This window comes from Delphinus delphis, chromosome 1 (genome assembly GCF_949987515.2).
Source record: "Delphinus delphis chromosome 1, mDelDel1.2, whole genome shotgun sequence".
NCBI lineage: Eukaryota > Metazoa > Chordata > Mammalia > Artiodactyla > Delphinidae > Delphinus > Delphinus delphis.
In genome coordinates this window covers 183,283,334-183,527,126 of record NC_082683.1, presented here as the reverse complement: position 1 = coordinate 183,527,126, position 243,793 = coordinate 183,283,334, and the positions used below count along the sequence as shown (strand labels likewise).

The window sequence follows — 243,793 nt, the reverse complement described above, 5'->3', positions numbered from 1 at the left end:
ACTGTACCGGTCCGCAGGTTTAGGAGGATCGGCCGCCCCTCCCGCGGCCGGAGCAGGAGGCGAGGGTGGGTGAGGCCTCCGGCCGGCAGTGCAGTCCAAACACGACGAACACTCCTCGCGCGGAAAGCCAGGGCCGCCGGGCCGCGCGCCCCAAGTCGGAACCCGGCTCGAACCCCCAGCCCCTCAGATTCCGTTGAATTGCCGGAGCGCCCTCCGCGGGTATGACTGTCCTGGAGCGGCAACCCCTCCGCGTGAAAGACCTTGACCGCAGCCCCTTCTCCAGATCAGATTCTCCCGGTTCCTCCTACCACGCCCATCGCTCGGACAGACGGAGCCAGTCCCGAGCCAGTTCCCGCGCGCCGCGCCCCTGTTCAAAGCGCGTGGGCGTGGCCCACTCGGAGCCTAGCCAATCGGAGTCCGCACTCCTCCCGGGAGGCGCTCCGGACCAATCACACCCTCGCGGGCGGGAGGCGGGGCGACGCAACTGTCGAGCTCGCGCAGGCGTGGTGCAGGCTGGTCGGCGCCTCTGCACTGCGAGGGGCGTCAGCGCAGGTGAGACAGCGGGTGCTCCGGCTCTTCTGCCGAGAGGCCGCCCGTGGGGGTCTGCGGGGTGGGGGTGGGGGGCGGCTTTCTGCCTGTCGGGGGACCTTCCTCTTCTCCGACTATCGGCTGTGGAACGGAGGCTCTGGATGTCTTGACAGCCGTGGAGGGCGCGCGCCGCCGGCCTGTCACCCTGTCCTCCGGCCGCCCCAGCCATCTCGCTGCCACCACCACGCCCCAGCGGCCGCCCCCTCCCAGCCCCCGGGCCTCCCCCATCCCTTCCAGGCATGCCCCTCCCCCCGGCCGTCCCGCCCCCTCCTCCCTCTCCCGTAGACAATCTCCCTGCCGGCCCCCCACCCCCGCCTCCTCCCTGCTCCCTCAGACGTACCCCTGCCCCCCCCCACACGCTGTGACTTTTGCATATTTGTTTTATTGTCATTGAATCCCAGTGTCTACTCACTGAGAAAAAGTGGTAAGGATTAGTATATAAAAATAGTGGTTAATTACCTAGTAAAGTAACTGGTTCCAGAGATGATGGTCTTAAAGGTGTGGCTGAGGAAATTTAGAATAATTTACATGAATGACTGTTGTAGTGTAATTGATTCTATTTAACATATTAATTTGCCTGTAGTATTACTAATTCTGTTTAAATATTTCTGAGTGTGTCAATTGTGGAGGAGCAACAGCCCTGGAGATTAGAAGAACCAAAGAATGCTTTGTCTTTGCACCCCAGTTCAGGAGAGTACCTTGACCCAACCAATACACAAACTTAGTCACCTTTAAACATATGGTTAAGATAGATGCCTCAGTTTAAGTTTATGATTATCATAAGTTGCTATCGTCCTCCTAACTACAATCTATGACCACCGGGTAATCTTCTGATTATAATTAGTTTTCCAAGTAGGAATAACTTAGGGAGAGAATATGTGGAGTTAAAAATTTTACTGTAGTTTTACAAATTAATAAATTGACCTTTTAATTAATGTTTAAGTCTTTGTGAGTGAGCTTGGCATGAATTAGTACATCTAAGCCCTATCAAATCTAGGTTTACTGCCAAGTTGAAGTTTTAGACTACAAAACTGAGAACCAGATCCTGAAATGTGACCTTTTCCACATATAAGTGAGTGAGGTCATACAGTATTTGTCTTTGACTCATTTCACTTAGTATAATGCCTTCAAGGTCCATTCATCTTGCTGCAAATGGTAGGATTTCCTCTTTTTTATGGCTGAATAGTATTCTATTGTGTATACATACCACAACTTTAGCTGTTCATCCATTGATGGATGTTGTTTCTGAGTCTTGGCTATTGTTAATAACACTTAGAACATGAGGATGCAGATATCTTTTCAAGTTAGAGTTGTTTCCTTTGGATGTATTCCCAGAAGTGGAATTGGTGAATCACTTTCTTTCTTTTCATTGCAGAATGATATTCCATTGTATGGACATTCCCCATTTTGTTTATCCATTCTTCAGTTGACAGAGGTTTGGATTGTTTCCATTTTTTGGCTATTATGAATAATGCTCCTGTGACCATTCATGTACAGATTTTTAAGTAGATACGTTTTCAGTTCTCTTGATTATATACCTAGGAGTAGAATTACAGGGTTATAAGTTACTCCTTGTTAACTGTTTTGAGGAACTGGCAGACTGTTTTCCAAAGCAGCTCCATCGTTTTGCATTTCCACCAGCAACATATGAGGATTTGTGTCTCCATATCCCTCACCAACACTTAGATGCTGTCTTTTTGGTTATAGTTATCTTAGTGGCTGTGAAGTTACAGCTTGTTGTGGTTTTGATTTGCATTTCCCTAGTGACTAATGATGTTGGGCATCTTTTCACGTGCTTATTGAATTATTTGTGTATCTTCTTTGGAGAAATATCTATTCAGATCCTTTGTCCATTTTTTAATCAGGTTGTCTTTTCATTATTTATATGTTCTGGATACAAATAAGTTCCTTATCAAGTGTATGATTTGTAAATGTTTTCTCTCCTACTGTGTATCGTTTTCTCACTTTCTTTTTCTGGCTGTGCTGGGTCTTTGTTGCTGCACGGGCTTTCTCTAGTTGCGGAGAGCAGGGGCTACTCTTTGTTGCCTTGCGTGGGCTTCTCATTGCAGTGGCTTCTCTTGTTGCGGTGTGCATGAGCTTCAGTAGTTGTGGCGCACAGGCTTAGTTGCTCCACAGCATGTGGGATCTTCCCAGACCAGGGTTCGAACCCACGTCCCCTGCATTCTTAACCACTGCGCCACCAGGGAAGTCCCTCACTTTCTTCCTTCATGATGTTCTTGAAGCACAAAAGCTTTTAAGTTTGATGAAATTCAGTTTATTTTTTCTTTTGTCTTTTGTGCTCTTGGTGTCATATGAAAGAAGACTTTGCACAACGCAAGGTCGCAAAGATTTACTCTTATGTTTAATTATTTTTCCATTTTATCTCCTTAATTTTTGCCAGATATAGAATTCTAAGTCAACAGTTTTCTCTTTCCATATTTTAAAGATGTGGTTCCACTGTCCTCTGGCATGCATTGTCTCTGAGGAGACATTTGCTGCCTTTTTACATTTGTTCCTCTGTACATAATATGACTTTTTTTTCCTCCTCATGCTTTTTAAACTTTTTATCACTGGTTTTCTGCAGTTTAATAAGGCTGTGTCTTGGTGTTTTCTTCATGTTTCTTATGCTTGTGGCTCCATGAGCATTCTGAATTAGAAATCAATAGTAAATACAACTCTGAAGCTCTTCATGTTTGAAAACTGAGAAATCTGTTTCTAAATAAATTAAAGAAACTGTAATGGAAATTAGAAAATTTGAGAATAGAGGAATAAACATTCTACATATCAAAACTTTGTAATGCACTGGTACTTAGGAAGCAATGTATAGCATTATATGTCAGAATTGAAAAGATAACTCTATACAAATAAATGTAAAACAATGCAATAGATAAATTTGTAGAAAAACTTAACTTGCCAAAATTGACTCAAGAAGAAATACAAAGCTTAAATAATGCTGTAATATTTAAAGAAATTGGATTTGTAGTTTAAAATCTTCTCACATTGAAAACGCCATTACCAGGTATCATTCTGTCAGACATCTTAGAAACAGATAATCGCCCAGACTCTTCTATAGGATGTCAAACTAACTCATTTCAGGAGGCCAGCTTAACTTTGATAACTGATGACGAAATTAGGAAGGAAAATTATAGGCCAGTTTTACCCATAAGCAATAGTGTTGAAAGTTTTTCCTCTAAGGTTAGGAATAGGATAAGAATACCAGCTGTCAGCTCTTTTCTTCAGCATTGTACTGGAAGTTATAGCCAGAACAGAAGACAGGAAAAAGGTTAGAAGGGAAGAACTGATTATTCATGGATGATATATGTAGAATTACCAACCGCAGACCGCCTCCCAAATAGATTCATCATTAGCATTAGTAAGTTTTGGTTTAAAATCTACTGTATTTACATATATCAATAAGAAGTGGGGAGAAAATAGAGTTTTAAAAAAGATAAAAATATAAAGTACTTAGGAATGAATCTAACAAAAGGTAAACTCTTTATAGAGAAAATTATAAAACTATTGAAGAGTGTCCAGAAAGACCTGAACACAGCATGCTCGTGAATTGTAGGCTCACTGCCATAAAGACGTCAGTTCTCCCAGAATTGATCTATGCAGTCAGCGGAATTCCAGTCCAAATCACAGCAGCTTTCTGTGTGTGTGTGTGTGTATTTGTAGACTTTTTAAACTGTTCTAAAATTCATATGGGAGAGCAGAGGACTAAGAAATAACCAAGGCCTTCCTGAAAATAAAGAACAAGGGGGAAGAACTCACCTTCCCATATACCAGGTCTTACTAATAATAAGCTACAATTAAAGCAGTGGGGTATTGGCTGAAAGAGAATACAGTTGACCAATGAAACAAGTTCGATAATCCCAAAACAGGGCCATCCGTACATGCATGGAAATTTATGCCAGCATCAGCAGGGAGGGGATGGACTTTTCAATAAGTGGGACTAGGACACTTGGCTTTTCACATGAGGGAAATAATTCAGACTTGGACCCCTACTCACACTATACACACAAACTGATTGCTAGTGGATCAAAGACTTAAATGTGAAAGTATCTAAGTTTGGGGGTAAGGAAAATTTTAATACACAAAAGTGTAAATATTAATGTAATTGATTACATTAATATTATGTATTTGTCAGAAATGTCATGAATGAAGTGTAGAGACGGCAGCAGACGGGGAGGTGGTGTTTGACTCACCTGTGTAGCCAGAGGTAGCCAGAGGGGGGAGTAGGGCTGAGAAGTGGGGAGGGGCTTGTTTTCGATGAGAGAGATGTTGAGCATGTTTGAATGTTGATGGGAAGAAGGAAGGAAGATTGGAAATACTAAAGAAAGATGAAATTGACGGAGTGGACTCTGAAGGGTTGAGAAATACGTGGATTCCAAACTACGTGGAGAAAACCCCAGACCTTGAAGCATTAGTTTATAAACCTCTCGTTGGAGTGATGACTGTCCCCCGTCACTGCCCTTGCTCTCCCCCCACAGCTAGTACTTGACCGTCCATTTCTCTGCTGGGCACCTCAGGACGCAGTGGTGAGCAAAGCTAGACCCAGGCTCTGCCTCAGTAGTTAATTATTATCAGTGGAGACAGACGTTAATATAAAGCATCTAGAGTTTTTGTAGAAATTTTTGCATTGTTTTATACTTTATTTTTTTAGATGTGTTTGCTTGAATAGATAACTAGAAGGAAATAGAAAAAACTCAGACTTCCTTCTCAGAATAGAGATTAACATGAGGAGTTTGTCCTTCAGTGAATTGCAACCGTGTGCTAAAAACTGGGGTCACTGTTACTGACCCTTTCGTGGGTGCCCCTTTTCTCCACAGGGATCCCAGCCAGCGTTGAGTGCGGCGCCGGGAACCGTGTGTGGGTGATTCTCGCTGGGGTCATGCAGAGAGCATCCCGTCTGAAGAGAGAGCTGAGCCTGCTGGCCGCGGAGCCGCCCCCGGGTATCACATGCTGGCAGGATGGGGACCGAATGGAAGATCTGCGAGCTCGTAGGTGTCGCACAAGGCGTGACGGGTCACGACCCTGTCAAAGGTCGTGCTGAAGTTTGAACACCTGTGTGTTCTAAAGTAGGGGACAATTGCAAGGTCAAAGTGCCCGGCCATCTTTCTACCTAATTTGTTTACATTTATAAAAGGTTTCCATGACATTTTTTCTTTGGCCTTTGATTCCATCTTTTACTGATTTGTAAGCCAAGATCTGGGTATCAGCTTTGAAGCAGTGTTAGTACCAAAGCTCACCTTCTCAAATATCTGTGAGGCCAGATGGGAAACATAAGTGTTCAGAATGCTGCGTTCCAGCCAGAGCAGAACTGCAGGTTGTATGTGATCTGAGGCCAGCGTTGTCCACCTTCTGTTTCGATCTCCTGTGTATTCTTTGATTGACACCAACTTTGGGTACACTGGTACATTGCATGGGGACTTGTTAAGCCCTGAGAGAGTTTCTGTCCCAGACCCAGCTGTTCCGTTAGGACCAGACTTCATTAGGTCCATGGGGTGTGGTAATTTAGATCATCTGATTACCTCTTGACGTTTTGTTCTTTTTTTTTTTTAAAGAGATATTAGGTGGAGCAGACACACCTTATGAAAAAGGTGTTTTCAAGCTGGAAGTTAACATTCCTGAGAGGTCAGTGTGAAAACTATATCCTAAATTTCCAGGGTAAAGCGCAGTTACTGGAAGACAGAGCAGTGTCGCAGAGTGTTGAATGCAGGAGTTCAAGTACCTGGATTTTAATCCTCGTCCTACCATGACTTAATGTGACCTTGGGCAAGGTATTTCATGTCTCTGGAGTTCGATTTCTTTTTCTTAACACGGAGCTGGACCACATCTAGGCCTCACCCCCACCCCACCCCCTGCCCGTCACTGTAGTAAACTATACATAAAATTGACCGTCTAAACCGTTTTTAAGCACACGGTTCAGTGGCGTTAAATGCACTCACACTGTCATCCAGCCGTCCCCCTCATGCATCTCCAGAACTTCTTCGTCTTCCCAGCCTGAACCCCCGCATCCATTAAACACTGGCTCCCACGGCACCTGGCAGCCACCCTTCTCTCTGCCTCTGTGTTAAGGCCCCTTTTAATCCAGGTCTCCTGTAAGGCTGTCATCAGGGGAGTGGTAGCTGTAGTGTAGTTTGTGATTTGTAGATACCTGTTCACCAGGCCAGGCTTGTTACAGGTCCTGAGAGAAGCAGCTCAGTAATCACGGGGGGCGTCAGTTCTGAGACCGATGGGGATTTTCCAAATGCAGTGTATAAATCAAAATTGGATCCTGTTTTTCAACACCCATCTGTTTAAAAAAAAAAAAAAAAGGGAAAATTGAGGAAATCTGAGTAGTAGATGATACTGGAAAATAATTTTTATATTTTATTCATAGGTATACTGATAGTTTTGCAGCTCTATAGGAGAGGGACCTTATTCTTAGGAGAGACATGCTGAAGTATTTAGAGGGTGAAGGGGCTTGATCCAGGTGGTGGGTATAAGAGGGTTCTCAGTACTATTATTTCAACTTTTCTACTGTTCATAAATTTTTGTAATAAAAATTTGGCAAGAGCAAAGGTTTGCCTCTCAAAGGCTGTCGTCCTAATTAGTCACCAGCAGCTGTTTATAATGTAAGAAGCAGTATTTCAGTAAAATTTCCATAGTCTCCTGTGCTTTCAAAGGTACCCATTCGAACCTCCTCAGATCCGATTTCTGACTCCCATCTACCATCCCAACATCGATTCCGCTGGAAGGATTTGTTTAGATGTTCTCAAGTTGCCGCCAAAAGTGAGTGGTGGGAGCAGGGCCAGCCCTCTTGCCTGCCGTGGCCCTCGGCTCTAAAACTTGTGTTAGAGAAGCACGTTCTTAGGGCCGCTGTCTGTCTGCCTGTCTGCCTAGGGCGCCTGGAGACCGTCCCTCAACATCGCGACCCTGCTGACTTCTGTTCAGCAGCTCATGGCCGAGCCCAACCCCGATGACCCGCTCATGGCCGACATCGTAAGCGCCCCCGGCATCCCGCTCGCGGCCTGCTTTCCCCACGCCCTGCTCTCCGTTGGGGAGGCTCGCGTAGCGCCTGCAGCTTGGTTACCAAGTCCCTCCTCTCTCCACTGACTCTCTGCTTCCATCTCAGTCCTCAGAGTTTAAATACAACAAGCCCGTCTTCCTCAGGAATGCCAGGCAGTGGACAGAGAAGCACGCGAGACAGAAGGTGGGGTGTCTGTACAGCTCTGATTGCACTCCTGTTGTTGCTCTGTTAAGCGTGAGTGTGTCCCTGTGTGTGTAAGTGTCTATTAGACTTGCCAGGTTCGTACTGGACACTAGGATGGCCGGTTGATCTTCTCCTACCGCAGCCTTCTACATAATTATTCAGCAGATAGCTCAACCGGCTGGAGGGTTTCCCAGCACCCACGACACCACAGGGCAGCCGAGGTCTCCTGTTTAGGCCAGAAGGAGCTCTTTGCAGGAGAGGGGAGGGGCGGGAGGAGAAATGGACGTGGAGGAAGGGAGAAGGAGAGACGTCCCCGTTTTACGTCCATAGTTCCCTCATTTAACAGAAGGCGGAGTTCAGGAGCAGGGATGAGCACACGGGGGTTTCGCTGGGCTGCCCCGCACTTCAGACTGAGCCACGAAGCGGTTAGTGTCACTTGTGAGAAGAAGTAAAAATTAAACAGTACAGAGGATTGGGGAAGCTGGTTTCGGAGAGAATGTCCTATCCAGGGGGCAGCAGAGAAGGACCTGGGAGAACAGTCGGTGTGAACCTTGTGCTCTGCCCCGCCTGCTCCTTTCTAGGCTGATGAAGAAGAGAGGCCTGATAACCCCCCGGAGGCGGGTGACTCAGAAGGGCACAGCGAAGCACAGAAGAGGAAAGCCAGGCCCCTGGGCGGCGTAGAAAAGAAATTCTGCCCTGACGTTTAGGGTGGGGTTTGTCCTGGCCCGTCTCAGTTAATAGGTTCTTTGCCAGCATGGTCCAATTTGCTTCCGTTTCTGGAATGTTTTTCTTTGTATTTGATGACATTATCGTTTTTATATCCTGTGAAACAGACCTTGTGTATTTATATGTTCTGCTCTACATTGATTCTCTGAGTGCAGTTTGTTTTATTTAGCTCATACATATGTGTCCCCAAACTTGTAAACCTGGAAAATAAATAATCATCTAGTGTTGAGTGTGTGTTTATCCTGAATGTGTGCCTGGGAGCAGACCGGCCAGAGAGCGATACAGTAAGAATGTGAAAGTATCTGGAATTGTCGCCCTTCATTTTGCCCACTCACCAGCATCACTCGGGGCACTGGACGATGGACGTGGGGGTCAAATAGCCTCAGAGACAGTGCGGTGGCCGTCACGCTTCCGGGATTCTAGGTGTTCAGAAGTCCTAAACACAGTGTGGGGATAAGGTGATTACCCTTCTGTTAACGTTTCTCGCAGTGTGCACTTTCTGTGACTTAACTTACGTGGCTGTGGTATAACTTTCGTTTGTTCAACAAATAGCGACTGAACACTTGCTGTGTGCCGAGTGTTTTAGAATAATATAATGGTGAGAAAATCAGGCATGGGGTTAACCAGATAATCGTACAGATTTACATGGATTTTCACAGTCCTTTCTGTCTCTAGCTTTATTTCACGGCAAGTGCTAAGGTGCAAGCTCGAATCCCTGCTCGTGACTTAACGGTACACTTGGGCCTGTGCTTATTCCGTTTAGATGACGGAGAAAACAGATTTGGGCAGAAGTCGGCTGAAGTGGAACGAGGTGCCGAGCGAGAGCAGACGTTGGGGCCGCCTAGGCAGAGAAGGAGACTGTCACGTCCCACCTGTATCCCAGGCTGGTGGTCCTGTGCCAGGCTGGGCACCGTGCACGCAGAGTGCATGCAGTGAGCAAGCAGTTTCCCTTCATCCGCTGCGGAACCGCCCTGCGCTCGGCAGTGGCCTGCCTTAGAGCACAAGTGGTAGCGACAGACGACAGCGTCAACCGAAAATGTAAATTTCCTCTGTGTCCCCCCCACCCCACTTCATAAATTTCCAACTTCTACATAATTCTTGAACCCATTTCTCAAAATCAGCTACTGTTCTCTTGTTAAAGCCTAGGAATTAATTTTGTTCCAGGCTTGTCTCCTATACTTGGGCACATTTAAGTCAGATTTGGGGTTTCTAAATGCAATTAGTGTATCAGCCAGGATGCTTGCAGCTGTGAGATCCAACTGGCTGGTGATAATACCCGGGAAGTTCTCTGCCCTATTTACCGGGAGTTGGGGCCAGGGCGGGTGTCTGGACCGGTGGTTCAGAGGCTGTGTCTCTCGCACCTGCCATGCGTCCTCACTGTCCCCTCCTTCAGCTTCTTCCCCTCCTGGAGTGACCACCAGCAGCCCTCAGGGTCGTGTGTTTCTTGTTCACATCCAGCGGCAGTGGAAAAGCCAGCCACTGTGGCAGGGAGACACCAAGTGCTGATGGTGTCGATGGGGGTACAGGCCAGGTGTGAAGCGGGATGGCCTTAGGGGTCGTTGTGGGAAAGGACAAGCCCCCTCGACAGCTGGCCACCACCAGGTCTCTCACCTGCACTGCCATCACAGCCGGTACCTTGTCCCCTGGCCTCCAGCCTGGACCCTCTGCGGTCCATGCTCCTCACAGCAGCAAGAACAAATTCAGATGATGAAAGAGCCAGACTGCATCTCCTCCTAAAACCCTCCAGTGCCTTCCCTCAGCCTCCCCTCCCCGCACACCCTCCGCTCTGTACACCACACTGAGCCGCACTGGCCCCCTCCAGTCTCAGCACGCCAGCCCCTCCGGCCTGTGCCGTCCCCGACTCTACCTGACTACCTGGATGGTCTCAGCCCACACAGCTGCCTTGGGATGCCCTTGTCCGGCCCCTCGGAAGGAGCCATGGCCATTACCTGGTGTACCTCATGGCCCTGTACCCGTCTGCCAGTGTGTCCACTCCAAGTGCTGGGACATAGTGGCCACAAGGGCCTTGGCACTGATTGCAAGAAATACCAAAGCCAGGAGTCATTAATTAGAAGCCATCCCTCCATCTCTGGGTTAACAAGTACACGGGACTTGGGCAGAGAAGAGAAGTGAGAAGAGGGAGATGAGGAAGCCCAGCCCCGCCCGCAGCCCAGGGAAGGATGGAAAAGCATCAAAAGCGTGAACACAGGTCCAGGAGACCCTGGCCGGCCCAGGCCCCCAGAGCCCTGCTCTCCACGCTTCGGTTTTGTCCTGTAGAAGCGGGGGACAGTTGTGGGGGCTGACCGGGGTGCTGCACCCAGAGCGCCGAGCACGGGGCCGACCCCGCGAGCTTAGCAGGGGCTGGGGGCGGGGACGACGGGCCAGCCACATAAGGCCTCAAAGCGCTGCTTGCCGGGACAGGCAAGCTACGCCGTTCCCCCGAGTCGTAGAGGAGATGACGTGACTGATCCCAGAGACACTGCGGATTCCAAGTATCCTCTCCTGCTGCCCCCGCGGCTCCCCAAAATCTAAGTAAGAACAGATTTACCACCCACCATGCAGGCTGAGACTAGGTCTTTACCCTTCGGCTGCGGCGGGAATTCGGCACAGACAAAGCTCCTTTCCCAGCCAAGTTATTTTTCCATCAGCCAGCAGCTCCCGAGGTTGCCCTGTTTAGGTTGGGGCAGCCTGGGGGAGGGAAGGACAGGGGCGCGCTGCCCCCGGGCTGACTGGCCGCTGGGAGGCTTGGATCCCACACAGGGAGCCCGGACAGCTGTGACAGGTGGGGTGGTGGGCGCAGGTCTCTGTGCCCAGAAGCTACGCCTGCACTTTCTCCTTCTGTCCAGTCAGCATGGCTCCTGCCGGGGCCACCGAGCGCCCATCCGCCCCAGCTCTCAGCCTCCATCAGGTGACAGGTCCCCTCGGTTTCTCCCCCTCGTGGGCTTGCCTCTCCCCCGACCCCACTTCCCACTGGGCCGGACCTCCGTCCTCCCACCCATCGCTGCCTCCCTTTAAGCAGGACCTTGCAGCTCGGCTTTGGAGAAAGGCCTGCTGAGCCGCTTTCCCCCAGACCCCCCCCAGCAGAGGCAGCTGCCCTGGGGGTGAGCTTTAGCCTTGGGGTTCTCCCCAGACCCGGAGGTATGTTTGAGACCCCCTGCACACGTCCTCTCTGGGGAGCCCCCAGCTTCCCCCTGCCGACAGCTCACCAGCCACCTTGGCCCGTGCCAGGGGACACTCCTCTCTCATGGCCCAGGGTCCCCGGCACAGTCACCCGTGGACCCCTGCGAACCCACAGCCTTCCTGCCGGGCTCCAAGCCCAGGTTGCCAGCCTTCTTCTTAGGAGCGGCTCCTCCGGGGACCCTTCCTCTTCCGTGTCAAGTGTGCTCAAGGCTGAGCCGGAAGACAGCTCAGAGCCCCAGTTTCTCGTTGCTTTTTGGATTAAGTAATAACATCTAACATCTCTCAAGTACTTACTAGGTGTCATGAACTAAGCTAAGCTCTTTACATGAAAAATCTCCTTTAATCCTTTCAATAACCTTCAGAGCTTAGGTACCGTTGTCATTTCCATGTTTCTGATAATGAGACAGAGAAGTCAAGTAAAACTCAGGACTGCGGGCTGTCAACGGAAGGTCTGGGAGTTGAACCCAGGCTGGACCAACTCCACGACCTCACGTACCAACTACACAGACACTGTTCTGCCTTTTGTGCCTCTGCCCCTCGGCCCCGGGCAGTGCTGCCACCTGATGGTCCTGTGATTCTGTAGCCTCCTGTGAGCTCCCAGGGGAGAGCCTGCAGGGGTCAGGTTCAGGGAGGAAGCCAGGAGGCTGGTCTCCTGCCCCTCCGCCCTCACCCTCCTCCACCCCTCCCCCTCTGCCCCGCGGACCCCCTCCCAGCACCACTCTCCCCACCTGACAGCCCACCCCGCCCACCCTCCTTGCCTGTCCAAAGCCCATTCACGGCTGCCCTCTTCCCCCAGGGGTTGCTAAGAGGTGAGTGGGTTTACTCCAGGCTTTGGGCGGGGGGTGTTGAGAGAGGGGTCTCCTCTAGCCGAGCGACAGATCGCACACTCGCACCCGAGCAAAGGAGTCATCGCTTCACAAACCGAGGGGTCCAGTCACGCTTTCCCCAGGTCCCTGGGAGCCCCGGAGATGGGAGCCCGTCCTCGGACCCAACGCGGTGGCAGAGAGAGAATAAGCCGAGAAGCCGGAGTCACGGCCACCACTGGACCCGGAGCCGAGACCCCTGCAAGCCGCATGCATTAGGGGGCGGTGGGAGCAGTTGCTGAAGTGGAAGCAATGTTCCCAGAAGGAGGAAAGCGGCCACTGGGCCAGAGCAACAGGCATCCCAGGCACAGGCCCACCCCAAGGAGAAAGAAGCCACAGGGCGGAACTTCAGCCACTGTGGTCCCCCGGAGGGCTGCTCCCCAGACAGAGGGGCGGGCACGCGGTGGCCCTCGGTCTCACCGCTGAGGCGTCTGCGGCTCTGCCTCCTCCTGACGAGGCTGTGACAACAGACCCGAGGCTGAGTGTCAGGGTGGCCCTTTTCAGGGACGGGCTGGCTTAGCTCCCATCCCCCTGCCAGGCGGCCCCTTGAGAGTAGGGTCTGCTTACATGTACTCGTTTATTTTGATTCATTTATTCTTTTATATATGAGATACTTTACTGGGTTTTTTTTTGTTCTTTTTTTTTTTGCGGTACGCGGGCCTCTCACCGCTGTGGCCTCTCCCGTTGCGGCTCCGGACGCGCAGGCTCAGCAGCCACGGCTCACGGGCCCAACGGCTCCGCAGCATGTGGGATCTTCCCGGACCGGGGCACGAACTCGTGTCCCCTGCATCGGCAGGCGGACTCTCAACCACAGCACCACCAGGGAAGCCCCACCTTTTTTAAAAAAAATCTTTTGGCTGTGCCCAGCGGCATGTGGGATCTTAGTTCCCCGACCAGGGATCGAACCCGGCCCCCTGCGGCGGAAGCTCACTGTCTTAACCACTGGACCGCCAGGGATGTCCCGGCACTTTTTATAAATTATTTTAAAATTCTTTTAACAGTGTTTGAGTTGGAGATTATTATTCCAACTTTCTACATGGGGAAGATGATTAACCTGACAAAATTCAGTCAACTAGTAGGTGGTTTAGCTGGGATTAAACTCTAGCAGGGCCCCCCAGACACATCAGTCCACACACTGCCCTTCAGGGGACCAGGGTAGGGGCCTGGCCTGAGTGGTCAACCTATGATTTGGCCTGGTGGAGAGAAGGATACCCGGCTAGTCGGATTCTCACTCAACCTCTCAGGACGTTGCCTCGGAAACCCCAAGAGAAAACAAGGCCACCAGCCCAGGAGCTGAAGCGAGGGATGCAGGGTGGGGCCTCGAGGGAGAGCAGGGCTCACAGGGAGGCCCCTGGAAGCAGAATTTATGAATAACACAGACTATTCCTCAAAAGGAGCTACGAGGTCAAGAGAAGATGTCGTGACTTGTAAGTGGCCTTTGACCCCACAGTTCCACTTCTGGGAAGGTACCTCACGGGTCTACGACAAGTGCAGTGAAGGACACACCATCCCAGTCTGAAGAGAGGGTGGGGGAGAAGATTCCCAGGGCAGAAAGCAGGCTGAGACGGTCAGCCAAGGACAGAAGGGTTCGCAGTGTCAGGAAGGGTCCAGGGTGCTCAGAGTCTGAGGATAGAAACCCCATGGCTCGGGCGTTCTCTCTAACCCAGTGCCAGGTGCACAAAGGCACTTAAATCTGGGTGGGCAGGGTGACCCCCCCTAGGCTGTGCCCCGACGCCCCAGAGCCCAGGGCACAGGGCACCCTCCTCTCTCAGAACAGCCCCCACCCCATGCCCACAGACCCACCAAAGAGAAGAGGAGAGGGGCCGGGGACCCGGGGGCTTCACTTCACTGGTGCTTTTTTTTTTTTTTTTTGCTGTATGTGGGCCTCTCACTGTTATGGCCTCTCCTGTTGCGGAGCACAGGCTCCGGACGCACAGCTCAGCGGCCACGGCTCACGGACCCAGCCGCTCCGCGGCATGCGGGATCTTCCCAGACCAGGGCACGAACCCGCGTCCCCTGCATCGGCAGGCGGACTCTCAACCACTGCGCCACCAGGGAAGCCCACTGGTGCTTCTTTATCAGAAGGATCCGATCAATATTCACAGCTCGGCGAGCCCGGGGCCCACCCGGGCGGGGTGCACCAGCACAGAGGCCAGAATGGGTCAGGGGTCCCACGGCCAGCGCCGTCCTCACCTACTCGGGCCTGCGGGGAACCGTCGTCAGTCATCCCCACTCCCCAACCCTGGACGGGCAAAGCTGGGAAGGAGGCTCGAAGCTCGAGGTGGAGGGGGCACGGCAAAGGGAAGGCCCCGCCTGAGGCTCTGTAACCGCGGCCTCACACCCAGCCCTGAGCTGGGTTTCCTCACGGTGTGGACAGAGCCGCTCAGGACCCTCTGCTGCAGGTGGTCCGGGGAGGCGGGTGGGCACCGTGGGTGTTCCACAGCAGCACTGTCAGAGGCCAGGGCGGCGGGAACCAGCATCTTCACCACCACGGCCCCGGGACGGACTCTTCCCCGTGGGCACCATCTTGGAATATGTCATCAATCCAAGACAAAGGCATCTACATGCATTGAATTATTTGGCTTTTGATGTTGAGTTTAATCGATGATATACCTATCTTCATAATCTTCTACTGATCACAGCGGAGAGAACCAAGGATTGACGCAGACTTGCAGGAAAGCCAGGCGAACACGAAGAGACTTTACTTCGCCTCTCGTGTTGGGTGAATGTACAACATCTACGAGGCTTTTGAATAGTAAAAAGAGTTCCAGGCAAACACCTCTCCTCCAACCAAAAGGTGGAGCCCTGGCCAATGCCCAGCTGGTTAGGAACAGAACACAGACAGCGGTGGGGCTGCCCTCGAGCTTGCAGCCCTGAAGCCCCAGCCCCTCCTCGTGGGAGAGGCCAATGCAGGTACGGGTCCCACGACTCCTGGGCTCCAACACAGGGCCGTCCTCCCCCTGGCCCACCCAGCAACAGCTCTGACTCCGAGGGGACGGTGGCCACACAGGGAGGGGCCTGGACGACCTCCCAGAAGTCGAGGCTCCCGAAATCACACCCCCTTTGCTGTCCATCCCTGGGGCGTCTCGGAGAACTCCTTTCTCACATAAGAGTCACTGCTTCTCAGCACCAGAGCAGAGCAACCTGCTTCCACGAGAGGCCCCTGATCAACCCCGGGAGGTGCAGGGACCGGGGTTCTCACGTCACCAGCTGACAAATGAATCCACCACCACCGAGCGCCTGCCGGGGCTGGCCCTGTGCCTGGGCCCTGGGGCTCTTCTGTGGCACCAGGGCAGCACGTCTGGTTTCAGAGCCTGGCCTCTGACTTAGAATGAGATTGAAAATGTGCCGGTTCCACCGTGGTCCCCACCTCATCCCTCCACCCCACCTGGTGGCTTTGGCGACTCCTGTGAGAATTTCCACTTCGGGGGGAGGGCAGGGAGACAGACACTGGGCCGCAGGCCATGTAACTATCAATAGAAGGACCTTCCCAGGTCGTCCTAGGAGCGGAGGCCCTAGGGGGCTGGCTCAGGACCACGACAGCACTCGGGGAGTGCTGGGTCCTGCTGGGTCCCGGATTCCGACTCCCATCCCGACGTGGCAGACATCGGGGTGCCCTGGACAGGTCTCACCCTCTCCCGAGCCCTGGCTCTCACTCCTCATCCTGTATTTGGGGGCAGGGAGGGGTGCCCTGGTAAAAAGTAAGGGAGGGAGGCCACGGCGGGAAAGGCAGAAGGTCCCAGCCAATCTGGGGCACCCAGGAGTCCCAGGCCTGGGTGACGCTTCCTGCAACCCAACATGCAACACAAACATCCCCCCAGGCGCTGGCCAGGGGCTCCCTGTGCCCCCTAGAGGGCAGGGCCTGGGGGCACACAGGGAGGGGCCAGGCTTGGGGCAGAAGATGGCAGATGGCGAACCACAGGAACCACAGGAAGGCAGCCGGCAGCCAGGGACCCTCCGTCGTATGAGGGCGGAAGCTTCTCTGGTGGCTGGGAGCCCTTCCACCTGCCCGGTGCCGGGGTCTGAGGCTGGAACACAGGGCAGCAGCCCGCTCCCCACTCTTTTCAGGGCAGGACAACAGAGACAAGAAGGCCACATCTGGTTGACAGGGTCCAGCTCCCAGGACCGGGCTTTTAAGACTGGTGGCCTCTTGTGATGTCACCAGGTGGTGCAAAAGGGGGCCCCTGGGAGAGACGAGGGCTGGTCTGTGAGGTGCTAGTAGATATTCCACGAAAACCCAACCGGCAAACCAAAACCTATTATTCAATAGTTTGGGGAACTGGCTTAAAGCAAGTTCAACAGATCTCACTGCTGTGGGATTCTCCTGCCTCTTTGCCACACTGACGTGCACCCTGAATCTCTAAGAAACGGGCACAATGTCCTATTTTCAGAAACTTGTTTTCACGGGAGTCTTTTGAGCGGCATATTCAGGACCAGCGGGGCACAGAGCACGTGTGCATCCAGTCCCGGAGCAAGGGGAGAAGCCCTGGCGGCCCCTCCTTGGCCCCTGTGCGGTCCCCTGCCCGTCGCACCTGATCCTGGGCCACTCGGGCCCCCGCCCCCGTCACTGTCCTCTGCTCCCCTCATTTACCTTAAGCAGACAAACGTCCAGACCTCTGGTCCTCAGCCTCAGACGCGACAGGGAAGAGGCCAGAGCAGGGCCGAGGGGAACCCAGGCCAAGTACACACGGTGGTGGCCTGGGAGAGCGCGGGCCGGGGGCGGGGCCATCTGGTGGGGTTTATTTTACAAGCAGCGTCCTTCACGGAGGGGGCGGGAGGGGAGGGGCGTAGGGGAACGGAGAGGACGTTTACAAGTGTGAGGCCGAGGCAGAGCCAGACGCCTGGAAGGCCCCCGCCCCCGCCCGGCCCGCCCCCGCTGGCACGGCCCCCTCGGCCCCCCGCGGCTGTCCGCCGTCCACGGCGGGTGGCCGGTTCCCAAAGCGGGTTCCCTCTGGCTCCACAAAGTGGCTGCCCTCCGGCCGGGAGCCCCCGGGCTGCTGGCAAGGGGCGAGGGTCACGGAGGTGAAGCCGTAGGTCTCCAGCCCGGGGGGCCGGCCCGCCTCGGAGGCCTCCAGGATGAGCTCCACGTCCGAGAAGGCCACCAGGGCCTGGGTGGAGTCGCAGGAGCTCGGCTCCAGCTGGCCGGCGGCCGCCAGGGCAAGAGGCCCCGGGACCCCCAGGCAGGGCCGGAGCCGCCGCAGGTCCTCCCGGAAGTGGGGGCTGAAGAGCAGGTAGAGCAGGGGGTTGAGGCAGGCGGGCAGGGGCAGCGCCAGAAGCAGCACGGACTTGACGGCCTCGGGGGTGACGGGGACGAGGCCCAGCGCGGACGCCAGGCTCAGGAAGGCCACGGGGCAGTAGAGGAGCCCGTCAGCGAAGGTGAGACGGGCCACGTGGCGCACGGCGGCGCAGTCCCACACGGCCTCCAGCTCGGCCCCGGGCAGCTCGCAGGACAGCCTGACGTAGGCTGCGGCCACTGCCAGGAAGCAGGAGGCGTTCAGCATCGCCAGCGCCGCGGCGAAGCCCAGGGCGGCCGGCCGGCCATCGGGCGGGGCGTACGGCAGGCAGAGCGGGGAGGCCCCGTACTCACCCACGGAGGCCAGTGGCAGGGCGGCCGCCAGCCCCGCCAGCGCCAGGCAGCCCAGGGCCCCCGCGTGCAAGCTGCCCGGGGCCGGCGCCTTCCCACGGGCCCGCACGCAGGCCACAGCCACGCTGCAGTGCACGGCGGCCAGGGTCAGCAGCAGCATGGAGGCCTCGGAGCCCAGCACGGCCAGGAAGCCCACGGCCCGGCAGCCCGGGCCCGACTCCCAGCGGGCGCCGTACTCCGCGAACCGGCCGAAGGTCAGCGCGTCCACCGAGGCGAGAAGGCCGCAGGAGAGGCCGGTCAGGGTGTTGGCCCCTGCGATGGCGCCCACCACGAACTTGAATGGGGGCAGGGGGCCGGGCCCGGCCGCGGACAGGCTCAGCAGCACCAGCCCGTTGCAGAGCACGGAGAGCAGCACAGCGGCCCACACGGCCAGGCGGACGCCCCAGCTCTCGAAGAGGTGCTCGCATGGCTTGAAGGGGCCTGCGGGAGAGAGGACCACACTCTAGCCTGGGGCCGCAGGGCGGACACGGCCTCATCCATCTGCAGGGCAGCCCTGCAGGCCACCAGGAGTCTCAGGGCTCCTGGTGGGTCTGGGAGAGGAGCAGAGGGGACACAGAAGGAGGGCTTCCTCCACGAGCTGCAGGGGGTGGACGCCAGCCCAGGACACGGAGGCAGAGACACGTGAGAAACGCACACGTGGTACAGACTAAGGCAGCACGGACCAGCCTTGGGGAAACATCAGGCAGAGCAGCCCTCCCCACGGAGCAGAGTCCAGAGCAAGGAAAAGACAGGCTGGCCTGGAGGAGCGGCCAGGGCAGCAGCCCTAGGGACAGGCTGGGGCCAACCCGCAGAGCGGCACCCAGGACCCTGCCACGAGGAGCCTGGCCAGGTGGGCTCTCCCTGGTTCCTCGGCCACATTTAATGCTCACGACTGGGTCAGTGTTGGGGGCAAAGCCTACTGAGAACATCAGAGGGCAGGTGGCCCCTGGGGTTTTCCCGTCTGGTTCTGCACTGGATGGCGGACAGCCTGGCGCTGTCCATCTCTCTCCCCAGGCCCTGTCCTCAAACCACCTTGTAACTTTGGACCTTTGTTCCTTCATCTGTCCTGACCTGGACTCCTGTTCTTCCATGTGCGGCTAGGCGGCCTGGGCACTGGAGAGGATTTGTGACAGCTCTTTTTTAAACACTTTTTTTTCTGATTACCAAATAATAGATGTCAATGGTAGAAAAATTGGAAAATGTAACGTGGATTGAAACTGCTTATGATTGCTCCTCAGAGAAACTCATCATTTTGCTGTTTTCTATCAGTTTTAAGAAATACATATATCCACATAGATTTTTTTTAACTAAATTGGGACTTTACTGTAGATAGTTCTCATTCTCTCTCTTTTAAAAAATCTATTTATTTGGCTGCGTTGGGTCTTCGTTGTGGTGCGCGAGCTTCTCATTGCGGTGGCTTCTCTTGTTGCGGAGCACGGGCTCTCGGTGTGCAGGTTTCAGTAGTTGTGGCTCGTGGGCTCTAGAGCGCAGGCTCAGTAGTTGCAGCGCACGGGCTTAGTTGCTCCGCGGCATGTGGGATCTTCCCGGACGAGGGACTGAACCCTTGTCGCCTGCATTGGCAGGTGGATTCTTAACCACTGCACCACAGGGAAGTCCCATAGTTTCTTATTCTCTTTTATAAGTTAAAGTTTTATCATGCACGCGTTCCCATATTGTTACATGACTGAAAAACACGTTTTAGGTGTCTGTGCAGTGAATATGGGCACACCGGAACTTATTTGGCCATTTGTATGTGCTATTGTAAAAGTGAGTGCAAGTTGGATTTTGTCTTTTGGAGCTTCCCCTTTTACGTCATCGCTGCTGATCACCGGTTTTCAGAGGCCGCGTGAACACGCACCTGTGCCTCCAGGTGCGCTGGTGCGCTTGTCGCTGCGGGCACTAGAGGGCGCGCTACAGCCGCGAAGCGCGGGGCGCGTGTGCTGCGGCGCCTGGGCGGGGCTGGAGAGCCGGTGAGAGGGACGCTATCCGCTGCCTTCCACTCATCCGACGCTTCCCGGCCCGGCTCCCGTGGCCGCTGCTGCCTCCGGGGTGGCCTGGGGCTTCACGCTAAACACAGAGGCTGGGCTGGACCAAAGGGGAATTTTCTTTGTTTCCTGACAGCAAGATGGATTTAGCGGAGACTGAAGGAGGCTTCCTCAGCCGTTAAGGAGCGGACAGTGCTGGAAGGAGCCCCCAGGGACACCTGGTGTTTTATGCCCGGGAGAGCTTTACCTACGAGAGGCGGCACCCCTCCTGGGATGGAGTGGGGAGGGATGCAGAAGGGGGCCTTGCAGGGTGCTGCCCTGCTCGAACTCTGCGGGTCTCAGACGAGCCAGCCCCGCACCCGCCGCCTGAGCAGTGGGGTCTCTTCGCTGAGAGAAAGTTCCTCCTGGCTGTATCACCTCTGGCGACTCGTAAATGTCGCTTTGACTCCCCTCCCCTCCCCCCCCCCCGCTCCCGCTGCCCCCAAGCAGCCACCGAAGGGGGGCGACAGCCCCTTCCCCGGGAATGACAGAAGAGGCTGAACTCGCGGAAGAGCGGGGGCTCCTGCAGCGGAGCAGGACGCTGTGGTCCTCCCCACACCCATGTCCTCCGCCTGCCTCTTGTCGCTTTTAACCAAAGAGTAAGTTTAATTAGAGAAGTGAGAAAATGCAGAAGCAAAGGAAAGAGTCAAAGGACTAAATAATAATAGTCATTGAGCAAAGTCAAGGGCCTTCAGTCCGTCCTCAGGGCTGTAGATAATATTCTGAGCCACGTCCTTTGAGCTGTTTTATAGATGCTGAAACCCGCCCCCGCCAGCTGGAAGAAGTTAACTACATGATGACCAGGCTGTAGCCATGACCTAAGCTGCCACAGTTCTGAGAACCGGCCTGAAGAAATGGGAACAAACCGACCCTGGAACTGAAGCCTAACTGTACTTAAAACAATCAAGATGACGCTGATCAGACCACCGATGACCAGTTTCAAGATGACCGTCAGAGCTGACTGTGCTGTCTCTGCATGTAGCCCCCTCCCTCTGCCTGTACATCCCTGAAACTCCCCCGTAAAAGCTCTTGGCCACTGATTGTCGGTGGGGGGAGTCGGCCGTTGGACATGAGTCCACCCTCCCCCTCCCAGGTTGCCAGCCTCCAAAGTAAAGCAAACTTTCCTTTCCACCGACCTTGTCTCTCGAGTATTGGCTTTCAAAAGGCGAGCAGCTGGACCCCACTTTCCGTAACGCTCCTTCCCCAGTCCCTGCCCTCCCCACCCCGAGGCACCCCTCTCACCTGGAACAGGGCTGCACTGGACAGTGGGGTGTGGCCTGGGGTCCTCCACCTCCAGCTGGAGCTCGTCTGGGTCCACATCATCTGAGGGGAGACCAGAAACCGGCTCAGACCCTGGTCTTGGTGTGGGTCAAGCCCCACCTTTCTCCAAAACCCCACCCCTCTGAGATGTTGTCCCGACTCGTCTGCTGGGGACGGGGCCTCCCCGCGGCCCTGCACAGGTGTGTCTACCCTCGGGGGCAAACCTCTGGTCAGCTCCCTGTTATCCGCCTGTGGCCCTCAGACACCGAGTGCCCCCATGTCCTCCCGGGCAGCTGCACAGAGTCAGGGGAGGCTGCCCTGCTGGTGGGGGCCCTCCACATGGGCCAGCCCACCGCTGTGACCCCATGTCCGGCTGGGAGCCCTGCACACTGCAAAGGACAGAACAGCGAGCGGGATGCGCTCGGAGGAGGTGGACCAGGAATGGTGACGACAGCCGAGCTGCTGGGGGTGTTGGACTCGGAAAAGGCAGGGTGAGGGGAGGAAGGCCGTCCTCAAAGAGCTGCCGGCCTGCAGGCATCACTACACCCCGACGTGCTGATGGTCCCAGGCAGCAGAACCAGCATCAACAGACGCGTCACAGAAGGAGGCAAATCATGATCCAGAGGGAGAAGTTCTGGTTCTTCCTACACAAAGAAGCTCCCACCATCAGAGGTCACGTGTGCTGACCACAGAACCCTGTTGCTGGGCGTTGGGCACAGGCGGGGGGGCATGTGGGGTGGACGAGACGCGGCCCTGCTGTCGAGGAGCCGCGGGCACGCACGCTGCCCCCACGAGGAGGTCACCTGGCGCCAGGGCTGGGGCTCCCCCAGCTCTCATCCTCCAGGCCCCGCGCCTACGGAGTCCTCACCGACCCTCCCCACAGCTGCAGGAGGCAGGCAGCCCCGGGCATCATCGGACACGTGAGGAAAGCGAAGACCTCGCCTTGGGTCTCACAGCCAGTGAGCGACAGAGCGGAAGTCAGACTGAGACTCGCTGGGCCGCAGAGCCAAGGTGGGGGGACGGGGAGACGGTTGGGGGAGCTTTACAGATGCACACGGTGTGCGTAACTGGAGAGACTGGAGCAGGAAGTCTCCAGTGTGAGAAGGCGCTTCTCTACTGCGTTAGCAGGTGGACTAGATCATCTTTAACCACCCTTCCAATTCTAAGTCTAGGCTCTGCGATTCTGTTCGTCTGAGAAAGGCAAATCCCTTGTTAAAGAAACTCCAAAACATGATTGAATCAAATGGCATTATTTTCCTTATTCGCTCTTGTGCTGTTCCTTAAACCAGGGCCTGCAATCTCCACGGGGGTGGACATCTCAGGGCCCAGAAATTCTTTAAGGATATTGAAATGATAAATGATAACTAAACCAGTTTATAGTTTATAAAGACGAAACTCTCTTTTGCAGCGATAATTCATCATTGGAAGATCCCCCTCGAGGTTTGCGGGATCTTAGTTCCCCGACCAGGGATTGAACCCCGGCAGTGAGAGTGCAAAGTCCTAACCACGGGACCGCCAGGGAGTTCCTGGAAAGTTTCTGGAGTTGGGTTGGGGTAAGCGGGTAGTTTCTGGAGTTGGGTTGGGGTAGGCGGGGGAAACTGCCTCTCCTGGAAGGTTAGGGAGCCGGGCCAGTGGGCTCTCCACCGTGTACAGGCCAGGCCCAGGCAGGCGACCGTTTGTCACACTTGTCCCCGCCTTCAGCTCACATGTCTGCTTCCTGCGTGGAGCCTTCCTCCCACTTAAAGGGTAAACGGTTCAGTTGGGAGCTTTCCCTGGAGGCAGGGAGGCCCTGTGGAGCTGCCCATGGCCTGGGCACTGCTGGGTGGACAGGGGGCCGGGCTGTGCCCACAGCCTAGCATTCCATCCCTCGTCACCTTTCCTGCTCTGTAGAACGGAGCTCAGCAGTGCTTGGAAGTCAAAATGCACGGATGAGATGCAAGAGCTGAGGCCCGTGGACTCCGTGTGAGGCCGTAAGGTCACAGCCAAAGTGCTGAGGACCGCTCTTCACCGAGGGGGATGTGGGATATGGCTGTAGCCGCGGCCCTGGCCCCCTCCTACGCTCAGCAGCTCCTCAGGAAGTGGGGCCCGGCCCTGGTGCCGTTACGGCAATGGCCGCCCACCAGCCCGATGCCCTGTGGTTCTCCCAGACTCTGGCCTGGTGGAGTTTCACTTTCAGGAAGGAAGGTTTCCACTCCTTCCATCCCTGCGGAGTGGACAGCAGACACCCAGACCGCCCCAGGGAAGCTGCTGCCCCTGCCGGGCCTCATACTCTCCCGGGAGGGCTCCAGTCCCCTTCGCCTGCCCACGGTGGCCTCCTGGGCTCCCAGCTATACTCCTGCGTGTCCGGCCAGAGGCCCCTCCCTGAGTAGCCACCGTGGACGGAGGGCACACGCGTCTGTCTGCGGGATCTTCAATGCTCCCGACGGCCTGTGGGGCGCGAACGCCGCTCCCAGCTTACGGATAAGAAACGGAGGCTCCGCAAGGCCTTGTCCGCGGTGACCCGACCCGTGAGTGGTCTGGAGGAGTTAGAACCTGGGTCCGTCTACACTGGCGTGAATGTTCTTACGTGTTTAGATCTGATCTTTCTGTTTAGCTTCTGCACTGACACATTGTGAAGAGAGAGTTAGAGACTGAAGGGAAACCCCCGAGTCGGGGCCCTTTCCCCTCCCTCCTAATTCTGCTTGTGCTCTGCAACAGGGGGCAGGCCATGAAGACCTTCTCTCTGCCCTTCACCAGAGACCCCAGCCCGTAGGTGTTCCCTCTGGCCTCCCTGAGAGGCCCCCGGGCGCCAGGGCCTCTGAAGCCCCTGGTGAGACAGCAGGGCAGACAGTGGGGGCAGCAGTGACCCCCCAGCTGCTCCTTTTGGCTCTGAGACACAGCGTGAAAGGACTCTTTTCCAGAAGCAGGTTTAATTGATTTAGCCTGACCCCGCCTGGCTCGGGCTGATTGGAAAGCGCTGTCTGCTCTGAGGACGCCCGCTGCAGGGCTCGCGTGGCGGGGCGGGGGGCGCCGTGGAGGAGCTGCGGCCCACGAGGCCCACCAGGACAGGGCTGTCACGTGAGCCACGGCCTGGGGCGCGCCCTGGGGGCCACAGAGGGCTTGGCAGGTGGGAGGCGTGCCTGCCGTCAAGGTCAGCGCCGCCCTTGTGTCCGCGGGGCCTGGGGGACAGGCGTGAACAGGGGCCGCCCCTCCCTGGGCCCCCAGCAGCCCCTGCCGGCTCCCCTCAGGGTCCTGCGCCTCCTCCCTCCCAGCCCCCCCACGGCCCCCCGGGTCACTCACAGTGGCTCTCGGCGGCGTCGGCAGGGAGGCCCAGGGGCCTTTTGGGAGCGTCGTGGTCGTCAGGGTGAGGGCCCTGGGGCGCCCGTCGGCCCAAGGCCTTGAAGACGCCGCGGCACATGCCGTAGGAACAGCACTGGTAGGCGTAGGGCACCTCCAGGGCCCTGGGCGGGGGAGGGGGGGGCGGGACACAGCCACCTTAGCCACGGCCGGGGCTCCGGCAGCCCGCAGCCGCCCGCTGCCCCCGAGCGCCCTGCTGGTGGCCTCCCAGGCTTCTTCCTCAGGCCCGCAGCCGCCCGCTGCCCCCGAGCGCTCTGAGTGCCGTCCAGCCTCGTCCTCCCCCATCTACAGGCCTGAGCCAGGCTCCGACGGGGAGCAGCTGGGCCACGCAGCCTGAGAGCTCCGCCCCTCCGGGCGGCCCTCCTCTTCCGCTAGCGAGGAGACAGGGCTCTCCTGGCCCGTCTTCACCCTCGCTCTCCGCGAGGCCTGCGCCCCGTGCCTCTGGGCACGTCAGAGCTGGGTCGGCGCCCCATTGCTTTGCAGCAGAGCGTGGGCCACACGGGCCGAAGGAGGCCTGGGGTCCTCGGCACCAGCAAGGGCTGAACGGCTGTTTTCTACTCATCAGCACCCTGGGCTCGGCCCTGATTCCAGGCCCGGAAGCTGCCCAAGCAGGGGGGGGGCCTTCCCACCATCTTAGCTCTGTCCTCGCCGGGGTCCCCCAGGGCTGGGACTGGAGAGGGAAACGCTACGCGGGGATGAGAGGGAAGGGGCCCTCCCCACTCAGGCTGGCCAGACCCTGGGCCTCCAGGCTTTTCTCGGGGTGAGGCCCTGGGCTCTCTCCTGTCCCTCCCGGCCTGGCCACCGCCCTGAGGCAGACCTCTGTAGGTGTGCGGACGGGAAGCCTCACCTCAGTCTGGGGAAGCTGTCCTTGGGGAAGGCCTGGGACAGAGCCCAGTTCCCTTTGAGCTTCAGATGCACCAGGCCCCCAAGCCCGGCCAGGGGCAGTGTGGTCAGCTGGTTGTCCGTCAGGTCCCTAGGACAATAGGTGGTCAGGGTCACTGGCAGTCAGGGGGTGGCAGGAGGCAGACTGTGCTGAAGGCGTGGCCAGTGTGCCCGGGATGGGAGCCAGAGGAGAGGAGGGAAGGAAGGCTCGGAGGAAGGAGCACGGATGCCGGGCAGAGGCGGCAGGGTTGCCAGAGCTCCGTCGTCCCCCACTCGTGGGACCTTGGGGGCCGACTACACGGGGCTGTTGGAGGTGACGCCACGCCGTCCCAGCTCCTGGGTAACACAGCCGCTCGCCCACAGCTGCTGGGCCCCGTCTGAGTCCCACCGGAGTCCCTGTCCAGCCCACCAGGGCATCCGCCTGCTGTGCCGGCCCCTGGCCCCCTGCTCTTCTGAGGACGCGGGGGCCAGAGCTGGGACTGAACAGCGCGGCTGTCTGGCCGCACGCAGGGGTTCGGTCGCCCGTTCTGTTTCAGGGCCAGCTTAGTAGCCAGAGGTGAAGATGTGCATGGCTCCCCCTGGAGAAATATCAGAAGAAGCCAGGCCTCCAAACCAGACAGTGCGGCCACAGACCGGCAGCGTGGAAACGGCCTGGGCTGGACGTCAGGGAACCGGGCCCCGTCACCAGCTCCCCGTGAAGCCGAGGCGTGTCGCAGGTCTGCCCGAGCCTCAGCGGCCTCATCTTTCAAAGGGATAAAAATACCCATCCGACCGCTGTGGCGGGAGCAGAGCGAACAGGCGGGAAGCAGCGGTGAGAGTGTGGCCTGAGCCCAGAGAGCAGGGCTGTGAGCGCCGGGGTCCCGGCCCCTTGAGTGAGCACCACCTCCGCAGGCCGGGGAGCACCTAGGAGGCGAGGGGCAGGGCTGCAGGGCCTCCGGCAGACGAGCCTTCAGGACACAGTGGAGAACACGCACCCCTGTGCGCGGCGGCCCCACACGCTCCCCGTTCCCGCCCCGGTGGCTTCGGGGCCTGGCTGCCCGGGGGCTGAGGCTGCGCGTGGCGCCGCAGAGCTCGTAGGGGTGGCTCCGGCTCATCAGGTCCCACGTCTGTCCAGGGGGCTGGGAACGCGGTTAGGCTGGAGCCACGTCCCCAGCACGTGTGGCCGACACCCACGCGTGTCCCACCCCAGGCCGGGCCCTCCTGCCCCCGCTGGGCAGCCCACAGGCCCACGGTGCTCCAGCACCCAGGAGGAGAGGGCAGTGGACACTCACAGCTTGACCAGGGAGCGCAGGGTCGCGAAGGCCTCGGGGTGGATGGACCGGATGGCGTTCCAGCTCAGGTCCCTATGGGCAGAGGACGTGACAGGAGGGTACAGTGACACATGAAGGACCCGTCGTTCTTACCCTGGGTCACCGACACATGTGCCATGGTGTGGGCATGCAGGGAGGCTGCCCGCTGGGGGTCCTCACGGGGTGCAGGCGTGCAGGGAGGGGCCCCACTGGGGGTCCTCATGGGGCGCAGGCGTGCAGGGAGGGCCCCCCGGGTGCTGGGGTTCCCTACGGGGTGCAGGCGTGCAGGGAGGGCCCCCCGGGTGCTAGGGTTCCCCATGGGGTGCAGGCGTGCAGGGAGGGCCCCCCCAGGTGCAAGGTCCTCACGGGGCGCAGGCGTGCAGGGAGGGCCCCCCCGGGTGCTGGGGGTCCTTACAGGGCGCAGGCGTGCAGGGAGGGCCTCCCAGGTGCTGGGGGCCCCCACGGGGCGCAGGCGTGCAGGGAGGGCCCCCCCCCGGGTGCTGGGGGTCCTCACGGGGTGCAGGCGTGCAGGGAGGACCCCCCGGGTGCTGGGGGTCCCCACGGGGTGCAGGCGTGCACGGAGGGCCCCCCGGGTGCTGGGGGTCCCCACGGGGCGCAGGCGTGCAGGGAGGGCCCCCCGGGTGCTGGGGGTCCCCACAGGGCGCAGGCGTGCAGGGAGGGCCCCCCGGGTGCTGGGGGTCCCCACGGGGCGCAGGCGTGCAGGGAGGGCCCCCCCGGGTGCTGGGGGTCCCCACGGGGCGCAGGCGTGCAGGGAGGGCCCCCCGGGTGCTGGGGATCCCCACGGGGCGCAGGCGTGCAGGGAGGGCCCCCCCGGGTGCTGGGGTTCCCTATGGGGCGCAGGCGTGCAGGGAGGGCCCCCCGGGTGCTGGGGGTCCCCACGGGGTGCAGGCGTGCAGGGAGGGCCCCCCCGGGTGCTGGGGGTCCTCACGGGGCACAGGCGTGCAGGGAGGGCCCCCCTACCCTAGGTACTCACAGGGCCTGCAGGGAGGTCAGCTGGTGGAAGGTGTCAGCTCTGATTTCCCAGATGCGGTTGTGCTGGAGGCCACTAGGGCAGCGAGAGAGGCTGGATGAGCCCAGAGGCCCAGACACTGCCCCCAACCCCGACCCCACCACGGGGAGGAAGAAAGGACCCAGCCCGCAGAATCACCAGAATTAAAGGGAGCATGGGGGATGTGGCTGCCTTGGGTAAGTGGTCAGGAGACAAAGCTACAAAGCCGTCCCTTGGCCCCAAAGGGAGTGAGCTTCCAGGGTTCCCACTGGCCCTGGCTCCCAGCCCAGCTGGCCTCACTCCTCGGGCCCTCCAGACCCTAGTCCAGCAGCAGAATGCAGCCCAGCCCCTGGCGGCCCCAGACGGGCCCAAGCTGGGAGGCAGAGCTCAACAGACTGGCGTCTGAGTGGGAGATGGACCCTGGGCCTCGGCAAAGGTGCAGACCCTCCTTCCTTCAGTGTCAAGGCACCAGGACAGGCCCTCACGTCCCCGACCCTGCCTGGTCCCGGGGCCCAGACACGGAGGGCCAGAGGTCCTGTCACTTGGGGAAGCAGGAGCTGGGTGAAGGGAGCTCGGAGAATCTGTGAAGTGGTTTCGGTCCCCGTGGAACCTGCAGCCCAGGTTTCCCTCCCGGACACGACTGTGCACATGCGTGTGTGCTTATGGAAACCGAGAGCCTGGGCACTTCCAGTCCCCCATGGCCACCCCATGTCCAGCCCACCTGCCCCTCCGCTGGCCCTAATCACTGTCACGTCTCCTGCTGCCTTGACCCCCAAGGAGCCGCCTCGAGACCCCTTTTGGGCACCATCTCCTGGGCTGTCACTGCGAGTCATGGCCTGTCCCGGCCTCTGCCGAGCTCCCAGCCCTGACCTCAGGGTCAGCAAGCCCAGGGCGGGGAAGGTCAGAGTGCTTGCTGACCCCGCCCTCAGGCCCAGTGCCCCACACTCACATTTCCTCCAGCTTCTGACACCCGTGCAGGCTGGGCAGCCCCTCGATCTGGTTGTGAGACAGCTCCCTGGGGAGAGGGGGCCGGGCTGGTGAGGGGAGCTGGGCCTCAGGGACACGGCTGTGGACCTCCTCACCCCGGGCACTTCCCTCAAGCTCCCCGCTGGGCCCCTCCTCTCTGCGGGGCCCGAATGGGGCTGCCTCATCCATGTGAAGGCCCAGGGGACCCTGGGAGGGCCCCGGGGGTCAGGAAGCAGGAGGTGAGAGGCGCACAACTGGGCCACACTGGGACGAGCCAGCTGGCCGAGGCTACCCAGGCGGTACCACTGTCACAGTACGGAGCCGACGCCCCTAGGGATCCCCCGGCCCAAGCCCCCATCCAGCTGAGGCACAGAGGGGACAGGACCTGCCCACGGACACACAGCCTGTCGGTGGCAGGCTAGACACCCGTCCAGGGCTGGTCGTGCACATCTTGAGCCAGGGGCTGTGGTCCGTGGTGAGCACCTCAGACCCGAGTGAGACTCAGGGGAGAGGAAACTCCCTGCTCCTCACGGGACACGTAAGATCCTCTGTGGGCCCTGTGTAGACTCGGGTAGCCTATTAGAGCCACTCTGGGGGGACCTACGACGTGCCGGGCGCTTCCAACCCTCCTAAATGAGCCCACATTTTGCAGATGAGACACCGGAGCTCAGAGACACAAAGCGGGAGCTGGGGTCCACTGGCCGGAAGTGGCAGAGCTCGGCCTCAGCCCCGGCCCTGACTTCGAAGACCGAGGCTTTTCCCCGAATGGGAGAGGGCAGCCCAGTCCCTCTCGGGCAGGTCTCAGCCCAGGCTGCCTCTCTACAGGAAGAGAGTGGCCAGGGGACGGAGGCCAGAGGGGCCTTGCCGGCGGGAGGGCGCGGGAGGCACTCACAGGACACGGAGCCCGGGCAGCTGCTGGCACATCCCCGGGGGCAGCCGCCGGAGGCCCGCACGGGTCAGGGTCCTGCGGGGAGAACGGAACGGGGCTGGCACCGACCCGGGCCCTGCCGTCCCCGGCCCCTCCCCGTGCCTCCCCTCTGGCCTGACGCTGACGTGGGAGCACAGAGCTGACAAAAGAGAAGTGGGGGGCACGGGGCAGGGGACTGCGGGGAGAGAGGAGGAGGTGGGTTGGGGTGGACAGAGGGGCACGGCCGGGCACCGCCTGGCAGGCGGTCCTGCAGCCAGCCCCTCCCGCCCTCCCCTTTGTGTCCCCCCACGTCTCCTGGTGTCACCAGCAACACAGGGGCCGGACCCTGTTCTGCTCCCTGTAGGGGAGGGGGCCATGCGCAGGCCGTGGATGGAAACTCCAGCCCCACTGGGGCCCTGGGAACCAAGCCCAGAGCCCATGCCCTGTGCCTGGGGCAGAGAGGATGCCGGGGCGTCCGGGGCGGGGCAGTGGGATGCGAGCAGGCTGCAGGGCGGCGGCCTCGGGACAGGGTGCTCTGGGGAGGGCGTGAGGCCGAGGTTACCCTCGGGGAACTACTACTTCCCTCGTGGAAGATCTTCCAGCTCTGGGTGTTCGCGGGACCCTTCTGTTCACTCTCTTACGGTGAATCGAGGGCCTGCTACGCTCTCCCCCCCCCCCAGGACAAAGTGGCAACCAGGAGGCACAGGAGGTGGCTGTCACAGCCCTCCTGCCGCTCCCGGGTCCTCCGTGCACCTCAGCTTGTGGCTAGGATCGCCGAGAAACCCCAGGCTGGGAAAGTGGGGGAGAGCAGCACCCCCCCCGAACCACCTGCCAGCCCGGTGGGAGCGGCCATGGGCCCCTCGGGGCCAGGCTAGAAGGCCAGATAACGGGGACCAGACTCTGGGGGCTCTGGGGGGTGACGGGGGATTGGGGGGCCAGTGTCCACTCACAGGACCTCCAGACTGGTGGTGCCTTTGAGATCTGGGAACCCCTGGATGTCCGTGGCACCATTCAGAGATCTGGAGATAGAGCACCAGGTGCTGAAGGGGGTTCAGCCCTCAGGGACCCCCCCACACAGGGACCCCATCTTCTGGGGACACCGTCCTTCCCCGACCTCCCTCCGGTGATCCCAGTTGCTCAGGCCCTGGTGGGGGCTGGACGCCTAGCAGGGTCCAAGCTGCCATTTCCTAGGTCAGCTCCACCCAGCCTGGCCCGGACAGAGCCGGTCACCTGGCCCCCAGCCACCTGGCCACCCAGCCACCCAGGCCCAGTGCGCACAAAACACAGGCAGGGACCGTGGGACTCGCCCCGTTTGAAAGGCAACGGCTTGAGTGCTTCCGGAAAGGTGTTTGTCTGCTGGGGTTGCTCGTTGGAGCCGGGAAGCGGGTCTCCCCTAAGTGTCACCTGCCGGGGCTTCCCCCAGTGGTCACCCCACCTCGGGGGACCACGCGGGCCTGCACGCGACAGGAGCCCAGCAGGATGGGTGCCGCCGGATCCTGAGGACGACCCTGGGCTCGGGCCTGAGCGGGAGAGCCTGGGGTCCAGCGATGAAACATACGCATGGCGCCAGCCTCAGGGGTGAGAGTGGAGCGCACAGGAAGGTGGAGCTTGCGCCCCAAAAGACTCAGGGGCGTCCCTGTGCTGCTGCGTGTAGAGCGCCACCTGCAGGAGGCTTTCTGAAGACGTTGCACTTGGGATGGGAATTGACAGAGCAGGAGCGACGAGGATGCCTTTGGGTGGCCAAGAGTCCCAGGGTGTGGCTCCGGGGGCCCCGGAGAACCAGAACCTTGTCGGGTTGTTGCTCCTTCAGCTATGTGAGCAGGACCCTGACTTGGCGGGACTGGCGGGCGGGGGTGGTGCCAGGGGGCAGGGGGAGGCACCAACTCACAGGGTGTGCAGCCTGGGCAGGTACTGGAACGCCGACCTCCCCACGAACTGGATCGGGTTGTCATAAAAGTGTCTGCAGGAAAGACACCGAAGCCCTTCATTCTCCCTCCCGGCTGCACCGAGGCAGGTGTCTGCTCTCCCCTCTCCGCGGAGACCAGCACGCAGGGAGCCCCTCTCCAGTTCCGCCTGCCAACCCCGTCCTCCCCCAACATGCGTCAGGAGCAAGGACTCACATCGTCTGCAGCAGAGGGTTCCCCAGGAAGGCCTTCTCGGGGATGGCCTTGATGTTGTTGTTATGGAAACCCCTGGGGGATGACATGGGCGTCAGAAGGATGCAGAGAGCCCGTGGACGGGGACAGGGGACCCCAGGACGCTCTCCAACAGCCGGACAGGAAGGCCATGGGCCCAAAGGGACATGAGCCTGGGGACCCCGGTTCCACATCTGCCTGTGACTTTCCCTCTTTGCTCAATGACCCGTGGAAAGGAGAGAGGGTGAGCCTGGGCTGAGGGCACTGTGAGAGCCACTCAGGGGAACAGGCTGGGCCCACACCCCAAGGAGGGCAGAACCCTGGAGGCCCCTAGGGGGGAGCTGAGGCTGCATGGGAGGAGGGAGCGCAGAAACAGGGGCCCCTGGAGGAGAAGTGGTCCCCAGATGGAGCCAGGCTTGGCCTCAAGGCCCTGAACTGAGGAGCGGAGCCCCAGGGGGGAGTAGGGGGGCGCAGGGGGGACGCCCGTGACCGTGGAGGAGAAAAGGGGGCGAGGCCCCCCCGGGCGTCCAGGCTCTAGAAGGGGAGGACAGTTCCAAGTAAATGCTGGACCAGAAGGCACAATCCACGCTGAGCAGCCCCCTCTGCCGTCCTTTCTTCACCAGAGACCCCTGGTTTCTGAGTGTCTTCCTGGCCTCTGGGACCCGTCCTCCCTCCTCTCGTCACTTCCACGCTCATTCACGAAATTCACCTGCAGCCGACGCCCACCCAGCCTGCTTCGTTCGGTCAATGTTCCTGTGTGAGTTTGCTCGTGGCACATGTCTGATCACTGGCTTCGTGGCCGGGGTTGAGCTGAGCTCCGAGGGATTCAGAAGTTTACGAGACAGGAGCCTCTGTCCTCAAGCTGCTTCTCCCAATAGACGTGGACAGACACGCCCCACGCGTGTGCCTTCCTGCTGCTGCTACCCCAGGGCTCTGCTCTCTCCCCCCAGCTTACATCTCCTGCTCCCAGGCCTCTGCACGCCCTGCTCCGGCCACGCCCTACAGACCCAGCAAATCTTCTCCCCACCTTCCCCCCCCCACACCCCACTCCAGGGGAAAGGCAGGCCTTGGTGATTCGCTGGCAGTGGGGGGCGTGCAGCCGCTCCTCATGCGGACCCTCCCCTGCGCGGGTCCAGCTCCCCACCCGCTTCGCTTCCCGGTGTTCACACTGTCAGCCGGCTGGACCAGGCGAGGGGGAGGCATGGGGTTGGTGCTGAAGGCCCCGGTGGCCGTGAGAACAGATGCAGTGCTGCCTGGAGGTTTGGGCTCTGGTCGTAAACTTCCACTGCCTTAACTGGTCCCGCTCAGCACCGCGCAGAGCCCATCCTGCTACACGGCGGCCCCTCCTCCCCGAAGGCTGTCTCCCCACTGGCTCAGCGCCCCTCTGCGTACTCACTGGCCCGCCGGGTCCTCATCTCCACTGGTCCTCCTCCCCCACTGTCGCCTAAGGCCCGTCCACCCTCTAAGGCTGACCTCAGACACGAGAGCCCACAGCGCTCTTCCTGTGCTCTCTGGACACCCAGACCGTTTCAGCTAAGATGACATGATCTAGGGTCGGAGTTACATGCCGACCCTGAGCTGCTCTGTCCTGCCCCTGTACGCTGCATCCTCGACAGGCCTGAAGCCCTAGGGGACGGCTGGTGTCTGTCTCACCCCTGGTTTGCATTTTAGAATAAAACGAGCAGTGGCCGTCGGGGGGTGGGGCAGAGCCAGCTCCGAGGCCTGTGACTGCTGACCCGGGAGGTCGGGACCTCGGGAGGTGAGGGTGTGGGGTGCCCTTGGGCATAGGGGACTCCCCAAACCCCACAGAGGAGCTTACAGTTCCTGCAGGCGGCCCAGCGTCCGGATGGCCACGGGGAACTCGTGCAGCTGGTTGTAATTCAGGTCTCTGGAAAGAAGGCAGGACAGTCGCTGGAGGGCAGTCCCCAGGGCGCGTCAGAGGCTCCGGGAAACGGACGCTGGCTCTGGGCTGGCTGGAGAGAGGGGCTGGCAGCCTGCTGGGCCCAGGGCCAACGTCCGGAACACACTTTGGGCTGTTCCTCTCCCATCGCTGCCCCCAGAACTCGGCGGGGGCCTTCCCGGCCACAGACCTGTTTTGAGGGGACACTTAGGGGTGGATAATGGAACCAACTCTCTCCAAACAGCCCCCTGGGCTGAGGAGAGCATCTCAAGCCTTTGGAGACACCAGTGGATGGGGAGGGGGCCTGGGGAGGAGGGGACAATTTTTAACACCGTGTCACCGCCACAAGGGATTCTGGAAGCTTCCTCAGGTGACCATCTTGGCTATCTGAGGCCTCTGCTCTCTTCTTTTGCAAAAATGGACAGGACATCTTACCTTCTGGTGGTGGCGTGACAGCTAATCTTTATTTTCTCTCACCCTTTTCTGCATTTCCCCCTTTTATTTAAACAGTGAACATATATCACGTGTATAATCAGAAAACATTGGAGGGACTTCCCTGGTGGTCCAGTGGTTAAGACTCCGCACTCCCAATGCAGAGGGCCCGGGTTCGATTCCTGGTCAGGGAACTAGATCCCACGTGCATGCCGCAACTTAGGAGCCCGCCTGCCGCGACTAAGACCCGGCGCAACCAAAGAAAGAAAGCAAGAGAGAGAGAGAGAGAAAGAAAACATTGGAAATGATGTTGAAAAGCGATAGCAACCCAGGTTGTCGAGGGGAGGGGGAAACAGCGTTCCAATAAACCCTCAGTGGGCATTTAAACGTGCACAACCTTTTAGGCAAAATTTGACAGAATCTTTTCAAATGAGAAGGTTCACACTGAGTCACTCCACTTCCACGAATTCAACCCACAGAAAAGTCTGCAGCCAGGGGTGCAGATGTCTGTAAAAGGAGGCTTGTGGCAGCAGTGCCAGGCGTTGTGCCCTTCACGGCGATGCGGCTAAGGGCGGGAGGAGACATGCAAGCGACCAAGAGCAAAGCTGATCGTCCTCGAGGAGACTGAGAACCCAGCTCCCACACGGCGGGGAAGCCCCGCCGGAAGAGGGGTGCGCATTTTGAGGAGTGGAGACTGGGGGGGGCGAGCGCGACAGGGACTTTTAGAGGATGTCCCCCCGCCCCACCAAGAGACTTCAGGACGGATGTCGGCTTTCAAAGCTGTAAAGCTGGCTTCTGTCTCACTCGGTAGCCAGTGCCTCGGCCCTACGTAGGATGCGCCCTGATCTGGGGATGCCATCCTGGCACCTCTACAAGCCGGTGGCTGTGAGCCAGGCTGGGACCTGGGCCCCTTTGCTGCAGTGCTGGCACCTGGACACATCTCTCCTCGAGCCACAAAATACAAAGAAACTGTGTGGGACTAAAATTAACCGTGTGCGTGCACAGCTGGGGCAAATCCTCGACAAAAGATACGAAGAGACCAAAAAACCCAAGTGCCACCTCTGAAGAGCCTGGAGCAGAAGCAGAGGGTCGGGAGCAGAGCAGGGGACTGCGCCTGCCCCCGGCACACACACCACCTAAGGGGCGGGCACCCCTCTGGCCTGACCTCGGTACTCACCCCTAGCCTCACCCCACAAAAGGAGGAAGCTCGCCCCCCTTTCAGAGAGCGGGCCAGCAAGGGAACCTGTTGTTTGTTCTCGATCCCCCCTGCTGCAGCAGGGGCCCCAGTAAAGCCTGGCCTCAGTTTCTTGTCTGGCCTCTGATCAATTTCTATTGATAAAGGAGGCCAAGAACCCTGGTCGGTAACAGCTGGAGCACAGGGCCCCCGCTCTGGCAGGGGAGGGATGCCTCTGGAGCCCCCAGGATGACCCCAGCCCACCTTTTCGGACTTTGAAAGCCACCCTTGCCCTGACAGCGTTCACGAGGCCATCCAGCGCCAGGACAGGGCCACGGGGAGGCCCTTTAATCAGTGACTTGCAGGTTTTGTGGTAAGTACAGGTCAACACAGAGACGATGACAGATTCCTCTACACGGCAGGGTCGTGACACCTAACAGTCCACAGGGAGAGACAGGCGCCTGGCCCAGGGGCCAGAGGGGCAGTGACCGTCGAGCTGGGTAATTGGCCCCTGACACACACACACACAGACACAACTCCCGGGGTCCGCTCAGACTTCCCTGGTGACCTCGGGTAACCCCTGGTCTGCTCTGCTCTGCCCTGTCCTTTAGGCAACCAGACACCTTCCCCTCCTGTGTGCACACCTGGACTCGCTCAGAGAGGCCCCCGGGGCCGCATGAGGGGAAGGTGAGCCGAGGGCAGGGGGTTTGCAACGCACCTTCCTGAGGCCAGAGGTGCTGCAGGAGTTTGCAGATTCCTGGGGTTCTACAAGGAGCGGCAGAAGGCGCCTGGAAAATCAGGCCGAGAGGGCTGGGGATGGAGGCAGCGGCGGGGTAGGTGAATTGTTTTTCTGACCTTTGATTGTGCAAACGATTCACCCTCCCGTCTCAACGTCTCCAAATCCAGAGCCCCCTTCAACCTGGCTCAGTCCATTCAGGAACACTCCTCTGCTGCCCCAGGAGAACTAGACTTCCCACAAGTAACATGGGAGCGTCTTCCCTCAGAAGTCTTACTACTGCAGCCTCATCTTCAATGCAAAGGCCCACCGGGTCTGGCCCCAGAGCTCTTGCTCACAATTTCATCTGCCTGGGACACTCCAGGCGTCGGCACAGCTACTCCCTCCCTTCCCTCAGGCCTCTTCAGGAGGCCCCCCCTGACCCGCTGGGCGCCGTTCCCTTGCCCTGTGTGGTCGATCGGAGGTGGCCCCGGGTCCCATCATTTGGCAGCATAAGTGAATCAAATCTTCACATCGCACACCTTCAACTTACACAACGTCGTCTGGTCGATGACAGCTCAATCAGGCTGCCCGGAAACGTGGCCCGAGTCCCCTGCAGCCTCGCCATCCCGGCTCCTGGGCAGAACGGGGTGGAAGTGACGTGGGGCCGCCCCGTCCTGAGTCACAAGAGCCCTCACAGCCTCCGCCTCCTCTGGGAGGGCCCTCCGCACATGTGAGAGCCCGGCTGGCCTCCCACAGGACGAGGGCCGCGTGGAGAGGGCGGGTGGCCGGCACCGAGGCCCCACGCGCCCCGGCGGAGCCCCGGCGGAAGGCAGCTTTGTGACGGACCCGCGGGACAGCTCGGCAGAAGAGCGACCCGCACACAGGTTCACGAGAAATCGCAAATGTTGTTTTCAGCCACTGAGCTTGAAGGTGACCGCTATGCGGCGATAACAACGAGATACCCTGCTTGCTTTGTCCTCATGGAACACATTGACATCCGACAGATATCTGTTTACTTTCTTCCCACCAAACTGGCATGAAAGTTCCTTGAAAATAGAAACTTTGCTGTTTTCTAATTGAAACCCCACAAGGGTCCTGGCACAGAGCAGCCGCTCAGCGAACACTGTTGTCTGAGTAAGCGAGTCAGTGAAAGGTCTAGACAAGTTGATTAATGAGAAACATCAATGGACTCTTACAGGAATCTGGAGTATTTGCGGGGACAGCCTTAAGATGCTGAGGCTGATGTCGAGAGGCATCAGACAGTCCTGAGCGGTACCCTCAGGGTTGCCCGGGGCCAGAGAGCCTGGGACAGGTCCCCTGGGACCTCGCCGTCGTCGAGCCCTTATGTACTTCACTGGACTCACATCCAGCAGCCAAACCGACTGGTTCCAGCCCTCCTCGACAGTTTCTGGTCAGGAATCTTACCAGGGACAGCCTGACAGACAGTGGGCATGTGAACTAAAAGGCTATTCTTGTAGAAAAATGTGGGAGAATAAAAATGGTGCAAATGTCAAGATGAATGCTGCAAACCACATGCTAAAGAGGTAGCCTGATTTTTTCCAACTGGAGTTCTACACAGATTCAAGGGTAACCGCCGCGCCCTGCTTCACCCGGGCCGCGTAGATGCCACCTCTGTGCCACCTCCGGTCTAACGGCCCAGGAGCATCCCCGGGCCACGTAGATGTCACCTCTGTGTCACCTCCGGTCTAACGGCCCAGGAGCGCCCCCCGCAACCCTCTCTGCCCCCGAGGAATTCAGTTCAGGGCGACGGGGGTTTGTTGCTGCCCCCAAACACACAGAGAATTCCACTGGGTGGAGCGGGCGGTGCAGAGACGCATGGGAGACACCCCGTCTGGACGGCGGGAAGAGCGGCTGCGCAGGATGTGGCGGGTCCCACAAACCCAACACTAGGGCCTGTGGAGACGGAGATGCACGTGGCTGAGACAGGGCTCCACGGGGATGCGGCCCCTGGACCAGGTGCAGGCAGCAGGAGGGATATCAGGGCAGAGAGCATGGTCTGCGGGAGGCGAGGGGTGGGCTTTGGAGAACAAGCAACGCAGTCGGGTTGAGCAGAGGGCACTGTTTCCAGGTGAGGCGGGGGGCAGGGGCCGTGCGCTCCCCGGCCTGAGCCCTGGCTCCAGGTCGTCCCTGGGACAACCTCTGCGGCACCCAGCATCCACCCCAACGACCTCTTGTCCTGCAGCTGCCTCGCCGGGAGCTGCTCCCGTTACACCCTTGTCACAGTCGAGGGAAGTGAGCACAGGAATTAAGGAAGGTTCCTGACCGCACCCAGCCGTTAACTGGCCAAGGCGGAGAGCACCGTGTCCCCCAAACCCACCCTCTTCTCTCTCTGCAGCCACGCTGCCCGTGCCACAGCCCCTAGCCCTGTCGGCCACGTAAATGTGTGACACGTGAGAAAAAGTAAAAGTTCAGCTACCCCGGCCACACTTCAGCTGCTTGGTCACGACGTGCGGCTAGTGGCTGAGGTGTCAGAAGCACAGATGGAACCTTCCCACCATCCGGAAGTGCGGCCCTCTGTAACGGGGCACAGCCAGGTGCGGCATCTTCCCGGCTCCCTGCGGTAGGCCTGGCCACGGCACTGGTCCTCAGAAGACGGGCAGCGGTAACGCCTGCCACCTCGAGAGCAGGGCCTACAAGGCAGCCAGACTGCCCCCTCCACGGCCTCGTCGCCCTTCTGCCAGCTAGATGCCAAGCACAATGAGGCCCTGGGGATGGAAGGACCCCAAGACGCCAGATCCCTGAGTCACCACACGGAGGAGGGCCACCTGCCGAGGAAAAGCACCTCCTGGGGCTGCTACACGATCCAGAAACCTGCGCTACGGTTCATGCTTTGGTCTACTGGGGACAGCAATTTAGATATCATTCCACTGACCTGGCATCACACCCGGCCTCGAACCGGAGTCTGAAGCCCCCACTCAGCTACTACACACCTGCCAGAAAGATGCTTCTAAAATGCAAAGCTGACGCTGTCATCCTTCGGAACCCTCAGAAAAGGCTTCTCACGGCTCACAGAACAGCGTTTGGGTGCCTTCCTGGGCTCCAACGCCTTGGGCGATCTTTCAGCTCCACCTGCCGTCTCACCCGCGTGGAGCCTCACCCCCTCCTGCGTTTAGCTGTGGCTCTTCTGCCCTCAGCCCGATGCCCTCTCCCCACATCCTCAGCTGTCAAAGCCCTAGTCATCCTTTGAATCCCACCCAGTCCCTGCGGTCAGGACGACTTACTCGCTCTTCCAGAACCGTCCTGGTGTTTTCTCCAGAAACGGGGTCAGGGTGAGACGGGTGACGACGCTGGTGGTGGCGACAATAACGATGATGACAGTAATAGTAATCACTGTGTAACAGTCACGTCCTAGATGACTTACTATCGTCATTCATCTCATTCCCACGCCAGCCCTTTGAGGCGGGTACTGTTATCACCTCCATTCTGCAGGAGATCAACTGAGGCACAGAGGGAGACCATCCCCGGACCACGATTCTAGGAAAGGAGTCGCCAGGATTGTAGCCCCAGCTGTTGGCGTCCAGAACGGGGTGGTCCGGGTACATACTGTCTCCCACGTGAGACGGGAAGCCTGTTGGCACCAGGAAGCAAATGGATCCCCTTGTGGATTTCCCCGAACCCAGGCACCGGCCACGTGCATGAAGGTCCACTGTCAGGATGATGGTCTGAGCACCCTGCGGCTGGCCACGTGGGGCTGCGTCTCGGCCCTCGGGTCAGGCTCTGACCTGCAGGCTTCTGGGGACGGCAGGGAAGGCCTCCCCTGGCACGAGTCTGATTCTTCCGTCGCAGGTGATTTACGATGCCCTAAACTTCAACTGGAAAACGCATCCGTGGCTGTAGAGCCTATTATGTTTAATGACCCAGAATCAGCCGGAAGCCCAGGAAGAGTGAATTGTTCTGTCTGCAGCTGGGAAGGGCTGAGGTTAAAGAGAACCCGTTCCCAGCTCCAGCCAGAACTCGCTCTGGAAGCGCAGTTGTCTGTGGCTAATCCTCCCCGTCGTCTGCTCAGCTGTCCCAGCCACATCCAGCCGGGACCGATGGCGTCGTCAGCAAATGTAGCTAGGAAGGCGCCCCCAGCTCTGTGATGCTCCAGGACCCGCAGCCCCGGTTTCTCCTTCCATCGGGCTGTGAGGAAAACAGCCACTCCTGGGAACCCCGGGAGCCTCGCTGTGTATTCGGAGCACAGAGCTGGCAGGATTTTACTGTCTTCTCGTCCAGCCCCGTCTTTCTATTGATCGGGAAACTGAGGCTCGGAGAGAAGTGGCAGATCTCTGCCCGTCAGAGCCAGGCCCTGAAGCCAATCCTGCTGGCTCCCGGGCTAACATGGGCTCCGTGCTATGCAGAGCGAGTCCCACTGGGCTCCAGGTAGCAGGGCCAAGGGCAAGGTTTTGGGGAGACTGGGAGAGACGGTGAGTGGAGGGGGAGTCAGGTTTCCCCGGACGCTCACAGGCAGGTCGAGGCAGGTGACTCTGAGCTGGAGGCTGGGGTCTTCTGTGAGTTCTCTGCTTTGGAGTGAGCGGAAGAGCTCCTGCCGTCTGGGACCAGCAGCGTCACCCTGGACCAGTCACTGAACTTTGCTGTTTGCTCCCTCACCTGTAACTCGGACGCCCACCGCACAAGGCACTCTGTTCACCTGGTCCAGAGCCCGCACGGGGGGTGCTCACACGACGCGATCCTCTCCGTCTTCCTTTTCCTGGACACGAGGCGCAGAACAGACGGCGCACCCACAAGCTGGCCTCTGCTTCCCACAGCCGTCAAGGAAGATTACTGTCATTAACTGGGTTTCCACTTCCACTTCTATTCTCAAGGCTCATGTCTGTGTTTATCACCAGATCACAGGGAAAGGCATGTGGAGGAATGCGGGGGCCCAGCTCCCACGCGAAACACAAACCCCAGACGGTCGGAGCCACTTTTACCTACCCAGGCTGGTAGGGAAGGCGGCTAAGCGCGGTGAGCACACTACCAGTCCTAACTGCTGAGCCCGGGCCCCAAGGCTGACTCCGCACACTCGGGGCAGATGTCCTGGTGAGCCAGGAGCCAACAAAACTCATAGCACTGCTGTACTGTCTAAACAGCCTGCCGACCAGGCCACCCATTAACGAATGCAGCCATTAGTAAAGCTGTCCTCAGTTTCTTTGGAGAGACAGGCATGCCCTCCTTCCCCTTCCCTCTACCCACACCCTCTTCTTTGCCGGAAAGAAGCCCCAGAAAGTCCCTGATGCAGCAGCGTGGCTGATTTTAACGCAGCTGCTGGTCCTGACACTGAGACTACAAGCTGCCTGCCCTCAGGAGGCGCCGGGGATCGGAGAACCCTGGACTGGGAGGGAAGTGAGAGGGAAAGTCCAACCCGCCCGGGGTCATCCCTGGCGTCCCGGTGGCCAGGGCTCTGCCTCTGCCTCGATCCCCTTGCACTGGCAGCCGCTGTCGGGCTGCCCTGAGAATGAAGTTGCCGTCCTCATCCTGGGCTAGAGCATCCCCTTCGCTTCCCGCTTGGCCCCCACCCCATCCGCCAGACGACCACCCATGTGTAACCTAAGTCACGCTCCGCCTCCGGTCCTCCCAAGTTCTTTGGGTCGCGGTTTGTAGACATTTCACATTCTCACCACCCTGCCCAGAAAAGCCTGTCACTCTAAGATATGATACTCAGAGCAGGACCGGGTCCTGTAGAAGTGGGTGGGTGCCCGTGGGCAGCACCGCCTCACCTGGACAACCTGGATGCTGGGCCCATCCATGCAGGACACCGGAGGCTCTGAGGCGCTCCTGGTCACAGCAGAATGCAGCTGGCCTAAAGGCGGGACCCCGAGGTCCGGACCACAGGGCTTGTGGGAAGGGGACCTCGCGTCAGGCAGGGATGAGGGACGTGGGCATTTCTCCACGTTAGAGAGCTTGGGGCACCTGGGCTACCTCCTGGGCTGTCTGATTCGGCGAGAGGTCTGGGTACGGGTGACCAGAGCTGAGAAGGACCTTGTGGATGAGATGGTCCCTCGCTCCCACAGCTCAGAGGGAGAAGCTGAAGCTCAGAGAAATGGATTTTCCAGGGGCCACAAGCCCATTCGTCTGTTCACCAAATACCTGCCAGGCGTCCTCCCTGTGCCAGGAGCTGTGCCAGGCGCTGCAGGTACAAGAGTGGACAGAGCGGGGGACAGACCACGGATGACGTCGATCAACGAATAACGAAGACTCAGACTGTGGAGAAAACTAAACAGGAAAAGGAGAATGCCGGGAAGGAGTTGCAAAACGGTGGTGGAGGAGGACCTCCCTAGAGAGGTGACATCTGAGCAAAGTCTTGCAGGAGGCAGATCACTGTGGAAGGAACATTCCAGACACAGGAGGCAGCCAGGGTAGGCCTTGGGAGGCGGGACATACCCGGCGTCGGCAAGGGCGAGGCCGGTGGGAGCGGGGCTCGTCACCCGAGGCCAGAGTCGGACGGGGAGACACTGAGCGTTTGGACAGAAGAGTAACAGGATCGGATTTGTGTTTCAAGTCCCGGTGGCTGTCGCGCGGGACGCAGACTGCAGAGTGACGAGGATGAGACCATGGCAACAACTGGGGACAGACTCGGGCGGCCTGGGGACGGGGGCGGGCGTCAAGCGCTCAGACCGTCCCAGTGAGCTGAAGACGGAGCTTGGATGCGGGACGTGACAGGAGAGCACTTGCGTCACGCAAAGTCCAGCAAAGCTGCCTCCGCAGAGCTGGGGACACTTCTGGTGGGGGGGCTCCATGGGCGACTCTGCTGGCATGTCAGTCAGCACCCAAGTGAGCGTGGCAGGAAGGCCTGTGGACGTGGAAGTCTGGGGTCCAGAAGCCATAACCTCCGTGCTGGAGGCATCGGCAAATCCACGGGACGGAAGAGAGTGGGGCCTGCGGAGGATGCAGAGGGACAGGAGCTGAGCCTTGGGGTCACCGGGGTCAGGAGTTAGGGTGCTGGGGGCAGACACGCCGGAATTAGTGGTAAGTTAAGAGGCGCTCGGGACTCCCGGCCTGGAGCCCCGTAGTCTCTGTGATGAGGGCTACGTCTTTCTTGTTCATAAATGTTCCCCCGGAGCCCACAGTGGGGGCCTGGCACATACTGGACACCCAGTAATATTCATGGAACCGGTGAACTAAAGAAACAGAATAAGGAGGGTGGCTACCCTCGATGCCTGCCGGTGCCTTCTGCCCACGGGCCCTGGGGGCCAGACCTCAACTTCCTAGTTTCCTCTCCACGGCATCCACCCGGGAACCTGCTGCCCCGTGGTTCCGGGCCCTCCACCCGCATTGCACACCAGCTGGCCCGGAGGCTGGGGGAGCAGGACCTTCAGAGCCAGCGGGGAGCAGTGATAAGCGCAGTGACCTTGACTGCCCAGAGAGAGGTTGCAGGGGGATCTGCCCTGTTGGGGACGACTATAACAGCCGTCCTGGTTAGGACGCAGAGCAGACCCATCCGGAGCTCAGTTTTCTGCCTGTTAGAAGTCATTAATGGTTCTGCGGGAAAAGCCAGAAAAAAAAGTTCTATATGGAATAATAAATTCTTCCATAAGCCACAAACCCCCACTAATTTGCAGTTAATAAACCCACAAATGTAAGAGGATTAAAAACTGGCGAGGAAAGAGTTCCTCAACTCCTACAAGGTTGGCCTCAAGCGGCCGCGGGCCTGACGGGCTGACGTCGGGCCAGAGGCAGGAAACCCTGGGCGCCGGCCAGCGGGCAGCTGGAGCGGATCGACCTGCAGCCCCACACAGACACGTCCGAGTCCTGACCCCGGGAATCTATGAACGTGACCTCGTTTGGAAGAAGGGTCTCTGCGGATATAATTAAGTTGAGGATCTTCTCAAGATGGTTGGTTTACTGGGGTCGGCCGTGGAGCCAGTGGCAAGATCCTTATAAGAAGAGGATGCTCGGAGAAGCCGTGTGGAGCAGAGGCAGAGACTGGAGGAAGCACTGACCGGCCCAGGGACACCAGGGGCCTCGGCAGCCACCAGACGGCAAGAGGGGCACCAGGCAGGTTCCACCACAGCCGCTCAGAAGGAACCAACCCCTCCCACACCTTGCCTCTGGGCTCCCGGCCTCCAGAGTTATGGGAGAATACATTTCTGTTTTGTTTTGTTTTGTTTTTTTAAAGCCCCAAAGTCTGTGGTAACTCGTGATGGCAGCCACGGGAAACTGATACAGTGGCTGTGCCCTGACTGCCGGGAATTCCTGTCCACCCTGCAGAGGAGGTGATCACAGCTCGGGCCACCGTGAGATGACACCCGCGGACAACACTCTCCCTGCTGCCTTCTGACACGGCGCCGTGGAAAAGAAGGGAATGAGGGAGAGAGGGAGGAAGGAAAAGAACATTAATTACCTAAGGGGGAGGAAAGGCACATTGCTGTCTGCCCATCATGAAATGGGACGACAGGCTGGAGAGGCCAACGTAAGTTAAGCACCCACAGGGCTCCAGGGCTGTGAATTTCACTCCACGAACTGTAAAATATCGCCCCCATTTTCCACGTGTGGAAACTGAGGCTCCTGAGAGCTCAGGTGACTTGCACGTGTCACACGCCTGTGGCAGAGCCGGGGTCTGAATCCAGGTCCACCAACTCAAGTCCAGTCCCTGGAAGGACCTCCGTGGAAAGCTGCCTGGTTGTCCATCCCTGGCCTAAAGCTGACCGTCGGGCCCAGGACTGGGAGGTGGCTGGATGCTTTCGGGACCCAGTCAAAGCCGGTTTAGAGCAGAATCTGTTGGCCTGGGTGGTTTCAGTGAGGCGGAGACAGAGGGACACGCTGCAGCCTTGGCTGCCGGTGAAGTAAAAATGTTCCGCAGAAGCAGACCCCTGGGGTGTCTGCACCAGAGGAGGTATTACATGGAATGTGCAGTTTGGGATCATAAGGCCGAATCTTCTAACACCCGTCCCGTCCTGCAGGCCTCCCAGACCTCTGCTGGATGCTGGTCCTGATCTAGCGAGGGAGCTATAGCCTGGAGGTTTCTGTTCCTGCCGGGGCCCCAGGCTCCCCTCTGAAGCGGGGAGGTCCTGCCAGCCCGGGGGCTCGGTCAGTCTGATTTGTTTAATGAGGTTATAATGTGGCCCAGAAGCCATCACCCAGGCCGGAGGGAGGTAAGGCGCTGTGTCCCCAGACGCCTCCTAGCCCAGCCCCTCTGTTCTAGCTGAATTGCAAACCCCAAATCCCCAGATCTGGGGGGCTGGTACGGGGCGGTGCTCAGGCTGTAATTATGTTTGTTGGGCCTTTTCTTTTCTTTTTGCACAATTTTATTCGCAACTGTAGCTGGGTCTTCCAGGACCATCCGTGACAGTTTTGAACAGCATCCCGTGGTCTCCAAGCGTGATTTCCAAACACTGACCTCAGGGCCCGGGGCGCCTGGCTGGATCCCTGAGACCTCCCCGGAGAAACCTCCCAGGGTTGCTCTGGGTCACGCTTTCTCTTATTTCTCAGCCCAGGTACCTGGGAAGTCCTGTAACTGGTCTGAGTTCACGGGAGCTGGCACTAAATGAGCCATGTATCAGGAGGCCAGAGGCTTGGGTTCCACCATCACTTACAAACTGTAGAAACTTGGGCATCTCACCCCAAATCTCTGGATTTGGTCTGATCTGGAAGGTGGAGGAAACAGTACTTGGCAGGCAGGGCGCTGGCCCACCTCTGATTCCAAATTTCCCGCAGGGGCTGGGCATCCTCATTGTGGGAGCAGAAAGGAGGTGTGGGTACAGGATAGAGGCTGTCCTGTCTGCCTCCAGCTGGGCTTTCCTGCAGGGTCTGAACTGGTGAGGGCAGCGCGGTGGGGGGTGGGGGGGGACAGCAGCCGAGTTCCCACAAGCCTCTCCCAGCGGGAGGCCTGCACCCACCCACCGCCGGGAGCCTGCGTGCTTTGCTCTGCTCAGCGGGAGGGCGGGACAGCAGCCCGAGCCCCGGCCCCGCCCCTGTCCTGATCACCTGGGTGTGTGGGCTGTTTGGGAGTAAAAGAGCGACGCACATGCACGTTCACCTCAGTTACTCCTCCTGCAGGTGAGGGGGTGAAGCTTCCGGCTGTGGTTGACCCAGCTGGCACGTGCTGGCACGTGTAGAACCGGGCGTGGGACCCAGGCAGCCCAGCCTTCAGAGCAGAGGTCACAACAGAAGCCGCGTGGCCATGGGTGTCCCCATGCTATGCTGCGGCCCCGCGTGACCCTGTGTGTGTGCGCCTGCACCTGGCCCCTCCTCCCCAGGTGGAAGGGTCAGGCCACAGATGGAGCCAAACCACAGCTCGGGCAGGAGGGTTTGATGAGAAGAGTCTAAGTGCAGAGATGCCGTCCCAGGGAGACTTGCCCTTCCAGAGAGACGCGCACACAAAGCTCCAGGGTAACCGCGGGGCTGCAGAGCAGGCCAGTTATGCAACAAGTCAAGGTTGGGCTACCTAACCTTCCCCCTTTCGTTCTCCCATTTCGTTCTCCCAGCCACTCCCCCCTCTGCATGTGGCTGCCCCTCCGGCCCCCCCAGTGAGCTCTGGGCGATCGAGGATAAGAATGCACTCTCCCCCTTTTCACTGGGAGATCCAAAGTTGGAAGAAGAACTCAGCCCTCAGGGGTGGGGCGGGAGGGTGCTGAGATCAAGGCCCCGGAGGAGGAGGGGGTGGGGCGCGGCTGGTCCCCATGGGGTGCCGTCTCCGGGAGAGCTCTGCACAGGGCTCTCCTTTAATCCAGCGTCACCGAGGGTGGGGAATTGCACATTGGGTCCCGTGGCGGGGAGACTGGGTGTTACTGCCCCCAGGTGGCTGAGGCCGGGCTGCAGGCTTTGTCCCCCACCCCCACCCCACCCCGCGGTGCAGGTCTCTCAGCCTTGGCCTTCCCGGCTGTAAAGTGGATGCAGGCCCTGGGCTTTGTGCAGTGAGCCAAGCACTGCCGCGGAGGAAAGGTGAGTGGGCGCCAGCGGCTCCAGCTCTGAAGCTCAGCCAGTGCCAGCCGAGCCCAACGCCCTGCGCTGCCACCCAGGGCTCCCTGAGGAAAAATCAAGCAGCGCACCCCAACCGTGAAGAAACAGCGCTGGTCGAGGTGCCAACCCACACCCAGCATGTGCCCCCTCCCCAGCCGACTTCCCGACAGAGCTAACAGCCCCACCCGGCCCCGGGCAGCTGCACTGGCCTCCCTGCTGCTCTCTGGGCGCCAGGCAGCTCCAAACCTGCCCCAGCGCTCCGTATCCCCCAGGGAGGGCGGCTGCAGCCCGGGCCTCGAGGGGGTGCTGGCCACCCCCACATCCGGGGCCCCAGGCACCCAGCACACGGCAGGCTTGCACAGGTCACATGTGGCACAGAGACTGGGCACTGGCTGGGGGTTCGGTGGGTTTTCTCAGTTAACCCCCCAGGTGTGCTCTGTCCCCACGGAGGGTAACTCCGGGCAGCCCCGCCAGCTCCCCAGACATCCATTTCCCAGCATGTGACCGAGCCGCCTAGACTGTCCCGTTTAACTGTCTGGCTGCCCGTGACAGCTGGCGGGGGGCGAGGGGGCACGCAGCCCAAGCCACGTGCAGTGGCAAGGAGATGCCCAGCTTTCCTGACCCCAGGCTGGGCCCCCCAGCCCACCGGGCATCGGGTTGAAGGTGGAGTGGCTGAAAGATCTGTGCCCCATCCAGAGAGCCCAGGACAGCCCGGAGCTGTGGTCCCCACCTCCTGTCCGCTTCCCTCTGTGGCCACAAAGGCAGACAGCCCGGCCCCCGGCGCAGAGGCCCCAGCCCAGCCCCCCTTCTCAGGTCACAGCTTGTCTCCCACATTTTCTCCTCTGCCGCTTCAGATGCTTGCAAACCCCTCCCCTCAGGAATGCCACTTCGTGTGCTGGGGGGAGGCGAGAGGCCAGCACCGTGCGTCGGGGGCTCACCCTTGCTGGCCTGGGGTCCTGCTCTGCCCCATGCCCTCCCAGGCCTGCAGCCGGCGCTAAGGTGCGGCCCCTCCCCTCCCGTGGGCCGGCTGTTGGCTCCAGGGGGGTGCATCCCGCCCGCTCTGCGGGGGCCGCGGGACCGCAGAGGAGGTGCTGAGGGCCTGGGTGCCTTCGGACCGCAGCTGAATTCCAGGATGATGGTGGGTAAATAATGTGGCTTTTCCAGAGTCCACAGCTTGGGCACTGAACGGGCGCCTCCTGCCAGGCTTTCCGCGAGTTAGAGCAGCCGGAGACCCTCCCCCCCCCCCCCCCGTCAGCAGCCGCTCTCCCACGGTGGGGGGGGCTGGGGGTCACTGCTGCCAAGCCAGCCCCACCCCACCCCGAGCCCTCCACTTCCAGGCTTAGTATCCTCACTCTCCCCGCAGTTCCATCTCTGTCTAAGATCTCATTGCCTTGGTCTCTCTGCGGGCAGGGCCACCCTGAACTCCCAGGGGGCACAGCCCACGCCCTGAAGGAGGGCGGAACCCACTGCGAGCGACACTCCAGAGAAAGGCCACGCCCCGGCACCCCAGTCCTGCCGCTTCCCCTCCGCCACCCCATGCCAGGACTGCCGTCCCCAGCAGGAGAGACTCCCCCCACCCCGGCACTCACAGAGTCTCCAGGTTGTGCAGCCCCTCGAAGCTGTGGGTCCCCAGATGCTCGATGTGGTTGTTATGGAGATGCCTGTGTGGGAGGAGAGGCGGGTCAGAACAGGTGCGCGCCGCATCGGGCTGGGGCGGGGAAGCAGACGCGCTTGTGGGGGAGGCATGGACAGTGACCCCAGAGGGTCAGCCTTTGTCTCCAGGGACAAACCGACGGGCCAAGATGGACTTCGGAAGCCACAGTCTCCAAGGCTGGAGTGGCCAGGGGCTACGCCGTTCAGACTTCCGATCGAAGGAGAAAACCGGAGGCATTCCACAGGCCGAGGTGAAGCAGGCTCCCACCAGGCTCCCACCAGGCTTGGGGGGAGAGGCCCGATGTTGGGGCCCCAGTTGGGGCTTCCTCTACGGGACCCACAGCCGCCTGGGTCAGGGGCCAGACACAACTGGGGGAGCCGGCAGCAAACCACTGCAGACAGCGTGTCACTAAAGGGGAGCTTTCCGTTACAGCCGGAGTGAGCTGTGGGCCAGCTCGGAGATGGAGACGGGTGACAGAATATTCTTCTCCCAATTCCTAGTGAGATGAGCAAAAACAGCAGAGACAGGCCCCCTGCCCCACCCCAAATACTACCAGCAGCAGCAGAGCAAGGGCAGAGACATAACGTAAATAAACAGCAAAGACCGTGGCCAAGGAAGCGTCCTCATCAGAAACTGAACTGGTGAGAAAACAGGATCCTGAGGATTCTCCCTGCAGCCCCCAAATCTGAAGAGAGGCGGCTGTGGATGTCCTTTTCCCTCCCCACTGCTGGCTTCCCAGGGAAGAGGGGAAGGGAAAGTAAAATGAAGGCTCCGGGCTCCTCATGCATTGAGGAAATGACCTGAAGCCCAAGGGAATTCCCGCGTGGAGGGAGCGAACTCCTGCATTTACCACAACCTGACCCTGCTGAGGGACCACCCTACCTGCACCGGCGCACCTGGGCACCCACAGGCGGGTGGGCCCTCATTTACCCACCGCTCCGGCCCACAAACTACAGCCTTGGGGCAGAGCCGAGGGGGCCGAGGTGATGCAGCTGTCCCAGCAGAAGCCAGAAAGTGAAATCACATGGCAATTGTGCAAACATACAACAGGAAGAGCAGAAGAGAGATGCCGGGGCCCGGTGAAGTCCCAAGCCTAGAAGAAAACGTAACGGATGCACGAGCAGCAAGACATTATCAGAGCTGCCTTCTGCTGCAAAACCACCCAGCAAAACATTTCAAACGCAGCGTTTCTAAGTGAAAGCAAAAATGACATTGTAGAGAAAGGAAATGAATTGAGGACCAAAAATACATCAGTAAAAAACCAGTCAGTAGGGCTTCCCTGCTGGCGCAGTGGTCAAGAATCCGCCTGCCAATGCAGGGGCCACAGGTGGGCTCAGCGACCGGATCCCAACTGGTTCCCAGATCCCTGGTCCAGGAAGATCCCACATGCCGTGGAGCAATGAAGCCCACATGCCACATCTACTGATTCTGTGCTCTAGAGCCCACGAGCCAAAACTACCGAGCCCGTGCACCACAACTACTGAGCCCACGTGCCACAACTACTGAAGCCCACGCGCCTAGAGCCCGTGCTCCGCAACAAGAGAAGCCGCCGCAATGAGAAGCCCACGCACAGCAACAAAGAGTAGCTCCCGCTCGCCGCAACTAGAAAAAGCCCGCGCCCAGCAACAAAAACCCAACACGGCCAAAAATAAATAAATAAATAAATAATAATAATGAAAACCTACTCAATAAGTTTGAGACAAGGAACAGTATAGACACTGCTGGCAGTGGAATGGGTGTCAGAGAAAAAGCCTGAGCTAAAATGGTGAGCTTGGCTGCATGAGAGCGAAAGGCTAAAACAGCTGGAAACTAATCGATGTGAGTTAACACTGGGCTATTGATGTCTCTGAGGGCCAGGATCCAGACGTGAGACAAAGCCGTATTCAAAACGCAACACAAAAGAAAACTCTCTACAATGAAGAATGAAATCCCGCAGGTCAAAGCATACATTGTTTCAGGAAAACTGGAGGCAGAAAATTCCACACTGTGTCATATTCTAGTGAAGCTATTAAAGTTCAAGGATTAGAAGACATCTTCAGGTAGGAAAAGGAAATCACGTACATGGGGAAGAAATCAGACTGGCCTCCAAGACGTTCAGATGGCAACAGGCAGACCCCATCCTACATGGTGCGCAGGGCCGGGGGTCCTGAGAGAAGGGGGTCCTTCCCCACCTGCTCCATGCCCAGGAGGCAGACAGACCCACCACAGGGGCTTGGGTTTGAAGAGAGAACACAGCCCCGGCCTCTGGGAACGAGCCCCTCCCCCGCATGCTTCCTTCGCTGTCACCAAACTCCCCTTTCCCGCACCTTCCGCTGAAGCTCATCTCCGTCCCCACCCCATCCCCCAGCCCCGCCAGCGCCTCTGGTCCACAGCGTCTCAGCTTCTGACCGTGCAGCCCAGGCCTACAGACGACGACTGGGTCACCCCAGGCGTCCCGAGCGCCATCTGCAGGCCAGCCTGTTGGGGCTTATGGTCCAGAGGAAGAGATGAGACCCCACACAGGACAGCACTGCTGTCCAGTTCAGCGCCCCTCGGTCCCCGCAGGGCCGCGCAGAGCAGCCTGACCAAGGCCCAGAGTTCGAGATGAAACGAAGGCCCTCTCCACCCGCTGGTTGCCTCACGCCTCCGGCCACACCCCCGTCCACCCACCTTCTTGACTCTGCCCCTGCGCTTTCCTGCAGCTCAGCCCTAGGTCCTGGACGGCTTTCTCCAGCCCACTCTGCCCTGCAAGGTCACCGGCCACGGCAGCCTATGTCCCCCGTCCCAGGGCCAGAGGACCTGAAGGGCAGGGGCAATGCTTCTGGGCCTTCTCCTCTCTCAGCATCGTGGGCCCCTGGGCCCCTCCCCTCCTGTGCCCTGTGGGACCCCCGGCCCCTCCTGGATCCGCGGTAGCCGAACTCCCCCACTCGCGCCCCCGACCTTGGCCTCCCACCCTGTGAAAACCTCAAGTCGGATGGATTCTTCCTTCGCAACGTCCCTCAGGGCCACGCCTGATTCCTCCCTAAGCTGGACTTTGCCTCCTAGATCCAGTCTCCCCTGTTCCCGCCCGTTCTTCAAACCAGACTCCCAACCCCCTTCTCGCCTCCAGCCTCCCCTGCCCCATGCAGGCCACAGCCGGACTCCTGCTCTGACTCTGCGCCCGCAGACGCACCTGCCCGGCCTTCTCTCCGGCCTCACTGGCACGCTCGCCTCAGCCAGCAGCCCGACGCCCCCGGGTCTTTGCTGACACCTGCTTGGAGCCCCTGCTCTTCACCTGCCTACTCTAAGCCAACTTTCCGGCCCAGCAGGCCCCCACTTCCCTCCTCCAGCTGCTTTGGCCGCCCTGAGCCCCGAGACGAGCCTGACTCAGCGTCCGGTCCCCTCGGCCTGAGTTAAGGACTCAGCGCTGCTGTCCTTCCCACCAGCACCCTGCTACTGGGACTGGCCCGCCAGCCTCTGAGGCAGCGGCCGGCTCTCCACCCCTGCACTCTGCAGGGCCCCCACGGGGCTCCGTACACCCCCCGCTGCTCGCTCGTCGGGGGCCCATCGTGAGGCCCGCGTTTTTCCAGTAGTCTTGTCTCTCAGAGACCTGACGCCGTTTATTCCCAGGGACCATCACGATGTCACGGGGCATCACCAAAGCTGCAATCAGCCGCCCCGTTCTGTTCCGCCGCAGTCAGTACCCCTCACTGGCGCCCACAAGGAGGACCGTGTGGCCGTGCTGACAGCGGATGTGGTTCAGGAAGATGCTGGTCCCGCTTCTCCAGTCTCCCAGGACAGAGAAGTAGACAAACTCATGCCTCGTCCGCTCCCTGGTTTGGAAAATCATACCAGATTTCCAAGAGCAGGGGAGGCCTTACGTCCCCACGGCAATTAGGATGTGACCCAAAGCAATTACACGTGACCTCCAAGCCCTTGGCAATTACCCTGTGAACTTTGCACTCCAAAGTTCCCCGGGGGGATGGTGGGGGGAGGACAGAGTTAACCCCGGGCTCCAGTTCCTGCCAGAGACGCTACCTCCCAGGGAATTACCCGTCGGGGCTCTGCTGTCTAATTACAGCGCTGGCTTCTCTCTCCTTCTCCAGGCCTGGGGATGAGGTGAGCTTATCCCACCCCTGTGCCAAAGCACAAGGCTGCATCCACCCATTGCCCGACTGTCAAACATGGTGGAAATCATTCAGGAGATTCTGGGCATGCATTCCCATTAGTGCGGTATAGTTACAATATTTGCACATAATAGCAGAGGGAATCGCGGCTTAATTCCTCTCTTCCAGCCTCTCAGAGCACTTCTTCTGTCGCCTGGCCTCACAATGGCCCCACAGGGTCAACAGGAGATGGTCATCCTCACGTCAGGAGGGGAAACGCAGACCAGAAGGTTCGGAAACCTCAGGGACACAGCCAAGAGCGAAGCCGTGCGGGTGGGGGGAGGGGCAGCACTCACAGCACCACGAGGCTGGACAGGTTCCGGAAGGCGTAGTCGGGGATGTGGCCTATTCGGTTCAGGGCCAGGGTCACGGCCTGCAGGGCGCGGAGATTGCCGAGGGCCCTGACGGGGATCTCGGTGAGCGCGTTGTCGTCCAGCCACAGGTGGCGGAGGGAGGACAGCCCCTCGAAGCTCCTGTCCGGGACCAGGGAGATGAGGTTGGCATCGAGGCGCCTGGTGGAGAGAGGGGAGGGTCAGTGCTGGGCCAGTGCAGCCTCCGAGGTGCCTGGGAATAAGGGACCCCGGGGTTCACCTCGGCTCCAAGCCGCAGCTCTTGGCCCTTTCCGCCCTGCATTCCCGTCGGTGACGCAAGACTGGACCCACAGCCCGGTTGTGGACAACAGCGTTCCCCCTGCCACGCTCAAGTTCCTCATCTGTGCTGCGGCTCCCTGCTCTGGGGACGCTGTTCTCCCCAGCCCCGTCCACTCTGAGGCCGGATAACAGAGATGTTCCCACCACGGACACGGGGACAGCTCCTCCCTGCGTGGCCAAAGGAAACGCTTCCTCAAAACCACAGGCCGCTCCCTACTGCTCGGCCCTGGAGACCCTGCTCCCCGGCTCAGGGGCCCGGGTGTTGGACGGGGCTCCCTTCTTGGCTGATGGCCTACGGGAGGCTCCTGGATGTCAGAACAGGCAGACGGGTGGTGGACGGTCCAGTCTGTCCACAGCCAGAGGGTCCACGGTGGCAGAGGACTTCTGGTGTGAGGTCTCGACACTCTTGGCGGCCAGCAGGACAAGGAGACAGCCCGCGCCAGCTTTTCACAGCCGTGCCCCAGCCACGATGTCCCTGACCAATGCGCCTCCTGGTCCAGGGCTCGGGCTGAAGCCCCATCACCCCATGCAGCTGGTCCCACAGGGACGAGACAAGCTGGCCTGTGGCCGTGGATCTGCCCCTGGACTTTGTTGTCTTGAGGGGCTTTGCACTGAGGCCTGGTCCTCCGTGCGGGCAGATGGCACCTACGTCACGGAAACGCCAGCCCTCAACCACACAGGCCCGAAGGCCCCGTCACGCTGACCCTAAGGAAGACTGGGCGGTGGCGGAGGTGCCTTTCTTCCGTCCCAGCAGCACGAGCCCACGTGTCGACAGCCGGCAGTGCTTCTGTCTGTTCCCTGAGCCGTTTCACCAGTGTCCCTCCCAGCCCTGGGAGAAACCCCCAGGCTCACCAGCAGGGGAGCTGTGGGTGAACAGGCAGACACAGGAGCCTTGGATGGGAGAGCAAACCGACCAGGACAGGCCCCGAAAGCTGCAACTAGGAAAGATCTCCACCCACATCAGACCTGACCTGACGGCCACAGACCCTTCGGTGAGTGCCTGTCACTCGGTCACTGTCGTCAGACCCTCGATGGTCTGACTGTGCTGGTGACCTGGGGACCACAGGTGGGAACAGGCTCCAGGAGCCTTCCCAGGATGGCCTGGCTCGGAAGGCCAGGGTGGGGCCTGGAATCTCTTTCTAAAGAGTGCCCTAGATGTCTCTATGTACAGACAGTTTGCAAAGTGCTGGATAAGCATCGGCTACGAAGAGGACGAAGAGGACGGTGTCCCCGCCCTTCACAGCTCAGTGGGAAGGTCGGAAGACGTTCCAGCGCAGTGTGATGGCTGGGGAGGCGTTGGGAGTGGCCTCCAGGTGGAGGTGATGTTACGTGGAGACCTGGCCGAAGAGGAGGAATCAGCCAGTGGAGGAGGGCGGTGTGTGGGAAAGAGAGCATCTTGCAGGGGACCCAAGCAGCCAGGCCCAGGCGGGGCTTCAGGAAGGGCAAGGGGAAGCCGGAGGGAGCAGGGCAGGTGCAGCCGGCGAGGCAGGCAGGGCTGGAGCTTGAGGGCCCTGCCAGCGATTCTGTGTTGTGTCAGGGAAACGGGGAGCCAGGGAGGGTCGTAAACAAAGAAGGACGTGGCCAGGTTTCTGGTGTTGAGGAGGGGCCAGCCTGGAGGCGGGCAGATGGGCGAAAAGACAGGTGCTCTGCACAAGCACCTCGCCCAGAGAAGGACAGGCACGTCCGTGGGAGCTCGAGGGGTGAAAGGACCACTGCAGGGTCCAGACCCCAAAGGGTCCTCTCCTGAAGGAGCCCCTGCTGCCCTGACCGGGGATGTCACGGTGCCGGCCTGGCAAGCCCCCTGGCACGGGGACCGCCCCCGGCAGTTCTAGGAGCCTTTAGCATGCCCAGCAAAGTGCCCCGCACGGGACGCCCCTTCACCTCACGCCCCTGCCCAGCGCGCCACCACAGACCGTCGGAGGCGGCGCCTGAAGCGTCATCCTCATACAGTCGGAGGCCCCGTTCACCAAGCGTGCACTTGCTATGTTCCGGGGCACTGTATGTATCAAGTCATTTAATTTCACAGCCTGTGAGGTTCACATTTTGCAAATGAGAACAGTGAGGCACAGAGGGGTTAAGTTACTTGCGCCAGGTCACACGTCTAGGAAGCGGTGAAGCTGGGATTCAGGCTCAGGCAATCCAGCTGCAGACAACACACCTCTAACCGTCATGCCGTACCGCCAGCACGCTCCCGCGTCCACACGCCTCGCCGATCCCTGTACCAACCTGGAGCTCCTCCCTCTGCCCCATCCACCGTCTCCCGCACCCCGCACTCACACACCGCCTCTCCACCCCATCGAGCAGGCTTGGCCACACCGGCTCCGTCATCGCCCCCCCCCCCGCAGCGCCCGCCCCTGGCCCCGGGCATCAGTGGTGCAGCAGATCGTCCTCTGGCAGTGTGGTCCACAGACCCTAAGCTCAGCACCACCGAGGAGCTGGTCGGAAAGGCAGAGTCTGAGGCCCCGTCCCAGACTTTCTGCGTCAGAACCTGAATTCCAACCTGACTCCCAGGTCATCGGTTGGGTCATAAGCACATTAATGTCTCCCAAGCACCGAGCCAGGCCTTCCAGAGCTTCTGACGCTCTGGTCGGCAGCAGGGACAGCTGGACGGGAGAGGGAGCCTGAAAGGGGAGCCAGACGTTTCGTCCTGTGGTCAGTGCTCGGCTGGCCCTGGGGCCTTGCTCTGCGGTTCAGTCACCCATCACTCCAGGCCCCGGGCTCCAGCACCTGCTCCTGGGTACGTCATCTCCCACACCCTCCACGACACACCGTTCACAGACAGCAGTGTCCTCAAATAAACAGGGGAGCGACTCCCCAGCCTGGGGTTGGCCAAGGGGACCCGGACAGACCTTCCTACCGGGCGTGGTCTTGCTCTGACACCCGTTCCACCGTGGTGAGGCTCTCACCCTCACCTCGCTCCCATCCACAGAGACCCCAGCAGATGCCCGGAGGCTCTTCATGGGCCTGGGGAGACCCCCAGTGGGGCAGCACCTTGGTCCCAGCTTTCCCAGAGACCATGGGCAGGAAGCTGAGCCCTGAGTCCCACTTAGACCACATAGACCGCAGCTGCACAAACGGCCTTAAGGAAGGTAGGATTTAGGCCCGGACAGTGGCGGGCGGGGCTCATGAATGAGGGCCTCAGGCAGGGGACACAGGGCCAGTGTGGATGCGAAGCGGGCACGGACTTCATCCTCCCTTAGGAGGTCAAATCCATAAGCCCCCCTCCCCGTGGGACATGGGGGGTCGCGCAGGGCTGCAGCCTGGCTCTCGGCTGCTGCCTTTCCAGGGAGCCTGGGTCCCCGAGGCAGGGGTGCTCCCCCTCCAGGGACAACCATGACCCCGCAGCGTCATTGCTCTCACTTACGAGCCCTCGTCCTAGGCCAGGTCGGTACCAGGCGTGTGATCTGCATCCTGGCAGCAATGCCATGAGGGGCTCTGAGCGTGCGTTTCACAGAGGGACCAAGGTCGCTAGAGAGCTGGGGTTCCACCCAGGTGTCTGAGCCCAAATCCACGTGCCTCACCCCCCACGACACCAGTCCTGGCGGCAGGAGGAGGGTGAGGACCTGAGCGCCCGGGGAAGTGTCCCGCTGAAGGACAGAGGACAGAGGCGGGTAGCGGGACGCGAGCCGGGACTGGGGCCGGGCAGGGGGGCGGCCTTCACTCGGTGAGCTTGGCGTCCGGGGGCTGCCTCTGTGCGCGTACGTGTGAGCACACACGTGTGCCCTCACACACGCCTGTGCCCGCTTTCACAGGTCACCACGGCCCTGATTAGTCCTGCTGCTGCGCTGGGTGCAGCCCAGGGGCAGGAGGGCTGAGAAGGGCCACCTCTCCCTGGTCGGCCCTCCCATTCGCAGGGAAGGGCTGGGCTGGACCAAGGAGAACACCCCGCCTCCGTCCACAGCTCACAAGCTTCAGGCCGTAGGCAGGGGGGGCGGGGGGGCAGTGGGGGCTGGGGTAGGCTGAGGGCAGAGGAAGTGTCTGCAGCACCTCCCACCCTGCCCCGATGCTTGGGGACAGGGACGTGCCGAAGGGGGAATCCAGCAAACTGGCAAGTGTTGGAGCTGGGACAGTCGCGGGCGAGGTCGGTCAGGCCTGAGCCTGCGTCTGGGCGGGCCTGGCACAGGTGGGCTCGGTGTGGGCCGCGGACCCAAGGCAGCAGGGCTGGATTTCCCACACAGTAATCCATGTTGCCCACTTAGAGTTGCATTTCGGGTAAATAACAAATCGTGTTTTGTATAAGCAGGTCCCATGCAGTATTTGGGACAATGCCCGGTTAAATCTGAATTTCCAGTAAACAGGAATAACTTTGTAGAGTAAGTAGGTCCTGTGCAGTGTCTGTACCTTATGCGGCAGCTCTCACCCTGGGGGTCCTGTGAGCAGGGACTTGGCTAGCAGCCGGGTCTCCTCACAAATCCCTCATTTAACCTGTTGGGCTGGTCTCCTCAGCCGTACACGCTGACTCCCCGCCCATCCGAGACCACTCGGAGGTGAAATGCACACAAAACGCAGGCTCAGAGGCTGCCCCCAGCTGCCTCTCTAACAAGGAGGCTGTGCAGAGGGGCTGGGGGGCCCAGGGAGGAGCTCGGCACCTGGCGACCTCAGGTCCTCCTGAGGTCAGAGCCCCCTTGGAGGAGGGTCCCCAAGGCGCCCAGAGAGGAGTGCGGAGGGGCCGAGAGGAAACCGAGCGGCACCGGCTTCCACTCCCCCTCCCCTCTCCTGTGTGGGGCGGCCCCCTGCCCCCAGCAACCTCTAGCCTCTAGGAACCCTCCTGCGGACCCTGCCCAGCCCCTGGCAGGCCAGGTGTCCTCCAAGCAGCCCCCACCCCTCAGCCTGGGTTCCGGCTCCCGGGTCCCGTGCTCGAGGGTGGGCGGGGCGCCCCCTGCTCTGGGGAGGGGTCAGCTGAGGAGCTGGTCCAGCTCTCTGGCAGGGAGGAAGACGGCAGTTAGGCCACGGAGCCCTGGAGTAAAGCCAACAGCCCGAGCTCCCACGGGGGCTGGGCTCCGCTCCCCGGGAGGCTGCCGGCCAGCAGGCACCTCACCGGCCAGTCCGGGCCTGCCTGGGCTCTGGGGAAGCCGCGGAGCCTCTCCAGAGCCAAGCGGCTCCCCGTGCTCCCCCAGGAGGCCAGGAGGGAGGGCTGGGCCCCTGCTCTCCAAGCCCTGCAGGCGCAGGCAGAGGCCTGGTCCCGCTGACAGAAGGGGAGGGAGGAGAGACCCCAGCTGGGAGCCCGTGGCAGCAGAAGAGATGGAGCTGGGACCCTGCTCACCGACAGTGACAGAGACCGGAAGAGCGGGGGTGCAGACGCAGACCCTGTTCCCTAGGGGCTTGAAGGAGCCTCCCGCCCCACTCAGCTCACCAGAAGGGCCAGGAGCCCAGAGAAGGAGGGGGAAATGCCCGAAGCGGGGAATCGGCAGGGCTGGACTCAAGCGTAGGGCTTCTTTCCAGCAGCCTGGGTCCCTATAAGGACGGCACCTCTCTGAGCTGCAGAAGGCACACTCCCATTTGGAGACCAAGGTCGCTTACAGCCCGCAGAGCACTAGGGTGACCAAACAGACCCTCCTTGCAAGTTCTTTCTCTAACCCTTCCTATGTCCTACCAGATCTTAGTCAAACTCAAGACAGAGGGACAGATTCGCGGCTCCTAGTGGGCCATCAGCTGATCCACTTGTTGTCACCAGGTATCCATTCAAAAGGCATCAGGCAGGGTACCTGCTCTCTGAGCGCAGTCCCCAGGGAGGGTCCCCTGGTCTGTTCTGCTCCAGTGGCTGCAGGGTCTCTCCAACTTTGAGCCACGCCACGTGGAGGTCCAGCGGTTGTAGGACACAGCCCTTAGGAGCGGAGAGGGACTGACACCCCTGAGGCCCAGCGGGCCCAGCAGAAAAGACGAAAAAGTGAAAGAAGGTGAAAATAGAAAGAAAGCAGCCACTTTGGACCCAGTGACCCTGTGCACGAGGCAGCCGTTGACACCGGGGGGCCACCGTGAAGGTGAGGGCTCGGGGACAGACTGGCACCTGCTGAGCCGCAAGGACGTGCCTGGGCCTCCCGCAGGCAGTGGGCCCCAGTCTCCCACGTCAACACCGCTGCCAGTGCCGGCCTCCAGCCTCCAGCCTCAGAGGGAGGGCATGGGGCTCCCAGGGGGCAGGCTTGCCAGAAGGGCTCCACCACCTGGGCACCAAGCAGACACGACCGGCTGTCGCCCAGGTATCTCTACACATGGACACTCTCACCGCTCCCTGGGAGACCGCAGCCTGCACGCCTCCCCCCACCAGAGAAGGCCTGTGCGCTCTCCGAGGGCTCTCACAAAGCCACTACCGCAGCCCCCCAACCACCAGGCTCCCAGATGCCCCTCATCGCAGGAGTCTCAGTTCAGCCAGTATCAGTCCTTAGCCCTCGATTCCATCGGAGTGGATGAACTTCAATCCCGATGGACTGAGACCTTCCATCCCATGGAGTGCACGGAACACACCAAGCGCTCATCAGCGCCGACGGCTAGGCAGCCCTGGGCTCGGCTTTGGGTTCCATCGTGAGCTGCACACAGCCCCTCTCTGGAGAAGCTCTTAGACTACTTATTATTTAATGAAGCAACACCAAAACGTCAGCCAGCGTCTCCTGAGAGCTAGTCGCCACCAGGCGCGCTAGCGTTTCACATACACTTGCACGTTGAATCTCCACCCCAGCCCTGTGGAGCTGGAAGCTCGTACTTGAACCTTGCCTGCAGGAAAGTGGGCTCAGAGGTGAAACCGTGGGTCTGACTCCAAAGCCTGTGGCTCCAAACCCACGGCTGGTACTTGGTCAAGTGAGCCCATGGAAAACACTCTGCAGCTGGGACCCGCCCTCTGCCTGTGGGAAATCCAGTCAGGCCTCACAGAGGAGGTGACATTTGAGCTGGTTCCCAGGGGAGGAGTTTTCTGAAGGGCGAGGGGGCGGGGCCTCTGGTCCCCTCTGAGACAGCACTTCCGGATGATGCCGGCTGCCGCCTCCTGCCTCCGGGGCACCTGCGGCTCTTGACCACCTGAAGGGAGGCTGGTGCCCCTGAGGAACGGAGCCTGTATGTTTATTTCATTTTAATTGACACACATGCCTAGCGTTCAGTAGAGGCTTCAGGCAGCCAACCCCACCCCCGTGGCCCACAAGCATTTCAGGACGATTAGAATTTTACCACTTGGACACAATTCCTTTTTTAAAGAATGGAAGTTGCCGATAGTGTTTTTAGAAATCTGGCAGACATTATTAGGTAGCCTTTTAATTTCAATGGCGATTATAGCTTTCTGAGAGAAACTTCTGGGACTGGGACACAGACTTGGAATGGAGGGAGCTTTGGGCAGAAGGATGGGAAGGATGCTCAGTGTAGGTGGGAGGAAGGCCAAGGCCAGCTCTGGACTTTTGACCATTACCACGCTTTTCTCTGATCAGACGGGAAGACCCCTGGGGGCATGGGCTGTGTCCTCTCCCTGCAACTTGCCAAGTGGGCATTCAATCTGTGTGGCTTTTGTTTGTTTTGACAGAGTTTTGAGCGCTTCCGGCACTGTTCATAGGACTGCCTACCGAGAAGAGACCAGTCACAGGGTGAGAGCTGAAAGGGACCCCCGCAACCAAGGAGGAAAGGGGTCAAGGACGGTCAAGGTCACAGAGCAAAGGGAGGGCAGAGCCAAAGAAGGCGGTGGGCCTGGAGCCAGTTTCCCTTCCCTCCTGCCCTGGTCCACTGGGGAGTACACGGCACTCACCCTTCTCTGCCCCACAGTCAGGGCCCGGTTTAGCCTCCCAGAGACCCCAAGGGGGACGGCCACTCCTGCCCCGCGTCATGGCCAAGGTCTCGTGAAGAGCTGGGGTCCCACTGCTCGGCCTCCCAGGGTGTGCACGACACTGAGTCCAGAAATGAAAACTCTTGGGGGTTGGAACCCCGAGCACCCCAGCGGGAGGAAGCGTCCTAAAGTGACAGACAGCGTCGGGGGGGCAGAGCGGACGCTGATGTCTAGGCCCCCAGAAGCTTAAAGTCGAGCTTTGCTGCAGGGGCGGGGGTGGGCGTACAGGAGACGGAGCCTTAATTAATCTCTGTGTCCCCCCTCAGCAGAGGGGAGGGTTAGGGCAACACCGCTCACCGCCTCTCCCCACACAGGAAAGTCTGCGTCTGTCCGAGGACCGTGGTTTCATTAGCTCTGATTTATGTCACCTAATGAGATCCTTCCCCTCTCGCTGTCAGCCTCTCAGCAGATCAAAGGGAGGATATTAAGACAAAGCCGATTCCAACCGGTCCTCTGAGCTCTGCTCATGCCCGAGCCACCCTTCCCCTCCACCCACCAGGAGAGTGATGGATGGGTGAGAACCCCAGGAGCAGAGAGAGCTTCCTTTGTGCACATCAAAGGTGACACCTGAGCCTTCCTCCAGGCTATTCCGCGTGTTTAATTGGCAGCAACACATAAGAATAATTACCTGCCCTCCGTGGGGGAGGCAGGGAGGAGCCTCTGTGAGCAGCCTTTACCAGCTTCCCGAGGACACAGAAGGCCAGCCCTGTGGGTGACAGCCCCAGAATCCAGGGTGGGGACTCCGAAAGGCACCCATCCACGCCCCCGCCTCCCGCCGCCGGATTCCAGACAGCAGGCTGGCTTCCGTGGGCCTTCCTGGGCCGTCTGAGGCGTGGCTGCCTGGGGCCAGGGCGCCTGCCCTCGGCAAGGAGCGCTATGGCTGCTGGGGGAGGAGGCAGACGACCCGTCCAGGGAGGTGCAGAGATGTCCGAGGTTCCGGGAACACGTGCAACACCCCAGTGTCCTAAAGGCCATCCCACCAGACTCTGCAGCAGCAGGTGCCGCGGAAAAGCGTGCCGTGGGGGATGGAGAGAAGACGCCGGTTCTGCGCCCCTAACCCAGGGTCCGGTCGTCCCTCCTGCCGAGGGCCCCTGGCTCCCCGTGGACCAGTGTGGGAGCCGGGAGGCCACAGCTGCGGGGGGTCAGTCCTTTCCCCCCAGCCCCTACCTCCCGCCCCTCCACCGACCCCTGTCCGTCCACCCATCCACTCAGAACCACCCCCACGTTCTGGGCTCGTCCGTCTTCCTCCTGCTCCGTCACCTACGGCTTCCGGCCAACCCCCAACTCTTTAGCTTGGGCTTCAAGAGCCCGTCCCCGGAATGACTCTCGCATCAGCCTCGTTTCTCAGAAGGGCCCCCCGTTCTCCACCTCATCTGGGAAGTATGACTCTCTCTCTCCCCCCACTTCCTGTCCCGAGTTCATGGTTTATTCACCTCTGCACCTCCGTAAAGGTCGGTGCCCTTCCTTGCACTAGGCCCCCCTCCTCCCCCTCGGGGGCCCCCGACGCCCGTCACCTGCTCGGGCCTCACGGATTGACCCGTGAGCACCCTGCACCTCCACCCGCGCTGAAGCCCTCGACACGGGAGACTAGCCATAGGCCTCTCCCCTGGCCCAGGAGACAGGTCAGACACTCCAGTAGTTCCCAGTTAAAACAGGAAAATGTAACCACCTTCCCACTACGACACCTATGGAGACACTGAAAAAGACGAAACCTTAGACCTTGACCAGAAGCAACACTTAACTAGAATCTGACATCTCTGCTGGCCCTGAGGCCAGTGGAACTGAGGAAAACAGTCAGGAATGAGTGGTTTTCATCTGTTTTGCTCTGTGAAACAGAGGAGCCCCCAGCCTTAGACGGAAGGCGGAAGGCACGTCCCCCCTTCCCCGTTTCTTCGGAATCGCGTTCCAGAAAACTGCACAGCCGCCTCCCCTGACTGTGTGAGTGACGCGTTTCCAGGCAGCCAGGGCTCCAGCCCCGCCCCCGGTGCCCCAATCCCCACCCCTGTGTCCACTCAGAGACCCCGATTCCCGAAAACAACACGGCAGGAGGGAGGGGCGGGGGCGGGTGGCACCTGCATCCTGGGAGGCCAGGGCCACCGCGCAGGAAGACAGCCTGAGTCAGGCATCTTGAGACAAAGCAGTTCTGGCCGTGGCTCCACTGTGGCATCCCTTGCGGAGCCGGTAAACCTCTGGTGCGTGGGCCGGACCCAGAACCCCTGAGTCGTCGGTTCAGGGTGGAGCCTAAGCATAGCATCGTTTAACAGTTCCTCTGGTGCGTCTAAGGTTCAGCCCGGGAGCAAACCTTCACACCATGCAGTCCTCGGTGCAGTGAATCAGAGAACCACCCGCTGGGTGAGGTGGAGGCTTCCACGCGGGACACCAGAGCTACGAGCCCCTGATTGGGTGTTGAGAACGGCCTGGGGGTCACACACACCGACCTGCTTCCCATCCGTGTATCTGAGAAGCTGACTGAAACAGCCCTGGACGATGGAGAGCCAAACCGTGGGGAATCCACATTGCCTCCTGGTGACAAACACCACGTGTACATACACACAGTGGACTGTTATTCAGCCCTTAGAAGGAAGGAGATTCTGACACCTGCCACCACGTGGATGAACCTGGAGGACACGATGCTGAGTGAAACAAGCCAGACACCAAAGGACAAATACTGCGCGATTCCACTCACATGAGGTCCCTAGAGTAACAAATTCACAGAGACAGAAAGAGGAAGGGTGGGGGCCAGGGGCTGGGTGGGGGGCTGGGAGTGAGCGCTTAGCAGGTGCAGAGTTTCAGTTTTGCAGGACGGACGGAGGTCTGGGGATGGATGGGGGGCACGGTGACACAGTGACGTGATGCACTTAATGCCACTCAACTGCACACTTGACTATGGTTAAGACGGAACATGTTATGTTATATAGGTTTAACCACGATTTTTTATTTTTTGTTTTAAATATTTATTGGCGTATAGCTGATTTACAATGTTGTGTTCCTTTCAGGTGTACAGCAAAGTGCATCAGTTATACGTATACATACCTCCACTCTTTTGTAGATTCTTTTCCCATATAGGTCATTACAGAGTATTGAGTAGAGTTCCCTGTGCTACACAGCAGGTCCTTGTTAGTTACCTATTTTATATATAGTAGTGTGTATATGTCGATCCCAATCTCCCAATTTATCCCCCCCTTACCCCCCGGTATCCATAAGTTTGTTTTCTACATCTGTGACTCTATTTCTGTTTTGTAAATAAGTTCATTTGTACCACAGTATTGATAGTTTGTGTATAACCACATCTTTTTAAATAAAATTTTTTTAAAGAGAAAGGAAGAAGTTTAAAGCAACAATTTTTTTAAATTCTGAAGAACATGAACATGTAATAGCATCCGGAAACCCAGGAAAAGATCAAATCTCTAAAAATAACTTATTACTAGACTGAGAATAAAAACATTCTCAATAAGGTACAGGAAATGATGACGTCGGTGAACAGGAACAGACACGCATAGGAGAGAAAAGGCGGAGGCGCAGAACAACAGCACAAAACGGGGAAAAGGAAGGTAAACTTCAAAGGCGAACTGAAATGTGAGTGGAGCTGGGTGGGCAGGGAAGGTGCAGGAAGGGCAAGTTGAAAGAGCAAAATTGGAACACGCGTCCCAGGTGAGAGTGAGCGGAGCCAGCACCGCAGAGAGTTAAGCGGCCGTGAGAACAGGATGGGACGCTGCCCCTGACGTCGAACACAGGTCAGAACAACGAGACCAAAGTCGTGAAAACAGAGATCAGCCGAGCAGGAGAGAGGATTAAATCTGAACTTGAGAACTGCAGGTATTCAGAAGATTAACCCACAGTGCACGGAGCAGAAGCACAGCACAGCTATGATTTTTAAAAATTCTTTGAAGCTGAAGAGAATGTATTTTATAAATGTTTATTGTGTGCCAGGCAAACTGAAGGAAAAGTGATTCCTACCCAGACACATTCTGGCTAAACTTTAAATTGTAAAGATAAAGGGGAAAACTTCCATAAGCATTCATAAGGAAGACACACGCTCTTCTCTGAGGAGAAAGCGATGAGGACAACCTCCGAAGTTTCTGGCACACCACATGCCGCGGGAAAAACTGAGCTACATCGACAGGATTCTGAGAAAAATACATAATGATCCATGAATCTTATATCCAGTTATTTTGACAATTATATGTGAAGTCCACAAAAATATATTCTCAAATATGTAAGGGATCAGAAAATGCACTGAATGGGATTTTTTTTGGGGCCGGAGTTAGGTGTAGCCTCATAAAATAAAACTAAAGGCCATGTTATAAAACAAATAGATGAGCAAAATATAACAGAAAAATGGACGGGAACTTTCCTTATCAAACATTAAAATACCAAAAAAGAAAAAACAAAACAAAACCCCAAACATTAAAATACCTAATTAAACAACCATGTGAGCTTATAAATAAGTACAGCAAGATTGTAGGATTCAAGATCAATACACAAAAATCAACTGTACTTCTACACACCTGCAGTGACCAATCCCAAAGTGAAATTGAGAAAACAATTCATCTTTAGCAAGTGGTGTTGGGAAAGCTGGACAGCCGCATGTAAATCAGTGAAGTTAGAACTCTCCCTTACACCATACACAAAAATAAACTCAAAATGGCTTAAAGACTTAAATCTAAGACATGATACCATAAAACTCCTAGAAGAGAACACAGGCAAAACATTCTCTGACATACACCGGACCAATGTTTGCTTAGGCCAATCTCCCAAGGTAATTGAAATAAAAGCAAAAATAAACAAATGGGACCTAATCACACGCACAAGCTGTTGCACAGTGAAGGAAACCATGAACAAAACAAAAGGACAATTTACAGACTGGGAGAGAACATTTGCAAACGATGCAGTCCACAGGGGCTTAAATTCCAAAATATACAAAGAGCTCATACAACTCCATAACAAAACAACAAACAACCCAATCAAAAAATGGGCAGACATTTCTCCAAAGAAGGCATACAGATGGCCAACAGGACGTGAAAAGATGCTCAACATCGCTAATTATTAGAGCAGCAGTTCCCAACATTTTTGGCACCAGCGACCAGTTTCATGGAAGACAATTTTTCCACGGATGGGGGGATGGTCCAGGTGGTAATATGAGCGATGGGGAGCAGTGGGCAGCGGCAGATGAAGTTTCACTCACTCGCCCACCGCTCACCTCCTACTGTGCGGTCCAGTTCCTAACAGGCCACAGACCGGTACTGGTCCGTGGCCCTGGGGGTCGGGGACCCCTGTATTAGAGAAATGCAAATCAAAACTACAATGACGTATCACCTCACACCGGTCAGAATGGCCATCATTAAAACGTCTGCAAACAATAAATGCTGGAGAGGGTGTGGAGAAAAGGGAGCCCTCCTACACTGTTGGTGGGAATGTAAATTGGTACAGCCACTGTGGAGAACAGTATGGAGGTTCCTCAAAAAACTAAAAATAGATCTACCATATGATCCAGCAATCCCACTCCTGGGTATATACCTGGACAAAACCCTAATTCGAAAAGATACATGCGCCCCTATGTTCACAGCAGCACTATTCACAATAGCCAAGACATGGAAGCAACCTAAGTGTCCATCAACAGATGAATGGATAGAGAAGATGTGGTACATATACACAAGGGAATATTACTCAGCCATAAAAAAGAACGAAATAATGCCATTTGCAGCAACATGGATGGACCCAGAGATTATCATACTAAGTGAAGTAAGTCAGAGACAAATATCATATGATATCACTTATATGTGGAATCTAAAATATGATACAAATGAACTTATTTACAAAACAGAAACAGACTCACAGACATAGAAAACAAACTTATGGTTACCAACGGGGAAAGGAGCTGGGGATAAATTAGGAGTTTGGGATTAACATATACACACTACTATATATAAAATAGATACACAATAAGGACCTACTGTATAGCACAGGGAACTATATTCAATAGCTTGTAATCTATTATGAAAAAGAATACATATACGCATATATATAACAATCATTTGCTGTACACAAGAAACTAATACAACATTGTAAATCAACTATATTTCAATAAAAAAGAAAACAATTCAATTTTCAATAACATCAACGCAAATAGGAATAAATTTAATAAAAAGTACAAAGTCTATACTTTGAAAACCATAAAACATTGTTGAAAGAAATTAAAGAATATCTAAATAAATGGAAAGACATATTCATGGACTGTTAAAATGGCAACCCTCCCCAAACCGATCTATAGATTCAACACAACTGCTATCAAACTCCCAGTGGCCCCCTTTTTCTTTTCAGAAATTGCCAAGCAAATCCTAAAAATCCATGTGGAAATGCAAGGGAGACAGAATAGTTAAAACAATCATGAAACAGAAAAACAAAGTTGGATGACTCCCACTTTCTGATTTCAAAACTTACTACAAAACTACAGTCATCAAAACTGGACGGTGTAGGGACTTCCCTGGTGGCGCAGTGGTTAAGACTCCGACCTCCAGGGGCCTGGGCTCAATCCCTGGTCAGGGAACTAGATCTCACATGCATGCCGGAACCAAGGAGCACGACTGCCGCAACTAAGACCCGGTGTAACCAAAAAATAAATTAATTAATTAATAAAAAAAAAAGAAAAAGACTGGATGGTCTATAAGGATAGACGTATAGGTCAACTGAATAGAACTGAGAATCCAGAAATACATTCATACATTTATGGAAAACTGATTACAAACAAGGATGCTAAGACAATTCAATGGGTGAAAGAACAGTCTTTTCAAAAAACAGCCTTTGGGGTGATGAAATGGTTTGTTGAACTCTCCATCTGCGTGCAGAAGAATGAAATTGGACCTCTATCTCACACCTTATACCAAATGGACTCAAAACAGATCAAGGGCCCAAAACTATAAAACTCTTAGAGGAAAACGTAGCTATAAATCTGCCTGACCTTGGATTAGGCAACAGTTTCTTCAACAAAACAACAAAAGAACGAAGAAAAAAAAAAAGAAAGAAAACACAGATAAATTGGACTTCATCAAAATTAAAACTTTTGTTCTTTAAAGGACACTATCAAGAAAATGAAAAGACAAGACTCAGAATGGGAGAGAAGATATTTGCACATCATACATCCGGTAAGGGACTTGTATCTGGAATATTTAAAGAACTGTTACAAATCAACAACAGAAAAAGACAATCCAGTTTTAAAATAGGCAAAGGATCAGAACAGAGATTTCTCCAAACAAGATAAACAAATGGCCAATAAGCACATGAGAAGATGCTCAACACCATTAGTCGCTAGCATGTGTAAATCAAAAGCACGACGAGACACCACTTCACACCCACGAGGAAACTATAATTACAAAGACAGTAAGTACCAAGTGTGGACACGGACATAGGGACATTGCTGGCGGGAAGGTGAGATGCTGCAGCCACCTTGGAAGATAGTTTGACAGGTCTCCAAACAGCCGTCCATAGAGTTACCATGTGACCCAGCAATTTCACTCCTGGTTATACACCCGAGAGAACTGAAAACACATCCACACAAATGTTCACAGCAGCATTACTCACAATAACCAAAAAGTGAAAACAACCTAACATCTACCAACTGGTAACAGGTAAACAGATCGTGGTCTATCCACACAGTGGAATATTATTCAGCCATCAAAAGGAGTGAAGTACCGATAGATCCGCGAATACACACCTGGGCAAATGTTGACAACATGCTAAGTGAAAGAAGCCAGACACAAAAAGCTACGTTTTGTACGATTCCATTTATAGGAAATGTCCGGAACAGGCAAAGGCAGAGAGACAGAAGGTAGATTAGAGGTCTCAGGGGCTGGGGTGTGGGGAGCGGAGATGGGGAGTGACAGCTCATGGGGATGGGTTTCTTTTGGGGAGATGAGAATGTGCTGGACTTAGAGAGTGCTAATGGCTGCACAAGTCTGTAAACATGCTAAAAACACTCAACTGTCTACTTTTAAAGGGTGAATCTTACGCTGTGAGTTACATCTCAAATTTTAAAAGTACTTAAAGCTAAAACAATGACCCCAGTGCTAGGTTACTACAGTCTCGAAGGAACAATAAAACAGGCCCCAACACAATTTGTAAAGATTTAACATATCATGAAGGAAGCGTGTGTTTGTGAGGGTATGTGGTTTCAGAGAGAAATGCAGACATGTTAACAAGCATCGTGTCTGGGAGGTAGAACTGTGGGTGATTTCTATTTTCTTTTTATTTTCTGTATTTTCTAAATTCTCTACAATGAGTCAGAACAAAAACAAACATGTTTTTTAAAAACAAACTGTGTCAGTGTATAATTAAGTCCCAGGCTCTGTTGCGCTCGGCTGGGGATGGCGCCTGTGTGGGGTGGGGCTCGGGGAGGGGAGGATTGGGGGGGAGCAGGAGAAGCCTCATTCTCTGCGGCCACTGCTGGGGTCCAGGCTCTGCCCTGCATGGCCTCCTCCAGGCTGCCAGCCAGGCCTGCACCAAGGCTGCCTCCTCCAGGTCCAGCGCTGCCCCCAGCCCCCCAGTTCACAGTCACTTCTCTGCCCAGCCTGCTCCCCTCCCGGCAGGGCTGCCCTTTTCTCTCTGCTGCTCACCTTTCATTCTACCTTCGAAGCCCAGCTCGGGTGCTTCTCCTTGTGGGGCTCTGCTGCTCCTCCAGCCAGGAGGGACCCTGGCATCGTGAAGGTCCTGCTCATCTCAGAAGCCGGCTGCCAGGCCCCCGAGAGCAGCAGCTCTGTGACTCAGTGTATCCTAACGGCCACAGTTAGACCCAGAGGCCAGGGGTTCTCTAAAGCCCTAAAAGCTTTGGGCATTGATTGCGAGGCGTTTTATGTGCAATGACAGTGTGTCCTTTGGGCCCTTGCTCTTGGTTCCAGGTAGATTCATGGCTACGCTGCCAGCCCAGCGATGCCCCTTTTGACTTTGGACCAAACCAAAGGCCGTGTTGTCTGGAAACTATGACAAGATTGATGCAGAAAAGCTCCCGGTTCCCATTTTATGAAGACCTTAGTTTGGACCAACTGGAGATTATCGTGGCCGCGGAGGATGAATTTGGGTTTGCAAGTCCTGATACGGATGTGGAAAAGTTAACATGACCACAAGAAGCTGCAGGTCACACTGCAGATCAGAAAGATGTACACGAACAAAGTATCAGACCTCTTCTCCGCTGAGAGAGGACAGAGGGTCCTGGGAGCGTCTGGACACGAGAACACATTGGTATTTAAATTCCCCAGGTGTTTTGCCCTTTAAAAGTAAAGCTATGAAAAAGGAGAGACAAAAAGAGAAGAAACTAGCCATCAAACTCCTCACCTATGCAGAAGACTGGAAGGACCTGCACTTCAGATGAGCTCAGATTCAAACCCCAGCTTGTATGCTCGTGGCTGCACGGACCTGCTGTGACCATGTCCTAACCTCCCCCTGACGGTCACTTGCTGAAGCTGGTGTCTGACTGGCCTGGTGCGCGTGCTGACCGCCATGGAGGGAAAGCGGTGAGGGCCTCACACTCACTCCGCAAAGGGGCGACTGGCCCCTCAGGAGGACCCCACCTGGTTCTGCAGCAAAGCCTGATGGGGGTGAAGGCCCACCGCTCCAGCCCCCACGGTCCCAGGGTCCCTCACGTGGAGTCTGCCGGCCCCATGGGTCAGTCTAATAATAAGCCTCATCACAGCAACGCCCTGCGCGTGCACTTGGGACCCTCCCGGCAGAACACGGAGCATCTCAGGAAGCTTCAGAGCAGTCATTTTATCATCCCCGGTTCGCAGCTTACAGAACCACGGCTCAGGATGTGCAGACAACTTTCACCTAAAAAGAGGTGGAACTGGCTTCCAAAGACAAGCAGCAGCGATTTCAGAGAAAGACCCTGGAATCACACACACCCCTCACAGCTGAAAGGACACGGAGCCTGCGGGAGCCCCCAGCCCAGCCCACCCAGGGTCAGCAGATACGTGAGGTCTGGCCACTGGCCACGCCCCCCGAGCTTCACCTCCCTTCTCCCTCTGACTCCCAGACTCCAAGTGGCTGGGGCAGTCAGATCCAGGACACCGGTGAGGTCTCACCAGGGAGAGATGGGCCAAGAAGGGTCCCGTCTGCCTGGGTTGGCATGGACCAACCTTTCTCAGAACTCTCCAGACTTGCCATAAGGTCACCACTTAGCATCCCATCCCCACCACATGCCGCCCTGACCCCCACTCTGAAACAGATCTGTAGATAATACCTAAAGGGCATTTACTATGTCTGCACCCACACCCTGCCCTCCCCACCGATCTTAATTCTGATTATGTTCTCCTCCAGCCCCGGCAGTCAGTAGCAGTTGGCAGGCTCCAGGTCAGCACCAGCAAAGACAAGAGAGCTCTGCCTGGATCCTTCCTGCTCTGCTCTGCTCGGGCCAGGGCCTCCCCTCCTGCCGTCCTGGTTGTGAGAACTGAGGATGCCTGGTTCTGGTACTCAGTGTACTCAGCAGGCTCAGAGTCAGATGGAATCAGTCTAGGAGGACTTCCTGGAGGAGGTGTGTTGCATTGATTCAAGCAGTAGAGAGGCAAATCCTGGCAGAAAGGAAGAGGAAAAGCATCCTAGCCTGAGGAACAGCTCCAGCCAAGGCTTGGAGGTAGGCGAGGACAGGTTTGGGGAGCTAGGGACACGATGGGGTAAGTGACCTGGCAGGAGTGGGTAGAGAGCAGGTATAGGCACACCGACGTGAAAGCAGGTGTAACTCATAGCAAGACTTGTCCTGCTGGCCCTGAGGTCTGTGGTTTCTGGTCAGAGGAGCAATATTATGAAAGTGGTGCTATCCAATGACTTGGGGGAGCCTTGGGCCCACCCTCACCTGGCCCCTCCGACCCATTCAGCCCCAGCAAGCAGCAGGACTAAGAATTGGGGAGACAGCTGGCTTCCAGCACCGCCACGCCCGGCCCCCAGGCATGCTCTCCCCCTCCGTTTCCCCCCACTCCAGATGTTCGGAGGGAGGGTTTTACCGGCAGGCGCAGGTTAGTAGATGTGCAGCTGAGGGGCCGGTTAACAGGGCCAGAGAAGCACGCTGGGGCTGGGGCTGGGGCCGGGGCTGGGGCTGGGGCCGAGGCAGCTGCGGCGGCCCAGAAGGCCTGGGGGCTCCCTGAGAAGGCCTGCAGCCCCAGCTGAGGAGCACGAAGGAAGGGGACTGGGAGAGGGGGTCCAGCCTCCTGGCTCCCGGCTGAGATGCATCGCGTCCAGACTCTTCATCCCCACCCCCGCCCCACCCTGAGCTCCGGAAATTATGACCCTCCTGGCCCAGCCGCTTCATAGAGTAAGGCCCACGTTGCCCACAGGGGCAGGGACCATCCCTAAGTGACAGGTAATCCTAAACAATGTTATTCTTGGCTTTGGAAGGCATTGCATGGCTTTTTTTAAAAAAAAATAACAAGTTTATTACCCACCTCTGTTTTATCTGGGCAGATCCAGGCGCTAACGTGCAGACCCTGACAGCACGCGGCCAGGGCCCGTGGCAGCGTCCACGCCAGCCTGCGACCGTGCTCTGCTGGCTCTGCCCGGGGCTGCTGTCATTCCCTGACTCCCTTCCAAGCTCGGCCTGCCCTCCGCCTCCCCCGACAGGGCCAGTGGAGGGCAGGAAGGCCCCCAGGACGCCCTCCTTCCTCGAATGCCTGGGTGTTCTGAGGAAGCTTCCAGAGGAAGGCGGGAGCAGCAAGTGTTGGCAGAAAGACGGTCCATTTAAGAAGCAGACACACCTGAGTCTAAATTCCAGCTCCCGTTCTTACCCCGGTTCATCGCTGGCCGGGCTGCCTCACCTCTCTGCCCCGTTCTGCATTCATTTGTTTATACGTTTATAAGCAAAGATGCCTGAGCGCGTGCATGGGCCAGGCACGGTACCAGCGGCGGGGAGTCCTGAGTAAAAGGAGGGACAGTGTCCACCCTCATGAAACTCAGAGGGGACGGAGAAAGGAAGAAAGAGGATGAGGCAGGCGAGCGGGACGCTCTGGCAGTGCGGGGTGGCGGGGCCCTGCGGAGTGAATGTCGGGGCAGAAAAGGCTTCCTGCGGGCTGCACGGCCCCCCCGAAGCCCGGGCAGGGGAGCAGGACACACTTGCTCAGTGGGTCTGCCAGCGGTGGCAGGTGGCAGCTCAGCAAGGAGCTTTGTCCTCAGGGTGTCGGGAGCCACGGGGATTTTAAGCGGTGTGTGTGTGTGTGTGTGTGTGTGTGTGACACGATCAGGTTTGTGTTTTAAGGTCCGTCACACTCAGAGTGGGGAAGATCGGGATGAGTCCAGCACGAAGTGGGGGACCGGCTGGGAGGCTGCTGCACCCCGGGCAGGGGCGATGGCGGACAGTGATGGCCGCCAAGTCATGGATCAGGGAAAGTAAGTGACGACACAGAGGCTGGGGCTGGAACGCCCTCAGGAGGGGCATCAGGGGTGTTCAGCTCGAGGTCGGCTTGGCCACCCACGCGAGACTCCACCAGCAGCCCACGCAGCAGCCCAGGCTGCAGGCACGGGCTCGAGAGGGACGAGGAAAGAGCCCCCAGGATTCTGACATCGATAGGGTGGCACGGCTGGGGGCCTGCAGAGAAGACTGAGGAGAGGCCCGTCAGGTAGAGGGAGCTGAGACCCCGTGAGACAAGGGCTGGGCAGGGCCGGCTGGGCTTAGCGAAGATCTGGACCTTGGTGAGAACCACTGCGAGGGACCAGGAGACGCAGAGGCCAGCCTGGAGGTGACAAACGGAACAACGTGCGCACTGTGAAGGGGGATCGGTGGCTGGAGAGGCCTTGGAGCAGAGCGTCCGAGATGGCACCAGAGCCCAGGGCCCTGCAGTCCGCGGAGGCACTGGGTGGTACCATCACCTGGAGATGCTCAGAGTAAGCCCCTTCCCACTTCCCCTCCCTCTGCTCCCGCCCTCTCTCTGCCTCTCCTCCCAGTCTCGGCCCAAACTGCGGTGCCTCGGCTCCGAGGAGCGGGATGGGCCAAGGTCACCTCCAGTCCCAGACAGGTGCTGTGTTCCGGCGCGGGGCATCAGGGTGGGGCGCCCTGAAGAAGTCTCCGGAGGGCGGGCGCGGGAGGAGCCGGGAGCCAGACCTGCCCTTTCTCTTGGGGAGACACGGTTCTGTGAGGGGCTGTCCTCTCCAGGGCTGCCAGGGCCCCTCGAGACTCACCCAGCTGCAGACAGCGCGGCACCCCCGCCCTCCCCACCACCCAGACCCCTCCCGAGGGCCATGGAGTCCTCCAGACCAGGTCCCACCGGAGCGCACGGTGTTATTTCAGGGCAGGCGGGGGGAGGAGTTGGCTCCAAGTCCAAACACGTGTTGCGGCCGGTGAGGGGGCGCCGCCACTTTGGCCAGAGTCCCGGGGGGGCCACATTCCAGAACCACTGATCTTAGTGCCATCTGGCCAGAGAGGTCACAGAGGCTTGTAAAATGATGGTCCCCTTTCAGAAAGGAGCGAAAAAGCATCTGCAGGCCTGCCCCCATCTCGCTGGTGACGCCAGGAGAGTCCCCACCCCTGCCTGGACCCGGTGACCCGCCGCCTCCCCCTGGTACTCTGAGGCCCTGCGCCTGGGCGGGCAGCCTCCACCCTGCGGCCTCTGCGGCGGCCCAAGCAGGAGCCCAGGCACCTGTGGCCTTTTCCGGCTGGTGTGCAGACTCCCACACACCGGCGAGCGGCTGGCCACCACCTGGGCGCCAAAGGCCAGAAACAGGTGGACGATTACTCACAGACTCTCAAAAAAGATCGCCCCTTCCCAGCCCCTGACCAGTCTTCTCTCCTCAGATGGACGGACAGACGGACGGCTGCATGGCCGGGGAGTGAGGGCAGGGGAGCCCCCAGTGGTAGGCTGGCGGCCAGCACACAGACGCTGTCCCCACCTCTTCCTGGCTGGGATCTGGCCACCCCTCACCTCCCTCTGGGCTCTAAGGCTTCAGTGGGATGGAATTCTGAAACGAGGTGGTGAGCTCCCAGCAAACTGTTTACCAATTCTGTGATCAACTCCCTGAACCTTCATTCCTCATCTGTAAAATGGGGACCATGGGACGTCCCACAGAGATGTGTCCCCAGGAATGAGTGAGGTGACATCTGCTGAGCATTAGCCTAGATCCTGGTACCACAGTGGGCGTTCAACAAGCCAGAACCACAAGTGTGATTGTCATTACATACACTGGGCTTCACCATGTCCATCAGCTCTGCTTCACTTGTCTACACTGACTTTACATCACATTCACCTGCCCTGACTTTTCTGTCTCAGAAGCTTAAGTCCATGGTGTATGGGTGGGGATGGGGGTCTAGGTGTGCGATATTCCCACGTCAAAGCACGAGCTGCTGAAAGGCAGGGCCCTTGTTTTACTGTTGAGCTCAGGCATTTCAGGCTTGAATAAGCAAGTGAACAGATGGATGGAAGGATGGACGGAAGGATGGACGGATGGATGGACGGATGCATGGATGGATGGGTGGATGGATAGATGGATGGATGGGTGGAAGGATGGACGGAAGGATGGATGGATGCATGGATGGATGGGTGGACGGATGCATGGATGGATGGGTGGACGGATGCATGGATGGATGGATGGATGGACGGATGGATGGATGGATGGATGGATGGATGGGTGGATGGACGGATGCATGGATGGAAGGATGGATGGATGCATGGATGGAAGGGTGGACGGATGGCTGGATGGATGGGTGGACGGATGCATGGATGGAAGGATGGACGGATGGCTGGATGGATGGATGGGTGGACGGATGCATGGATGGAAGGATGGACGGATGGCTGGATGGATGGGTGGACGGATGCATGGATGGATGGATGGATGGATGGATGGATGGATGGGTGGACGGATGCATGGATGGATGGGTGGACAGATGCATGGATGGATGGGTGGACGGATGCATGGATGGAAGGATGGACGGATGGATGGATGGATGGATGGGTGGACGAATGCATGGATGGATGGGTGGACGGATGCATGGATGGAAGGATGGACGGATGGATGGATGGACGGGTGGACGGATGCATGGATGGAAGGGTGGACGGATGCATGGATGGATGGGTGGACGGATGCATGGATGGAAGGATAGACGGATGGATGGATGGATGGATGGGTGGACGGATGCGTGGATGGATGGATGGATGGATGGATGGGTGGATGCAGGGAGGGAGGAAGGGGAGATGGATGTATGGATGGATGGATGGACGGACAGGTGGACACCAGGGGTTGGAGCTCTTCTGCCCTCCACACATACCCAGAACCCAGGCCAGATCTCCACACTGGCATAAGCTGCTCAAGAAGAGGCACTACTGCAGGAGGGAGGAACCTTGCCTCTGTCATCTCCCCATGGGGGGGTCACCCCACTTCTTGGCTCTGCCCGGGGCCCATGTGCGCCTAATCTCAGTCTGAGTGGCCAGCTCCCACCCCCGCCCTGGGCGCCCCTGCCTCTCCCAGGTCTCTCAGGCCTAGGCCTGTCGGTGGTCCACAGGGCTGAGGAGACCCACAAGGGCCGAGGGCCACGCTGCTCCTTGGTGGGCCAGCTTGGGCCAACTCTCTCCCAGACCAGCATTTATGGCTGAAAGAACGCTCACAGGATCCCAGGGCCCAGCCCACGCGGACACTCTCCTAGTTCTCCGGGAGCCAAATTACCCGTGTTGAGACCTTCGTCACACGCAGGGGGCTGCCCGCGTGCCCGCCCACCCACCCACCTCGAACCAGCCTCTGACCCAGACGCATGTAGTAATCAACTCCCGGAACCTTGGGGAGATCCAAATACAGTAGCATATAATCATGGGGCCCGAAATAGCCGTGCCAGGGAGGCCATGTGCCACCTCGTGGTCCCTGGGGACCCCTCGGTGGGCCCCACAGCACAGCCGGGCTTTGGGCTTTCTCTGGCCAGCAGGCAAGTTGGGCGGCGCTGACCATATCCACTGGATCACCTGAGAGCTCAGGGCAGCTCGGGGGCTTGTCCATGGCAGACCGGGCATCGCCAGGGTCAGAGCCGCCCAGGCCTGGACCATGTCCCACCTCCCGCTGGTGCCGGGCCGTGCTGGGCAGACGCCGCCCCCCTGCCCGGCTGACTCATGGACCGCCACCCTGGCTGAGCCTCTGGTCTCCTTCTGACTCAACGCCCAGCTATCACCCTGCCACTCTCCACGGGACCCTCACCGGCCCTCTGTCCCCCTCACACCCCTGGCTGGGCTGGGTGGTGCCTCCCAAGAAGGTGCGTTGTCATCCTAACCCCCAGAACTTGTGGATGGAAGAACTGCATTTGGAAAAGAGTCTTTGCAGGTGTAACTAAGTTAGGGGTCTCAAGGTGAGATCACCTGGATCATTGGGGTGGCCCTAAAGCCAGTGACAAGTGTACTGTGAGAGACACAAGCAGAGAGGGGCCTCGTGAGGACGGGTGATGTGGCCACGAGGAACGCTGGGAGCTCACAGCCACGGGAGGAGGCTCTGAGGAGGACCCGCCCTGCTGACACCTTTGTCTTGGCCTGCGGCCTCCAGACCGTGCAAGCGTCCGAGTCTGCTATTTGAGGCCGCCCAGGGGGGCTGGGGGGTCCTTTCGTCCATAACTGGCTCTTACTCTTCTACGGGCATCAGAATCCACTGGGGTGGGGGGCTCGTGGAAACGCGATTGCAGGCCGCACCTTCAGAGGTTCTGATTCAGCAGGTGCGGGTGGGGCCTGGGAGGCCACGTCTGACAGGTTCCCAGGAGACGCTGGCGCCGGTGCCCAGGGCCCCCGCCCGGAGAACCACTGCTTGACACGGTCCCTCCAGGCGGTGTGAGCCATTCTCTGCCTGGGCCCCTGCCCCGAAGACACCGTCCTTGGCCCCGTGATGCCCTCCTCCTTCCCCCGGCGCTCAGAGGTCTGAGAAAACGCTTCCCCGAGGGACCCCCTCCCATGCACAGCCGGTTCCGCCTCTACCCCAGTGGGAAGCTGCAGCCAGGCTCCCCCAAGCGCTGTCGGTCAGTGGGCTGTAGTGCACAGGCTGCTCCTCGCATGGCTGGGTCGGAAGCGCTGTTTCTGGCGACAGGGTACTAAGGCTCTTCACGAGTCAATGGTTATCAGGCACAAGCAGCCTCACGGCCTCTCCTGAGGAGCGTCTGGGGGTCTGACCAGCACCAGGGGTCTCTAGGGATCCACGGCGATACCAGAGTGTCAGCAGCCTGGGCTACCCTGGCAACCAACACTGTCCATGTGCCAGGGACCGATCGTCTGTGTCCCCTGAAATTCATATGTCGAAGACCTCACCCTCTTCCATACGATGGAATTAGGAGGCGAGGCATTTGGGAGGAATTAGAGCCCTCACGAGTCAGGAGAAGGTTTCTTTCTGCCCATCTCTGCTCCCCCAACGCGAGGGCACCGTCTGCAGCTCGGAAGAGGCCCTCGCTCACCAGAGCTCCACCACGGCCCCGATCGCAGCCTGCCAGCCTCCAGCTGCTAGAAATAAACAACTCCTGAGCCACCCACCTACGGCACTCTGTTACATCGGCCCAACCGGCCCCACCCAACCCTGGAATCCCAGGGTGCAGACACACGCAGGCCAAACCAGCGTCCGTGGGCATCCTCCAGCGGGGCGTACGCTGCAAGGCCAGCCCTGGGAGGAGATGCACTGGAGACACCATGGTCCCAGAGCCCCCGACGGCCCAGTGCCCAGGGCTCATCGTCTGCCCACGCAGTGCCCTCAGCATGGCCCTGGGGGGTGGCTGAGTGTCACGGTATGTGCGTGGACCCTGGGCCAGGCTGCCTGAGCTTTGACCCCGGCTCTGCTACGTACTGTCTGTGTCCCTTCCACCGAGTCCCTGCACCAGCTGTGCCTCAGTTTGCTCATCTGTGACATGGGGTGACGAGGTTAGCGGTCTAACCATCCCACAGAGCCCCAAGGTGAAGTGAGGTGTGAGTACCAGCGGCTCACACACGGAAGGGGCCATAAGTGCTGGTCATCACTGGTCTGGGGGACAGCTGTGCCTCAGAGGAGGGTCAGAGATACGGAACAAGGGGGATCTGCTCAGAAGCCCCCCAAGAAGACCCGCGATCCCTGTCCTCCAAGAGCCTGTGCGCTGGGTGGCATGGCTGGGCCACTTTCCTCCTCGCCCCACAGGCAGAAGACGCGCGTGTTTGCAGAGGGACCACCCACTGTGCCAGCCCCCAGAGACCAAGCGTGCAGCCGTCACAGGTGACTCGGGCACGGGCGCCCCTCCCCCTCCCTCCCCCAGCACAGGCCCCGGTGTGTCTCAGACGGGGCTGCGCTGCTTCTGACGGGGGTCTCGGGCTAGAGTCCGCACCGCCCTGGACGCGTTTCCCTGGCTCGGCAGAGAGCGGCGGTGTCACGGGGCTGCCCTTGTGGTGACGTGCTCCTCCCAGCGTGTCCAGGATGGGACTGTTTTCTGTTTTCTCCCCTAATTTAATCCTGCCACTGGGCCTTTCTGATTCCTCTCAGGCCCCACCCGGACCAGGCCTGAGGTCTTTCTGGGCTGTTTCTCTGCTCTTCCATGGACTCCCCTGCCACCCCCGGCCCTGCCTCACCCCCACCCAGTTTCTCTTTTCCCCCAGGCTCCTGTGGCTGCCGTGGTTTCTCTTGGCCGTGGCTCTAGCCTGGCGTGACACGTCCGGCACAGCACCCTCGCCCTCCCACAGCGGTCGGGGAGGAAGCAAGTGTATGCAGGGGCCGGGGGGGTGATGGGGGGGCCAAAGAGCCTGGGTGCTACATCGGGCTGCGTGCCTGGGCCCATCCCCTGACCGCTCCCCACACCCAAACCCGCTTCCTGTCCTGTGCACCACGGGACAGAACCTCCATGGACATTCCAGGAATGTCCGTGGGAGTTTGTCCAGGGGAGGTGAGGAACAGCCTTCCCTGGGGACCTGGGTCCCGGGGGCCTGGCTGCCGTGGACCTGCCGCCCCAGGTGCCAGCTCTGACCGCGGGAGGCCCTGAGCCGGTCGGAGCCTCTGTTCCCTCATCTGATGACAGAGACGGCCACTGTCACAGGGGCGCGTGAGGATGGAACCGGATCACGTGGGTGTGACGCCGCACGTGGTGCCGGCACGCAGGGCACTCGACGGAGGCCATTCCCCCCGCTCCGCTCAGCCCGGCAGTCTGGGCCTGCTACTCCTGACCCCTCCTGGAGGGAGGGGCCTGAGTCAGCTGGACAGCGTGTCACTTTGATGTAACACCCACCAAACAGAAGCTTCAGGTAGGGGGACGCCCCCCCCCCCAGCACATGCACACACACGTGCGCACACACACACACAGGCACATGCACACTCTGATGTCCTGCAGGCAGAGTGACCCGCGCTCCAACTTATCCCAGATGCCTGGTCACCCCACCAGGTACCAGGCAGGTACCACAAACCCAACATGTCCAAAGGGGCCTCGGCGTCCCCCTTGCCCTGTGCCCTCCCTGGCGCATCCCCTGGGATTCACGACTCACCACTCGTTCAACACGTTCTCACTAAGTCCCCACCGCGGGCCAGGCTGTAGCTGACCGGCCCCTCTGTCCACCCAGGTGTCCAGGCCAGAGAGCTGGCGGTCAATACGACTCTTCCTGTCCCTGGGCGCCCGCGTCCGGTCAACACCACCATCCCCAGGAGTGACAGTGGTAGCAGTAGCTCCTTTCTGTCCTATCGAGGGACACAGACCCTTTCACCACCTCCCTTTTACTGAAAAACGAGAAGCACACAGGCCAGGCCACTGCAGGCCTTACAGGGAGTGAATGGAGGAGCTGAGATTTGAACCCAGGCAGTCTGAGCCCAGAGCCCTGACAACCAGGCTTCTTGATATTCCCAGAGCCAGTCCGCTGCTCCTTTAGCCACTGCCCCCGCCTTTCCTCCGGCCCCGTCACGTTCCCTTGGCATAGGAGCCCGGCACCAGCTCCCCGCCTCCAGGCTGTCCTCCTTGACTGCCGCCAGGGTGATCTGCGGTGATGCAAACTCCGGCTGAAGGTCCTGTTGATGGCTCCCCAGAGCCCTGAGCATGAAGCCGGGATCCTGGGCAAGGTCCTCCTCATCCCTCGTGGATTCTGGATCTCGTTCGCTCCTGCCCTTCCACCAGCCCCCAGCCCCCCCACAGCCAGCCAAGCTTGCCCCCGTGCACACTCTCCACGGCCCACTCAGCTCCTTCTTCTCTCCCAGTCTCTGCACGTGCTGTTCCCTCTGTCTGGAATGTCCTTTCCTGCCCCTTCACCCGCTTGACACTTACTAATCCTTCAAGAGGCAAAAAACTCGGCTTTTGCCTCCGCAGCAAAGCCTCAAAAACGTGTGAAATGAACGGGCGGGAAACAAGCTAAATGAACTACATAACAGCTGTATCCCGCACGGCACAGCTGCCCCAGGTCCTCCCCACATCCGCTGCGTACTTGCTCTTCGTGAAACCCCCTGAGGTGTCGGGGGCGGGGGGGGGGCAACCGCCCCCCATGGGGAGGCGGGCAGCTGGGCACAGAGACGGTCAGAGACCAGCGGTTCACACCAGAGCCAGCCGGCCCGCCGCCAGCGGTGTCTTCACAGGACTGCAAGAGGCAACGCCCTCTCGGCGGCCTCAGACCCGGGGGGCCCTGGGCCTGTGTCCCCATCCCCACCCTGACCCCCCGGGCAGCAGGGGGCACGGCCACGGAGGGAGCTGGCCGTCTAGTCTCCCGGCCGCAGGGCCTCCGTGTCTCAGAAAGTGCAGGAAGTGCCTGTGTGGCCCAAGCGTGTAAAAGACAAGACCCTCAGAGTCCCCAAGCACGCAGAAGACGCAAGTCACAGGGAAAACATTAACGTCTAAGTAAGTGTGGAGACGTCCAGTGGAAGTCTTTTCCCCCGTGGAAACCTCTTTGATGCTCTGGACGACATCCCTTCTGGACGCCCCTAGTGGACAGGACAGGAACTGCAGCGTTCCATGGAGGGCTGGACGGGTCACGGGGGCCAGTGAGTCTGGGACGCGGGGAGACGTCTGTCTGAGTTCGAACGCTCCCCCGCTACCAAAGCCCCAGGGTCAGAGCAGGTGAGCTCCTTCCTGACAAGACAGACCCTTCCTGACGCTTCTTTAGGGCAGCAACCTCCAATGCCCACCCAGACTCCACGGCAGAAGGCCAGACATCCCAGGACGGCGGCCCCGGGGGCCCCACCCAGGGAGGTCCCATCCCCACAGTCCTCCACAGGATCTGGGTGCCTTCCTGCCCCGAGATACACACGCACTCGTACACATGACATATGACGATGAGAGCCCCCTGAAGAAACAAAAGCCAGGAGCGCACTGTCGGGACGGGGGGTGGGGGGTGCAGGGAGGAAGGGGTGCCCAGGCCCGCCCCCAGCCCCACCTCCGACTCACAGAGACTGCAGGCTCTGCAGTTCCCACAGCGCCTCGGCGGGGATCCCTCCCAGCAGGTTGTTCTGCAGCATCCTGTGAGGGGAAGAGGCGGCTTGAAGGACTCCCACCTGCCCGCCTGCCTGCCCGCCACGCTGGAGCCCAGCCTCAGAGCCCAGAGTCCTGTCCCACCCCTCCCTGGCTGGAGGTCCAGGGCGCTGTGCACGGGGCTGGGAGAGTGCCCTAGAGGGACTTTGGGGAAAAGGCCGGGGAGCGGAACGCGGGATCCTCTGGCCGTCTGCTCTGGAAGGACGTGGGCAAATGCACGATTTCCTCCCCAGGCCTCAGTTTCTCCGTCTGCAGCCGAGAGGCCGGGTTTTCTTCGGGGAAGGGGAGGATGCGCAGGGCCCAGGCAAGTCTGTCCTTGTGGTGTGTGTGTCTATAGAGACAACTTGAGGCCCCCAGATCGGAGTGTCAGCACCATCTGGTGACGCCATGACACATGACCCCACAAAAGCAGGGACATGCCAGCCGGGGGCACGATCCGCTAGGGAGGCTGCCCTCCTGGACCCGTGGGGCAGTGAGTCAGAGAGCGAGAAGGGGAGAAACTGGGGTCTGGGGCCTCCAGGTGGCACTGCTGACCCCAGCGAACCCTGGCCACCAGAGCTGTGCTCAGAAAATTGTGAGGAGGCCACTCCAGGGCCTCGGGGAGTCCCTGAAGCCTCAGGGCCCTGGGCAAGGGTCCTGCTCGCCCGGCCCTAAGGGAGGACCTGGGTGGCCGCTGCCACTGGAACGTCCTTCCCTGCTGGCCTCTGGAGAGGAGGGGGGGCACGTGGGGCGGGCCCTCCAGGGGGTCAGGGAAGAGCCGGGGGCAGGAAAGAAGGAAGTTGCCCCACCCTGACCCGCACACCCGTCGGGCCCTCCTGGGCCACGTACAGCCCCAGGAACAGCACCTATTGCAGGATAGGCTGCTCTGGAACTGGGAGGGACCTCCAGGGAGACCTACTGTGTGCCAGGCATGCCGTCCACCCTCCCTCTAGGCATTACCCCATGCAGGAGCTCTGGCCACATCTGCCCCTCACCTGCCCCGACGGGCACAGGGCAGGTGCCCTCAGAGGTCCAGGCATCTCTCTACACACCTGGGTCAGAAAGAACTGTGGCTTCCCTGAGGACAGCTCTGGTGGGGGGGCGAGTGGGGGCAGTGTGTCTGGGCTCTCAGCCTCAGGACTCTGCAGGACAGGGATCCCCACCTACGGTCGCGGGAAAAGGCACGGGGCAGGGGCTGACCCTCTTGACCCAAGCCTGGCCAGAGGCTTGGAGAACCAGTGCAGGAAGTCAGGGACCCTAGGAGTAAGACTTCCAGGTCAGGTGTGGGGCTGGGCGGGAGGGACAGGGGAGGGGTTCTGCCACAGCCGCTCAGAAAGGATCAGAGAGGGAACCCCCTTTTTTGGTCCTTTGCCTCCGGAAGGGCAAGGGGGAGGCAGAGTGCCCTGCAGGGACAGCCGGGCCTCACCCACCAGAAGAAGATGAAGTTCAGATAGGGGCCCCTGGAGCAGCTAAAGTGACCGCCTCCCAGCACAAAAAGAGGTTATCGTGCTGACAGCGGGCTTTACTGCTCTATTTTTCTCGCAGGTCTGAAAACAAGTAGGGAAGGCACTGCAGAAGGAGAAACCGTGGCGGACGCCAGGAGGTACTTCTTGCCCAGATGCAAGTGGAATCCCTGCTGTGAAGACGCTGAGTAGGCGGGCACCATCCCCGGAGACCACCCACCCATCCCTGAAGCAGAGAAGCGGACACGAAGGCTTTGGGGAACTGGGGTGTCCTCGGGGCGGCAGTTGGGGGTCAGTGGCGATGGGAATGGACTGCCTGGCTGCCCTCCTCTCCAGCCGCAGCCTCTCCTGCCGCCCGACCCGCTAGGCCGCACGGTGTCCAGGGGGCGGGGCTGCGGCTTCCGGGAGGCTTTGATTAATTGCCTGACGCAGGCAAAGAAGAAAGAGGCTCGACCCTAAGCTGGGGGCTTAGGAACGGGACGCAAGTCTCACATCTTCTGAAAGCCCAGCAGACAGATCCCCCGCTCACCAATCCGGCTGCAGGTCTGGGCCTGCCGCGGGGCACGGATATGCCACCACGCAGGCCGCCTGGGCCACGTCTGGCTCCGGGGCCCTCCCCACCCTCGGGGAAGCGATGCTGGTGGGAGCGGGACAGACAGACCGAGAGAAGAGGCAGGAAGCACTGAGGGCCGGCAGGATGGGAGAGCAGGGTCTGCAGCAGAGCGGAAGGAGGAGGGACAGGGGACAGAGGAAGAGCGCCCAAGGGCAGAGAGGGAGTAGGGCAGCACGAGAGGCCAGAGCCCTGGAGCCAGAGGCCAGCAGTGCCGGAGTCAGACAACGTGGAGAAAGGAGAACGCTTGGAGGTGGTCTGGGGGCTGTTGACAGGCTGGAAGCCTGAAGCTCACGGGCCAAGTGGGCAGGGCCACCGCCAGCCCATTGACAACTTGGAGCAAATTAGAAAGATACTCCTTTCTAGATGGAAGTAGCCCCAAGGCTGGCACAGGGCTAGATTTCAGCCCCTTCTCACCCCTCAGGCGATGGTCTTGTGCAGTGAACAACCCGCTCAACTGTACAAAGAAGACCTGCCGGTCAAGTTGGGGCTGAGGGGGCAGGAGAGCGTGGGAGTGGCTCACCATTTTAGGGGAATTTCAGATGCTCCAGGATCAGCCCCCAGGCTCCTCCTCTTCTTCCCAAGCCAGTCCCTGTGGTGACGAGCCCTCCCGAGGAGCCTCTCTGATCCACCCTCAGACCCCCCGCATCCCCTTCTCCCACCTCCTTTCACCCACACTCATCGCAAGAGCAGGAGTGGGGCCCGGGGAGGACAGTCGCAGTTGCGACAAGGTGAGCTGTGGACTGGGGTTGCGGAGAGGGTGCCGTAGCGTCCCCTTTTGTCCAATGGGCTGTGGGCTCAATGGAAGAGAATAACACGAGGTCCTTTTCATTTCTCACTTTCCTTTTGCTTCAGGGACAGAGACGCCTAGGAACTGGAGAACGGGACATGTTTGCAGAGAGAATGGGACCCAGTGCTGTAGCCAGAGACCAAGGCTGGGGCTCGAGAGGAAGGAGGTCCAGAGGAAAACAGCGGAGATTCCTCCTCTCCAGAAACTGTCCTAACCGCCCAGCCTGAGAGTTCCGGGGGGGCACGTGGGTCTGAATCTGACCTTGACCCTCAAAGACCTGTGCTAACGGGCACTATTCACGTCACAGAAAGGAGAGGAGGTCACTTCCCTACATGTGGCCTAAGCATCAGGTGCTGTTATATGTTTGTTTACAAATCACAGAGTTTGTTACAGACAGGGCGAGAGCAAAGACATGGACATCATTAAAATGAAAAGTGAAGATAAGGAAATGAGCAGGCCAGTGGCAAACCAAGACACAGGTTAGAAAGCTTCCATCTGCCCAGAGTTCTCCAGGCTGCACCTCCATGTAAAGTGGGACTTAGACTTACAGGATTTTCAGGCTGTGGAGACCAGAGAACGCCTGTCCCGGGATGTGCGAGAGGCGGTTTCCAGAGAGACGCCTGCAAGTCAGAGAGAAGGGCCGGTGGGTGATGCGGGCAGGGAGCCAGGCAGGGTGGTGGCCCTGGGTCAGCATCCTGGGACGTGGGAGGGAGGCTGCTGGTGTAACTGCACTGCCAACGGCACCATGACCCTGCAGGGGGCCCACTAGGACCCCCAGCCTTCAGAGGAGGAAACCGAGGCTCGGGTCACAGAGGGTGCCTGGTGTCTCCCTGGACCTGATTACCACTAGGCCCACGTCCACCACGTCCATCCACAGCGCTGACCTGCTTACCCACCATCCCCCTACGTTGTCTCCCGTCACCACTGGAGTTAGATCAGACGGGTGTGTCTGGGTCTCCCTGTGCCCTCAACTACACAGACAACCCCACTAGTCCAGGGGGCAGGGAACAGGGTGTTGCAATTAGTCTAACCCTGCGGTCTAATTAAGCGCTTCCACGTTTGTCATGCGTGACCCTCAACTCTGAAAGGAGCGAACAGGAAGGAATACGCTGACGCTGACGGGCGTCCTCAGTGCTCAGCCTGGCGGAGCAGTCTGCTGAGGGCGGGGCAGAGTCTGCTGAGGGCGGGGCAGGGTCTGCTGAGGGCGGGGCAGGGTCTGCTGAGGGCGGAGCAGAGGCTCTCAGGCATCACTGGGCGCATCAGTTCTCACTGAGAGGCCTGCCAACTGCCGATGCGGAAATCGTGCTGACACAGCTCAGAAGCTATTTTAAAAAATATATCTCTACTAGGGGACTTGCCTGGCAGTCAGGTGATTAGTACTCTGTGCTTCCACTGCAGGGGCCGCAGGTTCGATCCCTGGTCGGGGAACTAAGATCCCTCATGCAGCATGGTACGGCCAATAAACACACACACACACGCGCACACACACACACACACACACTGAGTCTTGTTATTTGACATGTGTTGTTAAAAAAAAAACACATGGAAAGGCATCGTGACCTTTGGGGTAACTAGCTTGGGTACTCTAGGTGGGCGTCTTGCCTCTGAAACAGGCCCAGCCCCTCAGGGAGTGGGGCATGGAGGGCCGGCAGCCCACAGGGCTCAGGCTGTGCCCGGATCGCCAGCCCGGCTCCTAGGCCTTTGCCCTGCTTTTCATTCCCACCAAGCTGGGCCCCGCCACCTTGACGGCCCCTCTGCTGCCTCTCACTCTGTCCCTTCCTTTGAGAACAGCCTTCAAATTCCTCCTTGGAAGGCGTCCCCACCCACCCTGCCCACTCGCTGACGTGGCGAGCCCAGGTGCCCACACCAGGCGCCCTCTCGTCTGCTCCGGGCAGACCGAGTGCACCCTTGGGGGGCCGTGCCTAGGGCCAGGGTGAGGAGGGCTGTGCAGGAGTGGGTCAGGGCCAGGAGCCCCCAGTCTGAGAGTTTAAGTAAAGCTGGTAGAGCCCCGGGATCAGTGGTGACGCCCAGACAAGAACCAGCAGGCTGGGGGTCGGGTGAGGAGGGGGGCAGGGCTGGGAGCAGGTGTCCTGGCTGCCTGCAGGGGACAGCGGGCACTCTGGCCAAGGAGATGACTCTCTCACGTGAGGCCAGCCTGCAGGGCTCCAGGCCGTGGGGAAGGATCAACCAGGGAGGACTTCCTGAAGGAAGTGGGCCTTGTGTTGGCCCTGACGGAATGGAGAGAGAGATGGTGGGCCTGCCGGGCTGGAGGGGCAACCTGCTCAGATGCAGGAGGGCTCCAGGGATGGGCAGTGGGACAGGCCTCCCTGGAGCAAAGCTGGCCGGGGGGGCTTGGGCCAGGTAAGGGAGGGTCCTCGAAGCAGCTCCTTTGGATCGTGGGGAGCCGGAGAAGGCCGTGGAGCTGGTGAGAGGCACCCTGAGGTGGGCAGAGTGTGTCAGAGAGGAGGTAGGTGATCTGTCCTTAGGGGCTGCGGCCGGCTCAGGGGAGGGGACATCAGGGCAGCAGCAACAGCAGGGATAGGTACGGGGGACCTTCAGAGGAAGAACCACCAGGACCTGGGGAGCAGCCGGCGGCCGGACACAGGGGGCAAGGGCAGGTCAAGGACGACCCCAGGGAGAGAAGCAGCGTTGACAGAAAGCCGGTCGGCTTCAGCTGGGGAGAGGCTGGATGTGCGAGCTCCTCTGTCCCCACCGCCCCCCTCGGGCCCACACCTGGGCAGGTGGGGCTGACCCCGCTCAGAACAGCTCCCCAAGGCCATTTCCACTGGCTCCACCCGTCCCCCTGGGGACCCCCGGTTCCCTGTGTCAGAGGTCACAGTGCCCGCCTCCAGCCCCCCACCCCCCCCCCCCCCATCTACTCACAACTCCTCCAGGAAGCGCAGGTTGAGGAAGAGGCCAGGCCGGAGCTCCGTGAGGTTGTTCATGCTCAGGTCTCTGCGGGAGAGAAGGCAGCGGGCAGGCTGTGAGCTGCGTCCTCCCCGGGCCGTGCTCCCCGTGGCTCTCCCTGCGCCTCCCTCCTCCCCCCTCCCTCCACGGGACGGGCTGTGACGAGGGCCACAGAGGAAGCCGGCCCCGTCGGGGACAGGCCAGAGAAAACTTCAGAGGATGTCAGAGCAGGACAGGGCCAATCAGCACGCAGGATCCCTCACGGACGTTCTACCCGAGACCACCGCCATCCCGCGGGCTCCTGGAATCAGCCCCAGACTCACCAGGGGTTGCCTTGTACTCAGTCCCTGAGCCCGCGGGATTCCACAGCCCTCTGAGGCCTGCAGTCTCTCCCCTGTTGTCTCTCCCAGAACCCCACCAGGCTCCTCCTACTTTTCTCCAACCAGAGGGCCTGGCCCCTGGTACAGCCCTGAGGAGTCCCACCTTAGCCCAGTCTCGCCTTCCCACATTATCTGAGAGACGCTGAGGGTGGTTTCTGTGTCACTGCCCTCCAAGATACCCTGCACACAAAGGAATCACAATACTGTGACTGTGTAACAGCCGGCGTTTACTGGAGGCCCACTTTGTGTCAGGCACAGGCTAACCTTTATCCAAATACAGTAGGTCCGCTACACACGAACCTTCAAAGATGTGAACGTGCGTTCGCATGTCCAGTCACATAAGTTAGTTCACGCGTCTGGCGTACATTGTCACGTGTGTGCAGCCTCTGTAAGTGGTTGCGCTTTTGTGTACTTTGCAGTACTGTATAGAGTACAGTAGTACAGTACCTTTATTTCAAGCCCAGGATGTCTGAAAGCAAGCATAAAAGCAGCGGTGATGTAGCTGGGACTGCTAAGAAGCGGCAAGCAATAATGATGGAAACAGAAGTGAAAGTAACTGAGAGAGTGGAGCGAGGCAAAAAGATGTTAGACATCGCTCATTCTCATAACATGACTCATTCTATCGTCACGAATCTAAAGAACAAGGACAAGATCGTGGAACATGTGGAGTCTGCTGTGCCGACGATGTTGACAAAATACTGAAGAAGCATGGAAAAGTGATGGAGGAGAGGGAGAAACTTCTCAGTGTGCAGATGCAGGATCAACGTCAGCGCTGAGTCCTGCTCAGCTTAATGCTGATTCAAGAGAAAGCTAAAAGCCTTCATGAAGACCTGAAGAAGAAACACGGCAAAGAATCAGAGGGCAAACCTTTTAATGCCAGCCATGGCTGGTTTCATCGGTTCAAGGCTAGAGCCAACCTTCACAACGTAGAAGTAAGTGGAGAGGCAGCAAGTGCAGATAGGGTAGCTGTCCGGGAACTGCATGAAACACTTTGAGAAATTATTGATGACAGTGTGTATTTACCTAGCCAGGATTTTAATGTGGATGAGACACAACTGTACTGGAAGAGGATGCCGGACCGAAGTTACATCAGTAAGGAGGAAACGTTGATGCCGGGCTGTAAAGCAGCAAAGGACAGGCTAACTGTTGTTTGGTGGCAACGCTTCCGGTGAACTGAAGCTGAAGCCTCTTAGTTTATCACTCAGAGAACCCGAGAACCCTTAAACACAAAGCCAAGGGCTCTCTTCCTGTTGCGTGGAAGCATAACCCCAAATCCTGGATTACACAGGCCATCTCCCAGGACTGATTTTTCCACCAGTTTATCCCAGATGTAGAGAAATACTGCTTGGAGAAGCACGTCCCAACAAAACATTCTTTTGCTGCTCGACAATGCTCTGGGCCACTGCCCATCCATGGATGACTTTCATCCCAACGTCAAAGTAGTGCATCTGCCACCGAATACTAGCGTTGCTCATCCAACCTATGGACCAGGGAGTTAGAGCGACTTGCAAGAAATATTATTTACGTCACACTTTCTGTCAGGCAGTAAAGGTAACTGACAAATCAGGAACAACCTAGGGACAACTTTGGAAGGACTATAACATCTACAAGACCATAAAAACATTGACTTTGCATGGTGTGAGGGTATGGCGGTCACCATGAATGGGGTTTGGAAGAACCCTTGCCCACAGTTTGTTCATGATTTTTGTGGATTTGAGAAGGTAGATCAGAAGTCCGAAGAGGTCTTCAGCAACGTAGTGACCCTCAGCGAGAAGCTGGAGCTAGATCTGCAAGAGGACGACTTCACTGAACTCCTTGCTGTGCAACATGAGGAGCTTACTAATGAAGACGTGATGGAATTGGAGGCCCAGAGAAAGGATGAAGAGGGACAGGAGGAAGAAGAAGTAACTGAGGAACTGGAGAGATTCACGACGCAGAAAATGGCAGGGGGTTTTCTTTATTCGAGGAGGCACTGTTAGTTTATGAGGCACAGGACCTGAACCTAGAATGGTACCCAAAGGTGGCAGCAGCCGTTCAGAATGCAATCCAGTGCTACCTTGTCATCTGTGATGAGAAAAAAAGAGCTACTACCCAGACATCACTGGATCGTTTTTTCAAGAGGGTGGAAAGAATTGAATCCAGCAAGGAGCCAGCACCTGTGCCACCAACGTCAGGCGTGAGTGAAATGGCAGCTTGCCCTCCGTCTCCTGTTGCTGATGTTGCTTCAGCTCTACCATCTCCCACCTCCTCTCCCTCCTCCAGTCAGTAACTGTTCCTGCCTGTTCCCTCGATGCCAGCCTCTGTATACCAGCTGTTGTACTGTAATATTGTCCTTTTCAAGGTACTATACTGTAAGATTAAAAATGTCTTCTTTATTTTTTGTGTTTGGTTTTTATGTATTGTTTGTGTGTAAAGTGTTATAAACCTACTACAGTACAGTACTCTATAGCCAGTGTGTAAGTCGGGTACCTAGACTAACTTTGTTGGACTTACAGACAAATAGGATTTACAGACGCGCTCTCGGAACTGAACTCGTTCGTGTGGAGGGGACTTACTCTAATCCCAGTTAATTCTCACAACAACCCCAAGGTGGATTCCAGTGTTACCTCCACTTTACACTCAAGAAAGCAAAGAGGAAAATGCTGAACATTTCTAATTTGAGTAAGATTAAATCTATTTTCAAGGGGGAAAAAAAAAAAGAAAGAAAGCAAGCAAAGAGGAAAAGAGCGCTGAGGCCAACTCTCTCCTTGGTTTACCTGCCAGACCTCGGGCTCTTTCTTAATCACTATGACCCTTGGTTTCTTCATCCATAAAAATGGTTGAACACCACCAAACTCCTAGGGCCCTCGTAAGGATTAAATGAGCCAGGGCTTACAGACTGCCTAACAGGGCACACACATCAGTCCTGTCCCTCGGTGACCTGTGGGCAAGCGTCCCAGCCCAGCAGGCCTGGAGCAGGCAGAAGGCGTGACCTTAGCCTGCTGGTCCTGCCCTGCCCCAGCGTTTTCCTCCCAGTCTGCGCCGGGGAGCAGTGACGCTCGGGCTGCACGTGTGCGGCTCATACACTTGGGATCCCTCCCGTCTCAGACTCCTAACAGCTGCTTCTCACCTCTGCCAACTCCCCCCAGCCTGAGGGCACAGGGTGGACCCAGACCGGCCCACCGTGTGGCCGGGCACCACCCGCGGGGCTTCCTGCAGCTCCCTCCTCCCCAGGGGTGCACGTTGCCTGCAAACCCCAGGGTCTCCATTTTCCACAAGAAACGCGTGTGACGTGTGTGCTGGAGATAGGGTGGGGGTCAGGGGTTCGGGGCCCAGCTCCAACCTATGAAAAGGCTGTTTAGGCTCCGGTGTTTTACCTCCAGTGAAGCCTGGCCTCTGGACGCTACATGCTCTGAGGAAGGAAGCCAGCGGGGGCAGGTAGAGCCGAGGAACCGGCAGGCTCCCGTCCGGCTCCACATGAGGACCGAGGGGCCGTCCCGGGCCGGGCCATTCCCGGCCTGCCCGTCCAGAAGGAGGGCCGGGCGAGCTGTGGCTGCTTGGCTGGCGGCCGCAGAGCCGCAAGCACGCTGGACGGTGGCGGGAGGGGACGGTGAGGCCACGGGAGCTCAGGCCGCAGACCCTCCTGCCCGGCCCCGGGCCCGGGCACGATCGGCCCGGCAGGAAGGCGTGAGGATCCACAAAAGCAGGTACCTCTGAACACGTACCCCGAGCATCTCTGGACGTGTCTCCACAGGCGCTCGCGGGCATGTGACTCAGACCCCGTCACTCAGCCGTCGCCCCGGGGACTGCACCTCAGAGCCTCTGATGTGGCTCCATGCCCCCCCCGCCCGCCCCCCCCCCGACGAGCAGCCTCATTGTTCTCCTTGGGGAGGAGGGGGCCTGCACCCCGCCCGCCCGCATCCCGCCCGGGACAGCGCCCAGCCCAGCTGCAGGGCTCCGTGAGGGGCAGGAGGGGGGTCCGTCGGCACTGCAGGAAAAGGCTGGGGCTGGCACCAACGAAAGGGGGGCGGAGGAAGACGCGGAGCCGCGGAGGGAGACGCAGCGGCGGCTCCAGGCCCGGCCGCCGGCCTTGGGGACCAGGGGGCCGGCACGCGGGCCTCAGGAGGAACCTGCCCTCGGGAGCTCTGACCCGGGAGTCCGGTGAAGGTGGCGGTCCTGGGAGAGGTCACCCCGGGCGCCCAGCCGTCCTCGCCCGGACCGAGGCAGGGAGAGGGGCGCGGGCCGTGCAAACGTGTAAGCACTGCGAGTGTCAGGACTCGTGAGGCCCTGCAGCGCCTGTCTAGTGAGGCACCGGACATGCATGCGTGTCGCGGGAGGGCACGTGTGTGTGTTTGTACACGTGCAAGTTTGGGTTGTATTCATGAAAATCACAAGCATTCTCCAAGTATCCACATGTTACCAAGATAGAATCTCTCTGGGAGAAACTCACCCGGCTCGCGCCCGCAGGTGGAACTCTTTTCGGCTGTGACCTTGGGCGAGCGAGGCTCCGTCCCTGGCCGGGAGGGCGCGGGCTGCTCGGGGGGCTGTGTGGGGCCCAGCTTGTGGGTGAGCTGGACACCGAGGCCTGGCCTCAAACGCTGCCCCACCGCTGCCGCCCTGTGAGCGCTGCCAACGCGCGCGCAGGCGCGCACGCACGCACGTACACGGAGCGCGCGCACGCACGCACACGGACGCGCACGCACACACACGGACGCGCGCACGCAAGCACAGGCACACAAGTGCTCTCCGGGACGGGCTTTGTGGGTGCCTGACCTACACAGTTACACAGAGAGGCCCACTCGGAACGGCGCGCTTGCTTTAAGTCTGAACACTTCTGGACGCGAGGCACCATGTTTCATGGTGGGCACTGCCCGCTGCATCTCTCAACTCAACTGCAGGGGCGAGAGGCTGGGTTGCAGCCCCACCCCGAGGCCTCTTCCCAGCAGCCCTTGGGGCACGCAGAGGGGCTCTGTGTGCTGGGCCGGACACAGCCATGGGCAGGGAGACAGAGAGGATCAATGAGCGAGGCTGGCAGCCCGAGCACAGGAAGCGTTCTCAGAGCTCGACCCTGTGTAGCAAGTGGACCACCAAGGAAGCCAGGAGAGGCGGCGTCACCGTGGAGACCAGGAAGATGCTGGGGAACTGAGGGGCAGAGAGCAGCAGGACCCAAACCTGGACGGGGTGGGGGGTAGTAGGAGACCCGCCCCCAGGGCCGTCTGGCTGACACCCAAGGGCCCTGGGGGATTTGTTCTGTTTGCATTTTTCCTATAAACGGGAGAAACAGCAGAAGGCAAAGCCCCTGGGTCCTGCTGGGTGGGCCTGGGAGGACTGTCCCCACCGGTTGGAAGAGACACCAGGAAGCAGGGCCCATCTCTGCAGGCAAGTAAAGAGCGGCCAGAGTGACCGGGAGATGAGCCCCTGTCCCCAGGGTGGCTGTGCCCCAAGGCCGCCTCTGTGAGGCCCTCCCAGCCCCGCCCCCCCCCCCCCCCCCCCCCCCCGGCCCGGCAGAGCTGAGCATCGTCCTGTGTCCTACGCGGTTTTGTTCAAGCTCCCGCGGGGCAGTAGCTGGGCTCCTGCTGTGTGCCTGGTGCTGCTCTGCCTCCATCACCACCCAGCACAGCACTGATGAGCCCGTGGGCCTGGCCCTGACGCGTGACACCTCCCAGCCTCTGTCTTCGCATCTGTGAAATAGGGATCACGATGTACTTGCCTCACAGGGGTTGGAGTGAGAATTACATGAGTCATTAAACTGTACGAGTTAGTAAAATAAACTCGGGGTTCGCTCAGCATGCCTTCTTACTAATGCCCTCACCAACTGAATTATGATCAGGACACAACGCCCCATGTGGCCAGGAGCTCCCTCCAGGCAAGGACTTATCTCAGTGCCCTCTGCAGCCTCCAGGCCTGGGGGTACCTGGCACACAGGGGCTGCACTACATACCGAGTGAGTGACCACAGCCTTGCCCGGCCTCTGTGCCCGTGGCTGGCAGCCCTGGCACTAGACGACACTGGCTGACCTCCTGTGTCACTAAGAGGCAGGTGACAGGAGAGAGGGCTTGGATCTGAGGTCAGGGGCCTGGTCCAGTCAGACCCACGTCACCCTCCCTTCCAGCCCCCCAGATTACTGGTTTCCTTTCTGACGGGCGGCTGTGGGCTCCGAGTGCCGGGCTGGGGGGACACGGACGGCGTGGGGCCAGCCCCAGGCCCAAGTTCGCAGTGTTCCTGGGGAGGGTTTATCACAGAGCGACGAACCCCGCATTTGTACCCTGTTCCCTGGTCACCAACTGCTCCCGCTGCCGCTCTCCCCGTTGGGTTCTAAACTGTCTGTCCGGACTCAGAAGGGCGAGAGTAGAGAGACATGGCCTTGGGGGCAGAAAGAGGGGTACGTGGGACACAGGCGGGTCTGGAACGGAAGGCGCCGAAGACAGGGGGCTCGCCGTGCACACGGGGCTGGCCGAGCACCTTGGGGCTTCTGCACCCCTGCCCGCTCCGCAGCGCTGGGAGCATCTGCCACCCAGAACCCCTGCACTTCCAGACTCCCCTGAATGGCTTCTGTGCTCCTTCAGTCAAGAGGGGAGACAGTCACAGAGGGGGACCCAGCCCCCGAGGCCTCACGCCACCTGGTGGAATGGGGGCTAGAACTGTGTCTCCTGAAACCAGCGCCTGGACAGCGCGTCTTCCTCCGTCAGCTGACTCCTCATCAGGGGGACTGGTACTGGCTGTCTTCTTGGAGGCTCCTAACTGGTCGACACAGAGTCCTCTCAGATTTCTGCAATTTTCACAAACTTCCCAACAAAGGAGTGGCTCCAGCCAGGGCAAAAGCATCCACCGTCACACACACAACAGCACAACCTCAGGCTCACAGGCCTTGCACAAAGCCCTGTGTGAGAACAGCACTGTAGTTTTCAATTGAAGGGCTACTGCTTGGTGCTGCCGTGTCTCGGCTCCCCTGTTTGTAAGGACATCTCCACCCTGGCCGCGGGGGTGGGCCGGAGGGCTTGAGAAGGAAGCAGGTGGCGTGGGGGATGGGAAGACAGACGCCGACGGGGAGGGCTGGCACCTGACTCGGGGGTCACTGGGGTCCCCGTGGTTTCTAAGCCAAGACCAGGCTTGTGCAGGTCAGAGGGAACCAGGGAGAGACGGGAAACCCAGAGCGCCATCAGGTGCCCCGGCCATTCAGGCGGGCGGGGGCACAGAGCAAGGGAAGGCGACATTCCTAAACGTCCCGTGACAGGGGAAAGGCAGGGCATTTTAGCCCTGGGCTGTAAGACCACAGGAGACAGGGAATGTGGCTCCCGGTGTCCTGACACCCCATCTATGGATTTGTCTCCTCAAGCTGACGGCGGTGAAAGGAGACCAAGGCCAGGAGAGACGCCTCACACTCAAGGATGCTGCACTCGGGAGACGGAGGTTTGGCACCAACTTCAGGCCAAACCCTTGTTTCCACCTTCTGCTTCTTGGGAAAGGGAAAGTGCCAGCTGGAACACCAGGTCGAGGGTGTGGGTGCCCGGGTGGGGGGAGGGAGGGCAGCCTCGGAGGCGCAGAGGGTCCCGGGCCTGCCCTGACCCTCAACCCTGCAAGGGAACCCCTTTGTTGGGGAGCCGGCCGCCTCAGCCTAAGGGGACTTCGCTGCTCTGCCAGGCAAAGTGGCCAAGCTGGGGTGGTCCCAGAGCCCCCGCCCTGATCAGAGGTGTTTCCCCTGCCCCGGTGGTCGGTCCTAACCCTCCGAGCCACGCTGTGCAGGCCGGCCCTCCACCAAGCCCGGAGCAGGCGAAGACACCGCAGAGCGAAGATGGGACAGGCTGCCTGTGTGTCTGCTTCCCCTGCGTGGGTCCCTGCTGCCTGCCCAGCCGAGCCCCCCACACGGAGAGGCCGGAGGGTGGTCCTGGGCCCAGTCAAGGCTGCTGTGTGCAGCCCATGAGCACAATGGGCCAGAGGCTCTGGGAGCCGCACGGCTGGCTCCGCCCCTCTCCTCTGGAGACGGTCCAGACCTTCACTGCCCGCACCGACTGTTCACATTTCAAGTCACTGAAAGTAAATCAGAGTAAAAATTCGGTTCCTCGGCTGCGCTGGCCACGTGGCTATGAAGTGCGTGTCCTCGGGCGTGTCTTTGGTGTCCTATCAGCGGCCCCCGGAACGGCCCTGCAGTTGGCCTGGACCCTTTCCTTCCCGGCTCTGCCGCCTGCCAGCTGTGTGACACGGGGCAAGTGACTTCGCGTCCCTCTGCCGCGGCTCCTCCCCGGTAAAAGCACTTTGCCAGCATCCGGCACGCGGTGACCAACCCGCCGCCAGGGCTGCTGCTCACCGTGGCCCAGCTCGCATGCCTCCACCCTCCGGCCTCTCACGCCACTGCCCAGCCGTGTGTCATTCAACCAGCATTTATTAGGCACCTACTGAACACAGGCACTGTGCCAGGTGCTGAGCCGCCGGGTCCAATAATGCGGGGTCCCTGCCCTCCGAGCCCAGTCAGGTGGGACAGTGACAAAAGTGGGCGGTGACAAGGGCTGGGCCCACTGACCTCTGTCCTCTGCGGGCTCCGCAGAGACTGTCATCTCCCGGCGGGGCTGGTCCCCACACGGCGGCCCTGGCTGGGATCAACCTGGAGCCGAGGGTCCAAAGCAACTGCTCCGGGACTCGGTCCCGCAAGCTCAGTGCCCTCCACTCACCGGCGTCCTTTCAGCCCTGCCCTGACCTCTGCTCCTCTGCCTCGGGGTGTGGAGATGCAAGGGCAGGAGTTCTGTCCTCCCCGTGGGCCTGGAGCCCCTCAGAGAGGAGGGCGGGGACGTCCCAGGGGATCAGAGCTCCCCAGGGCGCCCAGGAACAGGGAGCAGGGGCCACGGCCAGAGGACCGCGGCAGCCCTGGGGCGGGAGGGAGTGCGCTTTGTGTGTGGAGCTGCCCGCAGCCAGCCCTGGCCCTGTTTGTTTGGCGGAAGCTCTGTCCTGCGGCCTTTATTTCACCAGATAAAGAGGCGGGTGTGCCTGGGGGGAAAACAGGAGCGGGCCCTCTATTCAGAGGCGCCCCCCACCCAGCTGGAAGCCTTCCTCTCACCTCAGGACCCCTTGCCCCCTTCTCATCCGGGCAGCTGCCCTCGCCCAGCCGCCACCCTCGCCCAGCCTCGCCCATCACGGTCAGATGGTGCTCTCGACTCTCAGCTTGAATCTAGCAGGAAAGAGTGGACGCTGGACGTTCAGAGCATCTAAGAGCCACCTTTGCTGGGACGGACGCGTTGTACAGAGCGGCTCAGGAGAGCAAGGCCCCTCCGAGGCCACCGTGCCGGGTCCGGCCCCCTCCGCCTGGGTGCCTCCTGTCGGCTCTAGCTCATCCTTGGCCTCATTTAGTCTAATCCTTTTATCAGGCCGGGAGTGAAGCCTTCTTTATTCCCTTTTAAGTGAAGAAAGGGAGACTTGGGAATATCGAGTTACTGCCCGTCTAGTCACAGTAAGTGGCAGAGCCAACCCTGCGGGGCTGGTTCTGTTGAGCCCAGCTGGGTCCCAGCCCGCCCGAGGCTGAAAGGCGTGGCAGTGGGGTGGCAGCTTGGGAACAAAGGAGGGGATTAGGGGGAGAGAGGAGGTTCTCTGTGTCCTGCTCCCCCCCCCCCCGCCCCCTTGCCAGGACCGGTGGGACTTTCCGGAGCCCGCCCCCTCCTCCAGGTTCACCTGGTCGGGCGCACCCTGCTCTCTCCGCCCAGGGAGGTCCCGCCTGCCTGCGGGAGCCTCACCTGTCCCTCCCATCGGCCCCTGAGGCCCCGATGCCCGGTCCCGGGGCGTTTCCTGCCACATTCTGCACTGCTGGTCACATGCCCACCACCTTCGTCCTCCCCTGTGGCGGGCACTCCGACCACCCGCCCTCTTCCCCAGCCCCACCCGTCTGGTTCGTGCACAAGCACTTCTCCACTGGCATCCCCGCCCAGGGAGAAGTTCTGCCTGAGGTCCAGCCCTGCCTCCTCGTGCTGCGGTTGCACTGACCTTCTCCCCGGGTGAAGTAGTTTGTGGGCTCTGGGGCCAGACTGCCAGGTCTGACCTTGGCCCGACCGCTTCCCAGATGCTTGATATCAGCTCTGTGCCTTGGCTTCTGCACCTACAGATGTTATTCAGTAGCCCCTCTTCAGGGAATTGCTATGCAGGGGGTCAGCCCTGCCCACCGGGCATGCAGCATCCCGCCCTCACCAGCATCCACCCCAGGACCTTCATCTGGAGAAGCAGCTCTGCGAGGTTCCATCAGAGAGGGGGCAGGAAGGGCATTCTGGGTCAGCCCTGCCCTTAGGAGACACCAGCTGCTGCTTCTCTCCGCAGCCTCCGAAGTGTGCCACCTACCTCAGCCCTGATCTTCTCGTCTTTGATCTTCTGATCTCTGGCCAGGGTCCCCAGCCAAAGGCATTCCTGTCTCCTGGCCTCCTCCAAGGAGAGGCAAAGGGCTGGGTGCCTCCCGGTCCCCTGGGCTCCCTCCTCCCTGTGCTGTGGGCGTAACCAGGACTCCCACAGAGGCCCTGGGACCAGGACATAGCCCGGTCCCTTTGGGGTGTGTCTGAGGGGAGAAGGGTCTCAGGGATGGGCCGCCACTGGGCGTGGTGCCCTGGGCCGGACACTGCTGAAAGGTGCCTCAGCTTAGGTCATGCTCCTAGCACCCAGGTGCAGAGCCGAGCCCAGCACGGGAGGTGTGTGTCCCCGTGCGCACACAGGGGAGGCGGCACACCCTGCCCTCAGGAGGCCAGTCTGAGGACACCTCCAGACCACAGGCACAGCCGGACAGAGCCCAGGACGTTAGTGTGGGAGGAATGCCATATGCCTGAGGACCAGGACAGTCAGGGAGGGCTTCCTGGGGCAGGGCCAGGAGGGACAGGGTAGGCCTGAGAAAGCGGCTTGACGGAGAGTTTTGCAAAGGGTGGGCCTGGGCTGGGCTGCTTAGGGCCGCAGCGAGAGATGCTGCAGTGGGCCGAACGGTGGCCCTCAGAGAGATGTCCTCATCCCCGGGACCTGTGCGCCTGACCTGACTTGGAAAGGGTCTTTGCAGTGAATTCACTGAAAGATCTTAAAATGGAGGAGCTTCTGGGTGGGCCCTGAATCCAGTGACAAGTGCCCCCAGAAGAGACACAGAGACGCACGCAGAGCAGGCAGTGAGAGGTGACTGGTGCCGGTTGGAGTGAGGCGGCCACGAGCCCGGGAGCGGGCAGCCCAGGGCTAGAGGAGGCTGTGGTGCATGAGGCCCCGCGGACACCTGAATTCCACAAGAGTCATTCCTGCCGTTTTAAACCACCTGGTTTGTGGTGCTCTGTTACAGGAACCACTGGCAGTGATGCAGGGAGCACGGACCACAGGCCCCTCCCACACCTGCCCCAGCCCCGCCCCAGGAAACGCATTCGCAACCCCGAGCTGCCTCTAGGATCCACTGTGACCCCAAGATTCCACCCCTGGGTGTCCGTGCTCACCAGACACCCATCCAGGTCTGCTCGCGGCAGCCCCACCTGTAAAGCCCCACACTGGAGGGCCTGTCCGCACGGCCCGTGTCCTCCCGCAGTGAGGACCGGGCAGCAGTGGGAGTAGCATGGATGGATTTCAAACATGGCGAGGGGGAGGGGCAGACACAGCAGTGCTCCATCCCCGTGAGGTCTAAACACAGGCGAAAGGTGCCGGGGCTGCTGAAGCCAGGGCTGGGGCTGCCCCAGGGCGTGTGGTGACGGGGGAGGGGGGGGGGGTAGACCGGGAGAGGCAGTCGTTGCTGTTTCTTGGCCTGGGTGCTGGTTGTGCAAGTGTACTCAGCTTGTGGAAATTTACCAGGACACACTTGCCACGTGTACTCTGTTCTTAAATAAAAATGAGTTTAAAAAGTTAGGGGCCGGGGGGTGGGGGGGCACTCATTCTGGTGTCGCTAAGGGCTCCCTCTGGATTCCCTGGTTCTACTTCCCAGCCTTTACCTTGTGGGACTGAAATTGGATGTGTGTTTCCGTGTGGCTTTTCACCTCACTCATCTGTGCATCCCCTGGCATACAGTAGGTGCTCAATAAACACCCGCTGAGATGTGCTGCCCAGCAGGGCACGGTGTTCTCAGACTCACCCCAGAGGTCCCTGGCCATTGATCCCAGCGCCCCGGGTCATCCCAGGATCCAGTAGGACACACCCTCCCCACTGCTGCCCCCTCCCCTGTGCCTGTCCCCGCCCAGCATGTGCAGGGCTGTACCTTCTGACCCACCAGCCTGAAATCTCGCCAGACACAGACTCGGACCTTCAGAGGCAGACACACAGTGCAGACTCTAGGACCAAAAGCCTCGGGTCCCTAGAGCACTCTCTCCATGCAAGCCTGCATGCCTTTCTTTGTCTTAGCTTGTTGGAAACTGGATGGAAACCTTCAAAAGAGGTTTTCTTTTTAAAGAAATGGTAAAGAGAATGACTAGGAAAGGCGAAAGCTTCTAAGTGGCAGGGTTTACGGAGCAGACGTCTCACTACCATGAAACCCAAACCGGCCAACTGGCAGCTTAAGTCTCGGCTCTGTCCTCGCCGCAGCCGTCTGGGTGGACGCCCCACCTCGGGCCTGCCGTAGAGCCAGGCCAGCACGGCCCCAGGTGTGAGGGCTGCCCTCCCACGCAGCCTGTCTCTCAGGGGAGCGCATCTGCTCTCGGCCACCACGCCTCCCGCTGCCACCATTCACTTGTGCATTCGCTGCTTCACTCATCCCAGCAGTGTGTTTGAGCACCACGTGCAAGGGTGACACCAGCCCTGCTTGGCTGGGGCCACCAGCCTGGGTGGGAAACAGACGAGAGAACAGGAGTTAGACCCAGGGGGGCTGCGTCCTAGGGCAGAACCGGGAATTTTCCCGGAGAAAGGGAAGTCTCAGTCGGCCCCTCGTATCCTAAATCAAGCTCACGCTTCCCGGGCTGCAGGCTTCTTGCCTGAAGCCATTTCTTAACCACATCCTTGCAGTAAATCACAGTGATAGTCACGGGGCGCCACCTAAGTACAAATTAGGTAAAAGCAAAATCCCGGGCGGGGCGGGGCAGGGGTGCAGGGAGTGGCTGGCCAGCTGACGGTCTGACTTATTCCAAGGAGAACCTGGAGGTTGGTGCCGGGCACACTTTAAAATGCAGATGTGGCCCCAGCAGGTCTGGGGTGGGGTCTGAGCTTTTGCACTCCAGGTGCGTCCCCAGAGGAGGAAGGCTGCTGGTCTGGTGGGGACCACGCGTTGAGTAAAAGGCTTTAGGATATCCAAGGCACTAGATGGGATAAGTCGCCTGTACTCAACCCCGCCTCGTCCCAGCCCCGGGATCTCAGGTCTTGCTGGGGGATGCCGCACCTCTCGGGGACCGGGGCCCCTCCCTCACCTCGGCCTCACTCGCACCCCTCCTCCCACTCCGTCCCCTCTGCTTCTACAGTCTCCTGGGACGCAGAACTACCAACCCAGCAGGAGACAGGCCCAGAGACCAGAGGACTTGTCCACAAGCTCTCAGCAAGCTGGGGGCAAAGAAAGAACTGGAGGTCGGGGCGTCCTGGTTCCAATCCCACTGAGCAGAGAGGCGCCCAAAACTGCAGCCGAAACCAGAGGAGGGCCCCGTGGACACCCCCGTTCTTCCCGACCGTGCAGCCCTGAGTGCACACGCCAGAGAAAACCGCCCCCGCGGGGGGGACCCGGGAGGGGAGGGGCCGAGCTGGCAGGGGTCTGCAGGGTGGCGGCAGGGTGGGGGGACTCGCACAGCCACTTACTGAGTCCTTGTCTCCCCCTCGTTTGTGGTGGAGAATTCTCAGTGTAATACCAGTGCCCAGCACAGCCGGGCGCTACTAAGTACACACTTAATAAACTGTGGCATAAATAAGACCACGCCAAGTGGCTACCGTGTGTCAGACACCCTTCCAAGCGCTTCCGCGTATTAACTCGTTCACCGTCACCCGACCCCACCCCGTTCGCGCGGAGGCCTTGCCCACTGGAGCCCAACAGCTGGCCGGTTCACAGAAGCGGGGGTGTGCGGGGCTCCCCCAAGCACGGCAGCCCGTGGTTCCCGCCCGGCAGACGCCACTCGCAGGCCAAGGAACCCCCCGCAGTGATGCCCACTCGGGTGCGTCTGGACAGGGGCTGCCTCCACGCACAGCGTCCCTCAGAAGGGGCGCCCGCCCCACCCTCCAGCCTGTCCTGCCCGAGGTCATGGTTCATCGTGACCCTGGGGACAGAAGCAGTCAGGATCCAGGGCACAAGCACGGAGGACGGGACTCCCTTAATTTACCAACACCTGGGATGGGAGGCAGGTCGAGACCCTCATTCCACAAACAAGGGCGAGAGCAGCGCAAAATAAGAATGAGGCCCTTGTTCAACAGCCATTCAGACCTTGGCGGTGGCGACAGCAGAGCGCGAGCCCAGGGTGGCTCCTAAGGGGGGAAGGCGCACGTCCGCCCACCCGGGGGCCAGCCTGGCTGAGGGGCGGCCCAGGCCCCCAGCTCACCGGCGCTGGGTGGTGACTGTGCTGGGAGAACAGCTCCTGAGTCTGCCCCAAGGAGCCTGAGGGCCGACGGCCTGTCCCCATTCCCTCCGGCTTTTGTCCTTGACAATGGTCCTGCCAGCCTCCTGATCAGCGTCCACCACAAAGGCGGGGGATTGGCTTACGGCCCTCCTGCCTCGGGGCTCACAGCCCCAGACACTCGATCCACCTCTAGGTCCCCAACACCCACCCGGCGGCCCCAGACCTGAGCCGGGGCAGGGGAGGATGAGGGCAGGTCCTGTAAGCGCCACTCATGCCCCGTGCAGGGCGCCCCCTGCGGGTGGAGACCCAAGCCGGGTGGGGGCGTGTGTCTGTGTGTGAGTGCGTGTGTGTGTGTCTATGTGTGAGTCTGTGTGTATGTATGTGTGCGTGTGTCTGTCTCTATGTGTCTGTGTGTGAGTCTATGTCTGTGTCTGTGTCTCTGTGTGTGTGTGTGTGTGTGTGTGTGTGTGTGTGTGTGTGTGAAGGGAGGTGTGATGTCCTGAGGAGAAGCGCGCCAGGAGTGAAGTCCTGCCTGTCTGAAGGGGGAGGCCTGGCCCCTCCCTGAGACCCACCCCCCATATGAGAGACATCAAGAGCCTAAATCAATGAGGCAGGTGGACAGACGGACAAACAGATGGGCACCCCCTGAGCAGACGTGGGCGGCAACGCAGCCTGGTAGTTCTCAGGAAGGGAACACACCCCCAGTGTCAGCTCTCCGTCCCCCAAGCAGGGCCTGCTTGACACAAGCTTCCTTGGGGGAGGCGGGGGAGACGACCGCCTGCCTTGCAGTGACTCCCCCAGGGCCTGCATGGGGGCAGCGGTCAGGCACGGGCTTGGCCCCTCCGTCCCCGCCCCCCGCCACTCCTGCTCTGGACCTGCCTGCCGCAGCCTCACCCCCCCACAGGCTGTACGATGTGTGCCCTGGTCTCACCTCCCCCGAGTGCCCCTGCCTCATCTGAGCGGGGAGCAGTCCGGCCCCACGAGGCTGGAGGCAGAGAAAGCCTTCAGGTCGGAGTCTGGGCAGACGGGGAGGCTCAGTCCCCAGCCGTGAATGAACGAGTAAGTGAAGGTTCGCTTCCACCACAGCCGGGGGTGGGGGCGGGCAAGGGCTTTACCTCTAAGCAGTGGCCAGTAGGCCGGGGCTGGGGGCTGCAGCCCAAGTGAGAGACGTCGGCAGGATGCGCACAGGTGCTCACGACACCTGGGGCTCAGCCCCCGGGACGTCCCTGCCCACTGAGCGTACTGCCCTGCGTGCGAGGAGCGTGAAGCAGATCTGGACTCACACAGGTCACCTGGGGAGGCTTCTGTCCCTCCTACAGGAAGTGTAAGAGGCCCTCGGTGGTGGCTGTCTTTGATGCTCCCAGGAGCCAAGGGTAACTCGGGTTGGGGGGCAGGGGGTGATCCAAACTTGCAAATCGCTCAGGGCATTGGAATAAACCTTGACGCTCCTGGTGCCCATAGGCCCCTAAGAAAGCAATGCATTGGGCTGGGGTGTAGACGGGGACGGTGGACCCCCTTTGCACCTCCGCTGCCCGTCCCTCCAGGAGGCCATATGCCTCGGCTCTGAGACTGGGACCAAGTCCAAATCCCTGACACCCTGCCCGCCGCGCCGTCTGGACACCCCCAGGGCCGCCCACCTCCTCCAGCACCCCAAAGGCCAAAGGGGAGGGGAGAGGCCGGGGGCTTGTTCCAGATCTGACTCTCTGGTCTCGCTCCCAGCAAAGCCCCGGCCACAGAGTTGCGGGAGGACCAGGGCGCTGCAGGTCTGCCTCAGCTTCTCACCCCAGTGCCCCCAGGAGGCCGGTGGGCGACGGCACTGAGCTGGGCCACTCCCCCCATCCACGGGAGCGAAGGAGATGGAAGCCAAGGACAGGGGTACACCACGCTTTCCCACCACAGCAGGGCCTCCGCGTGTGCGTGTGCCAGGGGCCCCCAGCCTGGCCGGATGCTGCCTGGAGAGGCTGGACGATTTACTCCAGCTGCCGAATGCCTTGAATTGCTGTCGTTTTTTTTTCTTTTTTTAATGTTCCCTGAGAAGAAAGAGGCAGAAAGCCCTGCTCTGGAAGGTCCTGCCTCGGGAGGGACGGATGAGGCCATGGACAGAAGGCCAGCTGCCCTTCCCTCTCCCAGGCTCGTGCCTTCTCCCCGCAGAGGGCCTGCCCTGCCCACGACCGACCTGTGCGAATCTCCCGTCCACCAGGGCTCAGGCTAGGCCTCTCCCCTCCACCCCCAGGGCCTTCCCGCAGCTGGTCCCCCAGACACACCCCTGCGTCCACCAGCTCCGGAGGCCACAGCGGGCAGGAGGGATAGGGGCCACCACTGACTCTTCCTGAGAAAAGAAAGAAACAGGCTCTAAGGGGCTGCTCCAGCATCCCTGATCTGCCCCACGAGGCAGCGTGCATGTGGTTAGGAGGCGGCAGAGGCTGAAATCCCAGCGTCAGCAAGCACCGGCTGGCGGCCTTCGAGGGCTCCTGAGCAAGGGGCTTGGTCTCCTCACCTGTAACGTGGGGATGAAGCTGGTGTGTCCCTCAGGGGTTTACACGCTTAAATGGAGGCGGTAAATGCCGACTGTTACCCTGACAGGTTAAGGCAGCGCCACCAGGGTGATGGCAGCTGCCCAGGTACATCCGCGGGGCTCCAAACATGGGCCTTCCCAAGATCTAGTGTTTTCCCGAAGAAACTTCCGGACTTCCTGGGAAAGTGCAACCAGGAAGGCATTTCCACCACCCGCTGGAGCAGAGAGGGGAGACGGAAAGCCCGGCGCGAGCTGCTTCCCCGGCCCCAGCCCCAGGCTCTACACCTCACAGGTACTCAGAGGGGACCCCGATTCCCAGGCCGTGGAGAGCTCGGGGTACGAGCCCCCCTTGCTGGCTCTGAGGAGGAAGCAGGTAGCAGCAGGAAATGGGACCCAAAGGAGACCTCGGCTCCCGAGGCTCTGGGCGCAGGGCAGCCGGGGGCAGCCCCCGCCTGCCGCCGCCGCCAGCGCTCCCGGGGCCCACGCTGGCAGGGCTCTGGGGGGCGCAGAGCCAACCCCGAGCTCCCCTCCTCACCGTGTCCTTCTGCTGCTTCCAAAATAACTCTCTGCTCTCTGCCCAAGTTTGTTCTCCCATGTCTGAGGCGGGAAAAGAGGCCTGAGTTTCTAGAAATTGGGGACCACCCCTTTACCAAGGGGCTAGTCAGCACAGAGGGGCCCCTACAGTTCTGAGAGCCCCCAAGTCAGCAAATCCGTCTCAGTTTGGCTCCAGGAACTTGTCTTTTCCAACGTGGGGGCCGAGGGTTGGAAATTTCTCCCGCACTCCTGTCCCTTGTACCTTCCCAAGGGGCCCAGCGCCCTGCTCCTAAGGTCACACAGCCGTTAGGGTCCTTGCAGCCCCTCAGGGCGTGTCCCAGGGCAGAAAGGAGCCAGATGCCTCGGCCGTGCACACCTAGCTTTCCTTGTGCTGCACCGGAGAACCGGCTCTTTCCACGGAACTCGGCTTCTGGGGAGAAGCTGGACTCTCCAGACAGGAGTCACCTGGAAGTCCAGACTTTTCCTCTTGGAAGAGTCCTCACAGGTGCCAGGCTGGCCCATCTCTTCCAGGGAACCCTGTGAAAATGGTCACTTCCTCCATCGCCCCGCCCCCGTCCCCACCCCCGCCTGTCCCCATCAGGAACCCAAGAGCAGAATGGGCTCCAGGGAAGGTCATTTCCCTGAAGGTCAGTGGGAGGGGGCTTGATTAGTAAGGAAGGAGGGAGGGAGGGAGGGAGGGAAGAAAGAAGGAAGGGGGCTTCCCTGGTGGCGCAGTGGTTAAGAATCCGTCTGCCAAGGCAGGGGACACAGGTTTGAGCCCTGGTTTGGGAAGATCCCACATGCCGCAGAGCAACTAAGCCCCCTGCACCACAACTACTGAGCCTGCGCTCTAGAGCCTGTGTGCCACAACTACTGAGCCCGTGTGCCACAACTACTGAAGCCAGCACGCCTAGAGCCTGTGCTCCGCAACAGGGGAAGCCACCACGGTGAGAGGCCCACGCACCGCCACCGCAACGAAGAGTAGCCCCCGCTCGCCGCAGCTAGAGAGAGCCCACATGCAGCAACAAAGACGCAATGCAGCCAAAAATAGATAAATAATAAAATAAAGTAAGTAAATTTTTAAGAAGGAAGGGAGGAGGGAGGGAGGGAGGGAAGGGGGAGGGGAAGGAGTGAAGGGAAGGGAGGGGGAAGGGGGGTATGGGGAAGGGAGGGGAAGGGGGAGGGGGAATGGGGAGGGACGGGGAGGGAAGAAGGGGGGAAGGGGAGGGAGGGGGGAGGAAAGGCAGCCCAATGGGGCTCCAGAACTTAGACTCTGTCTCCCTAAGTCTGCGCCCGTCACAGGCATTTCTGTCACCCTTCCCGGGCCTCAGTGGGTCCTTTGCAGTGGAGGGTTGAGGAAAACAGCGCCCATGGTCAACGTTTTAAAGCAGACACAAGGCTTTGCCCCTTTGTCCCGTGGCTCCTCCTACCGCCCTTCCCAGTGAATGCTGTCGGCGTTTCCATTCTCAACATGAAAAAAGACAAACTTTGGAGCGAGTGAGTAGCGGCCAGAGGACGCACAGCCCATAAACCGAAGTGCTAAGACTGGAGCCCAGGGCTTCGGCAGGGCCTCCGTCGGGCACCCAGCACCGCGCCCGCCCTGCCTGCTGCCTGGTGGGCACGGTCCACGCGGAAGCCGTCGGGTCGAGCCCTCGGAAGGGGAGAGGCGGGGCTGGCTGGGCGGGCCGGGCGACTTTGCTCTGAGCCGGGCTTTCTTCTCCTCTGCCCGCCGCCCACCCACTGAGCCCGCAACGCCGCTGCTGGAGCCCAGAGGTTTCCTTTTTCTTTCGCCCGGGGCTGCTTCCTGCCTTTCTTTTGAACTGGGGTGTTGGCTCCCTGACACGCTCGCCCTCCTCCAGCGACCCCCCCACCGGGCCTGCCCCGTGATGGGCCAACTCCGCCCCCCACCCCGGCTCTGCTTCATAGAAAGGCTGGCACCCAGTCCCTAGGGGACCCTCCTCCTGGAGCGGCTCCCCGCTCTCCCCGGGGGAGGTCCTGCGCCAGGACAGGAGGCTCAGAGCCCATCTCCCCTGCGTCTCCGGCCCTGTTTCTCAACAAAATCTGTGCGCATTGTGGTCTGGAAATGTTCTGGCACGGGCTGAGGGTTAGAACTCAAACCCCGAGTTTGTGGGGTGGGGAGAAGCTCAGGCTCTTAGAATCTATTAGAAAAGGACACGGAGGCCTAGCCCGGAAAGGGCGGCCTCCGAGGTCCAGAATGAGAAGAGGCCCATGGATCTCCCAGACGCAGCCCGCAAGGCCGCCATCCTCCCTGGAGCCACATGTTTCTCTGCTTCTTCAGACGACAGGCCCTGCAGGGACCAGCCGCTGCGCTGGGGAGCGGGCTGGGGTATCCCACCCGTTGCTGCCTCACCCCCCTCAAAGCTCTGCGTCCGCACCGGCCAGGAGAAAACTAAAACCTCTCCAGGCCCCAGAGGGCTCCTCTCGGCTCCCCGCAGCCACTCTCTCCTCTCTCATCCCCCAACACACAGACGCGCCCATCCCGCACTTCCTCCTCCAGGAAGACCTCCCTGACTAACACTTCTTGGCCCCAGTCACCCTAATAACACCACCACTAACACTGGGCTCTTCCCAAGGGCCGGACACTGTGCCAAACCCTTTACAAACATCGTCTCAGTGAATTCAGACAACAGCCCTGTGAGGCAGGCATGAGCTCCATTTACAGATGAGGAAACTGGCCCAGGTCACCAGCTTGTGAGGACTGCGGTCCTGCTCTGCCGTCACCGGCACCTGTGCTGGGACCCCCGCTCTCCCCAGCGCCCTGCCTCCGTCTCATCACCCCCAGGCAGCGATGAGTAGGATGGAAACTACCCAGAATCTACACACACGCTGCGTCTGACCTTTCGTCGAGGTCAGCGGTCGTCACAGCAGCCTTACAGGGAGTAAGGTCCCAAGGAGGCAGTAAGCTGCCTGACGGCGGTTGCGGAGCGGGGACCCCCTTCGTCCCGGCGGCAGAAGGTGATGGAAATGGGTGCTGAGGGGTCAGTGCAAGCGAACGAGCCTCAGGCCTTCTACAAGCAGCTCGGCCCCCCACTCACTTCCTGTCTCTGCTCAACTCTGGGGGCAAAGGAGGGACTCAGAATACTACCCAGATTCTCCAAGTCAGGGACAGCCCTGGGTATCGCCAACAACACGTGTATATCTCTGTCCCCTCGCTGTGCGGACGTGGGACGGGATAGAGCGAGGGCCGCCCCACCTTCCGGGTGCCCCAGAGCCGGGGGTCCGTGTCTCCCAGGTGAGTTCCAGGGAGGACATCCAAACCCTCATGAGTCCCCACGAGCCTCACTGAGACCACGGGTTGGAGAGACGCCAAGGCCTGTGGGTGTTTGGCGTCGGTCCCTTCAACACAATCAGCCGGGCGTCCGACCCTGAGGGAGCGTCGTCTTTGCAGGTGAGGGCAGAGCAGAGACGCAGTGGGACCAAGAGAGCGGGGCAGCGGTGGGCAGCTCTTTGCACGGGCTGGGTGTCTCCTGGAGCCCCGAGTTCCCTGGTGCCCCCTACGGCTCCGTCTCTGGCACCTTCTGAAGGTCTTCAAGGGCGCCCTCTGACCGGCCGCCCCCTGTACATCCACGTGTTCTCATCTGACCTTTCACCTTCTCCTCCACGTCCTCCCACCCCATCCCCAGTGTTCACAGCTGGCTGGACCCCGAGCCCCATCCGGAGCAGCCAGGCACTGACTGAGGCCAGCACCCCGCGGTCGCCTCCCCTCGTCCCACCACAGCCTGTTCCCTTGGGCTCTGCGCTCACCCCGGGTGCCATTTCCTCCCGCGTGAGGGTTCAGGCACTGCTCGTATGTGTCACGCACTGTGCCGGGGAGTTTACATGACACGTCGCCTCACCTAGCCTGCCCACCACCCACTTGTCCCCACGTACAGACGAAGACCCCGAGGCTCAGAGGACTCGGGTGACTCCGTCAGGGGCAGAGCTAGGAGGGGCCAGGGCTTGGGTGGCCCAGACGAGAGGCCCTGCGGGCCCCAGCAGCCAATGAAAGTGTGGGCCGTCCTTGGCCGGAGCTGGGCCACTTGGGGCTGGACTGGCGTATCCTCACTTTGCTGAGGAGGGAAGGGGGCGGCCCTCACGCCCACCCTTCCACGGTGCGTTTGCGCCTGGGCCACTCTCCAGAGAGGCAGAGAAAGGAGGCCCACCGCCCTGCAGAGACACTCCACTCACCACCCAGACAAGACCCTGCGTGGCCAAGGGGGACCCTGCGTCTTCCCCTCCCTCCAACATTCCAGGGCCTGCTGCTAAGGTCCCCAGGCCACGTGGGACCCTCCCTCCTACCCTGGGATGCACAGGCTGAGTCCTGGGAGAGAGGGGCTTTCTCAGGCCCCAGGGAGACTCAGGGTCGGCTCAGAAAACCCCAAATGCAGACATGACAATGCCAGGGGAACAGCGACGAGACGGTGGGGGCAACCCTCCAGCAGCGTGGATTCTGACGGCGACACTGTCCTCTTTTCCCCAAGTCCTCCTGAGAAAGGATGGGTCTGGGGAAGGAGGTGGGACCAGTGAGCCCCTCAGCCTGGAAAAGGGAACTTTCTCCTGCTTCCCCAGAGAAAGGCTCCACAGAAGTCATTTCCAAATTCTTTTCAGCCACAGAACCCTGTCTTCAAATGAGCCAACGTCCTACCCGCTTCACCCACACACATGTAGAACGGCTGAAGGGGAGCTGCCCTGGTCCCATTTAGTTCAACAAATCCTTGCCTGACTCTACAAACGAGCTCCTGTTTCCTCAGAGCCCCCAGGCCCTGGAGCCCAAAGCCACAGAGCTCCGGGACCCCACCTCCAGGACAGATGGCCCAGACTCTCCTCCTCTGAGAAGAGGTCGTGGAGGCCCAGGCGGGGCTGAGCCAGGAAGCCTTCCTCTCCCCAGAGCAGGGGGGAGGCAGGTGGTCTGGAGTGTGCGCTCACTCCCTCCTCCCGCCCAGGTGGCCAGGCCAGAGCCCCCAGCCCTCAAGCCCCGAGGGGCAGCTGCCCCCAGTAGGGTCCACTTCACACACCATCTCACCCCAACTCAGACTCTAAAAACAGCTCTTTGGTTTTCAGCTTGGCACTGCCCACAAATTAGTGTCTCCAACACGGCCTCTTGGGACGTGACTTCAGGGAGGCCCCTGGGGAGCCAGAGGCCTCAGTGGAGGGAGATGGAGCCAGCAGGGACGTCTTGGAGGAGACGAGGGTGGCTTAGTCCCCTCTCCTGGCTTCTGGGACCCCCACCAAGGCCACCCAGCTCGAGTGACTGCTCTGCTCTCCTTGCCCCGGCTGGAGACAATCTTTCCCCCCACGGGGCCCCTCCCCTCTCCTCCACTGAGCCCCGGCCACCGTCCTGGGCGCTGCTCTGCAGGAGAAGAAACCGGCAAGAGGAGAAGGGGCGGCAGTCTGGGCCCCTCTGCTCAGGGCCCGGAGACCCACCTCTCACCTAGCCTGGGCTCGCGCCATTAGGCCCCGAGACAGGGGCCAGCTGGGAACCGATCAGGGAAGCCCGGCCTCACCACTCGCCTGGCCTTCAGCCTGGGACTGTTCTCCCCGCCACGGCCCCGCAGTCCAGGACAGGGCAGAAGATGCCTGGGCCTCAGGGCTCCAGCTGCGCAGGTGCCCTAGACTGAGGCCGGCCCGGCCAGCGCGCAGCCAGGCGGGCTCAGGGAGAAGCGCGTGGTACTCACAGGTAAGCCGTCAGGGGGTCCAGGTCCCCCGGCACCGCCGAGAGCCCGCGCTCAGAGCAGTCGGCCGACAGCATGATGCCGTCCTCGTGGCAGCGGCAGGGGGCCGGGCAGGCGGGCCTCGGGCCAGGCTGGGGGGCGCACGGGGAGGCGCAGAGTGCGGCGCAGAGCCAGAGGGCGCGGAGCCCGGGTGCGCTGGGCATCGCGGCGGCCGGGAGGGCGGCGGGCACCGGTGGCGCACAGTCAGAGAGGAGCAGGCATCGCTTCGCGGTCTTCACTCCTGGGTTTCACGGGTTGGGCTTGGCAGGGGAGGGCGGAGCCAGGGAACTTTCTCGCCTCTCGCTCCCCTTCCCTCCTTCCCTCCGAGCTGGCAGGAATTTCATCCAGGAAAGAAAAAAGCCAACAACCCGGAGAGCGGAGAGCGGGTCCTGCAGGCGTTTGGGCTGCGGGCTCAGGACCCCGTGCCAGAGCGGACAGCCTCGGGGCCACAGGGGATCGGAGGAGGGCCCCGGAAGCACCTTGTTTGTTCGAGGCCACCCACTTGGGGGGGGGAGCAGCCCCAGAAGTACAACTCGGGGTCACCCGCCGCATCCTGGCTCCTGGGGAGGGGAGCGAGGGGTTGTCGCGCCAGGTGGGCCGTGAAGGGCCGGAGCCGCGGGGCGGGTGGAGGTCGGGTGGCTACAGGAGGAGCCTTCCAGCCGAGCCCCAGGCCCCCCACTAGAGAAGGTGTGACGTCCACTCACAAAGCGTCTTGCACGCGGCCCCAGTCAGGTAGGAGCCCGGGAGCCCTGGACCCTGCTCCCGGGATGGAGCCAGGCGCCCGGCTGGGGGACGCGCCCACCTGGCGGTCCGGGCCGGCCTGAGTCGGCAGTCTGGCGCCACCTGGAGGCCAGTCCGGCAGCTGCAGCTCCACCAGCCTGAGGCTGGAAGGGCCAGGCGGGAGGCTTGAGGGCGAGAGACGGTGGCTGAAGCTGGGCTCATCCCGGCGCCGGGCCAAGCCCAGGGTGGAGTGAGAGCCGGCCGCGTCTCCTGACCTTACTCTCCCCACACTGTCCATCCTGAGTGTACAGCGGCAGCCTGAAAGCCTCAGCGCAGCCAGTGGCCCTTCATCCAGGACCGTCACCCCCCCAGGGCCACTCATCACCCCCTCCCATTCTCTGCTACTGCTCTCACCTCCCGGGACCCAGGGGCTGCACGGCTGGGCCAGGAAGGCGGAAACCAACCGTTGGCCTCTGGGGTGTGGGGCTCGGCCCTGACGTAGATGAGCCCCCAGGAAGGCCTGGGTGGTCCTTGTGCACGGAGGGCCGGAGAGACCACAGGGGTGCTTCCCACTCGGCCGTGTTCCCGGCCTCACTCCCCACTCGCTGCGGCCCTCCTGCTCCTTTGCAGCTCTGGTGCGGGGGCCCTGCTGCCCCCTCAGCATGGCGGGGCCCGGGCCCAGTGCGAGGCTCCAGCCCGCCGACTGGAGGGTCGTCATGGGCCAACCCCGACTCCTGGGAACGAGTGTGCAGAGGGTGTGACCCAGCCCAGGGAGGCCCAGGTGAGCGGGGAGGCTGCCCTGCTCCAGCTTCTGCTGCACAGGCCGCGAGGGCCCTCCTGACCTCTGACCCCTCGCCTTTCACGAGGCGCTCGGGGCGGCCAAGGAGAGCCCTGCCCCTCCCCGATTCAGGGTCTGACTCCTTTCGGGGCATCCTGCTCTGGTTTGTGCAGGCTTTCTGTGTCCCCCAGGCCCTCTACCGGGAGCAGTTGGGGCCCCGCCGCTGGCGCCAGCCGTCCAGGGCCTCCTGGTTGATGAGGGGACGGATGGGCCCTGGTGAGGCCGCGGGTGATGGTGTCGCCACGGTGAGCACTCCTGCCCTCCTTTCTGCTTCTCCTCCTGGTTTTCCCTCCCCAGACTCCCGCACTGTGGTGGAGCGAAGGAGGCAGAGAAAACCCAGCCGCTCTGGCCACGCAGCAGTGAGCCCCCCCACGCCTGCCGCCGGCGGCGGGAAATGGGAAGGCCGGGTTGTGGGGGGGGGTGGCCAGGGCCAGGTCGGTCCTGCTGTGCACAGGGCAGCGGCTGTGCCCCCTCGCCCCGAGTAACCCGCCCTGAAGCCAGGGCCGCCCCCCGGACACTAGAAACTAGATCTGAGGAACGGGGAAACTGGAGGGCGGGGCTGGGGGCTGCCCCGCGAAAGCCACCCACCAGGCCCCCCCAGCCCCGCTCCTGTTTCCCACCAGGCCCTGGCATGGATGGACAGAACGCACTCGGCCTCTGGCTTGACCACATCCCTTATTTCCCGACTCGGCCCCTTCACGGCATGGGGCCCGGCGGGCGTCGGGGAACAGACTCCCGAAAGACGACGTCAGGGCAGAGTGAGGAGGGGGCTGTGTCCGGACCCGCACCCCGAGCCGCGGGGCAGCGGGGTCTCTGCCTGCTCCTCCGGGGCCCCGTCCAGCGGCACCTGCAGTGGCTGAGCGGCGTGCCTAGCTTCTCCAAGCCCCAGGAGCAGCACGGGCCCGCGGCAGCCAGGAAGGGCAGCAGGGTCATGGTGGGGAGCTCCTGCCCGGCTCCCCACACGGCAGCTGCAGCCTCTGCACCGGCCCCTCCTTCCTGCTCCCCCTCTGGGCAAAGACGTTGGCACCGGTGCCTGGAGGGGCCGGGACTGCTCCGCGGAGCCCACCCCCAGCCCACGGCCCTAGCTTACACATGTGACGCTGAGGAGGGTGCAGGGCCAGCCTGCAGTGCTGCTCTCGGCCACCCAGCGCATGGTCACCGCGTCCGTGGCGACGGGCTGTGACTCCGTGGGCCAGACCGGGTCAGGGCTGCTCGGCCGGCCAGCCCATCCCCACCCAGGCCCCAGTCACACCACAGCCCCACCCCAACCCCCAGGCATCCCTCCCTCTGCCCCTGTTCCCTCACCTTCTTCCGGGAGTCTGGCAGGCACAGGGAGACCAGCACGCGAGCCCCGTGCTCCCACACCAGCTCCCAGAGCTCTGTGGGCCCCGGTCAGCATGACGTGATCGCGGCCAGAGGGCCCGCCCTGCAGAGCACAGGGTGTCCCCTGCGCGTCTCAGCTCTAGGACCCCCAGCCTCCCAGCCCCAGCCCCAGCCCCAGGAAGCACCAATGGCCCAAGGGCATGGTCCCACGGGGAAGAGCCAGGCTTCGGGCATCTCTCCAGCAGGGCCGTCCTCTGCCGGAGGGGACCGCCCGTGACAACAGCCATCTGCAGGACGAGGGTAAGGGTGAGGCTGCCGGAGGTCCCAGCCTGGCCGACGCCCAATGCCCCGCCCACCCGCAAGCCCACTGGCACTCACGGGAGGCCATGCCGTCCTGCCCACGGCCAGGAGAGGGCATCGCAGAGCCGGCCTGGTCCTTGAGGGCCTGGAGCGGAAGCTGGGGAGGGTGATGGGCAGAGGGGCACCACGAGACAGGCCACAGAAGTGGTGGCATGAGGGGACCCCGCGTCGTCGTGCCGCCCGGCCCGCAGCCACCTTGTGCTCCCCCAAGAAGCCAGCGTCGCCAGATCACGCCTGGGGAGGAAGCTCCGCACGGGGATGGGCTGCGGCCTGGGTGGGGCGCGGGGTGCAGGGCGCGTCGGGGGTGCCGGAGGCTGCCCAGCTCCCGCTCTTGGTCTCCTCGGCCCTGCGTGGACGGAGCTGGCAGCCTGTCGGTGGGAGGGACAGGGACCCTGCCCCCCACCGGGCCAGGTTCCCGGTGCTGCACGTACTCAGAGGTGCCAGGGAGCCCCTTCCAGGACCCTGCTCAGGAGGCAGCCGTGCAGGAAGATGTACTGGCTCTGGGGGGTGGGAAGGGAGGCGGTCGGCTGAGGGACCGTGGCCCAGCAGGGAGACTTCCAGGCCCTGACCAGCCAGACGGCCCGGGGCAGGGGAGGGGCTTTGGGGAGCCTTCCCGTGGGGTCCCTCTGCATCAGAGCTGGCAGGGGCCCTCCTACCTCCCACCCCCGGCACAAAGGGAAACAGAAGCCCCGATAGGAGGGTGAGTGTCCAAGTCCCTCCCCCGGGGTTCTTCCCTGGCCCCTGGGGACCCTGTGGCCCGGCCGTCTGCCCACCCCCTCCCAGAGTCTGCAGCCCACACGCCTTGCCCTCACCGGGGTCTGGATCATGAGGGGCCGGTGCAGGTGCAGCGAGCACACCGTGTGGAATACGTCCACTGTATCCTCCTCCCCCAGCTGCTGCAGCAGCCCTGACAGGGCCACAAAGGTGTCCGAGCGGCCCATGCCTGCACTGCAGGTCAGAGGGCCCAGGGCTGTGAAGCGGGGCCCTTCCCCAGCCCACCCCGCCACCCGCCACCTGCCCCGCCTGCCTGCACCAGGACGGGCCCCCCTCCTCTCCCGAACGGGGTCCACAAAGGCCAGCAGGGAGCTGGGGGTCTCGGGGATGCTGTGGTCTGGCCGGGTGGTGAACTGCAGCTGCTTCACTGTCCACTGCAGTTGCTGGGCAGCCCGGAGGCTGGGGGGCAGAGGAGCTGCTTCTCCGTCCCCTCCTAACCCACTGTCCTCTGCTCAGCCCTCATTCTGTCACCAGGTCTTGAGGGCGGGGTGGTGCCCCCCACACTGGGATGCTCCCCTCAGCTCCTCCAGCCTCCCGGGAAGTCTGCCTGCAGGGGTCCCAAGGGGGACGGGGGCACTGCTGCCCCAGAAGGACACAGCCTGGGATGGCGGATGGGGCCCAGGGGTCTGGGGTGAGCGGGGGCCCTGAGCCGGGTGCAGGGCAGGGCAGAAACCGTCCCTTCTCACCCAACTTCGGATGACCCTTAGCCTTCCCTGTGCTTCCCTACCCTCCCTAACCTCCAACCTCCTGGGCAAGGGGGAGGCCAGGGGCCCAGGAGGTGAGCTGACCTTCTAAGGAGTCACAACCCCTCGCTCGCGGGTACGCACGTGCTGCATCTGGAAGTCCCGCGCGGTCCACTCGTCCTCGGGCTCCTCGGCCAGGAGGTGGACGATGTGACCGTGGGTGACAGGGGTGGAGTCGGCTGGCCAGTGGTGCTCACGTAGCACCTAGGGCCAGAGGGATGTGGGCCCCCCCATCACTGCCACCCCTGCTGTATCAGCACCTCCCACCCACCTGTCTGTCTCCGCCACCCTGCTTGTCCGGAAGCCTCTCTCCCCCGGCCCGGCCTTAGCACCTCCACCCCCAGACCTCTGTGTGACCCCTGGGACTTCCAGGCAGCTGCCGGGCTCCTGTGCAAACTGCATGGCCTTACTTAGGACCACCTGGCCTGGCCTCTCCGCTCCAGCTGGAGGGGCTCAAAGGTGTTATCCCAGGGCCCCGCACGGAGCAGGGCACAGGCGTGTTTAAAGCAAGGACGCAGACTGGGCCTGGAGCAGGAGAGGGTGGTCTCGGTGAGAAACAGCAGAGGCAATGGAGGCGAGTCCAGCTGGGAGCCTGGGTTCCTGGTCTCCTTCCCTGCCCCATCCTGGGCGGCCTGGGGACCCCACCAACCCCCAGGCCTCACCTGGCCTCCCAGACCCACAGCTGGTCCTGTGGGGAGAGCCTGCCACCTGGTGGCCACCCCGGGGGCTGTGGCACGCTCACTCGCCCACTCTCCATGCCCACCGTCAGCATGACAACGATCCGGACCTGCTGCTCCCACGCCAGCTGCCAGAAGTCCTCCAGGGTCTTCTTCAGAAGCCCCTGGGTGGTGATGAACTCCTGTGGGCGGGTGTAGCCCTGGGGGCGGGCAGGATCACGTTAACTGGGGCCCCAGCCCACAGCCACGCATCCCACGGGTGATCTCTGGGAGTGAGGACTTCGTGTGCAGGTCGATACGTGTGCACACACGTGAACACACGTGCGCCAAGGACCCAAATCAGGAGGGTGACTTGGAGACAGCCCCACCTCGATGGGACGATGACAAGACACCGATGGCCCCGAAGTAGCCTCCCCAGGCCACCCCTTCACCACCCGACCCACACCACCTGCATTTCTCCCAGGGCTCCACTGCCCACCCAGCTCCCCGAGGCCAGCACTCAGTCCCTCCTCCAACAGCCCCATCTGCCTCTCCTGCCTCCACCCGATGACCCCGCCCCACTGTCCACATGCACCGCCCGGTTCTTCTCTGGGTCTGTCCAGCTGCAATGTCTGCCCCTCCTTCATCACTTATCAGGATTCTGCTCATCCTTCAAGAGACCAAATGCCCCCTCCTCCAGGAAGCCTTTCTTGATTCCTAGGTGGACTAAACGTTCCTTCTTCACGAGCTCTGAGCACCACACGTGTGCCCTTATTACAGCACCTGTCACGCCGCGTGGCAGGTGTCACACACACTCACACACACACACACACACACGCACACACACAACTCCTGCTCCTTTGAAGGTGGGAATCCGCGTAGCCCAGCCCTGCCTCCTGCGGTCCCAGCACAGCGACCAACACACAAGACACACAAGCTGGCGGTCTTCGTGGACGGCTAGGGCAGGACAGCGTGTCCTGCAAACCGGGCCCCTCCCGAGTGGACGCCGCAGCCAGCGCGCAGGCGGCTCTACCTGCTGGTGGATGAAGCTGGTGTTGACGTAATGGGAGTGAGGCTCTCCGTCCAGCGGGGTCAGCCTGACCCAGCAGCCGTCATCTGCAGACGCTAAAAGCCGCGCATTCAGGGCGGGCACACGCAGCGCCTCCTCCGGGCCGAGCTCCGGCCCGCACACCCCTGCCTGCCATGCTCACAGGGCAGCACGAGAGGGTAGCGGTTCTCCTGGTGTCGGCAGGGTGCTCGGCCTCCAGCCTAGGCTGCCCCTTGCCCACCTCCTTCAGCTCCTGCAGAGACGGGGGCCGAAGCAGACCCATGTCACCCCCACACCGGGGGCGGGGTCGTGCACAGCTGGGGCCCCCCAGAGCCTGGGGGTGGCAGAGGCCTCACCTCGAACTCCTGAAAGCCTGGTGGGCACGGGTGCTCTTGGCCTCGTAGCCCTGTCGGAAGCTGTGGGCAGGGATGGGCCAGTGGGTCCACCTGTGGGAAGAGGGTGTGCAGAGTCCTGCCCTGGGCGCCGGTAGGGGCCAGAGAGAGGGGGCAGGGCAAACAGGACCACACTCGGAGGAGGTGGGCATGAGTGTCTGAGGCCCCGACCCCGGGTCCTGAGGATGGCTCTGGGCACAGCTGCTCGCAGCGCCGCTCAGGGTGCGGCCGAGAGAAGGAAGAACAGTAGCGATATTGGGAAGACTGCGAAATCCAACGTCGGAGAGAAAGAAGGAGACGGAAGCGACTTGGCCCGCAACCGTCCAGATGGTCAGTCGGGGACCGAGAGGACGGGAGTCTGGAGGCAGAGGCTGAGGGCCTGGGAGGAGCCGGGGGCCCCTGGGAGCAGGGTGACGAGGGTGTGACAGCGGCTGAGGGCAGGCTCAGCTGGGGGGGCGAGGGACACAGTCCCGGGGAGACCCCGTCATCACCGAGCCTGTGGAGGGCGGGCCGCCTGCCCCGCCCCACAGGGGTCGCACACTCACCGCAGGTTGTAAGCCACCAGCTCCTGGGAGCACAGGTTCTTCTCCGACCTGCAGAGGGTGACGGGTGACGGGGCCTGGGAGGCAGCCTGGGGCTCCCCCAACACGCCGGCCCAGCCCTCCCCGCCGCTCACCTCCGCCCCTGCACTCGCCTCCAGCACAGCAGGCCTAGCAAGGCGCCAAGCGCAAGGCCACCGCCCGCTGCGACACCCACCGCTGCTGGGAGGGGCTCTGTGGACGGAGACGGAAGGGTGAGCTGGGCAGCCCCGACCTGACACCCCGTGAGACACACCAGCCTCCCCTGGGCCCGAGACCCCCTGGGTGGAGGGCGCAGTGACAGCCCTCACCCTGCAGAAGGAAGTCCCAGATGCCGAACCGAGGCCAGAGAAGGCTGCCGGGGGACCACCCTGGACGGGCACCGAGAACAGCCTGTGAGCCCTCCCTGCCCCCAGCTCCTGAGCAGGGCCCCCCCAACACCCTTGAGGACGAGAGGGCGGAGGCCTGGCCCCGCACCTTCTGGAGCTGCTCTGTCCAGTACGGTCGCCACGTGCCCCGGGCTACTCTACTGAGCCCTTGAACCGGCGCGGCTCCAATTTCAGATTTGCCACAGCATAAGCTACACACAGGATGTCAAAGTTTTACTGATTGAAAAGAAAAGGATGTAAAACCTCTCATTAATCATTTAAAAAACTCGATCACGTGTTGATACGATATTTTTAACATCTTGGTTTAAATAAAATGTGGCTGAGATTAATTGCACCTGTTTATTTTTCTCTCTTTAACATAGCAACTGGGAACCACAGATGTGGCTCTCACTTGTGGCCTGCCCTATGTTCCTACTGGTCAGCGCTGCTCCAGAACACGGTGGCCAACCGGGAGCAGCATGGCGGAGGGAAGCCTTGCGGGAGGGCAGAGCGATCACAGCAGCAGCAAACCGTTTCCTCAATGCCTGTCTTGCCCACTACCCCCAGCCCACCCAGGTCGGGGCTGCCACCAGGAGCACCTCCTTCGCTGGCTCTGGGGCTCCCAGCTCTGTGAGGCAGGACAGGTCCCCGCTGGTAGCTGAGCCTCAGAAGGGACCAATCCCCACCAATCCCCACCCCAGGACCCAGCTGGAGTCCTAGCTGGGTACCCACCTACCTGAGAAGGCTGAGAAGGAGATGAGGGGCTCAGAGCTGTACCTGGTAAAGGCTGCAACACTGAACCTGTCACAGAGGGGCAGGACCTTCCATTGCGGGGCGGGAGGGGGGGCGGTGGCAGGCAAAGAGGGCCGCGCCCCTCCCAGGAAACTGAGTCATCTGAGACTTCAGAGCGAACTCCACCCTCTCCCGGCTTCTCTCCTGCCTCCACTGCCCTATTCTGAGAGCAAGAAGCCCTAGAAACAGGCGCCTGGTATCCTCAGTGTAGCCCTAGCAAAGTGAAAGAGAATCCATCCCCTGCTTTGCTGAGAAAAGAACCACGTGGCAGGTGGGCATTCCCCTTTTTGCCTTGCCTGCCAGGAAGCTCAGTCAGAATAGCTCTACTGACCCTCCTGGACCAGCACATGCTCTCTCTCTCTATGAATCAGTCCAGCTCTTCTGTTCACACAGGTGTAAACAACCCATCAATGAAACTCTCAGTGTCTCCCCCTCCCTTCAGCCTTGGCCCTCACCGATAGTGGGAACTCGGCCTGAGCTGCCCATTACAAACGTCCTGGGTCTGGCCACAGTCCTCTGTTCCCACAGGCACCATCCAGGACGTCGGCACGGCCCAGGGCCCCGGGTAGAAGGGGCTGGGGAGCAGGGCGGCCAGGTAGGCGTCACGTCCCCCGTAGTGGTGGTCGTACCAGGTGTGGTTGATGGCGTCACAGGGAGGCCGTGCCGCTAGGAGAGGAACGGGGAGGGGGCGGGGCAGGTGGGCAGTGGGGTGGGGGCTCTCCCCGCCAGAGGGGCTTGTTCTAGACGTGCCCGCCCCCGTTAGTATACCAGGCCCTTCCGCCAGAACGTCCCAGTCCCCCTTCCTGCGCCAAGACTCCCGCCGGCCTCAGACATTTCAGCTCACCCGTGTCAGCGCCTGGGCCCCTTGCCACCCTGCCAGGCAGTAGCCAGGGTCCCTCACCCGCCTGGGCCGGGACTCACGCGGCACGTTAGCGGTGGCGATGACGCCATAGCTCTGGATCTGCCCGTCGTCCTCGCCAAACATGCCCCGGGGTATCAGCGCGTCCATCCCCATCTCAGGCTCCAGCTGGGGGCCTCGGCCAGCTCGGGGGTGTGGGGTGCCAGGCTGGGGGCGGAGGGGGAGAGTGAGGCCCTGACAGTAGTCCCCAAGGGCAGGGTCATGCCTGCAATGGCAGCTGACTGGACGCACAGAATCCAAACTGGGCTGGGTGCTGGGCACAAGCCCCGCAGGGGGTGTCAAACGAGTGTGGCGTTGGGTCAGGGTCGGGGCCGGGGCTGGGGGCGATGGGGGAGGAAGACTGAGGGAGCAGAGCCTGAGGCCAAGGGGGCGCCTACCCTCGGCAGCAGTGGCACACACCACGGTGACTTCCCGGCCCCACAGGCCGTTCCTGCCCTGCACGGAGAGGCTGAGGCGGTAAGACGTGGCGGGCTCCAGGCGGGACAGCAAGAGGGCATCCCCAGAGGTGTTGGCCTGGAAGACGAGGTGGGCGTCCCCTCCTGCTGCCAGCTGCTCCGTCACCACCGGACACATGTCCACGTCCCCCTTGGGCACCATCCAGGCCAGGGCCAGGCGGGCGACCTTGGGCTGGCACTGCACGTCCTCCACTGGGTCGGGCTCTGCGGGTTCAAGGGTTCCACATCGCGTGGGAGTCAGCGCAGCCCAAGAGGTGGTCAAAGTCAGAGGCGCAGAGGGACCGGGCATTTCTGTCCCTGGAAAGGGGCAGCGGCCACAGGGAGAAATAAGGTCTCCTCGGGACCTGACGCCCATCTGGAGAGCGAGGGGCATCCCAAGGGCGGGTGGGCACGGCACACACCCAGACGAGCAGGGCTGGGACAGGATGGGCAGCGCTCAGGGTGCTCTGCTCCCCCTGACAGACACCGACGTACCCACGGGCAGCAGCACCAGGTGCGTGGAGGCCTGGAGCGGCCCCGCCGGGCAGAGCACGGACAGGGAGAGGTTGAGTCCAGGTGTGCGCGGCACACTCCGTGCCCCAGGCGGCCGCTGGCCCAGGCCAGGCTGACCACAGCACTGCCCGCCTGCATGGACACCAGCAGCTTGGTGGGCACCAGTGGGGCTGTGGGGAGGAGAGCAGGACGCCTGTGACCCCACGCAGGGCCCTCGGGGTGCAGGTGGGACGGGCGACTGGGGGGCAGCAGTGCCACCGAGGGAGGGAGCAGGGGTCCAGGGACGGCCCTGCCGCTGCTCCTCCCCTGGCCGTTCCAATGCCACTCACAGGCCCAGCCGGAGGCGCCGGCTGTCGCCACACGGAGGGGCCCGGCCTGTGCGACCACCTGCACCTGTACTCAGTGCCCGGAGTCAGAGCTGAGAGACTGGCACCATCCACCTGGGCCCCCACGGGGCTGGAGCCCACCGGGACGCCTGCCTGGTACAGGGTCCCCCGGTAGCCGTCCCGGCCCCACGGCGTGTGGACCCAGGATGCCCGGGGCTGGGGGGGTCCTTCACTGGCCACACTTACCAGAGGGGGGGCGAGGGGGGCTGCGGGGACAACAGGGTCAGGGGGAGAGAAGGGAGGTGTCATGGCCTGAACTGTGTCCCCCCAAATTCAAGTTGAAGTCCAGACCCTCAGGACCTCATAGCGTGACTGTATTTGGAGATTCGGTCCCTAAAGAGGTGAGGAAGGTAAAAGGTCATCGGTGCGGGCCCTGACCCAGAGGGGCTGGAACGCAGACACTGAGGGACAGCCGTCCACTCGCCGAGGACTCTGCCAGCCTGGGTCTCAGACCTGTGGCCACGGAACTGGGGACGCCTCCCCCGTGCGGGGACTGGGGACTTGCTGAGGGCAGCTCTAGTGCGGGGTGAAGAGCACAGCCCCGATCATGGCTCCTTCCTCCCGAAAGGGCCCCACTTGGCCCTCCACCCTTGGCCCAGTTGCGAAACACCGGTTCAGGAGACCAGTGAGAGGAGATTCTACCCGTGGGGAGGCAGACCGCCTCCCGACTTCCCCAGACAGCAGAGCACAAGCCCCGGCCATGCTGAGCGAGCGCATCGATCACCGCTCTCCCAGCCAGACGGGGCGGCCAGGGGGTTACACGCAGAGCCTTTTCCGGGCCCAGCCCCAGCTCTGACAGCCCCCCGAGTGGGTGGATAGGTTAAAGGGCAGGTAGTGTCTGGGGTCCAGGCAGGGCCCCTCCACCCTCCCCTTGGGCCCAGGGCCTGGGGTCACCTGGTGGACCCCTCCTTTGTAAACTGAGGCTCAAAGAGGCACAGGCCCGATCTGGGTCTGAGCCAGTCAGAGCCCCTGGCCGGAGCTTTCCCACCCCTCCCAGGCCGGTCCGAGGTCTCAGGGTCCTGGGAGGGGTAGGAGGGCAGGGCGGGCAGTGGGGGCCACCATACTGGAGAAGGATGACGCTGGGCAAGGAGACCCCGCTGTTGCCCGGCTCCACCGAGCAGGCCTCGGGCCTCTGGGAGGGGCTTCCTGGCCCAGCCTCCCGGCTCTGGGCCTCCGGGCCTCACCGTGTGACCCGTCCTGTACTTCAGGAACTGTGACCCTTCCTGGGGCCCCCCAACCCCCCCTTCTTTCTGGGGTTGTTACGTGGCCAGGAGCGTGGACCCTGGGCCACACGGCCCGCACGTGAACCCCGACGCCCCACTGAGGACTGAGAGCCTGCCCTGTGTTTGGCTTCCTCCTCCGTGAGACGGAGGCCTCCTGGATGTTGTTTAAGTGAGGGAACACTGAGCAAGGGGCCCGGGGGGCCTGGCAGCCAGTCTTCTGGTCCACCCAGTCCCCACCTCCCCGCCGCTGGTCATTAGAGAGCTCGAGGGCCCAGCCCATGTCACCGCCCGGGAGCAAAGCCCAGGTTCTGCCTGCTTTCCTGGTGCCAGAAGGGCCAGGCCCCGGGGGCTCTCGGCCAGGGCAAGGGGTGTCCTGGTGCCCGAGGGAGCAACCGTAGTCAGCCCAGCGGCCTGCTCACGGACCACAGGGAGGTCAGGGCGCCGTGCAGCCCCTGGGACCCACTGAGCAAGGGTGGCCTGTGAGGCAGGGCCATGTGGAGGGCACTCACGTGTCCAGCCTGTGGCACTGGTGCCGCTGCTCTTGTCCAGCCCCTGCAGGGTGGACAGCCACGCCAGGAACTCGGTGCCCGGAGCCGGCTGGGCCCAGGAGAAGTCTGTGCCTCGGGGGCCAGGGTCTCCTCACCCTCCAGAGCCAGGGGGCTCAGGCGGTACAGCCACAGGAGGAAGCCGTCCCTGCCCCCGACGGGGGTGGGGGGTGCTGCAGACAGCCCGCAGGGCAGGGGGCTGGGCGGCCAGGCCCAGGCTCAGGTTGGCGGGAGGCGCAGGGACTGCGGGACAGGAAGAAACGGATTTGGAACAACCCAGCGCCCACCCCTCCTGCTGCGTCGTCTGCTCCCTGCTCGCTGGCCTCCAGGCACAGCTAGCCACCAGGCTCCAGCCCGCTCCTTCCTTCCCTCCCAGGAAAACCTCTTGGATGACACGGTCTCCGCCCTGATGCCTGCGCCCCACCTGCTTCCCAGACCATCAGCTCCTGGAGGATGACGTCTGGTCCACCTGGTCCCCACCAGCACCCAGCGCCTGTGCCTCGCACCCGGGACACGGGGCTCCAGCTCAGCCACTGACGTTTGGCCCCCACCTCCCAATCTCTCTCTGTCTCTCTTCCTCTCTCTCCCTCTCTCTCTCTTTCTCTCCCCAACCTGAGGGCCTGGGTCCACACTTGCCCCTTGCTAAGGCCCCTCTCTGCTCACCCTACTCAGACACACACGCTTCTCGGCCCACCTCCTTCCTCTGGGAACCCTTCCCTGACTCTTTAAGGTGGCCCTTCTGTAAGCCCTGAAGAATTAGCCGGAACCACATACAATTCCCCACAGTCCTCAGTTGTAACCCGTGAGAACAGAGCTTCACGTGCTTCAGATACACCGTGAGTATTCTCTGTGCATCTAGCTTACGCTCTGATGTATAAACCAACACGCGTCACTTCAACAGACACATAAACCGTCTGTTTACTCGGCAGCCTTCCTTTCTAGATGGTCTTCTTCATAACCGTTAGCTTTAGCGCCTAACCCCATACCTAGGAATGGGAGGCATTCATTAAATATTTGTTGGAAGGGTGGATGGATGGATGGCCGACCAGATGGCAGGAGGTGGAGAATGCTTGCAAACAGATTCACGAGCGGCCCCACCTTGGATGGACGCACGGCTTCTGAGCCAGGAACACGGCACACAGAGGGCGGCGTGTGAAGGACATTGGTCCCCACCGCCACCGCCCAGGATGGCCCCCCAGGGCCCACAGCCGGGAACTCACGGGGGCAGGCGCTGGCCCTCTGCCCACGCCCACACCCACATGGTGTAGCAGGAGCCAGGCACGGGGCCCCTCAGCGTCAGGCCGGAAGTATCGGGGCCCAAGGCGACAAGACCGCCCAGAGAGCTCTGGCTGCCCTCCTGGCACCAGCTGACCCTGTAGGCTTCCCGCTGCCCTGGTGCTGGGGCCCAGCCAACGGTCAAGTCAGAGGGGCTGCCCCCTGCCAATGACCTCCGGTAACTGTGGTGCCAGGGGCCCTGGAGAGAGGAGCGGCTTGGTAAGGGGGCCCTGCAGTATCTGTGGGGCTGTGATGTCCCCACCCAGATCTCCACCCCGAGGCAAAGCCCCCCAGCCCTAGACCAGGGTCCGCGGTGGCTGGCACTCACCTGTGTGACTTATGGTGCTCAGGGGGTGTTGCCTGGAGAGGGGACAGTGTCCACTGTCCCCTGAGTGGGCCCCAGGTCCCTGGAGAGTGACCTGGGTGGCACCAGGTGGCCCAGTGATGTTTCTGAGGAGGCTGGGGGCTCCCTGGGTGTAGGGCAGTACCTGGGTCCCAGGATCCCTGCCGGCCTCCAGCCTGTCCAGGGGCAGCTCAGTACCATTGCCTTTCCGGCGCTGGGCTGCAGCATCTGGAGGGGGTGTGGTCCCTGGAGAGTGAGGACTCACACGTCTCCTGATGCAGGTGCCCCTGGGCAGGACCCCAGCCTGTACCCCGCCAGTGCAGACTCCCCTCCAGCCAGGCACTGGCCTGGGTCTAGGCGTCATAGGGCCCGGCCAGAACCCTCAGCTCTAGAGCATAGTGTCCAGCGGGCAGGGGCCCCGGGAACGTGGCATTAAGGGCCCGGGGCCCAGCGTGATGGTCTTCTCCACCGGTCCACTTAGCCTGAGCAGGTAGCCATCCCGGGCCCCCGGCCCTGCCTTCCAGGTGGCCCAGAGCTCTGGGGGCCGGGGAGCGAGTACCAGGTCCAGGGGGACTGAGGGATCTGTGGGGAAGGGAGACACACGTGCAGAAGGTCCTGGACCCCCGTGTCAGCTTCTTCCCGCACGCCCTGGACCAGGCCTCATCCAGGCGCTGGCGGTGACCCTGAGCCATATTCCGGGTGAGTCCTGGGACCCGGCCGAGGACGTGGTGGCAAACGATAACACATCCGGTGCCAGGCCTCACACTCCTCACGAGGCTGCCATCTTCATCCTGCTTTGAGATACAGCGGCTGAAGCACAGAGAGGGTCAGCACTTTGCCCGAGACCCACAGCCAGCGAGTGGCAGCGAGACAGCACTTCCCTGAGCAAAAGTGCAGCAAAGTCCCCGCGGGCTCAGCCCAGCTGGACACTCCTAAGCCTCGGGACCTGGTCCTCCTCTCTCTGAACCCCGATGCCTCCACCGTACGGAGATAACACAACTTAAGGGGTTGTTCTGGGGGGTAAACGAGGTGATACACAGAAGTGCCTGGCACAGGGCTGGCACGTGGATGCTACCAGTGCCGATAAGTGTCACCACCGTCATCGTCTGTGGTGGGGGCGGGTGGACTCCTGCCACCCCCTCCAGGCAGGCCTCACCCCTTCCCTGCAGGACTCCTGGAAGCCCACCCCACCAGCTGGCTCCTGCCTGCTTGACTGAAGAGCCTCTGCAGCAACCCCTTACCCGCCCAGCACGCACGGGTCCACTCGGTGGCGTTGGGCCCCGCCGCCGGATGGGGCCCGGCAACAGTGCTGAGTGTCAGCTCATAGGGGGCTCCCGGAGAGAGGCGAGCGAAGGTGTGACTGGAGATGCCCCGTGTGACCCCCGCTGTCAGGTTGGAGCCGCCAAGGAGGTCTGTGAGCATGAGACGCAGCCCGGCGGCGACCCCAGAGTCATTCCAGGAGGCCTGCAGGGCGCTGGCACCTGGCGCACGCAGTGTCAGCTGAGCTGGAGGCACAGGCGCTGGAGAAAGGGTGGGGAGAGCACAGCCGGGCTGGAGAGAGGGCCCGACGCGGGGCCCGGGCACCGCCCCAGCAGCAGCAGCCCAGGAGCCCAGTCACGGGACGCGGCTCTGGACGGCCCCCCACTCCCAGACCGGCCGCCCCCGGGGCCTTGCCGAGCGCTGGCCTTACCTGTCCACTGATAGATGCTGGGCTTCGCTTGGAGGTCGGCAACCCAGGTGGGAACCTCCAGAGTGTGCTCGCTGCCGGGTAAGAGGTCACTAGAATTGTCGGACAGGGTGCCCGGGGACGCGGACACATTGTGAGCCAATGTCTGCGACTCCAGGTGGTAGAAGAGAATCTGGTAGAAGAGAATCTGGTAGCCATTCTGCCCCCCGGGGGCAGCGCCCCGCAAGGCCTCCAGGTGGGACGGGCTCCCCAAGCTACGGAGCTGCAGGTCCTGGACCGTCAACAGGGCTGCATCAGAGGCAGAGAGAGGCACCAAGTTCAGGGCCGGGGCATCACCTCTGCTTCTAGTGCCCCTGAGGAGTCACTGCGGCAGGCGTGGTCCTCAGAGACCTCACCGTCTCTGGCCGCTCTGCCCCTGCCAACCCTCCAGGGCAGCCGCATCCTGCTCGGCCCCTCCCCTGCCCGCAGGCCATGCACCTGTGTGGGCAGCGGGATGACAGTGGCGTTCTGCCCTCAGGGCCGCAGGGCTGTCACCTCCAGCTGATAGCAACTTCCCGGCACCAGGTCCTGGAACTCAAAGCTGGACGCGTTGGTGTGGGCCCGGAGTGGCTGCTCTTCCTGGGACCCCAGCGGGGTCAGGTGGCTGAGGCAGAGGGTGTGGCTGGCAGACCTCCCCTGGACCCTGACATTCACCCTCAGAGGCGGTCCGGGGGAGAAGGGCTGGGTCAGAGTCTCCCAACACCTTCTGCCCCAGAGGAGGAGGAGAGGCGGGAAGGGCCAGAGCAGAGGCGGGGTCTGGGCAGAGAAACAGCCTTGCCCAGCTCCCTCCCCACGGAAGGCACCTACCTCCACTCTCCCCGAGCGGACCCCCTTCCAGGGAGGGGCACTTGTCTTCCTGTAGGGAGGGGGCGAGGGTGTGGGAAGGGATGGGCAGAGGCTCTGGGCTCCAGCCAGGACCAGAGAAAAGGCTGTCCTCTCGTCTGGCTTCCGCAGACGTGGCCGAAGGGCATCACCGCAGGACACCGAGGTGCAGAGGCCCTGGGACCAGGAGCAGACTGTCCTGCTGTCCCGTCAGGGGGGTGGGAAGGAGCCTCCCCTGCCCTGCTTAATGCAGCCCAGCCACGGCGCCACGGGGCGGGGGGAGGCCTGGATGCCCTGGAGAGCAGGGGCACACCTCACCTCGGCCAGGAAGCCTGGGAGCCACAGGAGGACCGCGCACGGGAATGGGGGCCCCATCCCGGCCGAGTCTGCAGGGAGAGCTGGGCGGTAGCAGGAGGAGCCCATCCCCACCCGCCCCTTGGTCAGCGGGCGGAGAGCGAGGCGCTCCCTCCCCAGCCCAGACCCTGTGCCAGCAGGGCCCTGTCAGGGGCACAGGGCTGCGGCCCCCAGGCTGCAGGCAAGCTCATCTCCCCCTGCACCCCCAGCTCCACCCTCTTCCAGCTGTTGGCTTTCCAGGCAGGAAACTGTCCCTCGAGACCCAGACCCAGAGGAGAGACGGCCTTGCGGGTGGGCAGAGACAGCTTGGTCCCCGACGCCACGCCCCCCAGGAGAGGAGGGGGTGTCTGACCCTGCACGCGCAGAGGTGGACCGGGCCTTTGTGTTCCTGTGCAGAGGGGTCCTGGTGACGTGGTGGGGGTGTGTGTGGCTGGGTGCTGGGTGGATGGACCAGCTATGCGTGTGCGTCGCTTGTGGACATACACAGGCGCGCGTCTGTCCCAAAAGCCTTGAGTCCCAGTGATGGTAGGTCCAGAAGAGCCCTCTGGTTTCACACCCTTGCCCCCCAGATAAGGAAGAAATATCCAGGGAGGGAAGAGCCCAGGCCCCAGCGTGAGGAGGGGAGCTGGGCTTGAACCTGGGACCTCCAGCTCCTGCTCCAGGCCCCCTAGGATGCGTGCTTGCCTCCCCCCCCCCGCCCCGCCCCCGCCCCCGCCCCACCCCCTCTACCTAGACCCCGCCCCACCCCGCCCCCTCTACCTAGACCCCGCCCCCTCCCCTCCCGCCCCCACCTGGCCGCAGGCCTGCGAAGGCCCCGGGCAGCCTCCTGGAGGTCAGGCCCCCCACCTCCTGGAGCCAACAACTCACCTGGAAGCACTCCCCCGGAGCCGCCACCCCAAGGCAGCTGACGCGGGGAAAGGAGGAAAGGGAGATGGAGGAAAGGAAGCAGCTCTGGGCCCCGGAGCAGGCTCGAAGGTGGGGAGGCGGACGCCCAGCAAACAGGCAGGTAGGTACATAAAGTCTGAACGGCTAACTGGCTTCCTGAGGACCCTTCTCTCAGGCTGTCTGGCAGGGAGTGCGGGCCTGCACAGGGACCAGCCCCGGCCAGAGCCGTGGGCTACCTGCCCGTCCCCGCTCTGCCCAGCCCCAAACCTCAGGGCCGCCCACCGGCCTCTGGATGGGGGCCTGGAAACTCAGCACTGCAGCCTCATCAGATTTTCCAGGCCGCGCGCGCGCACGTGTGTGTGCGTGCGCGCGCACGCGAGTGCACATGCGCTCTTTCAAAAGGGCTGGGGGTGGGGAACAACTAGGGAAACTGATCTGGGGCCAGTCAGGCCAAGAGGAGGGGGACACGCTGCACCGTTGGCCCTCCCCCTCACCTGGGCACCTCACTTTGGTGAACCTGCAGAGGCTGGAGACGTGGGGTGGAAACACGCTAATTTGGAATCTAAGTAGAAGAGGCACAGCAGGGCACGGCTTTAGGGAAGGGGTGACGTCTCAGACTGTTCCCAAGACTCCCCAGAAAAGGGGGTCCCACAGCTAGTCCTATGGACGGGGCCTGGCTGAGGCACCTGGCCATAGGGGCACATCTGTCAACCCCCAGCCAGACTGGGGCGGCCTTGGGCTGGGGGGCAGGGGCAGCCTGGAGAGGGTGCAGGAAGGTCCTGACGGTAGAAGCGGTCTCCCCAACCCAAGACTCTCCTTTCAGCCAAGAAGCACCACAAGGGCTGTGTCTCCTCCCAGCAACCCCTCCCACAGACAAAGCCACATCCTCCACCTGGAGAGCCCTGAGCACCTTACCGATGCCTTCTGGAGAGAGCCAGCCAGAGGCAGCGGCGGACAGGGGACAGGTCCAGGCCTCCTGGCTCCCGCGTGCGAACCAGCCCGTCTCCCCCCTGCTGCCCGGCAGCCCTCCCTCTTCTGGCGCCCCTTCCGCTCCCACCGCTGAAGGCCGGCCTTGGGCATCTCCCACGCCCCGGCAAAGGTCCCCAGGGAGGGGATAGGCCTGGGTCCGTCTGACCAGGTTGTTGCGTGGGGCGAGGGGGTGTGCGTGCCGGCAGCCTGGCCATGTATGTGGCCTGACAGTGTACGCAGGCAACACTCGTGAGCCACGAGGGTGCACACACCTGCCCGGGTGCACGTGCGCGTGTGGCATCCAGGGACATCAAGGCGGCAGGCGCCGGGTAGGGCGGGAGCAGGAAGGTCTCTGGAGAGAAAGGCCACGTTGGGGAACACATGTCCATTTCGCTGGCTCTGGGCTTGGGAGGGAGAGAACTCTGTTCTGTCCTGAAGTCCTCCTACAGGGGCCTGAGTTCCAGCAAAGAACAGGGCTCTTCCCGGGAGTCCCAGGGTGGCTGGGCCAGCCTACACGCGGGTCCTTCAGCCAGGGGCTTGAAAAGTATGGAAAGTCCCCTGCACCAGCCGGCACCCAGAGGTGTCAGGAAACTGGGTCGGGTGGGGGCTGGGTGTCTGGGGGGCACCCAGAGCCACTCCCACCAGCCCTCCCAGCCGGGCTCTCTGCAGCGTCCTCCGAGCGGATCCCAGCTCTCTAGGTCTCTGTCTCCCCTACACAGCCAGGGACACGCGGAATGGAAGCCGCCTGGGCTGGCCCAGGATCTGAGGGCTGTTCGTGGGGTGCCGGGATCAGGGCTTCTCCAGAGAGGAGCGGAGAGGAAGGCGGGGAGGGGAGCAGGACGTGGCCGGGTGCAGAGCCCCCGCAGCTGGCCCAGTCCCCGAGACCCCTGCCTCGGGGCTTTTATCGGTGGCAGCCTTTGACCCCGGGGCGAGCAGGTGCGGCAGGAACAAGTGCCTGTGGGAATTCCCGGTACACCGGCCCCTCTGGGGGGCTCCGGACCCTGGGGCTCACAGCTCTGGGACTGGGGAGCGGCTGCAGAGGAACAGTGCGGCCCAGTGCGTGAAGGCCAGGTGGGGAAAGGGAGCAGTGAGGAGGGGGACAGTTCCGGCGCCCTTGGCCCTCCCGGAGCCGCTTCTCCAGCTGACAGCTCTGAGCGCCCGGTTCCACCTTCTCACCGATGTGGGAGGGGCGATCTTCGGCCCCTGGTGGTGGGGGGGGGGCGGCAATCCTGCGAAGGAGCCCGAGCCTCAGGGAGGAGCAGTAACTCTCCAGTCTCAGCAAGGGCTCAGCAGGGTCTTCCTGGCTTCCTGCACCCCAGAACCCAGCTCTGGATGCAAGTCAGCAGTTGGAGTGAGCCACCCGAGAGCTGTTGGGGGCAGGCTCACGCCAGGAGCGGGGGTGGGGGGGGCTCGGGGACAGGAGTCACTCCTGGGGCATACAGGCCTTCACGTGCTCCCAGCAGCCTGGATGGGGCAGAGTCCACCCCAGACAAGGCACAGCGGGACCCCCGGCCCCCAGGCCAGGCTGCGGGGCTGTTGCAGGGCTCTGTCCTCTCTGAGGCCTGTGGCGGTGCCGCCCCCCGCCCCGCAGGTGTGTTTGCACCTCCAAAGATGTCCAGGCGTTTCTGAGCGGAAAGGGGCGAGGGGTGGGCAGGAGGCAAGGTGACTATCCACCTACCCCAAACACACCTAAAGGGAGCTGAGAGACCCTCGGGGTCTTGCTTAACGCCCAACCACTACCCGCCCCCCACCCCCCTTCCCCATTTCCTGGCCCCCAGCTTCCTTGCTCTCCACCCAAGAGCTCAACCTCCGGCTTCTCAAACCTTGGAGGGAGGCGTGCTCACAGCCAGAGGGCTCAGACCCTAAGAGCCTGGGGGCGCAGGCAGAGCAGTTTGGGGAGAGCTTCACCCGCTTCCTCCTCCCCACGCCTGCGGTACCCTAGCTTCCTGTTCTCGATAACAATCAACAGCTTGCCCCAGAGTGGGTGGCCCTCTTTCCAATCCCCTCCTGCCCCCCTTTTGATCCCCAGGCCCCCGCCATCCACTAGTGGAAACACGGGTGGGGTTGAGGGCCAGTTGAGGCGGAGGTCACACCCCACAGGTCCACCCAGGCTCCTGCCCCCTCCTCCCCGTCTGGGCACCAGAGCCGAGTGCTTCCTCAGCTCTGGACCTCCCGAGCCCCAGAGGGCCATCCTGTTCTCCACCTGGAGGCCAGCCCTTCCCCAGCGCCCCCTCCTGCGTGCCCACCGCCGGGCCTGTTGTACGTCATGCGTTTTTGCTGTCACCCTTTGATGGATGGCTGAATCAGAGAAGTGGGTGGAAGGGGAAGGATGGGATTGTGGGCGCCGGGAGCAGAGGGTGTGGGGACTGTTTCAAGGTGACAGGAGCCGAGCAGGGAGCCAACAGGAGGCCCGCTGGTGAGGCAGAGGTGGGCCATTGGGGTCTTGGACTTGGGCACCCCCCTTCCAGGCCCAGGCTTCAGGCGCCCCAGCGGCAAAGAAGACACAGGGGGGGTCCCCTGGTGTGAGAGCCAGAGGCTGTCCGCTCTCCATGGGTCTCTGAGTAGACGTCAGGGCTCTGGGAGGAGGCCTGGGGGGGCCTGGGGACGGGAAAAGCCCCGAGACCCTCCTACCCTCCAAGCTGTCTTCACTACCGACTCCCAGGGCAGCTGGCCTGGCTCAGGCCAGAGGCGGCCGGGTGCCGGGGTGCGGCTCAGGGCCTGGGATGACCCTTGAGCCTGGCCCCTCGGGAAGCAAGAACTCCTGCCTCCCCTTGTCCCACCCAGTCTGTGCCCACTTCTGTTTGTGCCTGGCATGATTCCCGCGGCTTGAAGGGGCGAGGGCTTCCAGGCGAGGCTCCGAGGCAGAAGCAAAGAAGTGGAAATCAGTCTCCAGCCGAGGTCCGTGGGAGCCGGAGTACCCGGGCCTCTGCAGAGCAGCCTGGAGCTAGGCTCGGCTCGGCCCTGCCCCACGAGCAGGCGGAGGCTGGATGCGCCCAGGACCCGGAGGAGATGCCCTGGAGGAGGGGGCCGGGTGGTCAAGAACAGCCCAGCACCTCGGCCATTCCCAGCGAGCAGGGCCGGGCCCGTGGCAAAGGTGCCAGGACAGGCCAGCGGCCCCCACAGGGGCAGAGGCGGGAGGCCGCCGACCCCTGGTGGTGGCAGCAGGCAGCTGGGGCGTGCGTGGGTGGCAGCGAGGAGGGGCGGAGGGAGGAAGCTGGCTTCCTGAAGCCTTCTCAGCCCTCAAAGACAGACCAACAGACAGACAGACAGCTGGCGAGAGGCGCTGGGGGCACAGCTGCTTCAGTACGTACCTGGGCGGGCCGGGGAGCAGCCCCGCGGGCCAGGGCTGTGGGACCTGGGGAGACACGGGAGGGCGTCTGGGGGGGCATGAGCAGGAGGGTGCCCGGGGCCACGGCGCCCGGCTGGGGCGCGGGTGCTGACCCCCTGACGTCCCCGAGGGCCGGGCAGGGCCCCCAAGGGAGAGAAGAGGCGGACGAGGCCCTCCTGCTGCGAGAGCCTCTCTGCCCGCTCGGCCCCTGCGGGCGCGGTGACCCCACAGCCCCTCCCGGACTCGGAAGCTGGGACTCTGGTCTGGAAGATGGGGACCGTACCCCAGGGGAGGGCCCCCCACCACCTCTGCGCCCCCTCTTGTGCCCCCAGCTGTTGCCTCCCCATGTGCGCTGTCGCTCAAGGGCTTGGTGAGGCCATTTCCTGTGACGGTTACCGACCGAGGCGGGCTGGGGGGGGGGGGATGGGCAGAGGAGGAAGGAAACACCCCCAGCCTCCGTCCTTGGACAGAGACCCCAGGAGCCAGGACACCCCTGGGGCTGGAAGCGGCAGCAGCCTGCGCGCCCGGGGCCCTGGCGGCTCCAAGGCTGCAGGAGGCCTCCACCTTCCCGTCCAGAGGAGGCCCCCGTACACCCAGGAAGGGTGTGTGTGAGCCTTTCCTCCATCCAGAACCGCTGTGTTCCCCCCTCGCCCTCCCTGACCTGGCCTCCAGCGTGGGGCTGGGGCAGCACCCCGCCCCGCCCCGCCCCCCGATTCCTTCCTATCTTCACCCACAGTCTCTACCCTTCATCTTGCCCTCACTCTAAACACAGGCTGCCGCCTCCTGGGTGCCCCTGCAGAGATCCTGGTCTTCCCAGGGTGAAAACACCGCCACTTCCTGGGGAACGGAAGACACCCCAGTGAAAACAGAGGTGCCAGAGAGCAGAAAGCCGGCCTGGGCCTGGGAGCCTCCTCTGGCCGGCCCGGCAGCCCAGAGGTCAAAGGTCATGGCCCAGTGAGCCTCCCCTGGGCCCAGCCCCCCCCCCGCCCGAGCATGGTCCAGGCCCGCGGGGGGGCACTCCAGAGCACAGCCACCGGCCACCCCTTCCCCTGAGGGCAGCCATGACCCAGCTTCCACCTGACCAGGCGCCAGCCAAGAAGCACGTGCGCCTGCAGGAGAGGTAAGACCTTTTCCGGGAGGGGCTTCCCTCCTGCGGGACCCTCGCCACCTCTCCAGGAGAAGGAAACCAGATGTGCTCATTTGCATGTCATTTGCATGCCTTTTACCTGTCTGGGGCACAAGCTCTGTGTCAGCCTCGCACCTGCGCCCCAAGCCCCAGGTGGGGTTGAGCACCCCTGGAGGGGGCCGGGGCCTCCAGGCCTGGATGCTGGTCAGAGCTTTAGGGGCCGGGCCGGGAACGGGAAGTGGGGGCACCAGCTCTGGCCGACAAGGGGCGGAGGTGCACAGGGCCCGGGGCCTCTGGGGCAAGGGGAGACAAGGAGCCGCCCCCCAGAGGTGCCCGTAACAATCGTAACCATCAGAGGCCGGCGCGCGTGGGCTCACGGGGCACTGGCTGTCTGTGCTGCAGGCGCGGCTCCAATGTGGCTCTGATGCTGGATGTGCGGTCCCTGGGGACCGTGGAGCCCATCTGCTCGGTGCGCACGCCCCAGGAGGTCACCCTGCACTTTCTGCGCACAGCCGGGCGCCCCCTCACCCGCCGGGCCCTGCAACACCAGCCACCCAGCCCCAAGCAGCTGGAAGAGGAATTCTTGGTAAGAACGTGGGGTCCCCTCCGCGTCACTGCCCTTCTGAATCAGGAGAGCCAGCTGGTACCACTCTACCCTGGCCTGCAGGCCTGTCCCCTTTGGGCCCCTGGGAGAGAGAACCCTGGGGTCTCCAGGAAGGAACCCGCCCAGCCTCCCTCCTCTGCCCTCCGCCACATCTAGACCTGCGTCCTGATGCCAGGACGAACAGCTGGGTCCCAGCTCTACTAGGAAAGGTGGAGGGAGAGGAGGCTGGAAGGGGGCTGGCTGTTCACTTGCTCCCTCCCCCCACCAGAAGATCCCCTCAAACTTTGTCAGCCCTGAAGACCTGGATATTCCTGGCCATGCCTCCAAGGACCGATACAAGACCATCTTGCCAAGTAAGGACTGCGGCAGGGGCCTGGGGCTGGAGGTGTTCAGAAGGTAGAACACAGCCTCAGCCAGGAGAGAGCTGCCGTACGCAGAGGCTCTTCTTCCGGCAGAGGAATGCCCACATCCGGGCCTGGCCGGGGAAGGGGAGCAAGTAACCACAGCCAGGGTGATGCTAGGCCAGCGCTGCTCAGTGTGACCCCAGGAAGCCGGTCTATGGTGTTCTTATCCCCATTTTACAAATGAGGAAACCAGGTCACAGAGAAGTTGTGTAACTTGCTGGAGGTCACACAGCCAGTTGCACCAAACCTCCTTCCTCCTCTTCTTCCCACGTGGGAAAGGGCCCACACAGGTCTGCGGGGGGAGATGCCCCGTCAGGACGGCTCCCCGAGAGGGGCCTGGAGGGCCTCAGATGGACGCGGTGAGGAGGCTGCAGATGGCGGTCCCGGGGTCAGCGCCTCCTGTCCTTCAGAGGCAGGCACAGGCCCTCTGAGCACGAGGCCTGGGGACACTCTCCCCTCCCGCTCCGCTCAGAGCACCCTTGTCTGGCCAGGCCACCTCCAGGAACCCCCAGTCTGGAGGCCACAGCCCTCTGCCTGCCTGGGCCAGTCCAGGGGCTGTTAGCACTCAAGGAAGGGGGACTGCCCTGCTCCTGGCCCCGAGGCACCCTCCGTCCAGACCAACTGGCCCTGGGGAGCCTGCTTCTTCATCCGGCCTGGACTGGAGTTGGAGAAAGGCCCCCTTGGACGGACAGCCAGGCTGACTCGCCCTGGGGGTGGAATGAAGCCTCAGTTCCAGTCCGGCCTCTCAGGAGACAATATCTCTTTTTCCATTTGTATTGCTATGACCCTGTTCTGCGCCTCACTGATCTCCAAACTAGAATGTCGTTCAGTAAAAGCCCTCTCCTCGCTTGTCCATCTTGCCCAGCACCAGCCAGGGAACCTTCCCAGTTACTTCTTTGACCATGGCCCACTGCTGGTCAGGAACATTCGGTGGCTCCCTTCTGCGTGCATATGAAATAATGCCATAGGTATCGGCCACCTGCTATTCGCAGGTGCCGTGACAAGCACAGGACTTCTCTCTCTGGCCCTGCGTGAGTTTGCTTCGCTGGTCACCTTTTGACCTGTGGCCTCTGCTGATTTTTACTTCCTAGACCCCCAGAGCCGCGTCTGTCTGGGTCGGGGGCAGAGCCGGGAGGACGGAGATTATATCAACGCCAACTACATCCGGGTGAGTCGCCGGCGGAGAAGTGGGGGGGCTGTGTCCAGAGAACCCCCAGGACACCACCTAGCACGGCTGGTGGTTGGGGCACCTGGTGTCCCAGCTCCGAACCACGGCTGCCACAGCCCTTCCGAGCCAAGCCGGCGCAAACAGGCCAGGACGCCAGGCAGGAGCACAGAGCAGACGTCAGACGCCGGAAGGAAGACCCCGGTCTCCTGGGCGCACCCCGTCCCGCCGCCCCTGCCAGCCTCACAGCGCGGAGGGCGGCTCGGGCCAGGCCCAGCCTGCGGCTCCCAGGTCTGCACGGAAGGTGCAGCGCCAGCTGGGGGCGCTGGGCAGGCTCCCTCCCCTCTGGCCTTCGCTGCTCCAGGCAGCCCCTCCTTCGTGGAGACGGCTTCAGTCGAGGAGCCGGGAGGCGGGGAGGCCAGCTGGGCTCCATCCCCAGCGTCAGCCCGCAGGGGTGGGAGGCGGCAGGTGCAGACTGCGCCCTCTAGCGGCTCAGAGTGGGTGGGACCGCGGCCGGGTGCCCCGGTGAACAGCCCGCAGCCCGGGGCCGCCTGCGGGGGGAAACGCGGCCCGGTGATGGGGAATCTGGGGAGTCTGGATTTCACCGTCCCCTGAGGAGCAAGAAGCTGAGGATCCTGAAAGGGAGAGAAAAGGCTGGCAGGAGTGTGCTAGGCCTCGCTGCTAAACGCACAAAGTAGCACGTAGGGAAACATCCGCTCGATAACTACTGAACTGTTTCTTGCCTTTTGCGCTAGTATTCGATAGAGAGCAGCAGGGGAGGAAGGGGACAGTCACAGAGGCCCTGAAAGATGCTAGACTCAACCCAACACACTTCGTAGAGTTTGGTCTGCACCACGTGCTGCTGGATGGCCATTACTCCCCGTTTACAGACCAGAAGCTGGGAAACTCGCTCCCGGCTGCACAGGCAGTGAGCAGAACAGGGGTTGGAACCCGGATGTTCTCACTCAGAGCCCGTGTCGTGTCCACCATGTGGCGTCTGGTGTGTGTGTCTGTGACGTGTGTGTCCGGGCTGCACGGTCCCTGGCTGCAGCCTGAGCCCGGCACCTGCAGGTCTGGCCGCCCCAGGGCCCTGGCCTCACCGCCCACCCTTCCCCGGCCTCCTTTGCCTGCAGGGATACGGTGGGAAGGACAAGGCCTACATCGCCACCCAGGGCCCTATGCCCAACACCGTGTCAGACTTCTGGGAGATGGTGTGGCAGGAGGAGACGTCCCTCATCGTCATGCTGACACAGCTCCGAGAGGGCAAGGAGGTAGGAGGCTGAGGTGCAGTCCCTGGCGAACCCAGACGGACAGGCTGCACCCACGTCTGCAGCACACCCCTGCTGGGGCAGCTCCGGGCAGGGGCCTCCCCTGGGAGCTGAGGACACCTGTCAGTTCCTGAGACACTTGGCAGGGAGGCCAGCCCCAGCCAGAAGCGGGGGGGGGGGGGGGGGGGGGGGGGGGGGGGGGGGGGGACACTTTATCTGCAGGTGTCAAATTCAGGACAGCCCAGCCCTCGCAGCAGGGTGGAAATGCCGCAGGTGGTGTGTGGGGGGGTCCCTGCTCCCATCTCTGCCCTGGCCCCTGACTCCCAGCTCCCTCCCCCCAGAAGTGTGTCCACTACTGGCCCACGGAGGAGGGGACCTACGGGCCCTTCCGCATCCAGGTCCAGGACGTGAGAGAGCGCCCGGAGTACGCCGTGAGGCAGCTCACCATCCAGGTACCGCTCTCTGGTCCGCAGGGAAGTCGGGCCACCCTCACTCTCTGGAACTTCCCTGGGAGGCACAGGTTTACTCAGGGAAACCTGCTTGAACCCACATGTAAAGAGCTGCTTGGGACCAGAAGAAGAGGGATGTGGGTGCCGCCCTCAGGGAGCCTCTAGTCCAGTAGGGCAGCGCCAACGATCCAGGTGGGAACCGCCAGGAAGGCCCAGCGGTCTGTGCCAAGCGCCCAGAGGAGGGAGCGGGGTCCTGGAGTCACTGCTGGAGGAACCGCGGGCCGTTTGACAAGATGCTTAATAACTTGTAAAAGGGCCTAAAAACGCATCTGTTATTGTGTAGCGTCTTCTGCTCTCCAAAGCGTTTCTCTATCCTCCGAGCATCATGGTCCCATTTTCAAGGTGAGGAGAGTGAGGTCAAGGGACTCACCCAAAGTCACGTGCTGGCTGGAGGCAGAGCCAGGACTGGAACCTGGGTCTTTCCGCCCTCCCCAGAGGTGTCCCAGGAGGGAGCGGTGGAGCAAAATGAACGGGACCAGGCTGGCGTCTTCTGCTCGGGCTCCCTCCAGCCCCAGCACCAGGGAAGGGGACGGGCGATGCCCTCATCCTGTGCCCTGCTCTCATGCCTTGTCCCCACCCAGCACCAGGAAGAGCGCCGGTCAGTGAAGCACATCCTCTTCTCGGCCTGGCCTGACCACCAGACCCCAGAGTCGGCTGGGCCCCTGCTGCGCCTGGTGGCCGAGGTGGAGGACAGCCCAGAGACGGCTGCCAACACTGGGCCCATCGTGGTCCACTGCAGGTATGTGCCCCCTCCCCCGAAGCCCTTCCTCCCCGCTGGGCCCCTCCTGGGAAGGAGTCTAAGCAGAGCAGGCCCAGGTCTTACTTGGACAGGAAACTCTAGGTCATTCAGCAAGCGCTCTGTCCTTCCCTCTGGCTGCACAACCTGGACGTGTGGGCTGGACACCCAGGCACAGTCCAGAGAGGCAGCTCCCAGTCTGCTGAGGCAGGAGACGAACATGATCCCCGCTGTCAGGAAGCGCATTTATTCACTCATGAATGTTTACTGAAAACCTGGTCTTGCCAGGCACAGTGTTAGATGAGACAGCTGTGAACAAGACGGTTTGGTTTCTGCCAAGTTTTATGGTCTGGTGGGAAAGACAGCCAACGAAACGAACAGGACGCAGCATGAGGACATAATGGGGAGTGGGGGGGGGGGGCACAGAACGAAGTCGCCCAGCCCAGACTTTGGCCAGAGAACATCTTCCGGGAGCAATGACCTCTAAGCCAGGCTAAGACCTGAAAGGTGGATTAGCCAAGCGAAGGTGTTGGGGGTGGGCGGGGAAGCCTGCCAGGCAGATGGAGCAGCACGTGCAAAGGCCCAGGGGTGCAGTTTAGAAACTGACACGATGCTGGGAGCAGAGTCAGCGAGTAGGGGCCGGAGTCACATGGGAAGGGGGCAAGGACGAAAAAGCCTGGAAGATAAGAGACGAGGGGCCTCACGGGACTGGCTCGGAAAACTGGATTTGCCAGTTACAAAGAACACTTAGGCCACGGGGTAAGAAGTGGAGTGATGCAGGGGACAGACTTAAAATAAGGAAGGCGTTCGGGATGCATATGCTAACTAGAACACAGCGGCCAAAAGCACAGGCAGAGGGGCTGGGAAACCCCTCCCGCAGGTGCACCCAGACGCAGTGCTGGGAGGTCCGGGGCTCACAGGGGAAGACTTCCTGAAGAAGGGAGGAAGTTAAGGGCAGGACAGAGCAGAAGGGACAGGACTGTGGGCAGGACCGAGGCGGGCAAGGGGGCCGGGCGCCAGCAGCTGTGAGGACGCGGCGTGGTTAGGGAAGGACGTTCCGCGGGGTCATCCAGCCCAGCATAGGCACCGTCAGCAGGAAGTTGCTGCCCCCCACCGACCAGGAGGGAGCGCCTCAAAACGCCCACAGGGACCCGAGGGCGACCCGGACCGGCTTTAGGGGGAGGCCAGCGAGGGATGCAGACGCCCCCGTGGCCACCCCGCGCCCCGTGGAGGCCTCCCTATTTCCCTTCTGTTCCCCACCCACCCGGCCCCCTGTGACCTCCCCGCCCCCTCCCTGGACCCCTGGACCCAGCGCAGGGATCGGCCGGACTGGCTGCTTCATCGCCACCCGCATTGGCTGCCAACAGCTGAAGGCCCTAGGGGAAGTGGACATTCTGGGCATCGTGTGCCAGCTGCGGCTGGACAGGTGGGTCTGCGGACTGAGCGGGGCCCTTCACCACCAGGCACTTCCTGTGCGAGAGGAAGGGGCCCCTTTCGCTCCAAGAGCTGTTCTTTTGCAGCTCACACCCTGGCGAGAATCTCTATCTAGAATTTTAGCTCTCTGGCGGGGGGCGGGGCGGGGGGCAGAGGTGGGGCGCCTAGAGGTAAATAGGCCACCCTGTGGATTTACCCGAGCTTTCAACCTCTTCTGTTTCTTGTCTCTGTTTTTCCAAATTCCCTACTCAGGGGAAAGGTGGGGGGAAAGAGTACGGTTGGTTCTAGAAACTAGGTGGCCATAGGCGATGCACAGAAGCTCACTGGATTTGGAGAGAGAGGACCAGGGTGTATCTCACCGAGCTGTCACTGTGCTTCCCTGGGTCCCCATTTCTTTATCTAGAGAGAGACAATGTCCCTTTCCCCAGAGAGCTGCTGTAAGGAATGAGTTAACTGATGTGAAAGTATTTGGGGAACACGAGCACCTACTACACACATATATAGAATTATTACTTCTAAGATTACCGGGAAGAGGAAGTCTTGGGGTCAGGAATGTTCCTGGCCCAGCCTGGGGACTCAGGGGCTGGTTCTTCCCCAGGAGCTGAAGGGTCAGAGAAGACGCCTGCCCGCATGGGGCCCCTCCTACCCCCACCGCGGGCTGGGGAGGGTGCAGCGGGAGGGGTCCGCTGCAGAGAGGACGCACCTGGAAGGAGGAGCCCGACAGGCCTTCGGGAAGCTCAGGCTCTCCCCTCTGGACCGCCATTCACGGCCTGTGCACCTCTCCCCGCAGGGGGGGCATGATCCAGACCGCGGAGCAGTACGAGTTCCTGCACCACACCTTGGCCTTGTATGCCGCCCAGCTGCCAGAGGAGCCCAGCCCCTGACCCTGGCACCCTCCCCCGCGCAGGGCCGCCTCCCCGGGCCTGGGAAGGTGGGTTTGGGAGAGTGGGCCTTGTGACCTGGGGAACCCCCTGAGTGGGCATGGGAACAGGGTGCCCCTCGGGGTGTGTCTGGGGTCACAGGAAGCTGGACGGTGAGGACAGGGCTAGACACTGTCCTTCAGCACTGCCCACTCCCCTGCTCCCTGCAGAGGCCCCCCATGTCCCTCCGAGCTTAAAGCTGGCGGCTGACCTCTACAAGAGCTGGGAAAGAGGCCCGGGCATCCTGGTCCCTGCAACGCCGCGTGGGCCTCAGTCTCCTCCTCGGACATGGACATCAGGTGCTTTACTGCCACCGGGGGAGAACCACCAGAGGAGCACCTAGAAGCCACTCCAGCTGCACCCCCTTCCTGGGGCTGGCGAGAGAGTGACCCCAAGATCGCCCCCCACCCTGGCCCAGCCCGAGCACAGGCCGATGACCTGAGCTGGGAAAAGCCTGGTGCTACCTGGGCCAAGTCCTCAGCATCCTAGCAGGGCCTCTTCACCCACATCCGTGAGGCTGGACACCCCCCAAAGAGAGCAGGGACCAGACTGCCCCTGTGCCCACACGAGTGTCCGGGGAGCAGGCTATGGAGCTAACCTGGTGGGACAGTTGAACTCTCTAGAAGAGGGAAAGTGTGTGGACCCCTTGGAGGCCCAGACGGCTGCCCCTGCCTCCGTAGCTGCCGGCCACCCACCCCAGCTACTCTCCAGGGAGGCCCAGCATCCTCTGCCTGCCTTCGGACCCCAGAAGGGACCCCGAGTACCCAGGGAGGACACAAGAGACGAGCATGGGGCCGAGGGCGCTACCTGACTTTAGACAAGCAGCCCCGCCATGGCCGCCTCCCTGCAGAGCACACCTGGACGGCTGGCTGTTGCCATGAGCGACCCGGGTTAAAGCACCTACGTGGACCCAGGGGCTCAGGCTGAACCCGGACCCCCCATAGTCTACCCCGGAGAGCTAACTCCCCTCCGCACCTCACATCCACACGATGTCCAGGGCCCCCCAGCTCTATGTCAGGGCTGACCACCACACCCCAGGGAGGCGTCCAAATCCTTCATCCTTGAATCCGAGATGGGCTGCCCATGGGGGGAAGGCAGGCACCATCCTTCCAGGTGTTTGGCCCCTGGGGGCTGCCTTTGCCGGGGCCAGTTCTCCGAGGAACCCCCCAAGGAGCTGGGTCCCGGAGAACAGCTGGCCTTTCCCTCAGACAGCGCTTCTGGAAAACATGCAGCGTTGGAACCGAGGGTGACTTCCTAATGCTTCTGCTGGTCTCCTCCTTCCTCACCGCCTGGGAATGGGCTCACACCCTCCTGAAGCTTTCCTGCCCTATGAGAGGCACTCCCGGGGCCCGTGGCGCTGGGTGCTGGGCCGTCAGGCGCCTGGTCCTCCCTGAGCTCAGACCCCACAGGAGGAAAGCCACCGCACAGGTGGCAGGCTCCCCTCCCCTCCCTGGGTGCTGTTACCCCAACCCCGTCCCAGAACTTGAGGACAGGCTCTGAAGAGTGACCAGGTGGGAAAATAAAGACTTCGCGGATGACTGAGTCATTCCTTCTGTCCCTCTTCCTCTCAGGCCTCTGGAGCCTCTTTACATCAGTAGAGAGAGTGAGAATCCACAGGCCAAGAACAGGCTGCTGACCTTCACCCCAGACGTGCACTTTTCCAGCCCTTCCAGGGCCGCGTGAAACAAAGTGACACTGGAGTCAGTCTGGGAAACGGGCAGAGGTGTTCCTTAGGCGCTAGAGAGGGACTCACAGAGGGCAAGGACTAGAAAGCCCATGTAAGTTAGTAACTTAATAACCCAGGATACTGCACGGGGCCAGGACTTTGTGATTCCTCCACTTCGGCAACAGATCATTTGGGGTCAACTCGGCTGGGCTTGGCAGGTGTGGTTCAGATTGAAATTTTACGCACCTTTGACTGAAGCCACAGACGCCACGTGAGTGCCTGTGGAGGCCAAGTAGGAAGGCACGCCCAAAGCGGGGTGTGGGCTCAGGGGGTCCAGCAGCCCCGGGGTTGGGTCCTCCCAGGACCAGCATCTCTGCAAGCCCCACACCTCCTACCGCCAGCTCTCCTGAAGAAAACTTTGGTTTTACCAAAACAGGCCAACTTTTTTCATTTGCCACAAACCTCCCTCACGGGAAACCCCCCACAGGACTCTCTCTCTTTAGTATCATGGTGGTCCCAGTAAAAGTCACTTTGGGCCAGAGGCTTCCTAAGCAAGTGGCCCTGGTACCTCGTGGTTAACGAGGCCTCACAGGTGGATGTTCCCCTCCACTGGGGCTCCGGTACCCAGAGATGCTCAGAGGCAAGGACTTAGGGAACAAAAGATCTTAGAGACATCGTCCCCGCTTCCTGGGAAGCCACGGACCACCGTCCTCCACCCTGGAAATGGTCCCGCTCAGCGGGGCCCTCGCCCACCTCGGGCCCACCGCCCTGTAAGAAGGAAGCGGGTGCCAATCGGGGCACAGCAACCCGGGAAGGCGAAAAACAATCGGAGCTCTTTCCCCAAGGGCCCCTAGCGCACAGCAGCCCGGCCCGCCCCGAAGGCCGCGGGCGCCCCGCCCAGCGTACCCGCAGCCCGGCCCGCCCGGCCCGGCCAGGAGGAGCGCGCCCGCTCGGGGGCGAGCAGGGCCGGCGGCCGCGCGGGCGGAGGAAGAGGACGAGGAGGAGGACGACTGCGAGGAGGACGGCGACCGGGAGGAGAAGGACGCGCGGAGGCCACACCCATCGGCGCGCCGATCCGGCAGCGAGTCGTCGGCGGCCGCGCGCTCCAGCCGAGCCTCCGCCCGCACCGAGTCCGGAGCCGGGCCGCACCGGGGAGGGGCCGCTCCGGCCGCAGCGCGAGGGCACGAGGGGCGGCGGGGAGCCGGCACCGGGCGCGGCCGGCGCAGCGACCATGATCGCTTTGTTCAACAAGCTGCTGGACTGGTTCAAGGCCCTCTTCTGGAAGGAGGAGATGGAGCTCACGCTGGTCGGGCTGCAGTACTCGGGCAAGACCACCTTCGTCAACGTGATCGCGGTACGGGGCGCCGGCCGGCCGGGCCTCAGGTCCCCGCCGCGCCCAGCCGAGCGGGTCGCCGCCTGGCGTGGCCGGCACGGCTGGCGCCGGCGGGGAGACGCGGGCCCGGGCGCGCGGGGCCTAGCACGGCCCTGGGGACCCGGCGGCGCGCGCCCGGGCCGGGATGGCACGGCCGGGCGCAGGGGCGGGGGACGAGGGGACGCGGCCCGGGCCCCAGGACCGGCGGCGCCGAGGGTGTCACGAGGCCAGAGGGACCGCCGCCCGCGGAGACGGGCCCCCTCCGGCGCCCGCACCCTGGCGCATGACGGGGCGAAAGTGCAGGGCCTGCCCGTGCGGCGCGCGGAGGGTCGCAGGACGGATGCCCGCGAGGCTGGGGGAGGGGGCCCGGGCCGGCCCGGCCCCACCCCGGGGGATTAACCCCTCCTGGCCGGAAGAGGAAGCCCCGGTGCTATTGACGAGGGTGTGTGGGGGGAGGGATCCCTGGGGGGAGTGGAATCGGCAGAGGCCCTGGGCTCCAGCCCAGACTCCTTCTCCACGGGGAACCTCTCCCCGACCGTGGCGTCCAGCTGGGGGTCCGGGGAGGACGCACTGCATCCTAAAGGGAGCTCGGAGTCCCCGCCTGGCCCGGAAGTTGCAGGGGAGAAGGAGGTGCTTCGGACCCAGAGGATGAGTTGGAGGTGGAGGGGCAGGTCCACTCTGGGGACACAGGGGAGAGTGGCTCTGAGGGCTTTGGGTCATCAAGACCAAGGTGGGCAAGTGTAAGCCTTTCAGCGCCAGGGCAGTGGTGGGGAGGAGTTAAAATCTGCCTCGAAAAAGGGGAAGATGAGCTCCCTGGGTGTTTGAGCTGAGCTGCAGTGGTGGCTGCGGCCTGCATTTCCGAGAGGGCTGGGCTGGGCATGTGGGGCTGAGGAAGGCTTGGGCAGAGCTGAAGTGTCCGGGGACCCGGCCCTCGTCCGCAGACGGGGGTTTCTGAGAGCTGTGGAGCGGCCATACATGACAGGGGTCAGCAGAGAAGTGTGACCTGCCAGCCTGGGTACCTCCCCTGCCTGCCTCCTGCCCACCCTCGAAGAGAAGGGTGGAGGGAGACTGGGGGGCAGGTACCCCATGATGGCGTGTTTGGGCACTGGCTTCCTTTCCCAAACGTGTTTGCGATGACCTCTGCCCAGGGGCTCCTGGCCGCTCACCCAGCAGCACAGGCTCTTCGGGCCCAGGCTGGGTTTGTTGGCGCGATGGTTCCTGGGCTCCTGTCTGCCCAGGCGCTGGCCCTTGGTCGCAGGCTCCTGGTTAGACCTGGTGTTGACTTGGACTCCAAAAGCAGGAGCGCAACGCCTGGCCTCGGGTCCTGCGGGCCTGTGGCTTCGCTCCGAGGTGCCGAGATCGGGGGGCTGTCTCCAGGGAGAGGCCGAGAGGGGACCAGTCGGTGCCGCTGCTACTCTCGTGGCTCAGCCTGGGCATCACCTCTGGTCCCCAGGGAGTCTCTCCTCCTAGAGCGTTTACAAAGCTGTGTTCCTGGGCGGGGGTCCACAGGAACCCAGGCGGTTCCGTGTCCTGGTCGTGTCCAGAGAATGGGATGCTCTGGCAGGTCAGAAACGGAATCCAAGAGTCGCAGGTTTCACTGCCAGGGTCAGGAGTTTCCGAGGGGTGCAGCGAGGGCTCCCCTCCCCCAGCCGGGCCTTCATGTTTATGACATAAATTTGCCACCTCAACTCACACATCCTGAAAGTGCAGCGTGAATTTCCCTCGAAACAGGCTTCTCCAGAACACCCATCCCTCGTGGGCTGCAGTGGGAGTGCCCGAGTCCAGAGTTCTCAGCTCCTCCAGGGCCACGGCATTGTCGCCCACCAGTGTATGATCCCAGTGGAGTGTCTTTCAGAAAGAAGTGAAGAGTCAGGACCCCGGGCTCTGGCCCGTGCCCACCACTGACCTTCTGGATCCCCTTTGCCTCTTCTTGTGGCCTTTCTTTGTCTTAGCTTTTACCCATTTGGGTTTTTTCTACTCCTTGTATGAGTCCGACTGTAAATGGAAATTGAGCTCATGTGTAAGCTGCTCCTCTGGCTAATGTGAGCTGGGAAGCGTCACAAAGAGATTCTCCAGCGCATCTGAGAACCCAGAACTCCTGTCTGAGTTCTGAAAAAGTTGTGCTGCCAGAAAGTGGGAGATGTTTTGCCCGAGGGAAACAAGAGGCCATTTTCAGATACCCACAAGTGTGAAAGGGCATCCAGGGGAAGAACTAACTTTGGGGTACCCGAGGGGTAGAGCTGGGAAGGTGGATTTTTGACTCATTAGAAAGCACTTTGGAGTGTTGGAGCTGACCCAGGAGGGATGAGCCAGAGGACATTCAAGTCTGAGCCAGGGGTTCCTCCAGATGACGTTAGGGTGCCTGCTGACCTTGAACGAGGAGCTTGTGAGATCTGAGGCCTTAGCCGGGAAATGCAGTAGTGACTGGTTCCAGCTTAGCTCTGATTCACAGCTGAACTGGAAATACTGAGGCCGGGGAGCCTGGCTCCCTGAGGGTCCTCCTGGAACCCTCCTTTGTCCAGGATCACACTCTGCCAGGCTGGGCTTTCCATTTCTATGGGAGCCTGGGAATGTTCTGGGTGGCCAAAGAGCATGATGGTTCCTCATGTATGGAAACCATTTCCAAGCACTTTGTGAGCCCCATTTGCCAATTTTTAGGAAACCAAAACCCTTTTCTGCCATCTCACAGAAGGAAACCCTGAGGCCCAGAGAGGTCCAAGTGTCTTGTCCAAGCTCCTCCACGATGAGGGATAAACAAGAGCTGGGCTTCCTTCCTCAGGACCACATTCTTCATCTGCCCGGTTGGGGATGGAGTGGGCTTGGGCCCCGTGGGTGCCCCATTCCACCTGCACCCTGTTGGGGTTCGTGGAGTTAAAGCATACGTGGTCCCCCCTGCTTAGCCAAAAGCAAACCCTCGTCAGGGCACCCCCTTTTCCTCACTGTTAGAGGCTCTTGGACCCTTTTGATATCTGATAAAAACAGAGACCCTTTCCCCAGAGGCGTGTACATGCAAACAGAAATGTGCACAGACTGTGCGCCCCTTCGGGGGGTCTCCGAGCCCCCCTTCGGCCTCCAGGTTAGGAACCCTCATCCGTCTTATCTTGAGCGTCAGTCCTGGGCATTCAGTGCTCACATCCGAGGGACCTGGTGAACGAGCTCAGGTGATTCCTGAAGATAAAAGGGAATCCATCCGTCTCATTCAGGGGGGGTTTCATTCAGACTCACAGGCTCTGAATGAGAGGCCATCCTGTCCTACACTTTGGCCGATGGTCAGAGCCCCTGACCACTCTGTGTGGCCTTAGGCAAATTACTCCTCCCACCTGGTAGAAGACAGTGACATCGTAAGGGAACAAGGCTGTCCCCTCAGGTTCAAGGTTAAGTAAGCCCCAGCTCCTTCAGCCTGCGTCTGGGGGAGAAGCGGAGGTGTCCTACATGTGAACGTGGAGATGACCTTGAGCGGAGTTTGGTCTGGCCTTAATAGAGTCCTGTGGCTAGTTTAGAACAATCTTAGAGACAGTTTAGAGGGGAGACGTGGGAATTGTTAGAATCTGAAAGTGGGTTATGGGAAACAGAATTACGGTTAACTTCTACTTACTGGGTGAACTCACCCATGTCAGTGTAGACACGGCTCCTCTCCCAAGAGCTCTCGGTCTAGTCGGGGTGCACGGTGAGGGGTACCCATCCTACAAATGGGTACAGTACAAAGAAACCCGGAAGTTGCTTGCTGCGCGTTGCCTTTGGGGCGTGGCTGACTTACCGACCCTCGGTCTGATGTGAACATTGACTACCACGTGAAAGTGTAAACCTAGATTGTTTAACGTGACCTGCCGCACCGGAGGCTAGATACAGAAAGGGGGCTCTGGTCCAACAACAGAGAGGTGGGTTAGACCTCAGGAAGGACTTTCTCTATCCTGGTCGGGCGACTTCGAGGGGCCTCTTTGTCACGGGAGCTCGGGTGTGAGGTGGACACCGGGCTTGGTCATGGCCCGTCTTGCTTGAAAGCAGGGGGCGCGCGGGAGCTGCCCGGGACACTGGGGCGCCTGAGAGGCTCCGGCCTGGCCTCTCTGCTTCATTCCCGCAGCCTTTTGGTCCGTGGCCGCCGCGGACAGCGCATCTGGGTCCTGGCGATTTTTGCCCCTTTTCCAATTCTGACTCTTCCTTCCAGTCGGGACAGTTCAATGAGGACATGATCCCCACCGTGGGCTTCAACATGCGCAAGATCACCAAAGGGAACGTGACCATCAAGGTGCGCGGCCGAGCTGGCCCCTGGGCGCAGGCCCACGGCCGCAGAGGATGTGTGTGTGCGTGTGCACGTGTGCACGTGTGCGCGTGTGTGCACGTGTCTGTGTGCTTCGGGCCTCCGGAGGAGAAGCTAGAGGAAAGCAGAGGCTTGGGTCCGACCGGATAGTTGGGGAAAGAGCTCAGGTAGGCTTAGGAGTCGGGGACGTAGAGAGAGAAGGAATTCCAGTGGGGCGGGCGGGGGGCACGTGGGAGCCAGGATGGACTGGGGGCCTGCCTGCTGCTGACACCCGCTCACCTCTCTTGCTCAGCTCTGGGACATCGGGGGACAGCCCCGCTTCCGCAGCATGTGGGAGCGCTACTGCCGAGGAGTGAGCGCCATCGTGTAAGTGTGCAGCAGGGCCATGGTCGTTGCCAGGTGACTCACACCTGTGTGCAGCTGCCTTTGCTTTGACACATGCTCTGGACGCCCACCAGCCAGTCTGAGAACCAGAGGACTGACCACTTCATGCTGAAGCATCTGTGTGTCCCTCCTCATCTCCCTGCCTACCCCCAACCCAGACTCACCCTTATCCTGAATTTTGTATGATTTAGTGGTTCATTCCCTTGCTTTTTTTTTTCCTTTCATTGTTGGCCGTGCCACACAGCTTGTGGGATCTTAGTTCCCCAACCAGGGATTGAACCCAGGCCCTTGGCAGTGAGCGCCGAGTGCTAACCACTGGACTGCCAGGGAATTCTCTCCCTTGCTTTTTAAAAATAATTTTATTCTACGTATATATATGCCCAAACAAAAGATCATTTAGCTTTTGTTGTTTGGTGTTTCTTTTTTTCGCGGTACACGGGCCTCTCACCGCTGCGGCCTTTCCCGTTGCGGAGCACAGGCTCCGGACGCGCAGGCTCAGCGGCCACGGCTCACGGGCCCAGAGTCTGCGCGGCATGTGGGATCTTCCCAGACCGGGGCACGAACCCGTGTCCCCTGCATCGACAGGCGGACTCTCAACCACTGCGCCACCAGGGAATCCCAGCTTTCGTTGTTTTTAATCTGATTTTTAAATTTAAATTTTTATGTATTTTTATTTTTTTATAGTTTTTAAAGGTGACACTCCATTTACAGTTATATCAAAATATTGGCTCTATTCCTCGTGTTGTAAAGTACGTTTTTGTAGCCTATCTTACACCCAGTAACCAGATTTGTTTTTATTATTCTTATTATTTAAAAAAATTTTTTGGCCGCACAGCCTGAAGGCTCTTAGTTCCCAGACCAGTGATCCAACCCTTGCCCCCTGCAGTGGAAGCTCCGAGTCCTATAACCACTGGACCACCAGGGAAGTCCCCAACCTGATTTTTAAAAAAACATTTTGATGCAGGAAAGTCTTCTGGGGCTTCCTTTGCTGTTTTCACCCCCTTGTCTAGCCAGCCCTGCCCTGAGAACGTAAGCGGGTCACTCTGGGAAGGACTTAGGTCTAATCCTATGGGGCCCAGCGCTGCCACCGGAGCGGCAGCTTCTCCAGAGGTCTGGGGGATGGGACAAGGGCCGGCCGCAGCAGCCCCTGCAGGTTCTCACTCCCATCGGTTCAGAAGACATTCTCAGAGCACCTGCCTGAGCCGTCCCAGGTGGCGGAGACCCCGGGTGTCGAGCCAGAGCTGCTGCAGCTCCTTCCCCCCCAACCCCGCAGCCTGTGGTGTCAGCTTGTCCCCACCTGCCGCCCCCCAGGTACATGGTGGATGCCGCTGACCAAGAGAAGATTGAGGCCTCCAAGAATGAACTCCACAACCTACTGGACAAGCCCCAGCTGCAGGGCATCCCGGTCAGCCCCGAGTGGAGTGGGAGGGTCGGGGGCTCGGCCGGCCGGGGACCGCTGGGGGCAGGTGGGGGTAAACACTGCTGGCGGTGGGGAGAGGGAGGGGTGTGGATGCAACGGGGCTGCGGAAGCCAGCCCCCTTCTCGGGGCAGCCTGGCCGTGGCTGCCCTGGACCGAGCCCTGCCCTCCCTTCTCGGCAGGTCCTAGTCCTGGGCAACAAGCGAGACCTCCCGGGAGCCTTGGATGAGAAGGAGCTGATCGAGAAAATGTGAGTTGACCACTCTTCCCTGTCCTTCCTCCCTGCTCCCCAAACTCCCAGGCGCCAGAGCGGAGGGCTCGTTGCTGCTCTCGGCGCCCACCGCTTGGTGGCACTAGAGCGCGCCTGCCCGAGCCCCGCCCTTCGCCCCTCCCCCTCCCCGTCCCTCTATCCCCGACCGGCCCCCGGCCCCCAGCCCCTTGCTCAGTGGCAACCTCAGCAGACAGCTCTGGTCCCCTGCAGGAATCTGTCTGCCATCCAGGACCGAGAGATCTGCTGCTACTCCATCTCCTGCAAAGAAAAGGACAACATCGGTGGGTCTGGGGGCGTCGCTGCGCTCGCGGGGAGGGGCAGGAGGGGAAGGCAGCCGGTGGCTCTCTCCTTGGAGCCCGGAGCGCCGTGGCTCTCCTGGGCAGGACAGGCAGCGGGAAGCCCCGATGCTGAGCATCACCCCAGCTCTGCCGTCAACTGGTGTGTGATCGTGGGCAAATCCCCCCTCTCCTTGGGGCTCACTCCCTGCCTGTGACGTCGTAGGGTCGGACCCTTCTGGTCTGAGGGACTCGTCCTATGGCTCCGTCTCTTTCACCGCAGCCAGACGCCCTTGCACCCATCAGGGGCTGTTCGGAGCTTGGCAGCTGGAAGCTGGGCTTGTGATGCCCTTAGAGTTGACCCTAGCTGCAGCGCGCCCCCTTCCCCCCGCCGCCCCGGCCAGGTGTGTGCTCTACCCTCAGGAGAACCAGCCCTGAAGCCCTGTAACCTCCTCTCTTGCCCCGCAGACATCACCCTACAGTGGCTTATCCAGCACTCAAAGTCACGGAGAAGCTGAGACTGCGGCCCCGCCCCCTCGGACCAGGGACCGCCCTCCGGATCTGAAGCCGAGCTCCCGCCCCCTCCCCCCGCCGCCCCCCAAGCCCACCCCTCCTTACTTGGTGTGGGGAGGGGCCCTCTGGGGGTCCCAGAGTCCTGTTCTGCTGAGGTTTGAACTCCCGATTTTATTGTAAAATAAATTGCTCCCCTCCGGTCCTCTAACCTCCCCCCTCCCCTCTCCCTTTGTCTCTCCGCCGCCCTGCTTCCCTCCCCCTCTGAAGCCCCGCCCCACAGCCCCGCCTCCTCTCCTGTCCCGCTCCCTGCTTCCCTTTCCCACACTTCTGTTATTGTCCTGTGTGTACAGTATATATATGTATATATATTTTAATTTTTTAATTTAAGCAAAGACTAAAATCAACCATTTGATGCTGCAGGGGCCAGTCAGGATCTGGGAGGGGGCGGTCTGGAGAGAAGGAGAATAGCGGGGTTAGCTGGGGCCGGTTCAGATCAGGAAAGGTGAGGCTGGCACAGGGGCAGGTACCAGCCCAGGCGCGGGTGTCCGTCCCCACGTCCCGTTTGTCTCCACTTCCCAGTCTGGCCTGTCTCCGCAGTGTTTGAATGTCACAGGCTGACGGGAGCTTCCGGAGACGCCCTTCTCTGCCCCCAGCCTCAGCATGGCCACCAGGCACAAGCAGGCGCCGGAGACCGGGGGCCGAAGGGGCAGGAGGCCAGCGCCCTAGCAGCCCCTCCCGCCTGTTCCTGGCTCCCAGCTCCGGGCCGTCACCTCCACGGGCCACCTCATTTTCTGTTCTCGTTTTGCAGAGTTGCACAAGGAGAGAACTCGGCATGGGGGGTTGGTTCTTTGGGTTTTGTTTTCTGTTTGTTTAATGATTTGTAAAGTGATGTCCCTCTTCCTTTTTTACACTTTTCAGCTCATATTTAACCTCTGTTTGGAAAATGATTCTTGTAACTGTACATTTTTTTGCCTCCTAACAACAACAAGAATAAATGACAATTTTGTGTTGGGGGGGTGCGCGGTGCGGTTTTTTTTTCCGTCCACGGCCCGGCAGGCTGGGGACTCTGGTTCCCGACCCTGGGCGCACCCAGCCAAAGGGAGGCACGCGCTCGCCCGGGCGCACAATGGCCCTTCACAGAGCAGCCCCCGCGAGCGCGCCGGCTCCTGCCCTGCCGCCTCCTCTAGTCGGACCTTCCTGTGTCCCCAGCTCTGAGCCAGCAGCTGCCAGGGGAATGGAGGGGGTCTGTGTCCGGAACTGCCCGGCTGCACCCGGTGTGTGCGGGACGGAGCCCGCTTCCTGGAGTCTGTCCAGGCCCCCACCTGCAGCCAGAGGTGGCGGAGCCGGTGAATTGTCCTGGGGGGCGCGGGGGCAGTGCCGGGCCTGCAGAGCCCACGGCTTACCACCCTTAGCGGCTCCTCTGTTGGTGTCCAGGCTGCTGGCTTCCCGGCAGAGGCCGTGCCCTCCCTTCCCTGCCCACCCCCGGCCCCTCCCAGCCCACTCCACTCCTAGAGCTGGTCCCCTCTGCCCGCAGCCGTGGCCTCGGAGGCTTGCGCCCCGCTTCCCAAATCCGGGGCCATCTTGACCCACTTTTACCGTAAGCCCCGCCCCCTGGCTCCCCTCAGCCTGGAGACGGAGCGGCCCTGCGGAAGGTCCGGCCCTGCTGAAGGCTCCACCCCTTCTCGCCGCACCTCTGCAGGGAGGAAGCCACTTGCACCGTCCTGGGAGCAGGGCCTTCCCTCGTGGCTCTGAGCTCACCGGCCCTTCCTCGCTGCTTCCTCTTGGAGCCTCCTGGTCATCAGAACCGCAGGGAGGAATGGCCTGCCTGGAGAGGGCTTCCCCACTGCCGGGGAGTTTGGGGAGAGAATGCAGATGGAATTTGGCGGAGGGAGCTAGATGACTTCAGGTTCCTTGCAACCCCTAAAGGATAGGACACGTGCCCCCTGGTCGAGGAGGTCGAAGCTGGGGCCGGGCTGTCCCCTGGGCCCTCGTGGCTGCTGAGGTGGCTGGAGATACCACGGCCTGGGAGGCTGGGACAGGACCAACAGTCACTGGTCTGGCGAGCAGGATGGGGAGTTTTAGGGATGAGCTGCCTTTCTCGCCTCCTGCGTCCTCTGAGGAGATAAGACAGGATGGGCTGGTCGCCAGCAAGCAGGCATCCTCCTGCCCCAGTGCCTGCACCCAGCACACAGCAGGTGCTTCGTAGGACAGACTGCGTATATGTACACCAGCATGGGGGGGCCCTTTGCACGCCTGGCCAAACCTGCTCTGCAGTTCTGGAGAATTGAACCCCCAAAGGGAGGGAGAGAAGGAAGGTGCCAGGCGTCATGCCGGGAGCTTTATGTATCTTGTCTCATTCAATGACTCCAGGCCTCTGTGAGGGGGGGTTATTCCTGTTTAACTGATGGGGTCCAGTAACTGCGTCCAGTCCGGCCCAAGGGAGGCAATTCTCAGTGCAAGGTGCGCATACTGACGGAGTCAGGGCGGCTCAGTGGGTTGGCCCTCCTTCCACCTGGCTGACATCAGGGCTCAGGGTTGGTCCCCTAAAGACCCAGCTCAAGTCCACTGCCAGCTGCCGCCCCACCCCAAGCCCAGGACCCCTAGGCAACAAATGCCACATTGTTCCCCCAGCTGGCCTAGCCGGAGAGACAGTGGCTCTTTCCCAAGGCCCGCTGGCCTGCTGACTAATCCTGCAAGCCACTCACGTTGGCGGGGCCCAGGGCAGCGGTGGTGGCAGGGCCTCAGAACCGCAGGGAGGGGCAGGGGCCCCTTTGTGGCAGAGCCCCCAGACAGGATGCGGCGGTGCCCCCTCCCCGCCCCCAGCCTCCCATCCTCGGCCTGCGCGTCCCGCCTTCACCCTGGCCCCCCTCCTCCATCCCATAGGAGGCTGCTGGTGCATCTGGGACTGGGGCTGGGGTGGGGGGAGAGGGAAGGGCCCCGGTCACCTCAGCACCGCAAGCCTGCCCTTGGTCTCCTCTCCAGCCTGCTCCCCCCACCGTCTTAAGTTGCTGCAGACAGAGCTGGGGGCTTTGGTCACTGTGGCAGCGGTCGGCCGAGAAACGGGTGGGTGTCTCTCCAGCACAAAGAGTGTGCGCCATCGCCTAGCAACGGCCTCCCTCTCTCTTGGCATCACCCGTCCTGAGGGTGGGTGCCAGGGGGAGAGAACAAGGCCATTAAGATCCGCAGGAGTGGGGGAAGGAGCCTTGGCTCCAGGCTGAGGCCAGGGGGTATGGGTGGGGTGGGCAGAGGAGAATGGGGCCCAGGGCACTGGGCAATGCCTGTGCCTCCCCGACCCTGCCCTGGGGACCCTCCTGAGGCCCTGCGCAGGTGATCCAGGCAGAGCTGGCAGCAGGAGCTCCGCGGGAGCCCGAGCTGCGCGTCAGATGGGAAGGGTGGGCTCGCGGGGCGGGGAGTGGTCTGTGGCCTAGGCCAAGGTGTCCCTTTGTTTGACCTCATGCCAACTTCGCTGGGCCCGGGTGGGGCTAAGGGGCCTCTGGAAGGGCCCCCTGTCGTGGGGGGTGGGGGGGACCAGAGAGAGGAAAGAAGGCTCTGTGGGGCTGTCGATGGAGCTCTGCCTGCCGGGAAGGGGGTGGGGGGGGGCGGGCGGGGGGCAGGCAGCTGGGCCGTCTGTAGGCTAAACAGTCTGTTCTAAGAAGCCAAACAAGGGCAGCTCTCAGAGAGGCTGGAAGCCCCCCAGGCTGCTGGTTGCCCTCGAATGGGGGCTTTGTGGGGAGGGAGGAACAGCAGCGGGGGCTCCCGGGGAGATAAGTTTGCAGCCTTCTACTTCCCAGGGACGGCTGGGCTCAGGCCAGCCTGAGGACACAGTGCCCCAGCTCCCAAGCCCCTCCGTCCACTCTGCCCTCAAAGCCGCAGGACCCCAGGCTGGACAGGACACCAGCCACAGGCCAGGAAGGGCCAAAGGTGGCCAGGAGGGCACTGCCGGGATGTGGCACAAGAAAGGCCCGTGGGCACAGGGGTAGTTCTACCTAGTTTATTGTTTTCCAAGAAGGGTCTTCTACAGGGGAGCACCTGACCGGGATTGGGGGGGACCGGGCAACCAGGGTACGTCAGAGAAGGAGGAGGACAGAGACAGAAATGCTCCTGGAGAAAAGACGGCACCTGGAGGGGGCGTCCAGGGCTGGGCCCATCCTGTGCAGAAAAGAGACCGGTTGCTGGCCCCTAAGGCCCCCGTCCAGGATGGGCGATGCCGAGAGGGGCAAAGTAAAGTGTAGTCGGGCTCCAGATGGAGAGGGGAGAGTGAGGCTGGGACCAGGTGAGGTTCTGGCTCCCAGCCGGTGGGATGGAGAGTCTCTGGGCAGCTCTGAGGACCTGGGGGATCACCGCCCCCCAGCAAGAGGACAGGCGGGCCGCCCCCGAGAAGGGGCTCGGCCGGGGGCTCCGACATACCCAGACCCCGGCCGGGGGAGCCGAGTCCATCTCTGGACAGAGCTCCCCCTGCCACGGCCGGCCAGCCTCAGCAGGGCGTGCCCAGGGCCAGGAGCGGGGGCGCCTCCCGGGGCTTGTGGAAGTAGACAGAGGTGGACAGCCCCGTCTGGAGCTTGGCATCGGGGCCGTCGGTGGCTGCCACCCCGCCGCAGCCCTCGCAGCAGCAGCAGCAACAACAGTCCAGGAAGGCGCGGCCCAGCGGCCGGCACACGCACAGGAGGAGCACGGGCGTGGCGGCCGCCTTGAGGAAGGTGGCGAACTGGCCGACCAGGCCCAGGAGGTCCAGGGTCTGGCGGGTGAGCGTGGCCGAGAGGTAGGCGGCCACGACATTGCACACGTTCTCGGGGAGGGTGCAGAGGGTGTAGACGGCGGTCAGGCCCACCACGGTGCCGCTGAGCTGGCCCTCGCGCCGCTCCTGCTGGCCTGGCCGGCACTCCGGCTTTCTGCCGGGCGGGCCCCACACCCGCCACGTCACCAGCTGGCAGGTGACCGTGAAGAGGACGGGCAGGCAGAAGTAGCAGCCGAAGGACCACCACATCCGGGCGTTCTGGTAGGTCAAGACCAGCGAGTAGAGGGACTCGGGCAGGCGGGCGGAGGGCTTCATGACGCACGCATCCACGGGGCCCGCAGCGGGGCCGGGCTCCTGTACCAGCTGCCAGAGCAGGAGCTCGGGCGCAGCCAGCGTCATGGAGCCCACCCAGATGACCGCCAGCTTGGCCAGGATGGACGGGCACGGCTCGATGGGCCTGGCCTCGGGCAGGGTGCTGGTGGCCACGTGGAAGCGGTCAATGCCCAGGGCACAGAGGCTGAAGGTGGTGACGCCGAGAGAGGAGACCTGCGAGGGGGTGTGGTGGAGGGAGAGGCGGGGGTCAGCCCCAGGCAACCGAGGGGCTGGCTCAGACTGGAAGCGCACGGCAGGTGTGGGAAGGACAGTGGTGGCACCGCCTTTCAGGGGCATTTCAGGTCTCATGGCCAGGGTCTGACGGGACAGACTGGGCTCAGGCGGGACCAGGGCCTTGGTGGACGGCAGAGCTGAGGTTCCCCTGCCGGCCGCCCGACTCTTGCGCCCACTGCCTTGCCTCTGGGCCCAGGGACGAGCGACCTAGGCCCTACAGCCCCTTGTGCTCCTGAGACTTTGGGAAATCATCTCTGAGGACAAACATGGACGGAGACGTAGGGCTTCTGGGCCTGCCGGGTGCTTGGATGGCCTCACCCACCACGTCCATGGGGGGAGTGGCCCAGGGGGTGCAGGGCATACACTCTCCCACCCTCCTCGCCCTGCCCGGAGAGGCCCAGGGCCAGCCCGAGTGGGGATGCAGTGGGCCTGTGCCCACTCCCCGCAGGCAGCTCACAGAGCACACAGGAAAACCACCCTGTGAGCAGAGAGGAAGCCAGAGCAGCAGGGAAGAAAGTGGCAGAGAGAAGTGACGGGGCTGGGGCGGTGCTCCCAGCTCAGATGATGGCTGGGCACACTCAGGGCTGTGCTCAGTGCCCCCCTCCGTCCAAGCACTCCCCTCTCCGGCTGGCTCCTGCCCCATCTCCAGGCAGGCCCCAGGCCAGGGCTCAGGCTAAACAACACGCCCTCTCCTTTCCTGCATCTCAAAAATGGCCCCAAGCTGTATTTAGCTGCCTCCTGTTCCCTCCTGGGGTCTCCTGGGGCCTCCCTACAAAAGGGTGCTGGGCGGTGCATTCGTCCCTCCATTCTCACCCATCACCCCAGCCTCCAGGGAGGGCTCAGGGGTCACCTCTGTCCTCCAGGCCGTGGAGGGGGTTAGGCGGCAGCCTGCGTATCAGGTGTGTTGGGACCCACAGTCGGGCAGGGGGCAGGGCCGGGCTCTCCTCGGCCGCCAGCTCCATGCAGACAAGCGCTCACAGGGGTCTTAGACCTTTCCCAGTAAAATCCACCACGTACTGAATTATTTCAGTCCTAAGCCCTTTGTAGACGTCACACATGTGAGCCTTCAGGGACTCACTCAGCTATGGTGATGGTGGTCAGCCCCGACTCACAGAGAGGGAAGCAGAGGTTTGGGCAGGCTAAGTGGCTAACCACGGCCACTCAGCAGAGCCCGGGCTCTGACCCAGTCTGCCCAGTTCCAAGACCCTGGCTCTGACCTCCCACAGCTCTCCTGGGCTCTGAGTGCCAGGTCACTAAGATGCAAGGGCTGTCCCCGGCCGGAGGGCCTCTTTCAGGTCTGAGCAACTTGGGGCCACCGTTAGGTGGTCTCCCTGGGCTGGGAAGGTCAGGAAAGGGCTGTACCGCCCGCTGAGCCTCAGACAGTCTGTCCGGATATGAAACCATCGCTAAGTCACGGGACGGGGACAGAGCTGGGAATAGGACAGTGTCCAGACGCTGATCCTAATTCCTTCCCCACCCAGGCCGGCTGCCCACTCACTCAGCATCTCCCATTGTCTCGGGGGGAAAGCAGTGTTTGCGGGGAGGGAGGCCACAGTCACCCTGGCGCTCATTCTTCCTCCTCCCACAGCGTAAGTAACATGCAGAATGCCGCAGGCTGATTTCCCGTTCCTGGGCAGACATGCTGGCCTCGCTGTGTCCCACGTAAATGCACACATATTGGTGTATCTTTGCACTGTTTTGATTAAGCTGGATCCGCGTGAGCAGCACATCTATCAACACCCACGTGCTCATCCCAGCGTGCAAGTTCCCCGAGGTGGGGCCAGTGGGCACCTTGGAGCCGCAGCTGGAGGGCCAAGTGGTCTACCCTCTGGTCAGGAGACAGTGAAATGGGAGGGGAGCTGTGACCTGCCCAGGGACGCCCCAATACGCCAGGGACAGAAGCTGACGCTAGCGCCCCTGCTTTAGCTGCAGCCCCAGAACCAGCTCTCTCCTTCCAGAGGATGGAGGAGACGTCTGACGGCGATGGCGGCGACGAGAGTCGCAGTGAGGGAGGGTCTTTCCTTCCTTCCGTGTTTGCACTCCCGGGAGTGGACACAGACTTGACCCCAGGGCCCTGACACCCGCCTGCTCGCTCGGGCACCTGAGAGCTCCCAGGAGCCAATCCTGCATTTGTCTTGGGGGAGAAGCAGCGAGACAGAGCCCCAGGCCTGCGGGGCCTCGCACACCCTCGCAGCCCACCTCCGGCAGCGCCCCCCCACCACCACCCCGTGGGCTCTAGCGGGACACACACTCACCTCCACGAAGGGCACAGCCCGGCAAGACACGTCACCCAGCAGCCTCTGCTTGGTGATCTCGTGGAAGATGATGACAGGGAGGCAGAAGAAGAGGACCAGGAAGTCCCAGAGGGCCAGGCTGGCGAGGATGGAGTTCCAGGCGCTCTTCAGGTAGTAGCTGTGCCACACGATACACATGACCGCCAGGTTGCCCACGATGCCCACGGCGAACAGCGCCAGGGCCAGGAGCAGCACGGCGTAGGCCCCGTAGGAGCTCTCCGTCACCGGGTACAGGGGGTTCTGGATCTGCAGCCGCCGGCCCGGCGTCCCCGTCGTGTTGCCCCGAGGCTCCTGCCTGCTGCCCCCAGGGACCACGGCCCGGTCCGGGTGGGCGCTGGCGGCCACCTGGGGCTCGGTGGGCTGCGGCCCGGTGGGGCGGATGGGCCGGGGGTACTCAGCCCACTCCTGGGGCACATACTGCTGCACCCCCTTGGCCTCCTCCTCGGTGCCACGCCCGCCCCGGCGCAGGGGGACGCCCCCGGGGACCCTGCCGGGACCCGCCGCTAACGCCACAGCGAGACAGATGGCCAGAGGCCACGGCCACCGCATGGCCGGATGAGCGACAGTGGCTGCCCACAAGCGGAGGCGAGGCCGGACCGAGTGCAGGGCCGACTCGACGGGCAGCTGGCCGGTGGGCCCGCCCCCATCGGGCGTCTGGCATTGCCAGCCGGCTCCGGCACCCCCTCCATCCCCACCCCTAAGCCACCAGGCAGGGCAGGGCTGGGCCCTCTGCTGGACACAGGGCGCTCTGTGCCATCCGCAGGACACGCCTCCCCGGGCCCCCCGGGCAGCAGCGCTCAGACCTGTGCGGGCCCCCAGAGGCCGGGCGCCCCCGGCCTCAGACGCTGGGGTCCTGGGGGGCGGGGGCGGGGGCGGGGGCAGGGTGGGGTGGAGGCAGGGCGCCGGCCCCTCCGCAGGAGGCTGGATAATCACTGTCGCTGTCATTTACTGAACCTGATGAGATCCCACACTCAGCCGGCTTCCGGATGAACCCTCACCACGGCCCTGCGGGGCGAGCGCCCTCATTCCCGTGTCTCGGGCTGGAGAGGTGGCCAGTCACTTACCCAGAGCTCAACCTGGCCCAGCTGGCCCGGGGCCTGGGCCTGACTCCAGACCTTCTGACCATCGCTGTTCTCAGTGGGCACGGGTCCACCTGCTTCCCGCGAACCACACAAAGTTCCCCTGAAAGGAACGGCCGCCCGAAACTTAAAGCACCGCGTTCTGATCCGGACACAAGGCGGGCGGAGGTTTGCAGCAACAGGTCTTTCCTGAGCACCTGCTGGGTTCTAGACACTCGGTACAAAAACCTAAAAGACCTCTGCCATCAAGGAGCCTTCAGTGCAGGGTGGGGGGGGGGGGGGGCGGAATAAATATGTAAATAAATAATTATAGCTTAGGGATGGATGCTATGAAAGGCAAGGGAGCCCGGAGGAGGCTGGAGGCATCTGGAGGGCCTCCCAGAGGGGGCAACTTTTAAATGGACCTTGAGGAGCGGCTTCAAGCTCCCCAGACAGACAACAGGGAAGGAAGGGTGCTCAGGGAGAAGCAGCATTTGCAAAGCCACGGGGGTGGGACAGCAGGGTGCAGCTCGAGGACAGCAAGGCGGCCAGCAAGGGAGCAGGGAGGGGCGTGAGGGCAAGGAGCCTGGGAGGCGAGCAGAGGAAGGACCGGGAAGGGCCTTGTACTCCAGGCCCGGGGTGTACGCCTTACCTTGGAGGAACTGGGGGGCTGCGGCTTGCGGAGCAGAGGACGTGGCTTGAGCACGTCCCTGGGGAGGATCCCTGACGACGGCTGGGGTCACGCAGCCTGAGGCAGGGGCACCTGTCAAGACGCAGCTGTCTAGAAGATGGTGAGAAGCGGAGTCCAGGAAAGCCGAAGGCTGTGCGTGGGAGGGACAGGTCAAAGCGGTGACAGCGAGACACTCACCTGGGCAGGAAAGGTGAGGAGTCTGGTGTGAGGTTGGGCGAAAACCTCTGCTTGTGCAGGTGAGTGGTCTGGGTAGAGATGCAGGAAAGAGGCACCTGCGGCCTAAGAGAAAGGCTGCAGCGGGATGCAGAGGTACGGGGGTAGAGGTGGGGCTGCGGCTGCCCAGGGCTGTGCAGACACTTAGCGGGGAGGGCGCAGGATGAGGCCCCAGGAGCTCCCACACTCATGAGAAAACGAAGAGAAAGTGAGGAGAGGAAGTGGCTGGGTTCCCGCTCCCTCGAGGCCAGAGAGGGAAGGCGCGCCATCTGGGTGGCCAGAGACAAAGGTCACTCACAGTCCGTCAGCAGACACCAGCCGGGGCTCCCGGAGTGGGACCAACCCAGAACTGACTTTCCGAGAAGACCTTCTGACCAGAAAGCTCTGTCCTACACAGAGGCCCAACGTGCTGTGTGAAAACAGGGGTCCAGGGAAAGGGGACGGAGGAGGCGGAGGAAGAAAAACCTCGTGCACCCTCAGGCAAGATAAGGGAAGCATCTTGGGCTTCTGGAAGATCTTACCTTTCAGCCTTCTTCTTGTTTATTCTTCGTGTGGGAACAGGGACATGGGGGCTGCAGGGCCGGGCTTGTCTGGGCCTCAGAGTGTCACAGCGAAGATGAGAGGCCCATCGAGAAATCAGACAAGGACCAAACTGGCCCCTTCGTTGTCGCCGCCCCAGCCTCCACGGCAGAGGGAGGCCAGGCCTCCTACCTCCACCTCTCCGGCCTCAGGAAAGGGCCGAGGAAGGACTGCAGGAGATGCACGGGGTCTGAGCATCCTGGGGTCCACCCTCGGAATGTGCTTCCCGAATCCTGGAGAGCTGCCCCCCAGCCCACCCCGCAGCAAGTCAGCGCCTTCACACCTGCGGCTCCCGGCACTTAGCTGCTGTCCTTGAAACCCAGCACCTGCCTCGTGGTGGTTCGGGCAAACAGAGTCATCACCAGCCATTTAGTGAGCGCTCACCAGTGCCAGGCCACCGTAAACGCTTGGTAGAATCATCATACTTCATCTTTACATTCTTACCCCAGCTCAGAGAGGGAAAGTAACTTTCCCAAGGACACACAGCTGGGATCCAAATTGCAGGTTTGTCCAACTCCAAAGCTGAAATTCTTAGCCACTCCTTTGCGTAGCCTGACAGAAGTTCAAAAGGGATCCTGAAGAGGCTCTACACCACCTCTCGTATTTTTCAGATGTGGAAACTGCAACCAGGGAAATCGAGCGCCAGGGCCAGGCACACACCAGCACAGCGCCGACCCCAGCCCGTCAGCCCTCTGCTGCTTCCCGACTGCACCTCGGGGCAGGAGTTCTGTAAACCCTGGCCGCTGCGAGGGCACCCCGCCTGCCAGTCCTGGGCTCCCTTGGCTCTTTGGGGCAGTGGGGATGTCAGAGGCCACTAGGTGGAACCAAATGTTCAGAGATGGAAGTTCAGGACTGCCTGCGCTCTGAGCCCTGCCCACAGACCCTGCGGCTGTCGGAGTCTCCACCGGGTGGGTTCCCCGGGCCGACCCCGGGGGCCGTGGAGATGCACCTGCCATTCCACCCCACCCTCCTGGGGTGCCCAACTCGGCCCCCTCGCAGGTCGGCCTCCCCAGCCGAAACTCCTGTCCTGGACCAAGCTGGTCCCCTACTCAGAGGCAGGCCACGTGGAAGGCGGAGATTTCCCAGCCCTTAGGACGGGCTCTCCTCCATCCCCGGAATTCCCCATCCTGCCCCCTGGGAATTCCCCAGTGAGCTGGCCAGGGAAGGTCCTGGGGCGGGAGGCGGTGGGAGCGGGACTGGGGCTGTCCCCTGGCGTGGAGCGCGTTGAGGGCCTTGGGGCTGCCAGGGCGGTGCCGCCTGAGAAGACAGTTCAGAGTTGACGTTTTCTTGAACAAGTTCCACTAGCCAGGATTGTCCAGCGAACGGAACCACACAGTCCAGGTATGACTTCTTCAACGGTTCTGCCACTTACGAGCTGTGTGACTTTGGGCAAGTACTGAACCTCTCTGGGCCTCGGCTGTAACGAGGGGACAGTAACAGACTAAATGGGCTCGTCTATGTCCATCACTAGAACAGTGTCTGGTACACAGGAAGCACTAGATGAGGATAAGCTGTTGCCATGGTAACTCGCTTATTACCACAGCCTCACGAGGCAGGTGCTGTCATTACCTTCACTTTACAGATTTGGAAATTGAAGGACAGAGAGGTAGGAGGCAGCCAAAGAGGTGGGGGCGGGGGGTAAATTTGAGACAAGTCCTCCCCCACCGCACACCTTCCCCTCCATCTGGCACCAGACCTGGGCGGGGTGTCCTCGGGACCCCACTGTGGCAGCCCTCTGGGCTCCGGGCTCCTGGGGCCCAGGGGCACTGGGGGACAGGTGAAGGGCCATGGTTAGGTGTGCTTCTAAAAGTCAGATGGTCAGGACCCGCTCCCAACTCTAGGACGAGCCAGCCATCAGTCATCATTCCTCGTCCAAATGCCCGCTGAGCACCTACTGTGCGCCAGGCATTGTCGTAGACACTCGGGAAACAGTGAACAACATGCGCATGACCTCTGCCCCCCGAGATTCACATTCAAGGAAGGAGGCGGCCACTGAACAAACTAACCCCCAAATAGCATAACTATAAATTGTGAGGAAGGACACGGGAAAAGGAGAGGGTGCCGTGACATCCTGGAATCTCTCTGCCCTTCAGCCTTCTCTTGGGTAAAAGGTCAGGAGTATCACCGGGACCTGAGGTCTCACAAGGACGCTGTTGCAGAAGAATGTGGGCATTGTGAAGGCAAGGTTTCCACTGTACTGAGCGTGGTCCCCGGATCGCCCGCCTTGGGGAGCTGGTTGATACGCCGGCTCAAGTAGACACTCGGGCGGGACCAGCACCCCACGCTTCAGCAAACCCTCCAGAGGATGTCGATGCAGTGCCTCAGGAACGCCCGCTGCATCGAACAGACAGGGTGGAATGGAGGCTGAGCTTGTAGGAGGGAGCAGACACAGGGAATGCTGACGTGGGGAGCTCCTGGACCTCAGACCCACCCAACTCTGACGAGCAGGGCCTGTCTCCCCGTCTGCTTCCTCAGCGCCTGGCATCCAGGAGTTGCTTGGAACGTGTGTGTAAGGAAAAAAGAACACACAGTCAGCAGAGGCACAGAACTACTCACCAAGTCCTCCCTGCTCGGGGATCCCAACGTCCCCTCAGTGAAGGAAACCCCTGGCCTCCTCGACAGAAGGAAGCCTTACAGCGGCCCAGATGGTCAGTGGGAAGACTTCGCACCACCCCAAGATGCTCCTTCCCTGGGACTCTCCCCAGCATGGTGCTGGCTCTCCCAGACTGTCATGTTCCAATCAGGTCTCATCACCTCCCCTCTGTCTCCCACAGCCCAGCCTAGGCGAGGCTGGGATGTTCAAACACAGGGAAGGGCTCAGGATGCCACGGTGAGATAAGCACAGCCTGTTATGAGGAGCCGCTAATCTGGCCTGCAACGTGTCATCCCGCCCTCCAGACCCCAGGGCACCTCCGCTGAGCTCCGGCCAGCACTCAGCACCCTGAGCTCACCATAGACGAGGCTCTCTTCCCGTGGTGAAGTCAGGTCCTCTTACCTAAAGACGGCCCTCCAGGTTAGCGTCTCCCGGTAAGGACCCTCCCACAGCAGCATAACTTTGGGACCCAACTGGCTGGTCCCATCAGAACAAAATCCCAGATTTTTATGAGATACTTATATGCTGTAGGAGGCGAGTGAGTGATGCTGGCCTTTATTTAACAGATGTTTACCGATGCCTGCTATGTTCCAGACTCAAAAGCACGTGCTACTAATGTACAACCAGCCACCTTTGAAGCCTCCTTTGACAGAGAGGTCCCTCCATCCCAGGCAGCCCCGTCCAGTTTTAGACGGCTCGAACGTGGAAGTTGCTCCTTTATTAGAAATGTGACTCCAGGAAAATCCACGTGTCCCCTGGAGGAGGCAGAACACACCCAGGATCCGGGTGGGAGAAGCGGTCAGCAGACATAAATTCAACTCCATAAGGAGAACAGGTGGAGGTGTGTGAGGGTGACCAGAACGGGAATGCTGGGGCCAAGCGGCCGGTCTTGGGGAATCAAAGAACGTTTCCTAGAGACGAGCCTTAGAAGGGGTTTCTCCCATGGGCTTCCCTGGTGGCGCAGTGGTTGAGAGTCCGCCTGCCGATGCAGGGGACGCGGGTTCGTGCCCCCGTCCGGGAAGATCCCACATGCTGCGGAGCGGCTGGGCCCGTGAGCCGTGGCCGCTGAGCCTGCGCGTCCAGAGCCTGTGCTCCGCAGCGGGAGAGGCCACAACAGTGAGAGGCCCACGTACCACAAAAAAAAAAAAAAAGCAGAAGAAGGGGTTTCTCCTGGAACAGAGTCCGGGTGGAAGAGGGGAGGCTCCTTTGGCAGAAAGGAGGTGGAGCCAAAGTTCCAGCAGGAAGGTGGCTGGTGGGGAGGAAAGGGTGATTCCAGAAAGATCCCACCTGCTGGTGGAGCAGAGGGCCACCCAGCGGGAGGAGGGAGCCTGGTTCCCAGCATTGCAAGACCAGGAACTGAGGGACAGGGCAAGGGTGGGGTGAGGCTGGAGGAGCCTGGGAAGCCCATGCAGGGCAACCCCCCACCCTGTTCCTCCCCGTCTGCCCCCCCCCCCGCCAGGTGATCCCAGGCAGGAGGGCACCTGAGTCCCTGAGCATTCTGTAGCTCTCCCTACAGAAACCTCTACGTGGTTCCCATCCTCGGGCAGCTAGAGGGCTCTCTGGAGTCCAGAACCTGGTTCCAGAGCCCTGGGGTGGGCGGGGAGGGTCAGAATGAAATCTTCCGGGAGAGCCAAGGCCCGGCTGTGACTGTGACAGGGGGGCCTGCAGGAAGCCACTGCAGCTTCTGCTAGGGTGGTGAGGGTCTGGGAGACAGGTGAGCTCCAGACAGCACAGGCCCCTCGCCCCTCGCCCCCAGGTGCTGGCACTGGCGCCCCCCTTCCACTCACACAGCCTCAGGCGGCGGGGCTGAGATGAGCAGATTATTCAGTGCCAGGTGCCCAGGCCGTGTCCTCTCGGCCTTCTCGCCCTGATGTCCTGCCACAAGCTGCCAGCCAGGCTCAGCACAAACGAACACGGAGCCGAGCCGAGGAGGAGGGCTCGGCCCCCCCCCGGGTGGCACCTGCCTGGCTGGCATCAGGGCACAGGCTGGGGTGCTGAGGGAGGATGGCTGGGCTTCTGCTCTGGGAACCTTCTGAGCCCAAGAGCTGCTCTCACTTCCTCCCCCTCTGGGGTCGGAGGGTGGTCCGGACACAGCCTGAGGTGGAGCCACGCAGGGTTCAGGCTGTGTGGCCCGGGGCAAGTCACCTTACCTCTGACCCTCAGCCTTCCTGGCTGTAAACCCTCCCTCAAAGTGTTGTACTGAACGTCAAACTGCATGGCTAAGGGGCGCTCCCGACACAAAGTGGGCTCCTCATAAACGCCCACCTCTTCCTTCACACCCTCCTCATCCCCTGGTCCCACGAAGAGCCACCCTCGGGTGGCCCCGGACCCTTATGTGCACGCGGTCCCCCGGAGCCCCCTTGTTGGGAGGGCCTGGGCCTGCCGTCCGGCCTGCCTGGAAACGGGCTCTGACTCAGAGCGCTGAGGGCCCTGGGGCCACGCGGCCAGGAGCCCAGCACCTGAGGGCCCCTCCTAGGCTGAAAAGTCACTGCATGCCCTACTCAGTCATTGCCCAGGTTGGGGTGAAGAGGGGGGCAGTGCTTCAAAGGAGGGGAGAAAGACGGGGTGGATTTCCTCCCTGTATGCAAGGGAGGCTAGGGACAACCTTGAAGCCCTCACCGCGGCCGGGTCTTTCCCACCTGGAATCGCAGCCCAGCCTCTGCTTGCAGGAACAAGCAGGGCCAAGCCAGCTGCCCCAGACCTGGGGTGAGACAACCTGTGGACGAAGAGAATGGCTTCCGGCCCAGGCAAGACCCCCCCACTCTGGACGTCCCTGGTTGCGGGGGTCGAATCTGGCCCCCTCCTGATTCCCCCTGGACTCGCTTTTTTTTCTCTCCTGTCCAGACCAGCACAAAGTCTGCGGTCCTCAATCTTAGGAGCTGGGAGGAGGTCCTCTGCTGCGCCGACATGAGCACAGACTCAGGGAGGCAGGTGCCTGCTGACCCGGCCCAGCACAGCCCCTGACATCCTGACGCTGTGTCACTTCCTACACAGCAGGGCCATGCTGGCTCCAGCCGAGGCCATGCTCAGGGCTCAGGACTCACAACAAAAGCACCCCAAAACCCGGGGGCTTGAAAAGGTGAGTGCGGGTTTCCTCAACCTCCAGGGTTACTCTGAAACCGACCTCGACTGTGCCGTCTCCCTGTACGGACATCCCTCCGCGTGCAGCCACGTTCGTATGACCAGCAGCAGCGCTTGGTCTCGGCCTGGGCCTCTGACGGTGGAACCGACAGGAGGTCCATCCTCCTGGCCCTCGGCGTGTCCCAGGATGCGTTGCCTTTCTCCAGGTCTCCCTCTGAGGGTGTCTGACCGCCACGGCCCAGGACGCCCTCCAGGGTGGGCCCACGAGGCCAAAGTCTGGCTGGGATCCTGGAACTCGGGCGAGACCACCTGGCCAACAGCACGGGCCCCTGCCTCCCCTGGGGGGAGGACCCTCACTGGCCCCCGACCCTCACCTATGAAACGTGGCTTTGCTAGGGGAACTCTCAGTCCCTTCCAACCCCAGAATTCCCAGAGGAACTTCCGCGGACGACGCCGAGGTGACGTTTTGCCTGTTTGCTTTTGTTGGTTGTTTTTTGTTTTTTCAGAGGATGAGGGAGAATTCTGGACCCCTTTTGGCCTAACGGTCTATAGAATGCTGGCACTGGACACTGCAACCTGCTGGACCTTTTCTCTTTGCCCATCTCCACCAGGGGGCGGAGGGAAATGGAGATGGCGGCAACCCTGGCAGGGGCAGGAGGGAGCGCCCATCTCACTTGTGCAGGTGCGCGTGTATGCGTCTGTGGGCCTCTGTGCTCAGGACGGGGCAGCGTGTGTCGCCCTCCATGGCGGACTCACAGAGCTCACCACATGCAGCTGTATAAGGAGATTTATATTTCTCTCCTGAACGGCCGGGGCAGGGGTGTGGTCCAACAGATGGCTGGCATGTTCCAGGTGTGTCTGGCTGGAAAAGGCATCTGGCCCAGCCTCCTGATTGGCTCTCAGTGAGTCACGGCGGTTGGGTTCCTGGAGCGGCTGTCATGGAGCCGGGGTCATGCCCTGCGTTATCTTTACTGCCTTCTCTGCCGGCGCAGACGGACAATGTTCCCCGTGTCGCAGTGACACTCGCGGGCTGCTGACTCCGGGTCAGTGGGACATGCCCTCTGGGTAATCTTCCTGGCGGGGCGTGGGTTCACCTCGACCTCGCTGCGCCTTGACGCTGCAGCCTACCCGGGTCCAACGGCCTCGCATGGGAGCGATTCGAGGGGCCAGCTTGCCAGCTGACTGAAACCTGGCAAAGCCACAAAGGGGTTTCCTCAGTTCCCAAAGACCCACCTGAACGGACCAGCAGCATAAAAATGTTTGTGGGTAAACATTCTAGAAACCAGCTCCGGGCTCTGGGAAGGGCCTCCAGGGAGATGGGCAGGGAGGTGTTGTCATGGTAACTCGGCAATCTTCTGAGGCTCTGGCAGAGAGGAGGAGAGAGGCAGGTGCAAGGGTCCTGCACCCTGGCTTTTCAGACACAAGGGACCCCTGGGCTTGCGGCCCAGGGGACACATCCTGCCTCCCAGTCCCACGTCACTTCCTAGGCCCTTCCAGGAGGGCAGGCCTGACGGCTGTCCCCCGTCCCAAATGGACAAAGCAAGGCCTCGACAGGGACGTGCACTGCCCAAGGTCACCAGGTGGAGGCCGGCAGCCAGTAGGAGCAGACACAGGGACATCGCCTCTCCACACCTGACAAAGCCCTCTGTCTGCTTGGCCGCTCAAACCGCTGCAGCCGCCAGGCCTCCATTAGGGTCCTGGGGCCACTCGTCTTGGGAACGGGGAGGACCTCGTACAACCACCTTGACTCCGGCCTGCAACTTCTGAGAGGCTCCAAGGTTTCAGCAAACCACCGAGAGCCTCGCCCTCCGTCTGCCTACCTGAGCAGAACACAATTTCTGTGTCTGGGTGGGGGGCGCCGCTGAGCTGGGGAGGCCCTGGCCAGCTCCCTGTGGCTGCCAGACTGTCCGCCGGTGCCCTAGACCCGGCTCCCGCCCGCCAGGCGGGCACAGCGTCTGGGCAGAACGCCAGGGGGAATTTTCCACCTGCCTGGCTCTGCCGCCCGCTCTGTGGTCTGGAGCGGGGGTTGTCTCGGGCCGCCCACACGGGAAGGGCCGGCTGTCGCCTTGTTCCGCGACGGCCGACAGTGTCTGTCCCCCTTCAGAGACGAGGAGCTTTTGGCTCTGGGCCGTGCACGCCCCCAGCTCACCCAGTGAGCCCCCGCCTCGAACAGACGGGGAGAATGAGGCATCAGCGAGCGATGACGTGACCGAGGTCACAGGGAGAGGTGGTGGCCGAGCCAGGCCCCAGACTCACTGCCCTTGACCACAGCTTCCAGGCTTCCCGGAGCGCACCTCTCCCGACCCTCCTCCAACCCAGGTTCACTTGGGCTGCTGGCCCCCTGCCCCCCCGCGCCACACACACCCTGCCCTCCCTTCTTGGCACGGCTGGGTGGGTCTGCCCTTCCCAGCTCAACGTGAGAAGCAGCTCTGGGGTGTGTGTGTGTGTGTGCGTCCCTGTGCGTGTGACAACTGAAACCACGATGGCCACAGAGGCCGGAAGACGGGGAGAGATTACAAGCAGATAGCCGGGGACTCCGTACCGGGCAGGGGCGGGAGGGGGTGGAGGGTGAGACCTGCCGAGGGACCTTGGTGGGGGCGGCACCCTCCGCTTGCCCCTCCCATCTCTCCCCTTGTTGGGGAGCCCAGACCCCCGTGCCGGCCTCAGGCCACCCGCAGGGATGGGGTCAGATGGCGCCCATGTCCCCGGGGCCCAGAGCCCGACATCTCTCCCGCCCACGGCGAGGTGACCCAGGTACACCTGCTCCTTGGAGTAAACAGCAAAGGAAAGGCCCCGGGCTGGGGCGGCTAAGGCTGAAACTGGGTGCCGGGAGCGTATGAGTCACGTTCTCGATCCGCAACTGCCAGGGAAGGGAGCGGGAGGGAGGGTGGGGGACCAGGCCCACACCCCCTCCTTTGGGACTCCTGAAAGGTCCTCAGAAATCTCTCCTACAACCTCTTTGTTTCATCGAGTTAGGCGGCTGCACCCCAGAGATGGCCCAGAGAGGGCAAGTGACTTGTCTATAGACACACAGCATAGTAGTGGTCCCAGGACTTCTGAGCTGCGGGTTCAGATCCCAGAGCCGGGAACAGAACTCCAGCAGGCCTGCCCTGCCCTGCCCGGGTCAGACCCGCTGCCCGCTGGGGAAAGAGACTTGCAATTGCAGTCATCGCAGAGATGCCGTCAAGCCCCGGGGCTGCTCTGGTCACTGGGCTGACATCAGCCGGGTGTCCCCCGTCCCCGGAAGCCCCGCCCAGTGGTGTGACGTCACGGGCTGGGCTGGACCAACCCTGCCGGGAGTAACTTTCCACCCGGGAAGAGGGGGGCCGAGGGATCCGGGTCTGAGCTTGCGTGGGCCCACGACCTAGCTCCGCCCCCCGAAACTTCGTAGGCACCTCTGCTGCCCACCTCCTGCTCCCCTCACCTCCCGGGGCTGCTCCCACGGGTGACTGAGTCAGCTCCCGGGCCAAGTCAGGAGTAGCGTAAAGTCGGCCTTCCCTGGCTCTGCTGGTATTGTGGCTAGGAGCGGTGGAATCCAGAGAATTCAGAGTTTCGGGTCATTCTAGCAGATCTCAGCCTGTCACCTCGGCCGAGCCCTGGGCAGGTGTCTGGCCTCACGGAGCCTCCTGTGTAAACAGGTCCCCCGCAGGGCTGCTGGGAAGATCAAGTGGAATGACTTGTGTGTAACTCCGGCCCAGGGCCTGGCATGTGGCAACAAGGGCTCAATTTTGGGACGATGGAATGTCCCAGAAGGGGACTCTAGCGTTAATTAGCCAAAGCTCGGAACAGTGTAGGGTCCCTGCCTTCCGCTTACTCAGCCACCGCCTCTGGAAGACGGCACTCGGGGTGGCAGTAGGAGGACGGAGCTTTGTGTTACCCCAAACCAATGCGCTTCCTCTCCGCGCCTCTTCACAGTTCATACCGGGGGCTCACCCAGACGGACAGCCGTCCCCGGCGGGTGAGGGCCTCCTGCGGGCTCCCAGGCGCCCTCTCTGCTCCTTCCTTCTTGCTGTCTGTCCGGGGCTTATCCCCTTTCTGATCCCAGCATCCGCCACCTCCCACGTTTGACTGCAGGCGTCCCTGAGCCAGGGACCTCTTGCGTCTGAGCTCCCCGCAGAGGGAAGAGGAAACGTCCACAGGGCGAACGCACGAAGGGGTGGGCTCTCTGGGATCTGGGCCTGGGAGAGCGCCTGGCTGGCCGCACAGCCCAGGGGCCCAGGACAGCCGCGCTGTGTGCTGCTGTCCTGTCTTGGTCATTCGTAGTGTCCCTGTCACCGCCGGAGTGTCTGCGTTTGAAGAATAAATGTTACAGTCTCCCCAAGGCTGAGAGGCCTGGACAGGAGGCCCTGTCTCGCCAGCCAAGGATTTCGTGTTACCCTTCCCTGTGGTCGTTTCCCAGCTGTGCTGTGGGGTGTTGATGGAGAGCTCCATTCCAGCGGGGGCCACAGGGGATGGGGGGTGGGCAGCGAGAGAGAAACCTGTCGGGGAGAAAGACCACGCTGGCTGTGAGGGCGGCAGAGCCTCCCCGCGAGGAAAGTTCCTCTCCGGGACCCTGAGGGCCGAGAACAAAGGGCAGTAAATGTACAAAGATGAGTTCAGTAGAAATTCAATAGGAACGTGGAGGAAATTTCCATCAATCAAGCTCCCAGGGTCTCAGAGTCCCTGGGGGGAGGGGTGGGTTGTTACTCCCAGAGCGAGTGAGGGAGTGAACCCCCAGCCCCAGGTGCCCAGGGTCAAGGGGCAGAGACCTGGAGACCCTCCTCCCAAACACGAACAAACGTGAACCTCAAACGTGCACGGTGTCCCAGGGCCGCCCACACCCCCGGGGCTGCGTGCACCCCCGGGCAGGGGCCCTGCTGCTCCACAGTCCTCACTCGGATGGGGAGGCCTTTCCTGTCCCAGGGGCTTTCGTGAGGTGGGAGAGAGGGGGAGGGGGACTGAGGATGAGTCATCATGGCAACCATCCACCCTGGACCTCGAGGCGAATCTCGCCGGCACCTCGCTCTGTATCAGGACCATCATTCAGCCTCACAGGGTGGGCTAAGCCCCCAGAAACAAACTGAAAAGACAGTGGCCCTGAGGGAGCCAATCAGGCAGACTGGCGCTGCAGTGATGACCTCGGTCTGGGACGAGGGCAGCTGGGGGTTCGCGGGAACCCGGGAAGCGCCCAAATCCAGACGCAGCAGCAGCGGGGGGCAGCGGACCTGCACCTCAGGCCTGAGGAGGAGAAAGGTTTAGGGAGGGAGAGACATGCCGTTGGGGCACAGAGGCTGGACCGTCCTCCCAGCAGAGCCGGTCCAGCCCTGTGACGTCACACCCTGGGCTTCCGGGATCAGGTGCCCTGGCTGACGTCAGGGAGACAGAGCGCCAGGGAAACTGAGGAGATGCTCTAACTCGTGGTGGGGTGGTTACGGGATTGCACTCGTGAGCCACACTTAAAATGTTACCGTGCAGAGCGGGCATCTCCTGTGGTTGCTTTAAAGCGGCTGGGGAAGGGAGAGGGGTGAGGAAGGTGCCTGCTGAGGTGGGCTGGGGAGATGAGGGCTGGTGGGGTCCACAGGCGGCTGCAGCGGAGCAGGCTTTCTTTGGCAGGTCCCAGCCCTGCGGTCAGGACAGACAGCTCTCAGCCCGGTGTTCAGACCATCCATCTCCTGCGTAATGCACATCACCCAGTGTTTCAGAAGGAACACCATACAGGCCCCTGAGGACCTTTCTCATCTTTACCACTGACGTTCGGTCCCAGAAGCTAGATCCCAGGTTCTGCATCTGGAAATATGGATCGTAGCCCCGTTCCTGCCAGCTAGCACAGGGGTCTTGTGAGGGTAAAGTCAGAAAACACGTACGAAAGCATTTCACCGCAGGGGCCACAAGTCGGTAAGTGGGGGACGGTCCTGGAGCTTTGTCCACGTCCCACCGGCTCCCTCCGTCCTGCGTGTGGCTGGTCCTGTTACGAACCCCTTGAAGACAGAGACCGAACGTGTGCTTCTGTTTGACGGTCACTGGGGCAGTTCTCATTCCACAGCAGGTAGGATAAGCCTTGCTGAGAGGTCTTTCAAATAAAGGATTTAAACCTCGAGGACTCTTTTTGTCTGCTTCTCTGGGCTGTCTGGCATGCTACGACTGCTGCCGACGGCGAGAGTGTCGGGGGGAGAAATACTTCCTCTACCCTCTTAGGTTCCGTGACTGGTATCTGCAAATTAAACTAGGAAAAGACAGATTAACGGGAGAAAAGGCATACAGCTTTTCTTTGATGTCAATATTTTAATTTTTATATGCATGAAGGTCTTCATAGAAAAGAAGTGAAGGGACTTCCCTGGCCGTCCAGTGGTTAAGACTCCACAATTCCACCGCAGGGGGAGAGAGCATGATCCCTGGCTGGGGAACTAAGATCCCACACGCTGCGCAGTGCAGCCAAACCAACCAACCAACCAACAAACGAACAAAACAGGTACAAGTCGGGCGCAGCTCAGGGTGATCTCGGCGTCCCAGGCTCAGCCGTGGTGCAGGCCTGGTACACGGACTAGTTGCCGACCTCCCAGGGCAGCCCCACAGCACAGAGCCCGGCCCCCGGAAGCTGGACGCTGACAGATGGGATGATCCAGAACCAGAAAAGATCCGAAAAGATAGAAACTACTCTTGGGTGGACGTAATAACCATATACAAAGATAAACTACCAAATTATGAAGAAAAGAGTAAGATGTTCTGTGAGGTGCATGGGCACTTGGATGTGGACACTCGCTACATCTCGGATGGCAGTGGATACTTTGATGTGAGAGATGAGGGGACAAGTAGATCCAGATTTTCCTGGAAAAGGAGACATGGTCGCTCTTCCTGCAGGGATTTTTCGGCTCCAACCTGGATGAGAACATCGTGAAGGTTATGCAGCTGTTTGTGTGGACGGCGCAGAGCCAGCTAGCTGACCAGTTTGAGGCCCCGGGGGCAGTACATGGGGTGTTGGCACGGACAGCAGAGCCAGTGCCCTGGGGCCTCGCACACCCCGGTCCCCCTTGTGAAGGTCCCGAATGTGGTAGCCGCAGGAAATATGTCATCTTCTCCTTGCTTTTATGTTGTAGGCTTGAGGCTAGGTGAGCTTTCCTTCGCAAGATTATTTGATCAGAATACGTTTTAATGAAAGGAGCTATAAAGCTGGTTTGTATTTACATGGAAGCCCCTGTGCAAATCTGCACGAATCCACTTGTTTTCTCTGATTTGGTATCAGTGGTCAGTGGCCCTGTGTCAGCTCACGCCTTCAGCTCTAACTGAGTGAGTTTTGTTTCCCCAGACACAACCGCTTCGCTGCCCCATCTGGACCCGATTCTTGTTTTTTTGTTTTTGTCTGTTATTGCTTTTTGGTTGTTTTTTGGTTGTTTGTTTCTTTATTTTTTGTTCTTGTTGTTGGCGTTTTTTTTCGCCGCACCGCTCAGCTTGTGGGATCTCAGTTCCCCGACCAGGGATCGAGACCCCTGCAGTGGAAGCGCAGTCCTAACCACTGGACCACCAGGGAAGTCCCTGCACCCGATTCTTGGACTTTAAGCAGATACCAGGCGAGGCCAGGCCTGCCTTGTGTGCATGTGTGACAGTGGACAACAGGACTGGCCAGAGAGAAGACGCTTTTCTCCCAAAATGTGGGGGAGGCTGGCAGGGGGACACTGTGGTGGACAAGCTGGCATATTAGGGAGACGCTTACAGTTGCTCGTGCCTCTTTCTTGTTCAAAATAAAGTAGCTGCCTTAATTTTAAAAAGAAGTGAAGATGCAAAGAAGTGGTTAGCTTGGGGGCTTGTACACCATTTTAACAAATTGTGGGGAAGAGAGAAGACAGAAGAAAGAGGTAAATTGCGGGGTGGTAAATCTCGGGGATCTAACAGAAGATGAGTGTCATCTAGTTTGTGCAGACGCATCTTGACACCATCTCCATCTCCAGCGACTAAAAGTGTTCTTCCTTTCCTGGGACCAAGGTGGCCACCTTCACAGGGGAATTTACGCCCCGATTTCAGGCAGGGGACAGGCAGAGAGCTTTCCTGTGTCTGCTTTTTTTCAATTGCCTTCAGCTCAAAGTAATCTTTATGCCAAAGTGGCACATTTTGGGGTGGCGTGTTCCGATCCCCCTCGATGTCTAACACTCATAGACATCTCTAGGTCTCATTCCTAACTTTCCATGTGGCAGGCACTGTTCTAAATGTTCTCTATGCATTAATGCATTTAGTCCTCAAAACCCTTCTGTGGTAGGTACCATTATAATCTCCCCATTTTACATATTGTGGAAGTAGGGATCAGAGAGATTACGAACCTACCCAAAATTCTACTGCACACTTCTTCTCTTTTTTCTCCCCCCTTATTTTTTTTGGCCACATCGGGTCTTAGTTGCAGCACATGGGATCTTCGTTGCGGCACACAGGATCTTCATTGCAGAGCTCGGGCTTCTCTCTAATTGTGGTGTGCGGGTTTCCTCTTCTCTAGTTGCGGCGCGCAGGCTCCAGGATGTGCGGGCCCCGTAGTTTGTGGCAGGTGGGCTCCCTCGTTGAGGCGCGCGAGCTCAGTAGCTGTGGCTCACGGACTTAGTTGTTCCTCATCATGCGGGAATCTTAGTTCCCTGACCAGGGATGGAACCCTTGTCCTCTGCATTGGAAGGCAGATTCTTTACCGCTGGACCACCAGGGAAAACCCTATTTACTTAGTTATTCATTTGTTTGTTTATTTGGCTGTGCCGGGTCTTAGTTGCGGCATGCGGGATCTTAGTTGCAGCATTGAACCCGGGCCCCCTGCACTGGGAGTGCAGAGCCTTAACCACTGGACCACCAGCAAATTCCCTCTATTGCAAACTTCTAAAGAACGAAGCCCAGATTCAAACACAGGCAGCCCAGCCTAAGGGCCTGCTCTCCTAAGTACTGGTCTGAATGTCAGCTGTTATCGAACGTTGTGGTCTCAGGACCCTTTACAACCCCTAAAAATTATGGAAGACTCCGAAGAGCTTTTGTTTATGTGGTTACAGCTATCGCTATTTATCAAATTAGAACTAAGGAATTTTTTTAAATATCCATTTTTAAATGACAGTAATAAACCCACTCTATGTTACAGAAATAACATTTTTTTTTTTTTTTTTGTGGTACACGGGTCTCTCACTGTTGTGGCCTCTCCCGTTGCGGGGCACAGGCTCCGGACGCGCAGGCTCAGTGGCCATGGCTCACGGGCCCAGCCGCTCCGCGGCATGTGGGATCCTCCCGGACCGGGGCACGAACCCGTGTCCCCTGCATCGGCAGGCGGACTCTCAATCACTGCGCCACCAGGGAAGCCCCAGAAATAACATTTTTTTTTAAAGACCTAAATTTTCCCAAACAAACAAAAAAATTAGTGAGAATAACGGCATTGTTTTACATTTCTTCCAAATCTCTTTCGTCTCTGGCTTTATAGATTACAGCTGGAGTCAGCATTCGATAGGCTGTTTGAAGTGTGTCTGAATGAAACCCAGCCTCACGTGGACACGGGGCTTCACAAGCAAGGGGTATCTTAACAGCCTTTTCGTATCACTGTGGATGCCTCTGACACGACACCAAAACTCAACAAACGGAGTCTCTTAGAGGTTTGCTGCGACGAGGAATCGGAAACCGTATCGATGAACTTTTTGTGCCCTGGAACATTAAAATCCATTGTTCTGCCTCTCACTCTGCGGAAGACTTTCGGGCTGGATGGACGTGTCCGCTCTTTTGATCGTGCTGTTAGTTTCAGGGGTGTATGCAAATGTCAAAACTTATCAAATCGTACAATTTACATACGTGCAGAGTATTGTATGTCGATGATTCCTCAATAAAATTGTTTAAAAACAAAAACTGGCACAAAGGTAAGCACCTGCTCTACGTGTATATGGTGCTTCCTAGGGAGACTCGGGCCACGTTCGTTAATTTAGTTGTTTCACGGGCACTGAACGTCCTCTGGCTCTACTAGGTGTTGGCCTGAAGCAGCAAACAAGACACAATCCTCACACTGGGGAGCTTGCAGTCTGGTTGGGGAGACCGGCGATGACAAAACATCGAGGCACGGAGCTCTGTGGAACAACTGGGAGGGGCAGCTAATCCAGGGGGTGTGGTCAGGGAGTGTTTCCTGGAAGAGGTGCCGGCTAAGGTGACACCTCCATAGGGTAGGATAGGAATTCATCAGGCAAAGATGAGCCTTCCCAGCAGAGGGCATGTAATTACAAAAGCCCAGAGCCAGGAGAGGGGATCGACAAGCTCCCAGGAGTTAGATGGCAGGGGGCGTGCGGAGGAGGTCAGAGAGGTCGGCGCTCAGGATCCAGGCTCGGTCCCGAGGGCAGTGGGGAGCCGCAGAGGGCCCGAGGGAAGAGTGCTGAGGTCAGGGGCACAGGGGGCTGCAGAATGGAAGGCAGGTCGGAGGGACTGGGGAACAGGCACGTGGCTGGAGGCTGGAAACCGGGTAGCGGGCAACCGCGGCGCGCTGGGCAGAAGTGCCGAGTGGAAGAAGTCGCACTGGATACAGAAAGAGGTTACAACGGGCAAAGCTGCTTGAAATCGGTTCTAATGATAAAAATAACGCGTGTTCTTGAAAGCAGAGCAATACTAAAGCATCTGAAGTAAAGACCGAGGGCCAGTCCTTCTCCTGACGTGGAGAAGCTCCTCGCAGACCTGCGCTGGCTGGTGGATGCAGACGGGGCCCCGCAGGCGGCAGCCCTCGGCTGACACAGCTTCTCCACAGGGCCTGATACGTGGATGTGCTCTGGACAGGTCTTCCCTGGAAGCTGAGCCGGGACTCTGATCTGGGCCCTCCCAACAGTCCTGGGAGCCATCTTTATCGGCCAAAAGATCCCCTTTTGCTTAACATAGAACAGATGCTACTGTCTGCAGTTAAGAACACTTAAGACTTAGGCAAAAGGCTAGCTGAGGACAAGGGGCTCGGAGGGGCTGGAGTGACAGGCCGAGGGTCTGCGTTGGATTTGGAAGGACAGAAGCAGAAAGTTGCAGATAGATGCAGAGTCTGGAGGTTTCAGAACTATGTGGGGGAGGGGTGGTCACGGGACATTTGAATACAAGATTTAAGCAGCAGGGCAGTTCCTAGTAATGACAAAATACAGGATGTGGTTCCGGAGCTGGGCAGCTGACGTACGGTGGAGGGAAGACTTTCGGAGCCGAGGGCAAGGAACGAGGAGGTTACTGGGTGGATGGCGTTTCTCCGTGGTCTATGAAATCACCCAAATAATGGCAGGATGAGAGATCCCAGAGCAGGCCCCCAAATCCATAAAGAATGAGGCCAAGAAACCAGCAGGTGGTGGAGGCGGTGACAAACAGGGGAGAGATGGCAGAGCTGAGGGGAGGGGCCTCTGGGAGGCCCGTGGGCGGGGGAGGGGGAACTTATTGAGTTGGGGGTGGGGCATGGTGCCTGGAGGTCAGGACGGTCAGCGGGGCCCTCAGGGCGGCCACAGGTCCTGGGAGGAGCCTCAGGAAGGGGCGGGTTGAGCAAGTAGACTGTTCAGGGGTCAAGAGTTTCAGCTGTTGAAATGGAAAGACCTAGAAGGAGGGAAGCAGTGGTCTGGAGGGGAAGCTCAGAACAGCCAGGGGATGGGGACACGGGGAGAGAACACAGGCCGGGGCAGCTGAAGCTGGGGGTGGCCACCCGCAGGCCCAGTGCGGCCGGGAAGGATGGACGGGCCTTGGGGGAAGGACCAGCCCCAGCCAGGACCCATGGGCTTTAAAGGAATCCTAGGCCAAGAGAGAAAGTCACGTAACTTCTCTGGGACTCAATTTCCGCAGTTGAAAAGTGGGTACAAGAATACCTAATTGGGGACATCCCTGGTGCTCCAGTGGTTAGGAATCCACCTTCCAATGCAGGGGACGCGGGGTTCGATCCCTGATCCGGGAACTAAGATCCCACACGCCGCGGGGCAACTAAGCCCGCGTGCTCGGCAGCCTGTGCGCCACAGCTAGAGAGAAGCCCTCATGCCTCGAAGAGCCCACGTGCCGCAGCTAAGACCCGATGCAGCCAAATAATAAATAAATATTTTAAAAAAAACCTAACTTGCCAGGTCGTTGCAAACTTTAGAGATAAAGTTAAAATATGGCATGTAATCGAGCGTCCGGCCCAGGTGGGTTTTCAGTACACAGTAGCTGCTCTGATTTTTCTTATTATAATTAAGTCCCTTTGGGAAGACTGAGGCTCAGATGAGAGAGGGTGTGGAGCGAAGGTGGAATCCGGGGCCCTGAGAAAGCTCCCATGCTCCCCTCCCCTCCCTTGCTCTCCCTCACCCTCAACCGGCCTCAGCGAGAAGGGTGGCCCTCGGGGGTTCGTAGAAGCCAGGCTTCCTCTTTGTCTGAAACTAGGGTTGCCCATCCCCAGACAGAAAGTCCCCCGCTGGTCTGCCAGACCTCATATCCTGCTGCCCAGAGCCTGGGCCCCCCCAGGGCCCCCCACCCGCTCCTCCCATCAGCGTCTCTGACCCCTAGACCCCTGCCCATCCCACCGCATCTCTCAGCTTGTGAGAGGCCAAGGCTTGGCCAGAGGACCACCCATGGGCAGCAGAGGCCGGACACAAAGTCCTGGGCCAGCCGTCGCCATGGCCACCAGCTGGAGGGCCTGAGGACATTGTGGGGTGCTGACCCGGAGGAGAACGGATCCATCTGGCGCCATCCCACCCGCCCGCACCGCCCTGCTCCTCTGTCCCCCCGCCCTGTCTTCCCACTGACCTCTCCCTGAAGTCGCTGCCCCAGCTCTGCACGTGGCTCTGCCCATCCCTGCCCTTTGCTGGCTCTCTTGGGTCTGCATCCCACTGTCCCCATCTCTTCCCGAGAAGGACGACCGAGATGAAGGAGAGTTTTGAGCTGGAGCGTCATTCGCGTCCTACAGGTGCGCATGCCCACCCCACCCCACTTCCATCCTTCCCCTCGTCTGGACTCCTGCCCGTCCCTGTGGACAAGCTGCCCTCTCTCTCTCTTCTCCCTCTACCCCCGAGGTCGCCAAGACAGGAGTGATCCCCGCTCCCCTCCGGGTTCTGCGGGCCGAGGTCTTGGGGACCGGGGGGATGCGGCCAATGGCACGGCAGAGCTGGCCTTTGGAGACCCAGAGTCTGACTTTGCATCCCATCCCAGCCGCCCGCCCAAGCTGCTGAAGACCCCAGGCCCCGGGTTCTCCATCTGTGAGACGGTCTGCGGTGCTGGATCGTGGGTGCGCACCTAGACCCCAGCTCTGCCACGAGCTCCCCAGAGGGTGACAGCTGATGCCTCCGAAGCTCGCCTCTTCTCCCCCGGCCTTGTCGGTCGGAGTCTTCAGTCGGGGACCAAGAAGAGGTCGCGCGTGTGGTCCCGCTGCCCCCAGCGCGGGCCTCAACCAGCTGGGCCCGGGGCCAGCCCCTCCCCACAGCCGCTTGCCAGCTTTGCTCTGCCAGGGCGGCCGCCTGCAGGACCGGGCTGGGAACGTCTCCAGCCCCCGACAGGCCCAGTGTCAGTTTCAGGCCCTTCTGGGGTGGGAGGAGGCCCAGGGAGGGGCTGCCAAAGTCAACATGCCCGTGTCCCTGGGCAGGGACTGGTTTGGCACCTGCGGGCCTGGTTCCAGCCCACAAGCCCCAGCCTCGGCCTCTCCTGGGTCACCTAGAGTTCCTGTCCCCCAGCGCTCTGCCTGCTTCTGGGAGCCGGGCCACTGCTGGGCAGGACCACTTCCCACCCCGAACCCTGGAGAGCTGAGGCCCTAAACCTACCCCTAAGGCAGAGACCACCTGCCCCACGCCTGTGATCAGGTCACACCAACACGGACTCTGCGCTCTCACCGTCTGGCCAGCACGACACTACCAGTGCAGGGAAAAGCCCTGCTCGTTCACTAGCTCGTTCACTAGCGGAGCTTCCCAGAAGACCCGTCGACTTGCCGACACATGCTCCCTCAAAGTCTTTGAGTCCTTTGCTTCAGAAATACTTGTCTGGCTGTTTCCACCAGTCCTTACCCAGGTCTGCTCCAGGCCCCTGGCCTTGAAACGCCGGTCTTAAATCTTAAACCAAACTTCCACGCTGGTCGCAGCCCCCCACCCCACTGAGGTGGTCGTCTCGCTGTTTCTCCAGGTGAGCAGTGAACTCTGTGTCACCAGCAGGCCGTGCTGGTGATATCTAGGGAGTGGGCATTGGGCACTGTCTACTTATCTTCCCCCCGAAATGAGCCACATTCTGGTCTCTGCAATCCCAATAGGATTCCAAGCCCGGCCCCCCGCCCTACAGCTGCCCCTGACGGGGAGGCCGGTGTAGGGCCAGGACCGACCCAGGTCTGGTCACACATGGACAGAGGGATGGCAGGGAGTGAACGGGCTGGATTGAACCAACAAACGTGGGGGTGCAGGCACAGCGGGGCTGGGCAGAGCTGGACAGGGGCGGCCAGACTCAGCGACAGCCTGATTTTGTCTTGCACCATCTGCAGGTGGTCCACGCCCAGGCCCCAGGGAGGATTTGAGAGCAGGTGGTGAAGTCCGCTGAAGAGTTACACCCCCAGCAGCCCCCTTCTCTTTCCCGTTTCCAGGGTCCTCCAGGCGCTCCTAAGCCGGCACTCTGCACCCCAGTCCCCCACCCCCTAGCCTCGTACCTGTGCGCTCAGCTGTGGGAACCTGGCCACAGGGAGCCCGCCCTCCCCCCGCCGATGGAGGGGGCGGCTCAGCGCCCCAAGGCCAGCGCCCACAGGGACAGAGACTGGGCCCCTCAGCCCCCTCCCACCCCGCACGGGTCTGGGCGTGCCCCCGGGGCAGGCAGTGGGCACAAAGATGCCCTTTGCCCGCCAGGGGCAGGACGGGTGGGAGCCCCGCCCAGCGCTGCCCTGCCCAGCCCCCCTCCCCGCCCAGGGCGCCTCCTTCCTCTCCCCCAGCGGGTCCCAGGGCTGTACAAAGAGTCCTTTGTCTGGGCTGCAAACAATTGTCCTCCCTTCTGTGGAAACATGGGCTGTGTCTCATAATCAGGCCTTCAGAGGCTGGATCAAAGGGCACTGCAGCCGGGTGGGGGGGGGTGGGGGGTGGGGGGGCGGGGGCGGGGACCAGGGTGCTGTCCTCACCCCGACAGCCTGTCACGAGCCCTTAATCCTTACCTGCCCCCTCCGAGGACACCCTTTCCTCCCTGGGCCAGGCCTGCATGAGCCTTGGAGTGGCAGGGAGCCGGTGGGGGGCCGGGTGGGGGGCCGGGTGGGTCCCCTCCTGGCATCCGGCGCTCAGGTTACAGCCCCTGCCAGCGCCTTGGGTGTGAACGTGCAGAGAGGCACTAGCTGGTGAGAAAGGTGGGGCCTGGCTTGGCCCAAGGCTACCCCTGCCCCCAGATACTCAGTCGAGGGGGGCGGGCCTCAGCCCACTGGGGCCTCTTCCCCTCACTTGCTTTGGCACCGGCTGACTCCCTGCCCAGAAACACAGCTGAGTCTCTTCCACCCCCCACTCTGCAGCCCTCTGGCTGGCAGCCTCCAGCCCGGCTTCCTCCCGCCCCTGTCTCTGCTCCACCCCACGTTCCCCTGCATTGCCCACATGGGAACCGCCCAGCCAGCACCCGGGGGCACGTCCAGGCCGAGGCCAAGGCTGAGGACACACGAGATACAGACCACACATTCCGCCTCTACCCCCATCAACGAAGCCCACGTGACTTTTTTAAGAACCCAACAAAAACCAGTCCTAGGTCACGTGGGGATTAAAGCCGGTCCTTCCTTCCAGGTTGGAGGCTCCCTGGGCCAGGAAAGTCGCATGATCAGAGGGGAAGAAGCCTGACAGACAGATGGAGAGCTCGTGACCCTGCTCCTCCTTTCACATGCAAAGTTTTGTGCATCTGTTCATCACCCTAGGGAGATCCACAGATGTTGCTGGTATTTCAGAATATATGACAATCACTGACCCAGCCCCGAGCACAGGACGGGAGACCGAGGCTCAGAGAGGAGAGGTCACTCCACAAGTTCACGGGCGCAGCTGAGGCTGGACGTTAGGTCTTCAGCTCGTGGGCCACAGACCTGGGTCCCTGCTCTGTCTCTGTGACTTGTCTCCCTGCCAGCAGCTGCCACCTGGGCTCAGGACCTCCCAGTCCCTCCCCTGAGGAAGCTTACAATCCAGCAGAGATGGAATAGATAAGGGGGACAGACTGGGATGGGAGTAAACACTTAGGTCCAGAGCAACGCCCCGAGGTTACATCAAAACCTCCAGAGAGGTGAGGACGGGTGCTGGGGAGAAGGTGGAGTGGCCTCAGAGAGTCCCCGGTCTGCACCCGTGCTGGGGAGCCTCGGTGGGAGGGTGCGGAGGGGCTGCGGGCAGGGCCCCCAGGCTCTGAGGACAGGCCCGGGCCTGGGCCGAGGGGCTGTGCAGGAAGCGGCAGGAGCAGGCCCTGTGCAGGGGAGGATCTCACAATGCCTCGGAAGGAGATAGGGCCCAGGCGAGGGCAGCCTGTGGTTAGGGGCTGGGACGCAGTGCTTGGCTAAAGAGCTCCCACTTCCCGGAGAGCCAGAGCCCTGGGCACCTTCTAGACCCTTCCTGTTCCCCAAGTCCCCACATCCAATCAGCTTAGGAAGTCAAGCCTTCCCAGCCCCCTGCGAGTTAGCCGCCCTCATAAACGCTGGTCTGTGTCGAGCACCCCCGAAGCCCAGGGAAGCGGGTTCGGCTGTCACCCCTCGAGCCCCTCCCCTCCCCAGACCCCGCGACTGGAGGCCCTTCCGGTGGCACCTGGTCTCCGGCTGACGTCGTCTCCTCCAAGGTCTTTCCTGACCACACCTGGTCACCTCTTCCGAGTGTCCACTCTTATTCCTGCAGCCTCAGGGCCCTCCCTGCAGGTTGGCTGGCTTTCAGCCTCATCCTCCCTCGTTAGAACATAAGCCCCATGAGGGCGGAGGGCCAAGCCTGCCCCGTTCACCTGCCTCTACCCACAGTGGCACCGGGGCACAGCAGGGGCTCAGGAAAGGCAGGTTGAATAAGCTGCATTTTAGACCTGTGAAAACAGAGGCCCCGAGAGGCCAAGTCTTGCTCAAGGTTAACAGATGTTTGGGGCTTCCCTGGTGGCGCAGTGGTTGGGAGTCCGCCTGCCGATGCAGGGGATACGGGTTCGTGCCCCGGTCCGGGAAGATCCCACATGCCGCGGAGCGGCTGGGCCCGTGAGCCATGGCCGCTGAGCCTGCGCGTCCGGAGCCTGTGCTCTGCAACGGGAGAGGCCACAACGGCGGTGAGAGGCCCGCGTACCGAAAAAAAAGTTAACAGATGTGAGAGCAGAGCCTCCCATGCCTGCCCCTCCCGCCCCATCTCTGCACAGCAGCCAAAGTGAGTTTTCACAGCGTAAGTCAGATTCCCTCTGATCCGACTGCCCACGGCTTCCCAGTCTGCATATAATAACAAACTCCTCGCCTGGGCCCACCCGGCTGCGTTCAGAGGCATCTGCCTGCCACCACTGTCCACTCCTCTTGCCCCCCGTCCCCCCCGCCCTGCTTGTTTGTCCCCCAGATGATAGCACTCGCTCCTACCCCAGGGCCTTTGCACTCGCTCTCTCCTCTCCAGAAAAGTTTGCCCTTCACAGCTCCTTATCCTCCAGGGCTCTGCAGAAAGGCCATCCCGACCACCATATCCACAGCCACCTGGTCATCTCCCCTTGTTCCCCTGCACTGCATCCTCCTACCATTTCCCCCACTGCACCCACCACTCCCTGAAATCACTGCGTTATTGTCCCCGACACCCAGAGCATAAGCCCTGCGAGAGAAGAGACTTGCCTGGCGGCTTCCCCACTGTATCTCCGGCCCAGAACTGTGCCGGCACGAAGCGGGCACCCATGAAATACGTGTTAAGTGAATGAATGTGTGAGTGAGTCCACTTGGGAAGGAGGCCCAATGGGTAGCAAAGAAACGAGGTCGGAAAGGCGATGCCAGCCGCCAGAGCTGCCCTGCGGGGCAAGAGCAGAGCCCTGCAGGCCGGGATGCCAACACCGGGACTGATGGGACCGGTGACACTGAGCTCCAGCCGTGCTGGGCTCCAGGGTGGAGTGCTGGCTGTGGAAACTGGCAAGAGGCAAACAGGCAAGCCTGGTGAGCCTAACCCAGGGCATCTCACTGCCCTTATCAACTTTCTCTAAAGCCGTTATCTCTCTGGACTTCAAACAGCTGCCTCTTATCTTGGCCCAGCCCAGGCAGTTATCGGGTTCTAGAACAACAGATCTTCAGGCTGCTGGGAGCCGCTGGGGAAGCCGTGTGTCTTCCCTCCCAGGCCCCCAGGGCCCCTCCCATCCCCAGACTACACTCCCAGGCCCCCAGGGCCCCTCCTCGAAGTCTGGGGAGAGACAGCAGACAGGTGGGACCTCCCCGAAGCAGGATCTCTCAGGCTGGATCAGGGCTAAGAAATTCAGCCCAGGGGCCCAGCCGGTCTATCTGGCCTGTTAAGGGCCAGGGACTGGCCTCCTCTTGCAACAGAGCCTGGGCTCAGGTCTTACCCTGGGCCCCTGGGCCCCCCAAACAGGCCTCCTCTGAGAGCATCCCCATCTGCCTCGACCTTGGGTGCAGAAAGAGAAGTTTGCCAGGGAGAAGGAGGGCACGGTGCCCTGGGAAGCCACCTCCCTCGGGCCCAGGACCGAGTCACCTTCAGGACTCGGCGGCCACGTGGGCAGGGGGTAGGGGTCCCTGTGCAGCGCAGGTCAGGCCCTCGGGACTCTGCCTCCTCCTCCTCCCCGCCCCCGCCCGCCCCAGCCAACACAGGCCCCCTAGAAGCTCAAACAGAGTCCAGGAGGCCAAGGCTGACATCTGCCTCACCTCCGTTCACACCAGGTGGGGCCTTGGCCCAGGCCCAGTTTCACAGCCGGAGGTGACTCTCCCCACACCTCGGGGCAGGGGCAGGAGGTGGGAACAGCCCCACACAGCCTGAGGGACGGGTGCCACCTGCCGTCGTCCCCTGCCCCCTTCCTCCCACGGCTTAGGGATGCACGTGAGTGTGGGTGTGGGGATCCGGGAAAGCAGGCCGGACCCCCGCTTCCCTGCACCATCACGCAGTGAAGCAGGGGGCTGCCAGTGCGGACAAGAAGTGCACAGGGCAGTAGGACTCGGACGCCACGTGCGCCCGTGCAGAGCAGTTTGTCTGTACATAAAGGCCAGAGTGATCGGAGCAGAGACGGGGAAAGGGCACGGGAGGCCGGGGAGGCGGGCGAATTTCAGATCCCACAGGGCCCCCTGAGCTGGGGTACAGAGCTTGCGCTCGACCCCGAGGACTAAGGAAAGCTGTCGTAGGTTGGAGTGTGATCCCCAGCACCAGCTCTGCAGGTGTGAAAGACCCTCTGGCTGCAGCGAGAGGGGAGTGAGGGACACAGACCTGCGAAAACATTTTGGGAGTGAAGGGAGAGACAGGTGCCTCCGGAGAAGCACAAACGCCCGTGTATTTCTCACTGTGAAGATGCTGGAAGCCAAACTCCTACCAAGTGAAGGGCCCACAGGGTTTTTCAACTGTTTTGGAAAAGGGGGTCTTCATAGTTCAGAAGGCTGAGGCAGCCTCCAGCTACAGGGTAAAGTGCAAACCTCGGAGACACTGCGGGTTGGGTTCCAGACCACTGCGTTAAAGCAAATATCGCAGTAGAGCGAGGCGCACGCAGTTTTTGGTTTCCCAGGGCCTATAAAAGTTATGTTTACACTATCCTGTGCTCTATTAAGTGTACATTACGTCTACAAAACAATGTACACACTTAAATTAAAGAATACTTTCTTGTTAAAAAAAAACACTAACCATCATCTGACAATGTAGGGCTGCCACAAACCTTCAATTTGTTAAAACGCAGTGTCTGTGAAGCATCGCGAGGGAAAGCACAGCGAACAAGGGATGCTGGTCCCCATCTGCCTCCCCATCCCCCGCCCCCGGGGGACCCAGTGCCCCGACACCTCGGTCAGTACTCTGTCCCGCTGCCTGGGATGTCCCCTCCCCACTCCCAAGTCTCGCTCCACCCCCGGCGCAGGGCCTGGCGCATGGCAAACGCTCCGTCAGGTGTTTGCTTTACACACGGCGGAGTCCCCCACGCCCTCTTGCACACCCTGCCCCGGCGGGGCTCACACATCCCCGCACCCAGCGTCTGGCTTGCTCTGCGATGCCCTGTTCACCCAGAAGGGAGGGCTGCCAGTGGGCCCTTCTCACTGCCCTGCACACAGTAGGTACTCAATTAATGCTGGTGAGGGGTCGAGTGACACTCTGAAGCCCTCGCCGTCCCTTTGAGTGACCGGAGCGCGATGACGCTCCTCTCTGCCCTGCACCCCGCGCTTCCGCGCCGGGGGTCACTGCAGGGCCCAAGCCCTGGCTGCACGGTCACCGACAGCCTGGCTGCCCCTGCTGCCAGCCTCCGTCTGTCTCCACCCAGGAAAGTGAGGGCAAGGACAGCATAGGTTCCACCGGGGAGACGGGGGTGCGCGGTCAGGTCTCTCACAGCAAGGGTTTGGCAAATGCCGAGCAAGTGGGAGCTGTGCTGGCCTCACCCAGTGTCCTCAGCCCCAGACCCTAAGTCCGCCGTCCGGCACCGCGAAGGCCTTGCTCTTACGGGGATGAGGCACCCCAGCGGTCAAAGAACAAGAAGATCTGAAGTGAAGATAGCATTTGTTTTAATTTATAAAACTGAGGGCTGAGGAAAGCAAAAGGGAGGGGAGGGAAGGCTGGCTGGGGTGGTGACACGGGGGGAGCTCCGGTGTGGCCGGGCCACCCATCAGGGCCACGGCTGGCTGGGCCAGCCCGGCTCAGGACAGCTCCTCCGGCCCCGCTAGACAGTGCCCGCACCCCCGCCCCTGAGGCCTCGTCCTAGTCCCCCAGCAAGCCTGCCATGGATGTTCTGGAGGTGCCCTGCAGTTGGGGATGGGGCCCTTCGGGGAGCAGGACAGACTGTCCTCAGGAACTCGGACTGACCATCTAGCAAAATATGGGGCTGCGTAGGTCCCAGAGTTCCCTACATGCAGGTTGGGGCAGCCACAGCTGAGGCGCAGAATTCAGGGACTGAACGAGGGCGTGTTAAGGTAACTTATTATCCAAATGGCGATGCACCTGAGGTTGAAAGGGGGCGGTCACACCGGGTCAACAGGGCGGACACCGGGAGGGGATCCACCAGCGTCCTCAGCGTGCTGGAAGGTTCCAGGTGCTTTCCCTTGTTTGGTCCTCAAAGCAGAGAGAATCACCTCCTCTGCAAGTGGATCTCCACCACTTTATAGGTGGATGAATCAAGACAGGGAGTGACAATGAGGGGCCAGCAGTGTGTGCGGCGTGGCATCTGCGTCACACCCCCTCGGCCTGGGTCACAGCTGTCACCTCCCTTCCTCTTCAAGCCTTCCCACAACGACTCCCCAGAGCCAGCGCCTCAGCCCTCCTGATTTACCACGGTGGGGGAGCGTGGCTTACGCCAGCATGTGCCAAGGGCTCCCACTGCTCTGCTTCCCACGCGCTGGCGTCCTGGTTGCTGGCTGGGCAGAGAGGCACCCAGACCCGAACCCCATCTCATCCCCTGCTTCTTGGACCACTCCCGACCGAGTTCCCTGGAAGCAGACGCTGACACCGAGCTGGAGTACAGGGACTTGATCAGGGATTGACCCTTCTGGACAGAAGGGAGGGGACGCAGGACCGGGCCCGGGGAAGCCAAGCGCCAGTGGACAGCTCTGGAGGAGAACCGCCCGTCAGGTTGGCCCACTTTGGGCCAAGATGCCAGGTGCTTGCACCTCCGCCTCTCTCAGTCCCCAGATCTGGATCCAGGCTCCCCTGGGAAGGGTGTGACCCGGGCTCTCTGCCACCAGGGCAGACCACAGAGCTGACACTCTGGGGCAGCCTGGTGACCTCCCTCCCCATGTCCAGGTGGCTGGTTCTTCTGAAAGGGGCTGGGCAGTTTAACAGTCCTTCATTCAGCAAACATTGCCCCAGAAGCACCGTTGCAGGCGCTGCAGGTACATAGAGCAGAGACAAAGCGTGTCTCTCACGGAGAGTCAAGTCTGTGACGGCAGCTCGTCAGCTCGGGGCCACGCAGCCGCGGGGCCGCTTTACGGCGTGAAGACGAGGACTGAGGCCCCACATCGTGTGCTGTGGACAATTACCTTCCTAAACCGCCTTACTGAGCTCTGACTCCCATACCATGCAGTCACCCATTGCACGCATACGATGCAATGGTTTTTAATATATTCATAGAATTATGTGACCATCCCCACGATCAAGTTTAGAATATTTTCATCACCCCAGAAAGAAACGCCCATGCAGATTAGCCGTCACTCCCCATTTCCCAACCACGCAACCCAGGCCTGGGCAACCACTCATCAGTCCACCTCCTGTTTCTGTGCATTTGCCTGTTCTGGACTTTTCCTATCCATGCAATCACACAACACGTGGTCTTCTACGACTGAGTTCTTTCATTTAGCTTAATGCTTTCAAAGTTCGTCCACGGGACTTCCCTGGCAGTTCGGTGGTTAAGACTTCTCCTTCCAATGCAGGGGGTGCGGGTTTGATGCCTGGCCGGAGAACTAAGATCCCACATGCATCACGGCCAAAAAACCAAACATAAAACAGAAGCAATACTGTAACAAATTCAATAAAGACTTTTAAAATGGTCCACATCAAAGAAATCTTAAAAAAAAAGAAAAGTTTCGTCCATGTTGTAGCGCGGACTAGTACCATTTTAATGCCTGACTAATATTCCATTGTATGGATAGATCACATTTTTTTAATCCATCTATCGACGGAAGGATTTTTTCCTATTATGAATAATGCAGCTATGAACATTCATGCACAAGGTTTTGTGTGAACATATGTTTTCAATTCTCTTGCTTGAGAGTGGAATTGCTGGGTCACATAAACACGCGATCTTTAGCATTTTGAGGAACTGCTAGATTCTCTTCCAAACTGGCTGCACGCTTTTTTTTTTTTTTGGTACACGGGCCTCTCACTGTTGTGGCCTCTCCCGTCGCGGAGCACAGGCTCCGGACGCGCAGGCTCAGCGGCCATGGCTCACGGGCCCAGCCGCCCCACGGCATGTGGGATCCTCCCGGACCAGGGCACGAACCCGTGTCCCCCGCAGCAGCAGGCGGACTCTCAACCGCTGCGCCACCAGGGAAGCTCCCTGTCTTTTTGACTATAGCCGTCCTGGTGGGTGTAAAGTTGTGGTTTTGATTTGCATCTCCCTACCTGCTAATGATGTCGGCATCTTTCATGTACTAATCAACAGCCTTAATGATTTTAGCTCGGAATTAAAATGATCCAGTGTAGGGGTTTTCACGCTTGCTTGAGCCTTAGAACTCTTCGATGAGAGTTTACAGTAGGAAAGTCTAATACACAAAACAAAGAGACCCAGAGCTGGGGTTGGGGCGGGTGACAGGGCGAGAATGGACCCGGGCTCGAGCCGCCCTGCCCAGTGTCACCCCAGAGCCTCTCCCTGATGGCAATGGCCCTGAAACAACTAGAACTTTGTTAAGCATAGTTTGAAGACCACTGACTAGGGCAACATCACAAGATAACTGAGAAGACAGGGCAGTAAATAATAGGGGGTGACAGATCATCCCGGGAACAGGACTGAGCAACCGTATTTTCTAAACGAAACAGAGCAACGGGACCTGAGAGCAGAACATCAGAAAATCCTGTCTTCATTCAACAAATATTAATCAAATGCCCTTCCCGTGCCGGATTTTCTCGGTCCTGGGGGTTACAGCCCCGGTCTCGTGGGATCTACATGTCCTCGGGCGGAGGCAGACAACAGGCAAAACGACAAGAACATCGGACAGTCACCAGGGCGCGGCGGCGGCTGGGATCCCTGTGGGGACTGGTGGCTACTTCACAGGAGGAGGTCGGGGACCCCTGAGAAGGGGTCACTTAAACTGAGAGGGAAAGACTAGGAGGCAGAGGAAACAGTCGATGCGAAGCCCCCGCCAGACCCGGCGTGACCTGCACAAGGAGCCCCAGGGAGACTGGAATCGGTGGCCTCTGGGCCGGGCTAAAGGATGCAGATTTCAAGCGTGATCGGAAGTTGTGGGGATATTAAACTGAAAGGGATATCGCTGGCCTCCCTTCATTTTTTTGGAATAAACTTTCGCCTAGGAGTGGCATTTAGAATAATTTTAACTTTCTAGAAAGACTGAGAGATAATGCCGGGCTCCCACGTACCCCGCGTGCAGCGTCGCCCCTTGTTATCAGCATCTTACGTTGGTACATTTCTCGCAGTGGATGAGCCAATCCTGCTACAGGATTACTGACTCAAGTCTGTACTGCAGGCAGATGCCCTTAGTTTTTACCTAATGTCCATTTTCTGTTCCAAGATCCTGTCCAGGGACCACGTGACATTCAGTGGTCGCGTCTTCTCAGGCTCCCCCGGCTATAAGATTTTCTCAGGCTTTCCTTGTTTTTAATGACCTTGACAGTTTGAGGACTGCTGGTTAGGTATTTTGGAAAATGCTCCTCAGCTGGGATTCATCTGACGTTTCTCACACTATTACCAACAGTGTTGGAACACAGGGCTGGGGGTCAAGGGCCATCCAACGGGACAAGCATTGATTTATCTCAGAATAGATGTGTGGATACCTGCTGTATACACTGGGTTATGCTCTAATCCTACTTTATGTATTTTGCTGTTCAGGTCGTCCCAGCCTCGGCCATTGGGAGTTCTTTCAGCTGGTTCCTGTGTGCTGAGACAGCAGCGGGAAAGCCCAGAAGCAGCCCAACTTACAAGAACAGAACGTGGTACATGCATCTTCCAGCCCCATCAAGCCTCCAGCCAACATCTAGACTGAAACCTTATGAGAGACCTCAACCCTGAGCCCACCTATCCAAACCCCACCAGGATTCCACGACCCCTAGAAACTGTGAGGCAATAAAGTTTATCTATTTATTTATTATTTATTTATTTTTGGCTGCATTGGGTCTTGGTTACTGTGCACAGGCTTTCTCTACTCGTGGCAAGTACTCTTCGTTGCAGTGCGCGGCCTTCTCGTTGCAGAGCACGGGCTCTAGGTGCGCGGGCTCCAGTAGTTGTAGCTCACGGGCTCGATAGTTGTGGTTGCGGGCTCTAGAGCACAGGCTCAGTAGTTGTGGCGCATGGGCTTAGTTGCTCCGCAGCATGTGGGATCCTAGCAGATCAGGGCTCAAACCCGTGTCTCCTGCATTGGCAGGCCGATTCTTAACCACTGCGCCACCAGGGAAGCCCCTATTGCTCTTTTAAATTTCTAAGTTTTGGAGTAGTTTGTTATGTAGCAATAGAAAATTTTCTTGGAAATTATACACATGAAAGCAGAAATAATAAACTCGACAGACAGAAAATAAAGTGGAGAGAATCTTCCAGAAAGTAGAGCTAAAAGGCAATGAGATAGAATATACAAGAGAAAAAATAAGAAAATTAGGGAATTAGTCCTGGAGAGTTAAACTTCTAAAAAACAGGGGTTCCTGGAAGAAAGAAGAGAGGAAATAGGAGTAAGAAAATCATCACTGAAACAGTCCAAGAAAACTTCCCAAAACTGAACTGAAATATCCTTCAGTTTCCAAGTTCAAAGGGCACAGCAAGTGAACAGGACAGTGTTTGAAAATAGAAATACACAAAGGCATGGCATAGCTAACTTTCAGAACGCCAGGTATAAGGAGACCCTGCCAGCTTCTCTAACGTACAGAGAAAGGGGTCACATTCAAATGACCAGGAACCGGGCTTCCCTGGTGGTGCAGTGGTTGAGAGTCCGCCTGCCAATGCAGGGGACACAGGTTCGTGCCCCGGTCTGGAAAGATCCCACATGCCGCGGAGCGGCTGGGCCCGTGAGCCATGGCCGCTGGACCTGCGCGTCCGGAGCCTGTGCTCCGCAACGGGAGAGACCACAGCAGTGAGAGGCCCGCGTACCGCAAAAAAACACAAAAAACAAAAAAAACAAAACAAAAAAAATGACCAGGAACCAAAACGGGTTCAGACCGTCACTGGTGGGGCAGGTCTCTGAGAAAGAAAATGTGGGGGTAACTTTTTTCGAGATTATTAAAAACTGAAAATGTATATCCCACTCTCACCCTTGGTGAATTGCTGGGCTAGGTATAGAATTCTATGCAGGAAATTTTTTCCTTCAAGAGACTTTTATATTTACAAAACAGAAACAGACTCACAGACATAGAAAACAAACTTATAGTTACCGAAGCGGGGAGGCGGAGGGGGGCACAAAGGAGGAATATGGAATTAACAGATACAAACCACTATACATAGAATAGATAAGCCACAAGGACCTACTGTGTAGCACAGGGAACTATAGTCAGTATCGTATAATAACCCATAATGGAAAAGAATACATATATATATATGTAACTGAATCACTATGCTGTACACCTGAAACTAACACAATGTTGTAAATCAACTCTACGTCAATAACTAAATACAAGAGCTGTGGCTACTCTGAACAGTGTTCGTGGCGGGGAGAGGGGACAGGACTCCAGTCGAAGGGCTGAGCTAGGAGTGCAGGTGGGGGATGAGCGTGGCCAAGGCTGGGGTGTGAGGGGTGAAGACAGAGAGAACTGGGTACCTTTGGAATAGTTCTGAAGCCTGATAAAACTTTCTAGTGGATTAATACGAGGTGTGAGGGGTACAGAAGAATCAAGGATAATTTCTTGAATTGGGGCCGCAGCAAGCAGGTGGCCTTGCTGGCTCCTGAGGCGGGGGGATGCCTGTCCACCCCCGCTCTGTCCCTGAGGGCAGAAGTCTGAGACCAGGGGAGCAGCGCCCCCAGGGCTGGGCCTAGCCAGAGGGTTAGGTGGGGACAGGGAGTCACGGGAGGGTAGAGGTGACCAGAGCAAATAAGGATAATGGGTAGGGGTGGCCTCGGCCACAGCAGGCCTGGTCCCGGTGCAGCCGGCAGGGAGAGGGCTGCTCCCGAGACTGTCGCTCCTGACAGAGCCTCTGCAGCTCACCCTGCGCTCCCTTCTCAGGAAATGGCCTGTCCTCTGGATGCAATGCTTCTACTAAGGCAACATCTGCCTTCTAGCGACCTCCTGCCTGGTCCCTGACGTGTCCGCTGCTCACCCGCGATGCGGAGAACCCGCTTCCAGGCTTCCTCGCCCCACTTCAAGCATCAGAAGATTTCCCTGATGATCCAAGGCACGGACAGCTCCACAGGCCACGGGTGAGAAGGGCCAGTTCTGCAGTGGGTCCCAAAGACTGGGGTTCACAGCACTCTGGCCACCACAGAGGCCTTCAGCTAATCCACCACCGGAAAGCCTTGCAGAATTTTCTTCTCTGTTCTTGGGCCCCTTTCGCCAGCAGGACCTAACAGTTTTCCTCTTGGAACTCCCCGTAGTTCTACTCATTCATTCATTTTCTTTTTCTTTTTCTTTTTCTTTTTTTTTGGCCACGCCTCATGGCTTGCGGGATCTAGATCCCCAACCCAGGATGGAACCCAGGCCAAGGCAGTGAAAGCTCGGAATCCTAACCACTAGGCAACTAGGGAACTCCCTGCTTCTTCATTTTAATGTTAATGTTTATTGAGCAACTGCTATGCTCCAGACTCTGAGATTTAATGGTGAACAAGAGACATAAAACACCTCTGATGGCACTTATCTCACACTGTGTCATATTATAGTCAATCATGCTTTTATTTATTCATTCAACAAACTTTTACTGAGCACTTACTGAGTGCCAGGCCATGTACTAATTGCTGAGTACACAATCTCTGACTGCTTTTGGAGGAGGAGACAGGACATCAGCCCACAATGCTGAGTCAGTGTGGTAAGGGCTCTGACACATGCATGGATGGGTGGATGGGTGGATGGGTGGATGGGTGGGTGGATGGGTGGGTGGGTGGGTGGGTGGATGTATGGGTGATGGGTGGGTGGATGTATGGGTGATGGGTGGGTGGGTGGGTGTGTAGATGGATGGATGGGTGGATGGATGGATGGGCAGGTGTATGGGTCGGTGGGTGGGTGGGTGGATGGATGGATAGGTGGACGGATGTATGAGCAGGTGGGTAGATGGATGGATGGATGGGTGAGTGTATGGGTGGGTGGATGAATGGATGGATGGATGGATGGATGGATGGGTGGACGGATGGGTGGGCCGGTGTGTGGGTAGGTGGGTGGGTGGGTGGATGGATGGATGGGTGGGTGGATGGGTGGGTGGGTGGGTAGATGGATGGATGGATGGGTGGATGGGTGGGTGGATGGATGGATGGGTGGACGGATGGGTGGGCGGGTGTGTGGGTAGGTGGGTGGGTGGGTGGATGGATGGATGGATGGGTGGATGGGTGGGTGGGTGGATGGGTGGGTGGATGGGTGGATGGGTGGATGGGTGGTGGATGGGTGGATGGATGGATGGGTGGGTGGGTGGATCAAGAGGAAGAGTGGAGAGAGAGCAGTTGAGAGGAGCTATAGGGACAGGCTGTGAAGGAATCAATTACCCGCGGCTTAATTTCACTGGGCTCTAAGCTCCCTGGGACAGAACCCGTGCCTCATTCAGCTTTGTCTTACACACATGTAAGTGCTCCCCAGGAGTTTACTGAGTGACAATAAACTCGTCTCTGGTTGTGTTCAGATGCCACAGGGTCTGTGTTCAGCCTGCCCTCCACTCCCCCAGCTGAGGCGGACCAGACACTGGGGTCTGACCTCCCTGTGCTGGAGCCTGCAACCTTCAGAATAGGGGGCTCCTCCCGAAGGCCCCAGCCCCGACCATCAGCCCCTCTGCACGTTAACCACTTGTGGCTGTAGCAGAGCCTGTCTCTCCAGATGAAGGGCTGCAGGGAAGGAAACCAGAAAAGGCAGTTCTACCAGCTCCCCACCCACCCGCATTGCCCCAGTGTGTCTCCAGGGAGAATCACAGGGTCCCCAGGCCACCCACACTCATCTTGTTCATCTGTCCTCCTGTCTCCCGGGATAACCCTGACCGGACTGGAGCGGGGCCCCCCGGTCAGCGCAGCGTGACCAGCCCCTCCCTCCACGGTTGCAGTGGCCCTGGGTACTGCGCCAGGTGATGGCCCAGCTGAGCCCCACTGGGTGCGTGACTGCGGTCTGTTTGCAGAGCAGCACCCAGCTGAGCGCCAGCAGAGCGGCCGTCCTGCCCCCAACTCTGGCCCCAGGCCACACAGCCACGCCGCCCACACACAGGGCGCTCAGGTTACACCAGTGCCCATGGTCGCCGGGCAGCCAAGGACCGGGAGGGAGAGCCACGCCCCACCCCCCAGGTAGCCCAGGAGGCTGGGGAGCAAGGAAGGCCCTGTCCCGGGTCACCAGGAGAGTCAGGCTGCAGCCCTGGTTGTTATGGATACAGAAGCCTGGGCAGCCTCACTTTCCCTTTCCCAGGACTCACTGTCTGAGGCCTCATCCAGCCACTCAGGGCTTGTCCACACTTGCCGGGCGCACCTGAGTCTGGCCTCAGTGCCAGCCCCAGCCCTTCTAATCTGGACCCCCTGGGCTGCGAAAGCATTACAGGTAACAGCACAGCAGCAGTGACCACGGTCGCTGGGCCGCGCCCCCCCCTCCCCCCACCCCCATGTTACCTCTCAGCCAACAGCTGACAGTTTCCTGGGCCTCACATCACATCAGCAAATCCTGTTCAGCTCTCCCTCCAAAACAGTCCTGATCTGCTCCTTTGTCACGTCTCTACGGCTCTACCCTGGTCCACAGCACCGTCCCCTCCACCCTGGACCACTGCCACGGTCCCATCTGTGTGCCCTAAACCCTCACTCCCACCTGTGCTCTCCACGTGGCCACCAGAGTGAGCTTTGCAAGAATACATGGGACGGGTTACCCCGGCTTCCCGTCTGCCTTAGGACCCCCCAGCTCCCCACTCGGCCTGCAGGGCCCCGTGCCCCCAGGCACCCAGCAGCTTTAGTGCACAGCTTCTCTGCTTCTCAGAACCCCCCTCGTGCTCCGGCCTTGAGGCCCACCTCCCCCTCCTGGGGCTCACGGCTCCCCAGACAGGTCTTGGCTCAAATCTCGCCCCTGCAGAGACGCCTTTACCCAACACGTCCCAGTCTGCCCCGCCATCCTGTCTGCAGAGCACTGAGATTATCCAGTGTCTCTCTTTGCCTGTTTATTACACAACTCTTTCTGCCTTGACTACAAGGCACCGTGTGTTCACGTGGGCCTTTCCAACACGTCACACGACATACGCTCAGTAGAAACACTTCTGAGACACGAGTGATGCTACAATTTAGTCACCTTCCCCAGGTTTATGCCGAAGTCAAGGCCTGCTGGGCTTTGTACAATATCTGTAACAATAACAGATGGTTGCAATATTCCTCAATATTTCAATAAATAATAAAATAGGAATAGAATAGAATAGGAAATAATAAAAAGGAATGAAGGGGCTTCCCTGGTGGCGCAGTGGGTGAGAGTCCGCCTGCCGATGCAGGGGACACGGGTTCGTGCCCCGGTCTGGGAGGATCCCACATGCCGCGGAGCAGCTGGGCCCATGAGCCGTGGCCGCTGAGCCTGCGCATCCGGAGCCTGTGCTCCGCAACAAGATAAGCCACGACAATGAGAAGCCTGCTCGCCGCAACAAGAGAAAGCCCACACGCAGCAACAAAGACCAAATGCAGCCAAAAAACAAAGAAACGAAAAACACTGCCTTGTCTAGTTTAAAAGGGTGAATTTTATGGTCTGTGAATTAAATCTCAAAAAAACTGTTATTTTTACAAAGTAGTATATGGTTACTGTATGTGCCAAACTGTGCCGAGAGAGGAAAAAGAAGTGAAAAATCATCTTAAATCTCACCCCTGGAGGTAACGGCCGTTGACCCACTGGTGAGGTCGGTCCAGACATTACTCGGCGCCCACGCGGGGTAGACGGTCCCTCACAGCCTTTTCTGAGACTCTGACTTTGTGCCTCAGGACCCCGGCTTACGTCGGGAAAGTCTGACCACAAGCTTCCTCTGCTGGGGGGTCGGCTCAGGACAGGACTGTGATGAGAGGAGGGGACGCTCTCTGGTTTGTGGAGGAGCTGTCCCGCCCCTGCACCACAGGGCGATTCTGACACAGCAAAGAACAAGTGGAGACCCTACAGAAACGGCACCACGTTACAGACGCTCCGCTGGAACCTGCTTGCTTCTGCCTTTTCCTCCCAACCCTGTACCCCAGACACCTCACCATGTTACCACGGGGGGCTCCACCCAGCTCGGGTACCACCTGCATGTCCGTCCAATGTGTGGATGCCGTGTGATCCACCCGACTGTCCCCTGAGAGGCCACCTCCTCCAGGAAGACCTGGGGGTCCCCCGCACCAACCCACCAAGCTCCAGGGGGAGAACCCGGTGACCTGGGACCTCCCGGTGGTGCGGCCTGTGCACCGCTGCCTTTGCTTCCTCGACAGACTGCAGGGCCCCGGCGGAGAGCACACGCCAGCAGGTAAACCCTTATTAAATGAGCAAAGGAAGGATGAATTAATAAATACACCGAGGAGTGAAATTAAAGAGTTAATCGGAGCCTGGGACAGCTCTCAAGGGGTCTCTGAGGTTGTGAAAAGCCATCTTCCCTCGACCCTTGGGTAATTTTCAAATTTATAAAGCATTTTCCTGCACATACCTTTTTCTTGTTTTTTTAAACATCTCTTGAATGTCAGCAGACAAGAAGGCATCATCTGCCCCATTTCTGCGTCGACCGAGCTGAGGTTCAGAGAAGTCGCAGGTCTGACCTGCCGCCCCCAGGTCTCCAAGGGTGAGCCCCCGCCTGCCCCCCACCACTGGGCTCACTCCAGAGCTGAAGAGTGAAGGTGGGTCTTCCCGGCCAGGGGGCTGCAGGCAGCAAGGTCCAGCAGGTGTGTCCTAACACCAACCTGATTATCTGATTACCCGATTACCGATCACGCCCCAGAAACTGAAGAGTGCGTAATTTAAAATCCGGGTGTTCCAGTGTTTTACCATCGCCACGCCCACTGCCTGGGGGACTCCAAGTCCCCCTCCCAAGGTGCAGGGCTGAGCCGGGAGCCTCCCCCTCCCCCCTCAAGAGGTCATTCCTGAGGACGCAGCTCCGAGGAAGGTCACCCAGGGTCACCTTCTCCGTGCAGCCTGGGATGTGGTGCAGAGACCAGCGCTGACCCGTGTGTAGAAAGGTTTACGGCAGTTTGACAAATAACTTTCTATCTGTTGATAGAATGAGAGCAGCAACAGAAGGGGCTTGTAATTGGTAGGTCTCTTTTCTTCCTCCTTATTTTTCCAGTCATTCATTTTTATTACGCTTTGCAAGAGCATGAGATTTGAAAATCAAATCAAAATGTAACAAAGCAAAACCAAACTGGTCCCTCAGCACAACTAGCTGGAGAGGCTGGGGGTGACGATTCAGCCTGAGGGGATTCGCTGACCACGAGACCTCTAGCTCCCTCAGCCATGGAAACAGGATGGTAGGATTTGCTCACGGGATGGTGGCAGAGCCACACGAGATCTCGGGGGGGGGGGGGGAGGGGCTCCCCAGTCCCCACCCCTGCCACCCGTCCCTTCTGCCGTTTGTAGGACCATCGACTGACCACCAGAGAACCCAGGGGCGGACAGAGAAGGAGCCACAGCGGTTGGACACCTGGGGGGGTGGGCAGAGTCAGGGGGCAGCAGTGGGGCTGGAGAGCCCTGGTGGAGGGGCGTGCGGAGGGGGCCGCGGAGGGGCCCGCCTCCCAGGGAGCCCGTTCAGGAAGACTGTGCATCCCAGTTAGACCCCGAGCTGCCGGGGCAAGGCGGGGGGCGGCAGCCCGAGGTCCCACGTCCAGCAGCTGGTCCTTTGCAGGGAGCTTCCCGGGGCCCCTGTGGGAAGCCTGCCGTGCTCCCGGTGGCTGCCAGGCCACTGAGGCACCGGGGGGGGGGGGGGGGCGGGGCGTGGACGGAGGGGCGGGAGAGAGAGCCATCGAGGCTGTGGAGCAGTCGCTGCAGCTGTGGCCCGAGCACAGGCTAGACGGGGGCTGGAGTCGGGGGCCGCAGGGCAGCGACAAGGCTGCTTTCCCAGGTCCGGGCACTTGCTCCACTGGCCTTTGGCCCTGTGGGCCCCCGGGAAGTGGCCGTGGGCCGTGGGCATGAAGGAGACAGTCAGGGAGCAGAGAGCAGAAACGAGGTCTCGGAGAGACGACGGCAACAGCGGACCGGAGACCCGGGGACACGAGCCTGACCCTACCAGGCGGCGGGAACCCCTTCGCCGGGGCCGCTGAGGAGACCCCAGAGCCTCGTCCCCACGCCCGAAGGAAGCCCGAGAGGGGCGCTCCAGGGCCCTGCTGAGGAAGCCCCGACCCCAACACGCAAAGGCTCCTGGCAAAGCGCGGGGAGCGTGAAATCAGGGTGCTGCGCCCCGGGGCGCCGGGGTGGGGAGGGCCGCGGGGCTCGGTGCACAGCGCCAGCTGCTGGGCCGCCCAGAGGTCCCCAGTGGCGGGCGCGGCAGGACCCCTGACCTAAGCCTCGCGGCCCTGCAGCCTCTGTGCGCTGACCGCCCCTTCTGAGAAGCTGAGCCGGGAGGAAGGGGTGGGAGCAGATTTGGACAGGAAAGGGAAGGGGGTCCTGCTGGACTTCCCGACCCTTGTGGGGAGTGGTGTTGAGGGGAAGGGGGTTGCTGGCGGCCAGCCCCCAGGGGACAGATGCCGTGGGCCTTGGCGTCCCCAGCGGACGCCGCCGGGATCCCACCGGCCGCAGTCAGTCCATGCTTGGCGACTGTCTGCTCTTCGTGGTCCCGGGAGACAGAGGAGACTGCGCGGAAGGGCATCTTCTGTGAACGGGGCAGTCGGTCCCTTGGAGGAGGAAACTTCTCTCCCGACTGTGTCACAGCTCCCGAGCCCCTGACCCTCCCTCACCTGCAGCCAGAGATAACCCCGGGCTGGACACCCCGAGTCTCCTTCCTGGGAGGACGGTCTCCCCCCGGCTCTCCACCGGACACGCCTCCCCACGCCCGCGCTCTCCCCTCGCTGCTTCTCCAGGTGTGACCTGTTGCTTGCCTCGCCCAGGGCACCCGACTCTTTGGGGCCTCGCATGGGGGGGCCAGTGGCTCTCACGTGGTTTCTACGTCCCACCCGACTCTGTCTCTCCCGGACCTCGGTTCCTCCAGGAAACGCCCGCTGAGGATGGAGAGTCTCTGGGGATTTGGACATGACTCCCCGACCCAGGCAGACCCCCTCGTCCTCTTGGGCTCAGCTGAGAATCCCTGGCCCAGGGCGGCGGGGGCTGCACCATGGTGGCCTGAAAAGGCACCCAGCACGCTCCCCAAGGGCCTGAATCACCGCCAGTCCTCGCCCCACCCCCAAGGTCTCTGCCCAACCTGTCCTACAGGTGTGCCTGGCTCCGGGCCAGCAGGCCAGGGCCCAGCTACTTACGGGAAGGAAGGACATAAACAGGGGACAAGGGGCAGGTGGAGGACAAAGGCGACCTGGGTCTTTATCCCTCACTTGGCCCTAGGGCTGCCCACATCGCACCCCGGGGGGCTGGCACCCGGGGACCTGGGGACCCTCCCCCCACGGAGGGGCACCACACCAAGTCTCGGGCTGTCCCCGTGGCTCCCATGGGTCCCCCTTCCCCTCCCCTGGGGCTGCCCCCGGCCCACCTGTCCCCCTCACGACCAGGGTCCCGGCCTCAAGCAAGGCCATCCAGCTCAGCCTGTGGCCAGGACACAGCTGGAGAGACAGCTGCTGAGTCACTGGCCAGACCTGGCCGTGGGGCTGCTCAGGGGAGAGGAGGGGCTGTAGGTTTCTGTCCCCACTTCCAGGAGCCGGGAGGGGGAGGGCGGGAGACCGAGGGCGTCTAAAAGGGCCTCAGCAACATTGGCCAGGACCCAGGTAGAATGAGAAAGTGGTACCACCTTTACCACCTGGCGGGGCTACTGCAAGTAACATGCTTGTGAGTGCTTGGGCCACAGGAAATAAAACATTGCTGCAGTCGGCAAAGATGCAGGGACCCTTCTAGGTCCTGCCTGCCCCCCTCCTCCATCCCAGCCAGAGGACAGACCCTGGACCAGAGGAACGCGTCCACACGCTGTGCATCTGACACTGCGGGGGAGGGGGGGGCGGCGGTGCCAGGGCGGCCTCTGCAGAGAGGTCATCTAGTAAAGACAAGGCAGGGAGGGAGCCGCCTGGGGGCATCTCGAGGGGAGTCGGGGCAGAGCGAACAGGACACCCGAGGCCTCGAGCCAGGAGACAGCTAGGAGGCCAGCGAGCGAGTCAGCACCCGGGGCCTCATGGGGGTTCCAAGTGTTCTCTGGCGAGAGGAGCCTTGGAGGGTCTGAGCAGAGGAGAGTCAAGAGCTGACGCAGGAGCTCCCTGGACCACTCAGGCTGCTGGTTAGGGATATATGTGTATACTTACATGTGATGACATATTCTTATCTACAGGATATATATATTAATACATAATTATTACGTTATTAGTTTTAAATTTTTTCAAATTGTGGTACCATATACATAGTATAAAATTCACCATTTCCACCATTTTTAGTGCAGTGATCTCCAGGATGCTTCCTCCTCCCGAGCTGAAGCTCTGCCCCCATTAAACACCAACTCCCACCCCCACCCCCGCCCAGCCCCTGGCGGCCCCATTCTACTTTCTGTCTCTGTTAATTGGACCTCACGTGAAAGGAATTTAGAGCATTTGTCCTTCTGTGTCTGCTCACTTCCCTGAGCTAGTTTCTTTTCTTTTTTTTTTTTGCGGTACGCGGGCCTCTCACTGCTGTGGCTTCTCCCGTTGCGGAGCACAGGCTCCGGATGCGCAGGCCCAGCGGCCATGGCTCACGGGCCCAGCTGCCCCGCGGCATGTGGGATCTTCCCGGACCGGGGCACGAACCTGTGTCCCCTGCATTGGCAGGCGGACTCTTAACCACTGCGCCACCAGGGAAGCCCCTGAGCTAGTTTCTTATTCTTCCGCCCCAAGGGGATAACGATACTGCCATGACCACTTCGGGGTCATCCTGTGAAGACCTGAGCAGGTGATGGACGTGCAGACGCTCTGTAAACAGTAAAACCCAACCCGAGGGTCAGGACGCCTGTTGTCATCCTGCCGCAGCAGGTCTGCCCAGCTGGAGGTGGGGTCGTGTGCTCACTTGTATCGGAGGGAGTCCTGAGCTTCCTTCCAGACACTGAAGGGACGGCAGGGGGTGTCAGCACGTGCTGGGTGACTGCTGTCCCTGGGTCAGCTGGTTGGAATAGTCCCTCGGGTCCCCGCTGCCCTTGGCTGGGGTGGGGGCCTGGTGTGCGGACCCTGGGAGACCCCGGAGCCACCTGCTGCTGCTCACTGCACACCCGCCATGGTGTGGTGCAACAGGGCTGCCTCTGCTCACCCCGAAGATGCTGGCCACTCTGGGGCCAACCTAGGTAGATCCCTGTGAGCGACTGCATGCAGCAGCCTTTACCCTTCACTGCCACCAGACACAATGTCACAATGGGGCATTCCCGAGGAACTTGGGAAGTACAGTCTGGGCAGTGGAGGAGGCAGTCAGGGAAGGCTCCCTGGAGGAGGTGACCAAATACCATTTCACCCTCTGCTCAATAATAACAGCAGGGAGGACAGGAATAAAGATGCAGACGTGGAGAATGGACTTGAGGACATGGAGAAGGGGAAGGGGAAGCTGGGACGAAGTGAGAGAGTGGCACGGACATATATACACTACCAAATGTAAAATAGATAGCTAGTGGGAAGCAGCCGCATAGCACAGGGAGATCAGCTCGGTGCTTTGTGACCACCTAGAGGGGTGGGATACGGAGGGTGGGAGGGAGACGCAAGACGGAGGGGATATGGGGATATATGTATATGTATAGCTGATTCACTTTGTTATACAGCAGCAACTAACACACCATTGTAAAGCAATTATACTCCAATAAAGATTAAAATAATAATAACAGCAGGAGACTTCCCTGGTTGGTGCAGTGGTTAAGAATCTGCCTGCCAATGCAGGGGACACAGGTTTGAGCCCCGGTCTGGGAAGATCCCACATGCCACGGAGCAACTAAGCCCGCGTGCCACAACTACTGAAGCCCACGCGCCTAGAGCCTGTGCTCTGCAACAAGAGAAGCTACCGCAATGAGAAGCCCATGCACCACAAAGAAGAGTAGCCCCCACTCGCCACAACTAGAGAAAGCCCGCGTGCAGCAACGAAGACACAACGCAGCCAAAAATAAATAAATTAATTAAATAATAATAACAGCAGAAGAGGCTTAAGTGGAGCTGCTGTGTGCCGTGCTGTATGCCTTACATGCCCGACATCAATTAATCCTCTCACTAGTCCCATGAGGTAGGAACCCTTAGCATCTCCACTTTACAGCAAAGAAAACTAAGGCTCAGAGAGGTTCAACCACTCACTCGAGGTTACACAGCTCATACATGGAAGCATCAGGATGGGATGTGAGGCTTCCAACGTCTGCCCCCGTGTACCCCAGGCTGCCTCTTGAAGGCCAGGGTACCCTGAGGTGTGGGCAAGCATGCTGCCGGGATGACTCACAGCTGTTCACAAGAGGGACCGAGGTGGTACACGGACAAACATTTCTAAACGTTTCTAAACATTATCCCCTAGGAAAAGGGTACGTAGCACAGGAAACCCTTGATGACACAGAGATGTAAGGTTTCCTTTTGAATTAAATTTAAGTAAAAAGGGAGTCTTTTTGTAAGGTCTTAATCCACGTCTAATTAAATTCTTCCAAGTGTCACATAAAAATATTACGTTTGGGGCTTCCCTGGTGGCGCAGTGGTTGAGAATCTGCCTGCCAATGCAGGGGACACGGGTTCGAGCCCTGGTCCGGGAAGACCCCACATGCCGCGGAGCAACTAGGCCCGTGAGCCACAACTACTGAGCCTGCGCGTCTGGAGCCTGTGCTCCGCAACGAGACGCCGCGACAGTGAGAGGCCCGCGTACCGCGATGAAGGGTGGCCCCCGCTTGCCGCAACTAGAGAAATCCCTCGCACAGAAACGAAGACCCAACACAGCCAAAAATAAATAAATTAAGTAAGTAAGTAATTTTTAAAAATATTATGTTTATCAGCTGGGTTCTTTTTTCAGTTGTGGTTAAAATTTTTTCAGTCAATACATAAAATGAAATCAACCATTTTTAAGAGTATGGTTCAGTGGCATCAAGTCCATTCACATCGTTGTACAACCACCACCACCAACTTCGCTAGGACATTTTCATCTTCCCAGATTGAAACCCTGTCCCCATCAAACGCTCACTCCTTTCCCCCTCCCCTCCGCTGGTCCCCACCCTTCTACTTTCTGTCTCTATGAGCTTGACTCCTCTAGGGACCTCACGTGAGTGGAATCATTCAGTATTTGTCATTTTGTGCCTGGCGTATTATACTTATCTCAAGGGGAGCCTCTTTACAGGGGAAAACATTAGAAGAAATCACAGTTGAGGAGGTTTGCTGAGGTGGCAATGGCTCGGGGGTGACTAAAGGTAGGAAATCGTCAGATGGAGACGGCAGAGGACTAGCTCACCCCGCCTGCTAAGGACAAGCCCAGAGCTGGACCTGCTTTGCCGGGAAACGCAGGAAACGTGCTGGAAGAGGAGGAAGAGGATGCAGGGAAGCAGGAGGAAGGCGCCACGTGGGGAATCGACCAGAAGATGCCTGGCTGCCCAGGGAGACCTTGCGCTCCCAGCGTGTGGTGTGGGGCTGGTGGTTCACTCTGTGGGGCGTTGCCTGAGGGCTCATCTGCGTGCTACCCCCCACCTAGGGCCCACTTTCTCCCACCTGTCTCAAGGGGTGGCACCCAAGCCTGGGCTCCAAAGGGCTTGGACTCAGACACGGCTAAGAAGCAAAAGCAGAAACCAGTGACTGATGGTCCGTATCGCAAGGATCTGCGTCAGTGAAGGAGATAAACCCAGGGCAGGATTGGAGCAGACAGAAGACTGAGGCTGGGACCTGCCTGGGGGCTGAGCTCCTGGGGTTGGAACATTGCAGGCGTCTCCAGAAGGAGACGGAGCATCCTCCCGGCGGTGGGAGGTGCAGGCAGAGTGTAGAACCACGGCAAGAGTAGGCCAACTCCTGGCACCACGACCCAACGGACCAGAAATGTCGACATGTGAGATTTCATATATATTCTATGTAAAGATATACAGCATAAGTATATATGTAATATATATAATGACTGTATATAAAATGCATGTGTATACGCATATAGTTTGTTAAATTTATATATATATATATATATGTTTTGGGGTTTTTTCAATAAATTTATTTATTTTTGGCTGCGTTGGGTCTTCGTTGCTGTGCGCGGCCTTTCTCTAGTTGCAGCGAGAGGGGGCTACTCTTCGTTGCGGTGCGCGGGCTTCTCATTGCAGTGGCTTCTCTTGTTGCGGAGCACGGGCTCTAGGCGCACGGGCTTCAGTAGTTGTGGCTCTCAGGATCTCTAGAGCGCAGGCTCAGTAGTTGTGGCGCACAGGCTTAGTTGCTCCGCTGCATGTGGGAACTTCCCAGACCAGGGCTCAAACCTGTGTCCCCTGCATTGGCAGGTGGATTCTTAACCACTGTGCCACCAGGGAAGCCCTGTATATATGTTTTTTAAGTCCAGAATCTTGTGATATTTCTAGAGAAAAATATTAGCTTTCTAACATATAATTTGCATTTGCGTTGCTAGAGGACCCTTTACCAATTTCTACGGTCAGTACATCTATTTCTGAAGACAGAATATTTACACGAGAGCCAAAAGTGTCTTAAAAAGTGGTTCCTTTTTTAAAATTCACAACAATCACAAGGAATCTTCTTTTGAAAAGGACACAATTCTAATGTGAATGAACTCACTATGGAAAAAAAAAAAAAGAGCTCCAGCCGAATTCTTTTCTGTGCAACATTGCCCGGGGTGGGGGGAACACCATCTCTTAATGAGAAGAATTCTATATCTTCCCCCGGCTGAGAACTTTCTGCTTCAAGTTGCTAATACCGTTTCAGTATCCTACTTCAATTCCTGGGTCTGCTCTGGGGTGCGAAGTCCTTTCTGTGTCACGTAAAACCCAAAGGGGACATACAGGGCTGCGATCTTAAGTGGCGAAAAGTATTTTAAAAATATTTATCCTCCATCTTGGTTCAGACGCAAACATACTTTTTGAACAAGGTTAGATGAATAAACACCCACCTAAGTTCGTGCGAAACGTAGAACGTGCTTTGCCGTCAGGAAGCTGCCTCAGCAGCTGTACAGTCACATGCACACGGACAGATCGGTACAATACTCATGAGCGGAGCTGCAGAGAAGGAAGCAGGGGCCACCCCAAACCCCGGCCCTGGCCCGGGGATCCCCTCTGTCCCCCACCGTATGGACGTGCCTCCCAGCCGTGCGCCCCGGCCCCGTGGGCTGGTGAATGATCTCGCTGCTCTGCTCCCTGGGCAAGGTCATCAGCTCCCTGGGAGGGCGAGGCCCTGCGGGTAAACCAGCCGGGCCTGCACCGCAGGGCTGACGTCACCCACCCTGCAGGGTCTGCTGCCTGCCGGGCCAGTGGGCTCAAGCGAAGGGCACATTCCTGGCTGAAGTCCCCTCCCTCGCCGGCTGGTGGAAAGCCCTGGCCAGCCCTGGGGCCCTGGTACGGCAGGAAGGGCGGAGGCCCAGAAGGGCCCTCAGCCTGGTCGGAGGGGCACTGGCGGGGACGGGCTGCGTGGCCGGAGAACTGAACGCTGATGGAGAGAACGCAGGAAATGCTGTGCAGAAAGCTTTAAACTGGGAGTCTGCCAACCTCAGTCCCGGCTCTGCCGTACACACCCCTGGCCCTGTGCGGTGGCCCCAGCCCCCTTCCCCAAATGAGGACAGACCATCAGTTCCTTGGTCCCTTCTCTCTGGCTCTAAGCCCCTACCATGCGCCAGCTGCTCTCTGTGGAGGACCCTATTTAATCTGCAGAACAAGCCCGGACGGTGGGCAGGGGTGTGAGCCACATCTGAGAGACAAGAAAAGGGGGGCAGGGAGCCAGGAGTACCCAGCCCGGGACCCCCACCCAGGCGGGCTGGCTCCAGCACAGGACCAAGATGCCATCGTGCCTGGTGCCCACATCCCTCCCTGCGTCCCCCCGCTCCCGCCACCCAACCCCCAGCATCCCATACCTTCCCTCCCTCTGCCTTTTTGTACCCGTTCCTTGCAAACCCCAGGCCCCGTCGGTTCTCAGGGAGGAAGGCCTGGGATGAGCTGATTCACACACGCATCTCATCCAGCCCAAGAGTACAAAGAAGAAAATCCATCAGGAGCAGAGAGGCCAACCTTTCACCCACTGGTCAGAGCTAAAGGTCTTCAGCTGTGCCAGAGGTCACCAATCAGGGGGTCAAAGGTGATAACTGATGGCCATTAATTTCTTTAAGAAGTATGAGGTGGACATTCATTTGTTCGATAAATTATGGATTGCAGGTCTGCTGTGCGACGGGCATTGGGCGCAAAACGGGCAAAGTGCCGCTCCCTCACGGAGCTTACGCGTTCGTTCGTGGGGAGATAGACAGTTAACAACAAAACACCAAACTGCTCATACGGCATGTCTGATGGGGTCAGGACAAAGGAGAAAAGTCAAACTGGAAGAAAGGGTGAGGAGGTGCAGAATGGGCTGCGACTTTCACTAAGGAGATGGGAGGCCATCCCAGAGGACGTGACATTTAAACAGAGAGTTGGAGGAGGTGCGGAGTGACTGCCTGGGCGCAGCGAGGGCTCTGTGGGGAAAGAAGTGTCTGTTCACCGCCCGAGGCAGCAAGAAGGTGTCAGGGGGCAGAGCAGAGCAGTCAGGGGGGTGATCCCAGAGGTGGGGGGCCCCAGCTTTCCCTCCGAGGAGAAGGACCTGCAGAGGGTTTGGGGGTTGCTGGGATCAAAGGGCAGAGGAGCAGTTAGCCGGGATAAGCGAGCAGATCCAGAGGGCAGAGGTGGCTGAAGTTGTTGGATTCGGGGTGTACTTTGGTCCTAAGGCCCACAGGCCTTGCTTCCGGATAGAACAGAGAGTGAGAGAAAGGGGGCAGTCAAGGCTGCCTCTTTGGCTTGATCAACTTTGCAGAAGGAAGACGTTTGCATTTATTCCGCGGGGCTGGATGCTGGGGGCCATCAACGCTTCAATGGTATTTACTGCTGAGACGAGTGACATCACGACGAGAGGGTGTGAGGACAGAGAAAGGCCACTCCCCAGCTCTGGCACTCAGCCCTGTGACCTGGGGAAGGAGTCAGGAGGGGTGGCCCGCAGGCCAGCAAGGAGCATCTCAAGGAGGAGGACTGTCACGTCTACCCACCGGATCAGAGACGGAGCGAGGCCTGAGACCAGCCACCACTCAGCATGCCGGAGTGGCCGCTAGCACTGAAGCAGAGTTGTTGCCGGAGGGGGCCAGTGCCTGGTGCGTCTAGGAGACCACAGGTACCCTAGGGGAGGGGGGAAATGGGCGATCCTGGAAGGGGATGCGGGGGAGAGACCGCCTGGGGGTTCTTTTAAGATGGAAGAATTTAAAAGAGGAAATCTATATGCCCGTGGGACTAAGCAAGTAAAAGGGGAAATTTCAAGGGCGGGAGAGGGAACTGCAGGACCGCCGTCCTTGAACAGGCACGTGGTGGGGGAGGGGAGTCATGCACAGGTGGGGGTGGGGGCGGGGGCGGTGCTCATCTGGGCCAGGAGGGGTGAAGGCGGCGGGCACGAGGTGGATGTCAGTGAGTGAAGGATGCCGCAGCCCGAGGTTCTGAGAGGTCTCTTCTGATTCTTCCATTTTCTCAGGGAAACAGGGAGCAGGGTCCATGGCTGAGGGCGGAAGGGAGGGGATGGGACAAGGGAAGGGGCGAAACGATCCTCCAAGAGCCCCGGGGGGGTCAACTAGGGAAAGGCAGCCCTGAGGCCACAGGCATTGAAACCAGTGGCTCAATTTCAGCTCACTGGCATTTTAGGCTGGTAGGTCTTTGCTGTGGGGGCAGTCCTGTATTTTATAGGAGCCTCTGCCCCCAGTGAAAGCACTGCTCACCCCATTTTCAAACCATAAGCATTTTGCTGATGAAATGTTACCTAAGCTCCCTTCACTTTTTTTTTTTTTTTTTTTTTTTTGCGGTACGCAGGCTTCCCACTGTTGTGGTCTCTCCCGTTGCGGAGCACAGGCTCCGGACGCGCAGGCTCAGCAGCCATGGCTCACGGGCCCAGCCGCTCCGCGGCATGTGGCATCTTCCCGGATCAGGGCACGAACCCGTGTCCCCCGCATCGGCAGGCGGACTCTCAACCACTGCGCCACGAGGGAAGCCCCTCCCTTCACTTTTGAAGTGTGCACTCCTCCCGCCTCGGGGACACCCTCCTCTCCTGGTCCTGCTTTCTTCCTACCTCGTGGATGCTACTGTCTCCTCCTCCATCTGTCCTTGGACCCCCTCCCCTCTATTTTCTACACATTTTCCCGGAGCGATATCCAGACCTTAGCTTTAACTGTCGTGTGTGTGTGCCTGATGACCCTAAAACCTGTATTTTGGGCCCATATCTCCCTCCTGAACATGCCAAGCCCTCAAATCCAACAAGGCAGTCAGAGCAGCAGCCCTTTCTCCTGAAGAACGGTACCCACCTCCCTACGCCTTCAGTCAGGACCTTTGGGTGGTCCAGACTCTGGCCCCAGGTCCCAGCGCTGAGTTCCGCGAGGTGGCCTCCCGTGGCTGCCTGGCCCTGTGCCCGCCCGCCCCAATCTCCACTGCCATCACTTTGCCCGGGTCCTCACCCCTCTCGCTGGGAACCGAAGCAGCCTTCTAGATGCTGTCCTTGTCTTCAGTTTTACCCCACCGATCTCCCGCTACTCCGCCATCAGCAGGATGTTTCCAGAAAGCAATTATGACCCTGTCACCCTGCTGCAAGCACCTTAACCATGACCCTCAGGATCTACACACCTCACAGCCTCATTTCTTGCCACTCCTGCCTGGAAGGCTGGGCTCCAATCCTACGCAATTTCTCACCTGTCTGTGTATAAACGGGACCATTCATGCATCTTCACCTTTGCACGTGATGTTCTTTCTACCTGGACGCCCCCATCTCTGTGCCCAGCTAGTTCCCACTCACCTTCCCCGAGCCCACCCACTCCTGCTTCCAGGAGATCTGTGGCTTCAATGGCACTTTGTAAGTACTTTCATCACACGAGTCATCCAGTGTGTCTAAACACCTGCTCACTCGTGAGCTCACGAGGGGAGGGTCCTTGTCTTGGCTTCCTTTGTATCATCAGTGCCTGGCACAGAGATTCTTAAATGAATCACCATTTTTAATAAGGCGTAGTATTCTAGATTATAAATAGATGAGTCCTACTTAACCTATCCCCAATATTGGATGTATTGTTTGTTTCACATTTTTTGGAATCACTAATGTCTATTTTTCAAAATGGAGAAAACATTTGTCCTCTTTTTTATTTTAAGAGCAGTACAGACTTTTTGTAAAAGAAAATTCAGGCAATATAGCAAGGCATAAAAACAAAGTAAAAATCATCGATAAGCCCCCCATCCACAGACGGCCTTTGTCATCAAGCTGATGTATACCTTTGCAAACTGGTTTCTATGCATTCAGTTACCTCTGCATTTAAAAACTAAAATTGAGACATATTGCACATGCTGTTTTATAAGTAGCTTCACAGTGTCTCATGAATATTCCGTGTCATTAGATATTCACGTATCATTTTTTAATGATTGCATAGTGTCCTACTGTATGCATATGGTAATTCATTTCATAAATCCCGTCTCTTTGGATGTTCTGGTTGTTATCAAGATGCCATGAGTCTCCTTGTAGATATGTTTCTGTACTCTTATCTAATTATTTGCTTAAAATATAATCCTTGACATAGAGAATAGACTTGTGGTTGCCAAGGGAGAGGGATGGAGTGGGAGGTTGGGGTCAGCAGATGCAAACTATTATATATAGGATGGATAAGCAACAAGGTCCTACTGTGTAGCACAGAGAACTACATTCAATATCCTATGATAAACCATAATGGAAAAGAATATTTAAAAAGGATTGTATATATATGTATAACTGAATCACTTTGCTGTACAGCAGCAATTAACACAACATTGTAAATCAACTCTACCTCAATAAAGAAAATTAAAGCTGAAAAAAATATATAGTCCTTGAAGTTGAATTGTCGGGTTGGATGCTCGCATATTTTTAATGCTTTGGCCCAGCTGTTCTCCAGGATGGTCGTTATACTTCTAAGAGCAGCATAAGGCAGCACCAATCCCCCCTACCAAGACCCATATTGGGTATTACCCTGTGTTTCCTCTTTATCAGCCCTGGATGGGGGGAAATGTTTATGTTTCTATTCTCTTTGGAGAATATCGAACACCTCTGAGGCCAGCAACTCTCAGATAATCACATGGTAGGTGTTTAATAAGTATTTTATGAATGATGGATGGGTGAGTGAAGACAAGCGCACAAAGGGTACATAGCATCTGGGATACTGGACTTCGGTCAAAGATGCTGGATTTAAGTCCTGGTTCTGGGAATTCCCTGGTTGGCCAGTGGTTAGGACTTGGTGCTTTCACTGCCTAGGGCCCATTTTCCATCCCTGGTTGGGGAACTAAGATCCCACAAGCCAAGGGGCCAAAAAACAAAACAAAACAAATGCATACAAACCCCCCCAAAAAAATCCTGTTTCCATGGTTTGTGCAATCACAGACAAGTCACTAAAGTTGATTAAACCTCAGTTTACTCAATTGTGAATTGGAGATCGTAATTCCTACTTCACATGATTACTGTGAAGTTAATGAGATATCGTGCTTTAAAACAATGCAAAAAGCATTTTGAAAGTAATACTTATATATGGTAAAGTGTTCAAATAGTACAGCAAGTTATACTGTAAAAAGTCTCCTTCTCCCCCACCTTGACTCCCTCTCCTATTCCAGAAATAACACGGGTTTTTTTTGTGTCCTCCCAGAGACACACAGGATAACTAATTAAATACATTGTTTTGTAGCTGCTTTTTCCACTTAATCTGTTTTGGAGACTGGTCCACACACATTTACACGTAGCTACCTCATTATTTTGAATTCATTGTAGTTTATTTAACCACTTCTTCGTGAGCAGACATTTAGACATCATGCTTAAGAGCATAAGGTCTGGGATCAAACTGCTCGAGTCTGAGCACAATTTCAAACTTACCAGCTGTGAAACCTTGAGTCACTGGCCTTAGTTCTCTGTGCCTTGGTTTTCTCATCAATAAAATGGGGGTGATATAGACCCACCTCAAAAGGCATTGTGAAGATTTAGAGTTTGCATGTGTAAAATACTAACAACATTCGGCATATAGTAACCGCTCAATAAAGTGACTTACTTTTTTGTTTCCAGTTTTATTTTCCAAAAAGTCCACAACGATTATCCTTGTACCACCCCGCCAAAAACCAATATGCACATTATACAATAGAGGGTGACCTTGATATGGAAACAGAATGAATGGAGGGTGTGTTTCTACCCAGGACGAAGTAAGCTCAGGCCCTAATAACAAAAAAAAAGTCAGATAAACTACAGAATCAGAAAGCTGAGTTCGGACTTCCCTGGTGGCGCCATGGTTAAGAATCCGCCTGCCAATGCAGGGGACACGGGTTCGAGCCCTGGTCCGGGAAGATCCCATATGCCGCGGAGCAACTAAGCCCGTGCGCCACAGCTACTGAGCCCGCGCACCTACAGCCCGTGCTCCGCAACAGGAGAAGCCACTACAATGAGAAGCCCGCGCACCGCAACGAGGAGTAGCCCCCGCTAGCCGCAACTAGAGAAAGCCCGCTCGCAGCAACAAAGACCCAACACAGCCCTAAATAAATAAATAAATAATTTAAAAAGAAAGGAAGAAAGAAAGAAAGCTGAGGTCACAGGGCAACTAGGTAACCTAGAGCCCAAGGAAAGACGGGCCCCTCCAGGGAAAGATGGGATGAGAATGACTCACCTGAGGCAGTGCGAGGAGGAGACAGCCCAGGGGATGAGAATTTTGCTAACGTATTTAACAAATTGCTAAGGGCGGAGGGAGGCTCTCCTCCACAGACCTCCTCAGGGATCAGGAGAAATACAGGGCAGGTGGGAGAGTAGAGAGAGCACCCCCCGCCCCGGGGGTGGGGGGGCGGGGAAGGCAGAAGCCCCACCCAGACCCGCCCCTAGAAAAGCAGGAAAAGGAGGAGGAGGAGAGAGGGATGGGCACAGAAGGGGACCTAGAACCTTCAGGCGCTGGGAGGAGGGGCAGAAAACAGCTGGGGGTCTGCGGGTTCTGGGCAATTTGCCCCCAGGGACATTTAGCAAAGTCTAGAGACATTTTTGGTCCCCAGAGCTGGGAGGACAGAGTGCACTGAGGGCTTTTGGTGGGTGGAGGCCAGAGACGCTGCTGAACTTCTACAAAGCCCAGGACAGCCCCACAACCAAGAGTCAGACAGCCCCAAATGCCAACAGTGTCCAGGTAAGGAAGCCTGCGTGACAGGCCTGCAAGGTCTTCTGCACACAAGTCCTGCCACAGACGGGAGGGTCATTGCAAAGGTCCTACCCTGGAGGCCCAGGCACATGGGGCCTGCCCAGGAGGAGCCTGGACCAGGACAAGGGGACATCCTGACCCCCAGCACCGTGCCACCGGAACACCAGGCACCAAGCAACAGCCACCTACGCAGAGGACAGCATGGACAGAGCACCTTCCATGACACAGGTGCAGAGGGACATAGGTGCTGAAGGCCCAGGGTGCAGCAGGGACTCAGAGAAAGCCCAGCACCAAGGGATGGGCAGCCAACTATCACCATCACAAAGCTCAGACCGACCTGAACTCCTGCCCAGCTAACTCAGCGTTCCTGGACACACACAGACAGACACACGGCCTAGCAGAAGAGGCACACCCATTCCCAGCCACATATGCTGTTTATCTCATCCTCTACTGTTCTACACAGATGTCCAGCACTTACTGCAAAAAAAAAAAAAGGAAAAATATCTCGTTGTCAAAAAACAAAGTTACCAATAGAACCAGATTCATGTATAACTCAGGTGTTAACGGTTCTAGTGGAAAAGGCAGACAACAAGCAGGAACAGATGTAGAATTTCAGCAGACACGAAAACTGCAGAGGTCACACAGGGATGCTAGAGATAAAAAAGGACACTGAGGGGCTCCCCTGGTGGCACAGTGGTTGAGCGTCCTCCTGCCGATGCAGGGGACGCGGGTTTGTGCCCAGGTCCGGGAAGATCCCACATGCCGCGGAGCGGCTGGGCCCGTGAGCCATGGCCACTGAGCCTGCGCTGTCTGGAGCCTGTGCTCCGCAACGGGAGAGGGAGCCTGTGCTCCGCAACGGGAGAGGCCACAACAGTGAGAGGCCTGCGTACTGCAAAAAAAAAAAAAGGACACTGAGAGGAGAATGGCTTCCATGGGATCATGGCAGAGGAAAGAAAGAAGAAACAAAAACACTGGAATTTGTTGTGAATCTCTGGGCAAAGTCCTAACCTCTCAGAGCCAAAGGCTCTCATCAAATTGAAAGTGATTGAAAGGAAGAAAGACGTGGAGGCAGTAGGTGTAAATAACAGCCTTTGGAAATTTCTTCTCACCCATTGATACCTAAAGTTGGTTTTCTGTGTGTGTGTGTTTTTTTTCAAAATGGGAAATAGTTTAGTTCTTTTATAGTAATATACACAGAATCTGTTTTTTTAAGAAAATATAGTTATTTTCCATGATTCTGCCCAGAGATAACCACTAACATTTTTACAAAAGTGTATCATTCGACACACGGTGAATGCAAATCCACTTTCTTCCCACTTAATGGTACATCATGGACAGCTGCACATGTCGGTAAATAGAGGTGCCCGACCTCACTTTATGGGCTGCCTGGGAGGTGAGTAAGTATCTCTACTGCAGTGAGTTTCGCCAGCCCCCTTTGGGTGACACTTAGGTCGCTACCATTTGTCTCCAATTACACCACCGCCACAGAGGGAGCCCTGGTACACGTATCTTTGTGCACCTACCCAATTATTTTCTTTGGAAAAAAGTGCTCAGATGTGAAATTGCTAGGGAAAAGTCGTGCATGCTTTTCAAGGTTTTTAGACAGCTTGTCAAATTGTTCTTCGGAAAGTGTCTCCTAATTCCCACCTAGACCAACGGTTTGTGCAGGCTTGAGTTTCTTCACATCCTCACCAGCCTAGACAGCAGGGGTTTTCTTTTTACTCTTTGCCAATTTGATATATGAGAGGTGGTGTCTCTCCTGATCTTAAGCTGCTTGCATGTCAGACGATGCTACGGAAGAGCGTACATGCTCTGTCTGCACCCTCCAAACCCCAGCATTTGCACTGACTTTTCCTCACGGCTAGAAATCAGCCAGGGCACCAAGCCTGCAATATAAGGACTATAAATCCCAGCATGCCCTGCAAACCCATGGGGTAGATAAGGATAGACCAAGGGATATCGGGACTTTCCCCTCCTGCTGTGGCCTGGGTCACTGAGGCTGGCAGGTGTGGAGGTGGGCAGGTGAAGCTGAGTCATTCGGGACACTGGGTGTGGTCTCCTGGATCAGCTCCAGAGTTGACACGAAGGTTCCAGTAACGGGTGGCTGAGCTGGGCTAACTGCTGCTGGTGCTGCCCCAGCCCAGCCCTGCACATAGCAGGAGGGGAGGAGGGAGAGGTGGGAGGGGGAGGGGAGAGGGGGAGGGGAGTAGGTGGGGGAGGGGGAAGAGAGGGGGAGGAGAAGGAGGAGGGGAGGAGGGGGAGGGGAGGAGGGAAGAGGAGTAGATGGGGGAGGGAGTAGGTGGGGGAGGGGGAAGAGAGGGGGAGGAGAAGGAGGAGGGGAGGAGGGGGAGGGGAGGAGGGAAGAGGAGTAGATGGGGGAGGGAGTAGGTGGGGGAGGGGGAAGAGAGGGGGAGGAGAAGGAGGAGGGGAGGAGGGGAGGCAGGAGGGAGGGGGAGGGGAGGAGGGAAGAGGAGGAGGGGGAGGGGAGGAGGGGGAGGGGAGGAGGGAGGGGGAGGGGGAGATGGGGAGGGGAAGGGGAGGGGAAGGCAGGGGGGAGGAGGGGAGGCAAGCTGGGGGAAGGAGCGGAGGAGGGGGACGGGAGTCGGGACAAGAATGAGGAGGCTACTGTGAGTGTCTCAAAAACTGGCACCTCGTTCTCCATCCTCCCACAGGGTCACTGGGAAGCATCCTGAAACCTACTCTGATGGAGCCCCCACCCCGGGCGCTTCTCAAACTGTGCATCTGGCGGTGGGGTTTCAGGTGGAGTCCGGAGTCCGTGGTGGGGCTGAGGAAAGAGGCGCAGGAAGCCAGGCTCCAGATCCTGGTCTCAGGCCCTTATAGGCTGTTTCTTCACCCTGCACAGCCTCGGTTTCCCCGCCTAGGAGAGGGGGGTCCATCCTGCCTCACAGGTCTGCTGGGAGGCTGACGGGGGTTTGTTCTTTGAGATCTCATGGGCTCCGCAGTCCTGGGTGACCCTTCCCTCCCGGGCCCCCCGCACGCAGCCCGGTGGCAAGGCAGATGCTCAGTGAGAGGAGGGATGAGTGACCCCTCACCCAGTAGGTGCTGCTTAGGGGGCAGCTGTCGACACTGAGCTCACGTTCTCACCGCACGCTGTGTGCCTTTGAGCAAGTCGCCTGCCTCCTCTGAGCCTCAGTTTCCCCATCTATGAAATAGGGCTTGTTCACCTGGGTCTAGTGTCCTGTCCCTCAGTCATTGGGATTTGGTCACGATGCAGGACTCACCGGCTCACCTAGGGACAGTTTTTCCTGAAAAGAGGTCAGTTTCGGGAAGACTCTGTGAAGAGGTGTTGCACAGATGAATCCCTCCACAGGGAGAGGGGCCGGGCCGGGACAAGGCTGCCGGGCAAGGGCGGCTCTTCAGCACCCTGGGTTAATCAGCTATGCCCAGCACAGAGGGCACCCATATTCCAGGGTGTATGGGTGTCCTTGATATGTTGTACACCAACTGGGCTAAAAGAGGTCTTGAGGTGAGAAAATTTGATGCTTCCAAGTGCATATCAGGGGGCTCTGGTCCCAGGCCCTCATGGTGGAGGCGGCTGGCAGGAACCCACATCCAGGTATGACCCCCCCCATCACCTGTTTATTGATTGACAGCCTCAAGGAGCCATCGTTTTGCAGGTAGAGGGGCTGCAGGACAAGCTCCTAGTCCGGAAGCAGTAGGTGGGGTCAGGCACTTTCACCCCAGCTGAGGACTTCCAGCTTACGGGCCACAGGGCCCTGCGTGGCAGTGACGATGGTGGCTGCGGGGACCCACGGTCTGCCTCCACAGACTGTGGTCCAGTGGGGAGCTGGCTCAGCACAGCCAGATCTTTTGGTTAAAGAGAAGCCACCATCCCGTTATTGTGTGAAAATTGTTCTGATTTTAAATTTATTTACTTATTTTTGGCTGCATTACGTCTTCGTTGCTGCACAGGCTTTCTCTAGTTGCGGCGAGTGGGGGCCACTCTCCTTTGGGGTGCGTGGGCTTCTCGTTGCGGTGGCTTCTCTTGTTGTGGAGCATGGGCTGTAGGCGCGGGCTTCAGTAGTTGTGGCACATGGGCGTCAGTAGTTGTGGCACGCGGGCTCAGTAGTTGTGGCTCGCGGGCTCTAGAGCGCAGGCTCAGTAATTGTGGCACACGGGCTTCAGTAGTTGTGGCTCACGGGCTTAGTTGCTCCACGGCATGTGGGATCTTCCCGGACCAGGGCTCGAACCCATGTCCCCTGCGTTGGCAGGCGGATTCCCAACCACTGCACCACCAGGGAAGCCCAACCGTTCTGATTTTAAAGAGTTGGCCACGTATTCCTGGTTTTCTGCTGCTGCAGATGCACCTGTAGCAGGAGGCATGGTGGGCGGCTCAGCGGCTCTGACGGGCAGGGATGCTGCCCTCAGGGGTCGCTCAGGGCCCCATGAATGCCCAGCTCTGCTGTCGCCACTTGGGAGTGGTTCATAATTTTTAACAACGGGGCTGAGTTTTCATTTTGCATTGGGCCCGACTTGGGGGCAAGCTGGAGCCCACCTGTTGGGGAGAAGGGAAGCAGAACCGCTTCAGAGAGGCGGGGGGAGGTGAGCTGATAACTCAGGGGCTGGGGGTTTCGTCCACTGCAGGGGGCGCGCTGAGGCTGTGTGTGTGTGTGTGTGTGTGTGTGTGTGTGCGCGAGTGTGAGGCTGGGGGGCCTGAGTGCGTGTGTGCCCAGGGGGAGGGGGCGGCCGGGCAGGGAGAGGCAGGGAGAGGCACAGGGCAGCCAAGCAAATATTTATCGACCGCCTTCTCTGTGCCAGGCGCTGCGGAGGCACCGAGATGAGTAAGCCCGGCCTTGCCCGGAGGCCCCACAGCTCCTGAGGGTGAAAGGGTGTAAACAGAGCGAAAGGAATCGAAGACAGGGAAAGCTCGGCTCCCCCGCGTGCGGGAGGGGAGCTGAAGGGGCGGAGCCGCCCCTCCCCCGCAGGCACGCCCCGAGGGGCTCCCTCACCTGCCCAGCAGCCCCCCGACCCCACGGGGGCAGTAAGAGGTGGGCCACGCCCCTGAGTCCAGCCGGCGGAGAGATGGGGACGGGCAGGGCTGCCAGGGCTGCCGGGCCCTGCAGTGTCCTGGGGAGGGGGGCGGGGGGCGGGGTTGCAGTGTTGGGACGGAGACACTGAGGACCACGCCCCCTAGGAGGGAGCGAGGCCCCGCCCCCTGTCGCCCCCAAGCGCCGGCAGGAGTCCAGGCTCCGCCGACCTTGGACTAGCCTCCTGCCCCAGCCGGGACACGGGGACGCCCAGTCCCCTCCGAGGGCTGTGGTGCGGAAGGAATGAGATAAAGGATGAGGAAAGCACCTCATAAACTGAAAACGGCAGGACAAAGGTCGGCGCGCCGTGCGGGCACTGCTGCCTCGGGCCCTTTGGCACGGGATGAAGGGCTGGGCCGCGGGCAGCTCTCCTCCCCAGCAGACCCTCCGGGCCGCGTCTCACCGCCAGTGCCTCCTTCGGGGCTGAAGAAGCTGATGGAGGCGGAGGGTCCTGGGCGGGCTTGGGGTCCCGGAGGTGTGCTGTGGTCCCGGGGCTCCTGCCCACTCTCAGAAGGGACTCAGGCAACGTGGGTGACCCTCTGGGAGCGCGAGGACCCCAGATAACACGGGCGGAGAGGTGAGCACAGCGCCCGCACTTGGTCATTTTCAAGAAATGAGGCGACTATTAGGCCAGGACCCCCGATAAAGCAGCCGCGGGGAAGTGAGGACTGCTCCTAGCCCCCAGGCCCTGTCCTCCTGAGTGAGCCCCACGCACACACGTGCACACGCACACACCAGCACACACCTGTTTTTCTCAGATCCCTTTCTTACCCGCATCCCTTTGGTGAATAATCTGATATTTCTAAGACAGCTAAACAGCCTTGCAAACACACAAAATGGCTTTTTAAAGTGCTCCCCGGAACTCGAGGCCTCAGACTGAAGGAACTCCGCTCTGGGAGATGTTCTGCACGAGGATCCCCCACCCACAGCCCCACCTGAACCCAGATGTGTCATTCTGTGCAGACAGAGCAGCACCTTCTGGAGTCTGCCGAGGACACCGTCAGAGGAGCCCCAACCCTGGAGAAGCCTCTGGGGAGACGGCAGGGAGCACGGCTGAGTCCCCGGGGAGCCGAGCCTCCCTCTGCGCCTGTGACCCGGGCTGTCGGTCTCCGTCGTGGGGAGGGGGCCGCGCGGCGGCAGCGGTGCCCGCGGTGCCACACAGACCAGGCCAGGCGTTCCTCCTCCCCCGAGTCCTCAAGCACTCATCTCGCTTTGTTTGCTTTTCCCTCCGCAAGATCATAACTCCGATTCCACGTTCGACAACGAAAGCTTGGATTCATCTCACAGATACTCAGCTTGCAGCCAGCTTGGCTGGAATGCACATCTACTCCACAAGGCCAGACACGCAATTCCAGACTCCTTAGTGGATGCCAGGGCACGGCGGCCTGACAGCGGGGCAGCGGGCTGCAGAGGCCTGGCTCGGCCCAGGTCGCCCCGCTGGTGCCTCGTGGCGGCAGGACAGCCCAGGCTCCAGGGAAGGATCACCCGTCCCCTCACTCTCCCCCAACCTCAGCCTCCACCTTCACCTGCAGCCGGCAGATCCCTGCCCTGGTCCCCTTTCCCAGCCCCATTGCCCACATCCGGGCCAGAGCTCTAGACTTTAGTATACAGGTAGCTAAGACAAAGGTTAGAAAAAGCCCAGAAGGCACTTTATTGGAGGTCTCTGCCCCCATTCACAGGAGGAGGGAGCCAGGAGCCCCGTCCCAAGGGTCCCGGCACTGCCCTGCTCCTCACTGGTCCACAGAGGGCCTAGAACAGTCAGTGTGGCCACCAGCACCTGGTGAGGGAGGGGCGGGACGGGAATGTCTTAGAAAAAATAGATCTCTATGTACATATCTGTATTTATAGCACATAAATTACGGAGTGCTCTGACCCCCGCCCGCGGAGTCCAAGCACTGAGTGGGGAGTGGGAAGCCAGTCCAGAAAGAGGGGGCCCTTCTCCGGGCCCAGGGCCCCCAGCCTTCTCAGCCCGCTCCGGCCTCTGTAGGAGGGAGGTGTCCGCCACTGGGGTCTGATTTGGTCTGACGCAGCCCAGACAGAAGGAGCCGCGAGCGCAGCTACAGCCAGCACACAAGTGGCCTCAAACGCCAGGCTTGTAATTCCAAGAGGAGAACAGAGGGCAGAGGCCACCTGCCCCAGATGCCAGGACGATGGCCGACAGGAGCCAGAGCCTCAGCTTCTCTCCACGGCGCAGGGCGCATGCCCAGGCGTCCTGGTGGTCCCCTCCGGGGGCTGCAGCCTCAGGTCCGAGCTTTGGTCGCAGGGCCGGTCCGACCCTCAGTTCCTATGCCCGGCCACCTCCTCCTCCTTCCAGCCGCTGGAGTTTTTGCCGAACTTGTAGACAAGCCGCCGGCCGTCCACCCGCTCCAGGATCTCCCGTTTGTAGTAGTACCTGAGGGGAGAAGGGTGGTCAGAGGTGCCCAGGCAGGGGCCCGCCTGCCAGGAATCCTCAGGTGACCTGCCCCGCTGGGCTGCAGCCCGGCCGACCTGGGCCCGAGCCACTTCCTGCACCGAGGAGCCTCTGCTCCTTCGCCCTGCTCTGTCCCGCGCACCGGGCCATGCCCTGGTTTCTGTGTGGCTTTCGCCTCTGTCCTGGGCCCATCACGAAGCCACGTGATTTTAGGGTTGAGGAAACCTTAGCGATGGTCTGCGAGGAAACCAAGGTCCAGAGACAGGCAACTTAATGGCTTCAATGGTGTGGGCCTCGGCTACTGCCCTTTTTACCACCAAGAGCCTTTCTTAGGACGGGCCTTGCAGGCGACACAAAGAAATGCGGTCAGACCGAATTCAGCGTGTGCTGCGGGCCAGCCAGGCTCCCACAGAGTCCACGAGGTGGCCAGACCCCGTGGTTCCTCGCTGCCCGGGACTCACAGCCGCCGGAAGGGGGAGGTTCTGATGGTGCCGGCGCCGCGCTGCACGGGACTCACAGCCGCCGGAAGGGGGAGGTTCTGATGGTGCCGGCGCCGCGCTGCACGGGACTCACAGCCGCCGGAAGGGGGAGGTTCCGACGGCGCCGGCGCCGCGCCGCCCGCTCACCTCATGGCCCGGCTCAGCTTCTCGTAGGTCATGCTGCTGTTCTTCTTCTTCTGGCCCCAGAGCTGGGCCACGGCCTCCGAGCGCAGGAACTTGAAGACGCCCTCTTGCCGGTTCTCCCACTTCATGAGGCCCTCGTTGAGCTCCGGGTGGATGAGGATGTCGCGGATGAACTCCCACAGGTGGGTGCCTCTGGGGGCTGCAAGGCCAGGCTCCATCAGTCAGCGGCCCAGGCGACCCCTGACCCCCACGACTGCTGCCTATCCCGGCGCACAGCCTACTGGCGGCTGCCTCCCTCCTGGCCTCCCCCACGGGACAGCTGGGGAAGCTCCAGGAAGACCACGTCTCGCACGGCACAGAGGTTTAACTCGCTCAGGTACTCATCAAATGTTTGGCTGGGATACAAGAGCGGTTGAGACATGGGACCGCATTGAGGGGCTCACAGTTTCGAGGGGTCACGGTAAAAAAGCAGATACAGCAAAAGGTGGTGAGAGCTCAGCAGGGGCAGGACCACAGAGCTGGCCCCGGCCTGGGGGACAAGGGGACGGCTTCCCGGGAAGAATGACCCCAAGACGCAAACAGGCCCAGTGCGTGTGGGAGGGGCTGCACGTACAGATGAGAAGGAGCTGCGGGGGCCCACGCAAGGGCCAAGGCCAGGGGGCAGGGACTTGGTGGGTGGAAGGGCCACCCCTGCGTGGCCCTCGGTGGACGGGCCGTCCAGCGGCCGAGCCACTGTCCCTGCCTGCGCCTGCCCAGCACCCGCCAGCACGTGTGTCCCTCAGGCAGGACGAGGGGTGGGCAGGAAGCCTGGACCCCAGCGCCACCCTTCCTGCAGCCCCCGTGGCTCCACCGCCACATGCACCATGAAGGACCAGCCAGGCCCTGCCACCGGGCAGGGGCCACGCGCACCCTGGCCCCGTGCACAGCAACATGCAGAGGACCCAGCTCAGGAGAGAGGCCCCCCGGCCCCACCACGGCCCCCCCCCCCCCGCCGTGCAGGGCCCCCCCCACCGCCGTGCAGGGCCCCCCCGCCGTGCAGGGTCCCCCTCACCGTGCAGGGCCCCCCCGCCGTGCAGGGTCCCCCTCACAGTGCAGGGCCCCCCAGCCGTGCAGGGCCCCCTCTCACCCTGCTTGCTCTTCTTGCCCTCAAGACACTCCCGGGAGTCTTTACTCAGCTTTCGGGGCCGGCCCCGTTTCCGCTTCCCATGCTTAAGATCCCCCTTCTTGTAGTCGGGAAAGCCGTCTGTGGGGAGAGGTGGAAGGTCAGGAGAGGGAGGGATGGGGGCTGCTGGGGGACAACCCCCCTCCAGGAAAACCCTGAGGGGGTGGGGGCAGGGGGCCAGCCCCTGAGCACTGCCAGAGGAACACCCACAGGGACCAGGAGGTTCCCTCCGCTCACCCCCAGAGAAGAGCTTGCTGTCCAGGGCGTCCAGGTCCACGTCGCTTCCACCGGAGTCTGAGGCCTGGGGGCTCTGAGACGCGCCAGTCCCTGGAGGGGCGGGCCAGAGTGAGCCCCTTCCTGTCCTCCCAGAAAGCCCGGGGTCTAGTGCGGGGCGCCAGTGCTCAGGGCATCTGGGGAGGGGAGGCTGTGGGCAGACGCCCGAGGGCTCACCTGCGGTGGAGACGTCAGAGCTGCCCGGGGAGGGGACCCCCGTGCCGAAGCTGCCCGGGTAGAAGGGGCTGGCCTGTCTGCAGTCCTCAAGCATCTCCGGGGCAAAGGGGCTTCCCTGGTCTGGGGGGAGGTGAGAGTTCAGAGGGGGCCCTGACTCTCCCAGCTGGGGGTGTGGGGCAGAGAGGGGACAGGACAGGCTGGGGGGGTTGAGAGAAGGGGCTCTCACCCAAGGGGCCCTGGTCCCCCAGGGGTTCCAGAAGCGCCATGCTGTCCTTCTCCAGAAGCTCCATGATCCAGCTGAGCTCGTCGGGGAAGCTGGAAGCTGATGAGAAGGGGGTCAGAGCCCAGGGGTCTCCCCTCCCCTCCCTGGGGCTCTCTCCCTGGTGGTGCCCTCGGGCCAGTCCCCAGACCAGCCTCCCTAACTGAGGAGGGGGCGGGGCAGGAGGCGGGCTCCCCTCCAGGACTCACTGAGGTCCCACAGCTGGGAGTAGAGCTGGTCCCCCAGGGGCCCGAAGACCAGGCGCAGCTCCTCAGGGGCGCAGCGGCAGAGCGCAGCCCCGTCCATGTCACAGCGCGAGAGGTCAATGGTGCTGGCGTCATACTTGTGCTTCTCCACTTGGTAGCTGATCCAGTCCAGGACCTGGGCCTTGGACCAGAGCTGGGGCTGCTCTCCCAACCAGCTGGCCTTCTCTGCAAAGGGCCGGCACAGCGACGGGTCAGCCCCCTTCTGGGGCCAGCTGGGGATTCCGGGGGTCCCGCCTGGACTCTCAGAGCACCCAGCCAGGAGCAGGGCGGGCGGCGGTGCTCACAGCACCCCGGCCAGCACCCCCGCCAGCACAGCCCCCAAATCCTAACACCCCAGCTTCTTACAGCTCACCCCAGCCCTCCCCCTGCCCGATCCCCCACTTGTCCCAGGCTCTTAGGCGGACGTCTCCCCCTCCCCAAACGCCCAGCCCCTCCTGAGACCCACCTGTGCCCTCCAGGGGCACCTGCGGGCTGCTGAGCGCCAGCACCAGGTCATCGGCCCCGAAGGCGGCGGCAGGGGGAACAGAGGCCAGATTGGGGTCATCCGAGCTGTACATCGTACTGAAGTAGGTGCTAAAAACGTTGCTAATCTCACAGGTTGCAGCCATGAGGCTCCCTGGGAAGGGAGGGCAAGGCCGGTGAGAGCCAGGGACCCAAGGGCGTGAAGGTCAACATCTCGTAGGACACCCTCTCCTCAAGACGGGCTCCAGGGTCTCAGAGCCCGGGGGACGGAGGGTGTGCTGGTGGGGGGCACAAGGCCTCCCGCTGGGCTCCCTCCTCTGCCCTCCTGGGCCCACGAGTGGGACCTGCAGTCGTGGCCACTCTGTCCTTTGCAGGGACAGGCTCTCGGGCCCTCAGGACACCGCCCAGCCTTGCAACTCCTGCTTGGGCAGGCTCAGAACCAAGCTCCACCGGCCCCTCCCCAATCCCCCCAGGGCCAGGCGGGGGAATGTGACAGGCAGGGGTCCTACCTTGGCGGCTGAGGGTGTGGCAGGCGGGTTTAGGGGCAGCAGGCGGAGGAAATCCAGGGAGAAAGCCCCGCCAGGTAGCGCTGACACGCAGGCTGCGCTCCCACCGCTGCGCTAAGTAGAAGCTGCGAGCTCCGCCCGCGCCCGGGCCTTTATAGGCACCCGCGGTAACCTGAGCTGGTGGCTCATTGGTCGAGGGGATTTCCTGGCCTTTAGACTGGGCTCCTGGCCCCAGGTGATTTGCATATTTTGTGCCACTTGGCCGGGATCCAGGCCGGCGGTGCTGGGAAATCAGGCCCGGCTGGTTTAATGATTGTCAGGGTCTGTCATCCCGCACCCTCTGGGGTTGGGCACAGGGCAGTGGCCTGGGCGGGTGGCAGGTGGACGTTGGGTGGGCATCTGCACTTTCGGCCACCCTTTGGCTCAGGAAATTCCTCTGGGGGGGGCCAAGCCAAGGATGGGCTGAAGCGGGGAGGGGCGGGGAATCTGGGTCAGAACTGGGTCAGGAAGGCTCCTGGGCCCCCAACGTCTGCGGGTCTGAGGACAAGGGGGCCTAGCAGGGAGGGAAGATATGGAGGTTTGGGGATCTTTCCCATGACGCCCGGGATTCGGGCTGGAAGGCTCTCCAGACACCAGGCAACGTTCACGGCCTGCCAGCCTTGCCCAGGGCCCCAGCGTCCCCAGCAGCCACAGGGCCGCCACTGGCACCCACTTAGTTGGCAACGTCTCGGCATCCTTTGCCTGCCGGACGCCATCCAAGCATCAGGGTCGCTGCAGCCCCCTCTGGAGGACCTGGCTCTGCTCCAAAGAACTTACCCGGCCCCTGGCAGAGCCCACTGCGTGGGGCTGCCGAGGGAGGGGCCGGACCCACGTGGACGTGTTTACCCCTCTATCTGGCCTCCATCTAATCGCCACACACACGGCTCAGCGGCACCTACCTGCTGCCCTCTAGCGTCAGAGGCCCGGCTACCTGGGCTGGCTCAGCGCTCATCAGGGGCCAGGCCACGTTAGCAGGGCTCCGTCTAACCCTTGTGAGAATCCTCAGGATGTGTGGTGATCCCCATTTTAGACGAGCAGGTGGCAGCTCGAGGGTTGAAGACGTGCCCAGGCCACGCGGAGCTAGTTAAGTGGGGCTGAGGTTTAAATCCCCCAACTGGTGCTCCTTCCAGAGGCCCTCACCCTCCCTGTGGGCAAGGCAACCCCTCCTACCCGGGTCTCCTCCACGATCTCAGCCCTAACCACAAGGGCCGTGTCCCGCAGACCACAGAGGCCTGCGTAGGGACGGCACAGGCTGGCGAGGGGGCACAGACGGGTCCTGGGGCCTCTTCCGTTTCCCATCCATGAAGACAAGGCCCTTTGGACTTAGTGATCCCTCAGATCTTTATGCATCAAAGATGCAGCATCTGAGCATCTCTTTCCCCTCCTCCTTGGTTAATGCCAAGGTCCTGGGAGGCCCGGCCTCAAGGGAAAGGCCACGCCCCAGCCCCTCTTCCTTTAACCCTCTGTAGGACTAAGAGGTTTGTCTCAGGAATCTGCCTCTCGTCCGGGGTCTGACACTGCTGGGTGCCCCGCAGAGCGGAGGGCGTTAAGGTCCAGGGTCCCTCCCACGGGCCACGGTGGGGAGCCGAGCTCTGGGGCAGCAGCTCCCAGCCCTTCAGGGGCCTCCCCCACAGCCCGAGGCACGCCCTCTACCCTGTCCCTCGCCCTGGAATGTGGGAGAACCAGCTCCAGCTCCAGACGGCTCACGTGCTCCCCACCAGCCCTCCGAGAGCACCTGGCTGGGAGAGGGCTGTGGAGGGGGCAGGAGAGGCGCTGTCGCAGGCCCACCTGGCGGGACAGCGGGGGACACAGCTCAGGACGCCTGGCTGTGAAGCTGACTCAGGCTTCGGCTGCGGAAGGGGTCCCGTGGGGCCCCTCGGCGCCCCAGGGTCTGCACGGAACCAGGAAGGACACCGCTGGGCGCAGAGCTGAGCGGCTGGGCACCGAGCAGGGCGCGGGAGGCGTCTGGCCGGCCCCCGGTTGTCCCCGCCTGTAACAGCGGCCAGGAGCAGCCAGGAGCCAGTGCCCGTGTCCTCGCTCCCACGGTGCAGGGCGTGCTGGGAGGTCTGCGCCGCCCGCCCGCCCGCCCGCCCGGCAGCCAGCCACCAGGGAGACCCTGGATCTAGGAAAACAAAGATCCTGAAATACTTCTGTGCGACCTCCCCTCGCCCCACACCCCACCCCAAGTCGCTAACTGCCTAGATCCCCACGTGGAAATCAGAGCTTAGTGCCAGGTTCTGAACAGACTCTACTACAGACCACACGGAGCCCGTCACCCAGGACCGGGGAGGGCAAGGCCCCGCGAGGCCCACGGATGGCGAGAGGCTGCAGAAAGAGCACTCCAGTGCGCGCTTATTAGCAGCAATGGTAAAGAGGAAGGGGCGGGCAGGACGCTGCACGGAGGGATGCGGCTCAAAGAGGCGGCCTCCGTGCCCTCTGTTTTGCACATGCTCCTGTGGGAACCCCACCTCCTCCAGCCCAGGGGCCTTAAGAACAGGGAGCCAGCGTCCTGCTCTGGGTCTCCCCCTAACCTGCTCAGAACAGAGAGCGGGACCTGGGAGAAGGGATTTCACAGTCACCAAGATACTTTTCACTTTAAAATATTTATTAAAATAATGATTAAACCTGAAAAAGGAATCACCAGAAATCAGCCCTTTGCACAGTACTTCAAGAATCAGCAAAAAAAAAAAAAAAAAAAGAAAAGAGAGTAAAGAAAATCCTTCCTGCTTTTCCCAAGACCCAGGCGGGGAGGGCGAAGCCTGCCGCCCACCCAGCCCAGAGAGTATGGAGGTTCCTGGTCGCACAACGGGTCCAGAGCCGTCCAGTCAGAGCAGAAGCCCAGAGTCCCAAACACCAAGCCCAGAGAACAGGTTACCCCACGGGGACGTGAACTTGGGAAGCTGATGAGAACTGGAATTGGCAGTCTGCAGACACAGAGGCCACAGTGGGAGCCTCTAGCTGCCCAGGGGCGCCACGATCTGCTGGACGTAGTGGACCACGTTGCTGTGGAGGTGGGAGGCCGTGGCCGCGAAGGTCTCCTTGGCGAGGGTCTGGGCGGCCTCACTGCCCCCCATCATGGCGTGGTAGAGTGGGAGGGTGTACTTCTGCTTCCCCTGTAAGAGACGTGCGTGCTCGAGGCCCATCAGCCTGCACGGTGGTCTGCAGCCCCCAGCCCCTGCCCTGGGCCCATCTGACAGCCTCGTGATCAGGGCCAAAAGGGATACGGGTATCATTGCTGGAGTGAGAGGCTTCCCAGACACGAGGGCTTGTGTTCCAGAATCTTCTTGGCAGCCAAAGCTCCACACGGCTAGGTGTCGGTATTCACCCTCCTGGAGATGTCTACACTCAACAAAACCGAGTAGGGGGTTGGCACATGGGAGACTCCAAACTTTCAGAGCTCTAAGTGGTCAGGCACCGAGGCAACAGCTCACGGCAAAGGCTGCAGAGCCCAAGCCTAAACCAGGGCCCCAGAAGGGCCGCCTGCAGCCGAGCAGAAGGAAACCCGCACCTTCACGTCAGCGCGAGACGGCCACACCTGACACCCAGAGGCTGGGAAGCCTTCAGGGGCTCGAGAACCTGCCAGCAGGTACCTGCCAACAGGTGAGGGAGTCTGCGCATGGCTTGTCCACAGCCCGGCTCTGGAATCTTGTGGAATGGTTCATCCTGAGGGCCGTGGGCCCCTCCCCGGCAGGGCAGCGCTCCCGGTGACCTGGGTCCAGCAGGCCTCTGGACCCTCGCAGGCTACCGGCTGCCCCCAGAGGAGGAGCCTACAATCTCACCTTCACTCACCTCTCCTGGTCTCCGGCCTCTCCCGGAGACCAGCCCCGCTGTCGCATGACCGTCCCTGCCTCAGGTCAGTGCCGTCTGGCTCTCGCCCCACAGGCCTCCCTGGCTGACCTGCAGGAGCTCCCGGGCCGGGGCTTCTCCCCCAGGGCGGCACCACAGCCTGCTCACAGGACCCCGCCAGGCCCTTCAGCCCTGCTCCCGAGAGGGCGGTCCGAGAGGCCCTGCCTGCCATGTGTGGAAGGGGCACAGGCAGGTGGCGGTCACCCACCTGGCTGTGCAGGAAGTCCCTCACTTTCCAGAAGTCCTCCTGGTGGTCGTTCTTGAGCACAATCTGGCCCCATCGCAGCCGTAGCTCCGCGTTCTGGGCATTCGAGATCTTCGGGTACGTCTCTCCAAGCTTTTTCACATTCCCTGGAGAAAAGAAACGGGTCATTAGTGACTTCGCCAGCACACCATGAGCTAAGGCGGCCATGTGTCCGAGGGCACCCGGAGGAACTTCAGGGAGGCTGCCGACCACCCTCTTCCTGCTTCTTCAGGCCCGAGGGGGTCACGCCTCGTCTTGACTTTGCTGTAATTCCCACGGCTCTTCCTCCAACCTTCCCTTAATACACACTTCCTGTGGTCACCCCACTAAAGCCTGCACACCTGCCTCAGATATCCCACCGCCAACCTGCTACACGTCAGCTTGCTCTGTTTTTCTGAGTTAACACCCCTTGGTGAATACTACTTCTGGCTGAGAAGCAACAAAGCATGTGTGCCGAAGAGCTGCGGCCCAGCAGGCCCAGACCCCAGCCCCACGTCTACTGGCTGTGGGATCTGTTTGTGCCCCGGGTTCGCTCCCCAGTCCCTGGGGTCACAGAGCAGCGACGAGGATAAGATGGCGTCAGAGCCGGGGGAGCTTGGAAGAATGACCTGCACGAGGTGAGGACTCCACGAGCACCAGGCTTTACGATTTCCCGCCCCCCGGCACTCGCGCGGGCACCTGCATCCCTCTGCCGACGCGCTCCTTGCCCCGGGCTTCCGTCCACCCGCCTTCCCATGCCCCGCAGCCACCTGGGAAGAGTGTCACAAGTCTGTCTCCCTCCAACCTTGAAGAAACAACCCACTTTTTCTCACCGGGAGGGAGAGGGGATTTCTGGAGGATCTTATCCAGGAAATAAACCAGCTGGTAGGTCTTCCAGGCAGAGGTGGACACAGCCTCAATGGCCCTCACGTCCAGCTCCTCGGCCGTCCACAGCTGAGCCAGCTCCTCAGCTGGCCTCATGAGGGAGTCCCCGGGGGAGAGGTCAGGGAGGTAGGGGGGCCAGCCCGGGGTGTTCAGCCAGCGATCAAATTCAAATCCTGTTTGGCAGAAGTAGAGAAGATTCCGTCAGAATTCCCCAGCAGCATCACGGTCCGCCTGCCCGGGCAGCGCCCGAGACCTCGAGCCTCCGTCCATCCCAAGCTCTCCCCCGACGACGGCACCACTGCCCCGCACGGTCATCCGCTCCACAGGGCCCCAGCCAGCGTGATGCCTAGACGCCGTCTCATGGACCTGGCCGCCCCTTTCCACGTGAGCGTGTTCTGTGCTGCAAATCAGCCGTAGAGCCACATGCACAGACGCGGCCCAGCCCCCACGACCAGAACGGCCGTGCTGATGCCCCTGGGCTCCGGAGCCAGCTGCCCAGGGTCCTGCCCGGCCCCACCCCTCACTAGCTGGCAGGACGGCGCCCAGCATGGAGCAGGAAGTGGGGACACATCTAACGAGCTGCCTGGCCCGCGACGGGCCGTGCTCGCCCTCTTAGGAAGCAGGCCTCTCACGCGCTCCCCAGGCAGGAGCCCCTCGGGGCGGGTGCAGGCCTGGGCAGAGCTAAGGGTCTGACTACGTGTGTCCAGGGATGGGGAGACCAGAGGACAGAGAGGGGCAGAAGAGCAGAGTGGGGAAAGGGGGCCAGGGGGTGAGCGAGCTCCTCCTGTGGGACAGAGCCTGGGCCCCTGGGCCTGCCCCAAAACGCCGCCCCCAGGGGGCGCACCTCAGCCCCCCCAAGGCGTGGACCAGACCCCACCCTCCACGACCACCTGGAAGCGGTGGGCCGGCTCCTCTGCTCACCCGGGATGGAATCCACCCTCCTTCTCTTCAGCTCAGGGAAATAGTCCAAGAAGAATTCCAGAAAGTCATCAGCTAGGACACTTTGGAACTTAAACTCATCCACGTAGGCCTGTGAGGAGGGAGGCACGGTCGGTCACCCAGAGCCCCCGGCAGCGGGGCCCCCGCTCGTCTCCCCTCACCTCAGAGCTGATGTACCTTGAGGAAATCGTCAAACTGGTCCTGGTCACCCACCAGGTGGGCCAGGTAGGAGACAAAGCAGAAGCCTTTCTCGTAGGGGGTCTCGTTGTAAGTATCATCTGGGTCGACACCTGCAGAGAAAGCTCTGGATTCAAAGAGTAGCCACGGAAGAGACTGGAATTCAGCTTCCCAGGAACAGCAAGGCCACGAACGTTCCGGGTCCATCCTGGCCTCTCTCGAGGGACTTGAAGATGGACCCAGTGGGAGAACAAAGAAAGCAGGCTCGGGGGATCGCGGCTGCCCCCTGCCCGGGGCGCTGTGCTCGGGGGGCCCTTCCACCCAACGCCTTCCCAGCCCCACGGGTCACCCACAGGCGCTGCGCCTGCCCAGACCGGGGCGGGGTGGGTTCTGTGCACGTTCTGGAGTAAACAGAACTGACTGCCCAACTACAGGAAGTTCATGGTCAGAGTCAGAGGCATCGGGGAACACGTGCTTCAACTGCACAGAAAGGTTTAAGTTAGTCACACGTGGAACTGAAGAAAAATCTTAGGAAACAAAAACCCATGACCTCAGAGCAGTCACGAGCTTTCTGGTGCTGGGTCACGCCTTCGGTGAGGGGAGGGCGACCTCGCTCTAGAAACGCCGCGGGGCTGAGCTGACCATGGACCAGGGGCGGCAAAAGGATGAGTAAGCGACAGGGACCCAGACGCACAGAGCATCTCGGAGTCGCTCAGGAGCGGCCTGGGGGCTCCTCCCTCCCGAGGGGGGATCCAGGTGTGCCCAGCCCGACGGGGGCTGGGCGGCGGCCAGAGCAGCCCCCACCTGGCTCGATCTTCACGCGCAGCTTGTTCAGCGGGTGCTCCTCGCCCGTGACGTCCATGTGCTGCCGAAGCAGAGCCCGCCCGGTGGCGGCTTCCAAGCAGGTGTAGGCGGGTCCTGCGCGACAGGAAAGCGGCTGGCACCCCCCGCGGTGCCCACGAGGCCCCGAAAAGAGGACGGAGGCCCCAGGCCGGGGGTGGCACTCCCCAGGCACGGCGGGCGGCGGGGGCTGTGGACGGCTGACTCCTCAGCCTGCCCCGCCCACACCACCCCTCTGACAGTGAGTGACCTTTCCCTTCAGCATGTTGTTATCTGTGGAGACGGTAATTTGATCTCCCACGAAAATAGAATCTCTTCATCTGACTGTTCTGTCAAACAAGAGAAACTGTCACCCAAGATTTTTCTAGCATCTGAGTCTCCTTCTGGCTCTAAAGACGACTGAGGGAGGGAATCCCCCGGCGGGTGGTGCAGTGGTTAGGACTGCGTGCTTTCACTGCGGAGGGCGCCCGGGTTCAATCCCGGGTCGGGGAACGAAGATCCCACATGCCATGGGAAAGAAAGAACAACAACTGAGGGGACAGGGTTGGGGAGGGCCCGGGTGTGTACCAGCCACCGCCGCCACTCGCGAGATGCTCTGATCTGGGCCAGTGACACCCCCCCCCCCCCCGCCCCTGCCAGCCTCAGCGCCCTCAGGCGCACGCACGGTGCACACGAACAGCTGCGTGCGGGAGTCCGAGCGGCCGGTACACTACTGCTTTACGTACTCTGGATGAAAGTGTAAACTTGGGAAGCAGGAGACAATGTATGCCAAACAAAACAAAAAGCCTTGAAAATGTTCAGGTCCTGAAATGATGTTTCTAGAAATTTGTCTTTACTGAAATCATCTGAGACGCACGTGAACCTATGTAAAGATGTCTGTCAGAATATTATCTCGTTTGAAAATTGAAAACAACCTAACAACTGGAGGTTGACTGAATAAATTATGAAGCCTCCATACTCTGGAGCTGTAGAAAAAATTTAATGACTCGGGAAAATGTTTAACTTTATTATATTAAAAAAAAAGGCAGTTCTAAAACCATGTACAGTCTGATGACACGCACACACACACACGTAGAAAAATGTTTGAAAGGATAACCATCGATTACCTCTGAGCAGTGAGATTACAAATAAGTACTTTTGTGTGTGCTTTTCCACTGGTGCCAAAATAGATTTTGATCAGAGAAATAATAAACATAACAAAAGCACCTGATACACCATGGCTTTTCAACATCGAGATTGTGTTGATAATGTATTATATTTTATTTTTTGGCTGTGCTACGTGGCTTACGGGATCTTAGTTCCCTGACCAGGGATCGAACCCATGGCCTCGGCAGTGAAAGCGCGGAGTCCTAACCACTGGACCGCCAGGGAGTTCCCGAGAATGTATTTGAAAAGCACAGCTGGGCTCCATTTGAGGGTCTGCCCTCACCTGCTAAGTGGCTGAGGGACATTTCCTATCCTCTCTGAGTCGCAGTGAACTCACACGTAAAATGGGAATAACAGTATCTCCACGCAGCCGCCGGGAAGGTGGTACGTGACAGAGCTGGTACAAAACAGGTGTTCAATCCAAGGTGATGGGGACAGTGATCTGACGACTCGCTCATTAAGCGAACTGGTACCTGGGCGACCAGCCCGGGCCGCTCTCCCCCAGGCGAAGCACAGGGAAGCTTCAGCCCCAGCGGGAGGCGCGTCCACCGCTAGTTCATCCCGCCGTGTGTCGCTTTCGAGACTCCCTCTGCCCCCAGCCCCTGCTGATGTGTGACATGCAGTGAGGTGGACACAGTTACTTCCGTGTAACTCTGTCTCGAGTTGCCCTCCCTGGCTGTCACGGGCTCACTGCACTACCCCCTTCTCCCTTCACTCCCCAGAAGGAGCCTTGCAGGCCCAGGACCGGAGGCAGGTCCTCAGGGGCGGCTCACCAAACAGGACGGTGGAAATCCTCCTCTGGGCGTACATGGTGAAGCCTTCGTTCAGCCAGAACTCCCCCCAGTTGGCGTTGGTGACCAGGTTCCCAAACCAGCTGTGGGCGATCTCGTGGATGATGACGTCGGCCAAGGAGCGGTCCCCCGCCAGCAGGCAGGGGGTGACGAAGGTCAGGCAGGGGTTCTCCATCCCTCCAAATGGGAAGGACGGGGGCATGAAGAGCACGTCGTACCTGCCAGAGGCAGGCTGCCGTGAGGGGCCCAGCTGCATCCGGGCTACTGACGGGGGTGGCGGCACGGCACAGCGAGCCGGTCCTCAGCCCTGCCCCCGCCCCCGGCCCACTGGGCCTCCCTCCCAGGCCCCTCACAGTGGGCACGCGCTTGACTCCATCACACCCAGCTCCCCAGAGGCCCACGTGGGTCACACAGACCTAATGGAGCCTCTTATCTAGGGGACCTCAAGTCTGAAGATGACAAAGAGAAAACGGGTACGGAGCTGCTTCCAGCAACAGGAAAGACAAGTCAGCCACGTCCCCGACAGCGCATCCCCATCTCCACCCCGGCAACTGCTGGCACGGGCACGCCTCTGTCCCCGCAATGCCTGCCCTCCCAGGCCCCTCCTTGGCCACAGCGAATGAGGCCTGGCTTATCTCCTCCCCCCTCCCCTACGCCCCCCGGATCAGGGCCGGGGAGGGGGGAGGGCCGGCTCACTGTAACAACAGAGACATGAGAGTCCACGTGATACCACACCTTCCCCAAACGTAGGGTCCGAAAAGCTTCTCTCCCGTTGCCAAGAACTCTTCTATGACCCCGTCATACTCCTCCTTAGCAGCTGCGATGAGGCAGGGCTCGGCCCACACCCAGCTCCTGGAGACAAGGGCGCAGAGAAGGCAGCACTGTGCTCAGAGGCCACGGCGGGACCCGTCCTGAAAGCACGTGCACCAATTGGGGGGGGCTGGGGGCTCCTGCAGGCGACAGGCTCTCCCCCCACCGAGCCTCAGTCCCCATCTGCAAGGTGCGCGGTAAGGAGACAAGATGGGTGTGAAGACCCTTCATACGGTGGCTCAGGTAGGAAATGCTGGTGTACCTCCGGAGAGATCAGAAAGGATTCTCACAACCGAATCTTTAAAATTGAAAGACACTTTAGAGATAAACCAATTCACATTAACAGAAAAGTGGTAACTGTCTTCACTCTTCGGACAGGCAGGCGGACCTACTTGCTTTCAAATGGTCTAGTAAAAACCCCACAGATCCACACGGAAGCAAACCTAGTACAGCAACACGGATGGGCAGACAGCTGCTCAATGCATCATTCCTTCAATGTCCTGCAGGAATTTCCAATTATGAAATTTTCACAGTAAAAAGATGAGGAAACAGAGGTAAGGGGGGGAAAAAATCAAGAAGATCCAGTGCGAAGGAAGCCAAGGCTGAAAGGGGATGGGAGGGACCGAGACTTCAAGGACGAGCTGACCCCAGGTTCAGGGGCCCTGCAGCCGAAGGCTGTGTCAAGGCCCCTCGATGCTCCACAGAGCGTTCCCTACACGGACATCCTCAGTCGGGGGACAGACGGCCAAGTGGGTGGGTGCGAGGCCAGGACGAAGAGAGCTTCCTTTCGGCAGAACTTCGGGGACTGTTCTAGCAGGAGGGGGAGCGGGGCGACCCGCGTCGGGGGTCCCAGCAGCAAAAGCAGGAGCCTCGTAGCGGGAAGGAAGCCGCACGTGCAGGCGAGGAACCACCGGGGTCTGGGGTGACCAGAGTCCAAGGTCTGATGGGGGTAGGTTGGGGGTGGGAGAGGCCCCAAGCTCGGGGCACAAAGGGCTTCAGATGCCACGTGACACAGCTGCCCCTGCAGAGCGCAGGGGGCGACACCATCAGACTGTGTCTAGGGAGCTGTGGACACAGGAAACATGCTCAATACGAGGGGGCGTGAGCTTTCCCAGGCACAGCCAGGGGCGAGGACCGAACCTGGGGCACCTGCGCCCAGGGCAGCCAGACCCCCGAGGAGCCCAGCGAGGACCGGCCAGGAGGGCCCGGGATCGGGAAGCGGAGGCCAAGGGCACATCCTCGAGTCCCTGCACCTTCCACGCTGAGCAACGGCCTCTTACCTCAGGAGCTTCAGTGAGTTTAGGGGACTGGACTCCAGGGGTGGAGAGGAAAGAGCCAGCTGGCCAGTTGTGGGTGGGGGCCGCAGGTCTGAAGACGGGACTAGACGACGAAGCAAAGCCCAGAGGACGGGGGTGGGGGTGAGTCAACGGGTCAGGTGAAGACTGGCTTTAACAAAGAAAGGACCTGTCGTCGGGGTCCAGACGGACGAATGGGGGGATGAAAGCAGACGGAGGGACCTTGGACGTGCAGGACACAATCGTACCCGACAGACCAAACATCTCCACAAAGCAGAGCCGAGACCCTGTGCTTGGAGGGAGGGGCCGGCGTCTGAAAGGAAAACTGGAAAGACGGTTTAAGGGGCGTGGGGCGCGAGACGCAAAGGTGAGTGAAAGACGGCTGAGCGCACGGAAACCTCTCAAACGCCTGCATCACCTTTTCTCTCGTTCCAGCTTCTCACCAAGAAACCAGAAATGTGAACGGGTACCACGCACAGCTTCATTATTTTCTCCATCTCTCAAAAGAGAGACGCTGAGAGGAGAAAGGTGCTGAGTGGAGAAAGGGGATGGCAGGAGCCCGGGGCAGATGGGCGGCAGCAGGACACGCCGGAGGGCCTGGGGTGTGGGCGAGAGATGACCAGTCACCACCCAGGCAGGAGAGAAGTCGCGGGAGAGGTTGCCGCCCGCCTAGGAGCAAGCACCGCCCTGAAGGGCGAGGCGCAGGCACAGCGGGACGTGGTAGGAGTGAGGCCCCCAGAGGGCGAAGGTCAGCAGGAGGGGCAGAGAATGAAGGCCTACATGCAGCTGGAGGTTTCTGATCCCGCCCGGTTCACAGCGATACCCAAGTCCAGGCCTGGGATGCAGGGTGCGGCCGTGAGTGGGAATGGGGGTCGGAGGCGGGGGTGGTGTGGGGAGAAGGCAGAGGAGGTAGAGAAGCCCTCAGGCCACCCTCAACCCAGGAGAAACCCACATGGAGAAAAAGGGCACCGGGCTGAGAATAAGACCCCAGCACAGAGTCCAAGTCCCCAGGCACTACTCTGAGCTGCTCCATCCCCAGCCAGGGCACCACAACTAACAAAGGCCTTCAGCCCTGTCCTCAGCGACAACGGGCTAGGCCGCGGACGCCCACGACATTTCCGCCAGCACACAGATTTCTGTCAAAGAAACCAGGATGCTCTCAGTCAAGCTGGAATCTCATCACCAGGATTCTAGGGGCAAAAAGCACGGGATCTGCAACAGAAACCCTTGCCTCTGAATTCCAGTTCTACCAACCACGTGACTGCACAAGGCTCTTTACCAAAGCCACAGTTTCTCAACTGCAAACTGGAGACAGCAATACGTCCCTCAGTGTTGCCTGTAAGGGTTAGAAGGGACCGTACATAAAGGGGCCCCTGGGGATGTCCGCCAGTCTCTCCTGCCCAGGGTCTTCCCCCTGAGGTAACAGGGACTAGATGGAAGATCCTCCTACGCGGCAGACTCCCTCAAGACCCTCCGACGTGACCCAGGAGGCAAGGACTGTCCACCTGACGGGGGACTGGAGTAAGTCATCAGCACCAGTAAAACGGGTTCTGTCACCTGGATTAACGTACTGTGTCGTCACTTCAGTACAGAGGGTTGAGAAAACCTCCGTGATCCAGTGTATTTAGAATAGACCGTTCTCTCATTTCCCCTTAGTAGCTCCTACTCCTACTAACAGAACCTCAGCAAGAGTAAACACCCTAAAAGACGTTCCTCCCCTTGTCTGTTTTCCATGCTCGCAGGTCACCTACTGCCCTGTCCACCAGGAAGGGACCGCTCGTCTCTCAGGGCTGGTGCTCTCCTAGCGCGTGGCTGGAAGCAGATGCCAACGGGGCCCCACCCATCTCTCCCTCTGATCTCACGGCCCTGGCACCACTGCTGAGCCCAGTTGTGAAGCCCGAGGCGTGTAGCCAACCCAGCACCTCCAGGGGCTGAGGGCCCGGCAGAGAGAAGGACCGCAACGGGGCCAGGAAGAGCCACGGCTTCACATCCAAACCGACCCTCTCACTTTTCAGGACTATGCTACGCTGGTGGGTAAGATGACAGCCAGGAAAAACCTGTGCTCCTGGTCAAATTTCTTTTTCAGGAAACCGTACAAAATCCTTATTTGTCTCCACTAAACCCATCTCACTTCACGGAGGCCCCTCTGCCAACACAGGTCCAGGCCTCTGTGTCTGGAGCAGACAGACAGGCGGCTTCCCCGGGCCTCTCCAGAGGGAGACAGAGAGATCAAGGCCGTACATTTCCAGGACTCAAGCACCAGAGAACATAGGGAGATTTGCTACAAAGATAAAAAAGCAACTGTAGTAGCAAGAAGATAATTTAGACCTTAAAGATGCTAATAAAGATCATCTAAAACTGCTGCTGGAGCTCCCACCTCCCTCTGAAGGTGGCCCAGGACCGCAGCCACTGCAGGACCGACGGTCTCAGCGCAGACACGGGAGGAAGGCAGGAGGGAGGGGGAGGAAAGGACACATCCTCTGGCCATTCAGGCCGCGCCCTGTCCCGCAGAAAGGTCCCGGGCTCGGGAGGCTCCGACGTGACCCCAAGGGCCACCCCAGGAGGTCCGCTCGCTGGTCAGAGGCCTCCGTGCTCAGAGGTCGGTTCACTCTTGCCTGCGGGGTCTCGGTCTCCTACCTGGGTCCGACTTCAGCCGAAACCAGATCTCCGATGGCCAAAGCTATCAGATAGGACGGGATGGGCTGACACATCCGGAAGAAGAACTTATTTGGCCCTCTCTTCTCCCAGGTGTTGGCACTCATCACAGCTGTGAAGCCATCCGGGACCTGACAAAGAGAGAAGGCTCAGGAGATTTCGCCTGGACAGAGTCTGCCCTTGATCAGCTAGAAGGGCGGCATGGCCAGCAACCCGCGTGGTGACGGCAGCGGCCTGGGGTCCACCTTGGGAAGCACAGAGGCTTCAACAAACTGAACTTGTGCCAAACGGATGGGATTTAGCACAGATCAAATTTCTGCAGGTGGAGGAGTTTTTCAGAGGTACCCCCCAATGGAGGTAATAATCTACCACCTGACACATGACCTGATAGAAGTGAACTTTTCAGTCCCAAGGGCAGGTACATTTGCTCTCAGCCTGCTTCACCTCAATAAGAGCGGAGTACGTGCACTTCACCGCGGGAGTGTCGAAGCAGGGGAAGAAGGACCGGTTCAGGACAGCCTGGCCCTGCGTGTAGACGAACGGCTTCCTCTTTCCTGCTGTCTGCTCCGGAGCCAACCAGCAAACCTAAGAGGAGGCAAGACCCTTTGGGAACGGACATCCTGCACAAGCACAGCGCGGCCGGGCGGAGCTGGCCAGAGGGGAGGCTTCAGGTGACCCTCGGGATCCTCCGCCCGCCAGTCCAGCTCAGACTGCGACGCTCTGGAGTCCAGGCCGAGGTCTGACGTCCACTTCCCAGGGTGGACAGCACCAAAGGGCCACCCCTCAGTGTGTCCCATGGGCCGTCTCAAGCATTCCTGGGGTGGCCTCCGACCCCCTGGTCCTGCCTCCCTCCTCTGCCCCCCCCCGCTGTAGCAACTTCTCACCAAAAAACAAATACTGAAGAAGCTGTTCTTGAACTTGTGATAAAGACACAGAAAAGCAGAAGCTAACAGCAAGGGGTCTGATTAATGCGCGTTCTCCGTCCCTCCAATCTGCCCTTTCAGAATAAACGTGTTTTACATTACAGACATTGGCTATGATTCTTGTCTTCTGTCAGCCCTTAATCAAGAGCACATTGGAACGATTTTTACAAACCCAAATCCTGCCCACAGCGAAGAGAAGTTCACCTGTAACACAGATGCCACCGCGGGGGTTGAGGAGGCTGTGTGTCAGCACCGCACACCACGGAGAGGTTAGAACAGGGTCAGGTGACTCCAGGAGGGTTTCATAGGGGAAGCAAAACTCCCTGGCTGGACCTTCGAAAGTGGGCAGGATTTAGACGGCAGGAGGGAAGGGAGGAGAGTCCCTCCAGGAGGTGGGCAGCAGCATGAGGACGGCGCGGGGGAGTGCAGCTTCCGGCAGAGGTGGGCACCCACCCGGCAGCTGTGATGAAGGGCTTTGAGCACAGAGGCACTTGAGACCAATTTTCTCCCCCCTGGGAACTATACTCAAGGACGAGAACATTCCCTGAGGTGTCTCTTGTTCTTTTTAAAATTAATTATGAATTAATTTGGCTGCGTGGGGTCTTAGTTGCGGCACGCGGGCTTCCCTCTAGTTGTGGTGCATGGGCTTAGTTGCCCCGTGGCATGTGGGATCTCAGTTCCCCGACCAGGGATGGAACCCACGTCCCCTGCACTGGAAGGCAGATTCGTAACTACCGGACCACCAGGGAAGTCCTGAGACCAATTTTTAAGAGGCACAAGGGAGACACAATGGGATGCTGGGGTTTTCTTTGCTTGAGAGAGAGAGGGAGAGAGAGAGAGAGAGAGAGAGAGAGAGAGAGAGAGAGAGGGAGAGAGAGAGAGAGAGAGAGTGTGTGTGTGTGTGTGTGTGTGTGTGTGTGTGTGTGATGAGTCTCGTTCCAGAGTCCAGTACAGACGGAAGCAGGGGAGAGAGAGGAACGTCCTGGTGCAGAAACCCAACAAGCTCTGCCTCAGCCCGGAGACCGGAGGTACATTTGCACAGCAAATAAATGTACCAGAGGTATATTTGCACAGCAGCCATAAATCCCGTCAATACTGTTGCCCTCAATGCGACGTTACAAAAATGACACCTTATCTCTGTGAACTTCTGCTCAGTTTTGCTGCGAAACCGGAACTGTTCTAAAAAATAGTCTATGAAAAACAAACAAACCCCCATAACCCCAGTCTAATCATGAGAAAAACAACAGACAAATTCCAATAGAGGGGATCACACTCCTCCAAGCTATCACGGTCACCACAACAGGAACGTCTGAGAAACTGTCACAGCCAAGAGGAGCCAAAGGAGACGTGACAGCGGAACACACAGTGGATTTCTGGATGGGACCCTGGAGCAGAAAAAGACACATTAAAAACTAAGGTTGTGGACTTCCCTGGCGGGCCGGTTGTTATAACTCCGTGCGTCCACTGCAGGGGGCAAGGGTTCCATCCCTGGTTGGGGACCTATGCTCCCACATGGCAGGCCGTGCGGCCAAAAAAATAAAATGAAATAAATTTAAAAAAAACAAAAAACTAAGGTTGCTGTACACCTGAAACTTACACAACATTGTAAATCAACTATACTCCAATATAAAATAAAAATTTAAAAAACACTAATAATACCTTGTACATGAAAGTCGCTCAATAAATATCTGTTATTATTTAAAAAAAAAACGAAGGAAATCTGGAAAACCTGTGGATCCCAGTTTATAATAAAGTACCAATACTGCCTCATTAACTGGAACAAATGTATCCCACTTGTAAAACACCAGTAAAGGGTAAACAGTGTGTGTGTGGAAGCGGCTTGTGGAGACTCTACTATCTGCTCAGTTTTCCTGGTAATCTAGACACCTATCTATCTATTTAGGCTGTGCCAGGTCTTAGTTGCGGCACGCAGGATCCTCATTGTGGCATGCGGGATCTTTAGTTGCGGCATGCAGGTGGGATCTAGTTCCCTGACCAGGGATCGAACCCGGGCCGCCTGCATTGGCAGCACGGAGTCTTAGCCACTGGACCACCAGGGAAGTCCTCTACACAGCTTTTTAAAAAATAAATCCTATTAATGAAAACAACTGTAATGAGTTGGCAGTGAGAGGTACCAGGCACCGTACTAGAACTTTACATAAAGACAACTCATGTAGCTATTGTCAGGCTTAGCTCAATAAACACTGACTATCATCCCCTCAACCACAATTCCTTCTCGCCATCTTTGCTTGAGTTTTCTTTGGTTCTCGGTTTTGTTTTATTGACATGAAGAGAAGAAAATGAAGGAGGCTGGCAGGACACACACTGGTGTGTGTGTGAGTCCAAGTCAGGGAGATGCTGCGACCCACGGTGTCCAAG

At 60.0% G+C, this 243,793-nt stretch overlaps 8 protein-coding genes, 1 long non-coding RNA gene and 1 other non-coding gene across 17 annotated transcripts in view; 5 read left to right on the top strand and 5 right to left on the bottom strand.

Moving 5' to 3' along the window:
• Positions 1-514: 514 nt before the first annotated feature.
• UBE2T (ubiquitin conjugating enzyme E2 T) lies at positions 515-8,738 on the top strand. 2 transcript variants are annotated; one of them, XM_060011493.1, is made up of 7 exons: positions 515-552; positions 5,418-5,588; positions 6,153-6,222; positions 7,257-7,362; positions 7,474-7,572; positions 7,706-7,783; positions 8,365-8,738. In XM_060011493.1, the coding sequence occupies exons 2-7, from the start codon at positions 5,480-5,482 to the stop codon at positions 8,488-8,490; spliced, it is 588 nt and encodes a 195-aa protein (XP_059867476.1). In that variant the 5' UTR covers positions 515-552; positions 5,418-5,479; the 3' UTR covers positions 8,491-8,738. The 2 variants fall into 2 exon arrangements, with proteins under 2 accessions (XP_059867476.1, XP_059867466.1); XM_060011483.1 differs by lacking the exon at positions 515-552 and adding an exon at positions 1,984-2,023.
• Positions 8,739-17,360: 8,622 nt separating this feature from the next.
• LGR6 (leucine rich repeat containing G protein-coupled receptor 6) lies at positions 17,361-112,178 on the bottom strand. Its single transcript, XM_060011471.1, has 18 exons — positions 111,979-112,178; positions 88,431-88,502; positions 86,096-86,167; positions 82,622-82,693; positions 53,184-53,399; positions 48,699-48,770; positions 33,803-33,871; positions 31,969-32,040; positions 31,737-31,808; positions 30,799-30,867; positions 29,834-29,905; positions 28,925-28,990; positions 27,961-28,032; positions 26,949-27,020; positions 25,643-25,768; positions 24,739-24,899; positions 21,442-21,522; positions 17,361-18,616 (listed from the first exon to the last, which is right to left on the bottom strand). Exons 1-18 carry the CDS (start codon positions 112,176-112,178, stop codon positions 17,361-17,363), a joined length of 2,892 nt encoding a protein of 963 aa, XP_059867454.1.
• Positions 34,437-34,509, top strand: TRNAG-CCC (transfer RNA glycine (anticodon CCC)). The gene has a single exon. It is a non-coding gene; the product is annotated as a tRNA-Gly (tRNA).
• A 248-nt stretch (positions 112,179-112,426) lies between the features above and the next one.
• On the bottom strand, positions 112,427-129,167 carry LOC132432842 (receptor-type tyrosine-protein phosphatase V-like). Its single transcript, XM_060023708.1, is given in 41 exon segments — positions 112,427-112,574; positions 112,719-112,898; positions 113,149-113,468; positions 114,878-114,951; positions 115,081-115,182; positions 115,274-115,352; positions 115,490-115,601; positions 115,697-115,755; positions 116,068-116,225; positions 116,289-116,412; positions 116,749-116,757; positions 116,857-116,976; positions 117,515-117,649; positions 118,462-118,544; positions 118,640-118,669; positions 118,672-118,729; positions 118,833-118,849; positions 118,852-118,922; positions 119,417-119,461; positions 119,545-119,711; positions 120,387-120,442; positions 120,551-120,615; positions 121,062-121,272; positions 121,528-121,660; positions 121,662-121,672; positions 121,903-122,184; positions 122,455-122,541; positions 122,544-122,642; positions 122,802-122,867; positions 122,870-123,064; positions 124,319-124,492; positions 124,591-124,678; positions 125,882-126,100; positions 126,604-126,686; positions 126,689-126,826; positions 127,501-127,764; positions 127,935-128,219; positions 128,327-128,408; positions 128,493-128,549; positions 128,778-128,969; positions 129,111-129,167. Coding segments are annotated over 41 exon segments (4,935 nt in total).
• A 5,103-nt stretch (positions 129,168-134,270) lies between these two features.
• Positions 134,271-144,023, top strand: PTPN7 (protein tyrosine phosphatase non-receptor type 7). Of its 6 annotated transcripts, none has more exons than XM_059998965.1 (11): positions 134,271-134,303; positions 135,101-135,448; positions 135,857-136,040; positions 136,327-136,411; positions 137,554-137,630; positions 138,761-138,898; positions 139,237-139,347; positions 139,986-140,143; positions 141,458-141,566; positions 142,365-142,505; positions 142,665-144,023. In XM_059998965.1, exons 2-11 carry the CDS (start codon positions 135,390-135,392, stop codon positions 142,689-142,691), a joined length of 1,089 nt encoding a protein of 362 aa, XP_059854948.1. In that variant the 5' UTR covers positions 134,271-134,303; positions 135,101-135,389; the 3' UTR covers positions 142,692-144,023. The 6 variants fall into 6 exon arrangements, 4 of the variants coding, with proteins under 4 accessions (XP_059854948.1, XP_059854954.1, XP_059854962.1 ...); XM_059998971.1 differs by having other exon boundaries at positions 141,453-141,566; XM_059998979.1 differs by lacking the exons at positions 142,365-142,505; positions 142,665-144,023 and adding an exon at positions 142,173-142,300 and having other exon boundaries at positions 141,453-141,566.
• A 1,219-nt stretch (positions 144,024-145,242) lies between these two features.
• Positions 145,243-153,662, top strand: ARL8A (ARF like GTPase 8A). Its single transcript, XM_060011457.2, has 7 exons — positions 145,243-145,514; positions 149,698-149,778; positions 150,083-150,156; positions 151,486-151,579; positions 151,774-151,841; positions 152,073-152,143; positions 152,606-153,662. Exons 1-7 carry the CDS (start codon positions 145,392-145,394, stop codon positions 152,653-152,655), a joined length of 561 nt encoding a protein of 186 aa, XP_059867440.1. The 5' UTR covers positions 145,243-145,391; the 3' UTR covers positions 152,656-153,662.
• Positions 153,663-156,632: 2,970 nt separating this feature from the next.
• On the bottom strand, positions 156,633-160,975 carry GPR37L1 (G protein-coupled receptor 37 like 1). Its single transcript, XM_060011445.1, has 2 exons — positions 160,247-160,975; positions 156,633-157,931 (listed from the first exon to the last, which is right to left on the bottom strand). The coding sequence occupies exons 1-2, from the start codon at positions 160,832-160,834 to the stop codon at positions 157,125-157,127; spliced, it is 1,395 nt and encodes a 464-aa protein (XP_059867428.1). The 5' UTR covers positions 160,835-160,975; the 3' UTR covers positions 156,633-157,124.
• Positions 160,976-166,055: 5,080 nt separating this feature from the next.
• Positions 166,056-178,193, top strand: LOC132425077 (uncharacterized). 2 transcript variants are annotated; one of them, XR_009519336.1, is made up of 4 exons: positions 166,056-166,260; positions 168,264-168,498; positions 169,007-169,182; positions 177,910-178,193. It is a non-coding gene; the product is annotated as an uncharacterized lncRNA (long non-coding RNA). The 2 variants fall into 2 exon arrangements; XR_009519335.1 differs by lacking the exon at positions 177,910-178,193 and having other exon boundaries at positions 169,007-169,980.
• A 44,157-nt stretch (positions 178,194-222,350) lies between these two features.
• On the bottom strand, positions 222,351-226,964 carry ELF3 (E74 like ETS transcription factor 3). The gene is made up of 9 exons (XM_060011419.1): positions 226,849-226,964; positions 226,323-226,493; positions 225,821-226,042; positions 225,579-225,674; positions 225,353-225,472; positions 225,140-225,229; positions 224,867-224,983; positions 223,744-223,939; positions 222,351-223,099 (listed from the first exon to the last, which is right to left on the bottom strand). The coding sequence occupies exons 2-9, from the start codon at positions 226,483-226,485 to the stop codon at positions 222,985-222,987; spliced, it is 1,119 nt and encodes a 372-aa protein (XP_059867402.1). The 5' UTR covers positions 226,486-226,493; positions 226,849-226,964; the 3' UTR covers positions 222,351-222,984.
• Positions 226,965-229,479: 2,515 nt separating this feature from the next.
• Positions 229,480-243,793, bottom strand: part of RNPEP (arginyl aminopeptidase) — a 15,870-nt gene continuing 1,556 nt past the window's right edge. Inside the window, exons 2-11 of the mRNA XM_059998945.1 lie at positions 240,936-241,076; positions 240,474-240,622; positions 236,467-236,583; positions 235,714-235,949; positions 233,759-233,872; positions 232,955-233,067; positions 232,760-232,868; positions 231,787-232,011; positions 230,939-231,081; positions 229,480-229,997 (exon numbers count right to left, since the gene is read on the bottom strand). Of these exons, the coding sequence (XP_059854928.1) occupies positions 229,839-229,997; positions 230,939-231,081; positions 231,787-232,011; positions 232,760-232,868; positions 232,955-233,067; positions 233,759-233,872; positions 235,714-235,949; positions 236,467-236,583; positions 240,474-240,622; positions 240,936-241,076 (1,506 nt within the window). The 3' untranslated portion in view covers positions 229,480-229,838. The remainder of the gene's footprint in view (positions 229,998-230,938; positions 231,082-231,786; positions 232,012-232,759; positions 232,869-232,954; positions 233,068-233,758; positions 233,873-235,713; positions 235,950-236,466; positions 236,584-240,473; positions 240,623-240,935; positions 241,077-243,793) is intronic.

Bases quoted from the DNA above. Each gene is read 5' to 3' on its own strand.
- UBE2T (XM_060011493.1), top strand. From the start codon at position 5,480: ATGCAGAGAGCATCCCGTCTGAAGAGAGAGCTGAGCCTGCTGGCCGCG. The intron at 7,363-7,473 runs GTGAGTGGTGGG...CTGTCTGCCTAG, and splicing joins TTCTCAAGTTGCCGCCAAAA to GGCGCCTGGAGACCGTCCCT. The intron at 7,573-7,705 runs GTAAGCGCCCCC...CTTCCATCTCAG, and splicing joins ACCCGCTCATGGCCGACATC to TCCTCAGAGTTTAAATACAA.
- LGR6 (XM_060011471.1), bottom strand. From the start codon at position 112,178: ATGCCCAGCGCACCCGGGCTCCGCGCCCTCTGGCTCTGCGCCGCACTC. The intron at 53,400-82,621 runs GTGAGTCGGAGG...TCTCTCCACCAG, and splicing joins CTGCAGAGCCTGCAGTCTCT to GCGCCTCGATGCCAACCTCA. The intron at 32,041-33,802 runs GTAAGCTCCTCT...GTCATCCCCCAG, and splicing joins CTGGGCCGCCTGCAGGAACT to GGGTTTCCATAACAACAACA.
- PTPN7 (XM_059998965.1), top strand. From the start codon at position 135,390: ATGACCCAGCTTCCACCTGACCAGGCGCCAGCCAAGAAGCACGTGCGC. The intron at 137,631-138,760 runs GTGAGTCGCCGG...CTTTGCCTGCAG, and splicing joins TCAACGCCAACTACATCCGG to GGATACGGTGGGAAGGACAA. The intron at 138,899-139,236 runs GTAGGAGGCTGA...CCCTCCCCCCAG, and splicing joins AGCTCCGAGAGGGCAAGGAG to AAGTGTGTCCACTACTGGCC.
- ARL8A (XM_060011457.2), top strand. From the start codon at position 145,392: ATGATCGCTTTGTTCAACAAGCTGCTGGACTGGTTCAAGGCCCTCTTC. The intron at 150,157-151,485 runs GTAAGTGTGCAG...GCCGCCCCCCAG, and splicing joins CGAGGAGTGAGCGCCATCGT to GTACATGGTGGATGCCGCTG. The intron at 152,144-152,605 runs GTGGGTCTGGGG...CTTGCCCCGCAG, and splicing joins CAAAGAAAAGGACAACATCG to ACATCACCCTACAGTGGCTT.
- GPR37L1 (XM_060011445.1), bottom strand. From the start codon at position 160,834: ATGCGGTGGCCGTGGCCTCTGGCCATCTGTCTCGCTGTGGCGTTAGCG. The intron at 157,932-160,246 runs GTGAGTGTGTGT...ACCCCCTCGCAG, and splicing joins GGGCTGTGCCCTTCGTGGAG to GTCTCCTCTCTCGGCGTCAC.
- ELF3 (XM_060011419.1), bottom strand. From the start codon at position 226,485: ATGGCTGCAACCTGTGAGATTAGCAACGTTTTTAGCACCTACTTCAGT. The intron at 225,473-225,578 runs GTGAGAGCCCCT...ACCTCCCCCCAG, and splicing joins GGGGGACCAGGGCCCCTTGG to ACCAGGGAAGCCCCTTTGCC. The intron at 225,230-225,352 runs GTGAGCCCTCGG...CCGCCCCTCCAG, and splicing joins CTCTGACGTCTCCACCGCAG to GGACTGGCGCGTCTCAGAGC.